This window comes from Lucilia sericata, unplaced genomic scaffold, assembly GCF_015586225.1.
Source record: "Lucilia sericata isolate MDLA Ls3-8-SP2 unplaced genomic scaffold, ASM1558622v1 Contig000645F_arrow, whole genome shotgun sequence".
Lineage (NCBI taxonomy): Eukaryota > Metazoa > Arthropoda > Insecta > Diptera > Calliphoridae > Lucilia > Lucilia sericata.
In genome coordinates, this window is record NW_023994651.1 from 5001 (window position 1) to 254019 (window position 249019).

Below are 249019 nucleotides of genomic sequence, written 5' to 3' on the forward strand. Positions count from 1 at the left end.
TACAAAGTATTAGTATTTTGACTCTTTTTCTTTCGACAGTTTGTAAAAGTTTAAACTTTTTAATAAACTTATTTAGTATGCTATAGTAATACTTTTAACTCTCACTGTATGTTTTGTATATATATTTCTAAAATTGAACTAAATACTTTGTCCTGTCCAAACAATATGTACACGTCAAAAGAAGTTATTTATACATATGTGTGATTTGTTTCACACATAACAAATAGGGTTTTAGCCATCTCGAAATCCTTTAGTTCCAGAAATTTCTAAAAAGGGGGGAAATCTGAATATACTCTACAAAAAATAATTTAAATATCTCGATCCTTTGAAACTATTTTACTAAACTCTCTTTTACTTTTTCTCGATCGGTTTATTGTTTACTTTCTAAGCGAAGACTTGCACCAATAAAATTCTTTGGCGTTGACGAAGCTTATCTCTTACCTTGGGGTGAATTGGGGAATTTAGAAACAAAATAACTGGTCATTTTCTTATGATCTATTTTTGATAAAACTTTGCAGAACTTTGAACGACTTATAGCAAAGTTTTGTAGTTTTGAATATGGTCTTTAAAGTACTACTAAGACAAGATCAGAACCACCCGAAATAGTTCAAAATTTTAAATATTCTCAATTTATCAGAGTCTACACACATTTGAGGGTAGATCTGTGTTGCCGATCTTCTCAAATATAGTTGACTTGTTGCCATAAACGAACAACTGGAGGAAAAACCTTAAATAGGGGATCGGAGGAGATGGAAAGTTAATAAACCTTTGCAGAACTAAAAACTACTTATACCAGACTTTTGTAGTTTTGAATTTAGTCTTTATTGACCTACTAAGCCAAGACCAGAATCGCCCGAATTAGATCCCAATAAATATCGAATAGTCTTCTACTGATCGATTCAGCTAGCTGTCGAGTCCTTGTCTTATTGGAATCACAATACCTACTGATCTTGATCAAAAAAATTTTTTTAACATGAACTATACCAGACGGATAAGGGGACTATGTGGCTAGTAAACCTAATGATCTAGGGGAAAGATACTTTATCGGGCACTAAGATAAAGGTTGCATTATCGAAGTTTTTTCCACGTTCTTTGATATTATTATAGTCCAGGGTAGAAAGGTTTTACGGGAAACCACACTTTTTTTGGTCGATTCTATGATCAGATATCTATCTAGTTAGAAGCTCATATAATTCGGCTCATAATGATTGAAATTCCGCTTTTTAAAGTTTATAACATTTGGAGTTAAAAATAATGCCGATTTTGAGGCTATCTAGAGTCCCAAACTGGTACTACGCGAACCATTAGCCTGCAAATATCGTTAGCTAGGACTTTATTCATAATCCCTAGTATAATTCCAATCTGAACTATCTGATTAAAAACTTTCAATTAAGAAAACGAAGGTAGACTAAATAAAGTTCCGGTTACATTGATATTTGTTCTTCATTCTCTTTCTAATTCCCAAAGTTTTTAAGTTACTTTTCCTCTTACTATCCAAACTTTCAGTGAAAACCCTTAATTTTATTAATTGCTTATTAACTATTTAAACCAACGCCGACAGTAGGGTACCTCTTTCAACGTTGCCTAGTACTTATTCTAGTTTATTTATTGTTTGCATTTAAGTGTGTGTCTAGAAAAAAGTATGAAGGGAGAAAAAGAATACTACATTTTTATATTAACAAATATTTAATGTTATTACAAAATAATGAGCGAGCATAAGGTTACAACTAAAACCATGAAAATCAAATGTGCTCAACACGCATTCATAAACAACAAAATGACTAATTGACTGACTAACGAACGAATAAAGTGACTGTAAAAGGACTCTTTTTTTGTTTGTTACAATATACAACCACGAAGACACAACAATATTTTTTATCTAATTCAGTTCAAATGAAACTTTTCAAGCGTATAGTATGGTGATTTGTTTGTTTATTATTTCTCTTAATACAAATTAAGAAAAAAAACTCCCGGTTAATTATAATAGTGATTTAATTTCGAATTATTAAAGGAAATAAAGTGCAGTGACATGTTATTTAACCGATTATAAATTTAACATAATTTAACGGTTTTTCTTATATAAATTGGAATTTGGTTTCAAAATTCTAGTGCGTTTAAATGTTTTTAAAAGATGGCTTTAATAGCTCATCGTATGATGTTACGTTCGCGTTCTCGTCCTGCTCCTTCGGCGCATCAACAATTAGTCTCTAATAAAGTTGGAGTATTACTTGTACCTTCTTTAGCGGACTATTATAATGACACAAATTTAGGTCAAACTCAAGCCTCTAAGCAGCCGGGAACTGCTGCTAATACAACACAAAATCAAATTGAATTATCTCTAAATGTAGGTATTATGTTAAACGTCAATATTTTATATAGTAATAGAAAAAACATAAAAGAAAGTCGTTTTAGCTAGTTATTACTGTAAAAATTGATTTATGTTTTGTGGTGTAAATGTATCAGCACTTCAAAGATTCTATGTTGGAAATAGTAGGCCAACTATCGAAAAACACATTAAGCACCTACTGCAAAAATCTATGTTAAGAACAATTTTGTGGCTGCAAGGAAAAAGTGGATAAGTCGTTTTTATGCTTTATTACATAATATTGCACTTTTACATTGTAGACAAAGAATTTAAACTTTAAAGATGTTATTAATAGTCATATAAATGGACTAGACTAGAGACTAGATTATAGACTAGACTATATACTAGACTATAGAATAGACTATATACTAGACTATATACTAGACTATAGAATAGACTATAGACTAAACTATAGATTAGATTATAGGCTAGACTATAGACTAGACTATAGACTAGACTATAGACTAGACTATAGACTAGACTATAGACTAGACTATAGACTAGACTATAGACTAGACTATAGACTAGACTATAGACTAGACTATAGACTAGACTATAGACTAGACTATAGACTAGACTATAGACTAGACTATAGACTAGACTATAGACTAGACTATAGACTAGACTATAGACTAGACTATAGACTAGACTATAGACTAGACTATAGACTAGACTATAGACTAGACTATAGACTAGACTATAGACTAGACTATAGACTAGACTATAGACTAGACTATAGACTAGACTATAGACTAGACTATAGACTAGACTATAGACTAGACTATAGACTAGACTATAGACTAGACTATAGACTAGACTATAGACTAGACTATAGACTAGACTATAGACTAGACTATAGACTAGACTATAGACTAGACTATAGACTAGACTATAGACTAGACTATAGACTAGACTATAGACTAGACTATAGACTAGACTATAGACTAGACTATAGACTAGACTATAGACTAGACTATAGACTAGACTATAGACTAGACTATAGACTATAGACTAGACTATAGACTAGACTATAGACTAGACTATAGACTAGACTATAGACTAGACTATAGACTAGACTATAGACTAGACTATAGACTAGACTATAGACTAGACTATAGACTAGACTATAGACTAGACTATAGACTAGACTATAGACTAGACTATAGACTAGACTATAGACTAGACTATAGACTAGACTATAGACTAGACTATAGACTAGACTATAGACTAGACTATAGACTAGACTATAGACTAGACTATAGACTAGACTATAGACTAGACTATAGACTAGACTATAGACTAGACTATAGACTAGACTATAGACTAGACTATAGACTAGACTATAGACTAGACTATAGACTAGACTATAGACTAGACTATAGACTAGACTATAGACTAGACTATAGACTAGACTATAGACTAGACTATAGACTAGACTATAGACTAGACTATAGACTAGACTATAGACTAGACTATAGACTAGACTATAGACTAGACTATAGACTAGACTATAGACTAGACTATAGACTAGACTATAGACTAGACTATAGACTAGACTATAGACTAGACTATAGACTAGACTATAGACTAGACTATAGACTAGACTATAGACTAGACTATAGACTAGACTATAGTATAGACTAGACTATAGACTAGACTATAGACTAGACTATAGACTAGACTATAGACTAGACTATAGACTAGACATTAGATTAGACTATAGACTAGACTATAGACTAGACTATAGACTAGACTATAGACTGGACTATAGACTAGACTATAGACTAAACTATATACATGATTATAGACTAGACTTTGGACTATTACTGTTACGTTTTCGCTTATTATAACAAAACGTGTCCCTTTTTCTTTTGTTTCATAAAAGGCTTTCCTTTCCGAAACATTTTTTCCTTAGTGATAAAACATGCAACAGATTTCCATCCTAATTAAAACTTTAAAAGCATTTATTTAAATTTTAAACTAACAGCTATGTATTTACATTACAAAAGAAACAGCTTTTTCAGTGCTTAATTTAGCAACTGTTTGCCATATGTAACCAATAATCAAAAACATATGTTGCTAAAAAGCTTGTTATTCAACTAACATTACAACATGTGTTAACAGAAAAAGCTTTTTTATTTTGCGAACAAGTTTAGATGTATTTAAAAGGACAAAAGCTTTTAAGGAGAGTTAAAAGAAAATATTTCGTTACTAATATTTAGCAATTATTTTTAGTCATTACAGTACACGGTAGAAAATATAGGGAAGAGTTTAAAAAAGAGAAAGAATGGTGAGAGAAAATCTTTAAGAAAACAAAATTTAGTTAGAAATTTATTCGTAATATAAAATGATTATTAAATAATAAAATATTGAACAAAAATAAAACATTTTTGAAAATTTTAAATTGAATTTTTTGTGAAAAATTAAATTTTTACTAATAAATTGGTCTTTCTGTAAGAAATTACATTTTTGGTCAAAAGTTTTTTAGTGAAAAAAAAATGTAATTTCCTGTTAAAAATTCAATTGAAACTTCGGCGAGAAAAGTAAGTTTTGTTGAAAGTGCAATTTTTAGTAAAAAAATATAAAATTTTTTGTAAAAAATTATTTAAAAGATATGTAATTTTGAATTTGCACTTTTAGTGAAAGTGCACTTTTTAGTTAAAATGTGTTTTTAGTAAAATGCAATTTTTAATAAAAAATGCACTTTTTAGTCGAAGTGTACTTTTTAGTCAAAATGCTCTAGTTAGCAATTTTTTTTTTTTTTGGTAAAAATGTAAAATTTTTACTTTGCACTTTTTAGTAAAAGTGCACTATAGAATGCAATTTTAAGGGAAAATTAAATTTTGGGTGAAAAATTTAATTTTTGGTAAACTATGAAGAAAAAATGCTTTTCCTATGAAAATGCACTTTTCGGTGAAAATTTTCATTTTTAAATGAAAATGCAATTTAGGTTAAAAAAATCGAAACTTATTTTTTTAAAAAACTCTCATTAAAATTTAAAACACTTAATCCTTTGCCAACTCTGTCTTCGATGTCACGAATTCTATATGAAATAAACCAGAATAGTTTTAGTCCTGTATTAATATAAATTTGCGTGAGAATTAGCAATCTCTGAAAAATCAAAGAGAGTCCACGTCCTGCTCATAAATTCTCACCCACACTCTAGCAAAGTGTTATTGTTTATTTTCACATTACACACGTTATTCGGTACTAAAATGTGAGAAAAACACATGAAACATGGGAAAACGAAGAAAAGAAAACATAGAGAGAAAAGTAAAATTACTAAAACAGTAGCAACAACTACAACAATAACAGCAGCTAAATGGTGCTGCTACTGCTGTTTATATGAATGTTGTAATAGGACTAAAAAGGTATAGCGTGCCATTTTTATTTTGTGCCGTTTTTACTGCAATTCTTTTTTAGTATTATTTTGCTTGCTGTTTTTTGTTGTTGTTGTTGTTGTAGGATTTTTTACACTTCGGCACACGGAAACACGACATGTCCCAGAACGTCCATGTACATTGTATACTTTAGTTGGTTGTAGGTTGTTTTTATTATTATTATTGTTGTTGTTATTGTAAGCAATATGTGCTAATATGTTTGAGTGTGTATTTTTGCTGGTTTTTCTTATTTTTGCTGAGAGAAGAAGAATTATAATGAAAAAAAAAGGTACAAGTATGTTGGCAGCAAGGTTTTTTGTTGTTGTCTTTGTTGCTGTTGTAGTTGAAATCTAAAAAGCAGGACAAAATGTTAAAATCGTTTCCACATTTGGCCAGTCAGTCGTGTTTTTGTTGTTCGTGCTTGTCGTCGTTGTGTTGTAAGCTGGAAATAAAATTTATATATTTTTTTAATTTTTTCAAAATATTTTTTTTTTTACAAATTGAAGTTTTTACTTAAAGCCTATTTAAAACAAAAGTGAAAGAAAATTACATGCATATATGTAATTAAATAATGTAAAATTGTTGTTGTATATAACAACTATTTGTGTGTGTTAGTGTAACAAAAGAAAAAAATTGTCAAGAAAAATATATAAAAAGTGCAATTTAAGGCAAATAAAATAAATATTCTTTGGCCTGTTACAATTATAGTCCCCTAGTTTGTGTTGCTGTTTCTGTTCATTTTATAAATTTTTACTGCCACTTAGACGTATGAGTGTTAAACAATGTCAGTGTTAAATAAATCACTTATACGCCGTGTGTGATATATTATTTTCAAGGAGATTTGAGAAAAGAAAATGCTTTTGCCTGTGTGTTAAATTATTAATTAAATTTCTTATTTCTATAATAATTGCTCTAAGGAAATTTATAATAATAATCATAATAAAAAAAACCTATAAAGAAAAAATAACTATAATTATACTAAAACCAGCTGCATATAATATAAATCAAAATGTAAATAAAATCACACCCTTTTAATGGTCACATCACTTTAAGAAATACAAAAAATAATAAAAAAAATGAAAAGGTGCAAATGTTTTACCACCAATCATGTTAAAAACACTACATATTTAAAATAAATTTTATTGGTTATATGTTTTCAAAATGTGTCTATAAAGTAATAAAATATTTTAGCAAAAATAAACAGTGAAATAGCAAATTAATTTTAACGTATAATAATCATGAATATTTTATATTAATAAAATAAGTATGCAAACCTTAATGTTTTCCTTTTACACATTATTTATAGTTCATTAGTTTTCTTTTGTACTTTGATTATATTCTTTACTACCTACAACGATTTATTGTTCTCTTTTTTTCTACACCTGCATATGAATTTATATATATTTTTTGCGAAAATCGTTTGGATATATTACATATTTACTAAAGGAGGGTTGTTTGAAAAGTTTAAGGCGTTAGAATTTCCAGATATTAAAGTTAAGCATGAATGAACATATGAAAATATTTAAAATGTTATTGAGTTTTTATAACAAATCTTTATTTAAATATATTTAAGCAATTTATTGACGGAAACCTGATCTTTACGGGTTGAAAATTAAGATCATATTACAAATTTCAATTAATTGTCTTAAAAGTTAAGTGAAGTTTTGAAACTTCCTTCTAATTCTACAGTTTTATGAAATCAATCTGCCTTACCACAAACTACTTTATCACAAAAAAGAACAAGAAGAGAACTAGAGAAATCTGGTACCCTTTAATCAATTTAAATGTCTGAACTAGAACTGAACTAGAACTGAGCTAGAACTGAACTAGAACTAGAACTGAACTTCTAGTTCTTCTAGAAACATAATCTTATCAGCACGTCCTCTATAATACGAACCACGTTAAACTGACCGTTTAGAAATTATATTCGAAATAAGTTTTTCGTTTACCCTCTTAATAAAATACATTACATTTCAGAATATGTATGTATGTATTTACAAAACCTACAAATGTATGAAAATTTTATTGTTAATTGTCTCCATATAGCCTTGAATGTGAGTGAACGAATGTGTGTTGTTTTTGTAGATGAATGGCAACATTCACAAGAAATCAAATAAATCAGCGTAATGTTAAAAACATGTATGTATGTAAAACAATAACAGAAACAACAACAAGATTAACTGTTCTCAAAACAATAACAATAAAAATTACATGCAATGACAACAAAAATAATATTCACATATAAAAAGAACAACAAATTGCATGAGCAAACTACTACTACTACAAGCTAATAACAATAACCATAACAATAACAATAACAACAGCAATAACAACAACACAAAAAAAACTACAATAATTGTGATTGATGAACTACTCAAACATGTAAAAACACACTTTCTCATACATACACACATGTTACATTTAATGAGAGATGTATGTATGTTGGCGAAAGAGTATAAATATAATATAAGTTTGAGTATTAGGAAAATAATGAAAAAATAACAACAATAGCAACAAAAGTTTAGTGTTTACTTTAATTCCTTGCTTTAATTTGAATTGAGAGTCATATGGTAAAAGCTACAAATAACAACAACAATGTGATTACCTTTTTATGTGCAAATATTAAAGCAAATTACAAATGCATGTTTTCTTTTAGTAGGTATTAGTGTAAATTAACATCCTTACATGTATACAAATATTTATGTACGAAGGATTTTATTGATTACTACAATAATAATGCCTACTTGTGTTGGCTTCCAGTTTCCGGCCTTTGTTAATAAAACAATTTAAAAATTCAATGCCTTTTAAAAAGCATTTTAACCCAAAAGTACTTGTAAATATTTGATCTAAACTTAAGCCTTATTATCTTGTATAATCATAATTTCTATCTTTTTTAATCTTTTTGTCTTTTTTCGTTAAAATTTTTTAATTTACAGCCTTTTTTGCTGTAATTTTAGTTTAATTTCGGCTTGCTTGTTTGTGTGTGTTTCTCTGTTCATACTTTGGTAAATACATTCCTCATCTATTTTAATCTAAAATTGTATTTAGATACGGTCAAGGCTGTTGTATAATTTTGGTTAGATTTTTGAATAACCAGATGTTGTTCATGTTTGTATTTTTTCTGTTTTTCAATTTTTTTCATCTTCTATTATTTTGCAACAATGCTAAATGCGAGTCAAGTAAATAGATTTTGAAATATATTAAAACTATAACCGCTTACAAACACTCGAGCAAACAGACGCAAACAAACACATTTAATATCTAACAAATTTAATATATATTTAGCTTTTCATAACCCTGCTTAAATGCCAGTTATTTTACACTCTAGTAACTGGAGTGTAGTATAGTATAAATGCAAATACAGTGAAGATAAAAATAAAAGCATTCTGATCTGGTTCAGTTCTAGTTCAGTTCAAGTTCAGTTCAAGTTCAGTTCAAGTTCAGTTCAAGTTCAGTTCAAGTTCAGTTCAAGTTCAGTTCAAGTTCAGTTCAAGTTCAGTTCAAGTTCAGTTCAAGTTCAGTTCAAGTTCAGTTCAAGTTCAGTTCAAGTTCAGTTCAAGTTCAGTTCAAGTTCAGTTCAAGTTCAGTTCAAGTTCAGTTCAAGTTCAGTTCAAGTTCAGTTCAAGTTCAGTTCAAGTTCAGTTCAAGTTCAGTTCAAGTTCAGTTCAAGTTCAGTTCAAGTTCAGTTCAAGTTCAGTTCAAGTTCAGTTCAAGTTCAGTTCAAGTTCAGTTCAGTTCTAGTTCAGTCTAGTTCAGTTCTAGTTCAGTTCTAGTTCAGTTCTAGTTCAGTTCTAGTTCAGTTCTAGTTCAGTTCTAGTTCAGTTCTAGTTCAGTTCTAGTTCAGTTCTAGTTCAGTTCTAGTTCAGTTCTAGTTCAGTTCTAGTTCAGTTCTAGTTCAGTTCTAGTTCAGTTCTAGTTCAGTTCTAGTTCAGTTCTAGTTCAGTTCTAGTTCAGTTCTAGTTCAGTTCTAGTTCAGTTCTAGTTCAGTTCTAGTTCAGTTCTAGTTCAGTTCTAGTTCAGTTCTAGTTCAGTTCTAGTTCAGTTCTAGTTCATTCTAGTTCAGTTCTAGTTCAGTTCTAGTTCAGTTCTAGTTCAGTTCTAGTTCAGTTCTAGTTCAGTTCTAGTTCAGTTCTAGTTCAGTTCTAGTTCAGTTCTAGTTCAGTTCTAGTTCAGTTCTAGTTCAGTTCTAGTTCAGTTCTAGTTCAGTTCTAGTTCAGTTCTAGTTCAGTTCTAGTTCAGTTCTAGTTCAGTTCTAGTTCAGTTCTAGTTCAGTTCTAGTTCAGTTCTAGTTCAGTTTCTAGTTCAGTTCTAGTTCAGTTCTAGTTCAGTTCTAGTTCAGTTCCTAGTTCAGTTCTAGTTCAGTTCTAGTTCAGTTCTAGTTCAGTTCTAGTTCAGTTCTAGTTCAGTTCTAGTTCAGTTCTAGTTCAGTTCTAGTTCAGTTCTAGTTCAGTTCTAGTTCAGTTCTAGTTCAGTTCTAGTTCAGTTCTAGTTCAGTTCTAGTTCAGTTCTAGTTCAGTTCTAGTTCAGTTCTAGTTTCAGTTCTAGTTCAGTTCTAGTCGTTCTAGGTCAGTTCTAGTTCAGTTCTAGTTCAGTTTCTAGTTCAGTTTCTAGTTCAGTTCTAGTTCAGTTCTAGTTTCAGTTCTAGTTCAGTTCTAGTTCAGTTCTAGTCAGTTCTAGTTCAGTTCTAGTTCAGTTCTAGTTCAGTTCTAGTTCAGTTCTAGTTCAGTTCTAGTTCAGTTCTAGTTCAGTTCTAGTAAGTTCTAGTTCTAGTTCAGTTCTAGTTCAGTTCAGTTCTAGTTCAGTTCTAGTTCAGTTCTAGTTCAGTTCTAGTTCAGTTCTAGTTCAGTTCTAGTTCAGTTCTAGTTCAGTTCTAGTTCAGTTTCTAGTTCAGTTCTAGTTCAGTTCTAGTTCAGTTCTAGTTCAGTTCTAGTTCAGTTCTAGTTCAGTTCTAGTTCAGTTCTAGTTCAGTTCTAGTTCAGTTCTAGTTCAGGTTCTAGTTCAGTTCTAGTTCAGTTCTAGTTCAGTTCTAGTTCAGTTCTAGTTCAGTTCTAGTTCAGTTCTAGTTCAGTTCTAGTTCAGTTCTAGTTCAGTTCTAGTTCAGTTCTAGTTCAGTTCTAGTTCAGTTCTAGTTCAGTTCTAGTTCAGTTTCTAGTTCAGTTCTAGTTCAGTTCTAGTTCAGTTCTAGTTCGTTCAGTTCAGTTCTAGTTCAGTTCTAGTTCAGTTCTAGTTCAGTTCTAGTTCAGTTCTAGTTCAGTTCTAGTTCAGTTCTAGTTCAGTTCTAGTTCAGTTCTAGTTCAGTTCTAGTTCAGTTCTAGTTCAGTTCTAGTTCAGTTCTAGTTCAGTTCTAGTTCAGTTCTAGTTCAGTTCTAGTTCAGTTCTAGTTCAGTTCTAGTTCTACTTCTAGTTCAGTTCTAGTTCAGTTCTAGTTCAGTTCTAGTTCAGTTCTAGTTCAGTTCTAGTCAGTTCTAGTTCAGTTCTAGTTCAGTTCTAGTTCAGTTCTAGTTCAGTTCTAGTTCAGTTCTAGTTCAGTTCTAGTTCAGTTCTAGTTCAGTTCTAGTTCAGTTCTAGTTCAGTTCTAGTTCAGTTCTAGTTCAGTTCTAGTTCAGTTCTAGTTCAGTTCTAGTTCAGTTCTAGTTCAGTTCTAGTTCAGTTCTAGTTCAGTTCTAGTTCAGTTCTAGTTCAGTTCTAGTTCAGTTCTAGTTCAGTTCTAGTTCAGTTCTAGTTCAGTTCTAGTTCAGTTCTAGTTCAGTTCTAGTTCAGTTCTAGTTCAGTTCTAGTTCAGTTCTAGTTCAGTCTAGTTCAGTTCTAGTTCAGTTCTAGTTCAGTTCTAGTTCAGTTCTAGTTCAGTTCTAGTTCAGTTCTAGTTCAGTTCTAGTTCAGTTCTAGTTCAGTTCTAGTTCAGTTCTAGTTCAGTTCTAGTTCAGTTCTAGTTCAGTCTAGTTCAGTTAGTTCAGTTCTAGTCAGTTCTAGTTCAGTTCTAGTTCAGTCTAGTTCAGTTCTGGTTCAGTTCTAGTTCATTTCTAGTTCAGTTTTAATTCAGTGCAATTCTAGTTCTATTTATATATCACACAATAGTATGTCCAATTTCAAAAATTTGCTATAATTCTTAACCAAACTGTATATTTGCGGCAAAAATAGAAAACAACCAGAGAAGAGTCCAAAAATAACTGTTTATATGAAAGATTGTATAAACATATTGTGTGTAAGTGTGTAGATGTACACTTCTCACTCTCTGTTGGTGTTAGGAAATTCTGGTAAAACGGTCATAAATATTTAAAAAACCCCAAAAGCAGCCAATGAAGCATGTTCTGAAACGTGCTCTGTTTGCATATAAAAGCATATAGAATAATACATGTATGAGTGTGTGTTGCCTGAACATGCAACTGCATGCTGCAGCAAGTAGGCAAGAAAAACTACATAGCACAAGATGAATTTACAAAAATATATACATACATATTTACCAACAACGATGATTATTATTTTAATACTTACATACACATACTTTTAACACTCACTCAAATATATTCGTATTTGTAATATGTGAGAAGTGAGGAGCAGAAAAAGAATATATTTTGTAGCAAATATCGTTTCGTATTAAAATAAAAAATTCAACAAGAAATATAAAATAATAATAAAAACGGAAAGAAACCCCAAGTTTAACGAGTACTTTAGATTTCAGTAAAAATGTGTTATTTTTTTATTTATAAACATTTAAGCTGGTAGTTGGTAGCACAGATCAGATCATTTAATTTAACCTACAATATAAAACCCAGGCTGTAGGATTGTAGGTTTGTATGTGGTATTTTATATATTGTACAAACAAACAAACATGTTTCAATATAATTTTAAATCTATATTCCTCTACACGTACCACATACTCACGTCTATTTCAATTGAGGACATAAAAATTTTTCTCGAATTTCTTGTTTAGATGTGCACGAAATTCCATGTACGACAAGTACAAGTCATTTTCTGTTTTATTTTTAATTTTTTTGTTTGGTTTTTTTGTATAGAATTTAAACAAGCTCAATTTAAAAATCATGGCAATTTGTGCCATGTCGAGGTAGTAAACCGTTGTTGTTGTTTGTTTGTGTTCAAATGTTTATACGCAAAATAATTAATTAAATTACCAAGTCAAAGCACCAGTATTTGGGCCAACTCAATGCACACATACAAATTTACAGATTAACATTTACACGCACTTGCAATACAAATAAACATACAAAAAACACATATTATTTAAGAGTGTCCTAACTCAAAATAGGTATTTTATTTCGTAGCCTTTACATTGTCCATTTGTCGTTGTGTCTAAGTAAACGTTGTTATTAATATTGGCAGAAGGAATTATTTTTATCTTAAGATAAAGGACATATTTTACGAATCATCTTTATTTTGAGTTAACACTTTCTTGAAGTAAATGAATATGTTTAAATTGTGTAAGTACATGTTATTGAGGGTAATGTACAAAATAAAAATTGGCTTAATGCTGCTGCTTTATTTTCTTTTCATTTTCCCATACAATGAAAAATAAAAAAAAATTAAAAAATAAATAAATAAAGAAACATTTCATTGTTTCTTTTGTTTAGAAAATCTAAAGATTTAATTCGAGGTTTAAAGTTTGTAGGTTAAAGTTTAAAATAGTTATTTAAAAAAACTGCTAAATTTTCTTTATTATTCGTAGAAATCATACAAAATTACTACATATTTAGAAACTACGGGTGGTATGAGTGATAAATTGTGAATTTTCGCACGTATACGTCCTGTAGGCTGATAGCGATACAAAGTGAAACAAAATAATTAAAAAAAATATTTCTTTAAATTTCATCTTCAACGTAAAGCTAGAAATTAACTCAAACTGAACTAGAACTGAATTAGAACTGAATTAGAACTGAATTAGAACTGAACTTGAACTGAACTAGAACTGAACTAGAAGTAGAACTGAACTAGAACTGAACAAGAACTGAACTAGAACTGAACTAGAACTGAACTAGAACTGAACTAGAAGTAGATCTGAACTAGAACTAGAACTGAACTAGAACTGAACTAGAACTGAAGTAGAACTGAACTAGAACTGAACTAGAACTGAACTAGAACTGAACTAGAACTGAACTAGAACTGAACTAGAACTGAACTAGAACTGAACTAGAACTGAACTAGAACTGAACTAGAACTGAACTAGAACTGAACTAGAACTGAACTAGAACTGAACTAGAACTGAACTAGAACTGAACTAGAACTGAACTAGAACTGAACTAGAAACTGAACTAGAACTGAACTAGAACTGAACTAGAACTGAACTAGAACTGAACTAGAACTGAACTAGAACTGAACTAGAACTGAACTAGAACTGAACTAGAACTGAACTAGAACTGAACTAGAACTGAACTAGAACTGAACTAGAACTGAACTAGAACTGAACTAGAACTGAACTAGAACTGAACTAGAACTGAACTAGAACTGAACTAGAACTGAACTAGAACTGAACTAGAACTGAACTAGAACTGAACTAGAACTGAACTAGAACTGAACTAGAACTGAAATAGAACTAGAACTGAAATAGAACTAGAACTGAACTAGAACTGAACTAGAACTGAACTAGAACTGAACTAAAACTGAACTAGAACTGAATACAACTGTATGTTTTGGTATATTATGTATAAGGAAAAATGTTTCAACTTAATTCCCATTAGTGATCTTCTTATAAAATGTTTTGAACATTAACATGTCTACAAAACATTATCCTGTAGTCAACAACTTTTTAATTAATACTTAAATCTTTTTATTTAATTTGTTTACATAACTACAACATAAACCTTTTTTTTGCAAAATTCTTAGCTCTTATAATAAATTTCAATTTTATTACTTGCAAACATAGTTTAGGTCCTTTTTCAATTACTAAGCTAGCTAAAAAGTATAAAAAAATACTTTGAAATATTATTCATATATTTTTTAATTTATTCTTGTAACAAAACTGTATACACAAGTTTACAGTTGCGTGTCACCGTTATACAAAATTAGTAAATTGTGGAGGAGGCATTGTATACATTAGTGAAAAAGGTCAAAAATATTTAAATTATAGGGATTTTGTTGCAAATAGTATGTTGTTGAAAAAATTTAACATTTTTTTCATTTTTTTCTGTAATCAAATTTAAGATTTTATTTAATTTTTTTTACATAAAACTAATTTTATTTTATAGTGTTGTGATAATTTAAATAAATTGTTTATGAATATATGATAATTCTTTTCATATTTATGAAGTAATTTCATTATAAAGATAAAATCAAGAAAAAAACTACATGTCGATTGTGAACTTTAAACAAATGTTGAAAGGAACCTTTTAGGGGCCAGACTATAGATTAGCCTCTTGACTATACTATAGCCTGTCCTATAGCCTGTCCTATAGCCTAGACTATAGACCAGATTATAGACTAGACTATAGACTAGACTATAGACTAGACTATAGACTAGACTATAGACTAGACTATAGACTAGACTATAGACTAGACTATAGACTAGACTATAGACTAGACTATAGACTAGACTATAGACTAGACTATAGACTAGACTATAGACTAGACTATAGACTAGACTATAGACTAGACTATAGACTAGACTATAGACTAGACTATAGACTAGACTATAGACTAGACTATAGACTAGACTATAGACTAGACTATAGACTAGACTATAGACTAGACTATAGACTAGACTATAGACTAGACTATAGACTAGACTATAGACTAGACTATAGACTAGACTATAACTAGACTATAGACTAGACTATAGACTAGACTATAGACTAGACTAGACTATAGACTAGACTATAGACTAGACTATAGACTAGACTACTAAGACTAGACTAATAGACTAGGACTAATAGACTAGACTATAGGACTAGACTATAGACTAGACTATAGACTAGACTATAGACTAGACTATGACTAGACTAGACTAGACTATAGACTAGGACTATAGACTAGACTATAGACTAGACTATAGACTAGGACTATAGACTAGACTATAGACTAGACTATGACTAGACTATAGACTAGACTATAGACTAGACTATAGACTAGACTATAGACTAGACTATAGACTAGACTATAGACTAGACTATAGACTAGACTATAGACTAGACTATAGACTAGACTATAGACTAGACTATAGACTAGACTATAGACTAGACTATAGACTAGACTATAGACTAGACTATAGACTAGACTATAGACTAGACTATAGACTAGACTATAGACTAGACTATTAGACTATAGACTAGACTATAGACTAGACTATAGACTAGACTATAGACTAGACTATAGACTAGACTATAGACTAGACTATAGACTACTAGACTACTACAGACTAGACTATAGACTAGACTATAGACTAGACTATAGACTAGACTATAGACTAGACTATAGACTAGACTACAGACTAGACTAAAGACTGGACTAAAGACTAGACTTTAGTCAGATAATAGACTAGGATATAGCCCAGAATACAGACGTTTTGAATTTTTTTATAAGTATTACCCCATTGTGCAAAAATTTCTATATGTATAAAAAAATACTTTGAAATATTAAAACTGTATACACAAGTTTACAGTTGCGTGTCACCGTTATACAAAATTAGTAAATTGTGGAGGAGGCATTGTATACATTAGTGAAAAAAGGTCAAAAATATTTAAATTATAGGGATTTTGTTGCAAATAGTATGTTGTTGAAAAAATTTAACATTTTTTTCATTTTTTTCTGTAATCAAATTTAAGATTTTATTTAATTTTTTTTACATAAAACTAATTTTATTTTATAGTGTTGTGATAATTTAAATAAATTGTTTATGAATATATGATAATTCTTTTCATATTTATGAAGTAATTTCATTATAAAGATAAAATCAAGAAAAAAACTACATGTCGATTGTGAACTTTAAACAAATGTTGAAAGGAACCTTTTAGGGGCCAGACTATAGATTAGCCTCTTGACTATACTATAGCCTGTCCTATAGCCTGTCCTATAGCCTAGACTATAGACCAGATTATAGACTAGACTATAGACTAGACTATAGACTAGACTATAGACTAGACTATAGACTAGACTATAGACTAGACTATAGACTAGACTATAGACTAGACTATAGACTAGACTAAGACTAGACTATAGACTAGACTATAGACTAGACTATAGACTAGACTATAGACTAGACTATAGACTAGACTATAGACTAGACTATAGACTAGACTATAGACTAGACTATAGACTAGACTATAGACTAGACTATAGACTAGACTATAGACTAGACTATAGACTAGACTATAGACTAGACTATAGACTAGACTATAGACTAGACTATAGACTAGACTATAGACTAGACTATAGACTAGACTATAGACTAGACTATAGACTAGACTATAGACTAGACTATAGACTAGACTATAGACTAGACTATAGACTAGACTATAGACTAGACTATAGACTAGACTATAGACTAGACTATAGACTAGACTATAGACTAGACTATAGACTAGACTATAGACTAGACTATAGACTAGACTATAGACTAGACTATAGACTAGACTATAGACTAGACTATAGACTAGACTATAGACTAGACTATAGACTAGACTATAGACTAGACTATAGACTAGACTATAGACTAGACTATAGACTAGACTATAGACTAGACTATAGACTAGACTATAGACTAGACTAGACTAGACTATAGACTAGACTATAGACTAGACTATAGACTAGACTATAGACTAGACTATAGACTAGACTATAGACTAGACTATAGACTAGACTATAGACTAGACTATAGACTAGACTACAGACTAGACTATAGACTAGACTATAGACTAGACTATAGACTAGACTATAGACTAGACTATAGACTAGACTACAGACTAGACTACAGACTAGACTAAAGACTGGACTAAAGACTAGACTTTAGTCAGATAATAGACTAGGATATAGCCCAGAATACAGACGTTTTGAATTTTTTATAAGTATTACCCCATTGTGCAAAAATTTCTATATGTATCTCTCTATATTTAAATACTCCATTTGTTAGATTAAAAAAATCGATAACTCTTTTTTTTTAGATAAAGTTACCAGAACATGCAATTTTATTTTTCATAGAAATCTCCGTAACAAGAGTAAATATTTATTTTAACATTTACAACCCATAATTTGCTAATTTGTTGCACGCTACTGTTTGTCACACAAACGCACTGTAATGTCTTGCTGTTGCTGGCCTAAGACTTTATACTACAGGTTTTTGGATTCATATTTTATGAGTATTTCCATCATCAGCTTAAAGCTTTATGACTTTGGCACCAAAATATTAAAAAAAAATAACACAGAAAGTGAAAATATTAAGGTCTAAAAGTGAAGTGGGTGCTTTTAGTTGTCTTAGTTGTTTTCTCCTTTCTACAGCGTTTTTGTTTGCGTAGGCTAAAATGTTTATTTACCACTCTCCACTTCTAAAGGGTCTTGTTCATTTGCATTTTTGTGGACTTTTATATTATTTACGAGCAAACATATGAGTTAATACATATGTTTGTATTATTGTATAGTATATGAATGTAAATAAGTGTGTACTTTGTACAATTATACCATATATGAGTATATTTTTATATAGAAAGTAAGCTGGAGATGACCAAACATATAAAGCCTTACATTAGCTGTTAAGTGATTTTCAGGAAGACAATGATTGAGAACATTTTAAGGTTTATTCCCCTGTATAATGTCAAATGTCATATTCTATACGAAAACCTAAAAAAGGTATTTCTACTACTATCTGTCCTCCGGTAGGTTAGTGGTTAGTGTTCTAGTCTGGTAGACCGGAGGTGCTGGGTTCGATTCCCACCTGAGGCACTGGTTAAGGAGCGCACAACAGGCCCGATAGAGGCCTAGGTGTATTTCTTCGGATTTGATGTATATACATCCTCCTTTCAAACTAACTAACTAACTAACTATCTTCAAAACAAAAACTATAGTTATATTTAGTAACACGTTTTCATGTTAAATAATTTCTGTAAACAAATTTTCATAATTTACTAATTTTTACAAAAAAAATTAGCTAATTTAGTACTTTTTACAAAAAAAAGTAGCTAATTTAGTACTTTTTTTAGAAATACTATATAAAAAATTATTTCATTAAAGTTGAAAAATTTTGAATTTCCCTGCTTTTTTGCAAAAAGTAGTATTTCTACTACTATTTTTAAATCAAAATATAAACATTATTCGCAAGTATTATTTTCATTTTTAATTAATTGAATTAAAGATTGAAATGAATTTACTACTTTTTACAAAAAAGTAGTGTAACTATCTACTACAATTTAAAAAATTTTCATTAATAGTAATACTTAAATATTGTTTAAATGATGGGAAATCATATTCTACAAGAAAAAAGTAATAAATTTCATAGTTTAGCAAAAAAGTAGTATATTTACTACTATTTTAAAAAGAAAAACTAAGGCTATATTTGGAAAAACTCTTTCATTTCAAATACATTTTATAACAAATTTTCATAATTAACTACATTTTACGAAAAAAGTAGTAGTTAATATAGTACTTTTTATAAAAATATATAAAAAATACCATTTCCTTAATGTTTGAATTACAAAAATCATAATCAATAATAAAATTTTGTATTTTTCTACTTTTTCAAAAAAGTAGTATTTCTACTACTATTTTCAAAACACACTATAAACAAGATTATCAAGTATTCTACTCATTTTAAATTAATTGTATTAAAAATTAAAAATAATTTACTACATTTTGCAAAAAAATAGTAGCTATCTACTACTTTTTTGCAAAATATGTATTAAAAAGTAACATTTAATCAATTTTTAAGTTATAGGAAAACGTATTGTACACGAAAAAGTATTAAATTCCTTAATTTAACAAAAAGTAGTATTTCTACTACTATTTTGAAAATAAAAACTCAAGTTAAATTCAGTAACACTTTTCATTTTAAGTAAATTGTATGAACAGTTTTTCATAATTTACTACTTTTTCACAAAAATGTAGTAGCTAATTTAGTACTTTTTTATAAAAATGTAGTAAAAATGCCATTTCTTTAAAGTTTGAATTAACAAAAATCATTATCAATAATAAAATTTATTATTTTTCTACTTTTTGCAAAAAAGTAGTATTTCTACTACTAATTTGAAATAGCAAAATGAACTTAATTTTGCTATAATTTTTTGATTTCAAAGAAATTTGACACAATTATTTAAAAAAATTTAATACTTTTTATCAAAATGTAGTAGATAACTTAGAACTTTTGTAAAAATGTTTAAAGAATTTTTTGGGTTACAAACCTTATCTCAAACGTCATAATACTAGCAGCCCATTATAGTTGTGTTAGTTTATATAAACGAGTATTATTATTATTATTTCTTCCACATAAGGAGAATAATTAAAAATCTGTTCATTGTTTACTCACCTACAACGGGTTTTGTGGATCCTACCCCTTTGGTGACTTTATGGGGGGTTTTTTTCTGTCATTTGAGTGTTTTCTTCTGCTCTTTATTATAATTGAGGCACAAAGAGAGTGACAGTGCATAATTTATAAAAAACAAAGTTTTAGACAGATTAAATGGAAACCAAACAATGAATGGCTGGTATATATGACAACAACTATAACTACAAACTATGATTTTATAGCATATATAAAACATACATGCATATGTACATACATATGTATGTATGTGTGTATTTACATTACATGTAACTAAAATATATGTACATGTGTTCCATTATTTTAAATATTTATTTATTTATCTTTGAACAAACATTGTGTGTGTAAGTAAATGACATTAAAATGCTTTTTTGTTGTAAAATATGTAGAACAACAACAAGCTTTTACTTTTAGCCTCAAACAATTGTATAAATTTGCAAATTGAACTTTGTTTTGTATAAATTTTACTACTAGGTTCAACCCTGGAGGATTTTTTTTTTTTTTGACAAATTAAGTGCACAAGTAGTAATATTTATTAGAAATCATAACAAATTTATTTCAAACCCAATACAAAAACAACTACAATTTTATAATCTGTAAATGGCCAAATTGTAATTTGAAAACTTGTCAGGGGCATTTTTTTTTGAGTGCTTGAATATTTTATTAATTTGTCATGTATGTACATTGGCAGTGTAATCATAAATTTTATTTTTAATTTAACAACAATTTTAGTTGAAGTGTAGTATAATCTTTGTTAGAATAGTAATAATAACAGCTTGTTTAAATTAAATGTAATATTATTATTTAATTTAACTGTAAATGTAATAAAATGTGAACATCAGTTGGAATTGTAAATTGTCAGTTTTGTTGTTGTCACATACATATTTAAATAGGTTTAAGCTTCATCAGCATTTTTATTGACAATTTATTTAAAAATTCAATTGAAAGCCTTTTAGTCAAGGATTCAATTTCTGATAAAATTCCACAATTTAGCAAAAAGTAGTTTTTCTACTACTATTTCATTTTAAAGATATATTAACAGTTCTCATACAAAAATTGTCTTAACTGGACGAATAACTACCATTTAAACGATAACTTGAGGTGATGAAATTGGGGGTTAATCATTGTTTAGATTATTAGAAACCATATTCTACACGAAAAAGTAATAAATTTCCCAATTTACTACTAATTCTACTACTATTTTAAAAATAAAATTTAATATAATATTTACTAACAATTTTTCATTTTAAATAATTATATACAAAAATACGCTTTCTTTAAAGTTTGTATTAACAAAAATCGTTATCCAAACTAAAAAGCATATAATTTCATACTTTTTTCAAAAAGTAGTATTTCTACTACTATTTTAAAAATAAAATTTAAAGTTATATTTGATAACACTTTTTAATTTTAAATAAATTGTATACGAAATTTCTCATAATTTACTACTTTTTACCAAAAAGTAGTTGATAATTTAGTACTTTTCGGTATACATACATACATATATAGAAAAAATACGATTTCTTTAAAGTCTGAATTACCAAAAATCATTATCCAAACTAAAATGTGTGTACTTTTCGATGAAAAAAGGTACTAATTTTTATAATTATATAGAAAAAATAAATTTTCTTTATGTTTTTATTACCAAAAATCATTATCCAAATTAAAATGTATGTATGGAATTACTTTTTTCAAAAAGTAGTATTTCTACTAATATTTTAAAAATAAAAACTTAAGTTACATTCAGTAACACTTTTCCATTTTAAATAATTTGTTTAAAAAATGTTCTACAATTTACTACTTTGTAGTAAAAAGTAGTAGCTAATTTACTACTATTAGGTAAATATATAGAAAAAAAATTGTATTTTGTTTTAGTTGGCCAACTAAAATGTATATAATTCGATATTTTTTTTCAAAAAGTAGTATTTCTACTACTATTTTGAAAACAAAATTTAAAGTTATATTTACTAACAACTTTTCATTTTAAATAAATTATATACAAAAATATTCATAATTTACTACTTTTTACAAAAATAGCTAATTTAGTACTTTTAGGTAAATATATGGAAAAAAATGTATTTTGTTTTAGTTGGCATTACCAATAATCATTATCCAAACTAAAATGTAGTAAAAATACTACTTTTTTCAAAAAGTAGTAAAAATTTTCATAATTTACTACTTTTTACAAAAATAGCTAATTTAGTACTTTTAGGTAAATATATGGAAAAAATGTATTTTGTTTTAGTTGGCATTACCAATAATCATTATAATAATCAAACTAAAATGTAGTAAAAATACTACTTTTTTCAAAAAGTAGTATTTTTACTACTATTTTAAAAATAAAATTTAAAGTTATATTTACTAACACTTTTTCATTTTAAATATATTCTATTAAAAATTTTTCATAATTTACTACTTTTTACTAAAAAGTAGTAGCTAATTTAGTACTTATTAGTAAATATAATGAAAAAATATCACTGATTTAAACCTTTTATTACCAAAAATCATTATCAATTGTAAAATTTATTAATTTCCTTACTTTTGTCAAAAAGTAGTATTTCTACTACTATTTTTAAATTCGACAATTAAACATGTTTTTGCAGTAGTTTATCATTTTAAATAAATTGTCTTAGAATTTAAATATACATTACAACTTTTTGGTCCATTATCGTCCTACTAGTGGTGGTTAAAGTTCAAATTTTGTCTCTGAATTATCGAAATTAATTGTCACGTATGGAGAGAATGGAGAGTTTTTTTTTTAATCTTGTCCTATTTGTGCATTTTTTATTATATTTTTAATTATTATATTAGATCTTTACAAAACTTTGCAATTTTTATTAAAAGTAATTTGCTCATATTTTGAAAATAAATCTTTTTTACAGCTTTTAACTTTTTACCTAAAAAAATAAAACCTAAAACACTTTTTTATAGCATAATTAGTTTAGTTTGTAAGATTAATTTATAAAATTTTTTTAGCAGTTTGTTAATTAAATGCTAAAATCTAACAACAACAACTATTTAGTTAAAGAAATTTAAAAAAGAGACAAATATTAAATGTAATCTTTATTTTGAGTTTATTTTTATTTTCTTGTTATATACTGGGTATAAAATTCTTTTTTTTTTATGCGAATGTTGTTGATATTTTAGAGGAATTATTATGTAACTATCGATTTATATATTTGTAACTAGAAAATAAAAAAACTAACATAGAGGGGCAAGAAAGTATATACAGTTGTGTTGTGCTGGTAGATTTTTTTCATTACATTACAATTTAGTTTAGTTTTTTTTTTTTCGTTTAAAGGCGAAAACTATAACAGTTTTAGTACAAATAGACAGAGTGCAGTTTAGTAAAGAAAAGAAAAAAAAAAAAACATGTTACTAATAGATATTTGTTTATGTTTAAGATACATGTAATAGCAACGTCATATAAAACTCATCAGCTAACAACGTAGAAATCAACCAACCATTTAATAAACATTTATCTATTACTCCCACTCCTGCTACATCTCTTCTTCACTTGTTTTCTTTTGGTTTTAGAAAAAAACAAAAAAAAAGTGAAAAAATTATAACATTTTATATGTCATAATACAACATTAACTTTAACTAAGCAGTACTTAAAATATAACTAAATTTTAAAACGAATTATAAATGTTAATTAAATAAATTAGTTTAAAATTAAACAACTCTATTAAATGTTAGTTAAGCTATTTAAATTTGTGTTTTAAATTAAACATTTATAGTTTGTTTAGCTTATGCTGTAAAATTTTAAAACAAAACCTTAGACCATGTGACCAGTCCTTTAGAGGTCTTCCATCATATGCTATTACTTTAACTCACTTTTAACTCACTCTCTAGCTAACTCTCCCTTAAACATAATATCTTAAGCAAGCTAAAGCTTAGCATCATCATCAATTTAGTATCAAAATAAATTGAACTAATTCAAAACCCAAAACGAGATTATGCGAAATATTTAATATAACTCTAAATGTTCGTTATTATTCTCTTCAAAAATTGCAAAATATAATTAATATAAACATCAAATTATATATAAAATCTAAATGTTATTTAGCATATTTGTTAATGTGAACGTGTTAAAAATTTTTAGGTAAATTATATAGTAAGAAATAAATCCATTTTTTATAATATTTTTTTAATTATTTTAAGTAGTCTTTTTTTAGTTAGTTTTTTACCAAAACTTATTTATCATAATATGTAAAATACCGAATTTAAAAAAAAAATTCCACAATCATTAAAATTCCCCCCAAAATAACATACAAACCAACTGGCTGTATTATATAAAAACTAGAGATCTTTTTAGAGCAAAAAAATTCCCTTTCAGTATGCACTTCTTAACTTTTTAGAGAGTTCTTTTTTGTAAGCAGCACTTTATACTCTTTTATTTGTGATTTATTAAACTCAAATCCAAAATATTAAAATCTGTTTAAATTAACAAAAAATTCCGTGTTTGGCATACAAAATTGTACATGTCATTTTACAACAATAATAACATTTAACTGAACTCCCTACTTTTAAAATATAAGACCAAACTTCCTATCTCTCTATAACTCTCTCTCTCTCTCTCTCACTTTTTACATCTGTCTGCTAATTTCTCTTAAAACAAAATCAAATTCAAACAAATCAAAAAATTATTATCACCCTTGTCTCTAGACCAAACCAACACTTGCTCCTAGTAACTTCCAGCTTTTAGAGAAAGTTTTAAAACTTACTCTAAGCTTTAACATATTGTAGACTTCTCTCAAAGAAACCCCTTAAAAACAACAACAAATTTTTTACATAGCTAAAGTAACTATTTTTAAAGCAAATACTATAACTACTTAGCCGGGTAACTCAAACTTAAGTTAGCTTTATATTTTACACACACACACTCTACAAATTTATAAAGAAAAAAAACAAAAAAAAAAAATAAATAAACAACAAACTCAAACACAATGTATGCGGCAGCGGGCGGTGCCTCGTTGGCCTCACGTCAGGCCCGACAACGTCAGCGCCAGCAAAAGAAAACCCAACAACTTCAAGCGAAACTACATCCACCGAAGGCAGCGGGTATTGTCCTAGCCGAACATGGCGCTTCCACGCCCACACGACATTCACGCCAATTCCACCAATTACCCAATAACTACTTACGTACACCGCAGGCTCAGGCACGCAAGCTTAGTGCCAGTTATACGGCTCAATCCAAGCTTCTACTGCCAATCGATGAGGGCGACACACAATCGGTGCTGCACATGCAAATGCATTCACATGCCCATGGCCATTATACGGGACATCCGGGTCATAGTCATCACGCCCATAGTCATGCTCATCAACAGGGCCATCAGCATATGGGCTCCTATACGCCCGATGCCCAGCATACGCATCATCATCAGCATGGACGCGTATCGCCTAGATTGGTACATCGTCATTCGGGCAGCAGTGGCACCAGCTTCCATTATACGCACTTGCCGAAATCGGCCACCGCTACGCTGCCGCTGGTTTCGCAAGTCGAGGCCACACCACCGACGTCGCCAGAGGGCGTGGCCGTCGCCGGCGACCACTTAACAGGCGACACCCCACCTACGATGACTGGACAGGAGGAGGCCAGCACAACAATGGCTTTACCTTGCCACGACTCTATTATAGTGACGCCGGCCACGCCCATGGCTTCGCCCGGTCATGTGGCCAAACCGCGCGATGAACTTTCCGATGCTGCAGCGGAAAAACAACCCCTAACCGCCGCCATTGATTCATGCGATGACGACGAACACATGCAGCCACCCACCGGTCCTCTCGAACGCAAGTGCAGTGTCTATCGCATGCGTCGTAGTGATGCTTTTGAATTGGATGCTGCCGCCGCCTCTGCAGTTAGTGGCGTTAAGCGTCAATTCAAAGAACTGCAATTCAATCAGCAACATCAACAATATGAACCCTTACTCACCGATGATCCTCATATTATCTTCCGGGGCGGTCGTAAGGTTCAATTATGCGCCTACTGCGAAGAAGGTATTTGCGTCTGTGAACATATTGAGGTAATTAAGAACAACAACAAGTTTAACTACAACCACGTTCGTCAAAAAAAAAAAAAAATAAATAAAAATTTATATGAACACAAAGCGTCGTAAGAATTTTAAACAGGCTGGCCCTTTCTCGCTCTTTATGTACTAATTACTCTCTTTATACACAATTATTCTCTCTGTGTACTTATTTGCTAATTATATGTATTAAAAATCTTTAACGCAATCCCCAACAAAAAAGAAACTAATACGTTGACACAGGAATTGAAAATTTTGTAATATAGTTAATAGATTAGTTAATGTGCTAGTCCATAGACTAGTCTGTGGAATAGTTAATAGTATAATCCATAGACTAGTCAATAGCGTAGTAAATAGACTCGGCGATATACTAGTCTATCCTAAACGCTGCATAGACTAGTCCATAGCACATAGACTAGTCCATATAATAGTCCATGGACTAGTGCATATACTAGTTCATAGGCTAGTCCAGAGACTACTCCATAGATTAGTTTATAAACTAGTCTATAGACTAGTCCCTAGACTTGTGCATATACTAGTTCCTTGACATGTCTCTAGACTAGTCCATAAACTAGTCCATAGACTAGTCCATAATCTAGTCCATAAACTAGTTCATAGACTAGTCTGTAGGCTAGTCCATAGACCAGTTCATAATTTCGTAAATAGACATGCCTATAGAGTAGTTAGTAGACTATGCAATAGACTAGTCTATAGAGTAGTCAATAGACTACTCCATAGAGCAGTCAGAAGACTAGTCCATAGACTGATCTTAGTACTAAGTATTTCAAAATTATTTCCATGCCTGTGTTGAATCGTTTCTAAAACGCTCTATTCCTTTACTAACTGTGTCTAGCTTTCTGTTTTTTTTTTTTTCTATTACTAACTAACACTAATCTTACTAACTAATCGTGCTACTTTTATTACTACTACTTACTATACGTATAACAAGAATATATTTTTAAGTTTTGGTCCTTTTCTAAGTGTGTTGTTTTCTTTTTCATTTTTATTACCTTTAATTCAATGTATGTATGTGTGTGTGTGTAGTTTTAAATGCTATTACATATAATTTTTTATGATTATGATTACTTATATACCACCGAAAAAAAAGCAATAACAAAAAAACTAACACACCTTATATTTAACATCCCACATATACAAACTATTATTTTCATTACATTACCTACACATATACACAAACATTTAAACCTTTAAATTTTTGAATACTTCATCATTTAATAACGGTTTTATAGCCATCAAAACTTCTTCGTTCCTTACTCGCATTTATTCGTTGTTACACATCTAGCTTCGTTTTCATGTGTATGTGTGTGTTTGTGTATCATTGTGTGTGTGTTGTGTTTTTATTATTATTTTCTATGTTCTATGTAATTTTCAATGTTGCATGTTTGTTGTTTCTTTTTTTTTCGTGTCATAATGTTTTCTCGCATGTTTCTCTTTATATACATATAGTTTTTTGAAGCCACCTTTTCCTTCACTAGTGTTTCCTTTCCTTTTTATATACGTTATAGTTCCTTTGTTATTTTCTTTATCTAATATAAATTTCTGTTGTTTAGTTTTTTTATTAAATGAAAGTGACTTTAAAGCGAAAAACACAGCTCATTAGTTTTAAGGTTCGTTTTGGGGCTGTAGACATTATTACCTAAATAGTGTTTTTGGGTGGTGGTCTCTTTACACAATACTCACACTTACTAACTTGCCTAACACACACACTCACACTCTATGAGCAACACATACTTATTTATTGTATTATCTTTATAAATAGTAAATACTATATTTGTTTATATTTTTTGGCGATTTTATAGACGTTTATATAGAAAGAAACCTATTTAGCAACAGTACTGTTTAAAACCTAAGCAGTTTTTCCTAACAACTTAAAACTACGACTTATAGGTTCGGGGTTTCAATCTTTATCTCATTACGTGATGAGAAACGATTTTAAACTTTTTAGGTTATTATTAGAATACTCTGTTTGGTTGTAGCTCTTCATATTTGAAAAATAAGTTGCTTAGGTTTTGTTCAATACTGTTCATTTATGTATAAGTTTGTTTCTATGTGTCTAGTTCCGTTTTGAAGTTTATACTTGTTGTCATGTTTGTAAAACGTAAAGTTTTTCTTTTTGTTTTCCAAACAGCGACGACAACTTGGTGGACACTTAAAGAAATAATTATAGGATTTATAACAAATTAAAAATTGGTCTGAAAAACTTTTAATTAAAAATTTACATTCATTCAGTTTTAGTTCAGATCTTGTTAGTTCTAGTTCAGTTCTAGTTCAGTTCTAGTTCAGTTCTAGTTCAGTTCTAGTTCAGTTCTAGTTCAGTTCTAGTTCAGTTCTAGTTCAGTTCTAGTTCAGTTCTAGTTCAGTTCTAGTTCAGTTCTAGTTCAGTTCTAGTTCAGTTCTAGTTCAGTTCTAGTTCAGTTCTAGTTCAGTTCTAGTTCAGTTCTAGTTCAGTTCTAGTTCAGTTCTAGTTCAGTTCTAGTTCAGTTCTAGTTCAGTTCTAGTTCAGTTCTAGTTCAGTTCTAGTTCAGTTCTAGTTCAGTTCTAGTTCAGTTCTAGTTCAGTTCTAGTTCAGTTCTAGTTCAGTTCTAGTTCAGTTCTAGTTCAGTTCTAGTTCAGTTCTAGTTCAGTTCTAGTTCAGTTCTAGTTCAGTTCTAGTTCAGTTCTAGTTCAGTTCTAGTTCAGTTCTAGTTCAGTTCTAGTTCAGTTCTAGTTCAGTTCTGGTTCAGTTCTAGTTCAGTTCTAGTTCAGTTCTAGTTCAGTTCTAGTTCAGTTCTAGTTCAGTTCTAGTTCAGTTCTAGTTCAGTTCTAGTTCAGTTCTAGTTCTTCTAGTTCAGTTCTAGTTCAGTTCTAGTTCAGTTCTAGTTCAGTTCTAGTTCAGTTCTAGTTCTAGTTCAGTTCTAGTTCTAGTTCAGTTCTAGTTCAGTTCTAGTTCAGTTCTAGTTCAGTTCTAGTTCAGTTCTAGTTCAGTTCTAGTTCAGTTCTAGTTCAGTTCTAGTTCAGTTCTAGTTCAGTTCTAGTTCAGTTCTAGTTCAGTTCTAGTTCAGTTCTAGTTCAGTTCTAGTTCAGTTCTAGTTCAGTTCTAGTTCAGTTCTAGTTCAGTTCTAGTTCAGTTCTAGTTCAGTTCTAGTTCAGTTCTAGTTCAGTTCTAGTTCAGTTCTAGTTCAGTTCTAGTTCAGTTCTAGTTCAGTTCTAGTTCAGTTCTAGTTCAGTTCTAGTTCAGTTCTAGTTCAGTTCTAGTTCAGTTCTAGTTCAGTTCTAGTTCAGTTCTAGTTCAGTTCTAGTTCAGTTCTAGTTCAGTTCTAGTTCAGTTCTAGTTCAGTTCTAGTTCAGTTCTAGTTCAGTTCTAGTTCTAGTTCAGTTCTAGTTCTAGTTCAGTTCTAGTTCAGTTCTAGTTCAGTTCTAGTTCTAGTTCAGTTCTAGTTCAGTTCTAGTTCAGTTCTAGTTCAGTTCTAGTTCAGTTCTAGTTCAGTTCTAGTTCAGTTCTAGTTCAGTTCTAGTTCAGTTCTAGTTCAGTTCTAGTTCAGTTCTAGTTCAGTTCTAGTTCAGTTCTAGTTCAGTTGTAGTTCACATAAATCGCTTTAGCAGTCATCTTGGTTTTAATATCAATTTCCTACAGGACGTATGATTGATATTAAGTAATGGCCTCAAATGCAAATTTAACTATAACTTTTGTTGTAATACAAGGACAAAGATTTATTAAAGAGGTTTTTAATAACAACTTAATATACTATAAATACTATAACAAAATCAAACCTTTCTCCAAAAGGAAATTTTTAAAAATTTTAAACAAAAAGGAAAAAGGTAATAATAATTCTTATAGTTGGGCTTTTATTAAAATTTGTGTAAATAAAGATTTTGAAAGTTTTATAATGAATTTCAATTTTATCCACCTTTAATTATTTCCCAAAGTGTTTTAAAACACCATTATGGAAACTAAAAACTAAACCTTAAAGGAGAAAAATCCAAAAAAAATTGGAATACTGCCTAAATGCTGCTACTTAATACCTACTATATGGATGCTATTTCAACAGCTAAACTGTTTTACTGATATCATAAAATCCTACAACATTTTGTTATGTATTCGAAAAAAAAAAAATAACTAAAAATGTTTAAAGTAAAACTACATGTATAGAGAAAAACTGCTGCAAACGAAATTTTAATCTCGAAATAAATCTCTTAATTATGACTAAAATAATCATTTAGAATACATTTTAATGTTTAAATAGCTAACGAAATGAAGAAACTAATTACAAAAGATATTAAAAATTAAAGCATTTTATTTATTTATTTATTTGTAATTTAAGGTTTGTTATAAAGTTGGCAAATGTAGTTTTAAAGAAAGGGTGTGGTTATTTTTCTTTAAATTTGTTATCAGTTTACTTTTAAGTAAAGTTCAATTTTGTTAAAAATTGTAACCCTTATTACAATAGCTTTGAGGAACTATTTCAAAAATCTTAGAAGTAGAATTACATCTAAAGTTATAGTTAAATTTCCATTTTAAGTCATTAATTAATATTAATCATACGTCCTGTAGGAAATTGATTTTCAAACCGAAATAGCTGCTAAAGTTTAAGAGAGTTATAAGCAAAACTTAGGATTGTATTAGATTAGGTCTTAGGCTTTTTAAAATGTTTAACGATTTTTGTCATTTTCACCATAGGACGCTTATTTAAGACATTTACGCGATTTATTTTTGTTAATTTTTTAGAATACATTTAAATTATATGTTTAAAGGAACTTTTTGGGGAAAAAATATACAAATTTGCTGGTCGTAGACCAAATCAGATTCTAAGATAATCCAGCCATCGCATGTTTGTCTAAGTGTTGAACAAGGGATGATTGATTCTTAACAGGATGTAGAGGGCAGATAATTTGGGAATATTTGTTGGGAATATGTTCACACAATCGGTCCACACTTGATCCTAGACTCCTTATAGGGAACTATAGAATACTTTTTATAATAAATTGTCAAGAATATATTTATTAAACTGCAACAGTTAGAGTTCTGAGAAACTATAAGATCTATAATCCCCAAATTTTGCTCTAACAATTTTGACATCCAAGTGAACATTTGGGGGAAAAATGGCCGACCGTAGCACCTCCCAAATGAATTAAATACAAAAATTCAAATATCTGGGAAACTATTAGAGCTAGAACCGTTAAATTAGACGGGCAACATTGAAATCCTTATGAAATTGTATGGGTATACATATGTAAATTACGGACTAGCTAGTGGTTCTTCCCATAAAAAGTTCATATGAAAAATTGTAAAAAGATTCCTTAATTGTATAGTTTTTAGGGTCGCGAAGCACACTGGGTATTGTTAGTTTCGTATAAAAATGATTTTTGATGGAAAGTAATGGAAGGGATTAAAGTTATTTGTTATATTCGGAATTGCAGGTTTATTAGCAGATCTGCAACCGATTTTACGGCTGCAGATTATTAGTAAATTTTTATAAAAAATCGAATTTTAAAAAATGGATTTTTAGAGAAAAATTTGATTTTGATGAAAACGATGGGTTTGCTTACAAACCGCATTTTTAGATTTCAGTGAAAAAATTAAATTTTAGTGTGAATTGCATTTAAAATTTAGTGTTTTTTTTAGTGATTTTTAGTAAAAATTCAGATCTTTAGTAAAAAAAACAGGTTAAATTAGCAAAAAATTGGATTTTTAGTAAAAATTCGAATTTTTCATAAAAATTCAGATTTTTTGAGAAAATTTTGATTTTTAGTGAAAATTTAAAATTTTAGTTAAAAAATCTTACTTTTTAGTAAAAAATAATATTTTTAGCAAAAAATCAAATTTGTTGGATTTTTAGCAAAAATTTTATTTTTAGTAAAAAATAGATTTTTTAGCGAAAAAATTTATTTTTTAAATTTTTTTTTAGTAAAAAAATTTTAATTTTTAGAAAAAAATCTAAATTTTAGTAAAAAAAAACCTAATTATTGATAAAAAAAATTCAATTTTGAGTGAAAACTCAAATTTTTAGTAAAATAATCGATTTTTGTGAAAATTCAGTAAAATCAGATTTTTATTAAAAATTTAGATTTTTTCTAATAAAAATGAAAACTTTTTGCCAAATTTTGATTGAAAACTATTTTTGATTTAAAAAAAAGGAAATCTTTATAAAAATATTCGAGGTTTTAGAGAAAAATCCTTTCCTTTAACTCGAGAATCATTCATTTAGTAAAGCGGGTGGTATAAGTAATATTTAATTCTTAATAAATAAAAAAATTACTCATACCACCCGTAGTTCATACTGCAGATACTAGAAGTATGAGTTATTTGTAATTCTCTTAACAATTGTTAAAGAATAAATAATTTTTAAAAATATTTAAAAATTATTTTGATAGTAATTTTGGAAAATTAAATTTTATAATTTTATATAATATTTAGCAATTAAACACTATAATTTTATTAAATTATTGTGGGTGTTAGAAAAGAGAGAACAATAAATTTCGTTGTGTTGCCAAAATTAGACAATAGAAAATTGTCTACTTTTTTCGGAAGGTTAACATTGGCAATTGTAATACACACAAAACAATGGAAACCATACTTTCACACAGTTTTCTTTACATTTTTATAAATATTTTTGGAAAACATTTTAGTTTGTATATTTAGCATTTATTTAATAATAAAATACTATTATATATATTGTTTGCCATTTAGTAAAAAAGTAACAAAGCAAATGTGTTTAAAACAATAACAAAAACTTCTTTTTTTTAAATAGAAAACTTGTTGCCTAAAATTAAATTTTAACAAAATGAAACCAACAATTTAAATAAATAATAAATTAAATTATTTGCCTTAAATAAACAAACTTAACAAATTTAAATGAAGATTTAATAAAAAAGAAAACAACAATGTTTATTTTGATAAACAAACAAACACTTGCATAAACATGTTTATTTTCCTATAAATAGAAGAAATAGCAAAACAGGAAAAGAAGCGGCCATTTTTTGGAAAAAAAGTATATGCTTGTGTAGGTGTTTGTTTGTAAACGAGTGAGAGAAGATTTTGTTTTTTTAAGGTTTGAGTAACCAAAAAAAAGAAACCCTACAAAAACAAAGCTAACATTTAAGAAAAAGAAGAAAAGTGAGTGTAAAACCAAGAAGCAAAGTAGATAAAAATAAATAAATGAAACTAAATTATAAAAGAAAAGTGAAAAGTAAAATGAAAATGCGATTAAATGCTAAATTAAGCTGTAAAGATGTAAAGAATTTAAAAAATTCTAACAAACAAAAGCAATTACAGGAAATTACTAAAGCATACATATCGTTAAAATGAAATAATAACAACAACAACGGCAAAAAAGCAGCAGCAATTAATAATAATGAATTTTTACATACGCCTTCACCGCCATTTTTTAAAAAATTACAAAATATAAAAGAATTATATACATAACAACAACAATATACATTTATAACAAAACATAACTACATAACTTATTTACTGTTTATATATATATAGAAAAAAAACTAAAAACTTAATCTCGTTGCAACTTTAAATTAAAAAAAAAATAATAATAACTTTATTTTAAGTTTATGAACAAAAACGTTTTAGTCTGGTCTTATTAGTTCTAAAATAAATTAGTAAATTTTTAAGAAAATCTCAAGTTTATGTATCGACGACTGTTGTGTACGTGCGCACAATTACGTTTAAACTGGTGGTTGCGTCGGCGTGGTAGACGTAGACGACGCAAGGGTCAACGTAGACAGAAACATCATCGTTGGAAAGTACAAAATTATATACAAAAAACAACATAGCAGCAAAAGCAACAACAAACGCCACAGCAAAAGTTTGTGATAATTATTAATAACAACAACGATAACTACAGATAACGACAACAACAACTAAAGTATTAACGTTAATAACTACAGAAAACAACAACAACAACTAGCAGCTTTAACAGGAAAAACCAAAGCCTGCTATTAACAACAACAACAACAGCCTTTTTTTATAGCACTTAGAGCTAAACGTTTGTTATACATACAAAAGCTAGCAAGAAAGCCCCGAGAGCAGTTATACTCTTCTCTCTTCTATATATAAATATAGATAATTGTCAGGTTTTAACTCTACATACTTACTACTTTATTATTATATTAACCTAAGACTATTTTAAAATACTCAAAGTATAAAAAATCCCCCAAAAAAAATATGAAATTTTATTATAATTTTTTTCAAATTAACAATAATTATAATAATAAAATTAAAACAAACGCCTTCAGTTTTACATAGGGCTCCTGAAGAACATAAATTCTAGTTCTTCTCTAAAACACAGTCACAGACGTCTAAGCAGCATTCAACTCTCTAAGCAAACTAAAACCAAAAACCAAAAAAAAAAGAAACAATTAAATATTAAGAAAACTCAACACTCAACTGCTCGACTGCTCGATTTAAAAGTTATTAAATTATTATAAAAAACCCCAAAAGAGCGAGTAGTTTGTTTACGTATTGGCGTTAAAATTATTAATTTAAAGAATAATAAATAAAAAATCAAAAATTCTCTTCATCAGCTTGTTATATAGTCACTGTTACAGTTCCGATTTAGTTACGCATAGAGTGATTGTAAAAAATCAGCATTAAAGATGCAGGCAGCATTGATGCTAAGATCGAAATCTCGGGTGGCGAGAAGAAGAAAGCTACGAAAATTAGGTGGAAGACTTGAGTTGCCTAGTAATGTAGCAACCAAAGAAATAGCTCCATTTCCTCGTTATCCGCCTGAGTCATGGGTAATATTATTTTTTTTATTTTTTTCGTTCGTTCGTTTTTGTTTCGTTTTGTTTTCTTTTATTATTATTATTATTATACTTTCTCTCTCTTTTTGAAAAAAAGAAAATATCAGTCTCCTAAGTAAAAAAAAAATATTAAAAAAAGAACGGCCTATAAATCTCTCTTTCAAACTTTTTACCAATTACTACTACTACTACCACACTTAAAAAAATTAAATAAAATAGTTTTATTAATTAGCTGACCCTAGTTTTAAAACCTCTCGCTCTAGCTCTAGATTTCTATCACACACTCTCTCTCTCTCGCTCTTTTTTCTATAAAAGTAAAAAGAGTCTTTTGTAAAATGTAAATTTATTTGCAGTACTCCTGTTGTAAAAATACTGTAGCTGTCCTAGACCAATTAACCGCTCTCCCGCTCTCTCTCTCTTTAATTTTGTTATTTTTTATAATTTATGCTACTTTTTAACTAATTTTTTTCTACTTAGTTTGTATTTTATACAGTCAGTTGTTCCTGTAAACTTTAGTCCAACATTTTAATAACAATAATATTGTATAAATAGTATTCCAAATAGTTTTAAAAATTCTACAAAATAGTTAAACCAACACACACCAGTTTACATTTTATAAAAATTCCAAAAAAAATGTTTTTTTTTTAGTATTTTAAAAACAACCAAAACATTTAAAGGTTATACTGCCAATGCTTAACTTTAATCTTATAACTACAACTATTACTAGATCCTATTATTTAAACCAAACCTACAAGATCATTATCTAACCACCACCAGCAATTTATACATAGCTATATGTATATAATATTTACTTAGTAAATAAACTCTTATACTAGTTCTTATATAGTACATACATATATAGTTTATATATAAAGTAGTTTTTTAACTTAAACCTTTTCCCTCTCTCGCTCTCTCTCTCTATTTCTCTCCTAATTTAACTAAAACCTTACTCTTACTATCTCTTTATTTTCTCCTTAAACCTTTTAAACCCTTTTTTTAAATGTAGATATTTGTTTCCCACACTTCTAGCTGAAAACCCTATACATCTTATCAATTTAAAAAAACCCTACAATTTGCAATAATACAGTAGATTTTCGCACCAAAAAAAAAACTTTTCACCTTAAAATTATGGTAGTATCGCTTAAACCAAAGAAAAAACTGAGTTCTACCCCCCGCTCCGTTACCATAAAACAAATTTATTTAATAGCTAAAAACAAAAAAAACCTTAGTTTTCTAACAGTAGTTATCAATTTATAGTTAAGTTCCTTTTTAAATTATAATTTATATTTTCCCTTTTTTTTTAGTTTCATTTATCACCTATAATTTTGAAATAATTTCATTAAACTCAACAAATAATTTAGTTTTTTTAGCCCACTTACACAACAAGTGAAGAATCCAAAAAAAATTAATTAAAAATCAAAAAAAAGTGTATGTATTTTTGTCACAACTTCTCTCAATCAAAAAAAAAAAAAAAAAAAAAACAACCGACGGCATACATACAACATTTATTTCGCTACAATTTTTCATACGGGTATGATGTGTTTTGTTCATCATTTGTTAACAATTTTAAACTATTTACATAATAATACACTTGTGCTTACATAATTAAGTCATATGCCCAGTCTCATACTAGGATAATTTGATCGTTAATTTAGAATAAGATCTATAAATAAACTCAACGACTATAAAAACATATTGGAAACAGTTAAATGCCTTCAGTTGTAAGTAGTTCAGTCCTAAATCAGTTCAAGTTTAGTTGTTAATCAGTTCTAGTTCCATTGTAGATAAATTGTTAATCAATTCCATTTAAGTTCTACAACAGTTCTAGATCACTTTTAGATCAGTCCTGAAGCAGTTATAATTGTGTAGTTGAGTTTAAGATCAGGTCTAGATCTCTTTTAGATCTCTCAAATCAGTAGGAAATTTGCTATAGATCAGTTGTAATTCGATTCAGTTCAGTTCTATTTCAGTTCTAGTTCAGTTCTAGTTCAGTTCTAGTTCAGTTCTAGTTCAGTTCTAGTACAGTTCTAGTACAGTTCTAGTACAGTTCTAGTTCAGTTCTAGTTCAGTTCTAGTTCAGTTCTAGTTCAGTTCTAGTTCAGTTCTAGTTCAGTTCTAGTTCAGTTCTAGTTCAGTTCTAGTTCAGTTCTAGTTCAGTTCTAGTTCAGTTCTAGTTCAGTTCTAGTTCAGTTCTAGTTCAGTTCTAGTTCAGTTTTAGTTCAGTTTTAGTTCAGTTCTAGTACAGTTCTAGTACAGTTCTAGTTCAGTTCTAGTTCAGCTCTAGTTCAGTTCTAGTTCAGTTCTAGTTTAGTTCTAGTTCAGTTCTAGTTCAGTTCTAGTTCAGTTCTAGTTCAGTTCCAGTTCAGTTCTAGTTCAGTTCAGTTCTAGTTCAGTTCTAGTTCAGTTCTAGTTCAGTTCAAGTTCAGTTCTAGTTCAGTTCTAGTTCAGTTCTAGTTCAGTTCTAGTTCAGTTCTAGTTCAGTTCTAGTTCAGTTCTAGTTCAGTTCTAGTTCAGTTCTAGTTCAGTTCTAGTTCAGTTCTAGTTCAGTTCTAGTTCAGTTCTAGTTCAGTTCTAGTTCAGTTCTAGTTCAGTTCTAGTTCAGTTCTAGTTCAGTTCTAGTTCAGTTCTAGTTCAGTTCTAGTTCAGTTCTAGTTCAGTTCTAGTTCAGTTCTAGTTCAGTTCTAGTTCAGTTCTAGTTCAGTTCTAGTTCAGTTCTAGTTCAGTTCTAGTTCAGTTCTAGTTCAGTTCTAGTTCAGTTCTAGTTCAGTTCTAGTTCAGTTCTAGTTCAGTTCTAGTTCAGTTCTAGTTCAGTTCTAGTTCAGTTCTAGTTCAGTTCTAGTTCAGTTCTAGTTCAGTTCTAGTTCAGTTCTAGTTCAGTTCAGTTCAGTTCTAGTTCAGTTCTAGTTCAGTTCTAGTTCAGTTCTAGTTCAGTTCTAGTTCAGTTCTAGTTCAGTTCTAGTTCAGTTCTAGTTCAGTTCAAGTTCAGTTCTAGTTGAGTTCTAGTTCAGTTCTAGTTCAGTTCTAGTTCAGTTCTAGTTCAGTTCTAGTTCAGTTCTAGCTCAGTTCTAGGTTAGTTCTAGTTCAGTTCTAATTCAGATCTCGTTCAGTTCTAGTTCAGTTCTAATTCAGTTTTAGTTCAGTTCTAGTTCTGTTTTAGTTCTGTTCTAGTTGTGGTTTTATTCAGCACAATAACCGTTTTAAAAAAGTCATAGGCAATGTATACTTTTACATCTGACTTTGGTAACTTAAATATAATTTAAATTTTCTAAAATTTTGTTAATAGAATTTTGAAAACAGAAATTTAGCTAATCTTTGGTAATTTTAAAATCATTTCAAATTCTTGAACATTTCTCAGCTAAATTGTTTTTTTCTTACAGATGTAAATATATAGCGATCTTAGTTATATGAGCACAAGTGTAGGTAACAATTAAACACATATATATTTTCGCTATGTATATGTAACTTATATATATAAATATAAATATTTATATAAACATATTTTTTATATGGCTTTTATGTCATTCTAAGCGTTTTTATAATAATAAATAAATTGTTGTTTTTTCTTTTATTATTTTTTTTTTTCAAAAAATAAATAATTGTGGAAATTGTTTTGCCAAACATTTCCTTAACACCATTAAAACACATCTACCACCTATACCTCCTACCCACAAAAAGAGAAACATCTAAAACACCAAACAAACACATTTACGACTTGACGAGTAGTAATACATATATAGACTAAACTAACTAATAAATAGTTCATTCATTAGTATAACTAAAATGATGACGCGCTAAACGCCCTTACTGCTACTGCATACTACTACTACTACTACCCACTTATAAGCTAATTAAATGACGGCATCAATAACAAAACACTTTGACTGCTTTCATTATTTTTATGTGGCAAATTTCGTAATTGGATTTCCTAAAAAAACTAAAATCTAACAAAAAATAAAAAAAAAAACTTAACACAAACACAAAATTATTTCTTTCCCCCTTTTTTTATTGTTAATGTGCTAATCAAACAAAAATATATATATAATTTTCACCTGCCTTCCATGTACGTTGCCAAAAAATGTATATATATATAACAACCTGTGTAAACAAACAACAACAACCTGTCAACCAAAATCATCTACCAAACCCAACAACTAAAAAAACAACGAATCAATTCACCTTTATATATACATTTATATAACTGAAACATTTTGTTGCTATTAACTAACAAATGTAAAAAAATTTGAACCAAAAAAAAAATATATAAAAAAATGCCGCTCGCTGTTAACACATTTATAAAAAAAAACTCTTATTGATCATACGCCTCCGTACTTGGTACGTTGTTGTCCAATAACTATCTTCTCTCTCTTGTATATAACAAAAATCAAAAAAAAATATATGGACAGTAAGTTCCGAGCCTAAGAATGATTATAATTTTGAACAAAATTTTTGTTTGTTTTCACCTAAATTTAACTAGAATTAAATATAATTTTTAATTTTGTTTTTTTTTTTGAAGTTTTAACGTACAGTGAAAATGCTTGTAAATACATACAATGCATACTATTTTTATTATTGATAAAATTAACTACTAAAAAACATTTTTCTTTTAGAATGATTAGTGATTTAATAATATTAATTGTTTTTTCTTTCAAATATATTTTTTTAATTTTCTTTTTAAAACTAGACACCATAGTAGAGCATTTGTTTATAAAAGTTAATTGAAATTGTGAAAAAATATTAATTTTTATAAATTTCTTTAAGTTTTTTAAGTTATTTTCAAAAAAAAAAAAAGACAAAACAAAAACGTTAATTTTCACAATCACTTCACCTTGTTTAACACAACTAAACACTTTAGTTAGTATACTCTCACCTTAACAAGTTGGCAATTTCTTCGGGTTTAAAAGAGTAACCCGCTTGTTTGTGAGAGTAATATAAGTCACAAAAACTATTTTTGTTTCAATAAATTATTATTTATTTATATTTTTATAAAAAACAACAACAAATAAAAAATAGTATGTAAATATTTAGTAAAACTAGTTTGTTTTAAATTTTAATTTTTTAGGTATGGTTTACAAGCATTTTCCTTACATTGATTCACTTCAAGTTTTTATCATTCTAACTCTCTCCTATATATATATATATATCTCGCTCTCTTTCTTTCTCACACTCAATAGTAGTATTTGTTGTTAAAATAAAACAAAAACAAAAGCTAAAATAATAAAGAGAAAACCTCCCTTTTAAAATAGGAGACTTGTATACATACACAGCATAACGGCACCAATAATGTTAATAACATTTCACTGTTAGTAGTATTAGCATAAATACATACAAATCCAAAACTTAAACGTACATTAACATAATAATTTTACGCTCATTTACCTTTACGTTAGTGTCTCTTTTTCCACCTATAACGGTTTCATTTAGTTATACTCAAATTAAACACTATGTTTACATGTGAAACATGTCACTCTCGCTCCCTCTCTCTCCTTTTCTCATTATATCCAAACCTGTTCACTCATTAATTAAACAGTTAAATGATCACATATAATTTTGCTCATTTGCTTACACGTTAATTTCTCTCAAACATTTGGTTTACATATAAAATCATGGCACTCTCTCTCTTTCACTCACACTCAATCATGTCTTTAAACGTTATATTCAGACCCATTCTTTCATTTCTTACACAGTTTTACTCATTTGCGTATACCTTAGTCTCTCTCTATCTTTCTCCAACATATACACTTTGTATACATACATATGTAAACAAGCCTTTCTCTCTCTCTTTCTTTCACAATTACTGTCACTCCCTTTTATTCCTTAAACAATTACATTCAACTCATTTTAGTTTTAAACATTTTCATAACATTTCTCTTTTACTTTCTCTAGCGCTCTTTAACATTTACTTTAACAGAATTACATTGTTTACAACATAAACGTATTTACACTTAATTTACATTTATTTACATTTACGTTTAAAAAACGTACAAAATTTTTGTTGTGTACATAATTTACATACATAATTGTAGTACATTTAGTTCAAATCAATGTTTAACAATAATTAACAACCAAAAAAAGAACCAAAATAAAAACTCAATTATTATAAAAAAACTTAAAACCAATGTTAGTATTAACCAAAACAAAAACCATATTAAAAAACAAACAAAAAACGGTATCAAGTTTTCCCAAAGATTCTGTTAAGCTTGCTTGCCTCTCATTCCCGTTTTCGATCTAGGAGCTCAACTTGATTCAATATGCGAATTAAATTCCACAAAAAGCAAAAAAAGGCCAAACCAATCCAAAAAAAACTCAACTTAAAATAATAAAACAAAAACAAATAAAATAAAAAGCTACAAAAAAACGCAAAAAAAAACTTACCACTACTTTACATAAGGTATAATGTAGTATATATGTATGTAATATGATGACCTACTTATACCCATACATATTAACATACATATATAACCTTAGACCTATGTACAGGTAATTTTATTCGTATGTACTATATTCGACCACAGCTGAATTGAAATACAATCACAAATTGTTATTATTATGATTATTACTATTATCCTTTTATATCCTTATTTACAATTATATGTAAGTAAATTTTTTGTGGAACATTCACAAGTTGAAACAAGTGGTAAAGTAAAACCGTATTAAATTATAATATATAGAAAAACAAACAAAAAAGCTATAAATAAATAACCCAACCATCTAACTGAGGAAAATAATATTACTGCTACTACTTAATAGACAACTGCTACAATTTATCTAAAAGCCAAAGAAACATCTCAATTAATTATAAAACATCTAAAAAAATATTAATAAAAAATCTACAATACACGAGAGCAGCTGACACCAGACAATCTATATAATAATTAGTTTTATTTGTTAATTTCACTCACTCTTTCTCTCTCTCTATGATCTCTCTCGCTCGCTTTTTTTCTCTATCTATCTCTCTCTGTTTAAGTATTATTCTAACATAATTATTGTTATTATTATTTTTACATATTTTTATTTAAATTTAATTCTCTTTTAAATTAACAAAAATGTAATTCTCTGGTGTGTAAGTATGTGTGAGTGTGTGTGAAGAACACCTGGAACGAAAGTGTTAGTTTAGTTATAAACCCAAAGAAAAAGAGTTAATTTGCATTTTCTTATGCCTACAAACTTGAAACACTCTTAAACTTACCCTTAACACCAGTGTTGCCAGAAGCATTACTAAAACACACACAAAAATGTGTTACCCAATTTCCGGATTTTTTCGCTTTCTAACTCTAGAGGGCTATCATCTCTGTTCCTATCAGGAACATGGGGCCGATTGCATTCCTATCCCATTTATTTGTTCCACGACATGTTGGTTTTTACTACTTCCCTTTCCAGCTATCGACGTTTCTACGGCAAACCTACGGTTTCCAGTCTATTTCCTTTCTAGTGAACCCGTATTGTGATCAAAGTTGCTGATAGTGTTTGACCAGATCATTTATCATGCCAGAAGCTTTACTAAAACACACACAAAAATGTGTTACCCAATTTCCGGATTTTTTTCGCTTTCTAACTCTAGAGGGCTATCATCTCTGTTCCTATCAGGAACATGGGGCCGATTGCATTCCTATCCCATTTATTTGTTCCACGACATGTTGGTTTTTACTACTTCCCTTTCCAGCTATCGACGTTTCTACGGCAAACCTACGGTTTCCAGTCTATTTCCTTTCTAGTGAACCCGTATTGTGATCAAAGTTGCTGATAGTGTTTGACCAGATCATTTATCATGCCAGAAGCTTTACTAAAACACACACAAAAATGTGTTACCCAATTTCCGGATTTTTTTTCGCTTTCTAACTCTAGAGGGCTATCATCTCTGTTCCTATCAGGAACATGGGGCCGATTGCTTTCCTATCTCATTTATTTGTTCCACGACATGTTGGTTTTTACTACTTCCCTTTCCAGCTATCGACGTTTCTACGGCAAACCTACGGTTTCCAGTCTATTTCCTTTCTAGTGAACCCGTATTGTGATCAAAGTTGCTGATAGTATTTGACCGGATCATTTTAAGAATTCGGCGTAAACAAAGGTAAATGAAGACTTGCATTGCTTGAGATTACATCGAGCCGAAGTCCAAGATTCACATACGTAGAAGGCAAACGATTTCACACAACTTTTGAATATGTATATCCAACTTAGTAACATTCATATGTTGCGAATACCGCACATGGCCGAGTTGCCCATATAACTTCGTGATCTCAATGATTGTTTGATAACTTTATCATATTCTCCATGTAGCCAACTCGTTTACGTACTTATTACTATTCCATAGGTGTATACATACGTCATCTTGTGGCAGCAGATGTGATAGACCGATCTTGACTTATTGCCGTACTCAACAACATTGCACTAACCAGATAGTATAATATTTCCAGCTTGCAGCCCTTTTTAGTGAAAAAGATTACGTCCAAATGCTCCAATTGTAGAGTATGTTCCATCCATTTATACAAGGTTGCAAAGGGAATTTGGAAAATTGTACGTTTTCATGAACATTACATCTTCAGAACAAAGCCAAACGTATGCAAATCCGATTTTATGCAATAGATCTTAGTTTGTTTCACACGATATGTCTACATAATTCAATTGAAATTCTACAGAGCTTCGGTATCAAATCAAATGCCATGTGGTTGTTTTTATAACAACAATTCTGTGGTAACTTCGCACGTTTCGATTTGAAGCGAAGTACATTATAGCCACCTAAGTGCTCTCCCAAATGGTTTGTCAATGCTTATTTGGGTACCTTATTTGTTCATTTCCGTGCAGAGTATCTGTAATCAGCTAACACTTTCGGTTGATCAGCTTACAACAGCAGATCTGATGATTGAGATGATTCTACACCAGGAAATGGGAAATATTTTCCTAAGAATATTATTCAGGTTGTACAGCCCGAGAGATGTACCGGATTATACGTTCCCACTATAATAGGATCTTTGTTCCGAAGCATTCCAATTACCTATTATCCAATCGATTCTCAAAAGATCTGTAAATCCGCAGGGAGTGGCTGACTTCATAGTAGATTATCCCCTCAGTACAATGCATGTTGTTGATAGTTTCGTAAGTCTAAAGTCAAGACGGCATATCATACGATTAGCGAACTTAGTGTGCAAACGGTCCACTTCTTGATTAGATTGATACCATATCTCAGAAACTAAAGATTATAGATGTTTATCTTCCATATTCCATATTTGATATTCGACCGGAACTTCTATAAAGGCGAAAGTAAGAAGAAGCCTAAGTGGATGCCGACTAATTTTGGTCCGCGACTATTGCTCCTTTTTTTGAAATCAGAAGATCTCCCATCAGACTATAAAATAATATATATTCTTGCCAAGCTCCTCTTTGTATCAGGAAAGAGTTCGAACCTTGATTAATGCGATTGAATATTGTCTTTTATATTCCTATTCAATTGTGTAAATCCTCAGCTCGCTTTCCCTTTACGATCTTGAAGATATTATCATCCGATTCTTTAGGGAATGGCTCAGTTTTCTAAACTTTCACATTAATGGAACATAAGTAATTCCCGAAGTAAAGTTCGGAAATGTCATTCTCATTCTCTTAAGAACAAGTTTCTTTAAGATTACAAAACCCGTGCGTGTATCACCAATATTAGCCTCATTTTCCGCCACTTCTGTGAGGTCATCAATGTGTCTTCTTTTACCTATACGTACTGCTCGCTTAACAATTTTTGAAAATTCTCTATATACTCTAAAAACTATTTAGTATAATCGCTTGTTACAGTTAAAAAATTCAAGACATTCAAAACCTTCCAATAAAGATAATTCTCTCTATAATTGGCAACACTGTATTAACACACATACATTCCTTACAAATCAAATATGCAAAGAATTTCTTTAAGAAAAAAAAATGCAACAAAAATTTCATTTAAATATTTATGTAAATCTGTGAGTGTGTGTATGTGGGGATGTGTGAGAGTAAGTGTAAGTGTGTAAAATAGTTTTTGTATTTTAAAATGCATTTCTTTTTTTTATATTATTACAGGTGTGTCGGTAAGTTATTGATTAGTTATTGTTAATGACAGTTCTATTTTTTTTTACATCAAACAAACAAAAAAAACAAATGTCTGGCCACAAATATATATTAAAATGTGTGTCTTAGATATACTCGCCGCAACACACACATACACAATTGCGTATGCATATGTATAAGTAAAGTCTTTAAACTTATAAGAACATACATCAATCGCAATCAACAATCACCCACCACTTAACCGGTCTGTGATTGTTTTGAAATTGATGTTTTTTTTTTTTTTTTTTTTTGAGAAATCAAGAATGGAATGTCTAATTGTATGCAAAAGGATTGTGGGTGCATTGATCTGAATAAATAACTTTTAATATCCTTGAAAATGTTTGCAATATTTTGTCTATTTGAAAGCAAAACATTCTACATAAATTAATTGAACTACTGTAACTTGTAGGATAAACGTTTAAGTGATGTCATTTCAATATCAAAAGACCAAAACTCTTAGTTAAATTCCCAGTAGTTCGGGGTATTTTAGTTAATTTTGCTTAAGTATAATGGTTAATGAATCAAATCAAAATACATTTCCATAATAGGAAATATCAAAAGATTTAACAAATCTGTGTTTTATGTGAAATCTGCTATTCAAGAACTAAATAATAGTATAGAAGATATTTCTCTTTTCAATGTTAAATATTCAACTTTTTGATACACCCAGCTTTGGAGTTTTGGTAATAAGTCACCCAAATCGTTTCCGTTTTTAGTGCAGGTTTGTCTTAAGGTTTCAATAACAAATTGATGTTTTTAACACAAGAGACAAAATTATAAAAAATTCAAAACCCAGGCAATTAACTATACTTTTCTAATGGATTGTGGATCGCTTAATCCGAATCAGACTTCAAATTTCTCCATCACAAGATACATTTGCCTAAAGTACGAAAACCACCGTTGTTACAGTGCGTAATCCTAAAAGTTTTATATAAGATATTTTCGCGATATCTTAAGCTATAATTAAAAATACATAATTATAAATTCTATTGATTGTTTATATCACACTTGATAAAGCAGTTTAGTGGATAATGCAGCGTTTAAGTAATAATGATAAACAGTAAGATGTAAACAATTATCGGCTTATTTTGAAGACATTAATTTGACGTTTAAAGTTTTGTTTCTGTTAAAATATCTGGAGACTTGAGATTGATAACCAAGTTAAAAGTTTTATCTATTAGCATCGCAATAAAGATTTATCCTCTGATGTATATTGATTCTTCTTCTAAATATCTTAACCTATAGTTTAAAGTAATAATAAATTCCATTGAATGTTTATTTTACGCACGATAAGGCAGTTTTAATGTAATGATGATAAAACGGTTAAGTTTAACAAATTATCGGCTTATTTTGAAGACATTAGTTTGATGTTTAAAGATTTCTTTCTGTTAATAATATCAGTAATCTTGAGATCTCTAACCAAGTTAGACATTTATGTTCTAATTTAGTTGATTTAATGATTAAACAAAACTATGGGTCCTTTAGATATCTAAGGGCCTTCAAAAACTCGATTTACACAAACAGTGAGAGTTAAATCCTTCAAAAGCCAAATAAATTTATGTTCTTTAACTCAGCCGTATAATATTGATCATTAAATTGAAGTTTGGATTTAAAAGATCTGATCAACATTGGGAAGGGTATTAGGAGAACTTCTACCGATCATATTGAATTGCTCGAATAAGGAAAGATAAAGCTAAACGTCTTTCTTATCATGTCTCCGGCAGTTATGTTCTAATTTAGATTATATTCTATAACATATCGAACATATGTCTTAGAGATTGATCAAAGATTTGAGTTTGACAGATATCTGGGGCCTTCGCAAAGCAGATCTAAACAGACAGTAAGATTAATAACGATCTTAAGATTATGTCCTTCAAATCAATAGCTAATTTTTGATAAACAAATTGAAGGAGTGACCAACATTGAGAACTTTTATCAATCATATTGAACTTGCTAAATCATGAACAATTTGGAACGCTATCACCAGTAGAAGACTACTTTTACTAAATCGTATACGTTTAATTTTATGTATGTGTATGTGTGTGTGAGTGTGTATAACCATAAATTGTACATTCGTGTAATAATAAATTTAGTACAATGTACATAAGTTAATATGATCGATTAAATTTTTTTATTTTAAACGATTCCAAACTAGTTTCATTAACTGTTAATTTGTTGATTACGTAGTAAAATGTAATTTAAAACTAAATTAAGAAACAAAAACATATTTGTTTTAGCCGAATACTATTTATATAAAATCATACATTTTTAAAGAAACCCCACAACAATACACTTTCCAATGGTATACAATTATAAACTTAAACTGACACACATATACAAACACATATAAAAACTTAGAGTTCTAAATATGTTTAAGTGTAAATATATGTTTGTAGATGTGTGCCAAAGCCTTTCAAAACTTAAAAATAAACATACTAATTAAACTATTTATACTATTTACATTAAATTTTATTTATAACACCTTACTTTATACTTTAAATCCTTTATTATTAATCAATTAATTAACAATTTCTTTTTTTCATTTTCTTTTAAACAATTCATTAAATCTTTTACTCTTTTAATAGTTCTTAAGCCAATAATTTTTTAGTAACATTTATAACGTTTGAAAAAATAACAAATAAATCAAATTTAAAAGCACGCCTTCTTCTTTTAATTGGAGGATCAATCAATCAAATCAAATCAATCAAAAACTATCAGTCAATCAATCAATCTCTCAGCTCTTAACAAATGATTTGCATGAATGCAACGACTTAACACATTCTAAATCAAAAAATTGTTGTTGAAGTGAGTCGTTAGGTTTCTACTTCTACTTCCCCCCAAAATAAACAAATAAAAAACAAAACATTATGGTCATCACAATCATGTTAATAGGTATAACCATCATTTTTGACAAAATCTATATTCAAACGCAACATTTTTGTTTAAACTTTTTCTGTTGTCCAGCTATGGTTGCAATTCAATATGTATGTATATATTATTATTATAAGTATTTTATAATAAATATTATTATTGTTTTCTTTTATATAAATTATATAATTGTATAAATAAAGTCTGCGTAACTATCTAAATGTAATATCTTTGTTAGTCCTTTGATTAGTGTAGTTGTGTGCTTCAAACAAATGGTATTTATATTGCAACATGACAATAGTTGTTGGCTTCAAATAAGTTTTAATAAACTTCTTTTTGACAACCATTTAAATACCTTTCTTTTGATATACATATGGTCTTTAAACCGAACTTAGTATACGATACACATACTTATATCCAAAAATCTTGGTAGAATGGGGACTAAGTTATTTGAAGCCATTATTTTTATTATTTTTCAGACATTTAAGGACCAACTTTGTACATTTCGAAAATTCTATAATATATGACTGATTAGTGATGATTTCATATGAGTAGAAGTACTTCTTCGAATAATCTATGCTTTATTAGGATCCAATATTTATAATCCGATTTCACTGAATTTCAAAATCAAAACAAACTAGATGAATCCTTTATAAAACACTTCGGTCTCTTCTATGTCTGATAGATTTATCTAACCTTAATGCAAGATCCGTATTAAAGCTAAATTATTGAAAATTAAGTTCGAACTAACAACTTTGTCATTTTGCAAGTGTTCTGCATGCTGGGTAAAATATGTACCTTAAAAAACTTACAGCTTTACATAAATATACATATATGTATGTAATATTTGTATAAACTGATCTAAATAATTAATGTTGTCAAAAATATTAATTTTAGTAAAAATGTATAAATAAGAAAATGTGGGTGGAATATAATTCAAAACGAACGTTTTATATATGGAATTAGCCTAATTGGAATATTAATAATAAATAGAAATATTGGTTTCAAACCTTTAAACACCTTCCTAATAATGTTCCAACATAAATAAATGGGAGGAGTCTTTTCTTATACAGTTGTAGATGGATTTTTTTAGTGGTGGGCTAAAAAGGGCTAAAAAAAACGCACACTTTTTTCCCAAAAACTCGGTTAGTATAGGTCGTTTCCTGGCTGCCTGCCAATGCTTAAAATTCGTTAAACTTTGACAACAGTTGTATTTTACTCTATTTAAACAAAACATTTTTCGAGGAAAAATATTGATATTTTCTTACACATTTTCAAATATATTTCAGATGTTTCCAATAAACTAAATTGAACAAATCCAAAGAGCCTAAACCTGAACTAGAACAGAAATAGAACTGAACTGAACTAGAACTGAACTAGAACTAGAACTGAACTAGAACTGAAGTAGAGCTGAACTGAACTAGAACTGAACTAGAACTGAAGTAGAGCTGAACTGAAGTAGAGCTGAACTGAACTAGAACTGAACTAGAACTGAACTAGAACTGAACTAGAACTGAACTAGAACTGAACTAGAACTGAACTAGAACTGAACTAGAACTGAACTAGAACTGAACTAGAACTGAACTAGAACTGAACTAGAACTGAACTAGAACTGAACTAGAACTGAACTAGAACTGAACTAGAACTGAACTAGAACTGAACTAGAACTGAACTAGAACTGAACTAGAACTGACTAGAACTGAACTAGAACTGAACTAGAACTGAACTAGAACTGACTAGAACTGAACTAGAACTGACTAGAACTGAACTAGAACTGAACTAGAACTGAACTAGAACTGAACTAGAACTGAACTAGACTGAACTAGAACTGAACTAGAACTGAACTAGAACTGAACTAGAACTGAACTAGAACTGAACTAGAACTGAACTAGAACTGAACTAGAACTTAACTAGAACTGACTAGAACTGAACTAGAACTGAACTAGAACTGAACTAGAACTGAACTAGAACTGAACTAGAACTGAACTAGAAACTGAACAGAACTGAACTAGAACTGAACTAGAACTGAACTAGAACTGAACTAGAACTGAACTAGAACTGAACTAGACTGACTAGAACTGAACTAGAACTGAACTAGAACTGAACTAGAACTGAACTAGAACTGAACTAGAAACTGAACTAGAACTGAACTAGAACTGAACTAGAACTGAACTAGAAAACTGAACTAGAACTGAACTAGAACTGAACTAGAACTGAACTGAACTAGAACTGAACTAGAACTGAACTAGAACTGAACTAGAACTGAACTAGAACTGAACTAGAACTGAACTAGACTGAAACTGAACTGAACTAGAACTGAACTAGAACTGAACTAGAACTGAACTAGAACGAACTAGAACTGAACTAGAACTGAACTAGAACTGAACTAGAACTGAACTAGAACTGAACTAGAACTGAACTAGAACTGAACTAGAACTGAACTAGAACTGAACTAGAACTGAACTAGAACTGAACTAGAACTGAACTAGAACTGAACTAGAACTGAACTAGAAACTGAACTAGAACTGAACTAGACTGAACTAGAACTGAACTAGAACTTGAACTAGAACTGAACTAGAATGAACTAGAATGAACTAGAACTGAACTAGAACTGAACTAGAACTGAACTAGAAACTGAACTAGAACTGAACTAGAACTGAACTAGAACTGAACTAGAACTGAACTAGAACTGAACTAGACTGAACTAGAACTGAACTAGAACTGAACTAGAACTGACACTAGAACTGAACTAGAACTGAACTAGAACTGAACTAGAACTGAACTAGAACTGAACTAGAACTGAACTAGAACTGACTAAACTGAGAACTGAACTAGAACTGAACTAGAACTAACTAGAACTGAACTAGAACTGAACTAGAACTGAACTAGAACTGAACTAGAACTGAACTAGAACTGAACTAGAACTGAACTAGAACTGAACTAGAACTGAACTAGAACTGAACTAGAACTGAACTAGAACTGAACTAGAACTGAACTAGAACTGAACTAGAACTGAACTAGAACTGAACTAGAACTGAACTAGAACTGAACTAGAACTAGAACTGAACTAGAACTGAACTAGAACTGAACTAGAACTGAACTAGAACTGAACTAGAACTGAACTAGAACTGAACTAGAACTGAACTAGAACTGAACTAGAACTGAACTAGAACTGAACTAGAACTGAACTAGAACTGAACTAGAACTGAACTAGAACTGAACTAGAACTGAACTAGAACTGAACTAGAACTGAACTAGAACTGAACTAGAACTGAACTAGAACTGAACTAGAACTGAACTAGAACTGAACTAGAACTGAACTAGAACTGAACTAGAACTGAACTAGAAATGAACTAGAACTGAACTAGAACTGAACTAGAACTGAACTAGAACTGAACTAGAACTGAACTAGAACTGAACTAGAACTGAACTAGAACTGAACTAGACTGAACTAGAACTGAACTAGAACTGAACTAGAACTGAACTAGAACTGAACTAGAACTGAACTAGAACTGAACTAGAACTGAACTAGAACTGAACTAGAACTGAACTAGAACTGAACTAGAACTGAACTAGAACTGAACTAGAACTGAACTAGAACTGAACTAGAACTGAACTAGAACTGAACTAGAACTGAACTAGAACTGAACTAGAACTGAACTAGAAATGAACTAGAAATGAACTAGAACTGAACTAGAACTGAACTAGAACTGAACTAGAACTGAACTAGAACTGAACTAGAACTGAACTAGAACTGAACTAGAACTGAACTAGAACTGAACTAGAACTGAACTAGAACTGAACTAGAACTGAACCAGAACTGAACTAAAACTGAACTAGAACTGAAACTAGAACTGAACTAAAACTGAACTAGAACGGAAATTTCTAAATGATAATTAAAAGTTTAAGAATACAAATGCCAATGTTGATAGGAGGATGTATATTATTACATCAAATCCGAAGAAATACACCTAGGCCACTAAGGGGTCTGTTGTGCGATCCTTACTAATTTTGGAATAGTTCTAGAACCAATTTAAATGAATTATATTTGAAATTTGTATTTTCAGAAAAAAGTTAGAAATCTGTAATAGATACATATGAACAGATATTTGAATCGAAAAAGTACCAGTTCCATAAATTTTTTGTAGGTGAAAAACAAACCGATTTGTATGAAGTGTTAACAGGTCTCTTTTGATTATTATTAACGAAAAATACCAGTTTTAGAGGGAAATAAGACTGACTCAAAGCCTGTTCCATTATTGATTTCTTTTTGCTTAGGAAGAGGTTCTAATTCTAACCATTTGTATTAAGTAGCTGTCCTTCATGTATGGAGTATTGGGTGTAGTTATTTAAGAAAATTTTTTGGCAGTTTAAAATTATTTAAAACTTTATGGGAAATTAATTAGTTTACTGTTTTACACTGTTAACTAATTCTGACAAAACCTTGTCGATGATTACATTTTAACACCTCGTAACTAATATTGTTGACAACAATAAGATAACGTTACCGAATAAAATTACTAAATTAAAAGTATTCATTAACATTTAATATTGTTTTAAAAATGTTCACTTTCGTGGTGTTAACCTGTAACCATATCTTGTATTTTTGACTAAAAATCTTATATCAAATGTATACATTGAAGCAGCCATAATTGACTCCAAAATTGACACAATTTTGTTTTGTCCCCTTTTTTTCAACATTTCATTATTTTATTATTGTCGTTGCATGCATAATTTAAGTAATAATGTCTTTATTATAAAGAACTCCATATTAAATACAAACTTCTATTTACATGACAAATGTGTGTTTTATTTCGTTTAAATAATAAAATGGTTGTTGCAACAAGTATTTAAATGTTTTTTATGTGTATTTATTTATATTCATAAGCATGTTTGAGATAAATATTAAACAAACTTCTTTAAATTGTTTTATACAGTCATTAGAAATACATTTCTAGGGAACACGTTTATCATGCTGTATTCATTTAAAATAAATGTTTTCTTAATTAAGATTTTCTTATTAAAGATAATTATAAAAGATATTCAGTTCGCATCTTAAATATTACAAAATTAATAAAAAAAAATATAATTTTCCATTTTAATAGCGCCTTTATATTTTCTTATTTTAATTACAAGTGTTCTAGACTTGAATTCTCAGGATTTTCAAGATCATATTGAATATGTGCATCTGCACAGTATTAAAATGAGTGTAGGATACAGTGAAACTGAAAAATGTGTTGCATAAAAATATGGAATAATTACAAAAAGTCTATAATTTTTTTTAAGGCTCTATTTCTTAAACAATCTACAAATGTTTTCTTTTTCATATTTTCAAAGACAAACATTTTGATAACTTTTGCCTGTCACTGTATTTCGTTTAATAAATCCAGTTCTTACGGCCTTATTTCAGTTGTGCAACAAAAGCTCAAAAATATAACAAATAAATATAAATCCTAAAAAGTGCATCATCATTCAGACAACGGATGTTGGTGCATGCATAGACATGTTGATGCATGGTAGGTAGTATACGTATAATCAAATTCATACAAACAAATGTAAATTTACATACATAAATAAAATAGAAATCTTGATACGAACGTCAAACAATCTTGATGTCTCATATATGAGTACATCATCGTCATCATCTGGTATGATGCAGTCTTTTGTTGCAGAGATTTGAGATTTTCCACTTTTTTGTTGTTTTTTATGTATTAGTAAATGCTCTTGTCGCTAGTACTCAAGAACTGACAATAACTTGTAGTGTTTTCTCTGTATGCAAATACTTACAATCAATATTGTTGTTTGTTGAAATCAAAACAAAGGTCAAATCTCGTCTGACTGACAGACTGACTAACTTACTATTATTTACAATCACAGAAAATCATCTAACCATGCAACTATCATTTTATGATTTATTTTGTCATTGGCGATTGTTCATTTTACAAGTACAAAGCGAAACAAAACAAATCGATACATTCTCTTTGCCTTGTATTTTTTGTTTTTTTTTTGCAATATAAAGGCCAACTATGAATTGCCTATATACTAGACTATGAACTATACTGTAGTCCAGGCTATGGACTAGACTATATCCCAGACTACGGACTAGACTATAGTCGAGAATAGATTATAGTCGAGAGACTAGACTATAGACTAGACTATAGACTAGACTATAGACTAGACTATAGACTAGACTATAGACTAGACTATAGACTAGACTATAGACTAGACTATAGACTAGACTATAGACTAGACTATAGACTAGACTATAGACTAGACTATAGACTAGACTATAGACTAGACTATAGACTAGACTATAGACTAGACTATAGACTAGACTATAGACTAGACTATAGACTAGACTATAGACTAGACTATAGACTAGACTATAGACTAGACTATAGACTAGACTATAGACTAGACTATAGACTAGACTATAGACTAGACTATAGACTAGACTATAGACTAGACTATAGACTAGACTATAGACTAGACTATAGACTAGACTATAGACTAGACTATAGACTAGACTATAGACTAGACTATAGACTAGACTATAGACTAGACTATAGACTAGACTATAGACTAGACTATAGACTAGACTATAGACTAGACTATAGACTAGACTATAGACTAGACTATAGATAGACTAGACTATAGACTAGACTATAGACTAGACTATAGACTAGACTATAGACTAGACTATAGACTAGACTACAGACTAGACTACAAATAGATTATAGACTATAGATTAGACTATATACTAAGCTATATACTAGACTATAGACTAGAATATGGACTATACATATGTAGTATTGTATACTGTAAAGAGAAAAATCGATTTTTTCAATTAGTCAATAGCCTATACTCAATATTTCTATTTATCATTAATCATACGTCTAGGTGTTACAAACACTCCATAATGCAATTTCTTTTTAATATAAATTATTCTTTTATTATTAAAAATCGAGGTTATATTTTATTCTATTAAACAAAGGATAAATATTTCTTTGATGTTCTATAAAATCGACTACTTAGTAATTTTAATTAATATCGGCCTTTAAAATAAAGACAAAAATCTCTTAAAAAATTCATGACTTTATAAAAATTTAAATCCTTTATTGTTCAATAATAATAAAAGAAAAACACTTTACAATAGACTATAATCTTAGGAATTGTGGGTTTTAAATTTTCAAAAATAAAGCAAATATTCAGCAAATCATTTACATAAAATCTTTGTAAAACGTACTATAGGTTTTTTATTATAATTTTATCTTTTTTCTCTCTTTTTTTTGTCATTTTCAAGATGGTACCTATACCAAATCATGTGTAAATACAAAAAACTACATACATGCATTTTTCTTCCAAACATTTAAACACATACTTTCATTTACATAATAATATAAAATAATGTACATAATAAATATTTAATATACATAATATTTATATAGTTATATGTATATGCTTTTGGCATGAACAGTATTTTTTTTAAGAAAGCATGATTTTATTTTATATTTTTCGGCATAATGGTGAATTGCATTTGTAACTACAAAAAAATACTTTCCAAAAAAAATAAACACTTAAAACACTTGCTTATTAAATTATAAGTGTCTATGTAAATAAATATTCATATCTTTTTATATGTATTTAAAATATATAACTATTACATAATCGTACTATACTATATATATACATATATATAATAAATATATTTAGTTTGTTTTTATTTAATTTACTTTTTTCTTGAATTTTTATTGATAAATTAAAATTATTTTATTATTTTGATCAATTATTAGCAGAGACACATACATAAGTACATGATAGACTGTGGTCTAAATTATAGTCGAGAATATAGACTATTAGTCATACTACAAACTACAGTTCATACAACAGACCACAGTCCAGACTATAAACTATAGTCCTGGCTATAAAGACTATACTCCATATTATGGACCATAGTACAGACTAAAGACTTTACCCCGGACTATATAATCAAGTCCAGCCTATGGACAAGACTATAGACCAGTCTATGGACTAGACTAGACTATAGACTAGACTATATACTGGACTATGCACTAGACTAAAGATTTGACTATAGAAACTACAATCCTGCTAGTACTACTATAGACTAGACTACATACTGGACTTTAGACAAGACTATAGAATACACTATAGTCTAAACTATAGACTAGTCTGTAGACTAGACTATAGACTAGACTATAGACTAGACTATAGACTAGTCTATAGACTAGACTATAGACTAGACTATAGACTAGACTTTAGGATAGACTATAGACTAGACTATAGGCTAGACTATAGGCTAGACTATAGACTAGACTATAGGCTAGACTATAGACTACACTACAGATTATTCTACAGACTAGCCTATACACTAAACTATATAAGACTATACACTAAACTATAAACTAGACCATTGACTAGACTATAGACTAGACTATAGACTAGATTAGACTAGACTATAGACTAGACTATAGACTAGACTATAGACTAGACTATAGACTAGACTATAGACTAGACTATAGACTAGACTATAGACTAGACTATAGACTAGACTAGACTATAGACTAGACTATAGACTAGACTATAGACTAGACTATAGACTAGACTATAGACTAGACTATAGACTAGACTATAGACTAGACTATAGACTAGACTATAGACTAGACTATAGACTAGACTATAGACTAGACTATAGACTAGACTATAGACTAGACTATAGGCTAGACTATAGACTATAGACTAGACTATAGACTAGACTATAGACTAGACTATAGACTAGACTATAGACTAGACTATAGACTAGACTATAGACTAGACTATAGACTAGACTATAGACTAGACTATAGACTAGACTATAGACTAGACTATAGACTAGACTATAGACTAGACTATAGACTAGACTATAGACTAGACTATAGACTAGACTATAGACTAGACTATAGACTAGACTATAGACTAGACTATAGACTAGACTATAGACTAGACTATAGACTAGACTATAGACTAGACTATAGACTAGACTATAGACTAGACTATAGACTAGACTATAGACTAGACTATAGACTAGACTATAGACTAGAGTATAGACTAGACTATAGACTAGAGTATAGACTAGACTTTAGACTAGACTAGACTAGACTAGACTAGACTAGACTATAGACTAGACTATAGACTAGACTATAGACTAGACTATAGACTAGACTATAGACTAGACTATAGACTAGACTATAGACTAGACTATAGACTAGACTATAGACTAGACTATAGACTAGACTAGATTATAGACTAGACTATATACTAGGCTATAGATTAGATTACAGACCAGAAAATAGACTCGAGAATGTAGACTAAAGTTGTCTACGTGCGTATGGATGTGTCTTTTAGAAATTTTTAAATTTTATGTTAAGTATGTATGTATTTACGTGTACATAGTATTTATCAATAAACTTACTATTTTTTCTTAATGTTTCTTAAATTTTTCGTTTTGTGTAATTTATTGGATGTTTTAAATACAAACAAAAACATATTTATAATAAACAAATTAAATAAAACAACAATAACAATAAGTGGGTATTTAAATAATAATAAATTTTTGTCTTTTGTCATTCGCGTGGTGTTATTAGTGTGCCCAGGGAAGAGCTGCCTGGTTGGAACGTGGACGTCGTTGCAGTGTCCAAGAAAGTCAACAACAAGCGGCAGCTTGTCACCGGCGTTGGGTAAAAAGAAATAGAGTAAGTGTTCATATGGCATAAAACTACCTATGAGAGCAAGTAATAAAAATCACTAAATATTAATGATCAAAAACAAAATCTTGCAGCTCAAGCTTTAATATACTTATGTTTAGGGATAATTTTATAATTGCTGTTGGCTTTTAAGGCTTTTAAAAAATTTGAGAAAAGAAAACAAACTCCCTTTCAAATGTTTCAGCCACTAAAGGCTTTTAATTTTAAAACTGCTTAAATAAAACTTTAAAACAAGCCCCTGAACTTAAAAAAAACAAATGTTTGATAAAATATTTAACAGATACAAGATGCCTCCTTGGGCGGTTCTTCGGATGATGAGGACTTTTTGGGAGTTCTGCGTGGTCCAAGCACTTTTGCAAATGCTTTTTTATATGTTGGTCTGGGAACAATAGCACTTGGTTTAGTTATAGCATTTGTAGGTACTGGTGAGAAAGGCTTCAAAACAGTGGAATTGCGTCTAATTGGGCCATCACTTATAGGTAACGAAACAAACAAATAAAAACACTTTAATCTATTTCTTATGCTCAAGGCAAATATTTTTAAAAAAATATTATAAATTATTGTTGTTGATTTCCTTGCGATCGTGTGAGCAGGCCTTGGATTCATATGCTGTATGTTACGAATATTATTTTGCATATGTCCCTCCCATTGTATATCAACGAAGAAGAATGCGCGTAAGAAAAATGGCAACAAGATCGATGCCGATCACACCACTTCACTACTGAGAGGAGAAAGTAAACGAGTTTCGATAGCTCGAGGTCCTGGACAACAGGTAAAATGTGGACTTCTTTTAATTTAGTTAGCTTTAATTCCATTTTGTTTCTTTTTTTTATTTTTATCTTAAAGCCAAGATATCCCATTACACACAAAAGATCGAATAGCAAAATGCTTAATGAGGGCATGGAAGCTTTGAGACAAATCGCCACCACCTCATTGTTTATGCAAAATGAACAGAAACCCATGACGAATCGCATTGTTCCCATAATCAAAGAACCGGAAAATGTTAATGGTAAATTGCAGCTATTTTTAAATATGACACAATTATTTCAAACTAATGTTAACTGATTGCTTATCAAAAGTATGACTCAAACTAGACTACGACTCGTCTAAAGATCATCTATCAGACTATAGATTTTAATATATATTACACTATATGGTTGTCTAAAAATAAGTCTAAAGATCATCTATCAGACTATAGATTTTAATATATATTACACTATATGGTTGTCTAAAAATAAGTCTATAGACTTGTCTATAAATCATTCAATAGATTAGCCTACAGATCTTTCTATATATCAGTATATAGGCTCTATAGATCATTCTATGACTCGTCCATAGACTGAACTATAGATAATTATATAAACTATAGATCAATATATAGACTCGTCTATAGATCTACATGTATTCTATAGATTCGTCTATAGATCATTCTGTAGACTTGTTTATAGATCATACTGTACATTTCTCTATAGATCAGACTATAAACTCTTTAATAGATCTACCAATTGACGCGACTAAAGATCAAACTATAGACTCGTTTATAAATCGGACTATAGACTCGGCTATAGATCAAAATATAGATTAATTCATAGATCAGATTATAGACAGATATTAACGGTCTATAGGTTAGAGTTTAAACTCGTCTACAGATTGACTCGACTATTAATAAGACTATAAACATAGCTAGACACGTTTAAAAATCAGTCTAGTAACTCTTCTATAGATCCGAGTGTAGAAAAATTTTTCGGAAATGACCAATCTTACTAATATTTCACTTAATTTTGTTGCAAATTCCACAAAGCTGATGCAAATGAAGCCACCAACGACAATAAGAAACCCTTAGAAACATTGTCCGCCATGGACATGTCCCAAGAGCAAAAAGCAAATTCAAGCCCTAAAGCAGCTATTGATAAAGAATTAACAACTACTAATACTGCCGTTTTTAAAGCACCTTTAAAAGAGACAGAGGTGGAGGAGGAAGAGGCGAAAGACTGCTCAGTAGTAGTGAGTGCGAGTAGTGGTTTCAGCAACAACAACAACAATAATAAACTATCACGTCAACGTACTGCTGTTCATCAACCAACAACAACTTCGGTACATTTGCTGGGACAACAGAATGATAGTAACCAGCGGCAGGAAATGGAAACATCATTGATGTTTATTAGAAATCCTAAAATCACCAACGAAATGCTTTCATCGCCACAACCTCCTCTGCCAACGACAACAACATCAGCAGCAACAACTACAATGGATGCAGCTATTTCGTCTTTAAATTATTCCAAAGCCGACAACAGTCTTATACCGCCTATACATGGACCCAGTAGTATGGCGAAAAGTAGTTTACTGACTGCCAGGCCTCAGACAAATGGTTTAACAGCCGCCACCAGCAGTAATACAAATACTGCTAGCACTTATGCCGCTGCACTGGCGGCTGCCATTTCTTCCCGCGGTAATACAGAACGATCAGAAGGCCTGGTACGTGGTCCTCTGGGTATGCCCATGCATGTGCTTGCTGCCTCATCCTCTACCTATGCCTTACCAGCCTCGGCACCCAGTGTTTGTCTGGTAAAAACCTCTACATCCGCACCACTTCCAGCACCCTCAACAGCTCCCTCTATACTCAGCAGCACAACAACATGCGATAGCAACACATCCCATCATCAGCAAACTATACCCGGCCAGGTGGTACAGGATGTCAACACTTTGTGTCATACACTAACAACAACTGTGCCAAATACCAAAGCAACTGGCAGTGAAAGCAATTATAGCGGCACAACTTTAAAATTCCCCGCAACAACAATGTTATCTTCCACATATTCGGGTAGTTCTTCTACACTTTCGCCGAACAGTCTTATAGGCTCCACATCATTTACCACGCCCACCACTCTACCCACTACCGGCAGTAAATACGAGCCGGAACTCTTGCTAAGTCCAGCTAAGCTTGGTCAGTGAATGAACGAACAAACGAATGCATAATTGGTTAACTATTAAACCTAAGAGTTAGAGTTATTTGCTGTAAGTATTATCAGTGTTTTAGAGAAATGCCAAAAAGACAAAAAATAAGAAAAAAATTATCCACTCTATGTGTATAGAATATTAAGGGATAAATAGCAACTGAGTTATGCTCCTCAACATATTGTATTAAACAATCATTGTTTTAATTTTCATGATTAATTTTTATGTATTTTATTTTATAGTTTAATTAAGTAGAACTAATTATTCCTATTCCCATGACATACAAATTTAAAAAAAAAGGTCTGGTCAAAAAGCAAAAACAAAAGAAAAAAGAAATGCTTTATTGGAAAAGTGGTCTTCAGAGAATTTTTGATAAAATGTTATACTAAACATAAACATGAAACTTATTATGTACTAATATTAATTTGGGTTGATAAGCAAAGTTATTAAAAAAGTTTTGGGGGTATTTAATTTATATACAAAAAGAAAAACGAAATTAAACCTTAAATTGTTGTTAATCTCGGAAAGGTGCTTTTTATATCAGAATTTAATTAGATACGAATTTAGATAGAAATATTATTTATAAGGTCATCAAACATACACAACATTTACAATTTGGCATTAACATTTAGGGCTTTAATTAAGACATTATTTTTTAGATTTTATTTAAAACCAGCAAAGTAATTAGGAAGTTTGCAATTTTCTGCATCAAAGTTTCAAGTTTTGATACTTCCACAAGATTAATCTATAATTATAAAGGGCATGTCAAGAGATGAAGTTAAGTGTGTCTGTCTTGAAGTTGAGCAGGTGCTCAGGGAAACCCTTCTACACTGAGCATTCCCGAAAAGTTCCCGCTGAATTAGAAATTTACAGCAGGATAGTAGAACACCAACAATTGACTCAGTTTCTTTCATTTGTAAGCAATATTATTCCCTGGAACATTCGAATGACCCTAGTTCGCCATATTGTCAATCAGTGTAGATATTGAGCGATCTATTTACTGAATGAAATGAGTCAGTCGCTATCGACACTGTGAAGTTCTTGTTAGGAGAGGAGTAGTCAATGTTGCCGGTTATGTAGATCGTGTTACCCAAAAGGGATGCATGACTAAACTCATTTTTCCTATGTGGTTAAGAAGTTAACTTTCTAAAATCTTTCAGTTTGTAGGCAGAATCGAGTTATTCTATCGAACAATCTTGATCAATAACATTCTTATAATCTTCCTATTAATATCATGAAATTTTCATTTGCTAAATTATAGAAATATTTTCTAATTGTAAATAATCATTTTATTTTAGTCGTAAGGCGTTAATAAAAAGTTGAACTCTTATGTTTTTTTTAATAAATCAGCATAACAAATAAAAACAATTTAAGCCAATCCATAGCAAAAAGTTTTTATTAAACAAATTTCTAACAATTCTCATAACACAAACACGAATTTACTCCAGCTGTTTATTTCAATTCATAAGCTACAACTCTGCCTTAGATTTTTCTTTAATTTAAATTATAAATAATTATTTTTCAAATTTAAATGACCAGATCTTCTCCCAATTACATTAATACAATAGAAATTAAAAAAAAAAATCAAATATAATTTAAGTACATATTTAAAATCATAAAAAAATGTAGCGAAAAAACAAACTGATATTGAAATTGCAAATATGAAAGTAAACAAATTCGTAAAAAAAGAAAATGTTAACAGAAATATATAAATGAATGAATGGTAGAAAGTACTATGTATCTATTTATCTATATTATTAAAATATATATTTATAATTATTTATATGCATAAATACAACCACAAAAGAAGGCAGTTGTTAACTGAATTAAATAAATAATAAACAAACAAAAGATAAAAAATAAATAACGAACAAAAACTGTTATGTATGTGTATAGTTTATGTAAATTTTATTATTATTATTATTATATTATTATTTTGTTATTTATGTATGTATGTCGATTATGTTAAAAAAATGAATTATAAACTGTATTGTATTATTAAATAAATAAAAATTATTAAATGGTGCATAAATTCTCGATAATGTAGATAAACTCTAGTGTTCATATAAATAGCATCCAAGTGGGTATAAAATACTGAGCCTTAATGCTTAAGATATTTAATTTTTCATTAAATCCTAATTATATGAAAACAAGTGTTTATCCTGCCTTTTTCTTTCCGCGTAAACTATACCACTTCTTGCAAAATTATTATTGAAAATAATGTATAAGAAATATAAGTATAACTAAAAAATAAAAAATAAAAAAAAATTATATAAAATAAATGATCAAAGTAATTGTTTATTTGTATAGCATTTTTCTATAGTAAAGAAAACACAAAAACAATATTATATTGTTTAAACCCTTCAAAAAAAGTAAGGCATATGAGAAAACAAGACTTTACAACAACTGTAGGTGTAGGAAATCTTGCCAAAATGAAAAACATACATAAAATATAATGAAACAATAGCAGAAAAAATTAGATATTAACTTATTAAAAAAAATATGTTTCTTTAACTAAATAGCGTATATAAAATTTTCAATATAATAAAATAGCAATTAAAGTTCTAAAGAATCTTGGGAACCTTGCTGCATAATGCGCAAATTGGGCACCTTATGGTTATCAGTAGGATTTAAAGTATCATCGAAACTGGTAAGAGCTAAACGTGTTTTAAAGGATTTAGCTGAAGATTCTACCGAACGGGAACGTGCCTGACCATTACGATTGCGCACACAGCTCAGAGGGGTACGTTTACCCTTTAACGAATCGTTTTTATCGATTTGTGAAAATTTCAATTTAGGTGTTGTGGGTATTTGATTTTCCCGATCTTCATAAATTTGTTGACGCGATAGACGTCGCTTTGGTTTACGTTGTGTGGCTTTTGGTGAACTCTTCTTGCCAGCTCTTACACGATCCAAATGTTTGTTCGTGGGCTTGTTTACCGAGTTCAAATCATTGGTATCATTGAAATCAACATTGTTGGTTTGTGATGCCAGGGACACAACACTACTATTGCCACTGGTATTTAAATTAAGCGTTAAGGTAGCCAATATATTCTCAAGCATAACATCTTCATTTGTTTCATCCACTTCATCATCATCAGTGAAAATAATTGGTGTTCTTTCTACACCAATTGAGGGAGAACGTGGATCGAATTCTTGTTGCGGAATTATAGGAGTCTGAGGACTTGTATTTGTTGGTGCTTCTAAATCTACAATTACCTTTTCTTCTGACATTTCAATATCCACATCTTCTACACATCTTTCTTCAGTTTTATCCTCAGATTGTTTGTCTATAATTGCGCATTCAGGTAAACGAGGTTCTACCATAAGATCAGCGAAAGTATCATCAAGTGTAAGGGATTTTTCTAAAGTATCTTCAAACACCAAAGGTGTACGATTAAGATTTAGGCTTGGCGATCGAGGATCATTGAGATTGTAGGTGAAGCCCTTAAAGAAACGTTTGCGCAGTATATCCAAAGCATTATCTGTATTAGGATCATGTTCTGGCATCTCCGCTGGAGCCAGTTGTAAATTAGTATCAATGCGTTTATTTTGCAGCTATTTTTTTTAATCAATAACAAATTAATATTTAGTTTTTTATTTTATTGTTTGCAAAACTTACATAGATTGGTGTACGACACTCTGCTGGAGATCTTGGATCCAAGCTATTATTTTCTCCCTCAACATTTATATTAATGATACGTGAACTGGCACCTGGTGCAACAGGTGTACTGGGTAGGTAACTGCCCTCGATTTTTGTTTGTTTCGCTCCCATTTTTAATAATCACGAAATTAAACACAAACTCTTACAAAATTCGAAAACAAAATGAAACAAAATTTCTAGCGCGTTAGCAGCAAAGCCCTGCGCCGACAAATATTAACGCCGATTTACACTAAAAATGTCGGCGGCGGCTTAAAAACAAACGTAAGTTTTTAAATTTTCAACGATTTTTTAAATACAAACGGAATCCGAGAGATCAAAAAGTGGCATTTTGGAAGCAAATATATTGTTTATAACAAAACAGAGCAGGCACAAAAGTTGTATGAGAAATTATGCAGGGATGGATAAAAAATAAGTGTCAAGATTTTCTTAAAAAAAAAATGAAATAGGTCCAGTTGGTTAATGAGAACCAGAACAACATCAATTAAAGGGATCACAAAGAGGATGAAAGTTTTAATATGAAAACATGAAACTCGCAACTCTAAAGGCAGACTATTCCTATTTAGGCGGTAATTTCTTTATGATTAAAATAATTAACAAAGTGTTATATTCGGCTATGCCGAATCTTATATACCCACCATCAAATCATATGTGGTAAAAAAGCAAATTTCAGAAGTGGTCATATACATATGTATATGGATTAGGATTCTATAAATCGACTTTCGAATAATCGAACAATCGACGTTTTGTCGAAAAAAGGCGAAAAGTCGAAGTCGACTATTTTGTTCCAAAAAGTCTATAACTCGACTATGGTCTGTGAAAAAAGTCGACTTTGTTAATAAAAGTCGAAAAGTCTGAAAGTCGATAAGTCGAAAAAAGTCGAAGAAAGTCGAAAGTCGTAAAAAGTTGAAAAGTCGGAAAAAGTCGAAAACTCGAAAATTGTAGAAACAAGTCAAAAAAGTCGAAAATCTTAAAAAAGTGGAAAAAAAGTCAAAAACTCTACAGTAGTCGGAAAAACTCGAAAAAAGTCAAAAAATAGTCGAAAGAAGTCAAAAATAGTAAAAAAATCGAAAAGTCGAAAAAAGTCGAAAAGTCGAAAAATTCGAAAAGTCGAAAAAAGCTGAAAAGTCGACTATTTATAAAATACTTATAATCGAAAAGTCTAAAAATCGACTTTTAATTAAATGAAAAAAGTCAAAAAGTCGGAAAATCGACTTTTCATAAAATGCAAAAAGTGGAGAAGTCGAAAAGTCGACTTTTAACTAAATGAAAAAAGTCGACTTTTCGTTTCAACTATAGAACCCTAATATGGATTTTGATCATTAGATTAATATTTACGTCAGCGTGATTTTCGGAATAGGGACTCTGTTGGGTATGCGACAATGTTCAAAATACAACACTATTAACATGCAACGCTGTTGTACAACGCAGATTCAAATCTAACGATTTTAAAAAGCTGCATGCAGCAACCTGTCTTACTATCTGTGTGTAGAAGTCGTAATCAACAATTTATTATAAGCTAGTTTTACTTATTGCATAAACTATTTTTACACATCTACTTATTTGTTATGCTTGCTTTGTAAATAACGGTTTCTATGTTATTGTTTACATTATTTGAAATAAAATTTGATCTAGATTGAATTTTGAAAAACGGAAAAAACCATTTCGGTAGATTTTATTGAGGATTATTTTGTATAAATTTCAACGAATTATATTAAATTCATCTATGTTAAAATGTAAAAAATATTCATAGTAGTATAGCATACAATTTTATTAATTTGTAAGTTCAATTGTTATAAAAAAATTTCTTTTTAGATTTTTGCACACACACCACAACAGATTTTTTAGCAAATAAAAAAGCAGAAAACAGTTTGGCGCGAAAAAAATTCTAGCAGAATTTCTTTTCGCAGTCGGCAGAATTGGCATCAACTGCACTTCCCATTTAAAATACACATGTTCGATGTCCTAGCCTTTAAGGTTTGCCATACCAGCAATGTGAAAAGGTGTAGCTTGGTTGACGTCTACATATGTAGATGGTTTAAAGTAAAAGCAGTGACTCGAATTCGGCGTGACTCGGAGCGATTCTATTTTATAGCGATTTTTAATGAATTTAGCGGGAAAATAAATGTCAGATTAAATTGGTACTAAGACGTCAAATAATAACTTTAAATAGAAATTTTGGGTTTTTTAATTTAAATTTACTGTTTTTAATTAAAATCTCTTTAAACTAACTTAAAAGTATTAGATAACAAGCTATAGCTTGTATATATATATATATTTGTGCATGAAATCATACACAAATTTAATTACTTTGGTTTTTTTACCACCCCTGACCTTAGAACAAAAGGTTGATTTTTTGTACAACCATGTACAACACTATTCCTAATAAAACAACTAAACAAAATAAAGATTTAAATGTTTTATTTAAAATATACAAATAAATGTTGAAATACTAATTATTGTTACAATTTATTATATTATTAAAGTGTATTCAACAAATTGTACATATTATCGATAATTTGCGATAACAAATGTTTTCTCCCACAACTCTTTTAATGCAACTCTGTTCGTTAGTGTTGTTAATTGTAAACACTTTTGACAACTAGAAAACATTAGTAACCAATACAACATTTTAAAGTTTTTATTAATCAATTTCAAAGAAAAATTCACAATCATGTTTAAAAAAATGTAATTTGTTTATTTTAAAATTGTTAAATTTATTTTAGGGTTCCTCTAAAATATATCTTATTAATAAAAAAAGAAAAAAATGTTTTTTTTTTCTACTGTATACCCATACATATTTGCCAATATTAAGTATTCAATACTTTTACAACTCTAACAAATACTTGTGAACGAGTATAGTTTGTTGTATTTTGTTGAAAGAATTTTGCGAAAATTTTAATTTTTGTAATAATAAAACGAAATTGTATAAATATGTGTCGTCTGTTGTTGTCCAATCTGAAACTAAACTTTTGCTAAACAATGTCCCTAACATTTTAAATTCAATCAAGAAAAGATTTCGCAAAAAATTGCCCATCCTTTTGTGAAAAAGCAGAAAGAAAAAAGTGCAATGAAAATTTTTCACGGTTACCAGAATACAAGAAAAAATCAAAATTTACCAAGAAAAATATAAAAGTGAAAAAATAACAAGTTGAATCATAATAAAATTTGAATATTTTTTATTAAATTATCGTTTTTATACGGATCAGAATTTTTTTGGTTGGTTTTGAATAAAATATGCAGAGATGGCGTCGTCTATGCTAACAGCAGCAGCAGCAGAGGTGTCAGGTTCAGCCTCAAAAGAGGTTGATGTGGATGAGACATTAAAATCTGCTTTACATGCTTGCGCCAATGATCCTGACTTTGCTATTATATGTGATTTTCTACAGAAGTTTTCAAACGATTTGGGTCTAGATTTGCCCAACTTTAAATTATTAATGCAATGGTTGACTAGAACAGATGAAGGTAAGTTAGTTGTATTAAATAAAGCGTGTAGCGGACACACACATACACACCGATATAAACATTTGCATACATTTGAACATATACATGTACAAATATATAAGAAAGTTGGTAAAATGATCATATATTATATCTGGTCTTATTGGGAACACTACTTAAAACTGAGCATATTTTGGATTTAATAATTTGTTAGTTGAACCTTTTGTTCAAGTTTCTGGGAGATTGTGGAATGGACTAACGGAGCTACCAATATGAATAGTTTTACTGGTTTCATTTTGTACCGACAGAGGGTTGCACCCTATCTAGAGAAAGAGATCCTAGCGAGCTAGCTATCTATCGAGGCGGCGAGCGAGCGGAGCGAGCGAGCGAGGAGCGAGCGAGCGAGCGAGAGGCGAGCGAGCGAGCGAGCGAGCGAGCGAGCGAGAGAGCGAGCGAGCGAGCGAGGAGCGAGCGAGCGAGCGAGCGAGCGAGCGAGAGCGAGCGAGCGAGCGAGCGATCGAGAGAGAGCACGAGCGAGCGAGCGAGCGAGCGAGAGAGCGAGCGAGAGCGAGAGAGCGAGCGAGCGAGCGGCGAGCGAGCGGCGAGCGAGCGAGCGAGCGAGCGAGCGAGCGAGCGAGCGAGCTAGAGCGAGCGAGCGAGCTAGCTATCTATCTATCTATCTATCTATCTATCTATCTATCTATCTATCTATCTATCTATCTATCTATCTATCTATCTATCTATCTATCTATCTATCTATCTATCTATCTATCATCTATCTATCTATCTATCTATCTATCTATCTATCTATCTATCTATCTATCTATCTATATATCTATCTATCTATCTGTCTATCTATATATATATATTACTCTATCTATCAACCTCTCAATAAATCCATAATTTTCTTTTCAATTCTAGTTTCGCCCCAACTAAGAGAAATGCAAATAAAACTTTTAAGAAAAACCCGTAAAACAGTACATGAGAAAAGTTGGGAATCTGCTCTCAGTAAGTTTTGTTTCACCTATTCAGCCCATGATGCTTGGGAAGTAGAACGTTTTGGTTACAAAAATGCCAGCGTTAAAGTTAAACTTCGTATTTTAAGGGTAAATATATTTAAATTAATTTCCAACCATAGTACACAACTAAATTAAAATTACAGGAACTGCTTGAATGTCAATTTGAGCGTAATACAAAATTTCGTGCTAAAATTTTGACACTTAGTGCTGATTCGTTAAGATCACAACCAATAGGACGTGATAGTCTTGGTCATGCCTATTGGGTGACCCAAGATAACGACTGCAACATCCGCATTTATCAAGAGCATTTGGATGAAGAAATATGGCAGGTGGTAGCTACAAATCGTGATGAATTCGTTAATTTAATAAAACGCCTAAGGGGTAGTGAAGTTGTTTTGCCAAGTGCCGATATCGGGGTAGTTGATGAGGATACATCCAGCAGTAGCAGCAGTCGTATTGACACCAAACCAGAGCAAAAACCTCCTCCACCCGAAGAAGAGGAGGATTCGCAGGAAGATGAACAAAAAGTTCCGAAACTAAGTATTAAACTTTTACATGGTAAGGGTTTGAAAGAGGATGTCGGTAAAGGGGAGGAAGAGTTAGCGGCAGAGGAAGATGCAAAGCAACAGAAAAAGTCCAACAATCCAGCGGAGGCTAATGATAGTGGCGAAGAAGAATTTGAAGAGGTCGAAGAAGAATATGAAGACGAAAGTGAAAGCGAAGGTGAGACAGAGGACGAGGAGGATGAGGATGACATTGAAGAGGATAATAAAAGCACAAAGAAAAAGGACAATGAATTAGAACAAAAGTTGGTAAAAGATCCCAAAGTAAAAGATGAAAATAAAAAAGTCAAGGTATAATTTTAGCTTTCTAATTTCTTTTTGAAATAAATTATCTTATTTCCTTTACTATTTGTATTATTATAGCCTTTATTAATATCTCAAAATAAAGTACTCAATAATGAAAGCAATACAACATCCACCATTAACACTGGTAAAAAACGAGCCTTAGACCAAGTAGACGCCAATTCTCCGCCACGAAATGAAGGGCAACAAGCCAGTGCACTAAAAAATCCAGGCCATCTTTAATGGATTCCAAGCGTTCTACAACTTTAAACAAATATGAAAATAGCGAGGAAATGGGTGAAGAAGACTATGACGAAGAAACGGACGAGGAAGATGCTGATGTTGAGGAGGAAATAGAAGAGGAAGATATTGATTCCGTAGCAGCCGAAGAAGATGAAAATGAGGAGAAACTATTTGAGGATTATGACGATGATGAGGAAGATAATGAAGTGGGTGAGGAAATAAGCGACCCTGTTGTGCGTGTGACTGGTGAGGGATCTGGTAAGGATTGCGATGTTGGTAACTATTTATATTATTTCGACTACGACCTAAATGATCATGAAGAAAATGGTTACGATCTAAGCGAAGAAATTGTTGAAGATGTGTTTTACGTTTGGGGAGAAGGTAGTGGCAAAGAGTGTTTAGTGGGAAATAAAAATAATGATGATGGGAGCCCTACAAAGACAGCCACAAAAAATGATGCAGAGTTATTAAAAACCAATATGGAAGCTAAATCCGAGACAGAATTGGAAAAATCTACCCCAGAAGAAGAAAATAAAACAACTTTCATATTAAGTCCTAAAAAAACGGTTCCTAAAGATGATGTTCCTTCTGCGGATACAACAAAATTGGCGGAAACTTTAGAGGACAAAACCCTTAAGCCTGCAGAGAGCTCAGAAGAAAAACCTAAGGAAAATGAGAATCAAGTGAAACCTACTGAAGAGAAAAGCCAAATTAATGGCGAAGACAAATCTAAAGAACCAGGTAGCAAAACCGAAGCAATAGACGAAAAACAACCAAATCCAATAGAAACTGCAAATAAATTGTCAGTGTCTAAAGATAATCAAAAACAGCCAGAGTTAAAACCTAATATAGAACCTCCCTTAAAAGATAATCAAATGTCAAGTAAAATTACAACAATTTCAAAGACAGATTCTACTAAGACAGATGCAATAAGTCAACAAGCACATGCCAGTAAAATGTCTGCCCTAGAATCTTTAAAAAAAGAACTTAGAGAATCTAAACAAAAGATATTGGAAAAGAAATCAATTGCTTCTAACGAAAGCAGTACCATTAAGCTTGCAAGTCCAGCTATTTATAACCGCAAGAGGCGTCTGACAGATCAACTACAAACAATACCTACAAAACCGCCAAATTCTGAAAGCGAAGTAGATTTAAATTCCGAAAATCCAGAAGATATGGCCAACGATCAAGAGTTAGGACTGGAAGATGATGATGTAGATGTAGGCGGCAAAAGACTGAAGATGCGTCCTAAACAAACCAATACTGAACTAAGGAAGAAAATAGAGGCTCAAAAGGTAGCGGCCAATGATGAAACAACCTCATCAAGCGGTGGCGAAGAAGAACTCAGGAGACGAAAAAAGATAATACTGTCTAAACAAACTGCTACAGCACTAAAAACTGAAGAAAAATCTGCAACTATGGAATCCATCAAAGATAATAATACAGCAAATGATAATCAAGCGCTTGCAAAAATCTGTGAAAAGTCTAGTAATTCAACTATTAACCAACAGCAAACTCCCATCAAAAAACCCACACAAATTACACCCACCAAAGTTAAACCAACTTTAGCAGAGATAATAGAGAAAAAGTTAAAAAAGACGCCAGAAAAAAATGACAATGATACAACTGCCACCACGGCAAAAACTCTATTTCCTTCTCCCAATAAAAGTCCCATTACAAAACCGCTAAAAAAGAATTTGTTAACTCAAATAAGACAAGAAGAAAGTGATGAAGATGCTGTACCCCGAAAACGTACAAATAGTCAAGATTTAAATTCACAAATTTCAAGTGATATCAAAATAATGGAGACCACAACCACTGAAGATAGCAAAGACTCAAAAGCCATTGTTGCGAAAATTGTAACTGAAAAACCAAGAACCACACCGGAACGACAACGAAAGCGTCGCAGCAGTGAAGAAACAGTACAACATGACAGTCCGGAAGAACCAGAAGCCAAAAAAGAAGTTACTACAATTGCTAAAGACAAGGAAGATTCTGTAAATCGCGATAAACCTACAGAAACTATCAAGGAAGAGGAAATCGTTTCAGATTCAAAGGATGTTGAATTTAAGAAAGAGTCTTCAACACCTGTTTCTGGCAGACGCTCTGGAAGACGAAGTGGTGCAGCTCCCATATACGTAGAGAATCTACAGACTAAACGAAATAGAGGTGCGGGAAAAAATTCAACAAAAAAGGATTTAAACGATTGTGATAAAGTTGAGGCAATTAAAGAAGAAGAACCCCCAAGCAAGGAGACTAAAATAACCAATTCAAAACAGGATGTTAAAGAGGTAAGAAATAATACAAATTGTTAAAAAATCAACTCAAGATCGGCACTATCAGTACTTCAGTCCATCTAAAATAAAAAAAAAATCATTTTTAAAATAAAATGCACAAATTTGTCTCTAATATTATTAAACTTTAACCGTATTCCAAAGTTTGTTAATTTATTTTTCTTTATTTTAGAAAAAAATTGCGGATAAAGCACCAAATGACAAAAATAAGTCATGCTCTACCGAAAATGTCAAAGAAGAGATTGAAACTAAAACTGTTCAAACCCCAACAAAATCTGAAACTGGAAAACAGAAATCAAGTCCAACAACAAAAACACCAGCCAAAGGAGTCCGCAAACAACGTGATGTCGATACTACTAACATTATCGATGTAGACAGTGAAACTCCTGTAAGGCAGTCACGACGAATAGCCCAACAAAAGATACGAGAAGAAGCAGAGCGCCGTAAACTTGAAGAAATTGCACTGAGAACTATGAAACAAGAGCTAAAAAAGAAGAAAAAAGCAGAAAAGCAAGCTGATCCCACAGTTGTGCCACCTACTGAACCATCTTCTGAGTCTGAAGATAGTGATGTGGAAACAAAGAAAAAAGTACAAAAGAAAAAATGTCCGGGAAAGAATGGCAATTGGTCGTCTGGTTCGGAGGAACAAGAAGAACCGGATGAAGAGGATGAGGAGCCACCACATTATGAAACCGATCCTGGTTCACCACTTTTTAAGTCGGATCATGAATTTTCACCCGAATCAGATATAGAAGATGAATCTCAGGTAGTGCCAATGAAAAGGGCACGTACTGTTCGCAAAGAAGACGCAGACGAAGATCCTGAAGAAGAGGAAGCCTGCCAAAAGTGCAATAAATCAGACCATCCTGAATGGATTCTACTGTGTGACAACTGTGACAAAGGCTATCATTGTTCCTGTCTATCTCCAGTTCTGTTCTACATTCCTGAGGGTGATTGGTATTGTCCTCCTTGTCAGCAAGAACAACTTATTAAAGCCTTAGAGAATCAATTGAAAGAGTTTGACGATTTGGTTGAAAATAAAAAGAAAGAAGAAGAGCAAGTTAAACGTTTAGCAGAGGAAGAAAAAGCTCGTCAAGAAAAGGAGGAGGAAAGTAAGAAATATAAAAACAAGAAAGGACGAAAAACAAATGCAAAGCGTAACAAAGGAAACTCTAGTGCTGAAGATCAATCACAGGATGAAAACGATGACGACGAAACAAGTACAAATTCCGATGACAGCTTAGATAGCGCTAAAAAGAAGAAATCTAACAAAACGAAAAATAAAAACCGCTCGAAAAACAGTGACAAACGTAATCACCGTGATCGACGACATAATGCTATTCGTAGTAGACGAAGTCGCCAGCATAAACGTGGCAGTGACTCGGACAGTGATTCCCAGAACTCCAACAAGTCCAAGAGTGAAAGTAATTCTTCTTCCTCGTCATCTACTTACTCGGAAAGTGACAATGAACCCATATACAAATTACGCAAGCGAAGACAAATAAATGTGAGTTATCGTCTCAACGAGTATGACGATCTCATCAATTCAGCGCTCAAAAAAGAAATGGATGAAGCAGCCGGTGCTGGTAATTTGGGGCGTGGAAAAGATATTTCTACAATAATTGAAGCCGATAAGGAGGAAAAGGCCCGTCAAAAAGAAATTGAAGATGGTGATGAAGAGGCAGATGTAAAACCCAAAGAGGAAGAGGGAAAAGTTAATGAAGTTGATGTCAAAGAAACAAAAGAGGAGAATTCCATAAAGACTGAACCCAAAGAAACAACTAAGGAAGAGAAAAAAGAAATTATAAATAAAGAAGATGATGATGACAGTGATGCCGAACCTATTATGCGTAAGTTTAATATCAAACCATCGCAGAAGAAAAAATCTCGTAAACTTACTACTCTGGATATAAGTTCCGAAGATGACAATGCCTCGGATGAGGATTTTAAAGGCTCCTCATTGGATGATGAAGATGAAGAGGATACCTCAATTTCAGCTTCAAACAGTGATTCCAGTCTTGAGATCTACAAACGCCATGGCAAATCGAAGAAAAAACGCCGCAAGGCAGCTCGTAGAGCTTTCCGTGAACGCCGAAAAGATAGAAGGTTTGTCGTGGATGAAAGCGATGATGAAGACGTGCAACGTCCAAAATCGAAAAAGAAACGAAAAGATGACTCGGACTATACAGAAAGCGAAGGGGATGACGATATTTCTGAACTATCGGAAAATATCGATAGCGCTGATTTGTGCGATGACACCACAACTGATGAATCCGATGGTAACTGGAGGCCCAACAAACGAAAGAAAGCTAAAAAGTCCTCCAATACATTTGCGCCAAAAATTGCCCAACCCAAGAGTACGCATGTCAAAAAACCCAAGAAAGTCGAATACTCAGATGATGATGTTAGCGAGTCGGAAGAAGATGAGGATGACGACGATGATAATGACAACATTGGATCTGGAAAGGGTATGGGTAAACAGCCACGTTCTCAGCCACTTAAAACAACTTCCAGTTCGTCAAAAACTAAGGGCAAAGGCAAAGAAAAACCACCAACAAAAACGAAGAAGAAAAAGAAGTCATCAGAAGATGATGACGTCAGCCAGTCTGATAGTGAAGACAGTACACGACGCACGAGAGGCCGTCGCTATGCTTACATTGAGGATTTCGATGATGACAGTTCGGATGGTGGCATTAAGCCCGGTGTCCAAAGGCCTGACACACCACCCGAAGAGCGAGAGAAGTTCATAAAACGCCAAGAGGAAATAAAACGTATGTTGGCTGAAAAGAATGCTGAAGGTGCAAAACTTGTAGCTACACCACGATTAACTCCCATTAAAACTGATGCCGATAAAGATAAACGTTCTCCTACAAAGACCGCAGGAGGAGATTCTCTGTCAACAGTGCCCTTGTCGGTTATACGACAAGCCAAGGTCCTTGACATCGACTACTTACAACGACGTGGAGAAAATCTAGACGATTTAACTGCAGATGTAGGTGACGTTGATGATTTTGATGATGCCGATCTTCCCGACGATTTGCCCGAAGATATGGACGAAGATGCTATTGCTCGTATGGTGGAGGAGGAAGAAGAATTTGGTGGAGCGGTTGCTAGAGATCTACCAACACCAGATGAGGTCTTAAAAACACCTACTATTGTTAAGCCCGTTAAAACTAAGGATGTAGAAAAACCACTGTTGCCAGCCACGGTGGCTTCGCCTTTTCCCACTAACAGTCCTCACCAGTCAACACCAGCAACATTAGCAACACCAACCGCCTCTGGACTTCAAGAGCCTGTGAGAAAGAGACTACCAATGCCAACAATGCATCCTCCATTACTACGTCACCAATATTTGATGCAAGAATCCATGTCAAACACTCATCACTTAATGCAACGTCACGGTGGACCACCAACTACATCTCATCTTTTACAAAATGCTCTTTCAGCTCCCTTAACTCAACCTTTGGATCGAAATTATCCTGGAACGCCCTCTCCCTCACATCATTCTCTAATTAATAGAATGATCCACAATATTCCTTTGCAACCGACAATTTCACAAGCTTTAGGAACAGCTAGACCTCCTCCTCAATCACTACCACCACAGTCATCCTCGATCCTTGCGAAATCATCCCCTCTGCTCGGTCAGCCAGCGCAGGACAAATCGACAAATCCTCAACCAGTAACTGAAAACAAACCAAGAGGACGGCGGAAAAAAATTACACCTCTAAGAGACACTCTACAGAAACAGCAAACTGCTGCGGCCGTTACAGCAGCAACTGCAACAAATGCCGCTTTGACTTCAGCAACAGCCAAGAACAGTGATACAATGGGTACTGCTGGCACTTCGCCTCTGCCTCCAAGTGTAATTAAAAGTGGTTCGCCGTCAAAGCTACCAATGCAAGCTAGTGTCATAACCAGTATGCCACCAACATCACATACAGTTACTAGCAGACCGGGGGTGAATATACCACCAATAAGTGGCGCTTATGTAAGAGCTGAGGGTAAGTATCGTAAATTTAATTCATTCCTTTATTTAAGTATTTTCACAGAATGCGCGATCTAACTCAATAAATAAGAAATGTGATAAAGAACATTGTATAGGTTCAATTATATAAAACTTGAGAGTTAAAAATTATCAAAGATGAATTGTGAAAATGGACTTATAACTCTTAAAAATTCCTTTTTCTATACATATTTCTAAAATTCATTACAATTTGACAAAAGTTACTGACTGTCATAAGTGAGATTTGAAGTTGATCCTTAGATAATGTTTATCCAATAATAAACCCTACATTTATTTTATTTGTATGAAGGTCCCAGATTTTACGATTTACCAGGCAATCGAATGCCACAAGTTGGAGTTCCACGTCATCGGGGACCTCCTCAGATGCCACCAAGCCTATTACCACCACACCCTGCCAATCGATCATCATACGGTCCACCGCCACCTCTAAAGGGTTCAAGTTCAGGACCTTCTGCTAACCCAACATCTTCATCAAACACACCAGGTTCAATAAGAAATCCTATGCATCACGTGCCACCACCATATCTGGGAATGCCACCTAATGCTCGTCATGCACCACCACCACATCTTAATATGTACAGGTAAAAGTTGTAGAGTAGAGATGTTATGTTTATAATTATTATATATGTATATTTTGAATTCCTTTTTCAGTAGGGCACCTATGTATGGCAATCCTAATTTTGGACCGCGTATGAATTTAAGGCCTCCAATGCATGCGCCCGAGTACTCGACTGGTTCGCGTAAGTTTAACAAATGCTTAATTCTATTTGAAAATTGTAATTAAATAAAAAAAAAACATTTTACAGGTGCCTACCCACCATATGGCTTCTATCCACCACCACCGCCTTTAACAACACCACCTGGACAACGTTCTGGTTCGGGCAGTGCTCCACGACCTCCCACACAAATACCTCCTATTTCAGTAGCACAAACACAACCTCCTGCTTCAGTTATAGTATCTGCTGCAACTGCTAAACCTACGAATACACCAACGGCAACACCACAGCCTACCCCTCCACCTACCCCCGAAATAACTGAACATGGCTCCAGTGGCAAGCCAGTCGCAATAGGACATGATTCACCCATCAAAACTGCTCCTCCAAAATCGTCGTCATCACCAAAACCCGTCGTAGCATCACAAACTGAAAAATCCATAATTGCAGCAGTGCCGGTGGCTGAGCCACGCAAAAAACTGACTACCCTGCAAGCCTACACCACAAGTACTGATAAGAAGTCACCAGTACAACCGACCGGTGATTCCTCCGGATCACAAAGTTCACCAGCACCCACAACAGAAGTCAACGATGATTCCTCAACTCCTGGTCCTACAGATAATGCACCAACAAGCGAACAAACATCGGTTCCCGATGGCCAAGCTAGTGAATTTAGCGGTCTAGTTAGCTATTTCAGTTCACAACATGATGATTATAACACATAACATTTATAAGAATCTTCAATTTAAAATGTTTCCTTTACTAAATCTCATGTATATACTATAAACCATTCATATATACTACATACATATGTATGTATTTATTTATATATTCATTATATACATATATTTATTTTTAATTTGATTTAACATTAATATTGTATTTTACTTTAAATAGCAAAACAAAGCTTTAGATGGTGGTACCCGACTTAGAATTAAAATCCTCTTCATGTATGTAGTTATTAGTCTCGGGAGGTACATATTTGCTAAAATCGCTAAACGCTCAAGTGATTTTGTTAGAGTGTCTATAATACGTTTTTAATATAAATTGTTTAAATTTGTAATATTAGTGAAAACAGAATGCTACTCTTGCGTGTTTCTTAATATTTAAAAAAAATCTTTATTGAAAATTAAATTATTTAATAAACATTATTAAATAGACCTTTTTCTATAATTACTGTAGCACTCAATTACAACACTTAATTTATTCCATTAACAAAAATCTTTAATTTTAGTCATACTTAAACTTTTTTATTTCAACTAACTAATAATTTTAAAATAAAATAGTTATTTTTTATTTATGTTTATATTTATTATATAGAAATCTTGTATTATGTGTTTATTACTTGTCTATATCTATCATTTCAGTTTTTTTCATACACATGTACTTCGTAAATTTACGAATAAATAATACACAACCACACACTTTTTTTGTTCTTTAGTTTGCTACATATTTTTATAAAACATTTAAAACACATGATTTGCGCAAAAACACAAAAATAAATAATTAAATATGTAACCACAATTAAAAGGGTTAAACATAAAAGAATTATTAAGACAAAAAAAAAAAAAAGATTTATGTTAAAAACTACATGCACTATATTATGTATGTATAATGTAATAATCAAATGTAACTATAATAATTATTAATTCAATAAAGAATTTAAACAAATATGTATATTTTATGCAATACATGATAACATATTGAAATCGTTTAATATACTAAACTAAGTATTACGAAAATAATTTAATAACCTCTTGATAAATCAGCGTTTCAATTATCCTATTCGTAATCTGTATCGACATGTCTATATTCTTAAGTGTTTGGATTATGGTCTAGTCTATAGTCTGAAAAATAGTCTAGTCTATATTTGGGATATAGTATAGTCTATAATCTGGACACCAGTGTAGTCCATAGTCTGTTCTACAGTCTAGTCTATAATTGCCTAGTCCGGACTATAGCATATTCTATACTGAAGATATTTCATTAAAAACTTGTTTACTTTGTTTACTAAAACCGAATTTGTTATTAAAAATATTGGAATATTTTAAAATTTATTTTTAAGAAAGAATCTCATCACCAGCTAAAACATTAATTGGCATTTTAACCAATAACAATATTATTTAGAGAATTGTTTTTGTAGTTCGTTTTATTATATTTTGTATTTGAAAAATATTCATAAATGCTATGTAAACAGCTAGCAGTAATACTTAAATATTAAATTAATACAAAAAAAAAAAATAAATTTCTTTAAAATATGGCCCATAAAAGTAAAACATAAAAAAATGGAGACATTCGATCCCACTATAGAAACAGCAGGATCGAGTCAAGAGCATGCCAAGTATCCACTAAATATTTTTGTTCACTCTCATATTTATAAAGTTGAAAATTTTAAAGCAAAAGAAAAAATAAATAAACATATTAAAAATATTAAATTGGCAATAGATATTGTTTTATACAAAAAATATGAACAAAATATTGAAAAATAGAAAAACAAATGTTATGATGTATTTTAAAACTTTGCAGCAGATAGCAGCTGCAGCTTTTCCATGATTAGTGATTCTTACTTTTTTAGAATAAATAATTTAGCAAAATACTAAACGAACGAACGACTAGCACTCTATCATTGATTGCTCTTGACTTTATCCAGCAAAATAACGACTTAATTACCGATTTGAAATGTGTTTGGCTATTTACATTTAATGTGATGGTTGTTGGGAGGATGATTTCGTATGTATAAGCAGTTGAATACTGATTGCCAGAGAGCTTCATTCCCAAACATAAAACCTGTTTACTGTTGTATGGGTCGCCGAAATAGTAAAATATGAGGCTCTGGTTTATGTATCATATAATGAATCCAGCCGCGTGACTGTTGAACACCAATTGAACGCCATTCCGCCTCAGACATGAGATGTGTTTTGGGTACCAATTTCACCAGCTCCTTAGGAAGCACCACATGTCTACAGAAATTTAAGCAGTTTTTATTAAATGAACAATTCATTAGTTAAGGAATCTAAACCTACCTGTATTCATATTTTTCATCATAGTATTTGTCGGAATAGTAAATATCTTTACTCATTTTTTTTTTTTTTTTTGTTTTTAGGATAATTCCAGAAAAATGTAAGGTTATGTTTGTACCTACAAACACAAAGGAATCCTTAGAAAAGGAATTTCAAGTTCTGTTTTATAACTTGGCGACAATACCTTTTTTACTGAATTCTTTTACTGCACAAGAACACAACTTTTATTTTTATTATTTTGTTTGAAAATTTCAATTTTGAACTAAGAATAATGGTTTTTAATTTCGTTTTTATGTTTTAAAGTAAAGGAAGATTTCAAACTTTTAGCGCTAGCAAATACTTGTATGAATTTAATTGACAGAACAAAATAAATTTTTGTCAGCGCTCAACAGCGTCAACCGCCGAAAAAAATGTTTAAATTTTCTGTTTCTTTCGAATTTTCCCAATAACTTATAAGTGTGATAGAGATAGGAGATCAACAATGAGTTTTAACAGTGCCATCATGCGGCAAAACTAATATAACAGGGTTGTATTTATTTCAATTTTTAAATGTCAAACATCTGGCTACTTAATGCTTCATGTGAAAAATAACATGCTGTGTGTGCTGCCACATGATTTACATGAAAAATCGACAAAATTTTTGAAGTAATGAGCATTTGTTATAAAATTTATTTTTTAATAAAAAACAAAACTTTTCACGACAAAAACAAACAAAAATTACACTAAAATATAGAGTTTTATTAAAAATAATGAGGTTTTTACTAACATATTTTTTTTTTTAGAAAATTTAATTTTCATTAGAATTTCAGAGAATTTGGAACGAAATGTAATTAAGTGAAATATTTTAAAAATTTAATTTAAATTTTAAAAATAACTAAATTTTTACAAATCATTTAAAGTGCCCCAAAAAATTTACAATTTTTGTCAATTTAAAAAATACAAAGGAAAAAATTAAATTCATTAAAATTACTAGTGTATACATTAACATCTTTAATAGTAAAACACATTTAATATTTTTAATTTGAAATTTTATTTTAGTTCATTATTTATTTTTACATTACATTCATACATAGATTATTAAATAAATATATTATTTTGAGGTACAATGTTATATTATTTTTTTTACTAAAACGCGAAATATTTGTTAATATTTCTATAGGATGTAGTTGCTTTGTCACTAGTTTTTTTGTTTTTGTTTTTCGTTTAGCAACTTAATTATATTTAAAATAATTAGAAATTTGCATGTTTCATACATACAATTTATTTACTATTTTAGCAAAATGTATATTGTATGTACAAATGTAGTGTTTTTTACCCCTTAATAAAAATCAATTAATATTCTCCAGCTGTCTTATACGCCGTAAACCTATGATTTTTTTCACCGTTTAAAAAAATATATATTCTATATGCAATATTCAAAATTTGTGTAGAGATTTTTTTAGGTTGTTTTTGGTTTAAGCTCAAAAATACAATAAACAAAATAAAAGCGTTAATAAGACAAAAAACACATAATTAAACGAAGAAAATACTTATTCAAAAAAGTTTATACAAACAAAATAGTCTTATGTTTTCAGACCCTTTTGATGACGTTTGACACGGGCGTAGGGACCTACGGCAGGGTCCATAATGAAGTCGTACAATACACGCACCCAGCTGGTGTGTTGAGGCATTGTGTCATAGAACTCAGGAGCTATTTTTTTAACTTCCGGCAAACGGGATCCCGGTACAGCGGGGAAATCATGATGTTCATTGTGATAGCCTACATTAAAGGTTATCCAGTTAAGGGGGCCATAATAGGAGTAGGTCTCAAATCCCTTGGCAAACATATAATGTTCCGATATGAAGTGACCAGCCACTGGATGTAATCCCATAGCCAAAATGGAACCCAATACAAGATAAGCCATTGCTTTCCAGCCGAAAAAGTAAACAACCAGCGCATTAAATGTTAATTGTATGATGGTATTAATAATTTCCAAGCGTGTTGGTGGCTTGGGATTTATAATTAGAGGACGGAATATATAGAAGAAAGGCTGCAGACATACCCAAAGGAATTTACCAAATGTGGAATCGAACAGTTTAGCCTCTAGTAATGTGGGTATATCAGTATCTATTACTTCATCGCCTTGGTATCTAAAAAATAGAGTTTTTTATACATAACAAAGTTAGAAATATGAATTCAGGCTTGGATCTATAATGTTCTGGTCTTTAAGTCTTTGGTTAGATTGTGATACTGAAACTTGTTTTGTAATAATATTACAAGGGAGTTTTATTAAAATAAAAAACTTGTTTATGTGAAACTATTTAAACAGCTTAAAAAAGTGCTAAATTTTTCACAAAATTATGGTATTAGTGTAAAGGAATGAAATGGAATTACATGAAACATAATAAAAATATATTTCAAACTTTACAAAATCCTTAACCATTGGAAAATGGTAGAATTTAAGTAAAAACTGTGAACATTTTGTTTGGATCAAAATGGAATCAAGAGAAACATGTCAAAAATTTTGCTTCAACATGAAAAATAACGTATGCAAATTATTTAAAATTTAAAAAAAAAAATCACAATTTTTTGTCAATTTGAAGAAAAATTTTACAAAGGAACAAAATGGATTTAAAAGAAGCATAGCAAAAATATGTTTTAAACTTTACAAAATTCATTGTAAATTTATTTATGTAAACATTATAAAAGCTTTGCTTGAAACGAAGTGGAATTAAGTGAAACATATTAAAAATGTGATTTGAAATATAACTAGATTTTTGGAAATCATTTAATTTTTTTAAAAAATTCAAAATAGTTTTTTAATTTGAAGATAAATTTTACAAAGGAACGAAATGGAATTATATGAAACATAACAATATACATATTTTGTAAACTTTACGAAACTAATTTATATCATTAATTCCATTAGAAAAATGGTATTAAATTATGAAATCTTTGTTTGGAACGAAGAGGAATTATGTGAAACATATTAAAAATTAAAAAAAAAAAAAATTTTGTTATACAGCGATTTCATATTCAGCGAAATTATTTCATTTGTGGACAATGTTTACATGGATATATGTACGTACATGCATGCTTTAATTTATGTAAAAACTAATTCTTAGTCGTTTGGTTTACTATAGTGTTGCAAATAATAAACAATTTGTTGTTAAACAAAAGTTCTATAAAGCCACTTGTTGTTTACTGTTAGAAATAAAAGAAAATTGAGAAAAGTGAATCACCGCCCACCACCAAAATGTGTGACGTACTATGTACAAATTTATATGTGAATTACTTATGTATACATTGTCTATAGTATGCATGTTATTTTTCTAATTTTAAAATATAATTTTAACTACCAATATTAGGAATTAAATTTTTATACTTTTTACTGATTAATTTAGTTAGTCAGACACCCAATTTACGTGCCATTTACTTTGCTCGGTAATAAACCAGATACTCAAATTGTTATTTGTTTTTGTTCTTGGCAAAAGATAAGATTACACACTAACAACGTGATACATGGAAAAAGGGGAAAATGTTTGATTGGATCGATAAAAACAAGGAACGACTGACCTATAAGAATAGATTCCAAATGGGTCACACTTAAAAAGGATACCTTATACTTATACACATTTTTACAATTTTATAAGGAGGAATTAATGGGTATGTTTGCTTACGCATTTTATTCAAAGGTTTAACAGACAACGACCTCCCAAAAGAATATCTCCCAACAAATATACATAAATATGTAAATCAAAAACAAACTTACCTATGATGTTCCAAATGATATTTTCGAAATGATATTGACATGGGCAAACCAATCGGTAAATTGCATATAAAACCTAATATACGATTGTGCATCGGTCGACTGTGTCCAAATGCCAAATTATGCGATATCTCATGAACAGCCAACATCAGCGAATGATTGAGGATGCCACCAAAACAGTATGCGGCTAATATCAGCAATGGCCAGGAGAAATCTTTAACAATAAATAAAGCCAATATTTGTGTGAGCACCATTGCCCCAGCCACCCACTTAAAATTCGGATCATAGCCGAAAAGCTTTTTGATTTGTGGATATTTTTCCAATATAATTTTGCGGCGTGAGGCATGCGGTTCCTCCGTGTATACCCATTCAAAGTCAGTTCTTGATACCTTCTGACCCATTGTTGAGATAAAAAATCTAACAAGTTAAAAAATAATGTTAACCGTGCGTGTACCACCGACTATTTTTTGGTATATTTTTTTCTATTTCTCTATTAATACTGTCGTCAAATGCGGTATGAAAAATTAATTAATATGCTGCTTCTTCTAGCATTCTTCTTCTTGATTTAATAGCTAATAAAACGAATCTGTGCGAGTTGTTGACAGTGGAAATTAATTATTTTTTATATAAGGAGTTTGACAGTTTCGGTTTTAACAGATAATTTTTTATATACAGTTTTTGACAGTATTGGCATACATTCTCAGCTACAAAAAGCCAATCAGCTGTTTAAATGTCATCTTTTATGTATTCGCTTTAATAATTTTTGTCTGCTTCTTCTTTTTTTATATGAACATTGTTGTTGTTTTGATAAAACATCATTAAAGTGCACAAAAATATGAATGTGTTATATATAAGTATTTTGTTACATTATTTTTAGCCATTTGCTATAATTTAAGCGTTTTTGTTTCTCTTATTAACTAAACAAGCGAAACAACTGGCTGCTATTCAACGTAAATTGATAACACAGCTTTAATTGCAATAAACTATACATGAACCTCAATTTACGGCCCTTGGCCAAACAACAAACTGTATATTTTATTTATTTTTTTTTTTCAAATTTAAGGAATTATTAAAATTTAATTAGTTTATGCATTAATATTAAAAAGCAAAACTACAAAAGATCGTTTTCTAATAAAAGTTAAATATTTTTAAATTTAATTCCAATACATTTTGAACAAATATTATTTGGAAAATTTTAGAAATCTCAATATATTAACAGAATTTTGAATAATTCAAGAACTTCAATTTTGAAGAAAATTTTAAATTTAAACATCCTCGAAAAAATTAACCCTTTCTGGATCAAAAAAAAAATGTATGCCAAGCTAAAAACCTGAAAATTTATATCTAGGATAATTCGAGTATCCTGAATCCAAAAAAAAAATATTTTTTTAATTTGAGTTTCCCTAAAATTCGAAAAACAGTCACCAAAAAATTACCTTCAATATTTTTTATTGATACTTTTTTGAGTATCAAATTCAAATCTAGATTCAAAATTTTTCCATCACATCAGAGTTTCCAGATATTGTGGCATTACGATTAAAAACCATTTTCGGCTATATTAGATATGATAAAATTTCTCTATTTTATCATACATGTAATACCAATATTATATGTATATTCTACTTCGAGATTATTAACCCAAACTAAGGGTAATAAAGGAGAAATGTAGAGAAAAATTCAGATTGTTTATTTATGGAAGTTACTTGTTTTAGATTTAAATATCCCTATGATTACACAGACAGATTACAGTCGACATAAACAATTGTATAAATAAAGATGTCTTCGCACTTTTATAACGGCTCAAATATAGTTTATTTTAAGGACATGATATCTCGAAAACTTGATGTTAAAGAGGAATTCAGATTCAGCGTATGAAATTCAGAAGAAATTTGCATGCATTCTAAAAAATGCTTGTTTTATTTTTTAAACATTTTCATCGATAATCTACAAATTTTAGTAATTTTTTATAAACAATACTTTAGTCAACAAAATTTCGTTCGTTTCGTTCAGTTCATTGACCCCCCTCCCCCTGTTCTGTATAAATATCTGTATCTATGTACCTACTTTGTGAAAATATGAGTAAAGGCTTGAGTCATCAGTCAGAATAAATAGAATGAATATAAACGATACGATTTGAGGTTAATGAGAAATTTACTGATTCAGGCTTAAGTCAAATAAACAAAATAAAAAAGAAAGCTAAACATGAAATGTGTACCGCCAATTAAAATAATTGTAAAATATGATTTTGGCGTTTTTCAGTTGACATTGTTGTTGACATGTTATGAAACAAACTCCACCTAGAACAATCCGAAATTGATAAACAATTTTTTGTACCCCTCAGATAATGCGAGTGAAATAGTTATCTCAACATCATCATATTAATGCCAATGTTGTTTGATTATCAAACACATGGTGCTTATAAAGATAAAAAGAACAGAATTTCGCTTAGCTCCAGAAGTTTAATTATCTTTCTGACCATTGTTGTTGGAACGACCTGTTCAGGGTTGGCAATATCCCATCATTTAAGCATAATTAGATTTATTTTAGGCAGTGTTTGTTTTTTTTTTTGTTCCATATATCGTAAATATGTATATTTCACACAGGCTATATTTATTAAAATTTTAATTATATTAGTAATTCTAATATTATTTGTTGGCTTTTATGTTTTTTGTATTTATTTTTCTTTACAATTTTATTCCAGTTTAATGATTTTAAAGACTGGTTTTACTTGTTATTTTATGTATTTTATTTTGAAATTAATTTAATAGTTGTTGTTTTGCTGTTGGTTGTTGTTGCTGTTGCTGCTGCAGTTTCTGCTGATGACGTGCGAATGGACAAACAAAGAAAAAGTAAAATAAATATGTTTAAATTAAATCAGCAATATTAGCGGGCATTTCCTCAATAGTAGTGTGATAGAATTGTTCAATATCCTTAAGGATTCTACGATCCTCTTCAGTAATAAAGTTGATAGCAACACCCTTACGACCGAAACGACCACCACGACCAATTCTAAAAGAAACGAAAGTAAATAAATATTAGATATTTGTTTGCATTTGTTCCCCGTGTGTGTGCAGACAGACATACCTATGAATGTAATTTTCTCTATTTGAAGGCAAGTCATAATTGATAACCAATGACACTTGCTGGACATCAATACCACGGGCCAGTAAATCGGTTGTAATAAGAACACGAGAAGAACCGGAACGGAATTGTTTCATGATCAATTCACGATCGCGTTGTTCCATATCACCGTGCATAGCTGAAACGGTGAAGTTGTGGTTGGTCATCTCTTCAGTCAACTGATCGACCTGTTAGGAAAGCAGAAATATAAAATTAGTAACCCTTTTTTCAAGTCAGATATATTGCTTGTTCTGATGCTTACCTTACGTCTGGTGTTGCAGAAGATTACTGACTGAGTAATGGATAATGTGTCGTACAAATCACACAAGGTACCAAGTTTCCAGTTCTCTTGTTTGACATTGATGTAGAATTGCTTAATACCTTCCAAGGTAAGTTCTTCCTTCTTAACTAAAATGCTAACGGGGTCACGCATGAAACAACGACTCACTTCCAATACATCTGGTGGCATGGTGGCCGAGAGAAGAATGACCTGCACATCGGTAGGAAGCATCTTGAAAACATCTTGGATCTGGTCCTTGAAACCACGAGACAACATTTCATCGGCTTCGTCCAAAACGAACAATTTAATGTTACTCGTGCGAAGAACCTTACGGTTGATCATATCGAACACACGACCGGGTGTGCCGACAACGACGTGACAACCAGCTTCCAAGTTGCGGGCATCCTCACGGACATTTGTTCCGCCAATGCAGGCGTGGGAATGAACTTTCATATACTCGCCAAGTGCCATGACAACACGTTGAATTTGAGTAGCCAACTCACGAGTTGGTGCCAAAATCAAGGCTTGACAGTCACGAATGGACGTATCGATTTGTTGAAGAATGGCAATCGAGAAGGTTGCAGTTTTACCAGTACCTTTAGTGACAAAACAAAATAAAAACGAAAAATGTAAACAAAAAACTATTTGTAGTTGTGGGGGAAATACTGCAACAACACTTACCGGACTGAGCTTGAGCAATGACGTCTCTGCCTCTCACACAAGGAATGATAGCGCGTTGCTGGATAGCTGAAGGTTTCTCGAAACCATAACCATAAATGCCACGCAAAAGTTCCTCGCGCAAATTCATGTCATCGAAGTTATCATAAACTTCGTGCCAGGTTGATTCAATAACACCTTCGGGTTCCATACCGGCGGGTCCTTCATGTACATCACTTCGATCATCCCTAAATAGACAGAGAAAAAAAAAAAAACAAAACAGAATTATAAAAATGATTTCTTTCAAGATTTAAAGTAGTTTTTGATGTTTTGGTGTATTTTAGCAGATTTTCTTTACATTATTTTCTAAAATGTGTATATATTTTTGTACTTTCGTTAATTCTTTTCTTTTTTGCAAATTTTTTTAAAATAATTTTCTATTTTTCACACGCGTGTGCACTTTTTAGCTTCTTTTTCGTAAATGTGAATAATTATTACTTTTTTTCTTTCTCATACGCTTTCCACCATTTTAATTTACTCATTTGAGTTTTGAGTGGCATTCAAACACACAAACAAATACAATACAGTACAACAACAACACCATCATCATCCTCATCAAATGCTAATCACAATTCCAGTCGCATTTGCCAATTCTTTCTGTTTTCTTTTCATGGCACCACCAACAACAAACATACACACACACTCAACATACATTGACTCAATCGTATGTTTTCTTTCTTCCTTTCTGTGAGTTAAAAAAAGGTGGTGTTTCATCGGCAACAAAAACAACAATGCCCGTTAAGAAAGGAGATGAAAAGAGAATGTGAAAAAATTATTCATCACTAGAAAATGTCGAAAAAAAACCACCAAAGAATTAATGAAAAATGGCCGATTCCATATTTTCCTCGTTTCTAATAAATGTTCAAGCTAATTATTTCCATTCTTAATTATTAGCAGGAATTTATAATAAATAAAAAATTTCTCTTGAATTATTTTGACTACATATTTTTCTTTTGTAGTTGTAGAGGTCGTGTTGCAATCGTTTTTTTTTGCCGATTTAATGTAGTTGCCGAAGAACCACTTATTCACGGGAAAAAATTCCAAAAAGTAATTTCTTTATATTTCTATAATTTTCACAACACTTTCATAACTTTTTATATGTGCACACGCAGAATTAAGTCTGCTATTCAAATATGTTATTTTTAATATTTTTTTCTTTTGTTTAATACTAACATTTTCTGAAAATAATTTGGCACTTTTTTTACACGTGCTGATTCTGATTTATAAAAGCAAGCGAAAGGGCTCTGTCTTCTGGCTGAATTTCTGACTTGCTGAATTTCTTCTTGCTGACACAACAACTGCAGCCAACTTTGCTGTAAATATCCGGCCAAATCATATGGCAGCACTAAAGAACATGCACTAAAAAATAATAACATCAATACATTTACAGCTGTTTGGAAAAAAAAAACAAAACAATAAACAAAAAAGAAAAATAAACAGTGAAGAAAACTTTTAGTAAATTAGCATGACACAGAGCATCCCATCACCAACCCAAGCACCAGGAACTTATATTGAAATGGAAAACTCACAAGATGAATTGCCGGTTATAGACTTCAAAGCAGATCGTTTTCCATTTTGCATTGTTTGGACTCCCATACCTATGCTGACTTGGTTCTTCCCATTCATTGGCCATATGGGTATTTGTATGTCGAATGGAGTTATACGAGATTTTGCTGGTCCCTATTTCGTTTCAGAAGATAATATGGGGTTTGGCAGGCCAACGCGTTACTTGCGCTTAAATCCCAAGTATGTAGACGGTAGTGCTCTAATGTGGGACGAAAATGTTTCCAAGGCTTCAGTGCTCTACGGTACTCGTATGCACAATCTATTCTGTGACAATTGTCACTCTCATGTGGCAACAGCGCTATGTGGTATGCGCTACAAAAATCGCACGAGCTGGAATATGATAATTTTAGCATTCTGGATGTTCGTTTGTGGACGCTACGTGGGCTTAGCAGGTTTTATTAAAACGTGGCTGCCCTTTCTGATCGTTTTAACTATATGCATTGTGTTGGGAGTATATTTTTGAGTTCCGAGTACACGATATAAATGAATTTATAGTATGTACCTATGTCGTATTTAATTAGCAGTAGTTTGATGTTATTAGCTTTACTAAAGAGTTTTAACGGTTTCCCAACCACTAACGATTACTTAATAAATAAATAGTTTTATTTAAAAAAAGAAACAAATTTATTTCATTTACAAAAACTAAAAGAAAAATTTAACAATTTAATCGCGCTCTGCCGCTCGAGTAACTTCGTCGGCCACCTCTAGCAGTTTCTTCCATTGTTGCAACGTTAATGAAATACCCTTCTTGCCCGGCATACTTTCGCCATTTTTCTCATAGAACTCGCGTATGTCAACATATTTGCGCCCTTTAAATTCATTAATGCGCACCTGGCGCTGTTTCTCTAAAACCCAATGAGTTGTATCGGCACCATCATCCTTACTACTTTTGGAATTTTTGTCCGAAGTCTCTTTAGACTTTTTGGCCGGAGAATGTCTCTGAAATGGCAGCAGTTGTTGAAATATATCTTGTATAATTTTATACGCAACTTACATCTTCTGGTCCAGAGTCACTGTCGCTCGTAGAATCATCTTTTTTAGTTTTAGGCATATTGTTTAAACACTTTTTCTTCTTTCAAGTTTTCGCAGAAAATAAATGCAAATGATGCTTAAAAATTGGCACAATGGCAGAGCCCTGCGCCGACAAATATTAACGGCGGCGGCTTAGTTTTCAACTACGTTTAGTTTTTAATTTTTCAACGATTTTAAATAAAAACGCAATCCGAGAGATCAGAAAGTAGGATTTTGGAAGCAAATATATTGTTTATAACAACAAAACAAAGCAAACTCAAAAGTTGTATGAGAAATTATGCAGGGATGAATAAAAAATTCTTAAAAATTAAAAACAAATCCTTTCTCCAAGTTTTACTAGGATCTGCCGATATTTAACCCTATCTTCCATATAAAACATCTTGCAGAAAATCAGTTTCTAAAAAATTTTGCATTAAAAAAATGATCAATAACGTAAAAACAAAGATATTTTATTTGTTTATTTACTAGCTATACCCAGTGTGCTGTGCTACCTAAAAGCAATATAAATAAGAAACCTACTTAACAATTTTGATGATTCTAACTACAATAGTTTTCCAGATATACAATTTGTTACATATGGGAGATTCCACGTTTAATTTAATCTATGAAAAATTTGAATAATCTAATAGTTTCCAGATATACAAAATTTTGTATTTAATTCATATGGAAAGTGCCAAGCCCCCAATTGAAAGTTCGCCCGTTATTCTCTAAATGTTCTTCAGTAAAATTTGAAGATTCTAGCTCTAATAGTTTCTCAGATATACGAATTTTTCTATTTAATTCATATGGGAGCTCCAAGCCCCCCAGATGAAAGTCCGCCCTTTTTTCTCCAAAATGTTCAGATGAATATTAAAGTTGTTCGTGCAAAATTTGAAGAATTTAGTTATATTAGTTTCCCAGATAAACGAATTTTTGTATTTAATTCATATGGGAGGTTCCGCTCCCCTCATTGGTAGTCCCCCAATTTATTACCCAAAATGTTTACATGGATGTTAAAGTTCTTCCAGAACAACATCATTTAAAGGGATCACAAAGAGATTGAAAAATATTCCAAAAGTTTCACTTTGAAAACATTATTAGAATGTATGAAAACTCGCAACTTTAAAGGCAGACTATTCCTATTTTAGCGGTAATTTATGATTAAAATAAGTAAGAAGTAAGAGTTATATTCGGCAAATCATATGTCGTAAAAAAACAAATTTCGGAAGTGGTCCGATCATTAGATTAATAAGAACGTCACCGTGATTTTCAGATTAGGGACTTAAATGTGGATTTGGATCAATAATATACTTATATAATTTAAAGTATTTTTTATAATTCTACTATAATTCTATCATAATGATAACTTTTGGAATGATGTATTAGCTATAAACTGATTTTCTGTAAGAGGGTTATATTGGCGGACCGATCCTCATAACTTTATTTTTCGGTTCCTAAAAATGTTTTTTTCGTCGACATCGACATTTGAAATTCATTTATGTATGTGCGTTTAAGTCATTTTCTCAAGAAGATTTCATATACATATTTGCATTACATATTTTCGTTCCAACAAAAATTGTTTTATTATGGTATTATTAAGTACGTAAAAAACGTTAAAATCAATTATTGAAGGGGGCAGGGTCAATTATGGCCTATAGAAATTTCGATTGATATCGTAAGCGAGATAAATTTTCGTCATATTTTTCATATTTTTATTTGTTCGACAAGTTATGAAGGATTCAAAAATATTTTTTGAATGTTCTCTGGTTTAAAAGATACATGGGTTGCAAAAGAAGTACCAAATTACAGTTTCTACCCGTTTATTCCCCAAAGGGGCCGAATTTGAAAAAAGTACCAGACACCTGTCCGCTTATATTTTAAATGAATGACGATAAGCTTTAAACTGTTTTTGTATCTTTTATAGTTTAGGAGATATGAGGTTACCGAATTTACCCGTTTTTACCATTTTTAACCTAATCATTCGAATTTCCTAATCATTCGAATTTCCAAAAATCCCGTCTTAGTGGATCTATTTGGTGGGAGACCAACCTCCTGTCCAAATTTAAGCTCTTTAGCTAAAATCGTTTAGGCTGTGCGATGATGAATCAGTCAGTCAGTCAGTAACGTTAGAATTTTATATATGTACGTATGTATGTACATATATAGATTTCGTGCATTGCATTATACTGTAAAAACATTCTAATGTTCGACTTGAATTCAAGTTTCGTTTTCACTGGAGAATGCTATTGAATTAAAGTGTAATGAAAGTGAATTTCAACACTTGAAATCTCACAAATATGCCAAATATAGATTTCGATAAACACTTTTGGGTATTAAACGAAAACAAAACCTGCCTTAAAAAAATTTCATCATAATTATTAACAATTTAACTAAATTCAACCCAACACTTGCTGTTTCTTTGTACAATGATCCTCGGTATAGTAGTATTATAGCATACAATCTTATTAATTTCAATTTTTAGTAAAAAATTATTTTTTTATTTAAAGAATATCATTTCTGTCATTTTAGATTTTCGCACACACACAACAACAGATTTTTTTGCCATAAAGGCAAATAAAAAATGCAGAAAACAGTTTGGCGCGAAAAATTCTAGCAGAATTTCTTTTCGCAGTCGGCAGTATTGACATCAACTGCACTTCCCATTTGAAATACACATGTTCGATACCCTAGCCCTTTACGGTATGACATACCAGCAATGTAAAAAGGTGTAGCTCCGTTGACGTCAACGAAGCTGGTTTGAAGTCAAAGCAGCGACTCGAATTAGGCGCGAAAACACGAAAATATCTGAGGCGAAGCATATACATCGAACGTTGAGCAAAGTTCTACACCGGCCAAATTTCAATGAGCGGCTTATTATTAGATAAAATAAAACTTGCTTAGATGAAAACAAATTAATTTTATATTGTAAAATTCCACAAATTTAGCGAAAGTATTCTGTAAATTGTACAAAATATGGCGAAATTTTCAAGCCGTATTAAGATGAAAAATTTTCGGCGGCGGCGGCTAGGCTTAGTCGGCTTAAGCCGAATCGGCGCGAGTCTCTGCACAATGGACACCAGAGCCCTGCGCTGACAAATATTACCGGCGGCGACGGCTGACACTAATATTGTCGGCGTCAGCTTAAAATCGACTGTTATTTTAAAATTTTCAACGATTTTAAATAATTAAAAACGGAATGAGAGAGATTAAAACGTGGCATCTTGAAAGTTAATATATAAAAAATCGGGATTATATTTGCAATACTATTTTATTTCATTTTTCGAGATTTATTTTTTATCTCACGAGAACTATTTTTATTTTAACTCTTCATTTGTATACCCTTCACCTTCGTAAGAATTCATTTAACTGCATCGAAAGCTTTAAGAAATAATTATAGGAATTAAATCAAAGGATAAGAGTCGACTTTTGTTCCAACTATAGAACTCTATAAATTATGTGTTTGGTTTTATGGAAAGGAAATGAAAATGGATATCTACCTGTGTTGCAATTTTAGCAAATTCTGTTTAGTTTGGTTTAAATTGTTTTTGTAGTACTGGAAAATAAATTACAGCTGTAGTAGTAGTCAGGTACAGTTTTCAAGCACACATACCTTTCCAAACCTTCATTTTTTAACTCAGACTTCAAATATGGAAAAACCCAGAATTTGAGTTTTTATGTAATTCACTCAGTCATTTAAATTAGTAAATTTAGAACAAAAAAGGCATTTCATAAGAAAAATTAAATATAGAAAATTTGTATTTTTAGGCATTTTAAAAGATTTTATAAATAAAATTATGAATATAATGATTCTCTACTTATTAAATTTATGAAAGTAATTTTCACCTTTTTAAACATAAACTTTTTGACTTTTATTTATAAAATATTTAATAAACTTTTTGGAAAAAATGGTCGACTTTAACTCTTATTACAATTATTTTAATTAATTTATTTATTCTTTCCCATTTTATTAAATATTTTAATTTTCGGGCAGCACAAAGTAAAACAAAGTTGTATTTTTCAAATAAATATCATCATTGTGAGTAAAACGGTTCGATAATGCAGTTATAGTCGGTAATTTGCTCAGTATTTTAAATAAAATTATTTTTATTGAAATTTATATACAAATATGTACAGGCATATCTAGATATGCAATAAGCATATTTAAATCAATTATTGATTTGTATATCAATTAAGTTCACATTTAAAAGGCCAGTAAAATTTCGAACCACTTTAAGTAAAAACGTTCCTTAATTATTCTTATTATTTGGCAATCCATAAATAAACATATGTTAGCACTGATTACAACTCTGCTATGACAACAGGGTGTTTGTTAAATATTTAATATTAAACAATAATCTATACGACAGTCTTAATTCTTTATATGACAACTCTGTAAACATACAAAAACTTGCGCCGCTATATCTTAAGAGTCAACGTCGTAAAAAAATAAAAAAAAAAATAAAATTTAAAAAATATTCAATATTTTTTATAAAAATTATTTATAGCTTTAGTTTAAGCTTAAAATTTTTTCAAATAATATTTAATGCTATGTTTATACTGAGGCGTTTTGAGCAAATATAGTGGATTTGGGCAAAACTAGTTGAAATCATGTAGATTTGCCATACATTTTTGACAAATCCAAATCTACTCAATCTACTAGATTTGATTTAAAACATGTCGAAAATGTATTTTTTCGAACAAGATTTGCTAATACAACACTGCGTTGTGTCTAGGATAAGCAAATACAACTAGAGGCTATCCATTCAAGTTGAATGTTTTCGTCGAAAAAGTGACTTTTAATTTTGAAATAGAAATAGAAAAAACTATAATTTTAAAATAAGTGGCATTTAATAATAAAATTTATATTTTTACAACTGTAATTTTATATTTTTAATGTTTAAATTTAAAGGATATTAACATTACTATCGTTGTATCAAAATAAAATTACGGGATCGGAAACGAGTAAGCTCAGCGAAAACACCTTGAAGAGGTTTAAGCAAACCTAGTAGATTTCAAGCCAGTGGAAACATAGTATAAGTTTTTGTACATATTATTGACTCCTTTAGTTTAGCCGGCTATTCAACGCCGCTGCAGAACATACAGTTAGCCGCCATTGATGTGTTATTAAGACGGCGTCAAACACTTTAGGATATTTATCTATAAATTTGACACTCACAGTCATTTGTCGACAGTCGTTTGAGTAGAAAGTGAGTTTGAAAAATTTTGTGTTTTATTTATCTGCTGAAAAGAAAAAGTATTTAACTGCGCCCGTTGGAAACAAAAAATACTTCTTGTGGCAATAGCAAAAAAATTAGTGAAGTTTAAGCAAAAGTAACCCCGTGTAGTGCCATTTTTTAACGCTAAAACAATAAGAAAAGTAAGGAAATATAAAATTTTGCCACAAAATGTAAGTGCAGTTGTTACTATTCCAGTAATTAAGGTTAGGTCTAGGATTTTTTTTGCAAACTGCGTAGGCGAAGAAGAAAATTTTTATTTTTTCTTTTTGCAAAATTTTTCTTTGTATGCGCAAAGATTTGGCAACACACACATACACAAACACACGTACCACAAACTAATATTGTATGTATACGCGCTTTGTACCCCTTGCCGATTGATTTGCAAGACATTTTTGTTTAGATATTAGGCGGCTAATTAAACAAATATGATTAATTTTGTTTAACAAAATAAATTAAGAAAAAGTTTAAGTGTAGATGTGTGTGTGCATTTGTAATACATAATTTGTCCTTTCATCCCACTGAATCATCCAATTCCATATTTTCATATACTGATTCATGGTGGAGCAGAGCAGCCACTCGTATTGTGTTGAGTCACACTTGTCTAAAATAAAGAGAAAGAGAGGGAGAGTGAAAAAAATCTGTTTTTTTTTTGTAAAGTGAGCTAGAGATAAGTGAGTGAGTGAATGAGTAGGAGAAGGAAAGTAGAGAAAATATAACAAAAATACATATAGAAGAAGAAGAAGAAGAAAGAAAGAAAAAAACAAAAAGGGAGTGTAAAAATGTAAAAATGCAAAAAAGAAAAAACTCAATGTTGAACATAACGTCGCTTATTTATCACCATTCGTTTTAGTGTGCTTGAGTGAGATTGGTGTGCGCGGCAGCAACGGCAAGAAGAAAAATAATATTTTTCGGTACTTTTTACAAATTTTTTGCATTCTTTGTTGGCTAAACTTGTTAGACCGCGGCTGCGTTGGCATTGTAAGAAAAGAAGAAAGTGTAAGGAAAATATAATTTTTGCTAGAAATTTTTAAAAAAATTATAAATAGGAAATAATTTATTAGTGAGCTGGAGTAGTATTAAATCTGTTAAAAACGAAATTTTACAAAAATAATTATAAAAGTTGTTAAACTATAAATTCTTTGAAAGCTAAATTTGTTATTTTAACTATAAGTTAATGATTTTTTGTTAAAATTTGCAATTTTAATAATATTCCTCCTTTTTTTGCAGCACTCCTTAAACGAAAAATTTGCAGACATTTTGTTGGACACCACCACATTGACAACAGGAACAAAAACTCAAAAAACGTTTTAAATTTTATTTCTGTATCTTCTCTACTCGTCGTAAGTTTTTATAACCAACAAATACAAAATGAGCTGGCAAGATTATGTTGATAACCAATTGATGGCCTCGCAATGCGTTACCAAAGCCTGTATCGCTGGTCATGATGGCAACGTTTGGGCCTCTTCCAAGGGCTTTGAGGTAAGTGTCTAAATAACTAAAATTTTAAATGTTTAAGAGTTTGTAGGAAAGGGGGTTAAAAATTATCCTTTTTAATGTATTTTTCCTTTTTGGGGCAAGTTCATGGGTGTGACCATTCAAAAAAAAAAAAAAAAAAAGAAACATTGTAGGTACTATAAGAAAATGATTCATGTTTGCTTTTTGCGGGGTAGAGCCAAAAGACATTCATTATCAAAGTTTGAAAAAAAAACGTATCTTCAATTTATATTTTTTATTAAACTAAACAACATATTAACACAATTCTTTACTTAATCCCCTAAAAAGCATTATAAATTGACTTTTGTGTACATGTATACAATCAGTATCAGTAGTAAGTAGTGTGACATGTGAAAAAAAGCCGAAAGAAAAGCAAACGCCCTTCATACTACCACCACCATCAACCACGACCATCACCACCACCAGTCACTAGTAGTTGATATCGTGCAAACTTCACACAAAACCACCACCAATAATAACCTTCTGGATGTCGTTACTTTTTTCCCATTTTTCTGGTGTGTTTTACTTTTTATTTTATATTTCATTTTCTGCTGTCCATATCCCACTTTTTATTTCTGCCTTTTTTTTTGCAAGTGGCGGCGACAAATGCTCAATATGGAGCCAATAACACATTTTATACAACGCACATAATAAGTAGCAACAACAAAAAAGACCGGTCGTCGGTCATTCTATGGTTGTGTTTCTCACCGGTTTCTTTTCTTTTGTTGTTTATCTTTTATTTCAGCATTTATGCTGTTTTTTCTTTTAGCATATAGTGAAAGATTTTGAAATCTAAATGTTAGAAATTGTCTTAGAAAATACGTTATATTGTTCTTGGAAATTTTATTACTTGATTATGCAAATTTTTGGAGAAACGAAAAAAAAAAACTGTATCAATGACCTTAACAATGCATGTGTGTGTTTCTTAAATGGAAGTTTTTTTTGCTGGGTAATCTATTAAACTTTCAGTTGACAAGTTTAAAATGTTTGATGTTGGATTTGTTATTCCAACTGGTTAGATTTGTAGGGGTTATAGTATGTCAAATATTCGTGACAAAATGCCAAATTGTCTTATAAGTTCCCAAATTTCAATTCTACTTAAAATATTTCGAAATACATAAACATTTTAAAATTATAATAACATATGGAAACTCCAAAATTTAAACATGTAAGATGTGGCCTTAAAATTAATTAAATAAAACTAAGTTTTTATAAATTCTGAAGATCGGCAGTTTTCGAACTTAAGTTCGAATTATTGAATATGTCGTTAAAAAATTATAGGTATTCTGAAACTACATTGAAAATTCCTTAAAATTTTCAAAATGCATAAAAAATAGAGAAACTAGATATTTATGATTTCTCACAATCGAGAGATTATTTTAACAGTTCGAATTTTCGAAAGTAGTGAAAAAAGCATGCATTCCGAAACCACATTTCCAAAATTTTGATGTTCGAAAGGAAAAAATTTAAGAAATTCATTTGAAATAAAACTAAAATTATATTTTTTTTTTTCGAAATTTTCGAAAATTTTGTAAATGGCTTGTACTCTGAAAGATTTCTTCTTATTATTATTAAAATTTTAAAGATCAAAATTTCAAAAAAAGTATTAAATTGGTCTGAAATAAATCTTTCCAAATTATAACTGATTCAATTTGAAGTAAATAATAAAAAATGGTTTAAATTTGTAATTCATTCTATCTGATTTGAAATGAATAGATTCCCTGCAGGAAATGAAGCGATAATTGTCTTAATGCCACTAGTACTAATACTAGAACAACAGACACTAGTACAAATTGGGTTAGAGTTTATATGGAAAAATACTAGTACTAGAAGTAGTTGAATGGCGCCACTTGTAGATTGATTTTTGTTTGACATGTGTTGGAAAAAATAATTTTTTTAAATTATTAAAATATAATTTTGAAACATTTTGCATAAAAAACGATATTTTCATACATATCCCTTCAAATGTGAGGATAAATAGTGCATGCAAATTTAGATCCGGTTGCAGGCAAATCCCTATGTAAGTACGTCTATTAAATTTAAAAACTGCAATAAGTTTAATATTTGTTTTATCGTACGGCAAATGTTTTTATAACGAAATGGAGATATATACCTGAAGGGAATTTTTGGACATAATGAAATCAATGATGGTGATACGGATAGAACCAGAATTTCTTCAAACTTTCATATTGAATTGTTAGGTAAATGTATTTACAACATTTTTTATTGTATCTTTAGAAATAAAACCTTATAAAAAACAAGTTGTGTAGTAATTTTCACTTGGAATTGTGCAGGAGGCTTTCAAAAGAGCAAAACCACCAATTATGGCGACTTTTTATGAATATTAGAACTAGTATCAAACTGGTTCTAAAGAACCCAATTGGGTCGAAGTGTACTAGTATAAGTCTAGAACTAATGGTACTAGTAATTTTTCAAACACACTCAATGTTAATTTGAGCATTATGATGGTATAGGAAAGTTTACAGTTGGGAACTAGTACTGGTGATTTTGGTACTAGTTAAATACTAGTTTGGTACTAGTTCCATTTCCTGCAGGGTTAGTACAAAGAACAAACAGAATTTCTATTTTAATAATAATTTATAATCTTTTTATTGAAAAGAAATTATTTATACGTCCTCAATATATCATCATTAATTCATATTAAATTAGTTAGAGTTTGACAAGTTAACGAAATATATTACTATTATGTATTTTTATTTCAACCGCAATAAAAAAGCCTCAAACACACAGTTGTGTTTTTGTTATAAATACATATTTGATTAATTATACTTTAATAGAACAAATAATTTAATTTTGTTTAATAAGTATGTACTTATTAATACAATTTACATTTACCATATAACAACAATTTTAAATTATAACCAATTGCATTAAACATACACATATTATTCCTTTCTTTACAAAATTAATCAATTAAGTAATAAAATAAAATCTTTCACAATTTGCCAAAAAAGAACAATAACCGCTGAATAGCAAGTAAAAATGCATAATAAAAAAAAAATATCTTATCTACTTTGCGTTCTGTTTTATTTTTGTCGTTTTCTTGAAAGTCCAGCGAACTTGCTATTCAAAACGTAATTTGATAAAAATACATTTTAAGAAAAAATAAAATATGGTGTGAAAGTGTAGATATTTTTACAGCTGGAGTATTAAATACAAACAAAATCTCTAAATTTAGTATTCCTTTGTAATAATTATTCAAAGTTACTGTTGCTGAGTGTCTCTCTAGCCCAACTTTGAGCTGCTTTATCTTTTCTACTCTGTGTGTGTGCGCCTTTTTACAATAATATTACACTTAAAAATGTCATTTTTGTAACGTTATTATCATCACTCATCCAGTAAGTGCTGGGGTCTCCCTAATCTTAATATTTTACATATAAATTTCTTTTGTTTAAAATAAACATTTTATAAATGTATGTTTAATAATCCGGGAGACCATTTTTATCACTTTCTTATGTGGCATTGTTAAGTGTGATGATAAATTTATGTTATGCGCCTTTTTTTCATAACATATTTTAAACATATGTTTCAAATCATATCGGAAATTTCTAGAAATTCTTTAGTTTTTTCATATACATTAACATTGTTTGTGTGTGTGTACTTTCCAGGGGATCGTTTGGTTTTGGTGGGTGCATAATATTAAGAAGGATTTCCTTTAATTCTGTTGCAATATGGGTTTGTCGTGGGGGTTAAACAAAGGGAAATGTTTAAATTTATTTTCTTTATTTTTGGTGGTTTGTTTTTTAAAAACCTCTATAGTGTGAAATGTTATCGCTTTGTCGCTGTGAGTCATACTATACTCTGGCTGACTGGCTGGCTGTCCCTGGTGCACATTGTTGCTGTAAAATTATATACAATTTTTGTTTTATTAAGTTTTTTTTAGTATGTATATGTTTTAGCGCAACGATTTTTCTTTTTAATTTTGTACACAATTTGGAAAATGATATGAAAAAAAACTAAAATAATAATCATCAACACATGAACACATTGATATTATTTTTAGAATAATTTGTGCAAGAAGAATTTATCACGAAAAGCTAGCAGCCAGTTGTATATTTTTTTTTTTCATCCGAAAAATTTGCAAAAAAAATACACTACTACTTGACTCATATCTTTCCTCCTCTCTTGATGGCTGCAACTCTACGTTATTCTTTTCTTTTTTTCAGTTTAATTTGGACAAAAGAAATAGCTAGATATTTTCACCTCATTTACTATGTCTAAAAGTATAACTTTTTCTTTTAACAAACAATCAGCTGACGCTGACTGACTGGCTGTCCCTGTCTACGTATGCCAAAAATTAACACGAATTTTAAATCTTCGTTATCTTTTTTATTGTATAGAAAAAAAAAAAAAACAAAAAGCCCCCTCCTCCCCACACATACTACCTATAAATAATTAATTAATTTTACCTATTGTAAGCCACTTAAGCTCTAAATTCTTTTCACTTCTTTTGTCTAAAAGTACACCAATCAAATATAAACACACATGGTAACTTTTGACCTGCGTATCTGAAAGATAAGTTTTAGGAAAAGATATTTTTGTATAATATAAAAATGCGGTAGTTTGTTAAAAGTGTTGTCAATATTGGCCAAATTCAAATAGTAAAATAAACTTTAATAAAGTTGTTTATTTTAGACTTTATTTAAGAAACTTAATTTCAAGGTTATAATTGATTGTATTTTTAGATAAGCAAATAATTCCGTGAATTACTTCAGTTAACTTTAGTTGATAGAAACTCATTAAGAAAACAATTTTTGAAATTTTGCATTAAAAACACTTGGTTTTTTAGTAAATATTTGTGAAAACTTATAGATTGTGATCAAAATTGTTAATTTCGAAATGTATGAATTAGATTTTTATAAATTCTTATAATTAAGAGAATATTTTGTCTTAAAAAGATGTGATTTTAAAACCTACATTTATTCTCAAAATTAGGAAAATTGACCTCAAATGAAACTAAAATTTTGTTTTTATGAATCCTGATGATTTAGAGATTATTTGAAAACTTTAAACAATTTTCGAATACATATAAGTTCGAATTTTCGAACATGCCATGAAAAGCTTATGTTAATTGAATTCTAAAACTACATTGTAAATATTTTAAAAATTCTCTACAAATTTTAAATTATTTTAAAATTTTGTAATTTTGAAATGAGAAATTTTTAAGTTCGAAGTAAAAATTTTAAGAAAATGGCCTCAACTGAAAGAAAAATAATGATTTTAAGAATCCTGATGATTTAGAGATCATTTAACTGCTTTAAAATAGCTTCAAATTTTCGGACATTCCATATAAAGCTTATATTCTGAAAGTACATTGAAAATAATTTAAAAATTTATGAAATTTTTAAAAAATAGCCTCAATCAAACAAAAATTTAATTTTTAAGAATCCTGATGATTTAGAGATATAAAAACCGTTTCAAAATTTTTGCGAACATATGTTCGAAAATTCAAATATAACTTTGAACCTAATATTTAATCTAAAGTTTCAGCTTATTCGATACTTTTCGATACTACGAGTTGCAGAAACAAAAATTTTGCCTGAACATATAAATAAAAGATGTTAAAAGCTCCTAAAAATAGTGCAAAAAACACCTTATATTGGCATCACTGCTGTTTAGTTTCAATAGAGAAGAAATCGTTTAGTAAGGGCGGGGTAGATATTCTACCACTTTCTGGCAAAAATAAATGTGAATCTTATAAAAATGTATTTTATAAATAAAATTTTTCACACTAATTGTGGAATAAAATAATATTTTTAATAATAATTTTGCGGTACAACAAATACATACAGAACAAAAAGTAGCAGCAGTATTATAAAGAAAAAAAGTATTTTTGCATATGTACTCAGTACTCACATGCATATCACACACACCCGGCGTTATTGTGTACTCGGTACATTTTCATTTCTTTGTATTCTTCTTTTCATTTCTATCTTGGTTATCTATCTTTAGTTTCCTTTTCTACACACTTATTTATATACCTATTATTTTTGCTTTATTATTAAGTTTCTTTTTATCCATATTTCCGCAGCACACTTTTTTTCGTTTCTCTTACTCTCTTTTTGTATACATATGCTTAAATTTTTTTGTTGCAAATCTATACGAGTTAAAATGTATGTATAAATATGGCAAAATTTGAATTGAGTTGTTTTTACACTCAATCAATCCCCCCATTGAAATTCACTTCCATTTCATTACTTTTTTTTCGTTTTGTATTCTTATTCTTATTTGCATTTGTATATGTATGTTTTTGTTTTATCTTTGCAAAAAACCGGCTGTTTATATATATCAAAATGGCTGCCATTGTGTGGTTGTAAAAAGAGATGAGAGTGAGAGACCTTAGGGATGAGAGCGAGAATATTTGCAAAGAGTGAGTGATGAGAGTTGAGTGTTTTTTCTATTGTTTTTTTTGTCCAGTATTTGTGTTTTTTTAACTGTTTTTGGTTATTTTAGCCATTCTCTGTCTCTGAGTGACATTGAAATTTATTTGATTGCTTTGTTCACCGTTCGTTGTCTGTCAGTCAGCCTTTTAAGGGCGGTAAAATTGTAGATACAATTTGTAATATGTTTTACATGGGTTGTGTGTAAATGGTGTGTTACCTAGTTTTGTTTAAGACTAATAGATAGTTAGGAAGGTGGTGTGTGGTGATGGTAGAATAAAGGTGGTTAGTTTGAGGTTGATTTTTGTTGTTGTTTTTGTTTATTAAACGTTCATTACGTTGAAAAGAGGTGGTGTAGAGAGTAGAACAGGCAAAATTGCTAGCAAAAAAAAAAAAAAGTACAAGTCAATGTACCTTTACGAAATATAATTGTTGTACAAGATCATTATTAAGACCATGACATAGAATGAATGTGTTATTCTAAATATAAAACAGATTGTTGAATGAAATCAGCTTTTGGCACAAATATGTTTGAACCAGGGTTGGTAAAACTTGCATAATTGCACTTTTTCTGGTGCAATTACGTCTTTAAAAGAGCAACAGTACACTAATGACCTATTTTGTACAATAGGTATTATCTTTATTTCCTCGTTGGTCAAAAGTGGAAGTATACATTTCTTGTTTACAATGTTAACAAAGAACTATTGACTATTCTATGGAAGAATCTATTGACTAGTACCTATATGGTCTATTAACAAGTCTATTGATTAGCTTATAATCTTTTCTATGGACTAGCCTGTTTAATAGCCTAAAGACTTATCAAATGACCAGTCTAGGGACCAAAGCCTATGGACTATTCTATAGACTATATCCTATGGACTATTCTGTGGAATAGCTTATTGACTAGCCTATGGACTAGTTTATTGGCAATATAGGGGATAGCCTGTGGACTAGGATATATTGAGCTGTCTATGGACTAGTCTATTTACTAGTCTAATCTATGGACTAGTTAATTACTAGGTGACTATTCTATGGACGAATCTATTGACTAGTACCTTATGGTCTATTGATTAGATTTTGGACTAGTCTATTGATTAGCCTATAATCTTTTCTATGGACTAGTCTGTTTAATAGCCTAAAGACTTATCAAATGACCACTCTATGGACCAAAGCCTATGGACTATTCTGTGGAATAGCTTATTGACTAGCCTATGGACTAGTTTATTGACAATCTAGGGGATAGTCTGTGGACTAGGATATATTGAGCTGTCTATGGACTAGTCTATTTTCTAGTCTAATCTATGGACTAGTTAATTTACTAGGTTAAGGTCTATTTTATTGACGAATCCATTAATTAGTTTATTGAGCAGCTTTTAAACAAGTGTATTGACTAGTCTATTAACTAGTCGTTGGACTATTGACTAGTCTATTAACTAGTCATTTGGGCTATTGACTAGTCTATTAACTAGTCAACTAATTTATGGACTTGCCTTTTGAATAGTATGTTTACTAATTAATAATCTAATGCATTGACTGGGTTTATACGGACTAACGAAGAGGGATTCAAATTGATATCAATTTGCCATACCTGGTATGAACTACATATTTATAAGAATATATCCCAGCAAATGTTGTTATATCAATTTTTATTTTGCATTGTTATTTTTTTTTTGTTTTCTTTATTTTATATTAATTTTTCTCTTTTTAAATTTTAGGTTACAAAAGAAGAATTGTCAAAATTGATCTCTGGATTTGATAATCAAGATCTTCTTACCAGCAATGGCGTTACATTGGCCGGCCAAAGATATATCTATTTGTCCGGTACAGACCGCGTTGTCCGCGCCAAATTCGGACGCAGCGGTGTACATTGCATGAAAACCACACAAGGTAAGTTTAATTGAAATTTTATTGAAAGATGGTTGTAGTATTTTACATCAGATCCGAATAAATACACTAAAGCTTTGAAAAGTGTTACATAGTTCATCAATAGCTTGGTGTAGAGTATCTGCGATACGTTAAAAGTCCTTTAAAAGTAGAACATTTACTGTAATATTGTCTAAATTTTTAATTAGTTTAAATTCCCATAAACTAGCAAATAAAAACAAAATGAAATCCCCTTCAAAAATATAAGTTTAATGCCTTGTTTATAGCCTTGTTAATAGAAATAATTTTGTTAGTTTAATAAACAGACAAGTGTCTAGTCTATTTGGAAATAAAATATTCCTTATATGGTTATGATTTTGACATTGTTAAAAGTCTACATTTAATGAAATAACTAATATATTGTTTTTCTATTTTTATTTATTTTTTTTGCAGCCGTGATTGTTTCCATTTACGAAGATCCCGTTCAGCCACAACAGGCCGCATCCGTCGTAGAGAAACTTGGAGATTATCTTATCACTTGCGGGTACTAGAAAATATAAACACACACACTATACATAATACATAAAAGTAATTATATAATAATATTAATAAACGAAAAAAAAACATAAAAAAAAAACAAAAAAAAAATATCATAAAAATAATTTTTTGCTAAACAAAAAACAAAACTTTGGAATAATTTTCATACAAAACAAATAAAAAATAAATATAAAAACAGAAATTTCAAAGATATTCTCTTAAACAAAAAATTTAATTTTACAACAACAAAATATTTGTTTTACGCTTTTTTTTTACAAAAAATACAAAAAAACTATATATTTAAAATGCATATACACAGAAAATGACCAAAACAACAAACCCAGCAATCCATCATACATTTTTTTCAACTAGCTCCTCTCATACTTACTTACTCCTCCAACAGATGTGTCGTTGTCGTATAAAAAGTATAAATATTAAAAAAAAAACAAACAAAACAAATATTTTTTTAATACTTGGATATAAAAAAAATGTGCAGTCCAAAACTAATCAATCAACATACATACATAATAATAAAAAAAAACAAAACTATTATTAAAAATGTATTCATTTTTATAAAATATTTGAATAAAAATTTACAGTATGTATAAATAATGTCATTAAAAAGCAAGAAAAATCTATTTTAAAACAAAATTTTTAATAATTGAGTGGAATGTTGCGGTTTTTAATAGTTTTCTTTGTTAATTTTTATAAATGCCGATAACACAGTTTAACAAATTTTTAACCTAGAAACCAAAATACAGTTTTGTAAAGGATTGGGCAGCGCTGGCCTCAGAATTTATCTTGAAAAAACCTTTTTTTTGATCATACTTGAAGACATAATGAGCGATTGACTCCTTTATCTATAAAATTTGTTAGGTCGTGTGAACGTCCACTCGGTCGGCTTTAAAACAAAGGTTTATCATCTGTTATATCTTCTTTATTTCTTGAGGAATTTTTAAACAATTAGAAATGTATACTTTGGTGTCTTCTGGGTCCTTTTCAAATTCTGTTGAACTGTGTAAGTTCATTGCTTAATTAAAAAGGGTTTGTTAGAGTTAAGGAGTCATTAATAAACATGTTAAAAGGTGGGGGAGGGGATTCAAAAAACTACAATAGTAGTTTTGTATTTTTTATATTTTCTGTTGTTAGCATTTTAAAGTTTTAGTTTCTTTGAAGTTGGTTTTTCTTTTAATATCCACAATGCATTTATTTATTACATAGTTTCTTTACAAGATTTTGTTGTAGTGCTTAAAAAAGAATTTATAAATGTCATTTAAATGTCACAAAAACTAAATGTCTGTGAGTGTGTGTGGAGTGATGTTGTTTTTAATACATCAACAGCTAAAATGTATATGGTTTGTATAAGTTGTGGGGGGTAAATTTTCTTTTCCAAATATTTTCTTTATATTTTGGCATAAAAATTCATTAAAAGAAAAACACAAAATTTGGCTAAAAACATAAAAACTATGTCAATTATTAATAAAATATATTAAACAAGCGTAAATAGTGAAATTTCTAAAAATAAATATCAAAACATTTGTGTATTTTTTGTCAATGAGCTAATTTGTTTAAAAAAAAAAAACAAAAAATTTTTTCGTTAATAACAAGAAAATATTTTGATATTTTAATACATTTTGTTTAAAAGATAAAATATAATACTGATTTCCGTTAAAAAAGAAAAAGAATTTATGAAAAATTAGTCATTCTTTTAAAATGCATATTGTTTACTTTTACAAAATGTAGACATAGCAACTGAAACATTTTTAATTTTCTATTAAAATGTTGATATGTTAATTTAAAATTTGAATTTGATCGAAAGAAGAATTAGTTATTATTGAAATTAAAAGAATTGGGATTTAACAGTTTGAAAAAAGTTGAGTTTAATCTCAAAATTGATACTTACATAAGATTTTTAAACTATCTTTGCTTGAGGTTGAAAGTACCCGGCTTTTCGACATATTTGAGACGTTTTAACAGCGCAAAGTTAAATTTATTGGGCCGCCTGAGAGTCCTTTCCCTTTGCTTCAAAATAAAAGTGTAACCTTTCTTATATCTTGTTTCTACCTTAAGATAACTTGATCTAAATTGTGCAGAAACTTAATCGAAATAGAATAAAGGTGATTTTAACTGATCACAGTCTTTGTCTTCAAAAAACAATTGTTATACCTATCTTGCTTCTTTTTTGAAATATCTTAACCTAAAGTTTGAAATAACTCCAAGAGCGTTTATTTTGCAGTTTCCTTACTTTTCAAAAGTTTTGTTCCTTTAAATCGGAAGACTTTGTAACCTTAGAATTCATAAGTTCTAAAGGAGTTTATTATCTAACTCGTATACGAGTAGTGAAATAAAGCTAATAAATCCATCCTCTACTTCCGTAATTTCAAGAATTTCCTATAATTTACAAAAATGCATTTCCGTACTTAAAATTCTTAATTATTTTCCTCACTTCCAACAAAATGTCACTAAAATTTGACAGCTACGGAAATGAAGCATTAAATTTAAAAGCTTAAACCCGGCTTAAACATTTGTTTTTGATTTATAACCAAAAAAAAATGTTTTGTAATTTGTTTATATTTTATTTAACATAATTATTACTATTTCTGCATACAAATTACCGTACATGTGTTGTGTTCTACACTACAACATGCTTTCATAACAGTTTTTGTTTGTTTAAATTAAAATTTATACAAAAAATGCAATTTATATTTGACAACCAACCAAAAGTGCCAACTAAAAACTTTAGCTTTTTTTTTTAGTTTGAGGTCAACGATCTTCATATTTCATTGGTATAACATTGAAAAAAATAACAGCAAGCAAAAAAAAAAAAAAAACAAAACAAAAAATTAGGTCTTTAGTAGTTCAGTTGTTACTATATCAGAGTAAGCAGTTTTGGAAGTATATTTTAAATGAATGCATGTATGTTTATCAGAGTTTAACTACGTATTTTAATGTGAAAGAAATACTTAGTTGTAAAGATTTATCCTTTATGTAATCATTATGAATCATCCCACTTCAAACGGTTTTCCTTTCTTCTCTTTATTAATATTTTTCTCATGAAAAAATTCTGCCAATAATTGTTAATATTTATTTCACGGAATCTTTGAATAAAAGTTCTAATGAGACATCAAATTTATTATAGTTTTTGTAGTATTTGTGATCAATTTGAACTAAGACCCATTTCGCACGCACCATGGTTTAATTTACCATTTCGGTTTCAATAAATTTTGTTTGCAATTGTTTTCTTTTTGCAGGATTGGGAAACGTTACAAATTTCGGCGCAATGAAGTTGTTGCCTCCACCATACAGTTGGTAAAAAGTTTGGATTAAGACTTTGGTAGTGGCACTTGTAAGTTATTCTGTATTTCCATTCCACGTTTTTTCATTATTTCTATTTGTTTTGCCGGTATTATTACCCTTGTATTTATAAATGGTTAATGAAATTATTGATGGATTATTAGAGGAATTTGGTTGGCCATTCCGTTACTATTTCGTTTAACGAGCAGTGCTGGGAACCACATAGAAAAAGTATCAAACAAAGCTCTATTAGTGATGACAATTTTCGTACATTTGTCACAAACTTATCGATAAATTTAATTTGACAGATTAGTAATTGTAAAAAAATCAAAGCCAATAAAAAAGTGGGAAAATTAAATGTGAATTTGTGCATGAAAATTTTATAAAAATTAGTTTAAAAGGAAAGTGATTGCTGTTCTCAATAGTATTTTTGTATTCAATTGAAAGGAAAATATGGGAACGTGTAAAAAGCAAAAAAGTTATAAGAAACTGTTCTGTGAGGCTTCGTGTCACCATTTGTCATGAAGCAAAAGTGTTAAGGTACAACCAGTGACATCTTTGTATGCATCATCAATTAAGCATGACAATCACTTCAATCTATGAAGATGCCGTTCCTATAAGTGACGGCTGAACCACCGGATTAACGAAATTTATACTTTAAGTTATTACAACAACAACAGGTAATTATTTATAAAGTTTATTCTTCCCTTGTGACACATCATTTCTTACAAGAACCTCTTAGTGCCACAGAGTTGAACCTAACAATTGCCATATTAGCTATCTTTCCGTACTCAGACATTGTTTCAGGTTTTAATCAGATTTAATTAGAAAAACAAGAAAACTTATTGAAGATTTAGATTTCGGGAAAGATTTCCTGTAAAATTTGATGAGTTCACTAACAGCCTTATTGCTGAAGCAGCTCACAAAGACTGTAAGGCTTTAATTGATACAAAAATAACCCATAGGCAAAACTTAAAGCTGCTAATAATTTCACTCCCCCCTGCCGTATGAATTATTTGTTGAATTATAAACTTAGTTAAGCACCTGCATCTGTACTGCAGCAACTTCCTCATACATATCTCTGTCGGCACATATTTGTCATCCGCACCAACCTACATTGCACTTCTAGGAAATAACTAACATGTTCCTCAAGGATATAGTGATTTTAAACCGACAAGTATGCATTACTATAAATATTAACAATGGGAGTTGTATTCTAATCCTGTTTGTTCTTTAATGGGAGTTTCTTTATAATAGTAATTGTAAACGAATTTCGGAAAATATTTGGCCTTGTATGTAGAATTGAAAACTTGAAACATTGTTGCATAAATCAATCCGTTTATAAATTTAGAAACGATTCCCAAAAGACTCGCATTTCAAAACAATACATAGTAAAAGGGCTTGATAAACGTTGCTGATATGATAACATTTCTAACAATAACAATTTATTCCTTTTAAAATATTTACAACTACATCATTTGCTGTTGATTTCATTTGCCGTTTCACCCAAAAAAAAAAAAAAAAAGAACAATGACCAATTTGAGATTTTTTCTTTAAATATTACTGATTACTTTTTCATTTATATTTTGTTGATTGCTTATTTTTTTCGATATACATACTAAGGAAGTGTGGTATTTTTTTTTTATTTTATTCATAATTTCCGTTTAGGTTAAATACACAAAAGAAATAAAGTTATGGCTATGGATAAATCTTCGATATGCGTCAGTCCAACAAATTCTATGTTGTTTTCTTTTTGTATTTAGTAAATAAGTACATTTGCATTAATATTTTAGCTACTCAATGGTTAATTGATAAAAGTGTCACGTATTGTTTTAAGAAAAAAACACTCTATTGTGTACAATAATGAAGTCGGTTTGTCTGTTTGTTTGACGTTCGGTCTCTACTTAATTATTATGAATGTTCTAGCCTATGTATATTTATAGAGTTATGGTTCTGTGAAGTCAACCAACTGACGCCGAGGATCATAAAAAACATAACAATAGAACAGAAAGTAAAATTAAATATAGAATAAATTGTAAAATTACGAATTGAAAATTATGTTATTAAAAATGGGCGTAAGTCAATAATAAATTATTATTCCTTTTTTTAACGGTAATTGTTATCAAAAATAATGAACATTTTTGTTCTAAAGTAAATGTTTAAAATTGCTGATACATACTTTATTATTAATATTTTTAAATTAATAGCATATCATTAGGCAGCTTAAAACATGTTTGTATAAAGAAAAATACATGTACATACTTCTAGAATACATTCTACTATAGACTAGACAATAGACTAGACTATAGACTAGACTATAGACTAGACTATAGACTAGACTATAGACTAGACTATAGACTAGACTATAGACTAGACTATAGACTATACTATAGACTAGACTATAGACTAGACTATAGACTAGACTATAGACTAGACTATAGACTAGACTATAGACTAGACTATAGACTAGACTATAGACTAGACTATAGACTAGACTATAGACTGGACTATAGACTAGACTAGACTAGACTAAACTAGACTAGACTATAGACTAGGCTATAGACTATAATATAGATTAGACTATAGACTAGACTATAGACTAGACTATAGATTAGACTATAGACTAGACTATAGACTAGACTATAGACTAGACAATAGACTAGACTATAGACTAGAAGATACACTAGGCTATAGACTAGACTATAGACTAGACTATAGACTAGACTATAGACTAGACTATAGACTTGACTATAGACTAGACTATAGACTAGACTATAGACTAGACTAGACTATAGACTAGACTAGACTATAGACTAGACTATAGACTAGACTATAGACTAGACTATAGACTAGACTATAGACTAGACTATAGACTAGACTATAGACTAGACTATAGACTAGACTATAGACTAGACTATAGACTAGACTATAGACTAGACTATAGACTAGACTATAGACTAGACGATAAACTAGGCTATAGACTAGACTATAGACTAGACTATAGACTAGACAATAGACTAGACTATAGACTAGACGATAGACTAGGCTATAGACTAGACTATAGACTAGACTATAGACTAGACTATAGACTAGACAATAGACCAGACTATAGACTAGACGATAGACTAGGCTAGACTAGATTATAGACTAGACTATAGACTAGACTATAGACTAGACTATAGACTAGACTATAGACTAGACTATAGACTAGACTATAGACTAGACTATAGACTAGACTATAGACTAGACTATAGACTAGACTATAGACTAGACTATAGACTAGACTATAGACTAGACTATAGACTAGACTATAGACTAGACTATAGACTAGACTATAGACTAGACTATAGACTAGACTATAGACTAGACTATAGACTAGACTATAGACTAGACTATAGACTAGACTATAGACTAGACTATAGACTAGACTATAGACTAGACTATAGACTAGACTATAGACTAGACTATAAGCTAACTATAGCCTAATCTTTCAATTTTGGGCAAAATAAGAATATTGCCTTCAAAGACCACTTCTTCTGTTCAGTTTATTCTGTTTGTTACATTTATTTTCTAAGTGACCCTATTAAGTGTCTCTTAGTTTTAAATTGATTTTAGCTTTCATACAAATCATATTGCACTATTAATTCTTACTACAAAGTACTTTTTTGTATTCCATGAAATTTAAAAAAAGTTATTTTTTACAATTAATGTTGACCCATTTTATGTTACGTTCTGTTGCAATCAATGTTTTTCTAGTTTAAAATAACTCAGCAGTTTTTCTTTTAATATATTAAAGACAAGTTTTTGTCAATTCTGCAAGAATTGTAAATGCAAATATACTTGCGCTTTTAAATTTAGTAAATATGCTATAAATACTAAGAATTTTGTTCGAATTGAATACAGTTGAATATTTCAAACATTCTTGTAATAACTGCCACAACACAACAAAATGAAATCATTTGTTTGCTTCATCTACATTATTGTGGCTATTTCAATGGCCACCGCTACAACAGTGGGTTCGTCTTCCTCCGGCAGCAGTTCCCTAAGCAGCAGCAGCGATACTAAACAGGATGTTGAAAGTGATTTAAAACCTCAACTCACTTCGCAGTTAAGCAACGAGTACAATCGTTTTAGAAAGTCGGCCGGTTATGGTGGTTCTGGTGGTGGTTATGGTGCAGCTAGTATACCAGCTCCTCCCTGCCCCAAGAATTACTTGTTCAGTTGTCAACCTAATCTAGCTCCAGTACCCTGTGCCGCTCCAGCTCCCGCTTATGGTTCTGCCGGTGGTTATTCAGCTCCAGTACCCACCTACATCGCTCCTCTAGGCAATAACTATGGTGTACCACAAGGTTATAATGGTTTTGTACCCCAGACATTCAATCAATTCTATCAATATTAAATTGTTTGATTTTTTTTTTGACCACATGAAAAATACAATGTACACGCGCCATAATTAATGAAATTTTGTAAGAACAATAACAAAAAGTAATAATTTAATTTTTAAAATAAATTCAATTGTTTATTGTAAAAACATATGTTTTTGTTGTTAATAATTCATAAGTAGTTTATTGAGTTTTTTTTGGAAGTTAAAAATAGTAGCTGGAAGTAGTTACCAAAAAATGAAGAAGAAAAATTTACTTTGACACAAAATAATGAGAGGTAAATTATTTATGAATAATATTTAATAGTGTGAGTGTATGTATTCATTAGGGCTGGCCAGCGAAAAGCGTAAAAAGATCCAAAAGTTCCGTTTAAATCTTTTATACAGAAATTCCAAGCAATTATTATTTTCTTTTCTTTTAGACTATAATCTAACGTATAGTCAAGACTACATACTAAACAAGACCATATTTTAGTCTATAGTTCAGATATATAGTCCAGACTGTTGACTAGACTATAGACTACGCTATAGTTCAGAATATAGACTAGACTAATCCATACTATAGAATAGACTATAGTCCAGACTATAGACTAGACTATAGTCCAGACTATAGACTAGACTATAGTCCAGACTATAGACTAGACTATATTTTCGACTATAAACAAGATCAAGGCTATAGACTAATAGACTAAGGTTCAGACTATAGACTAATTTAAAGTTCAGACTATAGGATAAACTATAGTCAATACTATAGACTAAATTATAGCTCAAACTATACTGCAGACTATAGTTCAGATTATAGACTAGACTAAAGACATAACTGCAGTTTAGACTAGATTTAACTATAGCCAAGACTGCAGACTAAACTATAGAAAAAACTGTACTCAAGACTGTTAACTTAAGTATAGTCAATACTGTAGACTAAACTATAGTCTAGAAGTCAAGATTATAGTTTAATCTATAGTCAGTAATATATACTAAACTATAATCAAGACTATAGACCAAAGTTAAGACAAACTGTTGTCTAGACAATAGACTTTCACTATAGGCAAGACTAAGACTAAACTATTGTCAAGACTATATAGTCTGGACAATTGTCAAAACCATTAACTATAGTATAAATTATAGTGAAGACTATGGACTAAACTATAGCCAAGAATATAAAATAAACTATAGTCACGACAATAGACTATAGACTGTTGAGTGGACTGCAGTCAATAACACAGACTACTTTGTGACCAAAACTATAAACTAAACTATAGCCATGTCAATTGACCTTTGCTATAGACTGGATTTTAGTCAATACTATAAACTAAACAATATTTAGTCAAGACTATAAATCGTTCTACATATTTCGAAAAGCACATATTAATATTTAATTCAATATTTTTAAGTGTTCAAAATTTATTTTAGGCCATATAAAGTAAAAAATTAAATATTTTATGCTTTTTTAATGAATGAATGAAAAAATTTGTTCAATAATAAAAAAATCTATTTGATCTAATTTTTTATTCATTATTTTCAAAAAATTTGGAAATTAATCAATTAACCAAAAATATTTATTGGCACAAAAAAAAAAAAACAAATCTATTTTGTATACAATTCACAAATTTTTTATCAAACATTTAAAAAATTTATATTTTTTGGTAATTTTTAATTGCTGACTTAATGATTTTGCCCGGTTGTATATAACGAATAGATCTAATTTTGGCTCACACAATAAATTCAATCATTAGAACGTTAAAATGTATAATAATAAATTCGTTTTACAAATAATTTGTTTTTTAATCATTTTAAAAATCACAAATTGTTCTTTAAAAATTTGTGCAAATAAACATTTATTGGAGTTACAAAATCATGGAATAGTGCAAATAGCAACGAATCCCACCATTTATTATCATCAGCCGTGTCCAAATGTTACGAGAAAAAGACGAAACCCTTACGAAACAGGTTGTCAGCGGGAATCTGCTAGACATTCAAATAATTGTTTGCTGGCTTACTGCAAAATAAGATTAGAAATAAATCCCTGTTATCAGTATCCTCAACATAGTGATCAAAATATTATACGTTAAAGTTAAATGTAATGGAAAAAAATTACTTTAAGTTTGCATTTAAAAACAATTATTAAAGATTTTTATTTAAAAAAATATTTGGAATACTCTGATTAATTAAAAAAATAAATTGTGTTAATTATACATTTTAAACATTATTAACAAATTGCATTATTATTATTCATTTAACAGCAACTAAACAGCAAAAGTTGCTTAATAGTTTCTTTATTTCAGTTGTTTTCAAACTGTTATGATTTGTTTATTGAAATATTATTTCCAATGACTCTTAAACCGCTATTAATAAACAGTGGGTTGTAGCGCAAGAAATACAGAAAAATATGGAGAATTAAATTTAAAGAAAATTAATGAACGAATCATAATAAAGACAACAGTGCAGACTAAAGACTAGACTATAGTCTAGACAATAGACTATACAACATAATTAGTCTACAGTCTTGAATATAGACTAGACTATAGACTAGACTATAGACTAGACTATAGACTAGACTATAGACTAGACTATAGACTAGACTATAGACTAGACTATAGACTAGACTATAGACTAGACTATAGACTAGACTATAGACTAGACTATAGACTAGACTATAGACTAGACTATAGACTAGACTATAGACTAGACTATAGACTAGACTATAGACTAGACTATAGACTAGACTATAGACTAGACTATAGACTAGACTATAGACTAGACTATAGACTGGACTATAGACTAGACTATAGACTAGACTATAGACTAGACTATAGACTAGACTATAGACTAGACTATAGACTAGACTATAGACTAGACTATAGACTAGACTATAGACTAGACTATAGACTAGACTATAGACTAGACTATAGACTAGACTATAGACTAGACTATAGACTAGACTATAGACTAGACTATAGACTAGACTATAGACTAGACTATAGACTAGACTATAGACTAGACTATAGACTAGACTATAGACTAGACTATAGACTAGACTATAGACTAGACTATAGACTAGACTATAGACTAGACTATAGACTAGACTATAGACTAGACTATAGACTAGACTATAGACTAGACTATAGACTAGACTATAGACTAGACTATAGACTAGACTATAGACTAGACTATAGACTAGACTATAGACTAGACTATAGACTAGACTATAGACTAGACTATAGACTAGACTATAGACTAGACTATAGACTAGACTATAGACTAGACTATAGACTAGACTATAGACTAGACTATAGACTAGACTATAGACTAGACTATAGACTAGACTATAGACTAGACTATAGACTAGACTATAGACTAGACTATAGACTAGACTATAGACTAGACTATAGACTAGACTATAGACTAGACTATAGACTAGACTATAGACTAGACTATAGACTAGACTATAGACTAGACTATACTAGACTATAGACTAGACTATAGAGACTATAGACTAGACTATAGACTAGACTATAGACTAGACTATAGACTAGACTATAGACTAGACTATAGACTAGACTATAGACTAGACTATAGACTAGACTAGACTAGACTAGACTATAGACTAGACTATAGACTAGACTATAGACTAGGCTATAGACTAGACTATAGACTAGGCTATAGACTAGACTATAGACTAGGCTATAGACTAGACTATAGACTAGACTATAGACTAGACTATAGACTAGACTATAGACTAGACTAGACTATAGACTAGACTAGACTAGACTATAGACTAGACTATAGACTAGACTATAGACTAGACTATAGACTAGACTATAGACTAGACTATAGACTAGACTATAGACTAGACTATAGACTAGACTATAGACTAGACTATAGACTAGACTAGACTATAGACTAGACTAGACTATAGACTAGACTATAGACTAGACTATAGACTAGACTAGACTATAGACTAGACTAGACTATAGACTAGACTAGACTAGACTAGACTAGACTAGACTAGACTATAGACTAGACTATAGACTAGACTAGACTAGACTATAGACTAGACTAGACTATAGACTAGACTATAGACTAGACTATAGACTAGACTATAGACTAGACTATAGACTAGACTATAGACTAGACTATAGACTAGACTATAGACTAGACTATAGACTAGACTATAGACTAGACTATAGACTAGACTATAGACTAGACTATAGACTAGACTATAGACTAGACTATAGACTAGACTATAGACTTGACTATAGACTAGACTATAGACTTGACTATAGACTAGACTATAGACTAGACCATAGACTAGACTATAGACTAGACTATAGACTAGACTCTATACTAGACTCTATACTAGACTCTATACTAGACTATAGACTAGACTCTATACTAGACTATAGACTAGACTCTATACTAGACTCTATACTAGACTCTATACTAGACTCTATACTAGACTCTATACTAGACTCTATACTAGACTATAGACTAGACTATGTACTAGACCTACTATGTGAACTATTTATCAAAAGTTTAGAAGTTAGAAGAAGTATCCAAAATGTCGAGGGGGAACCGATAACAAACCGATTTATAAAGTACTGAATTTTCCATGCCTGACAGTTACAGTTTCTTTTTGTATTACTCCGCTTAATAAACATACAAACTTTTATTTAAAGTTTTTGAAATTTTATTTATGATTTAAGGCAAATAGTTAAATTTATTGAAAAAAATATAGTTTTTTTTTTATATAAAAGAATGCTAGAATTTATTTTCACAAAAACAAACAAAAAATAAACCATTTTTTTAACAGTTTAAATACGAATTATGTAGTAAGTGTGTGTCAGTGGTATATGAGGATTGGCCTACAGCAAAGGATCCAGTTTATTTTATAAACAAAAACATAAAAACTAAAAATCTTTAAATTAATTTTTCTGCTACAGCTCTGGATCCATAAACTGGTATAGGGAGTAATTTTGTATAAACAATCTAAAGTAAAAGTGTAAAATTTATTTGTTTTTGTTTTCATTTTTTATATAATTATATTATAATTTAATTAAATTTTGATCTAATTATATATAGTTGATTGAGAGCTTTTAAAAAGTGTATAAAATTCGTTTAGTTTTTTTTTTTGTTTTCTTTATAATTGTTTAAGTATTATTATCTTTTGGTTTTTAGTTTGTCTAGTAATTTTATTTTATAATTAAAAAATATTTAGTTTTTTATATTTTTAAAGCATTTCCCAAATTGAAATGCTAAATATAAACAATATTTTATTTAATATAATAATAAACATTTACTAATAACTTAGTAAATGTTTATTTTTATAAAAAAAGAATTGTCTATGACCAAAAAATAAAAGAAAATAAAATGTTTGTGTTCTTTTTGGTTTATAGGAGTTTTTTGTTTTGAAATTAAAAATAATTAAATAAATAAAATAAAATTAAATAAAATAAATATGTAGTTATATATACAATATACATAGAGTACATATTATTATAAGTTAAATATTTGTTCTAATATATTGTAAAATTGTATTTTATTTTGCACAAAATTTTTTTATTTATTTTTTTTTTTGTTTGTTTTTTACAATTCTGCAGTAGAGTACATTTTCTTTATTTTTTGTTTTTGTATTATAATAAAATATTTTATACAATTTCACTGCAAATGCTAAAAAAGAATTAAAGTTGAATTTTTATTATAAAGATGTAAATATATTATGTAAAAAAAAACACATTTGTTTTGACTACAACAAATGGTTTCTTTTTTAAAAAAATTTAATTTTGTTTAAATTCGACACAAGTTGTTTTTGTTTTTTAAATTAATTGTTAAATGTATGTGGTAGATATACAAAATATTAAGTAATATCGACAATGGGATGTTATATGGACTCCTGTTACCGAAAAAAAAAATAAATAAAAATGTCTTCTTGTAAACACATGCACTGTATGTTACCCTCCTGTTGCAGGTGTTGCAAGTTGCCGTGCCGACGGCAAGTCCAAGTACAAATGGAGTTTAATCTATTACAAATTATTTAATAAGTATATATTACCTAAATTGAAAACAAATGTAAAATGTAATTTATAAATAGATAAAAATAAAATAAAATATTTATATGTATGTAGTATGATGTTTATAGGCTGCGTCTGTCTCATGTAGTAGTAGTTGTTGTTGCTGATTTTGTTGCAGTTGTAGTGGGTGAAAAAATTTACGCTATGTCAGCATTTTGAAAAATAATATGGCCAATATAATGTTTGCAAAAAGCACCAAGAGCACCAACTGTTGTCGTGAGAACCAATCCTAAAAGATGAGAAAAACACGAAATTAGTTTTGAAATTTATAAAAATTGTTTACTATTTCTATACAAAATCAGTTTTTGGTGAAAATTTATTTAAAGTAATTTTTAATTTTCGGTGAAATTTTGAGGTTTTTGGTGAATTTTGTGAATTCTTGGTGGAAATTATGGATTTTAGTCGAGATTTATGATTTTTGGTGAAATTTTTAATTTTCGGAGTTTTAGTGAATTTTTGATTTTTTGGTGAAATTTTGTATTATTTTGGTGAAGTGTTTGATTTTTAGTGAAAGTTCAGATATTTGGTGAGATTTTTGGGTTTTGGTGAAATTTAGAATTTTTGTGAAATTTTGGATTTTTAGTGAAATTTTGGATTTTTAGTAAAATTTCAGATTTTTGGTGAAATTTTAAAATTTTGGATTTTTGGTATAATTTTGATCTAAATGATTTTGTTAAAATTTTCGATTTTTTCGTGAAATTTAAGATTTTGAATGAAATTTTTCAATTATGGTGCTTGGTTTTCGGTGAAATTTTAGATTTTTGATGAAAATGTTCAATTTTGGTTTTAAGTGAAATTTTGAAAATTTTTGATTTTTAGTGAATTTTGGATTTTAATTAAAATTTAAGATTTTTACTGAAAATTCTAAATTTTGGTTTTAGTGAAATTTTCGAATTTTGGTGAAATTTTAAATTTTTAGTGAAATTTTGGATGTTTGGTAAAATTTATAATTTTAGTAAAATATTCGATTTTTTATAAAATAATATATTTTTTTTTGGTTAAAATCTGAATGTTTGGTGAACTTTGGTGAAATTTGAATTTTGATGAAATTTAAGGTTTGTGGTGAAAATTTTGAATTTTTATTGAAAATTAAAATTTTTGGTGAAAATGAATTTTTAGTGAAATAATTTTTTTTTTTTTGAAATTTAAGAATTTTGTTGAAATTTTAGGCTTTTTCTAAAAATTAAAATTTTTTATAAAAATTTGAATTTTTTTGGTTAAAATCTGAAATATTATGGTGAAATATTAAACTTTCAGATTTTTAGTGAAATTTTAGGTAAAATTTAAAATTTTTATTAAAATTTTCATAAATAGTTTTAGTATAAAATTTGAATTTTTATTAAAAATATTTAATTTTTTTGAAAAAATTCGAAAATTTTTGTAAAAATTAGAATTTTTTATTAACAAGGAATTTGGAGAAATTTTGTATTCTATAAACTTACTTTAACTTGTGGACTGACGAGATATAATAATGGATTCGCTTTGAGCTTTTCATTCATTTCAATTTGTCGTCGTACCGCTTCACGTCTAGCTGAGCCCAAAGCGGATACCTCCTCGCGGCTCATAGCCTCTGTGGCACGTGGCAGTTCTTGGAAATCGGGCAAAGATTTCTTACGCTGTAGCGTAACATTTATAGGAACGCTCTGTAAATAAGGGGCAAAAATAAATGATTATAATAAAATAGTATAGAAGTTATGTTATAAGTACATAATTCGAATAATTTAAAAGACTTTAGACATAACCGATTAATATTAACCTATTTCTTCATAATTCAGTTCTAGTTCAGTTCTAGTTCAGTTCCAGTTCAGTTCTAGTTCAGTTCTAGTTCAGTTCTAGTTCAGTTCTAGTTCAGTTCTAGTTCAGTTCTAGTTCAGTTCTAGTTCAGTTCTAGTTCAGTTCTAGTTCAGTTCTAGTTCAGTTCTAGTTCAGTTCTAGTTCAGTTCTAGTTCAGTTCTAGTTCAGTTCTAGTTCAGTTCTAGTTCAGTTCTAGTTCAGTTCTAGTTCAGTTCTAGTTCAGTTCTAGTTCAGTTCTAGTTCAGTTCTAGTTCAGTTCTAGTTCAGTTCTAGTTCAGTTCTAGTTCAGTTCTAGTTCAGTTCTAGTTCAGTTCTAGTTCAGTTCTAGTTCAGTTCTAGTTCAGTTCTAGTTCAGTTCTAGTTCAGTTCTAGTTCAGTTCTAGTTCAGTTCTAGTTCAGTTCTAGTTCAATTTTAGTTCAGTTCTAATTCAGTTCTAGTTCAGTTCTAGTTCAATTCTAGTTCAGTTCTAATTCAGTTCTAGTTCAGTTCTAGTTCAGTTCAACTTCAGTTCTAGTTCAGTTCTAGTTCAGTTCTAGTTCAGTTCTAGTTCAGTTCTAGTTCAGTTCTAGTTCAGTTCTAGTTCAGTTCTAGTTCAGTTCTAGTTCAGTTCTAGTTCAGTTCTAGTTCAGTTCTAGTTCAGTTCTAGTTCAGTTCTAGTTCAGTTCTAGTTCAGTTCTAGTTCAGTTCTAGTTCAGTTCTAGTTCAGTTCTAGTTCAGTTCTAGTTCAGTTCTAGTTCAGTTCTAGTTCAGTTCTAGTTCAGTTCTAGTTCAGTTCTAGTTCAATTTTAGTTCAGTTCTAGTTCAGTTCTAGTTCAGTTCTAGTTCAGTTCTAGTTCAGTTCTAGTTCAGTTCTAGTTCAGTTCTAGTTCAGTTCTAGTTCAGTTCTAGTTCAGTTCTAGTTCAGTTCTAGTTCAGTTCTAGTTCAGTTCTAGTTCAGTTCTAGTTCAGTTCTAGTTCAGTTCTAGTTCAGTTCTAGTTCAGTTCTAGTTCAGTTCTAGTTCAGTTCTAGTTCAGTTCTAGTTCAGTTCTAGTTCAGTTCTAGTTCAGTTCTAGTTCAGTTCTAGTTCAGTTCTAGTTCAGTCTAGTTCAGTTCTAGTTCAGTTCTAGTTCAGTTCTAGTTCAGTTTCTAGTTCAGTTCTAGTTCAGTTCTAGTTCAGTTCTAGTTCAGTTCTAGTTCAGTTTCTAGTTCAGTTCTAGTTCAGTTCTAGTTCAGTTCTAGTTCAGTTCTAGTTCAGTTCTAGTTCAGTTCTAGTTCAGTTCTAGTTCAGTTCTAGTTCAGTTCTAGTTCAGTTCTAGTTCAGTTCTAGTTCAGTTCTAGTTCAGTTCTAGTTCAGTTCTAGTTCAGTTCTAGTTCAGTTCTAGTTCAGTTCTAGTTCAGTTCTAGTTCAGTTCTAGTTCAGTTCTAGTTCAGTTCTAGTTCAGTTCTAGTTCAGTTCTAGTTCAGTTCTAGTTCAGTTCTAGTTCAGTTCTAGTTCAGTTCTAGTTCAGTTCTAGTTCAGTTCTAGTTCAGTTCTAGTTCAGTTCTAGTTCAGTTCTAGTTCAGTTCTAGTTCAGTTCTAGTTCAGTTCTAGTTCAGTTCTAGTTCAGTTCCAGTTCAGTTCTAACTAGTTTAGTTCTGGAACAGTTTTTGTTTCCTCGTAGTTCAGGTCTAGTTCTGTATTTGTAATAACTTTTGATTGGATTTCTTAGATATAGAAATTTTTAAGAAAATAAAAATTTTTTTAGAAAAATAAAAACAACCTCTACTGGTGGCTCCACTATCCAACTCTCTGAAGCTCGTCGTGCCAACAGAGCAGGTGAAAACATTAAATCTTCTTCATCTTCATCTGGATACCACTCCATTTTGTTATTTACTTAATTTAAAACAGCAGCCGACTTTTATAACTTTATAATTATAAGTGCTTTGTGTTGTTTTTATTGCAAAATAATTATTTTAATAATATAATTGCATAACTTTCACTCAAGGAACTTTTCTAAACAATTAAAATATTTCTGCTTTAATTTTTTTTAAATACAATCCATGGAAAACGTTTAATTTCTTTTGCTTTTATTTTAATTTTATTTTAATAATTATATTCGTTATAATTTTCTTTGTTTGAAATTTTAAAAGAGCAAACAATTATTTCCAAGTATTTATTTATATATAAATGTATAATACGCTCAAGTGTTTTGTTTTAAAAACAAATTATTTAAATTCTTTCAGTTGTCTATACGTAAATCTATGTATAAGTATTAAAAAAAGCAAATTTTTAAAAATAGGTTCCGAACAATGTTTTTTTTCGATATTTTTCTTATTGTTGTTATTTATTTGGGAAAGCGAAAAAAACACACTAAAATAAACAGTACAACTCAACACATTGCTAACGCCGATGACGATTATGACGTTGATGGGACGGACAGTCGGACGCGACGACGTGTTAAAGTTGATGATTTCAAATAGTTCTTTTCGCTTTTTTAGATCACTTAATAGTATATTTTAGCTAAACGTTTATACACTTAAAAATTTCCAAATACAAAGGAAAATGAAGATTTTTTTATTGACTGCTGCTGCGTGTGTGTGTTATGGGGAGAAGAAATTTAGAATTTAAACCGATCGTTTGGCGTTGTGCTTAAGAAAGCGCGAGTGTTTATAAACTGAAAATTTGTGGTCTTTGCGACTATGTCAGAATTCTGGGTGACAATTGCTAATGGGGCAAAATCCTTAATTTTAGAGAGTGGTCGTTGTTGTGACACTTTATTTCGAAAGAGTGTTAAAATTTCGAACTTGTAGCTAACATGCTCTTTGGTTTATTTGAGTGAACAAGAAAGAGAGAGAGAGCGTTCATGGGAGTATGTAGTTTTCGAAATTTCGAAAGCTACAAACACTTGTGAACGGGTTCATTTCTTTGGCGTAGTAGCATCATTCATTAGACAGACATTTTAGGCTATTTTTAGCCTACCTTGTTCTCGCTCTTTTCTAGCTCTCCCGTTCAAAATTTTCTTTGGCTCTTAAATATTCGATTGGCGAGCATAGAAAATGCTACATACGTAATAATGCGTTTTATATGTATTTTATGACTAAAACCCTTGACAATATCAATCCTAGAAGACTTACCTTTAATTTTTTATTGCCTCCACCACCGCCGGCAGCAGCCATTGGTGACGCTGGCTTAACAGGCATATACAGACTTTCTGTGCGTTTTGGCTGCAAGGGTGAGGGTACAATATCCTGACCCAGAGTACGCTGACGCAGGAGTATATCTTCAAAGGGTTGATTGGGTTTCGAAAACATGGCGTCTGTTGTTGTGGTGCCCGAAGGAGAATTTGTGCTTAAGCTGGGAGTAGCCGCACGCGACATACGACCCGATCCCGTAGGAACTGAACCATTGCCGGTTGTGGGCGTATTACCAGCCGATGGGGCTGGTGTCGATCCTCTAAATACTGAGCCAGCTCGAGGCCTCTGTTCGGGTAGGCCGCTATCATTGGCCTGCGCTGTGCCGGCACTGCTAGCTCCACGATCGACTGAAGTTTGACGTGAGCCGTAGCCACCACTCAGACGACTGGCTGCTCTGGTGTAGCGATCAATGGATGTATCCCTACTGGGTGGTCGTTTATAGTGATCGAAATGATCGATGGAGGATTGTTGGCCTACTTGACCCATCATGGGTGGTTTATTGGAACGATTCATCATGCTATCCATTTGTTCAGCTTGTTGCAGCAGCTGTTGTTGCTGCTGTTGGTATTGGATTTGAGAGGGTCGACGAACTTGATTACTGCCATACATGGGAGAGTCTAAATTTGATGGCTGATGTTGCTGTTGCTGCAGAAGCTGTTGCTGTTGCAGCTGTTTTTGTTGTTGCTGCTGCTGTAATTGCTGTTGTTGTCGTTGTTGCAACAATTGTTGTTGCTGTCTTTGCTGCATCAGTTGTTGCTGATATGCTTGCTGTTGTTGTTGCTGTTGCAATTGTTGCTGCTGCTGTAGTTGTTGCTGTTGCTGCAGTTGTTGCATTTGCTGTTGCTGCTGCTGTTGTTGCTGCAAGTTGATTTGCTGCTGCTGTTGTTGCGGCATATTGTTGGCCGTGTGGGCGGCTTCCGCGTTTTTAAACATGTTATTATCCTTTTGCAATTGCGAAACTTGCGGACTGCCACTAGCACTTAGATTACTGTGAGCATAGTTTGACCCTGGCGGTTGCTGTGGCTGGTACTGATATGCGGGATTCATTTGTGGATTATTTTGCTGTTGTTGTTGCTGCTGCTGTTGTTGATGGTACATCTGATTGATGGTATTTATGGCACTCATTTGTGGTTGATTAACCAGGGATGACAAATCGGTTTGTGGAGAAACTGGCAATTGTTGGGAATACATCGAACTGGGTACGGGAAACTCCGATTCCCGTTGAGGCTGAGAGCCATCACGGTTCTTTTGGAAACCCGTAGGCCTTTGGGCAACCGCTGTGCTAGCATACGATTCAGCAGCCGCATTACTGCTGCTGAATTGAGCCGCTGGTCCTTTGTGTCGTTCGCGGAACCTTAATTTTTCAAAGCGTTCTAGCACAGAAGGCTTAAAATCAGGGGCAAACTCACGGGCCATTTGCACAGCCAACTCGCAGTCGATGCGTGCCTGATCGGCAGCAATATCAGCACTTTGGGCCTTGGTATTGGCAGTCCCGGTACGCGATATGGCAATATCTGAACGTTGCATGGCCATTTTAAGAGCACGCTGAGCCGAAGTCACCGAAGCCGAGATACGTTCTCGGAACTTGCGTGAACGGGCAATAAACAAATGCTTTTTCTTTTGACTGGTAATTAAAATGTTGTTCTTATATTTGCCCTCCTCAAAGGAACCATCTTTGAAAGTGGTCACACCATAGCCGTGCTTCTTATTGTTATACCATTCGCCTTCGTATTTAAGGCCATCACTACGCTCGGCCACACCAAAGCCACAACGTTTATCTTTCTTCCATTCACCCATATAGGTTTCCACCACACTGGGATCTAATTGTTCATCTTCCATGGTAAAGCTGGCATTAGACTCTGTATGCATAGATCTAGAAAGGAATTAAATACATAGAATTTATATAGAAGTTTTTAATCAAGGGTAATAATCCCTTACTTTGCGGTTAAATTGGATAGCTCGGAACCTGTACTAAGCCAAGAGGCCGTAGACATTGTAGAACGTATACTGCCCGAGGCTAAAGTTCCTCTCTTCTCCAGATCTCCGGTGCTGCGCTGTTTTCTCATTTTTAAACCCTTTAATTTAAAAAATTTATTTATGATTTACTTGTGATGGAATTATTTAAATTTCCCCTTACCGATAAGAATCCCTTTTTCGTTTTTTCCGACAGACTGTTGCGTCTGACCGGTAACTTATCCGACCGGGCGGTCAGCACAAATCCACCTCTTACCTCTTCGGTTCGACTGGCATTTTTTGCCGCATTTGCAGCATTTTCATTGCTACGCAGTGATGATAATGAGGCGTGTACATCTTTACGTTTATGATGAGAGGCCAAGCCAAATGGCGCCGAAGTGCGTATACCATAACCATGACGTTTGCCCTCTTGCCACTGGCCCTGGTATTTACCTATGGAAGAGGATGACACATAGAATAGAGAGGTAATAAAATAAATTAACTTTAGTGCATAATTAAAACTAAAATGGAACAATTACAATAAAGATATTTTTGTTCTAATGCACCCTACATTATTTTATAACATAATTATAAGAAATTACAAACTTTCTCATGTGTGTTAATAGCACATCACAACTTCTCTTAGATCTTCTGAATGTAGCTCATTTTCATTTCGTTCTCTGTTTAACAATAGTTTATTCTATATTTGTTTTCTTCTTTCCCCAACTTCTCAACATAAATAACCGTCGTGTAAATAGAAAGTAACTGACATTCATTTTTATTAGTGTAAGTACATTTCTGCATATCCGTTTCATACAAAACGTTAAAGGAATTGCATTCTATAGTCCAAGATATCTACAAACACAACTACATTTAGTAAAATACGAGAAAAAGTACATTTAATGTGTCCTTGAACACAAAAGAGCAACATTGTGTATATTTTATTGCCATATTCACGATTGCATTGCAAAAATATTTGCATTAAATGACAATAAACGTTACTGAGTCTTGTTGTTTTTCTTCAATCCTTTTAGGAAGAACCAACCCCCTGTTTTATATAACTATAATTGAAAATAACAATTAAGCATTGCAGTCCCTTAGGAGCAGAGCTTTTAAGGGATCAAAAGCTGAAGCTATTAAAAATCTTTTGAATTTTTAATGTTTTAATTTAAAACAGATTTTGAAATTTATTCAAAAAATTCTGATTTTTTGACACAAATTTCACAGTTTGTCTTGGTTATTTATGGACCGATTTTGAAAAATGTTCTCTTTGCATAAAAAAGCTTTTTATTGGAGATTTTGAAATAGAGCAAAAAGTTGTTTTTTGGAAGAGTACAAAAGCTTCTCTGACAATAACAAGTAAAACAGCTTCTTTGAAAAAACGTTAAAAAGTTTTTCTTTTCGATAAAAGCTTTACTTTTAAATGTAAAAAACTTTTTAGGAGTTTTTTAGTAAGAAAAGCTCTTTCAAAAAATGTTTTTTAAACTTCTGGGAAAAAAATAGAAAGCTTTTTTTCGACGATAAAAGGAAGCTTTTTTGAAGAAAAAACTTTATTTTTATATGTAAAAAGCTTTTTTAGTGAACACAATTGAAAAGGATTTTTTTTTTTGTAAAAACAGCCTATTCCAAAATGTTTTTTTTTAAACTTCTGGGGAAAAAGTAGAAAGCTTTTTTCGATGATAAATGTAAGAAAGCTTTTTTGAAGAAAAGAGGAACATTAAAAAAGCTTTTTGTTGAATAAATCATTTTACTTTTCTATAAAAAAAACATTTTTTATTAAAAAGCTTTTTTGATGAACACAAATTAAAACGTTTTTTTCGTAGAAAAGGCTCTTTTAAGAAATGTTTTTAAACTGTTTTACTATATTAGTAAGCTTTTAGTAAGAAAAGCTGTTTTAAGAAATTTTTTTCAACTTTTAAGCTTTTTTGTCGAAAAAGAGATTTTCTGACGTAAAAACTTTTTTGCGAAACATTTTTTGGTGAAAAAAAGTAAGAAAGTTTTTTTGACGAGAAAAGTAAGAGAGCTTTTTTGACGAGAAAAGTGAAAAAGCTTTTTTGGCGAAAAAGGCAAGGGATCGTTTTTGACGAAAAATGCAAGACAGGTTTTTGACATAAAAAGCTTCTTTGGAAAAAATCTTTTTTTTGTGAAAATTTTAAAAAGCTGTTTCTTATAAAAACAAGCTTATTAAGAAATGTATTTTGGACTAAAAGTAAGAAAGCTATTTTAACGAAAAAATAAGAAAGCTTTTTTGACAAAATACATAAGAGAGTTCTTTTTTTGAAAAATTCAAGTGCTTTTTTGAAGTAAAAAGCTTTTAGGGAAAAAAATTATAAAAGCTTTTTTGAACAAAAAAAAAAAAAAAACGAAAAAATCGTTTTTGGTAAGGAAGGAAAAGTCATCATAAAAAGTGGGGAAAAAACCTTGGTTTTTTGTGAAAATTTTATAAAGCCTTTTATGATAAAGGTTAAAAAAACGACTGTTAAAAATGCTTTTTGTTGAACTAAAATGATATAGAGATAAAAACTTCTCTTAATGAAATTATTTAATAGACATTTTCTTTAAATCAATATAATTTTTTTTGTACAAAAGATATGTCAAATTAATGAATTTCCATATTACTTTCAGCTTTGCAGAACCCAGTAGAAAACTGAAATGGAACTGTACCCATCTGTTCTAATTAAAATGGATTAAGATTTTAAAAATAAAGGACATAAACACATTGTTCAGCAACAATAATAATTCAGGTATGTCTATTTATAAAAGTGTTATCTTGCCCTCAACTTTTAAATGATGGAATGAGTTAACAATTCTTCCCAAGAAAATTGTATATTTAAACTGCATGAGAACTAAACCCACAGTACGTATGAAAACTTCAAATAAATAATAAATATTACGTATACGCATCGAAAGTAAAATGTTTGGAGTAGATAAAAGAAATAATCAAAATCTATTGAACTTGTATTTGTATTTTCCTATTATTGTTGTTGTTGTGCAGTAAAGTAAGAACAAAAAACGTAAAGTAAACACGATATCGCAATTAAAAAATTCAACATGAATTAGTGAGTGGCAGCCAGAAAAATATGACGTCAGTTTGTACAATTCACATTTTTGGTATGTATTTTTTCAAATAAATATTTATAATATAAATAATATTCTTTATTTCTTTAAAATTTAAAAACTATAGATGAAAATGAACCAAATAACAAATAAAATATATACACACGCATACAACAGATATGACTATATATTTATAAGAAATACATACAAATTGTACATGCTCTTTTAAACCCCCACTACAAACAACAATGTCGTTTTGATGTTTTGAATGGGAGCCAAGAAAGAAAACCAACAACAACAGCAGCGAAGGAAAAAAATGATCTCATGCACACACAATAAACATAAATATTCGTACATACAGCAACAACAACAAAACAAAAAAGTATGTTTAAAATTTTACCAACATATGTATTCGTACATACAATTTCATTTCAATACAATAAATACACTCATGCACATTAGGGAGCGCTATGGAAATAGTTTGTTCTTTAATAGTTTAAACAATTTCTCGATTAGCTTTAGTTCTAGTTCAGTTCTAGTTCAGTTCTAGTTCAGTTCTAGTTCAGTTCTAGTTCAGTTCTAGTTCAGTTCTAGTTCAGTTCTAGTTCAGTTCTAGTTCAGTTCTAGTTCAGTTCAGTTCTAGTTCAGTTCTAGTTCAGTTCTAGTTCAGTTCTAGTTCTGTTCTAGTTCAGTTCTAGTTCAGTTCTAGTTCAGTTCTAGTTCAGTTCTAGTTCAGTTCTAGTTCCGTTCTAGTTCAGTTCTAGTTCAGTTCTAGTTCAGTTCTAGTTCAGTTCTAGTTCAGTTCTAGTTCAGTTCTAGTTCAGTTCTAGTTCAGTTCTAGTTCAGTTCTAGTTCAATTCTAGTTCAGTTCTAGTTCAGTTCTTTCAGTTTCTAGTTCAGTTCTAGTTCAGTTCTAGTTCAGTTCTAGTTCAGTTCTAGTTAGTTCTAGTTCGTTTAGTCAGTTCTAGTTCAGTTCTAGTTCAGTCTAGTCAGTTCTAGTTCAGTTCTAGTTCAGTTCTAGTTCAGTTCTAGTTCTGTTTCTAGTTCAGTTCTAGTTCAGTTCTAGTTCAGTTCTAGTTCAGTTCTAGTTCAGTTCTAGTTCAGTTCTAGTTCAGTTCTAGTTCAGTTCTAGTTCAGTTCTAGTTCAGTTCTAGTTCAGTTCTAGTTCAGTTCTAGTTCAAGTTCTAGTTCAGTTCTAGTTCAGTTCTAGTTCAGTTCTAGTTCAGTTCTAGTTCAGTTCTAGTTCAGTTCTAGTTCAGTTCTAGTTCAGTTCTAGTTCAGTTCTAGTTCAGTTCTAGTTCAGTTCTAGTTCAGTTCTAGTTCAGTTCTAGTTCAGTTCAAGTTCAGTTCTAGTTCAGTTCTAGTTCAGTTCTAGTTCAGTTCTAGTTCAGTTCTAGTTCAGTTCTAGTTCAGTTCTAGTTCAGTTCTAGTTCAGTTCTAGTTCAGTTCTAGTTCAGTTCTAGTTCAGTTCTAGTTCAGTTCTAGTTCAGTTCTAGTTCAGTTCTAGTTCAGTTCTAGTTCAGTTCTAGTTCAGTTCTAGTTCAGTTCTAGTTCAGTTCTAGTTCAGTTCTAGTTCAGTTCTAGTTCAGTTCTAGTTCAGTTCTAGTTCAGTTCTAGTTCAGTTCTAGTTCAGTTCTAGTTCAGTTCTAGTTCAGTTCTAGTTCAGTTCTAGTTCAGTTCTAGTTCAGTTCTAGTTCAGTTCTAGTTCAGTTCTAGTTCAGTTCTAGTTCAGTTCTAGTTCAGTTCTAGTTCAGTTCTAGTTCAGTTCTAGTTCAGTTCTAGTTCAGTTCTAGTTCAGTTCTAGTTCAGTTCTAGTTCAGTTCTAGTTCAGTTCTAGTTCAGTTCTAGTTCAGTTCTAGTTCAGTTCTAGTTCAGTTCTAGTTCAGTTCTAGTTCAGTTCTAGTTCAGTTCTAGTTCAGTTCTAGTTCAGTTCAGTTCTAGTTCAGTTCTAGTTCAGTTCTAGTTCAGTTCTAGTTCAGTTCTAGTTCAGTTCTAGTTCAGTTCTAGTTCAGTTCTAGTTCAGTTCTAGTTCAGTTCTAGTTCAGTTCTAGTTCAGTTCTAGTTCAGTTCTAGTTCTAGTTCAGTTCTAGTTCAGTTCATGTTTAGCTCTAAATCAGTTCTAACTAAGTTTTAGTTTTTTTTAGTTCAGAATTATTCAATTTAAATTATATTTGAGAATAGTTCATATTTATACAGAATTATCGACATTTGTATACGAATTATTAGCAAGTTTCTTAGTTTCTTCCAAATTGTGTCACCCTAATGACCATACATATCTGGTCTCAATATACATGTGTATGTATTTATATTGAATAATATTGTGTGTGCATTTGTTATATTAAGATTTCTTTTATGCTATTGTGTACTATATGCCACACAAAAAGGACTGCAACAAATGCACCCACCCCAAGTATGTTCTTCTTTAGCCTTTGTTATGCTTTCGTATTTGCTCTTTACATTCAAAACCACTTCTCTACAAGACCCTCATGCGTAGACACTTAGTTAAGTATTTATAGGTAAAAAGTCCACTTACCTCCATCAGCATATGTTTCACAACCGTAACCATCTTGATAACCCAAATTCCAGGTGCCTTCGTAGCGTGCCGTTGATACAGTACTCTCTCGTACACCATAACGTCCTTTGTGTCCATCTTTCGACCATTCTCCACGATACACCTGTCGGCCAATTTGCTCTATACCTAGGCCATGGCGTCGACCATTTTGCCACTGACCCTCGTAGTGGGAACCGCTGGAAATTATGATTGTATTAAATAATTAAAGTCCAAGTAGAATGAGATGAAAGAAAAAGTAAATTATTTCTAATCAATATACATTTGTTTCCATTACAAGAATTTAAAAAATTATTATGCATAACAGCTGCCCAGTCTTGGATTGTAATAAATCTTATTTGTATTTATTTCACATTGCTTTAGAAAATTTCAAACAATATTCTGGAATCTTACATGTAGTGGAATTGACTTTATGTATGTCTGTCCATAAAATATAAGGTCCTAGCTATGTTTTAGTTCTGTTCTAGTTCTAGTTCTGTTCTAGTTCTGTTCTAGTTCTGTTCTAGTTCTGTTCTAGTTCTGTTCTAGTTCTGTTCTAGTTCTGTTCTAGTTCTGTTCTAGTTCTGTTCTAGTTCTGTTCTAGTTCTGTTCTAGTTCTGTTCTGTTCTAGTTCTGTTCTAGTTCTGTTCTAGTTCTGTTCTAGTTCTGTTCTAGTTCTGTTCTAGTTCTTTCTGTTCTAGTTCTGTTCCAGTTCTGTTCTAGTTCTGTTCTACTTCTGTTCTACTTCTGTTCTAGTTCTGTTCTAGTTCTAGTTTTAGTTCTAGTTTTAGTTTTAGTTCTAGTTTTAGTTTTAGTTCTAGTTCTAGTTTTAGTTCTAGTTTTAGTTCTAGTTTTAGTTCTAGTTTTAGTTCTAGTTCTGTTCTAGTTCTGTTCTAGTTCTGTTCTAGTTCTGTTCTAGTTCTGTTCTAGTTCTGTTCTAGTTCTGTTCTAGTTCTGTTCTAGTTCCGTTCTAGTTCTGTTCTAGTTCCGTTCTAGTTCCGTTCTAGTGCATTTCTATTTCTAGTTCTGTTCTTGTTCTGTTCTAGTTCTGTTCTAGTTCTGTTCTAGTTCTGTTCTAGTGCTGTTCTAGTTCTGTTCTAGTTCTGTTCTAGTTCTGTTCAAACCAAATTTAGTTTTGTTTTTAGTTTAATTCTACTTCATTTCTACTTCTAAACTTACCTTGGCCATATATACGCTCCCGACACCTCAAAGCCATAATTCCAGGCACCAGCATAAGCTCCCTGATGTTTCGGTCCGGTACACACACCATGACCATGTGCTTTACCCTCATCCCAACCGCCACAATATGTGCCGCCATCTTCGAAATCAAATCGACCACCACTAATTTGTGTTCTTTTGCCCGAGCCCGCTCCCACTGCCTGGGAACTAGCTGGGCCACCGGCTCCGTCACTTATCATACCATTTTGTTGCTGTTCCGCCTGCTGCATGACGTTTTATCCAATTTGGATAAATTTCGGGATCTTTTTTAAAGTTTTAGTTGTATCAAAAATTCGTTATATTTTTAAGTTAATCTTTCGATTTTCTTTTAATCCTGTTAATTGTTGTTGTTGCTTGTCGTTATCGTCGCTAATCGTTCACAATTAAAGCTAACGCGTTTTATTGACTTTAGCCTTTTGTGTTTTCGACAATTTTTCATTGATTTGCACAATTGTTTGATTTGTAGTTTGTTGTGTCGACCAATACTGGTGGTATCGGGCATTTGAGAAACAATGTGGATTTGATTTCGATATTTCTTTTTGTTTATTTATCTAGCTTGTTTGTATGTACTTATGTGTGTGAAGTAGTTCTGTATGTGTTTGTGTGCGGTAGTTTTCGGCTGTTTTTTGATGGCGGTATGAGGAGGAGTGAATTTGATTTCGTCTAATATTTTTGTTCTCTTTATAATTTCTAGTCATTCGTTTTTCGTTTTCATGCATTTAGTAAGTTTTACTTAAATTTTTCTTCTTTTTATTATTATTTATTTTATTTTTTTGGTTTTAGGTTTTGGTTTTAATCACTTGTTGTTTTTTAATCTTCTTATAATTTAATTTGTTGTATTTAAATTTATTTTAATTAGATTTATTATAATTTCTTGATTGTTGCTTATTTAAGTTATTATAATATTCGTTAAAATATTTTATGCTTTGAAGGATTTTTCACTAAAACGCGAACAATTTTTTTACAAATACAAATTTGTACGGCATACTTAAAATTTTGCTTAAATATTTGTTGCTGCCATCTAAACAAAATTATCGTAGTTTTACAAATTATAAACTGCTACTAGCGGCAATCATTGTTATTTTATCATCAAAGAAAATTTTTGACTAGAATTAAAAACGGAAAAAAAGAATTTCGATTTGTTCGATTAGATAGGATTGATAAGAATTTCAGTAAAATTTTTCCATTATAAAAATATGCATGTAATTATTTTTAATAAATGGCTTAGGTGTCAGAATAGTCAAGATCAATAGGGTGTGGGAGAGATTAAAAGCCCTAATCATTGAATCATTAACTTATGTTCGAACTATTAAAGTAGATGTTTTAGTTCAGTTCTCATTCAGTTCTAGTTGAGTTCCAGTTTAGTCTAGTTCAGTTCTAGTTCAGTTCTAGTTCAGTTCTAGTTCAGTTCTAGTTCAGTTCTAGTTCAGTTCTAGTTCAGTTCTAGTTTCAGTTCTAGTTCAGTTCTAGTTCAGTTCTAGTTCAGTTCTAGTTCAGTTCTAGTTCAGTTCTAGTTCAGTTCTAGTTCAGTTCTAGTTCAGTTCTAGTTCAGTTCTAGTTCAGTTCTAGTTCAGTTCTAGTTCAGTTCTAGTTCAGTTCTAGTTCAGTTCTAGTTCAGTTCTAGTTCAGTTCTAGTTCAGTTCTAGTTCAGTTCTAGTTCAGTTCTAGTTCAGTTCTAGTTCAGTTCTAGTTCAGTTCTAGTTCAGTTCTAGTTCAGTTCTAGTTCAGTTCTAGTTCAGTTCTAGTTCAGTTCTAGTTTAGTTCTAGTTCAGTTCTAGTTCAGTTCTAGTTCAGTTCTAGTTCAGTTCTAGTTCAGTTTAGTTCAGTTCTAGTTCAGTAGTTCAGTTCTAGTTCAGTCAGTTCAGTTCTAGTTCAGTTCTAGTTCAGTTCTAGTTCAGTTCTAGTTCAGTTCTAGTTCAGTTCTAGTTCAGTTCTAGTTCAGTTCTAGTTCAGTTCTAGTTCAGTTCTAGTTCAGTTCTAGTTCAGTTCTAGTTCAGTTCTAGTTCAGTTCTAGTTCAGTTCTAGTTCAGTTCTAGTTAGTTCTAGTTCAGTTCTAGTTCAGTTCTAGTTCAGTTCTAGTTCAGTTCTAGTTCAGTTCTAGTTCAGTTTTAGTTCAGTTCTAGTTCAGTTTAGTTCAGTTTCAGTTCAGTTCTAGTCAGTTCTAGTTCAGTTCTAGTTCAGTTCTAGTTCAGTTCTAGTTCAGTCTGTTCAGTTCAGTTCTAGTTCAGTTCTAGTTCAGTTCTAGTTCAGTTCTAGTTCAGTTCTAGTTCAGTTCTTTCAGTTCTAGTTCAGTTCTAGTTCAGTTCTAGTTCAGTTCTAGTTCAGTTCTAGTTCAGTTCTAGTTCAGTTCTAGTTCAGTTCTAGTTCAGTTCTAGTTCAGTTCTAGTTCAGTTCTAGTTCAGTTCTAGTTTTTTAGTTTTTCTAGTTCAGTTCTAGTTCAGTTCTAGTTCAGTTCTAGTTCAGTTCTAGTTCAGTTTAGTTCAGTTCTAGTTCAGTTCTAGTTCAGTTCTAGTTCAGTTCTAGTTCAGTTCTAGTTCAGTTCTAGTTCAGTTCTAGTTTAGTTCTAGTTCAGTTCTAGTTCAGTTCTAGTTCAGTTCTAGTTCAGTTCTAGTTCAGTTCTAGTTCAGTTCTAGTTAGTTCTAGTTCAGTTCTAGTTCAGTTCTAGTTCAGTTCTAGTTCAGTTCTAGTTCAGTTTAGTTCAGTTCGTTCAGTTCTAGTTCAGTTCTAGTTCAGTTCGTTCAGTTCAGTTCAGTTCTAGTTCAGTTCTAGTTTAGTTCTAGTTCAGTTCTAGTTCAGTTCTAGTTCAGTTCTAGTTCAGTTCTAGTTCAGTTCTAGTCTGTTCTAGTTCAGTTCTAGTTCAGTTGTAGTTCAACTGTAGTTCATTTGTATTTGTATGAACTACAACTAGTTCAGTTCTATTTCAGTTCTAAATTGATAATAACTAACTAACCTGGATTCATTAACCTCATCCAATTAATCAAAACTTTCTTCAATAAATAATAACTATTTTGACCAAAATACACAGTAGGCAAAAAGAAGGGTCTTTGAATAATAAATTTCATGGCCAAACAATTAAGTATAATATGAGTATTATTTGATATACTATCACTAGTCGATGTTGTTTTATATAATAAGTATTTTCTATTAAGATTATTTTATTTTTTATTAAACAACTATCAAAAATATATGTGTATGTTCTAAGTCTATATAAAAAACATAATAACGAGAAAATATTGATTATAGAAAAGCACCTAGAAGCGAGACTAAATGTTAAAAAAAAAAAAAAAATGTTATAGAAAATAAAGCTAAACTAACACCTAGAGGTTTTGCTTTTGAATGCCGAACTATTTACTGCTTTATGTTTACTTTACTTCGCTAACAGTTTCGCCTCTATTTTGTACTCTAGCAATGTTTTCCTTTATTTTCATTTGGGAGGGAGGAAATAGTTTTATATCTCTTATTGTTATTTAATGTTATTGTTCTAATACGAACATATTTGAAATGAAAAGCTTTTGGTGGCATTATTATGAGTAGTGAGTGAGTGTAAGTGAATATGTGGGTGGGTGGTTGTATGTATGAATGGATGTTTGGCGGATGATGGTCGGACGTTTGGTTTGGTTGACTTTCTAGCTGGCTGTCTGACTGCTTGGTCTGCTACATTTGGCAAATAATATTATTATTGTGCTAGGGCAAACAATCTGTCTAATAAGAAGACATGACAAGAACAGACATGCAAACAAATAATAACACTACTCTAGTATTGTAAATCATCTTAAGAATAGTTTAATTATACACGCACATTTCACATACCAAAACTGGATATTTACTGCTCAATAATTATTTCTTTAATAATCCAAAATTCGAAATTAAAATTCGTGGCTATTTGAAATTGAGTCTTTTATTTTCGTTCTTTTTTCACTCGATATATTGTTGATGGTGATAATAGAAGAGGATAAAAATCAAATAGAATAACGAAAATAAACCACAGAACCAGGTTGCTAATTTTATTAAATTCATTGTTAATTTTTTTTTATTTGAATGTTTATTTTGGGTCTCTGTTGTTGAATGAAATATTTTAAAAGAAAATTTCTTTCTATTTAAAGTGCAATAAAATAATTCAATGTTTACAAGCCATAACCGATTCAACAGTTTTGTATCTAAATATAAAATGTGCTTAATCTTTAAATATTCAATTTCTACTAAACTGTTTATGAACTATTTTAAAATCTCAACATATACAAAAATAATATTACAATATAAAAAAAAAAAAAAAAAAAAAAAATATTTTTAAATGAATATTTTTTTGTAAAGACAAACCTAGCGACTTTCCATTCTAAGTTACCGATATTTTTTATCAATAACAATCAAATACAAATGTTCAGATCCATCGTCTAGTGCTAGTTCCAGTTCTAGTTCAGTTCTAGTTCAGTTCTAGTTCAGTTCTAGTTTCAGTTCTAGTTCAGTTCTAGTTCAGTAAGTGTCAGTTCTAGTTCAGTTCTAGTTCATTTCTAGTCAGTTCTAGGTCAGTTCTAGTTCAGTGTCTAGTTCAGTCTAGTTCAGTTCTAGTTCAGTTCTAGTTCAGTTCTAGTTCAGTTCAGTTCAGTTCTAGTTCAGTTCTAGTTCAGTTTCTAGTTCAGTTCTAGTATCAGTTCTAGTTCAGTTCTAGTTCATTTCTCGTTCAGTTCTAGTTCAGTTCTAGTCAGTTCTAGTTCAGTTCTAGTTCAGTTCTAGTTCCGTTCTCGTTCAGTTCTAGTTCAGTTCTAGTTCAGTTCTAGTTCGTTCTAGTTCAGTTCTAGTTCAGTTCAGTTCTAGTTCAGTCTAGTGTTAGTCAGTTCTAGTTCAGTTCTAGTTCAGTTCTAGTTCAGTTCTAGTTCAATTCTAGTTCAGTTCTAGTTCAGTTCTAGTTCAGTTCTAGTTCAGTTCTAGTCAGTTCTAGTTCAGTTCTAGTTCAGTTCTAGTTCAGTTCTAGTTCAGTTCTAGTTCAGTTCTAGTTCAGTTCTAGTTCAGTTATAGTTCAGTTCTAGTTCAGTTCTAGTTCAGTTCTGTTAGTTCTAGTTCAGTTCTAGTTCTAGTTTCAGTTCTAGTTCTAGTTCTATAAGTTCTTTTTGAGTTCAGTTCTAGTTCAGTTCTAGTTCAGTTCTAGTTCAGTTTTAGTTCAGTTCTAGTTCAGGTTCTAGTTTCAGTTCTAGTTCAATTTAGTTCAATTCTAGTTCATGTTCTAGTTTTCAGTTCTAGTCAGTTCTAGTTCAGTTCTAGTTCAGTTCTAGTTCAGTTCTAGTTCAGTTCTAGTTCAGTTCTAGTTCAGTTCTAGTTCAGTCTAGTTCAGTTCTAGTTCAGTTCTGGTTCTCAGTTCTAGTTCAGTTCTAGTTCAGTTCTAGTTCAGTTCTAGTTCAGTTCTCCTTTCAGTTCTAGTTCAGTTCTGTTCAGTTCCTGTATAGTTTTGGTTTAATTCTGAATTAGTTTTATCAGTTCTGGTTCCGTTTTCAAAGATTAACATCTTTTCTCTCCATCCTAAGCAGGGGCTTTTTGATAATTTTTTAATTTAATTACAAATTATAATAATTTTGAAATAACATTTTCTAAACTAATGAATGAATTAATGAATGTATTCTTATGCACAATGGGTATGTTTAGTATATAAAAAAATGATAAATATTTATTATTATTTTAAATGATTTGATTGTGTCGAACTAACAAGTAGCCAAGCAAATGATGAATTCATTTATATATTTTTTTTAATTTCATTTTAAGATTTTTGCAATAGTTTTTTTTTAGTTTTTCATTTTGTAAAACTAAAACATGAAATACCTCACAAGATATTGAAATAAACAGAAAATTTTGTTTTATATTTAGCAGCATAGTACTTGAAGCAAACAAACAAGCTACCAAATGCAAACAAATTTTTTTTAAGGAAAAAATACAAAAAAAAAAAACTTTGTGTAAACGACATAAAAATATTTTCAAATAATTCGTAATCGAAACGAATGAATGTACAACAGGAAAATCAAATTGAAATTAAAAAAAAAGAAAAACAAAATAAAATAGCAAAAACCACAAGAAGAAAACCTAAAGAAAGGCGAATTAGCGATAACAAACTTAGTAGTTGATGTATGTAGTAGTGGGTATAACACTGACTGAAATTTTCGAACTGTTTTTCGAAATTTTCAAATATATACTGCGGGCTAATGGCTAAAAGAGCTGAAAGAGCAAAACAGCAACAACACTACAATGACTGATGATCAGCTACAAATTCAATAATAACAGATACATACAAATACTTTCTATCGTTCGTTCGTTTGTTCATTTTTTTGGGGGTCTGTGTTAAAAAGTAAAAATTTTCTTTTGCTAATGTTCGAAAAATTTTAAAGTAAATTATGTCACAGATAAACAGGGATTTTTCAAAAGCAAATGAATATAAATATAAATGCAGATAGATATATTTTCGTAAGCAATTTTTTTTTAGTTAAATTGTTCAATTATTTCGTTTATTGTTTTATTTTTTTTAATTATTTTCTGTAAATCCCCTTGTTGAGAAATTTTTCTTGAAAATTCTTTTATTTTTTTTTCAGGGTTTAACTGTTTTAAACACTTTCAGTTTATTACTTTTTTTTATAAAATATGGTATTTTAATTTTAAATTCACTATTTTTTTTCGTTTTCTTTTAATTCTCAAGCACACGCGTTATATTTTTAGATATTTTCAACATAATATACAACAAGAATAAAAGATATAAAAAATAAAATTATTTTTAGGTTCACAGAAATCAAGTATTAACTCAAATTTGTATGCAATTTTATTTAAAAAAAAATCTCTACAAAATGTATGTCATTTTTTTTTCAATATTCACTTTTTAAAACACTTGCAGATCGTTTTTTTTTTTCTCAATTATTTGAATTTTTTGTTAAATTTGTTAAAGTTTTTCTTAAAACTTTATGTTTAAGCAGAGCTGCTGTTTATAATAGAATAATAAAAGTTGCTTGACATGCCTTTAATAGCTTTAGAATATATTTCCAAACAGTAGACTGGCACGAACACTGGCTGGGAAGAACAATGTGGGTCTAAGATTTTATGACTGATGGCCACAGAAGTAATAGGCAGCTTTCAGCAAAAAAATTAAAAAAAAAAAACTGTAACGAAGTGAATAAATTTTAAACGAAAAGTACGAACGATTAAGCGAACAAACCGTGCCACTAAATTGCGTACCGCACGCCTTACGTTTTTAAACGAAATGAGAAATGAAAAATTAATAGCAACACAAAAGAAAATAATAAATAAAATAACAACAAAAACTAAAGAAATGAACAGAATATTATTAAGAATATATGATGAACAAACTCCGAGCGACTAATAGGCAACCACCCCACCACCGATCGTGATCGGTACGAGAAAAGCCAAAACCTAGTTATTTGACGAACTAAACCGTTTTTCACTTACCCACCGAAAACAACAAATAGTGACTGCACGATACACGTTCAAATCTAAATTCGAAAAGAACACAGATTTCTTTCGAAGAGCAACAACCAACAAGCACTCAATATCTATCTAAAGTTCTATCTCTTTTGGGGCGAAACACACAGGAATAAAGTTTTTTCTTCTTCTTCAGTTTGTATACATTCGAAAATTGTGAATTTATTCGTATGCTACAAAATGAATGCCACAATATTCATTTTCCCTGCTTTAGCATATCATCAATCTCTCTTTCGTAAATGTTCAACAAACAGCTGATAGTTTTTCCTTTTGAAATTTTCGATATTTAAGTTAAGATCTCTCTCTCACGCTATCAGCTTTTAAGTTAATTTTCGAAATATGCACCTACATATTACATTAGGGTGTTCTAAATATTGCATATTTCATCTCAGTGGCAAGTGACCTCCACTTGTAAACATCAATCAATGCAGCTGGAAAACTTTGTATGTGTGTGTTTGTGCGAGAGTGCATGTGTTCTAGGAATTTGTTTCTTACAAAAAACCCATATAAAAGTAAACAATTTATTTAAGAAATAACGGAAATTGTTTGTAATAATGCATTTAAAGGTATTTGGAAAAATTCCATTATCTTGACATTAGTCACTATATAGTGATGGAATAAAATTGAGATTATCCCCTTCAAAAATGAACGAGAAATTTCGTGCTATTGGAATGTTTCTCATGCGAAATCTTTATCGATCACGAAAGTGTTATTTTTTGTTCTACCCCCCCCCCCCCCTACTATGGGGAAGAGATGAGAGCTGAAGTTTATATTCAAACTACTTCGCCTCATGGAATTTTCTTTAGAAAACACTCTGTTGCATTGGTTGTGCTCTAAAAATACTTCGCCGCATTGCATTTTTGTTATTGAAAAGACTTCGCCGCATTAAATTTTATATAAAAAATACTGAATTTCCCGCAAAAAAAAACTTCGCCGCATTGAATTTTCTTTAGAAAACACTTTGCCGCACGAATTTTCTATAAAAATAAATTTGAAAAATACTTCGCCGCATTGAAATATTCTATAGAAAATACTTCGCCGCATGGATTTTTTATGAAAAATTCTTCGCCATATAAAATTTTCTTAAACAAAATTTCGTCTTATGGAATTTTCTATAAAAAATACTTTGCAGTATTGAATTTACTACAAAAAAACTTCGCTGCATTAAATTTTCTTTAAACATTTCTTCGACGCATTGAATTCTCTTTAGAAAACACTTTGCCGCATGAATTTTCTATAAAAATTGTTCCAACGCCTTGAATTTGCTACAAAAAATACTTCGCCGCATTGAATTTTCTATAGAAAATATATTACTGCATTGCTTATTTTATAAAAATCAATTCGCCGCATATAGAAAATACTTTGTAGTATTGAATTTAATACTGAAAAACATCGCCGCATGAATTTTCTACAGAAAATTATCCACTGCCTTGAATATACTACAAAAAAATATTTCGCCGCATTGAATTTTCTACAAGAACATTTTGCCGCATAGAATTTTCTATAGAAAATAATATAAAAACACTTCGCCGGATAGTACTTTCTATGAAAAATATTTCGCATTGTATTGAATTTTTATAAAAATTATTCGCCGCATTGAAATATTCTATAGAGAATGCTTCGCCGCACTGAATTTTCTTTTTAAAATAGATCGCATTGTATTTTTATAAAAAAATTTTATAAAAAAAAATTCCACATATTGAAGAATTCATAGAAAATAAATCGTCGCCTTGAATTTTTTATTGAAAATATTTGAAATTTCTTGCATTTTTTATACAAAATAATTCTCTGCATTGAACTTTCTATAGAAAATATCACTACAGAAAATCTTTGTGTGATTGAATTTTGTATAAAAAATACTTCGCGGCATTGGATTTGTTACATAAAACACTTCGCCGTATTTAACTTCCTAGAGAAAATCTTTCATCGCCTTCAATTTGTCATATAAAATATTTAGCAAATCTTTGTCTGCCTGTACTAAATAAAATTTAAATCAATTTCTTTAATAATCCAATGGAATTCTATAATTAATTAAAAAAAAAATTAAGCTATTGTTTATTATTTTTATATTAAAAAATGTTTTCCCAAAAAAGATTGTTCTTTGATAGACTACATGTTTTTCTTTTGCAAAATACATACATATATGTGTGTGTTTGTGTGGAAAAATTATTATTGAATGGAAATAAATTGATCGAATTATGTTTATATAAATTATTGTGTGAGATGTGTTTATTTACGTATAACTTTTTAACTAATTGCAAACAATAAATGATTAATTATTTAATTTATCGTTAAGAAAAAACCACACCCTTAATGTTTTTCTTTCTGAAAATATAAAAAACTATATTGAAAACAAAACTAGACACTGGGATGGGAGGATATGGAAGATTTAAAGGGTCTGTTTTCCAATTCTATAGACTATTGGAATTTATATTACTATAGAAAATATTTCGCCGCATAGAATTTTCTTTAGAAATTACTTCGCCTCATCGTACTTTCCATATATAAAACATTTTTCCTCATTGCATTTTCTTTTCCGCATAGAAATTTCTACTGCTCCTTGAATTTACTACGAAAAATACTTCTCCCCGTTGAATTTTTTTCAGAATTCACTTCGCCACATTAAATTATGTATATGAAACACTTTTGCCGCATTGAACTATAGAATTTATTTCATTTTGTATATAAAACCTTTGCCGCATCAAATTTTCAATAGAAAGTACTTCGCCGCATTCAATTTTCTATGAAAAATACTTCGCTGCATTGGATTTCATATAGAAAATAGTTAGCCGCATTAAATTTTCTATATAAAATACTTTACCGTATTCGATTTCATACAAAAAATATTTCGCCGCATTGAATTTGGAATAAAAAATACTTCGCCGCATTCATTTTACTACATAAAATATTTCGTTGCATTGATTTTTTTGCCGCATTGAATTTTTTTATAGAAATTACTTCGCCGCATTGATTTTTTGTTGGTTTGCCGCACTGAATTTTCCATACAGAACATTTCAACGCGTAGAAATGACATTGTTTTCTATGGAAAATAGTTCGCCGCATTGAATTTTCAATGTAAAAATATTTCGCTTCATAAATGTTCTATGAAATATACTTCGCTGTATTGAATAGAAAATACTTCGCCTCATGTATCTATTGTAAATACTACGCCGCATTAAATTTTTTATAGAAATTATTTCGTCGCATTGAATTTACTGCAAAAAGCCTTCACCGCAATGAACTTTCTATAGAAATTACTTTAACGTACTTCGCCGCATTGAATTTTTTATAGAAATTACATTGCCGCACAGAATTTTCCATACAAAACATTTCGCCGCATAGAAATTACTTTGTTTTCTATATAAAATAGTTCGCCATATTGAATGAATGATATATGAAATATACTTCGTCGCATGTAATTTTGAATAGCAAATACTTCGCCGTATGAAATTTTTTATAAAAATTACTTGCCGCACTGAATTTTCTATAGTAAATACTTCGCCGCATAGAATTTTCTATAGAAATTACTATGCCGCATAGATTTTACTTTATAAAATACTTCATTGCATTAGATTTTCTTCGCCGCATATAATTTTCTAGAGAAAGTACTTCGCCGCATTGAATTTTCACTAAAAATTTCTTCGCCGCATGAAAATTTCTATGGAAAATACTTCGCCGCATTGAACATTTTATATAATTTACTTTATAACAAGGAATTTTCTTTATAAAATACTTCGCCTTATTAAATTTCCCACAGAAAAATCATTATGAAGGGCCATAGTTAGCCCCTGCCTGCTCTATAAGTACATTTTAATTCATCGTTTTAAAAAAAACGATTTTTAAATGAAATGAAAGAAAAAGTGTTTAAGCTCCTAAACTACTTGTATAAATTATTGTTGTTGGTTTCAGTTTGTGTTAAAGGAAGATGGTAGAAAGAGAATCTTGTGTGAGTCTTTTGACCTACATTTTTTGTTCTTCATATATAATTTTGGTCTTAACTTTTAAAGGATTAGCCATCCACAATATTGCATCATAGTTAAGTTAAAAAACCAAAGAAGATATTATTTTGCCCAAAAAAAAAAAAGAAACAACAATTCATTTAGGTGAAACTTTAGAAAGCATTTTAAGTTTTAATTAACTGTTAGAAGGTAATTAAGCTTAAACAGGAGGGTAATAATTGTTATTTTAAGTTACTTTTGGACATCTTGAAACACGAGTAATTATTGTTATTTCCTTAATTTTATATACTTTTAATTATAATAGCTCGAAAGATATGTATAGCCAAATATTCACATTTCGTCATAATGTCATCAAAAAACAGAAAAAAACTGAAAAAATGATTGCTCGCCATTGTACAAACATACACACATTTATACATATGTACATAAATGTATTTAAATACTTTTTGCAAGCATTTTTCGCAGGAAATTTATGATTCACTCGGCCGCGGAATAAAACAGTGACACAAGTGTTATTGTACAATTTGTTTTTGCTTTTCATTTTTATTAAAATGTTTTTGATATTTAAAATAAATAAACAATGTAAAAATACAGAAAAGTAAAATTTCCCACCATTGTGTTGCTTTAAAATAAATAATATACAAAAATATGTATGTACAAACATATGTACATATGTATATAATATATAAAATATATTTCTACAAATATCTATCAAATACCTATAAACATACATACACCTGTACTTGAACACAAACAAATTTGAGATTTACTTAAACACTGTTAAACAAACACATATAACAACAAAGAGTATGCTTTATTATCCTTTGTTATTATAACTAAGATTTCTTTTGATTTTTTTATGAATTTTTAAAAATTTAAATTAAGCCTTAACACTTGTTTACCAAAGCCTTATTTACACTTTGTCACAATTTTGTTTATTAACCTTAACAATTAAAAGCTTCTTGCACTTTTGTTTAATTTCCTTCAATATTTTCTTTTATTTTTTTATATTTCAACAATTATTTTTTTTAACAAATTCTCTTTAATAATTAATTTATTTCTTATTTTCTTTAAAACAATTGTTTAATTATAATAAATCTAATATCGCGCGAGAGTTGATTTCGTAAAAGTGGTTCGTTTTACACTGAATTGCTAGACTGACTTCCTTCCTTTTGCCTTTATGCAGGCAAAAAAGAGCGCCAGCAAAAGACATTGAAATTCAATTGAATCTCTTTTTTTCGAGAGCTTTTCACATTATTTATTATCTGTTTGTTTTACAACAAAAAAAAAAAGCTTTTATATTTGTGGTTAGTTTGTTGTTATTGTTTTCTTTACCTATTTTTTCTGTTTATTTTGCATTTTCTCAGGTATTTCGTTAATTTATAATTTTTGTTCTTCTTCATTTGATGTTTTTGTTTTAGGTTTGATTGAGTTGGGCATTTAGTTCACCTTTCAGGTGTTTGTTTTTTTCTTTTTTCACTTTGTACTACATTTGCTGAGAGTACTTTAAAGTGGGTCGTGGCGGCGGCGTTTGTTCAAATACCCTTCTTTGGCCTAAATTAAAAATTCATTATTATAGGCTAATCAGACTTTTACACTGCATTAGAGTTGTATTTTTTTTTTTTTTTGAACAAATAGCTTTTAAATATTTTTTAAATATCATTACAATGAGAGAAATATATGTATCTAGAAAATAATTCGCTGTAAATTAACTAAATTCGCCTTATTAAATTTTCTATATTCTATTGAAATTTCTACAGAAAATATTTCACCACAATGTATTTTGTCTAGAAATACATTCTGTATAGAAAATATTTCGCCGCATACAATATTCTATAAAAACAGTTCATCTCATTGAATTCTCTATAGAAAGTACTTCGCCGCATAAGATTTTCTATTAGAAATACTTTGCAGCATATGATTTTCTATAAAAATAGTTAACCGTATTGAAAAAAAGTACTTCGCCGCATAAAGTTTGCTATTAAATTACTTTGCCGCGTACAATTTTTTATAGAAATATTTCGCCGCATTAGTTTTTTCATTACAAATACTTCGCCCCATTAAATTTTCTAAAAAATATATTCCGCCGCATAAGATTTTCTATTAAAATTACTTCGCCGCATGGAATTTTCTATAAAAATTCCTTCGCCGCATACAATTTTCGATAAAAATAGTTTACTGCATTGAATTTTCTATGGAAAGTACTTCGTCGCATTGAATTTTCTACAAAAAATACTTCGCCGCATGGAAAATTCTACAAAAAAACATCGCCTCATTAAATTTTAAGTAGAAAATACTTCGCCGCATTGAATTTTTTATAGAAAACAGTACGCCTTACAAATTTTTTTAATAAAATATACTTGAATTTTCTATGGAAATTAATTCGTCTTAAAAAAATTCTGTAAAAAATACATCGGCTGATTCAATTTTATACAGAAAATATTTCACCGCATTGATTTTTTTACAGAAAATTGTTCGCTTTACTAAATTTGTTAAAGAAATTACTTCGCCGCATTGAATTTTCATAAAAACATTCTTGGCCGTTTGCATTTTCTATGGAAATTAATTCACCTTAAAAAATTTCTGCAAAAAATACATCGGCTGATTCAATTTTATACAAAAAATATTTCGCCGCAATGATTTTTTTACAGAAAATTGTTTGCTTTACCAAATTTGTTAAAGAAATTACTTCGCCGCATTGAATTTTATATAACAGTTACTTTGCTGCTTAAAATCTTTACGGCGAATTTTGAATTTTATATAGAAATTACTTCGCCGCATAAAATTTTCTATAAAAAAACTTTGTTTTTTAATTTTCTTCAAAAAATACTTTAAAGTATTACATATTGTATAGAAAATATTTCGCCTTAAAGAAAATGTTTCGCCTAACTATGTATGACCGTTTTGGATAGGTGATAGTTAAAATCATGGACTGATATGCAGTATTTTTAATAAAATTCGTCCTTGGGCCAATAACAAACAAATTATGTTGGAATCAACCAAAGTGGGCTAGTCGACTTAAAAAAAAACTAATAAAACAAAACAAACAACTAAAACATGTGTTAAGAAATAAGTCACAGGGAAAATCAGCTTTTTAACGTAAGGCCCGCTATTCATAAACAATGATTAATAGTTTGAAAAAGGACATGAGGAAAGAAAGGAAGGAAGTAAGGAAAAGGCAAGAAAGAAAAGCAACATTAACTTTCGTTGTGGCTTATTAAATATGTCTAATTTAATTGAGTTTGAAAAACGTGTCGTCCGTTCGTATTTTATTCATTTATAACAAGGACTATTTGCCTATAATTTCTTTTAACGGGGCACTTACTCAAACATACATACTCAAACATACATACATAAAACGTAAATGTTTGTATATAGTACATAAGGTTTGTATGTATTTGTTATGTAGTATGTATTAATGCTTTCGTATATCTACAGGTAGCTACATAGATTTGTTATTTTCTTGGATTTTCTTACTGTATCTACACAATGCAATCATCGATTTTTTACCAAAAAAAATTTTACAAACACTTTTTTTGTTAAAAACACTTTAATTTAATTTCTTCTATTTAACTTTTAACTTGTTTTTGGTTTAAAAAGAAATAATTTGTTAATAGAAAGCTTAAATATTTCTTTATATAAATTAAACTTTTTGCCCGTTTAAAACAATAACAACAACACTTTTACTTTAATAGAACATTTCAATGCACCACCGCCATTCTTCATCGTCCATCATCTGTCTTCATTACACTCTACACAACAACTGAACTAAATAAATAGTATTTTTCGGACTTGATATTATTACTTTTGTTGTTGTTGTTGTTGCTGTTGTGGTTTGTGTTTGTTGCTTGTCACGAGAGTCCTTTTTGTGTGTAGAAAAATATAGGACACTATATTTTTTCTTATTCTTATGTTTTGTTATTATTATATGCAGTTGTATTGAAAAGTTTAGAAATATCTATACATAAAAGAGCTTTTCATATGGTGTTAATGAGCAAGAAAGAGAGTGTGTGTAAAAGTCCATGTGTAGGAAAGCTTTCTGTTTTTTACTTAATACTCTATTAAATGTGAATGTTAATCATTCACAATAATAAAGGAAAATACACAGAGATGTTCTCTCTTGATGTCAGTCTCCCCGTAGTTTTGTAAGGAGTACGTGTATTACTTTTAATTCGTCGCCGCATTGAATTTTCAATAGAAAAACACTTCGCTGCAATTAAATTCTTAATAGAAATTCAACGCCGTGTTGAATCTCTAATATAAAACGTTTAACCGTATTAAATTCTCTTTAGAAACTCTTTTTACAATATTAAAACACTTGGCCGCAATGAATTCTTAATAGAAAGCTTTTACAATTCACAATATAAACTTTTTTCGATAGAAAACTTCTCGCCACGATTGATTTTCAATAATAAACTCTTTACAGCATTGAATTGTCAATAAAAACTATTTTCCAAACTCGCTGTAATGAATTTTCAATTGGAAATTCTTCGCCGCATTGAATTTTTACTTTGTAGCACAGAATTTTCCATAAAAAACACTTCGCCAAAATGAATTTCTTAATAGAAAATAGAATTCTCAATAGAAAACTCTTGACAGCATTGAATTCTCAAAAGATACTCTTTTCTTTAATGTAAAACTCTTTGCTGCAATAAATTTTTGGCAAAAAACTCTTCGCTCTTCAATAGAAAACTCTTCGCTGCAATTTCTATAGATAACTAGACGGCTTTTTAAGTTTTAAAAGGAAACATTGCACATCCATTTAAAACCACTTTTGTCCCACTGTTTCCTTAAAGTTTAAAACGGAAATACAGCGACATCTATACACAAAATTACGTATACTTAAAGTCATTACACAACATTTCTACGAATAAGTTTGTTTTTTTACTGAAACTTTTAAGTAAATAACAAAAGCTTTAGTTTTAACTAAAGCTTTTTAAACATAATAGATTTTATAAACAAAACAACATCTCGTGCCATGTAAAGTTCGTATTTTATTATGTATAGATAGCAAAAGTACAACTGAAACAAAATATGGAAAAAAAATGTGAAAAATAAACACAAAAAAAGCTTTTTCTTAAAAAAAAGTGTGTTGCTTCACTGATAACAAACAAACACATTGTGCCCGTTTAACAGCAGCCCATTGTGGGTCTATTGTTGTAGTTGTTGTTGTTGGTGTAGTGAGGTGGTGGGGAGGTAAAAGTTGTGTGTTGTTTGTTTTATGCGAAAGCTGTGAGTAGCGTTGTTGTTGTTTTTATATTTAACGATAAGACTAAAAATTGTTCGCTGAAAGTTGCTCGTGTCGTTTTGTGAGTGTGATAAAAAGAAATAAGAAAAACAATATACACGACGACATACAATACATACGAACGAACAAACACACGTTATTTTTAAAGAAGAAACAGTACGAACAAAAACAAAAAGTTGAGAAGAATGAGTATTGGTGAGTGTAGTTTAGTGTAGTGTGCTCGTATGTCAGTCATTTCACATGTGTGACTGTCCGTCTGTCTGTCTGTTTGTACAATTGTATGTACTATGTCGTCTGTAAAGTTGTTTTTGAAACGAGGAGAGTGTATTATTTATTATTGTTGTTGCTGTTGCTGCTGCTGTTGTTGTTACGTACAATGAGGAGGTGCTGTGCTGTGCTGCGATGTGCTGTTTGTGTTCTGTGCTTTGTATGTTTTGTTTAGTTGCTTAGGTTGCCTGATACGGAAAACATTTGTTTTGTAGCGAGAAGTATAGTTTGTAAAACTAAACAACAATTGCTAAAGCCAACAAAAAAATATATAAAAAATTTATAATTCTACAAAATACACACACACACTTACAAACGCTTTTAACAAACAACCAACAACAACTATACATTGAAATTGTGTTAAATAAACAAAGTTTTTTTTTTTTTTTGGTGTGTTAAATAAAATACATTTTTTGAAAAATAACTAAAACTATATTAAACTAAAGTGACGAAAAAACATCGAGAAAGAAACTAAAATGACAAATTGAAAAGTTAAATATGTTATGTTACAAAAAAAATTTATAAAATTTAACTAAAAAAAGTTTTAATTCTAAACTAAATTTTAAAAATAAACTCAATATTCAAATGTAACGTAGTTAATAAAAGAAAATATCTATAAAATCCAAAGAAATAAAAAAAAAGAAAAAAATCTAACCCAAAGGTAAACACACATTTTTTATGTTATAGTTTTTCTTTAAACACATGTATTTATAAAAAAAATCAACAAATTAAAGATTCAAAAATAATTTAAAATAGTTTTTGGTTAAAGAAATGGTAAAAAAGTAACGAAATATAGAAAAATTTTCTGCTGCTGACTGCTACTGATATGTATGTTTATGTATTTACAAAAGTATAGATAACTAAAATATAAAACAAACAACAAAACCAACAGCAAACAACAACAATAGCAGCAGTAACTAAAAAAAGTATATTCAGCATAAGCTCTAAAACAACAACAACAAGTACATACATACATATAACAATAGCAACTACAACAAAACAAACAGTAATAATAACAACAACAGCAATATTGGTGACTATTCTTTAAACAACAGATACAGATATTTGTACTTTGTTATTGTTCTCGTTAATGTTGTTGTTGTTATTGTTTTGGTATCGCATTTTATTATAATTGTTGTTATTGTTTTTATATTATTATTATATGTTAATAGTTCGTATAAAAACAACAAAAACAAACAAAACTAAAAAAGTATGAGGAGCATCTGAGTACAAAACAAAACCAACAAAATGAAAAAATAAATAATAAAAATAATAAAAAACAACAACGTAGAGATAAACACAACTAAAAACAGAGAAACAATTACAAAAACAACAACAATTTACACACAAACAATATACAAATACAAAAAAAAAATAAAATTCTAAAGACTCTAACAGCCAACCAACCCGCCCGCCAACCAACCGAACAACAAAACAACCATCAAAAACAGAAACAACAGCCAGCAGCAGCAGCACATAATACCACAACATTTCCCCTCACGCCACCTCCCCCAACCAAAAAGAAAAAAAATATCCCCTATAACCCCCCACCACCTTCAACTAAACTCATTCTACTTTAACGTTCGCGCCTTTATATTTCTTTCTACTAAAAACAAATATACAAAAACAAATAATAAAAAAATACAGAAAAAAGAAAAAAAATATATAAAATAAAAACAACAATACACAATACAACATTCGAATTGTTTGTCATTTGTGAGTTGATTTGAGTTGTCTGACGAGCCAAAAACTACGACGACTAACTAACACACAGTGGTGTGTTGTTTTGAGGAAGAGCTTTTTGTCAACACGTCTTCTTCTTTTTTTTCGTTTTTGTGTAAATGAGAAAAGCTCTTTTGACACACTGTGCTGTGTACACTGTTGGTATTAGAATAGTGTGAAGAGACAATCGTCATATGGACAGACAGACAATATAGAAAGAAGGTAGAAGAAATATTGTAAATTATTTTCAAAACAACAAATACTTTGAGGAAAGGGTTGCCAAAGTATTATTCGAATACAACTTTATGTTGTTTTCAAGTTAGATACTCAATTAATACACCTAGTTGCTATTGTGCGTTTCTTGTTGTTCTCGTTGATATCAAGGCCAATATGTTGTGCAACTTTAACTGAATGAATCCACTGGTTTTCAGGTCAGTGTGGTGGAATTGGCTGTGAGATCAAAAAGGTGAAGTGTATCATGAGGACCTTCACCACAGGCAGGACATATTTTTAAGATGGTGCGGTCTATAAGAGATCAATAGACATTTAGTCAATTGCTCTATTTAGATCTCAGTTCTGCCAGAACTATTTTGTTTTACAGTATGTGGTTGGAGACCTCCAAACACGATATTGATGCGATAATCTGCAACTACTGTGTTTACCGTTTCTGTATGAATATCGTCGAGTGCTGCCGTACATGCGTCATTAAGCGCTATATATAGTCGTACATTCTCCCCTCCGGGACTCAAACTTCGTTATATTGTAGATAGGGCAATCATTTGGTATCAAACAAGTGCTTATAGTACCTTGTTCCTACATCGAAATTTCTGCTAGACTGGAATGAGCGGAGGCATTAAAGAGGCTGTCAAACGTTACAGCTACAATTACGGATGGTTTAGAGTCGAAATTCTGGCGCCATTGACTTCAACGTTTAGCTCCAGCCGTACTTCATTGGTTTCGGTGGTGAAAAGAGTTCTAGAGTATTTACCCACTGTTAACTACTATAAAGAAATGAATGACATTGAGGTAGCTATTCACTAATTTGGACAAGTCATCAATGTTGTGGCCTGGCAATAATGGTGCAGTCATGGATATATCGACATATGCAAAAAATCCGATTTCAAATTCGGTCTCTTGGTTAAAATGTGTTGGGCTGTGTAATTATGTATAAAAAAATTTAGTCGAAAAAATTACTCTCTAACCCAAATAGCACATTTTTAAAAACTATTTAGTAACCCTGTCAAAGCGTTTGAGAGGAAAGCTTAAAGCTTTCGAAAGTGCTAAACAAGTGTATCTACGTACGGATGGTTGATTGGTTTTATTTACATGCATGTATCTGACAAATACGAGTTGGTTGCTTGCGGTGTTACCGTGGATACGTTTTTTGTTTTGCTGGAAAAAATGTGACACAAGATTTTTAAAATATATAGGTATTTGAAAAACTAAAGTAGATTTTCTATTAATTTTTTATTAGATTTTTAACACAAATGAAAAAGTAAAAAAGTTTATATTTTTTTGACATTATGGTAACACTGTTTTGTATTTTACTGTAAAAAATAAAATAAATAAAGAAAACAAAAAAGGGAAAAAGTAAAAAACAAAGTGTAGGAATCACAAAAAGCGCGCCCAATTTTTATAAATTAATTTGGGGATGATTTCTTGAAGGGATGAACTCTTAACATTTATAAACGTTAAATACCTATGTATTTTGAAACGGATTTCAAATTTGTATAAATAAATACTGAAAGCAAATTGAATATTTTTGGTTTACAAATTTTTAATATATTTTTAATGTTTAACCAAATTCCTTTTACAGGTTAAATTTTCACCACCGCAGCCAAATTTGTTAAGTTTTTGAACAACAATGACAACAACAACATCGGTTCCTACAGATACCAATAGTAAACAGGATCCTAAAATAAACAATAACAATAATAGCAATACTACACCAAATAATAATACTATAACCACAAACGGGACAACAACAACAACAGGTAATACAACTAACAATATGGATCCTGCAACTTTAGCCACGAACTGTGCTGCTGCTCTTGCTGTGCCGGCTGCCAGCTCCACACCAATTACCACAACAACAGTAAGCCCTTTATCTACAACCGCAACACAACGAGCTGTAACTATAACCCCCATTTTCAACTCTCTGTCCAATCTATCCAATTCACAAAATTTTTCTCGCACTATGCAGACCGATGAAGACTTCAACATACGCTTTGTGAATCTGGTGAGAAATCACAAGTGTTTGTATGACAAAAAGGTGCCGGAATATAGGAATCGTGATAATCAGGAAAAGGCCTGGTTGCAAATATCCATAGAAACAAAAGAAAGTGGTAAGTAGAGAAAAACGTGTGGTTTATGTCATTTTACTAAGGGGATTAAAATGTATTTGATTTTTAGTCATACACTGCAAGGAACGTTGGCGCAATTTGAGGGCTTGTTTGTCACGTTACATTAAACAGCAAAGTGGCTCGGATCCTCAACACAAACCCTATTACCTTACCGAGCATATGGCTTTTCTCTTACCTTTTCTTAAATCTACCCGAAATTCGTTGGATGGCAACAACAGTTTGGCTACCTTATTTCAATATTCACAGCAACAACAACTTAACCAACAAACCCATACAAATCCAGCTTCCTTGCAAGTGTTGATACAACCCAATTTCAAGCTGTCCCAGGAACACCAGCATTTGCAGGTTAAACATTCTCTCTCGGACAATGATGATGAAGAAACCATCGATGCTTTTGATCCCGCCATAACGGCCAGTTTACATGTACAGCAACAACAACAAAACCGTTCCTCGCCCGCTCTTAGCGATACGGCCAGTGCAAATACCTTGCAAAACTTTATACCCGATGTACAACTATCCGAACTACGAACATCTGATGGTGTTCAAGATATCTCCTACCAAAACGCCAGCATGCGTCGAGATTCACACGATTTTGGTCACGAACCTAAACGCATTAAAACTGAGTGCCATGCCAGCGAAGCTACCACCACCGGACAACTGCATATGTATGCCGGCGAACAAGCCGATATGGAGTTTTTCCGCAGCATATTACCAGACATTGCGGGCCTGACGCCGCAACAGAAACGTAAACTTAAAATAGGCATTTTAGAATTAATTGATGATGTGGTCGAGCGGTTTCCACTCGAAAGAAGTACAAATGCTAACGCAACTAGTCAAAACTTAAATACACCGAAAACCCGACGAACTTCCTCTAGGGATTGGCGCAAGTAAACAGAAACTCTCGTGTTTTTATTATTGTTAGTTTTTAAAACAAATATTGGGGTAAATAGAAAAAATTTATATTAGCAGAGCTGTGTTCAAAGTTTTTTTTTTTCTCTTATTATTTTTATTTTCTTTAACTACATTATTCTGTAGATAAATGTAATTCTTTCCATTTTAAATGTTACAAATTACAAAATACAAATTGTCCTATAAAATGTAATTTATATTTTATTATATCCATATCTATATTGAATCGGCTCTGCATCATCATTATCTTAAATGTTTGCTCAAAAAATAGTGTATGTAGTAGTTGTATTCAAAAATGTTGTTTTCTTTTTTTTTCTTTATTAATATATATATTTTTTAATTATTTAGTCAAAATAATGTAAATAAAAGAAATTATGTAAAATGTTTTAAAATAATTGAAAGCGATTTTTAAAAGGATGGCCGGAGCAATTCGATTTTAGCAATTCCTTGAGTAAGATATTTGAAATCAAATGTATTTTAGTTCAACTCCGGTTCTAGTATAGTTCTACATCAGTTCTAGTTGAGTTCAATTCTATATAATTTCTAGTTCAGTTCTAGTTCAATGCTAGTTCAGTTCTAGTTAAGTTATAATTCAGTTATAGTTCATTCCTAGACTAGTTATAATCCATATCTAGTTTAGTTCTAGATCAGTTTTAGTCCGTTCTAGTTCACCTCTACTTCAGTTCTAGTTGAGTTCTAGTTAAATCCTAATACAGTTCTAGTTCAGTTTGAGTCCAGTTTTACTTTAATTCTAGTTCAGTATTAGTTCATTTCTAATTCAGTTCTACATAGTTCATTAAAGTTTTAGTTTGTTGCAGTTCCAGTTCTAATTCCTTACTCTTACGTTACAAAATTTTAGATTTATAAACTCCCAATTAGACCTTTTTCTGCTAAAAAAACCAACTTTCATTTAAAATGTTTTTAAAAATAAATTTCAGATTATATTTTCATAATATGCTTAAATAAGTCTATTTGCAATAGAGTTTTAAATGACATAAGAGGACTTTGTTTTTTTAAATGCAGTTAAACTGTCGAATTTCTTTCGTTTACAAAATATATAAAATAGAAATAAAAAAAAAAAAAAAATGAATATAAATTACTTTAAGGTTCAGTTAAGTGTTAAACACTTCGGCGACTTCTAAACTTAGTAACTAAGAGTTAACATTTTACAATTTAGAACTGGCAGAGGCACCAGTATTCTTAGGATAGAATTTCTTCGAGGTATCTTTAGCCATATCGACTAAAGTTTGGGCAGGCTTGAAGGGAGCTCCATAAAGGTCAGCATACGAGTACATTTTGTCGACCAATTTAGCAGCTGTGAAGTGATCAACCCAACGGAAGGGACCACCGGAGAATGGTGGGAAACCAAGACCGAATACGGCACCAACATCACCTTCCAAGGGATTGTGTAAAATCTTCTCTTCCAAACACAAAACAGCTTCGTTGACGAAACGTGATACCATACGTAAGGTCATGTCTTCGGGTGTATTGGCACCCTTGGATACTAAGGCATACTTTTGTTTAAGAATTTCTTGTGCTTCCATATTGACAGGACGGCTGCCCTTGGTTTGGCTGTCGTACATAAAGATACCTTTGCCGGATTTGCGACCCAAGAAACCAGCCATAACCATGTCTTGCATAACGGCCAAATTGCCGCCACTGAAACGTTCACCAAAGGATTTGGACAAATCGACAGCAATGTGAGAACCTACATCAATGCCTACCTCATCGGCCAAGGTGGCGGCGCCTACTGGGAAACCGAATTTCTTGGAGAGAGCATCAAGTTCTTTGGGGTCAACTCCTTCTTGTAGTAAACTGGAAGAAAGAGTTTAATAAAATTTAAAACTTTTTATTTAAAAAAATTTAATTTTTACTAAAAATTCCACATTTTTTTGAAAAATTCGAAATTTTAAAATAAATTTGAATTTTCTTTAAAAATCGACAATTTTCCCCAAAAATTATATATTTGAAAAATTTTCGAGATTTTAACTAAAATTTCTAAATTTCATTAAAATTTTAAATTTTTCTAAAAAATTTAATTTTTCAAAAAAAAAAATCCGAAATTTTAGTAAAAATTCAAAAATTACAAAAAAATTAAAAATTTGATTTTTTCATTAAAAAAGTAATTTTTACAAAATTTGACAAAAAATTTTAAATTTTGCAATTATTCGATCTTAAATGTTCCAATTTTTTCACAAAAATCGAATTTCCAAAGAAAATTTCACTCAAAATTTGAACCAAAAATTCTTATAATTACTCACCGTATAGCTTCCGACAACATAGTGGCCAAAATACGAGTGGTATAGAAACCAGGACCATCTCCTACAGTAATAACAACCTTGCCCTGTTTCAAGCCCATGGCTACGGCAGAGGCAATGGTATCCTTAGAAGTGCCAGGATGAGTAATGATTTCTAACAATTGCATTTTATCTACAGGCGAGAAGTAGTGCATGCCAACAACATTCTCAGGACGAGAGCTACCGGCAGCAATTTTGGTAATGGGGATAGCGCTAGTATTGGTGGCAATAATACAGTGAGGAGGTACAACAGCTTCGAGTTCTTGGATGACACGGTGCTTAATCTTAATGTCTTCGAATACAGCCTCTATGACCATATCGGCAGTTTTGAATTCATTGTAATCCAAAGTGGAAACCAAATTCGAAAGGACTTGATCACGTTCCAAGCCAGAAATACGTTTACGTTTGACAGCAGTTTCAAGACCCTTTTGTACTTGTCCGATACCGCGTGCTAGACCAGCATCGGTGGCATCTTTCATGACAGTCTTGATGCCCTTATCGACAGTGACTTGAACAATACCGGCACCCATAAGACCAGCACCCAAGACACCCAAAGTTTTCACTTCACGTTGAGGTTTGCCAAAACGATTTTTCTTGCATTCAGTTTGACCACGGAACAAAGCAATCAAACCCTTGGATTCGGGAGTGGCAGACAAATAACCAAAACCTTCACTTTCGGCAGCATAACCAGCTACGGGTCCCTTATCTACACCAGTGCGTATGACATCGAGAATTTTCAAGGGGGCAGGATACAAACCATTGGTCATTTTCATTACTTGCTTGCGGGCAGTGTCGAAAATTTTGTTCTTAACAAAATCAGTGTCCATGGCCAAGGCGGTAAGTTTGTTGACTAAGCCAGATTTTTCGCGGTTGACCTAGTTTAATTTAAAAGTTTTAAAATAAGGTTTCAGGAAGACTTAAGAGTTAACAACTCACCTTTATCTTACCGCTAACAATATCGTTGGCTACTTGCACGGCCACCTTCTCCAAATACTCAATGGTCATTTGGTCGGCAGGAGCAAGACCGGGGCCCAAAGGACTTACTACTAAATCAACAATACCAGCGCGTTTAGCACGATCGGCAGGCAATTGCTTACCAGTCAATTCCATGTCGAGTGCAGTGGGTAGGCCGGTCAATTTGGGTAGACGCACGGTGCCACCACCGCCGGGCAAAAGACCCAACATTACTTCGGGTAAACCCAATTTAGTCTTTTTGTCCTTGGTGGCAACACGATAGTGGCAAGCCAAAGCCAACTCCAAACCACCACCCAAACAGACACCATTAATGGCGGCCACAATGGGTTTGCGGCTACGCTCTATGCGTTCAAACATGTATTGAGCATCTTTGGACACGCGGGTGGCATCAGCGGCTGTTTCACACTTCTCCAACATGCCAATATCAGCACCGGCTATAAAACAGCCAGGTTTGGCAGAAATCAAAACAGCGGAATTGACTTGAGCATTGGTTTCCAATTCCTTAAGGACTTGTTCGAATTCCTGGCTAACAGCCTCACCCAAAGAATTAACCTTGACACCGGGACAATCCAAAGTCACTACCAAAACACCATCTACTACTTTGGTCCGTAAATTTTTCTGGCCCGCAGTAGCGGCCGACATCAGTCTTACATTTTGGGCAATAACTAAAAAGAAAAACAATACAAATCTAATAAAAAATCTACAATTTAATAAAATGTCTAAGAGATAACTAAAAAAAATAACAACAATTATTAGAAAATAGTTATTATTATCGTCATAACAAAAATAAAAACCAACAACTTAGACACTGACAAACACTTCGTCGTATACAGTACAAAGTTCAAAGTCCGGTCCGGTCTGGTTGGTTGGGTTGTTGTATACACTAATCAAAAAACAAACAAACAACAACAAAACAGATTGCAAATCTTGAAAATTGGGACACAAATTTAACTAAATTTAATTTTAAAAGTATAAAAATATTTATATGGTCCACTTACCACGATTGCACTTATTTTGCATTAATTGTCTTCTCGACAATTGGCCCACAACACTGAAAATACGTGAAGCCGACATTGCTCACTGCTAAATTGTTTTTTTCACCTCCAAGAAAAAAAAAATTGGGAAAATTTGCAAACAGTTTATTTAATTGTAAATTTATAGAAAGTTTTAAGGTTATTAAATGCTTACTAATAAAAAATATAAAAAAGAAAACTTTTTAAACTAAAATAAAAACTTTACTGCTTTAGAAAAAATTAAATTTTAGTGGAAAATAATTTAAACTTGTTGCCTGCAACACTTTCTTCTGTTAAATAATTGCAGAGGACAGTCAATCAGAGCCCTGCGCCCTGCGCCAAATATTAACGGCGGCGGCGACTGAAACCAAATATGTCGGCGGCGGCTTAAAATCGACTGTAAGCCGGCTAAGTTTTCAACTACGTTTAGTTTTTAAATTTTCAACGATTTTAAATAAAAACGGAATCCGAGAGATCAGAAAGTGGGATTTTGGAAGCAAATATATTGTTTATAACAACAAAACAGAGCAAGCTCAAAAGTTGTGTGAGAAATTATGCAGGGATGAATAAAAAATTCTTAAAAATTAAAAACAAATCCTTTCTCCAAGTTTTACGAGGATCTGCCGATATTTAACCCTATCCTCCATATAAAACATCTTGCAGAAAATATGTTTCTAAAAAATTTTGCATTAAGAAAATTATCAATAACGTAAAAACAAAGATATTTTATTTGTTTATTTACTAGCTATACCCAGTGTGCTGTGCTACCCTTAACGATTTTGATGATTCTAACTACAATGGTTTTCCAGATATACAATTTGTTACATATGGGAGATTCCACGTAAATTATTGCAATTTCTCTAAATGTTCTTCAGTAAAATATGAATTTTTCTATTTAATTCATATGGGAGCTTAAGGGTCACAGAGATTGAAAAATATTCCAAAAGTTTCACTTTGAAAACATTATTAGAGTGTATGAAAACTCGCAACTCTAAAGGCAGACTATTCCTATTTAAGGAATCATTTCTTTATGATTAAAATAAGTAAGGAGTAAGAGTTATATTCGGCAAATCATTTGTCGTAAAAAAGCAAATTTCGGAAATGGTCATATACATATATATATATGTATGGACTTTGATCATTAGATTAATAAGAACGTCACCGTGATTTTCGGATTAGAGACTTAAATGTGAAATTGGGTCAATTATGGACAAAGTTCTCTATAATTTGAAGTATTTTTTTTTAATTCTACCATAAATCTATCATAATGATAACTTTTGGAATGATGTATTAGCTATAAACTGATTTTCTGTAAGAGAGTTATATTGGCGGACCGATCCTCAAAATTTTCGTTCCAACAAAAATTGTTTTATTATGGTATTATTAAGTACGTAGAAAACGTTAAAATCAATTATTGAAGGGGGCAGGGTCAATTATGGCCTATAGAGATTTCGATTGATATCGAGAACTTTTTGCAAAATGGACGTAAGCGAGATAAATTTTTGTTCAATTAGGATACTGCGTGTTTAATTTTATGTTTATATATTCAATATTTTAGAAAATTCAAAAAGCACCAGTTAAAGAACGAAAAATTACCAGAAATACTCCAGTTTAAATTTTCATTCACTCAAGTCCCTGATTGCTTAGTTTTATGTTTTTTGGCTCATTATAATAGCAAATTCAAATGGTACCAGTTGAAGAACGATAAAGCACCAAAAAGTCCCGTTTTATATGTTCTAACTTACTCCATGCCCTTCAGGTTTAATTTCATGTCTATAGGTTCGATATTATAGAAAATTCAAAAAATACCTTTTGAAGAACGAAAAAGTACCAAAAAATCCCCTTTCATATGTTAACACTTAATCCGGGCTGTACATTCCTAATTTCATGTTTCTAGGTTCAATATTATAAAAAATTCAAAAAGTACCAGTCGCAGAACGAAAAAGTACTAAAAAGTCCCTTTTTATAGATTATAGTTTACTCCGGGCTCTACATATTTATTTTTATGTTTCTAGGTTTATTTTATGGAAAACTCAAAAAGTACCAGTAGAAGTACGATAAAGTTCCCCTTTTATAGATTCTCATTTACTCCAGGCTCTAAGTGCTTAATTTCATGTTTCGAGGTTCAAATTTTGTAGTAAGCTCAAAACGTACCAGTCAAAGAACGAAAAAGTACCAAAAAGTGCCATTTTATAAATTCTCATTTACTCCGGGCTCTACGTGCATAATTTCATGTTTCTATGTTCAATTTAAAAGAAAACTCAAAAAGTACCTTTTGAAGAACGAAAAAGTACCAAAAAGTCCCCTTTTATAGGACCTTAATTTCACGTTTCTAGGTTCATTATTATACAAAAACTTAAAATGTACCTTTTAAAGAACCAAAAAGTCCCCTTTTACAGGTTCCCACTTAATCGGGGCTCTACATGCTTTCATGTTTCTAGGTTTAATATTATAGAAAATTCAAAAAGTTCCTTTTGAAGAACGAAAAAATACCAAAAAGTCCACTTTTATAGATTCTCAAGTGCTTAATTACATGTTTCTAAGTTCTAAGTCCAAAAAGTACCAGTAGAAGTACGATAAAGTACCAATAAGTCCCATTTTATAGCTTCTCATTTTCTCCGGACTCTACTTGCTTAATTTCATGTTTCTAGGTTAAATTTTATAGAAAACTCAAAAAGTACCTTTGTAGAACCAAAAAGTTCAGAAAAGTCCCTTAATTATAAATTTCATGTTTCGATTTCAATATCATAGAAAACTCAAAAAGTACCAGTTGGAGAATGAAAAAGTACCAAAAAATATCACTTGGTACCGGTGTTCCAAATAACACCAAATTAGCATATTTAGTGTTTCTTGAATAAAATCAAATTTCCCGTTTTTACTCCTTTTGGTACTTTTTTCCTCCCCATTAACGAAATAAAAATTCTTTTCCAAAAAGTTGCAACATCGTATTGGGAGCCCGTTATTATGTATTCATATGTATAGGTTAATAAACCAAAAACAATGTTTTATAAAAAAGTACCAAAAATAGGTACAATTTTCACCCCTTAAACGTCCGAATATCCAAAAAGTACTAAATTCATATTTTTATTTGTTCGTCAAGTTATAAAGGATTCAAAAATATTTTTTTAATGTTCTCTGGTTTAAAAGAAACATGGGGTGCAAAAGAAGTACCATATTACAGTTTTTAATCGTTTAGTAACAATATTTTGCCCAAACAACATCTACATACCTAGCCAGGTTATATCCTCTAGGTCCGTGAAGACATTCTCTACAAAGCTATAAATTTGTATAAAAGGCGGCTTAACAATTGTTTCTTGTAAATATTCGGCCACCATAGTGTTTGGAGACAACAAGAGCTTCACTGAAAGACACACCTGACAGACATCGCGCTCTATTATGGGTATGTATCCCAAGTATGTATCCCAAGGATACCCCCTGAATACGGCAATCAGCTTCCGTCCATTGCCTCTAGGTGATAATATATCATGTCACCACTAGCCGACCGACCACCACCCGCCTAGGTAACTAGGAAGGTATATAATTGCCACTCTCTTGTGGGCATTCTACCAGGAGACTTTCTTGAAAATAAAGACGTTCTTTATAGACCAATAAATAATTAATTAACACCATTACTTCCAAATACGCCAAATCTTCTAGATTTCAATAAACACTTTTGGGTATTAAACGAAAACAAACCCCGCCTGGAAAAACATTTTAATCATAGTTATTAACAATTTATCTAAATTAAACCAAACACTTGCCGTTTCTTTACACAATGACCCTCGGTATAGTAGTGTAGCAATCTTATTAATTTCAATTGTTAGTAAAAAACTATTTTTTTATTTAAAGAATATCATTTCTGTCATTTTAGATTTTTGCACACACACAACAGCAGATTTTTTTTCAAATAAAAAATGCAGAAACCAGTTTGGCGCGAAAAATTCTAGCAGAATTTCTTTTCGCAGTCGGCAGAATTGCCATCAACTGCACTTTCCTTTTAAAATACACATGTTTGATACCCTAGCCCTTAACGGTATGCCATACCAGCAATGTAAAAAGGTGTAGCTCCGTTGACGTCAACGAAGCTGGTTTGAAGTCAAAGCAGCGACTCGAATTAGGCGCGAAAACACGAAAATATCTGAGGCGAAGCATATACATCGAACGTTGAGCAAAGTTCTACACCGGCCAAATTTCAATGAGCGGCTTATTATTAGATAAAAGAAAACTTGCTTAGATGAAAACAAATTAATTTTATATTGTAAAATTCCACAAATTTAGCGAAAGTATTCTGTAAATTGTACAAAATATGGCGAAATTTTCAAGCCGTATTAAGCGGAAAAATTTTCGGCGGCGCGGCTTTGACATTTTTTTCGGCGGCTAGGCTTAGTCGGCTTAAGCCAAATCGGCGCAAGTCTCTGCAGTCAATGCTGTTAATTTAGCGTTAGTTAAGAAAAGTATAGCGTTTTTATAAACACAAAGCGGGAAAACGCTAGAAAGTACTTTAACGTTTAATAAAAGACAGTACAAAAATTAACTGAAGTAGTTTTTTAAGTTGTTTTAAAGGTTATGTTTTCCTTAGTTAAAATAATAAATTTGTTTGCTTATTGTTTTATTTATTATATTAATAACAACATTTATGTGTTTTTAAGACTTTGTTGGCAAATATTGTTTGTTTGTCATTGAACAAGAAAAATTAACATCACTGATTATTGCAATTAAATAACAGAGTACAAGGTCACACAATTGTGTTACTTTAACGGCGTTGAACTTATAAAAGCCGGTATTTTTTACAACAGAGGTCGCTAATAGTGAGAAAACAGAATTTTATTAATTAGTGATGATAAAACAGTTAGTTTTTGATATTATTCGAGTTTTTAGTGGACAATTAGTTAAAAAAACTGTTATAAATACAATAACTTTTTATAAAAAACAGTATAATCGATTTTCTTCTACACAATTTTTCTACATAAAATATTGATATGAAAATTTGTTGATAAAACAGTTTTTGAGGTTATTCGAATTTTTAGTAGACAATTAGTTTAAACAAACTGTTATAAATATAATAACTTTTCATAAAAAACAGTTAATTAATCGATTAATCGATTCTACAGAAAATATTGATATGAGAATGTGTTATAAACATATTTTTCTTTAGAGAAAACTGTTATACACATGCTGTTTATAGCAAAAGCCTTTATTTAGATTTTTTTCTATAGAGAAATAGCTATACAAAATTATTTCCATAAAAAAAGTTAAACAAACTTTTTCTGTAAAAATATGTACATACAAATTTTTATAAAAACTATTATACACTATTTCTTTATAGATAATAATACACAAATCAAAGAACTGCTATTTAAAAATATTTTTAGTAAAATACTGTTATAACCTTTATATCTATAGAAATAATGTTTTACATAATATTTTCTATAGAAAAACTGTTATACACAATATTTTCTATGGATAAATCTCTTATGCACAGTATTTTCTATGAAAAAAATCTGTTATACTCATTATTTTCTATGGAAAAATCTGTTATACACAGCATTTTCTATAGAAAAATCTGTTATACACAGCATTTTCTATAGAAAAACTGTTATACATAATATTTTCTATGGAAAAATCTGTTATGCACAGTATTTTCTGCGGAAAAAACAATTATACACACAATTTTTTTATAGAAACAACTGTTATATACACAAATTTTCAGCAAAAATAAACAGTTATACAATTTTTTCTTTTGGAAAACTCGTACACAAAATGTTTGCCACATAAAACTGTTATACAAAAATTTTTCTATGGAAAAATGTGTTATACAGTTTTTTTTTTCTAGAAATTATGTATTACTCAAAAACGAAATTTCTACAGAAAGTTTTGTGTATTAAAAATCATTCTCTCAATATTAGGGAATGGTAATTCTAAGGGTATCACAATGGGTCACAAGGCCTCCGAGTGAATTCGCTTGCTAGTAACCCACGTAACCTAACCTGATCATTAATTTAAAAAATATAGCATATTAAATAAATAACTCTACTTATTTAGAATTTAAGCCAAGGAGCTTTCGGTATTTTTTCACTTACAATTTAATAGCGGTTCATATTTTAAGGCGGTTCAACAAAAACTTTTTTCATTAAAAAAATAAATTTCTACTTATTTGGAATTTATGCCAAGGAGCTTTCGGTATTTTTTCATTTACAACATCTGGCTACATTGTTTTGGAAAAGCTTTTCTCTACTTATCCGCCAATTGATGCTGGGTACACTTGCTGCTGCTGCTGTTGGTTTTTTGTATTCAATTTCAGTCTCTGGATGGTGCTTAACGTGAAGAAAACCTTTTTTGTATAAAAAGCGGAAAAAGAAACAAAATTACTGTTATTTAAAGTAAAAGAAAAAAAGAAAAATTCTAACATACCAAAAGTTGCAAAAAAGAAAGAAAAATATATTTTAAATAAAAAAAGTTAAAAGAAATTTTAAACAAAATTAAATTAAAGAATAATCTTTGATATAAAAGAAAATGAATAATTTATAATTATAGCAAAACATAATAATTTAATTTGATGTCTAACATATTTTTAATGGTTTTAATGTTATTTTCAATTTTCACTTCATTTGTACGTTTTTTTTCATTTGATATTTGCTGCAGCAGCAGCAGTCAACATACATGAAGTTAGTTGGTATGTGTATGTATACATACTTTGAGAAAGTGAATAACGTAAAATTATATGGAAAGTGTGTGTGTGAGTGTTCACAACAATATCCGGAAAGTGAATGTGTGATTTAATAAAAAGAAAGTTGAGCAGAAAAGGAGCAGCAAACACAGCACACGCAGCATACATAAATACATACATATAACTACCACAAAACGACATAGAAAAGTGTTATTTAAGCCACATGATACTTACAACAACAACAAAAAAGAGCCCAAAAATATCTTTGATTTACTAAAGTTAAAAAGGAAAAAAATACTAATACACACATTTGTAATAAGTAAATACAACAATAAACATACAAACAAATAAAGAAGTGCTAGACGTTAGATTAAAAGGAAAATAATAATAATAAAAAAATCAGTAAACATCTGTGTACTATGTTTAAACACACTTTTTTTTGGGATTTGTTGACAGTGTCAACCTATTTGGTTAGTTATTTGCTGTATTTGTTGTAGTAGTGTTTTTGCTTTGTTTTTATTATCCAGAGATTTTATTAACATGTTGCTAACCAATTAACAGTTATCCTTTTATCATACACTAACAAAACACACATGTTCACACTCTCATAGACAGAGAGCGAGAGATAAACACTCAACCACAGACAAACTTGAATAAACAAACATGTTTACATTAAAAAAGGCAAACATCTAAACTTACATACATACAAACAGCATCCGAAACAAAAACATACACATGTTTGTTTGTTAGTTTGTTTGTATGTATGTTAGTTTGCAAGTACATATACTAATTTCCCGGAAATGAGTATAAAATCCCTGTTGTATGTTACGAATAATATATTGTTTGTTCATTTGTTTGTACAAAAACAAAAATATCTTCACTTAGGTTGGTTTTATAAGTCGCTGATAAATGAAGGTAGAATCATTTTTTTCTAAATTACATTTTTTTAACTTAATCCTGTACATGTTTAAATGTAGTAATGAAGGTTTTTAGGGATTTGTTTTTAGTTTTTTTTTATTAAATTTAAAGAGGATTTTCTAAGAGATCTCAGTTTTATATAAAACAACTCTCGTAGATTTAATAACATCAACACACAGACGCTTAGTAAGTGACATATACTAGTACATAATAGCATTTGTACAAGAACATACCCTTATAAATTGCATTCATTGGCATGCACAGTGGAATTGAATGGAAATTAAGTAAATTGTAATCACTTTGTAACTGCTGAACAACTTGTCTTAGATATATAGAGCAGAAGTTAGTAGACTTTCTGAGTGTTAACTTTGGAGTTAAATGTTTGTTTAACAGTGCGTATGTGGAATATTGTTAAGAAGAAAGTTAATATTGCACATACGTATTATAATGTATCAAATGATGCATTGTATCTACCACTAAAAGAAACTGTTATAGACAATTTTGTTTATTTATTGAACTGTTTACAAACATATCCTTATGAATAAATAGATTTTTATATAAAATATTGTTATACTCGATATTTTTATATAAAAAACTTTATAAATTAGAATTTTCTATATGAAAAACACTTATACTTACAAAAAAAATATATACTATAATTAGATTTTTTATTAAAAAAACTGTTATACAGAATTTCTTCTAATGTAAAATCTGTTATACACAGCTGTTTCTACAGCAAAGACTGTTATACACAAATTTTTACATAGAAAAAATCCCTTATACTTAAATTTGTCTACAGAAACTATAGTTATACACAAATGTTTCTTTAGAAAAAACTGTTATACTTAAATTTTCTATAGAAAAAACTGTCATACACAAAAGTTTCTATGGAAAAACTGTTAAATTCAACTAATTCTAAAGAAAAAACTGTATAACTGTACAACACTCCAATGTTTCAATAGAACAAAATGTTATACACAAATGTTTCTATAGAAAAAACTGTTATACACAAATTTTTCTACAGAAAAAACTGTTAAACACATACGTTTCTATAGAAAAAACTGTTATACACACTGTTCCTAAAGAAAAAATTGTTATCCAAATTTTTTCTAGACTATAGACTAGACTATAGACTAGACTATAGACTAGACTATAGACTAGACTATAGACTAGACTATAGACTAGACTATAGACTAGACTATAGACTAGACTATAGACTAGACTATAGACTAGACTATAGACTAGACTATAGACTAGACTATAGACTAGACTATAGACTAGACTATAGACTAGACTATAGACTAGACTATAGACTAGACTATAGACTAGACTATAGACTAGACTATAGACTAGACTATAGACTAGACTATAGACTAGACTATAGACTAGACTATAGACTAGACTAGACTATAGACTAGACTATAGACTAGACTATAGACTAGACTATAGACTAGACTATAGACTAGACTATAGACTAGACTATAGACTAGACTATAGACTAGACTATAGACTAGACTATAGACTAGACTATAGACTAGACTATAGACTAGACTATAGACTAGACTATAGACTAGACTATAGACTAGACTATAGACTAGACTATAGACTAGACTATAGACTAGACTATAGACTAGACTATAGACTAGACTATAGACTAGACTATAGACTAGACTATAGACTAGACTATAGACTAGACTATAGACTAGACTATAGACTAGACTATAGACTAGACTATAGACTAGACTATAGTAAGTAAGCATCCCCCACAAGAGGTACACTATAGAGAGGTGTAGTTTGAAGAGTGACGCCTTCGTGGTTCCTCCAGTCCTTTTAAAACCCAGAAGCGTCTGTCTCATAGTGAGCGGCTCCCTGGTCAGCGTCTGTTTCCCATGTAAGGGGCGGCTGAAATGAAAATTCCTGGCGGATAGGTCAAAAACGCTACGGGTAGGATCCCGGAAAATAAAACCAATATGGAAAAGTCGGAAAATAATAATTTACTTACGGTGCAGGAAGTAATGACTCCAGTACCGGCGGCTGAGTGTAGTGAGCAAGCAGGCTACCCGTCGTCGTCATCCAGCGTCTGCAATGTTACCCCTGTTACGAGCTTGGCAGGGACAACAGATAAAGTTACAAGCAAAAAAGAGAATACGGAGAATAGTGCTCCACAAAGAAAAACAGTGGATAAAAATGCGCCCCTAACCCAAATAGAACCGAGGAAATACATCGATGGAAGGCCCGATTCCTTCACAGAATTAGGAGATCTTATCATTGACCTGTTGGACTTTTTTAAGGACAAAAACAATATCCATCTCGCCATAAAGTGGCAAGTCAGGAAAATGCGCTCTGTGTATAATAAAGCGAAAAACGAGATGAACCGCGACACTCTCCAATCAAGCAGAGTTATTGCCGATAAACTTACTCAAACTTCCCCTCTAGTATGGCCGAAAAAGAGAGAGGAAAAGCGTAAAAAGGATAAAAACGAAACGCCGGCTAAAATGCCAAAACCGAAGAGAGCAAAGGGTAACCCAATAATACAAAGTGTAACATGCCCTGACCACGAAAGCACAGAGGAATCTTCAAAAGATAAATCTGATAGTGGAGAACAATCTACTACAACGGAAAAATGGTCGAAAGTAAAAAGTAAAAGAAATAAAAAGACGAATCGCGTTCGTAAGCCCCAACCCGATAAAATGATAATATCATCCAAAGGTGAAGCATCATACGCCGATATCCTTCGTAAAATTAGAACGGATCCCGAACTGAAGGAGCTAGGTGAAGAGGTCAGCAAGATCCGGAGAACACAAAAAGGCGACCTCCTGCTAGTATTAAAGTCAACCGGCAAGAATATGACTGAAAGATTCAATGATAAGATTATATCATCATTGGATGGAAACGTGGACGTAAAGACCCACAAAGAAGAAATTGTTATACAATGCAAAGATATGGACGATATAACTACAAAACTAGAGATATCCCAAGCCATTAGCAGAGAATTGCAAATGCCTGAGCTAGACGAAACAATTGTTAAGTCTATATGGAAGACCTACGGAGGTACACAATCTGCCAGAATAATCCTCCCAACAGAAGCTGCAAGAAGAGTCCTCGCACTCCGTAAAATCAAAATAGGGTGGTCTATCTGTCGCTTAAGGGAAATGGTAACATTGACTAAATGCTTCAGATGTCTGGAATTCGGCCACATATCGAAGTTTTGTAAAGCTGATGCCGATAGATCTCACCAATGTCTGAAATGTGGACTTGAAGGCCATATCGCTAAAGAATGTAAAGGAGAATTAAATTGTATGTTATGCAAAGCGATCGGGGGAAAGGATCTAAAACATGTGGCAGGGAGCTACAGATGCCCAGTTTTCCAGAAGGCACTAGGTAACAGAACTAAATGAACTTCATTCAGCTTAATGTAAACCACTGCGCCATAGCCCAAGATCTCCTAACACAGAGCATCCATGAGCTAAAAATAGACGTCGCAATCATTAGCGAACAATATAAGAACCTAGACAGGAATGTATGGGAACGAGACGCCACAAGTAGAGCAGCAGTTTGGGCCTGCGGAAACAGGTGCATAGAAGAAACCATGAGGCAGCCGGAGGCTGGATTCGCAAGAACTAAAATCGGCGGAATATATATATATAGTTGCTATATGTCCCCAAACATACCACACTCCGAGTTCGAGGGACTTATCGACAACCTTGTGAGAGATGCTGCTCATCATAACCCAATAGTTATCGGAGGAGACTTCAACGCGTGGGCACAAGATTGGGGGAGCCGCAATACTAATGAAAGAGGAAGAATACTCCTTGATGCCTTCTCAAGGCTAGATGTAGTTCTTGTAAACAACGGGAATACCAACACTTTTAGAAGAGCGGACACTGGTTCAATCGTGGATTTAACATTTGTGAGCACAAATCTAGCTAGAAATATAGAATGGAAAGTAAGTGAACATTATACCCATAGTGACCACCAGGCTATTTTGTTCACTATAAGAAGCAAGACGCAAATACCTCGTGGAAACACAATCATCCAGGGTTGGGCAATAAAGAAATTTGATCCAAATGCCTTTACTGAGATTTTCTGCAATCACCAAATAGATGAAAGTGATATAGAAACTATGACAGAAGAAATAGTAATAACACTTAAAAGATCATGCAATGCATCTATGCCAACCAAACGATCAAACAACAGGAGACAAGAAAACTATTGGTGGAACAGCAATATTGCTTTGCTTAGAAAAAACTGTTTGAGATCCAGAAGACTGTACCAGAGATGCAAGTCGCGGATCGAACTACCATCAAGAAGATATGCCTATCACCAAGCGCGAAAAGACCTAAAAAATGCTATAAACTCAAGCAAAGCGGAATGTTTTAAGCAACTATGTAGGGAAGCTGATGCCAATCCATGGGGAAATGCATACCGTGTAGTAATGGCCCGACTTAAGGGGAAAAAAGCACAAAATATTACATGTCCTTCCCTCATAGACAATATAGTAAAAGCCCTATTTCCTGAAGGAGAACAATATACAGATGTTCCTGCCATGACCGAACCCATCGAAGTCGAAATAACTGAAGACGAAATAAAAAATATATGCACAAAAATCGGTGACAACAAAGCTCCAGGATTGGATAGCATTCCTAACAGAGCCCTAAAACTCGCGCTATCATTAAGACCAGCAGTATTCGCCCGACTATTTAAAAAATGCCTCGAAGAAGGTAAGTTCCCTGATGAATGGAAGAAACAAAAACTCATCTTGATCCCTAAGCCGGGAAAAGTCCTTGGAGAACCACAGTCATATAGACCTATATGCCTGTTGGACACTATGGGTAAATGCCTTGAAAGGATAATATATAAAAGATTATTGGATGCCACAGAGAGTGCCCAAGGCCTATCCGCTAGACAGTATGGCTTTCGAAAGGCAAAATCGACTATCGATGCGATTAAGTTCGTTATAGATACCGCCAAGAGTGCAATTACCGGCAAAGGTAAACAAAGGAAGTACTGCGCTGTCATAACACTTGACATAAAAAATGCCTTCAATTCCGCTGGGTGGAATCATATTGTAGCGTCTTTAAGACATATTAATACCCCAGAGTATCTAATAAGAATAATCAAAGATTACTTTTCTAATAGATCTTTGTGGGTTAATACTGATGCAGGTATGAAAACGTACAATATCACATCCGGTGTCCCACAGGGGTCAGTCATAGGACCCCTGCTGTGGAATATTATGTACGACGGCATCTTTGGCTTAAAAATTCCCGAGGAAGCAACCATCGTAGGCTTCGCAGATGACATTGCAATACTTGTCCAAGCAAGATTCATTGACGAAGTCCAACTATATGCAAACGAGGCAATCAGATCGATTAAAGATTGGCTAAAATCAGTAAACCTTCATCTAGCAGAACAGAAGACTGAGCTTGTTTTAGTAAGTGGAAAAAGAAAACGGGAATCCTTATCAGTAATAGTAGGAGAGACCACAGTTGTGTCATCGGAAGCAATAAAGTACCTAGGAGTAATGATAGACGACCGTCTGAACTTTAAAAGACACATGGAGTATACATGTAAAAAGGCAGTTGGTGTAACAAACGCATTAGCCAGAATGATGCCGAACATCGGAGGACCACGACACAGTCGTAGACTTCTTATATCAAGTGTAATTAATTCAATACTCCTATATGGATCACCAATCTGGGAGAAAGAAATAAATAATTCATCAAAAAAAGGTGTGATTTCATTATTTAGAAGAAACTGCTTAAGAGTGTGTAGTGGCTTCCGGACTATATCAGGGGAAGCAGCAAATGTAATCGCAGGAATAGTACCCATAGATATAACCATGAAGGAAATGTCGAATGTATATAATACGTTACGCGAAAATCCGGAGATCCCCAAAAACCAAATTCGGAAAACTGAAAGAGAAAAAGCCATAGCAAGTTGGCAAAGAAGATGGGAAAACTCTCCTAAAGGCCGTTGGACCTTCAGACTAATACCTAATATTAATACGTGGATACATCGGCCACATGGTGAAGTGAATTACAACCTAACTCAATTCCTTACGGGACATGGCGGATACAGAAGTTACCTGCATCGCTTCGGTCACGATAGCACTCCCAGATGCCCAGAATGCGCCGAAGAGGATGAAACGGCGGAACACGTCACATTCGTATGTCCAAGATTTTTAAGTAACCGAAACACACTAGAATCTAATCTAGGTGAAAGTATAACGGTAACCAACATAACCAGCATAATGCTGAAATCCCAAGAGAAATGGGACGCAGTTAATAGGTTTATGAACGATATAAACAAAACATTACGCGAAGCGGAAATTGTCCGTAAAATGGCCCTCAGCAGTGCATCACAAAATGTGATAGAGTAAGAAACGAAGAGTTCCCTATTATGGGCAAACCCCCCCGAGAGGTAATACCAATTGGCAGTCCCGCGGGGAGTGGGGAAGTAATGGGGTGTGGTTTAGTACGTAGACGCCTAGGCGAGTCGTGCATGTTTTCCAACACGGGTTGGATACATCTTTTGAAGATTCCACACCTCCGGCGCAACAAAAAAAAAAAAAAAAAAAAAAAAAAAAAAAAAAACTATAGACTAGACTATAGACTAGACTATAGACTAGACTATAGACTAGACTATAGACTAGACTATAGACTAGACTATAGACTAGACTATAAACTAAACTATAGACTAGACTATAGACTAGACTATAGACTAGACTATAGACTAGACTATAGACTAGACTATAGACTAGACTATAGACTAGACTATAGACTAGACTATAGACTAGACTATAGGACTAGACTATAGACTAGACTATAGACTAGACTATAGACTAGACTATAGACTAGACTATAGACTAGACTATCGACTAGACTATAGACTAGACTATAGACTAGACTATAGACTAGACTATAGACTAGACTATAGACTAGACTAGACTATAGACTAGACTATAGACTAGGACTATAGACTAGACTATAGACTAGACTATAGACTAGACTATAGACTAGACTATAGACTAGACTATAGACTAGACTATAGACTAGGACTATAGACTAGACTATAGACTAGACTATAGACTAGACTATAGACTAGACTATAGACTAGACTATAGACTAGACTATAGACTAGACTATAGACTAGACTATAGACTAGACTATAGACTAGACTATAGACTAGACTATAGACTAGACTATAGACTAGACTATAGACTAGACTATAGACTAGACTATAGACTAGACTATAGACTAGACTATAGACTAGACTATAGACTAGGACTATAGACTAGACTATAGACTAGACTATAGACTAGACTATAGACTAGACTATAGACTAGACTATAGACTAGACTATAGACTAGACTATAGACTAGACTATAGACTATAGACTAGACTATAGACTAGACTATAGACTAGACTATAGACTAGACTATAGACTAGACTATAGACTAGACTATAGACTAGACTATAGACTAGACTATAGACTAGACTATAGACTAGACTATAGACTAGACTATAGACTAGACTATAGACTAGACTATAGACTATACCAGGGTTCAAAAAACTGTTATACACTGCTTTTTCTATAGAAAAAAGGGTTTACATAAAAAACTATAATATTTTTCTATAAACTGTAATAAATTTAAAATTTGGGTTATTGTTGTTTTCTTAATAAATTCGAAAATTTCTTTAAAACTACCCACTGTGCATTTACTTAGTTGTAGTTGAATAGCAAAATAACGAAATTATTTTCTTGTTGTCGTTGTTGTTACTTATATTTTGTGTGTGTGTTTTTATAATTTGTGTTGACTAAAAGCATTTTCGTCAAAAGAATGCTAATGTGTGCAAGTATAAGTGTTAGTTTGTCTGTGTGTGTGTGTTTAAGAGTAACAAATTAAAAGTTTTTCTATTATTAAAAACGTGTTTTTGTTGTTGTTGTTATTTGTTGTGTATATTATGTCTAGGAGCTTATTAAGACGAAAAAAAGTGTAGGAAAAAAATTGCTTTCATCTATTAGGTTTGTTTATAATAAATAGCAACTACTAAAAGAGAAAAGAAGAGAAAAAAAACTTGTAGTTGGTATTTCTAGTTTATTGCCTTGTTTATGTATATATCTAACTAATTAATGTCATTCATTGCGGGCAACTTAAGTGCAATTAAAAAAAAAATAATGTTGATAAAAAATTATTGAATAAATAATAAATAAGCAAGAGATAAAAGTATTAAAAGTTTTAGAGGAAAGAAAAGTAAGATTAAAAAAAACACAGGAAATATATGAATATTTTAACATGTATATTGATTTACATACATATACATATCTATTTGTATAACAGTAATAAAACCAAACCAAAAAAAATTCTTAATTTGAGTATACAAGGACACATATGTGTCCTGGCTAGCTTAACAAAACACACAAATTTATACAAATTACAAAAATATTTACATACACATACATATCTACACATGTCTGTGTATATGTAGATAACGCAAACCGTGTGTAAAACCATATCATCATTATTAGCATTGTAATTTCTACCAAACAGTTCTAGTAAAAATAATCATCAGTAAAGAAAGCTAAAAACAAAACATATTATTTATCCTGCCAAATAAACTCTTGAAGGCTTAAAGCTTTCTTGGTCTTCTATGGGAATGATATATTGTAGATTTCCGTTTAGACATCAACATCATCCACAACAACGGCAACAGCAGCAGCAGAAACAACAGCTTAAAACAACAACAGCAAATAATACAACCTATATAACAGCAGCAACAACAAGAACTAAAGCAGCAGAAAAATGGATGGCGAAAATCGTATAATACTTAATGTTGGTGGCATAAGGTGAGTAAACAAGAACAACAACCAAAAATACCCATGAATAAACTTACGCCTACTTAAGCAACATAATACAAACATACACTCGCATTGTATATATGAAAGTGTATTTGTATTTAACATGTAAATAATATGCCTGTTGAGTTTAACTTAATGTTTATCAACATCCACAAACTCTATCTCTCTCTTTTACACACACACTCTCCCTACCTCCCCCACTCTTAAGATGTTTAATTTAGTTTACATATGCCTGTATGCGTGAGTGTGTGTGCCTACATATGTTTGTGTTTTTATAAACCCAATAAATGTTTATAGTTTATAGACGGTACTTTAGTTTATGATTTATTAAATTTTGTTGAAAACATTAAATACCAGACCAGATTGTTATTGTTGGCTTCAAGCTCAAACTCAGACTCCTTGTACTTGTTTAATTTTCAATATGATGTTAAATTCATATAAAACAAAAATGTAAAAGAGAATCGGAAAAAACCATATCTACGAAATGAAATGTGTTTTATGAGTCTTTAGGGATCATCTAATAATGTATGGATGGGACTGACTGAATGAATGAATGTATGAATTTTTTTCTTGTAAATTAAGTAGGGGTTTTTGTTCAATGTTGTGTGATATAAATACAAATTAGGGATAATCAAATAATTTTATTTTTTGTTTTTGGGAGGGCATTTTTTAAATTATTAAATTGAAAATAGTAATGTGATAAGTAAATGTTTATTAAAAAACTCTTAAGTAAGTGCTAAAATCTGTTAACAATTGTTTAAAAATTTCATAAAATTGAAACAATTTACTTAACATTGATATTAATACCTTTAACATTCTCAAAATATATATCACTTTCTGATCCTTTAATATTATATAAAGTATAATGAAAACTTAATATATTCTTTTGAAATACTTTCGATTACAAAAGATAAAAGTTTGTTATAAGACTTTAGGCGTATGATGAATATTAATTAGCAGCTAGTTAATATTCCACATACGCAACATAATGTTACCAGCAAAATATTAATTTGAGAGGAAAAAGAGCACAAAATGAGAAAGAGTACATACTAACTATGAGAAACTTTAATAGAAAAACTTTAATACATAATTTTTTTCTATAGAAAAATATCAAAACTAAAATTTAGTCTATAGTTTGGACTATAGCCTAATCAAATTTTGACCATACTCATCTGTATAGCCGTGGCTATAGGCTAGCCTATAGACTGAACTTTAGTCTAGTTTATACTTTTGACTATAGTCTACTCTATAATATTGACTGTAGTCTGGACTATAGTCTAGTCTATAGTCTGGACTATAGTCTAGTCTATAGTTGGGACTATAGTCTAGTCTATAGTCTGGACTATAGTCTAGTCTATAGTCTGGACTATATTCTAGTCAATAGTCTGGACTATGGTCTAGTCTATAGTCTGGACTATAGTCTAGTCTATAGTCTGGACTATAGTCTAGTTTATAGTCTGGATTATAGTCTAGTCTATAGTCTGAACTATAGTCTAGTCAAAATTTTTGCATGGACTGTAGTCTAGTCTAACTATTCCAGTTTATATTCTGAACTATATGCTAGTTAATAGTCTGGACTATAGGCTAGTCTATAGTCTGGACTATAACTACGTCTATAGTCAAAACTATAGTCTGAACTGTAGTATGGACTATAGCCTAGTTTACAGTTTTTGCTAAAGTCTTGTCTTGCCTATGATGTCTTGTCTATAGTACGGACTATAGTCTAGTCAATAATCTAAACTGTAGTCTAGTCTATATTCTGAACTATTGTCTAGTCTGCACTAAAGTCTTGTCTATAGTCTGGACAATGATCTAGACTATTATCTAGTCTATAGTCTCGACTAAAGTTTAATCTGTAGCTTCTATTATAGTTTAGTCAATAGTCTGAACTGTAGTCTAATCTATAGTCTACTCTCACTTATTTTCAAGTATAAAGTCTAGTTCATAGTCAGGTCTAAAATCTAGTCTATAGAATGGATTAATGTCTAATTTGTAGTTTGGCTTATAGTCAGTCAATAGTATACTCTTAGTCTTACCTATAGTCTAGTCCATAGTCTTCACTATATTATAGTCTATAATCTGAACTATAATCTTCCACTAAAAATTATTTTTTTCTCTAAGCATCTAATAAATACTCATTGTTCTTCATCATCAATCTCATGTTTTTTTCCCATTCCAAATGAAATCAAGTGATGCCTTGTTTTCTATGATTGTGCTGATGCATCAATTATTCCAACTATCATCAAGTTGTCACTTGTTTTATTAGTTCTTAAATAGAAAGTTAACACAAAAACTTAATAAAAATAATAGTAAAATAAAAAACAAACACAAACAAGGTCGACAATTATTGACATTTATTTAAACCACTTTCAACGGCATTTTCCAATGTACTTTATTATTGAAATATGTCAAGTCTGTATAAACAATTTTCTATAGATGTTAAGAAGAACATATTTAAAATGATATTATATGTATGAGTGAGAGTGCTAGTATTAACATACAGTTGTGTGAATAAATTAAATTAAAAAAATTGTGATTTTCATTTACATTTTAACAATTTTAGTTTTCACTTGTTGTTGGTATTTGGTAATGTTGAGAATTTTTTATGATACTTTTGGGAATTTCTAAATTATTTTATGGGTTTTCGAGATTAAACGCAAGTTAACTAATTTGCAGAAATAATTAAAACTAAAGTTTTGGGTTTTGCAGGGCAATGACAAATTATATTAACCTTTTGTATTTGTGCGGTTAATGTTAGATTTTATGTTAATTTATTATAAACATTAAATATTTGTGCGGTTAATGTTAGATTTTATGTTAATTTATTATTAACATTAAATGATTTCCCAAGTAAATAATGCTAATGCTGTGAACTGTGAACTAGTTTTGTTTGCTTTTTACGAGATTCAATTAGTTTTCAAGGATTTTCGCTAGATTGCTTATTTAACTCATATGTTTGCATATGTGAGTATTTACCTTAAAGTCTAAATGTCATGGATAATTAGATTGTTAAATAACTATTAAAATGTTTTGAAAAAAATAAATAAATATATTTTCTATAGATTGGACTGGAGTATAGTCCATATTCAGGACTAAAGTCTACAATGTAGTCTGAACTATGGCGTATAGACTCCACTATAGTACAAACTATAGTTTGTCTTTAGTATGGACTACAGACTAATCCATAGTCTAGTCTATATTATAGTCTAGAATCTAGCCTGTAGTGTATTCGATAGTCTAGTCTACAGTCTAGTCTATAGTTAAGTCTATAGTCTAGTCTATAGTCTAGTCTATAGTCTAGTCTATAGTCTAGTCTATAGTCTAGTCTATAGTCTAGTCTATAGTCTAGTCTATAGTCTAGTCTATAGTAACTATAGTCTAGTCGATAGTCTAGTCTAGACTATAGTCTAGTCTGTAGTCTAGTCTAGTCTAGTCTATAGTCTAGTCTATAGTCTAGTCTATAGTCTAGTCTATAGTCTAGTCTATAGTCTAGTCTATAGTCTAGTCTATAGTCTAGTCTATAGTCTAGTCTAGTCTAGTCTAGTCTATAGTCTAGTCTATAGTCTAGTCTATAGTCTAGTCTATAGTCTAGTCTATAGTCTAGTCTATAGTCTAGTCTATAGTCTAGTCTATAGTCTAGTCTATAGTCTAGTCTATAGTCTAGTCTATAGTCTAGTCTATAGTCTAGTCTATTAGTCTATAGTCTAGTCTATAGTCTAGTCTATAGTCTAGTCTATAGTCTAGTCTATAGTCTAGTCTATAGTCTAGTCTATAGTCTAGTCTATAGTCTAGTCTATAGTCTAGTCTATAGTCTAGTCTATAGTCTAGTCTATAGTCTAGTCTATAGTCTAGTCTATAGTCTAGTCTATAGTCTAGTCTATAGTCTAGTCTATAGTCTAGTCTATAGTCTAGTCTATAGTCTAGTCTATAGTCTAGTCTATAGTCTAGTCTATAGTCTAGTCTATAGTCTAGTCTATAGTCTAGTCTATAGTCTAGTCTATAGTCTAGTCTATAGTCTAGTCTATAGTCTAGTCTATAGTCTAGTCTATAGTCTAGTCTATAGTCTAGTCTATAGTCTAGTCTATAGTCTAGTCTATAGTCTAGTCTATAGTCTAGTCTATAGTCTAGTCTATAGTCTAGTCTATAGTCTAGTCTATAGTCTAGTCTATAGTCTAGTCTATAGTCTAGTCTATAGTCTAGTCTATAGTCTAGTCTATAGTCTAGTCTATAGTCTAGTCTATAGTCTAGTCTATAGTCTAGTCTATAGTCTAGTCTATAGTCTAGTCTATAGTCTAGTCTATAGTCTAGTCTATAGTCTAGTCTATAGTCTAGTCTATAGTCTAGTCTATAGTCTAGTCTATAGTCTAGTCTATAGTCTAGTCTATAGTCTAGTCTATAGTCTAGTCTATAGTCTAGTCTATAGTCTAGTCTATAGTCTAGTCTATAGTCTAGTCTATAGTCTAGTCTATAGTCTAGTCTATAGTCTAGTCTATAGTCTAGTCTATAGTCTAGTCTATAGTCTAGTCTATAGTCTAGTCTATAGTCTAGTCTATAGTCAGTCTATAGTCTAGTCTATAGTCTAGTCTATAGTCTAGTCTATAGTATAGTCTATAGTCTAGTCTATAGTCTAGTCTATAGTCTAGTCTATAGTCTAGTCTATAGTCTAGTCTATAGTCTAGTCTATAGTCTAGTCTATAGTCTAGTCTATAGTCTAGTCTATAGTCTAGTCTATAGTCTAGTCTATAGTCTAGTCTATAGTCTAGTCTATAGTCTAGTCTATAGTCTAGTCTATAGTCTAGTCTATAGTCTAGTCTATAGTCTAGTCTATAGTCTAGTCTATAGTCTAGTCTATAGTCTAGTCTATAGTCTAGTCTATAGTCTAGTCTATAGTCTAGTCTATAGTCTAGTCTATAGTTCAATATGTTCCATATTTTGTATAGTCTATAGTCAAGTCTAGAGGGTTGTTCATAGTCTAGTGTATGGAATAGTCTATAGCATAATCCATAGTTTATCCTACATTCCAGTCTATAGTTTATTCTACAGACTAGTCTATAGTGTAGTTTACAGTCTAGTTTGTAGTATGGTCTACAGTCTATTCCCTAGTATAATCTATAATTTAGTCTGTATTCTAGTCTAATTAGATTGTTAAATACATATATAAACAAATTATTTAAAATTGGAAAACAGGATCAGTTATAAAAAGGACATATTCACTACGACTTCAAATTATACAAAACTAGCCCAATAAAAATCTATTAAGACTATTATATTTTATTGTATTACTTTTTATATCAACTAAATATACACAAAAATTCTTAAAGGCCCCATACATTTCTGCCTACATAGTATTATTATCTGCCACAACTAAATAAAAGAGAAAACTATGACATGAAAATAAAACTTAAATGCCCCATTTTATTTTATTTTATTTCTTTTCCCTTTTTAATAAAAAACAATCAGTTAATTTTTTTCTTCATATTTTTGTTTCATTTTTTTATTTTTTGCGGTAACTAAACCACAAAAACTGTCATCTTCACAGTTCATCTTTAGATTCTAGGCTGTTGACGATGATGATGACGATTATGTTATGAATGATGATGTTGTTCTGTTCTATTCGGTTGATGTCTAGTAAATGAAATAATATTCACACAAACCCATAAAATATTCATCAACATCATTCATAAAATAAAAATGAAAAATAAAAAAAAGAAAACCAAGAAAAGACAAGACATGACAAAAACTACGAGAAACTAGTCAAATATTGACTTTGAGTTAATAGCCTGTAGCAAACTAAGAAACCCCAACTGTGTCTGCTCCTTTTGTAGCTTTAGGACTTGTAGAAAATAAAGGTTTTAAACAAGTGTTCTTACATTTGTAGTGCCTGTAGAGAAGTATTTGTTGCTGCTACTGCTGTTTAGGCCGTTGAAAAGGGCTTATGAAAAAAACTAGTCCAAATAGTACAAATGTATAGTAATACTTGCAAATATACAATGCACACACTTGTAGTCTTGTAAATAAACCTACACTTGGAAATTATTAAAAAGTTTGCATTTCACTCACTTTAAGCTAACTTACTACACACTACACGTACCCGTGAGTGGCGTACGTATGAATATTCAAAACATAATTTTGTAGACTGCTGCATATCACGATATGTTTGTATAAATGTAAGAGGGTAAATTGGTAATTTACTAAATATTCCAGACTATTACCAAACATATACTAGACAATAGACTAGACTATAGACTAGACTATAGACTAGACTATAGACTAGACTATAGACTAGACTATAGACTAGACTATAGACTAGACTATAGACTAGACTATAGACTAGACTATAGACTAGACTATAGACTAGACTATAGACTAGACTATAGACTGGACTATAGACTACACTATAGACTAGACTATAGACTAGACTATAGACTATACTATAGACTAGACTATAGACTAGACTATAGACTAGACTATAGACTAGACTATAGACTAGACTATAGACTAGACTATAGACTAGACTATAGACTAGACTATAGACTAGACTATAGACTAGACTATAGACTAGACTATAGACTAGACTATAGACTAGACTATAGGACTATACTATAGACTAGACTATACGACTAGCTATAGACTAGACTATAGACTAGGACCTATAGACTAGACTATAGACAGACTAGACTAGAATAGACTAGACTATAGACTAGACTATAGACTAGACTATAGGACTAGACTATAGACTAGACTATAGACTATGACTCTAGACTAGACTAAGACTAGACATAGACTAGACTATAGACTAGACTATAGACTAGACTATAGACTAGAACTATAGACTAGACCTATAGGACTAGACTATAGACTAGACTATAGACTAGGATCTATAGACTAGGACTATAGACTAGACTATAGACTAGACTATAGACTAGACTATAGACTAGGACTATAAGACTAGACTATAGACTAGACTATAGACTAGACTATAGACTAGACTATAGACTAGACTATAGACTAGACGATAGACTAGACTATAGACTAGACTATAGACTAGAGCTATAGACTAGACTATAGACTAGACTATAGGACTACGATAAGACTAGACTATAGACTAGACTATAGACTAGACTATAGACTAGACTATAGACTAGACTATAGACTAGACTATAGACTAGACTATAGACTAGACTATAGACTAGACTATAGACTAGACTATAGACTAGACTATAGACTACTATAGACTAGACTATAGACTAGACTATAGACTAGACTATAGACTAGACTATAGACTAACTATAGACTAGACTATAGACAGACTATAGACTAGACTATAGACTAGACTATAGACTAGACTATAGACTAGACTATAGACTAGACTATAGACTAGACTATAGACTAGACTATAGACTAGACTATAGACTAGAACTATAGACTAGACTATAGACTAGACTATAGACTAGACTATAGACTAGACTATAGACTAGACTATAGTTAAGTTATTTTTCAATTAACCCCTTAACTGTGAAAAACAATTGTATGAATATTAACAGTATACAAATGTGCAGACATTCTTCATACATAAAGACTTTTTAAGAACAATAAAGAGAAACATAAAATGAATGACATGGAAATGAACAAAAGGCTGTGCATAAGTATGTGTTGTAGAATAGGTGCGTGTATGTGTGTATGATTATATACTTTTAAGATGAATTTAAGTATAAATGCTTTTAAACATTTTATAAACGCAGGAAACGTATAACAACTATACATAATAAATGTATTTTGTATACAGTAACGAGAAAAGTACCTCCCATAGGTTTAATTAACAGGGTGGAACCAAGATTAACTACTCCTACTACAAAAACTTGTCCCCTTACACATACTGACTGGTGTTCTAACATTACTGTGGCGATATATAACATGTTCAAAATTTTTATAACGTTTCTTTTTTATTTAAGTATTTAGAGGCATACATGCAAGGGGAGTATAAAATATACATGAAATGTTTAACTAGGGTAGACGTTAAACGTAATACCATCCCCCTTTTCCTTTGGCTTTGGCATACGTTAGTGTATAACCTTTGGATACTTGGATACTTAGGCGGGTATTCGAGTATGAATTTAACAACATGTTTATGTTTTAAGTACAATGTTCATATGTATGTTTGGATGTGTAAGTGAGGCTGTGGTGCACTAAATCCATTAATATGTATGAGTTTTTAAACAAGTGTATTTGTAAGTATGTGTGGTCTTTGGCAGCATTAGAAAACAACTCTTAACATAATCACAGTTTAACAATTTTTCAAAATTGTTTCTTTTTCCTTTTTTTCAATTTAGTTTTTTTTTTCTTAATCATCAAATTAGTAAGAGGAAAACTGAAATGTTTTCCTTCTCATGGCAACCAACTTGATTTGCATTATTTATTTATTATGAGATATGTGCTTTTCCTTAACTTTTTTTCATATGTTCATACGTGAAATATTTTTTCGTCTTATTAAGGAAGAAGGGGTAAATAGGCCAGGCATGACATTCAAATGCAACTGCAGAAATTTTTAATTATAAAATCGATTTATAGCCTTTATGACTTACATATGCTAGAACAGATTTTATTATGGGGGAAATTGGAAAATTTTTGCTCTTTACGCCAATTTTATTTTGAAATTTTTAAAAATAAACTTTTTTTCTTGAGAAATGTGTGATATGCAATCTTTGTTTCTCAATAGCTTACAAACTACTATATATGTATGTATGTATGTATGTATGTACAATGTATGAAATGAAAAAATTGTCTTTTTCTACATTACTAAATACAGGGTCAAGTGAAGTGAAAAGATACTAAAAAAACAGATATTGTTCATGTCTTGGAGGCAGAAAAAATAACTTTTTAAAAAACTTACTTATTCAGCTTGTTAGTTATCAGCAGCAATTAAAGCAGGGAAAAGTAGAAAGACAGTTTTTGATTGTTATTTTAAACTTTGAGAAACAAGAGTGTAAATAAAGTTTATTTGAGAGCAAGAAGTTTAAGACATGTTTTAAAAAGATTTGTCGTGGGTATTGAACTCGAAGTAAACAAAACTAAACTAAAACAGAACTAGAACAGACTAGAACAGAACTAGAACAGAACTAGAACAGAACCAGAACAGAACTAGAACAGAAACTAGAACAGAACTAGAACAGAACTAGAACAGAACTAGAACAGAACTAGATCAGAACTAGATCAGAACTAGAACAGAACTAGAACAGAACTAGAACAGAACTAGAACAGAACTAGAACAGAACTAGAACAGAACTAGAACAGAACTAGAACAGAACTAGAACAGAACTAGAACAGAACTAGAACAGAACTAGAACAGAACTAGAACAGAACTAGAACAGAACTAGAACAGAACTAAACAGAACTATAACATAACTAGAACAGAACTAGAACAGAACTAGAACAGAACTAGAACAGAACTATAACAGAACTAGAACAGAACTACAACAGAACTAGAACAGAACTAGAACAGAACTACAACAGAACTAGAACAGAACTAGAACAGAACTAGAACAGAACTAGAACAGAACTAGAACAGAACTAGAACAGAACTAGAACAGAACTAGAACAGAACTAGAACAGAACTAGAACAGAACTAGAACAGAACTAGAAATAACTAGAACAGAACTAGAACAGAACTAGAACAGAACTAACAACTAGAACAGAACTAACATAACTAGAACAGAACTAGAACAGAACTAGAACAGAACTAGAACAGAACTAGAACAGAACTAGAACAGAACTAGAACAAACTAGAACAGAACTAGAACAGAACTAGAACAGAACTAGAACAGAACTAGAACAGAACTAGAACAGAACTAGAACAGAACTAGAACAGAACTAGAACAGAACTAGAACAGAACTAGAACAGAACTAGAACAGAACTAGAACAGAACTAGAACAGAACTAGAACAGAACTAGAACAGAACTAAACAGAACTAGAACAGAACTAGAACAGAACTAGAACAGAACTAGAACAGAACTAGACAGAACTAGAACAAACTAGAACAGAACTAGAACAGAACTAGAACAGAACTAGAACAGAACTAGAACAGAACTAGAACAGAACTAGAACAGAACTAGAACAGAACTAGAACAGAACTAGAACAGAACTAGAACAGAACTAGAACAGAACTAGAACAGAACTAGAACAGAACTAGAACAGAACTAGAACAGAACTAGAACAGAACTAGAACAGAACTAGAACAGAACTAGACAACAAAAAAAGAACAGAACTAGAAAGAAACAAAACAGAACTAGAACAGAACTAGAACAGAACTAGAACAGAACTAGAAGAGAACTAGAACAGAACTAGAACAGAACTAGAACAGAATAGAACAGAACTAGAACAGAACTAGATCAGAACTAGACAGAACTAGAACAGAACTAGAACGGAACGAACAGAACTAGAACAGAACTAGAACAGAACTAGAACAGAACTAGAACAGAACTAGAACAGAACTAGAACAGAACTAGAACAGAACTAGAACAGAACTAGAACAGAACTAGAACAGAACTAGAACAGAACTAGAACAGAACTAGAACAGAACTAGAACAGAACTAGAAGAGAAGTAGAACAGAACTAGAACAGAACTAGAACAGAACTAGACAGAACTAGAACAGAACTAGAACAACTAGAACAGAACTAGAACAGAACTAGAACAGAACTAGAACAGAACTAGAACAGAACTAGAACAGAACTAGAACAGAACTAGAACAGAACTAGAACAGAACTAGAACAGAACTAGAACAGAACTAGAACAGAACTAGAACAGAACTAGAACAGAACTAGAACAGAACTAGAACAGAACTAGAACAGAACTAGAACAGAACTAGAACAGAACTAGAACAGAACTAGAACAGAACTAGAACAGAACTAGAACAGAACTAGAACAGAACTAGAACAGAACTAGAACAGAACTAGAACAGAACTAGAACAGAACTAGAACAGAACTAGAACAGAACTAGAACAGAACTAGAACAGAACTAGAACAGAACTAGAACAGAACTAGAACGAACTAGAACAGAACTAGAACAGAACTAGAACAGAACTAGAACAGAACTAGAACAGAACTAGAACAGAACTAGAACAGAACTAGAACAAACTAGAACAGAACTAGAACAGAACTAGAACAGAACAGAACTAGAACAGAACTAGAACAGAACTAGAACAGAACTAGAACAGAACTAGAACAGAACAGAGAACAGAACTAGAACAGAACTAGAACAGAACTAGAACAGAACTAGAACAGAACTAGAACAGAACTAGAACAGAACAGAACTAGAACAGAACTAGAACAGAACTAGAACAGAACTAGAACAGAACTAGAACAGAACTAGAACAGAACTAGAACAGAACTAAACAGAACTAGAACAGAACTAGAACAGAACTAGAACAGAACTAGAACAGAACTAGAACAGAACTAGAACAGAACTAGAACAGAACTAGAACAGAACTAGAACAGAACTAGAACAGAACTAGAACAGAACTAGAACAGAACTAGAACAGAACTAGAACAGAACTAGAACAGAACTAGAACAGAACTAGAACAGAACTAGAACAGAACTAGAACAGAACTAGAACAGAACTAGAACAGAACTAGAACAGAACTAGAACAGAACTAGAACAGAACTAGAACAGAACTAGAACAGAACTAGAACAGAACTAGAACAGAACTAGAACAGAACTAGAACAGAACTAGAACAGAACTAGAACAGAACTAGAACAGAACTAGAACAGAACTAGAACAGAACTAGAACAGAACTAGAACAGAACTAGAACAGAACTATAAGAGAACTAGAACAGAACTAGAACAGAACTAGAACAGAAGTAGAACAGAACTAGAACAGAACTAGAACAGAACTAGATCAGAACTAGATCAGAACTAGAACAGAACTAGAACGGAACTAGAACAGAACTAGAACAGAACTAGAAGAGAACTAGAACAGAACTAGAACAGAACTAGAACAGAACTAGAACAGAACTAGAACAGAACTAGAACAGAACTAGAACAGAACTAGAACAGAACTAGAACAGAACTAGAACAGAACTAGAACAGAACAGAACTAGAACAGAACTAGAACAGAACTAGAACAGAAGTAGAACAGAACTAGAACAGAACTAGAACAGAACTAGACAGAACTAGAACAGAACTAGAACGGAACTAGAACAGAACTAGAACAGAACTAGAACAGAACTAGAACAGAACTAGAACAGAACTAGAACAGAACTAGAACAGAACTAGAACAGAACTAGAACAGAACTAGAACAGAACTAGAACAGAACTAGAACAGAACTAGAACAGAACTAGAACAGAACTAGAACAGAACTAGAACAAACTAGAACAGAACTAGAACAGAACTAGAACAGAACTAGAACAGAACTAGAACAGAACTAGAACAGAACTAGAACAGAACTAGAACAGAACTAGAACAGAACTAGAACAGAACTAGAACAGAACTAGAACAGAACTAGAACAGAACTAGAACAGAACTAGAACAGAACAGAACTAGAACAGAACAGAACAGAACAGAACAGAACAGAACTAGAACAGAACTAGAACAGAACTAGAACAGAACAAGAACAGAACTAGAACAGAACTAGAACAGAACTAGAACAGAACTAGAACAGAACTAGAACAGAACTAGAACAGAACTAGAACAGAACTAGAACTGATATACGAGCAAAACATCCGTAAGCTAATTTCACGTTAGTCCATTTTGACTGTAAGCTCTTAATTAAAACGCATGTATGTGTGTATGTATTTGAGAAATATTTAAGATTGTATGTATACAATACATACATATTTGCTTTTAAATCTCTATTCTTAATTAAGAAGTGTACGATTTTTTTTAGCAAATCCAAGACATGGGAATGTACAGTTTGGAAAGTACTTACATTAAACACATTATGAATCTATGTTTTAAAGGAAAAAGTATACTTTTTCCTTGATTTAATTTTATTTAAAAACTTGTATAATTTCTTTCAAAGTAAGTGCTAAAGAGAAATAATAATAATATAATTTTTGCATTCGTTATATATATTAGCATGCAAAACATTATAAACAAACTGATACAGTGGGGAACAAAACCATTCATTGGTTGTACATATTGATTGTTAACTGGACTGCTAACACAAACTGTTGACTGAATAAAAAGACTGAATGTTGGACTGCTTACTAGACTGCTGACATAACTTTTAAATATTTGACTGGACTATAGAGAATAATTGTTATTATTTTATCCTTTACTGTACAACTAATAGTGTGTGTGACCATATTATATGTGTTTCATTATATCTACATCTTTGTGTACATCTGGCTGTAGTTTTATGCCCTCACACTAAACATTTGCAAGATGATGATGATGATGGCAAACTAAAATTTCCGCTTTTTTTTATGGAAAAATATTTATTATAATCAAACAAAAATTTATAAAATAAACAACTTTTATAAACAAGAAATAAATGCAGAAACATGAGAAAACAAACATAATAACATGTTCTATATACATATTGTCTCAATTTTATGACTTTTTTAAAGTAAACTTTTGGTCAACAATTCCAATAGAAAGAAATGGGGACTTGACTTGCTGTAGATTGATTTGTTAATATTTTGACGTTAATGCTAATGGTTGTGGTATTTAGACATTAAATTTAAATTAGAAGAAAATATTTATATAAAGTATTTTTTAAAATAATTTTTGTTGTATTTCATTACAGATACGAAACATATAAAGCAACACTTAAGAAAATACCCGCCACAAGATTGTCACGTTTAACCGAGGCCTTAGCCAATTACGATCCAGTGCTCAATGAATATTTCTTTGATCGGCATCCTGGAGTTTTTACACAAATTCTAAACTATTATAGGTATGACAAAAGTTCATTAATCGATGTATCAATTAATATCGAAAAATATCAATTTAAAAATTAACATTTCAGAACTGGTAAACTTCACTATCCTACGATGTTTGTGGTCCGCTATTCGAAGAAGAATTAGAATTTTGGGGTTTAGATTCGAATCAAGTGGAGCCATGTGTTGGTCCACCTATAGTATACACAGAGATACTCAGGTTTGTTGTTTCTATTTTATACATTATTTTTAGCTGATTTTTTAAATAAAATTTCAGAATACCTTAGCAATTTTGGATAAATTAGATATTGATAATGAAAAACCTTCCGAAGAACAAGTGGCGAGATTATTTGGTTTTGAAGATTCCATAAATAAGGGACAATTAAATTGCTGGCAACGTTTAAAACCAAAATATGGGCTTTGTTTGATGAGCCCTCTAGTTCAACGGGAGCTAAGGTAGGTTGGAGTTCGCATATACTTCTTTAGATTTATCATTTCTTATTCTTACATCCCTTAGATCGTTGCCAGCATGTCCGTATTTTTCATATTCGTTTCTGTGATATCTTTCTGCCTAAAAACCCATCCGGGTTTTCGAGTAGACTTTACGCCCACCAATAGTCAGCCATCATTAACAAATTTACCGATCATACCTCAACAACAGCAACAGCCGCCCACACTAAATGCGTCCTCGAGTCGTGAGTTTAATGGCAGCAGTATACCGCTGCTACAGCCTCTATTCAAAGTCATTAATTACACTAGTCCCTTGGGTGGGAATTATAGCTCGGCCTTGGCCACGCCCATAGCCACCTTTAGTTTGGAGAAATCACGTAGGAATGAACGCACTCGACGCCAGTCGGATGATGCTCGTCATGCCCATGGTTGGCATCAGTCATTTGGCCAGCCGCATGAGGCCTTTTTCTATGTGGAACTGGTGTGTAATGTGTGGTTTTTCTTTGAGGTTATCATACGTTTTATAGTAAGTTTTCTTGTATCTAATCAATCTGTTGTCTAATCAAATTTTTCTTCAGGTATCTCCCAATTTATGGCAGTTTGTCAAGTCACCGGTCAATATATTGATTTTGTGGCCACTTTAAGTTTTTATACAGACGTTATGCAAAGGATGGGTGAATATACGGGACTATGGGAGGCATTTTCCATTGTACGGATAATGCGTTTATTTAAATTGACACGTCATTCGCCTGGTCTGCGCATATTGATCCATACCTTTAAGGCTTCTGCAAAAGAACTTACATTGCTGGTGTTTTTCCTCGTCCTGGGTATTGTTTTCTTTGCCAGTTTGGCTTACTATGCTGAAAAGTTGCAGGTATTTGAAATTTCCACAAACATATAACATTTTATTTATTCACATTTATTTACATTGTTTAGGATAACCCGGAAAATCAATTCAAAAGCATACCCTGGGTCTTTGGTGGGCCATTGTAACAATGACCACTGTAGGTTATGGCGATGTGGCACCTAAAACATATCCTGGCATGTTTGTGGGAGCCTTATGTGCGTTGGCTGGTGTCTTAACAATAGCACTTCCGGTTCCTGTAATTGTTAGCAACTTTTCCATGTTCTACTCACACACACAGGTAAGTGTAAGAAACAATAAATGACTGAAGTACAGAAGGGTAGAGGAAAAGAGAAAACGTAATCGATTTATCTTTTGTGAAATGTTGCAATTATTCTTCTGAACAGTAGACATGTTTATTAAATTACTGGCGCCATTTGCAACATGTACATATTTTATTTAAGATGTTTATTTAAATGCAATATTAAATTATAGTTGTGATATAATGACATTTTTAAAGGAAAACTTGACTGGAATATTTAATTTTTCATACAAATCTAAAATTAAATTTTTTATTAAAAATTTCTTCTAGTTCAGTTCTAGACTAGTTATAGCTAAGCTCTAGTTTAGTTCTAGTTCAGTTCTAGTTCAGTTCTAGTTCAGTTCTAGTTCAGTTCTAGTTCAGTTCTAGTTCAGTTCTAGTTCAGTTCTAGTTCTGTTCTAGTTCTGTTCTAGTTCTGTTCTAGTTCTGTTCTAGTTCTGTTCTAGTTCTGTTCTAGTTCTGTTCTAGTTCTGTTCTAGTTCAGTTCTAGTTCAGTTCTAGTTCAGTTCTAGTTCAGTTCTAGTTCAGTTCTAGTTCAGTTCTAGTTAAGTTCTAGTTAAGTTCTAGTTCAGTTCTAGTTCAGTTCTAGTTCAGTTCTAGTTCAGTTCTAGTTCGTCAGTTCTAGTTCTCTAGTTCTAGTTGTTCTAGTTCTGTTCTAGTTCTGTTCTAGTTTGTTCTAGTTCTGTTTAGTTCTGTTCTAGTTCTGTTCTAGTTCTGTTCTAGTTCTGTTCTAGTTCTGTTCTAGTTTTCTAGTTCTGTTCTAGTTCTGTTCTAGTTCGTTCTAGTTCGTTCTAGTTCTGTTCTAGTTCTGTTCTAGTTCTGTTCTAGTTCTGTTCTAGTTCTGTTCTAGTTCTGTTCTAGTTCTGTTCTAGTTCTGTTCTAGTTCTGTCTAGTTCTGTTCTAGTTCTGTTCTAGTTCTGTTCTAGTTCTGTTCTAGTTCTGTTCTAGTTCTGTTCTAGTTCTGTTCTAGTTCTGTTCTAGTTCTGTTCTAGTTCTGTTCTAGTTCTGTTCTAGTTCTGTTCTAGTTCTGTTCTAGTTCTGTTCTAGTTCTGTTCTAGTTCTGTTCTAGTTCTGTTCTAGTTCTGTTCTAGTTCTGTTCTAGTTCTGTTCTAGTTCTGTTCTAGTCTGTTCTAGTTCTGTTCTAGTTCTGTTCTAGTTCTGTTCTAGTTCTGTTCTAGTTCTGTTCTAGTTCTGTTCTAGTTCTGTTCTAGTTCTGTTCTAGTTCTGTTCTAGTTCTGTTCTAGTTCTGTTCTAGTTCTGTTCTAGTTCTGTTCTAGTTCTGTTCTAGTTCTGTTCTAGTTCTGTTCTAGTTCTGTTTAGTTCTGTTCTAGTTCTGTTCTAGTTCTGTTCTAGTTCTGTTCTAGTTCTGTTCTAGTTCTGTTCTAGTTCTGTTCTAGTTCTGTTCTAGTTCTGTTCTAGTTCTGTTCTAGTTCTGTTCTAGTTCTGTTCTAGTTCTGTTCTAGTTCTGTTCTAGTTCTGTTCTAGTTCTGTTCTAGTTCTGTTCTAGTTCTTTTCTAGTTCTGTTCTAGTTCTGTTCTAGTCCTGTTCTAATTGTGTTCTAGTCCTGTTCTAGTTCTGTTCTAGTTGTTTTCTAATTCTGTTTCACTGCAATTCTAGATCCTTTTAAGATTAGTTCTCTTTCCAATACAACATATTATTTATCTTACAGGCTCGTTCAAAACTGCCAAAACAACGACGACGAGTTTTACCCGTAGAACAGCCACGGCGCAAACGTGAACCTGGTCCTGCGCCTCGTGGTCGAACGCATGCATTCAAACATGCCTCTCTTACACAGGGTTCGGTCACCGGTGGCAGCATACCACATCATACACATCATGCACCACTATTTAAGGAGCCATTTGCCACAGCAAAAAATTGGTAAATTTTAAACAATAACTGAGAAAAAAACAATTTGCTTTTTTTTTGCAATTAATCGTTAATAATACATATGTATTGTGTATGTATGTAAAAGCTGCAAATATGTATGTATGTAAATGTTAACAAATCAAATACTACAACATAATTTGTATAATTAAATATCATGCATTTAACATAAATATAAATATTTTAGTAGTTGCAGGCTGTAAAGCTTTTTTAAGACTATTATTTGATTTTTTTTTTTAATTTTTGGATTTTTCATTTTGTTGAAAAAAGAAATGTTTAATTTGGTTTTGGCCCAAAATTTGTTTTTGTTCATTTAAAATGTGTTTTCTGTTCTTGATTTTCGATGGTTAGAAACACAAACAGACAGCATGAATGGTGTAAATGTTAATGGTGTTAGTATTATAGAACGACCACAAGTACCCCTAACTGGCATAGGTTGGAATATTACTAGATCATCGGAAACTTCTATACAAACATCACCTTTAAATATTAGATCGGCGGGTCCAGCGGTCATCAGTTGTAAGTAGATATGACTTGGATAAAATGAAACTGAAATCTGTGTACTTTTTTCACTACAAAACTTATTGGATGTTATTCTTACTTTTATGCATAGCCCTGTTTTCCTTGTTTTCTTTTGAATCCAAATGTAGTTCTTAGCTAACAACTCACCCATTAATCCCACTAGTTTAAAACTTTGTTTTAAAATAAGTAGTTTTTAATGTAAATTGAAACTAAATTTCTTTAGAAATAATATTTTTTATGAAATTTAGAGAATTAATTATTATCTTTTTATATATCTTCCCTAAAGCTGACTATTTAAGCGTACCACCGGTACAAAGCTTACAGCCTAGGGCTGCCACCACCGGTAATGATTATCTAATGCCCTTGCAGCCCAAACTTTTGGCTAATTTAGGTATGAGTTTTAAACAAATAAATAAAAGTAAACTTAAAATTAAGAAAAACTTTCTTCCAGAACAAAAAGATTCGGTAAATACTATGGATCATGTGAAATTTGATCATCAACAAGAGCATCATGACAAAGAGAATTACGAGCAGCAGCAACATCATTTGCATCAATTACATCATGGCCTGCGTCATCGTTCTAATATTAGATCCATGCTCAACGTGCCACCAACACTAAGTGTTATAAATACCCAAATGCCTCCGAGTGGCCAGAATTTGGAGAATACCTTGATAACAGAGGCAGAAATCAAGGCCAAATATTATAATAATCTTAATGCTGAAAATTTGACTGATGAAACTAAAAGTTCTACCAAAGAGCATTCTTATTCAACAGCACCAGCACAAACACTGCCTACTCATCACCCGCCCCCTTCAAACACGGACCAACGCCAACAGCAACATCATCATCATTTGCAGAGCCTGCAGCCGAAAGTCACTCTGCTCGATGATGGCAGCGATCAGTGTGATGAGTGTGATGCATATCAAGAGAGCAGTCGTCAGGACAGTGATAGTGAAAATAATTTAGCATTTATTACTAATGCCTCTACACCAGCACTCCATGAAGATCAACTGAACGATAACCAGGGCAATGAGGAAAGTTTATTTTCATTTTCAATGAACTTAATGGGTGAAGATTGAATTAATTAAATTTATGGTTAAAAACTAAAACAAAAACAAAAAAGAAGTTAGAAAATTTTTAAAATTAGTACAATTTTAAGTAAAAACTAAAAACACGAAACTAAAAGAGGAAAATGTTAAAATATTTACAAAACGTAAAATGAAAACAACTACAAAATCGTTCGCACACATCAAACATTTACATACAAAGTTTTATAAATTTGTGAGATGAGATGCAAGTTACTTAACCAAACTCTGTAGCCCAGCAAACTTTTACTACCGCGGAAGTCACTTCATTTCTAGTTCACTTCAATCCTAGTTCAGTTCTAGTTCAATTCTAGTTCAATTCTAGTTCAGTTCCAGTTCAGTTCTAGTTCAGTTCTAGTCAGTTCTAGTTCAGTTCTAGTTCAGTTCTAGTTCAGTTCTAGTTCAGTTCTAGTTCAGTTCTAGTTCAGTTCTAGTTCAGTTCTAGTTCAGTTCTAGTTCAGTTCTAGTTCAGTTCTAGTTCAGTTCTAGTTCAGTTCTAGTTCAGTTCTAGTTCAGTTCTAGTTCAGTTCTAGTTCAGTCTAGTTCAGTTCTAGTTCAGTTCTAGTTCAGTTCTAGTTCAGTTCTAGTTCAGTTCTAGTTCAGTCTAGTTCAGTTCTAGTTCAGTTCTAGTTCAGTTCTAGTTCAGTTCTAGTTCAGTTTCTAGTTCAGTTCTAGTTCAGTTCTAGTTCAGTTCTAGTTCAGTTCTAGTTCAGTCTAGTTCAGTTCTAGTTCAGTTCAGTTCTAGTTCAGTTCTAGTTCAGTTCTAGTTCAGTTCTAGTTCAGTTCTAGTTCAGTTCTAGTTCAGTTCTAGTTCAGTTCTAGTTCAGTTCTAGTTCAGTTTCTAGTTCAGTTCTAGTTCAGTTCTAGTTCAGTTCGTTCTAGTTCATTCGTTCAGTTCTAGTTCAGTTCTAGTTTAGTTCTAGTTCAGTTCTAGTTCAGTTCTAGATCAGTTCTAGTTCAGTTCTAGTTCTAGTTCTAGTTCAGTTCTAGTTCTAGTTCAGTTCTAGTTCAATTCTAGTTCAGTTCTAGTTCAGTTCTAGTTCAGTTCTAGTTCAGTTCTAGTTCAGTTCTAGTTCAGTTCTAGTTCAGTTCTAGTTCAGTTCTAGTTCAGTTCTAGTTCAGTTCTAGTTCAGTTCTAGTTCAGTTCTAGTTCAGTTCTAGTTCAGTTCTAGTTCAGTTCTAGTTCAGTTCTAGTTCAGTTCTAGTTCTAGTTCTAGTTAAGTTCTAGTTCAGTTCTAGTTCAGTTCTAGTTCAGTTCAGTTCTAGTTCAGTTCTAGTTCAGTTCTAGTTCAGTTCTAGTTCAGTTCTAGTTCAGTTCTAGTTCAGTTCTAGTTCAGTTCTAGTTCAGTTCTAGTTCAGTTCTAGTTCAGTTCTAGTTCAGTTCTAGTTCAGTTCTAGTTCAGTTCTAGTTCAATTCTAGTTCTGTTCTGATTGAGTTCTAGTTCAGTTTTAGTTCTATTTTGTTCTAATTCATTTCTAGATCAGTTCGGTTCCAGGCCCAAAAAAGTGTCCGTTTTCCTATTTCACGAATATATTTTTTATAGAAAATTATTTTTATAAATTTGCATTTCAATTACAAAATAAACAAAAAGCTGACGAAATGAAAAGGATCAGGTCATTATAATATTTTAGATATTTTAGATGCTAAAATTAACAAATTATTCATGGTTTCAGTTAAAACATAATAAAAACATACATAAGTACAGACATATGTTAAGTTTCTTAAAAAAATCCATAATATTAAAATGAAATAAATTTAAGTAATTAAATTTTCTTTACTTTTTTTTAACAAGAAATTACTTATAAAATAGTATTTGCTAAATTTTTGCATAAATATAATTCAAAATACCGAAGGGGTTTGAAAGTGATTAGCCAACATGTGTTAATCATATTGTTGTTTAAAGCAAGTGGGTTTTATTTGAATATTTTTTATTAAATTTATTTATATTACAGAACATGTTGTGTGAATAGTATGAGAAAAAAAAAGCTTTTTAAAATGTTAAGAGAAACAAATTTTTGATGTAAAGTTTTTAATTATTTTATTAAAATGGAAGAAAAGTAAGTATGGAAAATTTTGTATAAAACGATCGATTACTATGGTTAAAGATGGATACAGAATGCTCTCTCTCTCTCTGAGTCGCTCTAGAATAAACTTTATTTCAGAATACGATAACTACTATCGGCTTGATTTAATCGCTTTTAAGTTATTAACCCAATAAATTGAAAACAATTAAAATTTTTATTTAATTTTTTTTTTTTTTATTTATTTTAAAAAATAAATTTTTTATTATTTAGTTTTGTATTGCATTCTTCTTATAAATACAATTAAGTAGAGAGTAGTCAGATTTAAAAATAATTGAAAATTATGAGTTATCATCGCATTAATTTATGTAAATAATATAATATATTTATATTAAAAGATAAAAAAAAAAACAATTTCTATATAACTAGTCTTTTGAGTTATGGTACAAAAACATATATTCTAACAATATTTAATTAAATTTATTTTTTTTCTTGTGTAATTATATAAAGACTAAAATGTGTTCGTAAAGAATAAATTTGCAAATTTTTTATTGTTTTAACATCGTTGTTGTTGTTATGTTTTTATAATTAAATTACAAAAAATTAAAAAAAAAATAAAATACCTATAAATTAAACAATACGAACTAGAAGCACATGCACTCTTATATATAAAAAAAAAACTTTAAATATTTAGATTTCTATATATGTACGAGTATAAAGAACATATTTTTTATGCAGTTTTTTTCTAAATAATTAATTATAAAATATAAAATTTGTTTATTAAAACGTATTGCATTTTTTCTGGTAGTTTTTGTTAAGTTTTGTATTGTATTGGTTTTGATTTCGAAATGTTTTGTGTTTAACAGCTTTTTAAAAGCTTTACATTAAGCTGAGTAATTTTTTTCTTACTTAATTTTACTTAAATTATAAAATTAAAAAAAAATAAAATAATAATAAAAAATAAAAATTAAAAAAAAATATTTAAAGAAGAAAAACTAAAAAGTCGTTAGTTAAAAAAGTAGAGACAATTTTACATTTTCCAATGAATTTCATTTTATACACAAAATTACAGCAAATCAATATAAAGCTTTTAACAAAATTTCTTGTTGTTTTTGTTTGTTATTTTGTATGTACATGCCGAAAAAAGCTTTAAAAAAGCTAACGGCATTAAGGGCCTTAAGTAATGAATAAAAACTTAATTAAATTAGCTTCTTTTTTTAAAAAAATACTCCAAAAATATAACTAGAATCTAGAAATCCTTCTTCTTCTTCTGCTTCATTCATTACTAAAGCCGTTAAAATAATTAAACTTGTTTACTGTACTTCACTATCACTATCACTCTTTTCTGTTAATTAAAAAAAAAGAAAAAGAAAATTATTGAAAATTATAAAATTTTAAATAATTCTTACACACCTTTTTTGCCTGTATAGGCATGTCGTTTTAGTCGATCATATAAATCATCCTTGGTGCCATAAAGAGAAGCATTCGATCTAGCCAAGGTACTCATTTTACCGCCTCCATGTAGTCCTTAACAAGAGAAAACAATATAAATTAATAAATCCCTTTTATTAAGTACTTTCTAAACTTTAAACTTACCATCCTTCATATAGGTTTCATTATAGAAATTGGGCATTTCCCAACCATCTTCCTCATCATCATAATAATGAGCATAAGTGCTGTGATGAGAAGGAGCTATAGATTCCGCATAAGGTGTATGAGCTCCATAATAAAAGTTCACTTGTGAACCGGTCTGATCAATGGCAGGTGAAAGCATTTTCTTGGGATCACGTCTCTTAGTCGAACGTACACAAATCATCCATATAAGAAGCACTATAACTATGATAAAGATCACAGCTCCAGCAATACCACCAGCTATATAGGCAAATTCAGAACGTTCAGCACAATGGGGACCAGTGAAAGAACCCACACAGCGACATGAGGGAGTACCCTTCAAATCCTTAACACAATTGCCTTGGTTTTCACAGAAACCATCACAAACATCGGTACACTCCATGCCAGTGCCATTGAAACCGGGTTTACATTCACATTTAAAGTCATTGGTTTCGCGCACCAAGATGCAATAGGCATTGGGATCGCAATGGGGTCTACCTTCGGCAATTTGTTCGCAGGGATTGGTACATTCTGAGGCTGAGGTGGCACCGGTAATCTTGGTGCTATGATTGGGTGGACAGTGGATGCAAGTAGTTTGTTGTGAGTCAGGTTGATAGAAGCCCTTGGGACATTCTTCACACATATTAAGGGTACCATTGAGATAGGTACCAGGTGAACAGACAGGTAAGGTACATTCTTCAACTGATTTCGAGCCCACCTTGGGGGTAGTGCGTCCCAAAGGACAGGCAGCACAGGAAGGCTGAACACCTTGCAAACGATAAGTACCACGAGGACAAGGTTCACAACGACCATCCACGCCCAACTGCATACCAGAAGAACATTCATCACGACATTCCTTGCGTGAAGTAGCCTCAGCAGAGCGAGTAGTTTGTCCCAAACCACACAGTTCACAGCTAAACGAACCTTCATTGGGTTGATAGAAACCATGACCACAAGGTCTGCACAAGCCAGTTTCCGAATCAAAGTATTTGCCAGCAGGACAACGTTCTTTACAATTAGCAGCCGAACGAGCTCCAGGACCAGCAGTAACGCCAGGGCGACCAGCAATAACAGGACATTTGCTGCATTGCAATTGGCCAGCTTCAGACTGATATGTGCCGCGTTCACAAGCAATACAAGTTTTGTTGGTGGTATCATAGTAAGTGCCAATAGCACAAGGAACACAATCGGGTATCATGACTACTTGACCCACCGGGCAAGCATATTCAGAGCCCAGCTCCAAAGAACCTGGATCAGGTACAGTATTGGGTAATATATCTTGAACAGCAAATTGATCATCTTCCAAAATAAGTTTCTCCAACAAAGACTTAACGGTAGAACGTTCGCCTGAGGAGGTGTGTATGACAGGATCACTAAATTCAAAATAGGTTTAAAAGATTAATAAATTTGTTTTTATAAATCTGAATTTATAAAGGCATTTTGTTAGGCACTGTAATGAATATGATTTGATTTTAGTGAGACAGTTTTTCTTTTCCCCAAACCACCACCAGATTATGTTTAAATTTGAAATGTTTTTATGAAATGCTTAAGGTTAAGTTTTTGGTTTTATAAAAGCTTTAAAGGAGGTGTACTAAGCAGCAGCATTAAGTTTAAAGCGTTTAATATTTTAAACATACTTCACTGCCGGGAAAGAAATTTCCAGCGTGTATGTATCGCCGCCAGTTTGTTGGCGTCCTTGACGACCACGTGTATCAGGTTCTTCGGCTTCGCTATAAGTTTTGGATAATTAACATACAATTTTAAAACACTGAACATGCTTTTTTTTACAAAAACAACAAGGGTAAACAATTGGTAAGTCCCAATTCCACATACTCTTCTTTGTAACTTGGAGACCTACCAATTGGAACCCTCATAATACATAAACTAAACAAATAGTAACCGAATCACTATTTTCCCACAAAATCATTATAAATGTAAACATTTAAAACACACAGAGAGTAAATTTTGAAGATCACTTCTATAAAAAATTTGCAATTTAACTTACTTCAATACAGGAATTTCAGCTTCTAAAACATAAACTCCACCATCCTTGACTTGACGTTTAGCGCGATTGCTTTGACCGCCGCGATAATGATCACACTTGACATCGATTTGAATATCCTTACATTCGCGGGTACCTTCGACAGAGTAAGAACAGAAGTTCCAATCTCTATTAAGAGAATTAACAGAGTTGGTAACCTTTTGTCTAAGTACTCCTTGACCAGCCTTATTACAGAGAACATCCGAGGGGAACAACATTTTAATGCGGAATACACGTTGGGCAGGTTTAGAGGCTGCAGAAGAATAATATAAATTTATAAAATATCATTCCTGAGGAATCTGCAAAAAAACTTACGAGAACAAGAGGGATAAACCAAAGGCATGGAAGGATCTCGAGTAGGACGCCAGAAACCTTCAGCTCCGCAAGTATAGAACTCAGGAACTTCTTCGGAGAATCTCAAACCAGGATTGCAAGCAATTTCGCAAACCTTGAATTGGCCGCCTGCACCCCAATCTTTGCAAACTTGTACACCACCCACAGGATCGGCCAAGGGAGGACAGAATTCAGCTAAATTACAAAAACAAAGACAATTAATATTAGAATCCTGAAAACCATATGCAAAGAAAAGCTAAAACTTACTCAATAAAGAAACCTTGAAACTGCAGGAAGCTGTATTACCAGCGGCATCAGAGGCGATATAAGTTATATCGTAAGAGCCCCACAAGAGCGTAGTACCAGGACGATGACCATTACGTTCTACAATCTTCGTAACACCAATATTATCGCTAAAGTGAGGTTCATCCCAAGTAACAACGGCCGAACCGTTCTTGGCAATAACCCACAAATCTCCAGGGCAATGTTCGACCACTGGTGGTTCCTTATCAACCTGTAATTGTTGGCAATTGGGACCAGTATAACCATTGGGACATCTACGTTGGCCACACATTGAAGGTACGGTACGTTCTACACCACCCGAAGTTAGCTCATAACCAGACCAATTCAAAATAAGACCATTGTACAACACCGGTTCGGAACGGCAATCACGCACTTGTTTTTGAATTTCTGAAGTAATATCCAAAGCGCGGGCCCATACTTGAGCTTTAGTAATGGTGCCTTGGAAGCCAGTTTCCGAGTATGATACTGCATATTTAGAATCATCAGGTTGTGGACGACCAAGAACAGACCACAAGAATTGAGGCAATACTTGACCTTGAGCATATTCTACCTTGCTGGCAATAAGACCTTCGGTTATCAATTGCAATTGACCGGTAACACCATCCCAAACAATAGCTACATGATGCCATTGACCATCATTGACTGAAGTGTATTCACCAAAGGAAAGGAATACATCTTGGTAGTCGGCAAACAAAGAAACTTGTACACCACTGGAATGAGCTTGTAACATAAGACGGCGATTGCTGGCCATATTGGGAGATTCCACACCATACAAAGTGAAGAATATACCAGTATCATCCTTTTGAGCGAATTGCACCCACATGGCAATAGTTAAGCTTGAAGATTCACCCGTAAAGAATGGTACAACTTGAGCAGCAGTGGAACGGGAAGCATCACTGAAGTAAAGATCATAATCAACTTGTATGGTCTTACGGCAGTCATCACCAGTCATATTGAAAGGACATTGACAGTAAAAACCATTGGTTAAATCGACACAGGTGGCGCCAGGAGGACAAGAGTTATCCTTACAGTCAACAATATCTTCTTCGCAGTTCTTGCCTGTAAAACCTTTAGGACAAGCACAGGTATAACCTTCGCCAAAATCAATGCAAGTGGCTCCATTTTGACAAACATTAGCATCACAAGCATCGAATTCATATTGACAACCAATACCCGAGTAATCCATGGGACAGGTGCAGTTCAAGCCAGAGCCGAAATCTTGACATTTGCCACCATGCATACATGGATTGCCAATACAACGTTCTGGAGCAGTTTCACAGTTTTTGCCATCGGTGCCGCTAGGACATACACAGAAATAGTCCTGGAACAAATCGATACAGTTTGCATTGTTTTGGCAAGGGAGCACGGTATTACAAGTGGTGATTTGTGTTTCACAGTGCAAACCACTCCAGCCTTCTTGACATACACAATCGAATCCACCAACGCGATCACGGCATTGAGCATTGTTCAAGCAAGGGTTGCTAGCGCAGTCATCGATGTCAGTTTCGCACAATTCACCAGTGAAACCATCTCTGCATACACATTCGAATTTATTGTCCAAATCCAAGCAACGTTCAGTACCCACTGGGTTGCAAGGATCGCTTAAGCATTCATCAATTTCAGCCTCACAACTTAAGCCCACAAAACCAGGGCGGCACTTGCAAGTAAAACCATCTAATTGATCGACACAAGTAGCTCCATTTTGACAGGGGTTCGACTCACAATCATCAATTGTATGCTGGCAGTTCTTGCCAGTATAACCAGGTTCACAAGTACAACTATAGCCATTCACCAAATCCACACAAGTACCTTCATTAGCGCAAGGACGATCAGCACAGTCATCGATATTAATATCACATGAGGGACCAGTCCATCCGGGATGACAGACGCATTCATGATCGAAAAGGCGATCCACACAAGTACCATGTTTGCAAGGTTCCGACAGACACAAATCAATCTTTTCTTCACAACGTTTGCCAGTAAAACCAGGAGGACAAGCACATTGGAAGTCATTTACCAAATCAGTACAGTTGGCTCCCAAAAGACAAGGATTTTCAGCGCAATCATCTATATTTGTTTCACAATTGAAACCTTCCCAGCCGGGTAAACATTCACATTTGTAACGACCTTGTTGCAAAGCCTTACAACTGGCTCCATTGGAACAGGGGTTTCCATTAGCAGTACAGGGATCAATAGTGACATCACAGTCTTCACCAGTATAGCCACTGCGGCACAAACAAGTAAAGTTTTTGTATCCGGGTTCATTCTTGCACATAGCACGAGCTGGACAGGTATTTTCCGAACAATCGCTTACTTCTTCTTGACAATTAATGCCAGAGTAGCCAGGTGGACATTCACAGCGGTAACCTTGAGGTAAATCAGTACAGGAGCCACCATTATAACAAGGTTGTGAAGCGCATTCATCGATATCGATTTCACAACGTTTGCCAGAGAAGCCGGCAGGACAGAAACATTGAACTCCATGACCCATGGGAACACAGAGACCACCATGTTGACAGGCTCCCTCACCGCAAATAACAGGCTTACATTCTTCACGACCCTTAGTACCAGGACCATCAGTACGCATGTTCGAGGGACATTCATTACAGGTTTGTGAACCAACATTGCTTTGATAGAAATTAACTGGACAAGGTGAGCAGGGAGCTAAGCCAGTTGATGAGTAAGTACCAGGAGCACACTTTTGTCTACACAAGTCCTTGGTAGAAGCGGCTGGTTGGAAGGTGAAGGTATTTTGAGGACAGGCTTGACAATCCTTGAAGCCTCCAGTTGGAGGATCGGTGGTAAACGAGTTGCGTGGACATTCCAAACAGGGCACTAAACCAGTGGGAGAGTAAGTACCATAACCGCAAACTGGAACACAATCGTTCAAAGATTTGGATCCCTCTTCTTTGGTGTAAGTTCCAGCTGGACAACGTAGGCAGGTTCCTTGGCGGTCACGATTTTGATAGTAACCACGTGGGCAGTATGTGCAGATATTTTGACCAACAGCAACATAAGTACCAGCAGGACAATGCAAACATCTAGGAACATCACTGGTATCCATATTCAAAACTTCACCAACACTGCAAGTAAAGCCGCGCGAGATATTACTCTTCAAAGCACGGAGTGGTGGACATTGATTGCCAATATGTGAGATATTCAAAAGGGAATCAATGACAGCACTGGCATATGGGACACTCAAGTCGAAAATCAAATTCAATGTTGAACCGCAAAGGGCATACAATTGTGGTTGTCTGATGGCGGGTAAGATGGACAATATAAAGTCCATGTTAACAACATTTTCTTCCAACAAACTGGGCACTGACTTAAGGAAAGTAACATTCATGTTAACATTAACAGCTGAGCAACGTTGTGAGAGTAGTTGATTTAAGCCGGCATAATGTTGAGATAAGGCATCTTGGTATTTGCTAAGACAAGATTGAGCAACAGCACCATTGGCACGATATGTCACGGAAGCGGTAACTTGGTAATCAGCTTGTTCGGTATTTTCGGATACACAATCAGGTACCACAGAAGTAGGTTTCCACAAACGAGATGTTTCGCAGGAGAAAGTCTTAATAGGTTCTCCATCTGTAAAACGGAAACCAGACTTACAGGTTGCTATACACTCGATACCATTATCGCCAGGTAAACAGTTAATGGCTCCATTCGCCGGAGGTTGAAGTTCCCAGTCAACACAAGGAGAAGCCTGCACGGATACTTGGAAGTTACAGAAGGCCTTGTTGTTAAACTTATCAGTAGCGGTAACGGTGACATTTTCAAAAGCTCCAATAGGAATTCTAGCGCGTTCAGGAGTGAAAGTTAAGCGAACTTCACCGGATTCATCAGAGGTCTTAATACGTTTACGGGTATCATTGAAGTTGACATCATAGCTTTCTTGGCGATCCACCAGTTCGATAACATAACTTTGAGGACATTGCAATAGTGGTGGGGTGACATCAGGAATTGTAATATTGATTTCGCAAATAGCGACATTGCCATCATAATCAAAAGCCACATATTTCACTACAGTATCCTTGAAGATATACGAAGGTGTCTTAAAGTTTTGAGGCTTAACTTCCAAACGAGCAATAGATCCAGAGTTATCAACAGCAGTAGGTTCTGTGAAATTAACGGGCAGAATAGCGCCATTATCATCACGTCTAACGATGATAGGTTGTTGAGGACAATTTTGGAAAATTGGTGGCTCATTGTCTACACAAGGTGAATAACCATAATCATAACCTAGCAAAGGTTCCTTCTTGGGTTCTTCGCAGCCCATCAGTTCGAATTTCAAACAAGCATTGTCCATGTAACTGACAATACCCAAGATAACGAAACGAGCTTGTACATATTTTGGCAGAGTTATCATGGCAAGTTCACCATAATTACCAGGATCACGCATAGTCAAGTTGAAGTTGGGGAAATAGACCACATAGTTTTCATTTTCGGCTTGTTTATAGAAGAAACGAATCTCGGTAGGGCGACCAACAATATCATTGGTGACAACACCCTTAACAAGAATGGCTTTGACACGATAGATTTGACCCAAATCTACACTGACATAAGTGAAAGCTTCTTGCTTGCCACACCAACCAGTTGCAGAGTTGAGGCGAATATTTTTGGCTTCATAGTTAGGACGTTCCGAGGTGGCATTAATGGCGGAGTCGGGTATTTTGCCTGAAGTCAAACCCAAAGGTTTGATGACCTTGCATTCGGGTTCTCGCATACAAGTAATGGGTCTGGGGTTAATGAGGATATAACCAGGACGATTGCAACCAAAGAATACTTCAGATCCCTGTTCATAGCTCTTGGCAATTTGACGACCATCACTAGGACGTCCAGGATCTTCACAAACGGGACCCTCACAACGCAAATCTCCAAAGTCCCAAATACCATCAGCTTGACAACGTACCACATTGTCGTGATGAGAAGTTTGACCGGCTAGTTTGAAGGTATTTTGACAGCCAAAGAAGAAGTTGCTCTGGAAGCGGGTATCAACATATTGACCATATTCAGCACCAGGTGTAGGCATGGGTTCATAACAATCTACGCGAGGACAGGAAGGTTGAGAACCAGATAGCCAGTAATCGGGTAGACCAGGTTTGGGATCATAAACACATTGACGGAAACCAGACGAAGCGGTAGATCTCAACTGACGACCAGGAGAGTTGCAGTTAATGGTAACATTATCGCGGAAAGGCACCAAAACAGATTCAGGATCTGGGCGTACCACAGATAAACCTTCCAATTTGTCATCGGGCAAGGAAACACATTTAGCATCTGGAAAATAACAAAAATATTTTAGGGTTTTTTTGAGAATAGCGTTAGAAGATTTAATACTCACAATTACACTCAGGAACTGTGCCATTCCATTGTCCACTAGACAAGCAAAGCAATGAAGAACTGCCAGACATGATGTAACCAAAGTTACACTGGAATTTGACAATATCGCCAAAGTGATGATCATTTTTATCGGTCAACAATTTACCATTTTCAGGTTCTAATAGAGAAGGACACATGACAGGAACACAAGTCTTATTACGTTGATAGATATCACCATCACGTTCACCAGTTTCTGATCTTTCAATGGGGAAGCCAGCAGTACCATTAGCGGTATATAATTGATAGCCAGTGTTACAGGCACAGGCAAAGCTACCAGGAGAATTGACACACTTTTGATCACAACCTCCATTATTCTTGGAACATTCATTAATATCCACACAATCAAGACGAGTGCAACCCATAGCTTCCATACGTATACAGGGAGCACCAACATAATCTTGAATGCGGAAACGTACATAACGGGCCTCAATAGGCATAGGCAGGTTAAGAATGGAGAGAGTAGGTTCGAGTATTCTGAATTCTACAGCGGTGCCATCAGGATTGGTGTAATCTTTGAAGACATCAGTCAAATCATCACTATATTGTAGTCGGACAGCCGAGGTAAAGGCAATATTGCCATCAATACGTTGAACGGAAGTAGTGCGGAAACCACGCAAAATAGTGGGTGCTTTAAGATCAATCAAAATCCAATTGGCTCCAGGCTCAGCAGAAGCACCACACCAACCACTTGAGGTCAAACGTACCATACCCTTAGTAAAACCTTCTTCACTGGGCGAAGTCATAATGCTTTCATCGGGAACACCACCATTGCTAAGACCCAAATCTCCAACAGGACGGCATTCAGTGGTAGGAGCAAAACCAGAGCGACACTTGCAGTGGAATGAGCCAGCTGTGTTGGCACACTCGGTAGTGGCCAAATCACATTGAGTCGAAGTACATTCATTGATGTCCTCACAAGTGGGAGGATTTTCGAAAACTTGTTCTGTATTGCAATCGAATAATATTGCTGCCAATTAGTTTATAACCCTTGAAGCACTGAACTCTAGCATCATCGGAGTAGTAGTAAGGACGATCAGAATCCACCACAAAACCATTTTCAATCTTGGGGAACTCAAAGCAGCGTTTGCGTGAACAACGTGGTACTTCACCCGACCAGGTGCCATTAGACATACAGATTAAGACGGGATGACCATTACGTTCATAACCAGGTTCACATTCATATTGCACAATGGTGCCATAGCTACGACCACCTCCATTTAGCAGAGTAACATTGGCATGAGGTACTTCAGGCAAAGGAGGACATTGAGAAGCCATACAAGTGGGTTTACGTTCCCAACGGCCATCAGGTAAACAGGAAATCTTCTCAATGGGAGCACCAGTGCTGAAAGTAAAACCAGCATAACACTGATACATGGCCACGCCGCGATAGGTAACGTTGGAGGAACCAATAGAGAAACCATTATCGATTTGTGGTACAGGACCACAGTATACCTCTGTAAAGGGAAACAAATTAGATATTTGGTTATAATTAGGTTGTTTTAATTATATTTACCTTGACATTTGGGTATATAGGATACACTCCAGTTACCACCCTTCATACATTCCGTAACAATTTTACTTTTACCGGTGGCAAATTCCTGGCCAATGGGACAAGTGAAGGTAACCACAGTGCCAAAAGCAGTATCACGACTAGAGGCCAAAGCACCAATACCAGGTTTCAATTCTGGACAATCAGCCGAGAAGGTAGCAGACCAACTAGAAATTTTAAAGAAGAATTATAACTATATAGGTGGATATGTTTTCATTATAGAGACCACTTACCCAGCAGCATTGTGCAAAGCATCTGAGGTAAACTTGATCAACATTTCTCCAGAAGAAGCTGTTAGTGTCAGCTTTGGAGCTGTGGTGCCAGTAAAACCATTACCCGAATGCAGGCGCAAACCAGAGGTAGAAGAGCCATCGAATACTTGAACATTATCGCTTTTGTGCACCATAAATTTGTCAAACTTCAAAGACAAAGGCGAGCCCATGCTGTTGCGTATGGTGAAGAAACATTCCTGGTTTTTGGGATAATCAGCTAAACCAAAAGCGGGTGAGGTAACTGTACCATTGCGTGCCGAAATAGTGGCTTTACAGCCCTGGATATATCTCAAACTAAAGCCCTTGCCCGAGTCACCCAAACTGGACTTGAAGTATAGATATAGAGCATTGCCAGTAGGAAATAATTACTTTATCATTGTTGTGCGTCTTGCCGGTTAGCTTAGCAATGGGACGACTCATGGGTGATTCACCATCACGTATCAGCATGTAAGTCACGTCCCTCGTTAATATCCTAAATCATCTACCTCAATGGAAATAATGCGTCCTGGTTGAGCTTTGATAATATACAGACATTCCAAACCACCGGGGTATTGTTTAGGATAATTGGGACTGGTGAGAGTTTGTCTCTGTAGAGTGGCCTTCAAAGTGCCACCACAGCTTTTAGCTTCTGTCTTCCAGGTGGCACGGAAACCTTTACGTTCCACACTGCCATCAGTGGTGAATTTAACAATCATGAAATTCGAGGCCGAGACTAGAGGTTGAGTAGTTAAGTCCTGCTTACCACTCAAAGTGGCCAATGAGACAGATTTATCTTCCGTGCGTCCTCCCACCAAAATTTGTACAGTATCAAAAGTTTTTTCCGTTTCGAAATCTTGGAATTGCAAAATAATATTGCTGCCCAGGGGACCTTCCAAAGTCCATTTACACTTGGAGAGAGCACCGTACTTATGAGGATAATTAGGACTCTCTATAACATCACCACCCGATTGCATGTGATAGTGACATTGGGCGGGACAATCCAATTCATCAGAACCATCACCACAATCATCAGAGCCATCACACTTAAAACTTTGATTAATGCACTTGCCATTGGCACAGTGTATGGAGTTTTGGGGACAGGCCGAGGAACGGCACATGAAAGGCAATAAACTTTCGCAAGTGCCCAAATCCCAAGATTGGAATGTGGAGGCAAATGTGGCTGCTACACACTCACCCGACATAGGATCGGGTTGATGCAAAGACCAGAAACCCGAGTATTGAGAAATTAAAGCGCCCGAGGCTGATTCCAAGGTATTGGTTCTCAATTCATCTAAAGAAGCCAAACCCAACCAATATTTGTCAGAGGCTCTATGATTGGGATCATTGGAGCGTGCTATCGTTAAAGTATCATTATTTTCGGCAAATGTGTCAATGGCCACCAACTCAGCGCCATACCTTAATTGGACAAAAAAGAGAAAGAAAAAAGGGAAATTATTATAAATTAAAGTTCTAACACATATTAACACTCTCTACAATTGTTTTAATTACTAAGTATTTCCAAAAATGTGTATTGTTTTTTGTTGCTTCTTGTTTAAACTTTAAAGAAATTGAACTAATAACACAAATACAATTTTAACTACTTTCTATTTCTGTTTAAGTGATTTGTTATGTGTAAGACAGACAAACAAACAGCCACACATGCTCAAAATAATAATAATAATTGTTGGCCCAAATATAGAAACAAACAGTGGTTTTAACAGCCAAAATAAAAAAGTATAAAAATTTTTTGTTTTTCTTTATTTTTATGTGATTTTTTGTATTTTATAGTAAAAAAAAGTAGTAAAACAACAACAATAGCAAATAAACTTTCATTTCCAATGATGATGAACAGAAAAGTTAAAAAAAAAACAACAATAACAACAACTATAAGAACAGCATTACTAGTTGAAAACGTGATTTTTTCTTTAATTTTCTAGCGCTCTTTTTAATCATACTTTACACCTGGTTTTGTATTTAAACAAAAAATCTGGTACTAAAAAACATTGGTACTTTTTTTTACCAAATTATTTATGAGAAAATCGTGCTGTTATTTGGTTTTTAAATAGAAATAGAATAAAGTTTAGTTAAAAGTCAATACAAAATTTATTTATGATCTAAATTTTAAGCTTAAAGTGGTTTGTTTGGTACTTTATGTTTTTTAAAAATTGTAATAGAAAAGTACCAAAGTACTTTTTTTAGTTTTTAAAGGATAATGAAGCATAATTTAGTGGTTTGTTGTTTAAAAACTTTTTAAAAGTTATGAAATGTTTTAAAAAGTTTATAAATTTAGAAAATATAGTTTGAAGACTTTTGGTACTTTTTGGAAAAAAGGGGAATTTTGAAAATAACCATCATTTCTATAGGAGATGGAATCAAATTTATAGATTTTCCCTAGTAAAACTATTGCAAATTGCCATATCGAAGTGTTTGGATGGAAATTCAAATCTTGTTTTTAAAATTCTAGAGAAAAAGTACCAAAAAGTACTTTTGAATTGAACAATATTGAATTTTATGCTTTTTAATTATATTTCTTAAATAAAAACTCTTTAAAAAGTTACAAATTTAAAAAAAAATCAATATTTAGAAAGTTAAGTTTTAAGAGCATTTTGGTACTTTTTGGGTAAAAGGGGATTTTATAAAATTAAAATGTAAAAACAGAAAAATCCAGTAAATTGTTTGTATAATCATATAAAAAAGATTGTTTTGGAAAAAATAGTAACTTGTGCTACAAAATGCCTTATTGAAAATAGTACTTTTGTGGTATTTGAAAAAAAGTACCAAAGTACTTTTTGAAAATTTCAAAAAATTCTATTAAAGTATTTGAAAAGCCTTTTAATGCTTAAAAATATATTAAAAAGGTACGGTAGTATAATAACAGTTCAGTTGGTTTTGGTACTTTTTTTTAATTTTAAAAAATACTCAATTGGAATCATACCTTTGAAACAGAATTATAGCAAAATGTAGGAAAACAAATTGACCAAATGATTGAGCAGCTACTCTGCAATATAAAACTAAGAAATTATAGTACTAAATAAGTACTTTATCAAAAATAGTATGTACAAATGTACAATTTTAAGGTTGTTGTTCTAAAGCGTTTAGTTTAGTTTTGGAAATTAAAAACAAGTACTAAATTAAAAATAGTACTTTTATACGGAAAACGGTTTAAACTACAGTAAAAACATTTAAATGTACAAAAATTGCAAAGGAAAAATCTAAATAAAAACCTTATGGTACTAAATAACATTTTAAAAATTATAATTTGGTGTTTATGACCAAAAAGTACCAAAGTACTTTTTGGAAATTTAGAGATTAATCCGGATATAAGGAGAAATATTTAACAGCATTAAAGTAGTTCAATAGAGTACAATTTTAAAAACCCAATTCCGGTAATTTTGGTACTTTTTTTTCGAAAAAAGTATTTAAAAGTACTTAATTAAAAATAGTACCTTGACACCAAAAAGTGCGAAAATAATGTAATGTACATGATTAGGTAAGTAGATTGGCAATAAAAACAAACCAAAAACTATTTGGTACTTTTTCAACAATTTGGTACTTTTTGAAAAATAGTACTTTAACACTAAAATATATTAAAATTTACACAAAAACAATGAAATCGAGTGATTTTATCAATAAAGTGAACAAACGTTTACAAAAAACAGTTTGGTACTTTTTCAACAATTTGGTACTTTTCGAGATATGATAATTATTCAATTACTAAAAGGGATTTTTTGAACAATATGAATGTATTTATTTACATTAGTGTTGAGTATACATATGTATGTATAAGTTTTGTATAAGAAAAAAATCTCTAAAATATGCAATGAATTTTTCCCTATAAAACCTTTAATGAATAAAAAACCATGTATAAAAGCAATAAAAACAACAAAAAGCTGGGTAATCAAATATTTCTGTATTGCGTACTTGTTCACTAGAGAAATATCTTTAATGATTTATGAATGAAAGCCACTTGTTTTTAATTTTTTTGTCTTCTTTTTAAACCATCTTCTTATAAAGAAAATATGATCTCCTCTATTGTATTACCATTCGTAAGACAGATTTTTTTAAACATTATCTCTTATTTATAAAGCTCTCGCAACCCTTTTTCAATCAAAACACACACACTTACACTCACTCATTCTTTTGTTGTCATTTTTTTATATTAGTCATTCATTAACATTTAGAATTCTTTGGATTTGGGTTAACAACAGGTTAAACATAATAATATATGTATATGTATTTTTTTAATATTTTCAACTGAATGACCAAAAAAATAAGCATAAACTTTTATACGCTTTCTTTCGAAGCTTGTTAATATTGAAAAAAAAGTTGGAAAAAAAACTTGTCTGAAAGTTTTCGATAAACAAAAATATTTAAACACACAAATACAGAAACACTGACAGTTAAACACATGTATAAATTACATACAAACAACTAGGTATGGAATTTATTTGTTTTTATACAAGTGTTTACCTAAATATAGTGGGTAATGTAGGTTTAAAAGCAAGGAAAGTTCAAGAATTCAAATATATAAACCAAATCATCAGACTCAAACTCAAATCTTTAATATTTTTTATTATACATACAATGTCCTGCATTCGAATTTAAAATATTTTCTCCGCCACCCTTAAACTTCTAACCCGCACTTTAAATTTTTCTCATACAGGTTTTCTCTGTGAAACCATAATGTGGTTAATATATGAAAAAAAAAAAACAAATAAACAAATATATAAATTACACAAAATAATTGTATTTAGCTGTACATCAAAATACTTTCAGACATTTTTAAACTTAAATATTTTAAATCAATATTCAAATATTGGTAAAAAAAACATAAATTATTTGCATACCAAATAAATTAGAAATGTAAAGAGAAAAAAAGTTCAATAAACTTTTAGTAAAACGTAAATTAAACAAAAATTTTATTAAAAAAAATTACATAAAAATGTGATATCTTAAAAAGGGTCCTAAAATTTAATTAAAAGTAAAAAATAAATGTCTGAAACTGATTCCCTTTTTTAAAGGAAATAATTAAGTAAATGTAATTATGAAAAATTTTCTAAAAAGTACTTTTAAAAAGTTCCAAAAAGTACCAAGCAGTAACTTTTTTATAAAACATTTTAAGTTCCCCAGAAGAGGAGAAAGCATCAAAAGTAAATATGTACGAAGAGATTCCATTTAGTATAGCGACCCTTTTTTGGATCATTTCATAAAAAGTACCTTCTAATACCCCCTATTAGAAAGAATATATGAATAACAATGATCTGTATTGGCCTTCTAGCAACACCTTAGACTACTAAAGGGACATGTTTTGAAAATCGTAATTGCGACTATAGTCTAGTCTATAGTCTATAGTCTAGTCTATAGTCTAGTCTATAGTCTAGTCTATAGTCTAGTCTATAGTCTAGTCTATAGTCTAGTCCATAGTCTAGTCTATAGTCTAGTCTATAGTCTAGTCTATAGTCTAGTCTATAGTCTACTCTATAGTCTAGTCTATAGTCTAGTCTATAGTCTAGTCTATAGTCTAGTCTATAGTCTAGTCTATAGTCTAGTCTGTAGTCTAGTCTAGTCTATAGTCTAGTCTATAGTCTAGTCTATCTAGTCGTCTATAGTCTAGTCTATAGTCTAGTCTATAGTCTAGTCTATAGTCTAGTCTATAGTCTAGTCTATAGTCTAGTCTATAGTCTAGTCTATAGTCTAGTCTATAGTCTAGTCTATAGTCTAGTCTATAGTCTAGTCTATAGTCTAGTCTATAGTCTAGTCTATAGTCTAGTCTATAGTCTAGTCTATAGTCTAGTCTATAGTCTAGTCTATAGTTTAGTCTATAGTTAGTCTATAGTTAGTCTATAGTCTAGTCTATAGTCTAGTCTATAGTCTAGTCTATAGTCTAGTCTATAGTCTAGTCTATAGTCTAGTCTATAGTCTATAGTCTAGTCTATAGTCTAGTCTATAGACTAGTCTATAGTCTAGTCTATAGTCTAGTCTATAGTCTAGTCTATAGTCTAGTCTATAGTCTAGTCTATAGTCTAGTCTATAGTCTAGTCTATAGTCTAGTCTATAGTCTAGTCTATAGTCTAGTCTATAGTCTAGTCTATAGTCTAGTCTATAGTCTAGTCTATAGTCTAGTCTATAGTCTAGTCTATAGTCTAGTCTATAGTCTAGTCTATAGTCTAGTCTATAGTCTAGTCTATAGTCTAGTCTATAGTCTAGTCTATAGTCTAGTCTAGTCTAGTCTATAGTCTAGTCTATAGTCTAGTCTATAGTCTAGTCTATAGTCTAGTCTATAGTCTAGTCTATAGTCTAGTCTATAGTCTAGTCTATAGTCTAGTCTATAGTCTAGTCTATAGTCTAGTCTATAGTCTAGTCTATAGTCTAGTCTATAGTCTAGTCTATAGTCTAGTCTATAGTCTAGTCTATAGTCTAGTCTATAGTCTAGTCTATAGTCTAGTCTATAGTCTAGTCTATAGTCTAGTCTATAGTCTAGTCTATAGTCTAGTCTATAGTCTAGTCTATAGTCTAGTCTATAGTCTAGTCTATAGTCTAGTCTATAGTCTAGTCTATAGTCTAGTCTATAGTCTAGTCTATAGTCTAGTCTATAGTCTAGTCTATAGTCTAGTCTATAGTCTAGTCTATCTAGTCTATAGTCTAGTCTATAGTCTAGTCTATAGTCTAGTCTATAGTCTAGTCTTTAGTCTATAGTTTTACTCTATCGTCTAGTTAGACGTATTTAAACTGTATATTAGAAGTACTTAAAAAAATACCACAAAAGTACCACAAAAAGTACTAAAATTTGCAAATCACTAATGACACCATTTTTATAGTATTTTCTAAAGTAAACTAAAATTGTAAATAAAATATTCTTAAATGTCATTAAAACCGATAGCGTTAACTTCAAACAGTGATTAGAAACTGGTTTTCAAATTATTTATTGTAATTTGCATAAATTATTGATAATTATTAAAAAACACTCACCTTCTACATAATTCAGCACTTTTCTCCCAAGAATGTTTGATATTAAAATATTTATAACAATGAAGACCACGTAGTTCCCAACCTAAAATAAAAAAAGAAGAAAAATTAATAATTTATTTTAAAGACCATGTAACACCAATACAACAACATAATAAACAAAGTATAATATTGCATTGAAAACTAAAACTAATGAATTGATTGTTTATGGTTAAAGGGGCTTTCTTTTGACCAGTTTTAAACTAAAGGAAAACGAAAATGAAAATACAACTATAACAACAACCATATAGACAAATTAATGTTACAAAAAAAAGAAAATATTTATTTGTATTTTGTAGGTATAATAAATACGTTAACATATTATTATAAAATAAAAAATAAAGACGCGTTTAATAACAGAATTTCACCTTAAACACTTTCTCAAAAAAAAGGCCTAAACTCTTACACACATACAAATTATTTATTATAAACGCATAATTGACTTAAAAATCGTTAAATACAATAACAAATTAACTGCAGTTAACAATGCAGTGAGTGAGTGTATGCATGACTCAAAGGGAGGCGACATAACTTTCTTTTTAGACCAACGAAAATGAAATTGAAACTTTTATTCAAATTAAAAATTTTTATTTTCTAAGAAATTCTTTCTAAATTATTGTTGAAATGAGTCATTTTAAGCTTCGGGAACAAATTTTCTAAAACCATTGAAATTTTATTTTAAAAATAAATAATTATTTATTTGTTTACAAATTTGTTATTACTTTCATTATTATCTGCGGTAATAATGTTTTGCAATGAAAGCTGTCAATCAAGGCTTCAAATATGACAATTCATTGGAATCTTGCCTTTAAAATATTGAAGAAAAAAAACTTTCCTTGGCTTAAAGCTAAAAACTTGTCTTGTTAAAAAACTCAGCAAACAATCGCAAAATACGAAAATGAAAATGAAACTGAACCAAACTCATGGCAAAAAAAAAAAAAAAACAACTGAAATTAAAAGTCAAGTTTATTTTGTTGTTTTAAGCCAAATCGATTTTTTTTTGTACATTACATTGTTGAAACTTGAATTATTACCAAATTGAGTTTAAACATTTTAAACAGAAGTCCAATTTTATTTTTGTTTCTTTGCAACTAGTGAAACAAACCAATTCCAATTTAGTTTTAAAATACAAAATAAACAAATCACAGTTTTGGAATTTTCCTCCAACATAAACTTGAAAATTTTAAAACAACTTGCCTTTTGTGATGAAAATTATCTTTAAGGTGGTTGGTGTAAGTAGTAAGTAGTCCCATACGTTTATGAAATGGAAATGAGGTAAGGAAGTAAGAAAGCAATTTCCCCTTAAGAAAATTAAATTTAAAACAAATCGAAAAAACAAGGCTAAGTTCAAAATGTTGGAACTAGTTAGTTACTAAAAAGTAACTAGTAAATAATCTAGTATGTAGTCTACAATCTAGTTAGTCTGGTCTGAAGTCTGATCTATGGTCTATTCTACAGTCTAGTCTATAGTCTAGTCTACAGTCTAGTCTACAGTCTAGTCTGTAGTCTAGTCTATAGTCTAGTCTATAGTCTAGTCTATAGTCTAGTCTATAGTCTAGTCTATAGTCTAGTCTATAGTCTAGTCTATAGTCTAGTCTAGTCTATAGTCTAGTCTATAGTCTAGTCTATAGTCTAGTCTACAGTCTAGTCTATAGTCTAGTCTATAGTCTAGTCTATAGTCTAGTCTATAGTCTAGTCTATAGTCTATAGTCTAGTCTATAGTCTAGTCTATAGTCTAGTATATAGTCTAGTCTATAGACTAGTCTATAGTCTAGTCTATAGTCTAGTCTATAGTCTAGTCTATAGTCTAGTCTATAGTCTAGTCTATAGTCTAGTCTATAGTCTAGTCTATAGTCTAGTCTATAGTCTAGTCTATAGTCTAGTCTATAGTCTAGTCTATAGTCTAGTCTAGTCTATAGTCTAGTCTATAGTCTAGTCTATAGTCTAGTCTATAGTCTAGTCTATAGTCTAGTCTATAGTCTAGTCTATAGTCTAGTCTATAGTCTAGTCTATAGTCTAGTCTATAGTCTAGTCTATAGTCTAGTCTATAGTCTAGTCTATAGTCTAGTCTATAGTCTAGTCTATAGTCTAGTCTATAGTCTAGTCTATAGTCTAGTCTATAGTCTAGTCTATAGTCTAGTCTATAGTCTAGTCTATAGTCTAGTCTATAGTCTAGTCTATAGTCTAGTCTATAGTCTAGTCTATAGTCTAGTCTATAGTCTAGTCTATAGTCTAGTCTATAGTCTAGTCTATAGTCTAGTCTATAGTCTAGTCTATAGTCTAGTCTATAGTCTAGTCTATAGTCTAGTCTATAGTCTAGTCTATAGTCTAGTCTATAGTCTAGTCTATAGTCTAGTCTATAGTCTAGTCTATAGTCTAGTCTATAGTCTAGTCTATAGTCTAGTCTACAGTCTGTGATCTAATTTATTGTCATTACTTTCATTACATTCTTTCCAATTTAAACAAAGCCGGCGTTTTGTCAACATTTCATTTCAGTTTCTATTATATTTTAATAAAACTTTATACAATGAGTTTCGTTGTTTCATTCAAACCGGAAGTTAAAATTTTAATTTAAACTCGTTTGAAACTGACCGCTACACAAATGCAAAGAAGCCAGAGAAGTAGTGTAGTGTTAATGTGGTTTAACTTGTCAACGAAGGTTGTGTGGGAAGGTTTTAGTGTATTCGAAAAATTTTCTTTTATATATGTATGTACATAACTTTTGCTAAAATTTCTTAGCAAATGTACTAAACAACCCTAAATTGTAACAAACAATCCTTTTAAGTAAGGATCTATCGAATACAAAGTTCTGTTTAGTAAAACCTTTCAAAACCGACTCATCAAACATGTGTTTTAATTTCAGCCAAATAAGTCTTAATGTTTAGTAATAAAAATTACAAACTATAATTTAATATAAGGCATTTTCAGTTAAGTTTTTAAATTAATGTGGGATTTTTGATGTTGGCGTTAACATTTATTTTAAATCTTACTATTTCCGTTAATTTTAGAAATATTTTTAAATTTACACAAAAACTTTAAACATAATTATGTTTTTTTTTTCTTCATTAAATGCACTTTAAACATTTTTAAAAACTCCATAAATGTCTTGTTTTTATATAAAACTAATTAATTATGTTAAAAGGCCCCTTGGGAAAAACTACGAAATTTGGACTTTATTAGTAAATAAAGCTTAACATAAAGATAAAAATCTTCTTAACCTTGATAGTCAATTATTTAAATGTACGTTGCTAGCATTTTGCTAAGGTAAAGAGAGAAGAATTCTTGACGAAAATTTACAAACCAATAATTAGAACGGTTGTGTTAAATTTAAAAATAAATTAATCATTCCTAACCACAAAAAAACTACAACACAGTTTACAGTATGTTCAAATGAATGTATTGAATATGAACAGTTATTTAGGTAAATCAAATGGAAAAAACAGCAGTGGTCAGCTTAAAGAGTACATGGAGAAAATATTGTTTAAATCATATAGACATCATAATGACAGAAAGCTTAAAAGCTAAGAATTGTAAGTTTATGTTGTTAAATATTTTATTGGTATTTTCTATATGTAAATAGTTGTTTGTTTTGGCTCCTGTTGACTGTGAGTAACCACCACTGTTGTGGATAAAAATAACAAGTGCCAAATAGATTATGAGTTGTTGAATTAGTTGTCTGTTTGGTCAACTATAAGAATATGAATGACTTAAAGTTATGTTGTTACATTTCTGAATAAAGACTGGTTGTTCTAGTAAGAATTGAAAATTTATACAAAAACACTTGTTAATAGAACAAAATTAACATGTTGAGGAAAAAATTTTGGTTTTCTTTCACATTTTTGTGGGTTATAACACCATTTCCAATGGCATTTCAAAAGAATTTATAATATATTTTAAATCAATAGTCCAGTTTATAGTGTAGTCTATAGTCTAGTTTTTAGTCTAGTCTAGACTATAGTTTAGTCTATAGTCTAGTCTATGGTCTAGCCTATAGTCTAGTCTGTGGTCTAGTCTATAGTCTAGTCTATGGTCTACTCTATAGTCTAGTTTATAGTCTAGTCTATAGTCTAGTCTATAGTCTAGTCTATAGTCTAGTCTATAGTCTAGTCTATAGTCTAGTCTATAGTCTAGTCTATAGTCTAGTCTATAGTCTAGTCTATAGTCTAGTCTATAGTCTAGTCTATAGTCTAGTCTATAGTCTAGTCTATAGTCTAGTCTATAGTCTAGTCTATAGTCTAGTCTATAGTCTAGTCTATAGTCTAGTCTATAGTCTAGTCTATAGTCTAGTCTATAGTCTAGTCTATAGTCTAGTCTATAGTCTAGTCTATAGTCTAGTCTATAGTCTAGTCTATAGTCTAGTCTATAGTCTAGTCTATAGTCTAGTCTATAGTCTAGTCTATAGTCTAGTCTATAGTCTCTATAGTTAGTCTATAGTCTAGTCTATAGTCTAGTCTATAGTCTAGTCTATAGTCTATGTCTATAGTCTAGTCTATAGTCTAGTCTATAGTCTAGTCTATAGTCTAGTCTATAGTCTAGTCTATAGTCTAGTCTATAGTCTAGTCTATAGTCTAGTCTATAGTCTAGTCTATAGTCTAGTCTATAGTCTAGTCTATAGTCTAGTCTATAGTCTAGTCTATAGTCTAGTCTATAGTCTAGTCTATAGTCTAGTCTATATTAGTCTATAGTCTATCTATAGTCTAGTCTATAGTCTAGTCTATAGTCTAGTCTATAGTCTAGTCTATAGTCTAGTCTATAGTCTAGTCTATAGTCTAGTCTATAGTCTAGTCTATAGTCTAGTCTATAGTCTAGTCTATAGTCTAGTCTATAGTCTAGTCTATAGTCTAGTCTATAGTCTAGTCTATAGTCTAGTCTATAGTCTAGTCTATAGTCTAGTCTATAGTCTAGTCTATAGTCTAGTCTATAGTCTAGTCTATAGTCTAGTCTATAGTCTAGTCTAGTCTAGTCTATAGTCTAGTCTATAGTCTAGTCTATAGTCTAGTCTATAGTCTAGTCTATAGTCTAGTCTATAGTCTAGTCTATAGTCTAGTCTATAGTCTCGTGCTACTAGTCTAGTCTATAGTCTAGTCTATAGTCTAGTCTATAGTCTAGTCTTAGTTAGTCTATAGTCTAGTCTATAGTCTAGTCTATAGTCTAGTCTATAGTCTAGTCATAGTCTAGTCTATAGTCTAGTCTATAGTCTAGTCTATAGTCTAGTCTATAGTCTAGTCTATAGTCTAGTCTATAGTCTAGTCTATAGTCTAGTCTATAGTCTAGTCTATAGTCTAGTCTATGTCTAGCTATAGTCTCGTCTATAGTCTAGTCTATAGTCTAGTCTATAGTCTAGTCTATAGTCTAGTCTATAGTCTAGTCTATTAGTCTCGTCTATAGTCTAGTCTATAGTCTAGTCTATAGTCTAGTCTATAGTCTAGTCTAATAGTCTAGTCTTTAGTCTATAGTCTAGTCTATAGTCTAGTCTATAGTCTAGTCTATGTCTAGTCTATAGTCTAGTCTATAGTCTAGTCTATAGTCTAGTCTATAGTCTAGTCTATAGTCTAGTCTATAGTCTAGTCTATAGTCTAGTCTATAGTCTAGTCTATAGTCTAGTCTATAGTCTAGTCTATAGTCTAGTCTATAGTCTAGTCTATAGTCTAGTCTATAGTCTAGTCTATAGTCTAGTCTATAGTCTAGTCTATAGTCTAGTCTATAGTCTAGTCTATAGTCTAGTCTATAGTCTAGTCTATAGTCTAGTCTATAGTCTAGTCTATAGTCTATAGTCTAGTCTAGTCTAGTCTATGTATATAGTCTAGTCTATAGTCTAGTCTATAGTCTAGTCTATAGTCTAGTCTATAGTCTAGTCTATAGTCTAGTCTATAGTCTAGTCTATAGTCTAGTCTATAGTCTAGTCTATAGTCTAGTCTATAGTCTAGTCTATAGTCTAGTCTATAGTCTAGTCTATAGTCTAGTCTAGTCTAGTCTTTAGTCTAGTCTATAGTCTAGTCTATAGTCTAGTCTAGTCTGTAGTCTAGTCTTTGGGAGTATAGTCTAGTTTATAGTATAATTTATACTTTATTGTCTTGTTTAATGGGAAATGGTGTTATATAACATTTCAAACCCGTATTGTGTGTACTATTTCCATTACAAACAATTGCTAATGGGTTAAATGAGGGTGGGGTGTTTGTTTCTTTCATTATTATTTAAATTTAAAAATTGACAAATTGAGGCTTTTACTGTACGTTTTGTAACTTAGTTTAGTTTTATTTAATGATTTGTACTCGTATATGATGATGGTGATGGTGCTGGCGGTTGGCTTTAACACAAACCTTTGCAGAATATTAATTTTGCTTTGATTTTAAAACTCTAGAAACCAATATTGTTGCTTTTGTTATTTACTGGGTTTTCTTAAGTGGATTTTTATTTATTTAGTTTAAAACATTAAGTATGCCATAAGACACCTATTTCTTTTGCCATAATTTGTTTTTGTAGGTAAAATGTTTAAATTGTTCAGGTGTCGTTGTTTTGTATTTAAAAAGAAATTTCCAAGTCACCCGTTTTCTTCGTTTCGTTATTATTTTTTTTGGTTAACGGTTGAATAAGTTGCGTGTGAAATTTAAAATTTTTATATTTGGACGCAAAGAAGTTCACTGAACTAATAGGGATTTTTGGTAAATATTTTATATAATAAAAATTTTATGTTAAAAAATTTTTGATTTCTAATTATTTTTAATAACTTGGCTGAACAATTTGTTCATAAAATATTGCTGTAATTGGGGTAGTGGTTTTCAACCAAGTATTTCTTATCTAAGCCCCACTCTAATAGTTTAAAACAGTTAATTTCCTCCTCTACTTATGAAAAAAAAAAAAAAAATTGCATGGCTGACTAAACAAACAAGAATGTTGTTGTGTCTGTCTACTAACATGATTACTTTTTTTACATTTTCATTTTTTTATAACAATTTATTTGCTATTTAACCTACAATAAAAAAAAGTATTATTGATACAAACATAGAAATACATACACCAATACAACAAACCGCTTAATATAACAGTTATTTGTACGATTTTAGTTTTATTTGTAAATGTGTGTTATAGATATGTTTAAAATAAAGAATAGGAAGAATATACGATTTCATAAAAAAACCAGTTGATCCTGCAAATGAATTCTTTTTTCATAAATAATTTATTTCTTTTTAATTTCTATTTACTTGGCAAATATAAAAATAAATAAATATATATAAAAGAACCTAGTTATTTTATTGAACTAACCTATTTTTAAGACCTCTTTTAATAAAGAAATCAGCACTCACACATACACTCATAAAAATTTACTCAAGAGAAGAAGAAAAAATATCTTAAAGAACGGAATTTAATGCAATAAAACAGCAAATACAACAAAAACAACAACCTCTACACCAACAACAATAATAATAATAATGAAAATCAACCAAAAAACAACAGCAACAACAAGATGTAGGCAAGACAAATCAAAAGACTTAAGCAACCAACCTGTTTACTACACTCACGTAATTCAGCTGCTTTACACTCGGTAAGTCAGTGTGTATGTGTGTATAGAATTCTTTCGCTTTAAGAAATATTTTAGGGTTTCTCTCTTTTATTTTAAGCTTTCATTCAAATTTCATTTCATATTTACTTAAACTATTTATTTGTTTTTTAAAAGAATTTTTCAAAATTGTGTAATTATTTATTAGCATTTGAAATTTATTAATATTTTAACTGTTAACAGCCCCTCCTATTTTTTGTTTATATTTAAAAAAGAATTTTGGGGAAAGTTTTTCTAGAATAATAATTTCTAATTGCAAATAAATATTACTTTTGGCATTTTTATGTCAAATTCTTTAAAGGTTCTTTAAAAGTTCTGTTTTTTATGGGTATTACCAAACGGTAAGTATTATTAACATTATTAATAGCAAAACGGTAAATTTTGTTTACTTATTATATTAAGTACTTGCTGTCAATGAAAAGAGCTAAGCTTGACTTAATAATTTAAAAATATTTTTAAAAATTTTTCTGTAAAGAAAACATTTTAAAATTATATTGGAACAGATTCCAAATCGAAAAGTTTTGGTTAAAAGTTTAGCCTTAACTTTAATCCATAGTTAGGTCTATATTCTAGTCTAAAGTGTAGTCTACAGTCTAGTCTATCTTCAAGGCTACAGTCTAATCAATAGTTTAGTTTAAAGTACAAACTATGGTCAAGTCAATAATCTAGTCTATAGTGTAGTCTATAGTGTAGTTTATAGTATAGTCTAGTCTATCGTCTAGTCTATCGTCTAGTCTATAGTCTAGTCTATAGTCTAGTCTATAGTCTAGTCTATAGTCTAGTCTATAGTCTAGTCTATAGTCTAGTCTATAGTCTAGTCTATAGTCTAGTCTATAGTCTAGTCTATAGTCTAGTCTATAGTCTAGTCTAGTCTCTAGTCTATCATAGTATGTCTATAGTCTAGCTATAGTCTAGTCTATAGGTCTAGTCTATAGTCTAGTCTATAGTCTAGTCTATAGTCTAGTCTATAGTCTAGCTATAGTCTAGTCATAGTCTAGTCTATAGTCTAGTCTATAGTCTAGTCTATAGTCTAGTCTATAGTCTAGTCTATCTAGTCTAGTCTATAGTCTAGTCTATAGTCTAGTCTATAGTCTAGTCTATAGTCTAGTCTATAGTCTAGTCTATAGTCTAGTCTATAGTCTAGTCTATAGTCTAGTCTATAGCCTAGTCTATAGTCTAGTCTATAGTCTAGTCTATAGTCTAGTCTATAGTCTAGTCTATAGTCTAGTCTATAGTCTAGTCTATAGTCTAGTATAGTCTAGTCTATAGTCTAGTCTATAGTCTAGTCTATAGTCTAGTCTAGTCTATAGTCTAGTCTATAGTCTAGTCTATAGTCTAGTCTATAGTCTAGTCTATAGTCTAGTCTATAGTCTAGTCTATAGTCTAGTCTATAGTCTAGTCTATAGTCTAGTCTATAGTCTAGTCTATAGTCTAGTCTATAGTCTAGTCTATAGTCTAGTCTATAGTCTAGTCTATAGTCTAGTCTATAGTCTAGTCTATAGTCTAGTCTATAGTCTAGTCTATAGTCTAGTCTATAGTCTAGTCTATAGTCTAGTCTATAGTCTAGTCTATAGTCTAGTCTATGTCTAGTCTATAGTCTAGTCTATAGTCTAGTCTATAGTCTAGTCTATAGTCTAGTCTATAGTCTAGTCTATAGTCTAGTCTATAGTCTAGTCTATAGTCTAGTCTATAGTCTAGTCTATAGTCTAGTCTATAGTCTAGTCTATAGTCTTGTCTATAGTCTAGTCTATAGTCTAGTCTATAGTCTAGTCTTAGTCTATGTCCTAGTCTATAGTCTAGTCTATAGTCCAGTCCATAGTCTATAGTCTAGCCTATAAGCTAGTCTATAGTCAATTCTATAGTCTAGTCTATAGTCTAGTCTATAGTCTAGTCTATAGTCTAGTCTATAGTCTAGTCTATAGTCTAGTCTATAGTCTAGTCTATAGTCTAGTCTATAGTCTAGTCTATAGTCTAGTCTATAGTCTAGTCTATAGTCTAGTCTATAGTCTAGTCTATAGTCTAATCTATAGTCTAGTCTATAGTCTAGTCTATAGTCTAGTCTATAGTCCAGTCCATAGTCTATAGTCTAGCCTATAAGCTAGTCTGTAGTCTAGTCTAGTCTATAGTCTAGTCTATATTCTAGTCTATAGTCTAGTCTCTAGTCTAATCTATAGTTTAGTCTATATTCTAGTCTATAGTCTAGTTTATAGTATAGTCTATAGTCTAGTCTATATTATAATCTAATCTACAGTCTAGTCTATATTATAATCTAATCTACAGTTTAGTCTATAGTTTATTCTGGAGTCTAGTCTATAGTATAATCTACAGTCTAGTCTATAGTCTAGTTTATACTCTAGTCTACACTTTTGTTCATAGTCTAGTCTCTACCTAGAACTTTATATAAATGATCTGGGATTTTCTTACAAGTAAATCGAGAAACTCTTTTGTAGAAAAAATCATTAAAAACTACTCCACCATACTGCGTTATAAATTCATACAATATTAAAGAGAAAAATTATAAAAGAATAAAAAAATAAAAAAATGTTTTAATCAACTGGTTTAAACCATTAAAAACAAGACAACTACAACAACAAAAACAATATAAAACTAATAATAATAATATTAATATATAAAGAGTGTAGATTGTATGTTTTGTGAGTTCCATTGCATGTTTTATTTAAACAACTTCTACAAATCAACAAACAATCAAACAAACTTGTATATTTATTCACTTATTTAGTTACTTACATACATGAATTTACTTACATACATATTTACACATGTAAGTAGAAAAATATACATTGGATACGCCAACAACAAAATATAAATGAATTACCAGCAACAACAACAACAAGTGTTGCAAGTGGTTAGCATTAAAAAAATAAACATCAGCAGCAACAGAAAAATAAAAAACCGTTAAAAAAATCTAGTTGGTTTAGTTTAAGAAAAAACTTAACTCGCGTAGAATTTTAAAAAAATTTATAAACTTTTATACATACACATGTATCTATAGCAAATAAATGAAATGAAAGAAAAAACATTAAAAAAATATACAACTCTATATAGATACAAAAATAAAATTTATTTTATTTTAACTGCTAAAAGGAGAAAAAAGTTGATCAGACTTGTTTCCCTTGGGGAAGTAGTAAGCATGTAGTAAATATTTTATATATTTTTATGGCTATAAGCAGAAATCATGGCAAATGTATTAAATTTAAATATAATTATTTTTTAAAATATAATTTTTTTTTTATTTAAAATGTAAAAACTCAATGGAGGGTGTAAGAAATGTGAAAAGTAAACACCTGTATTACGGTATTTTTTTCAATTTTCTTTTATTTACATGCTTATATGTAAATACATAATTATGCATATATCGGTATCTTTATACAAATTTATATAATCATAAGTAAGAGTTAAATATGTTTGATTGATTGATTTGTAATCTAATATATTGTGTACGTCTGTGTACTACATACAGGTACAACTTAACAGTCTCATTATAATTAAATGAATTTTCTTTTTTGTTTTGTTCATTAAAAATGTATTAATAATTTATAAAGACTGAGTTTGAGGCAACTGGAGAATGGTTAATAAATTTCCTGTACCATTATCACAGAAACAAATTGGCTGAAGTAGTTTTAGTTAATAACAGGTTATATGAGGGAGTTCCCGATATTCACTCTGACACAGTAATATAGTCTTTAATATTGCCTATTATATAGTATAAAGTCTAGTCTATAGTTAACTCTAAAGTCTGGCTTGAAATTAAGTTTAAAGTCTAGTTAAAGTTTGAGGCAACTGGAGAATGGTTAATAAATTTCCTGTACCATTATCACAGAAACAAATTGGCTGAAGTAGTTTTAGTTAATAACAGGTTATATGAGGGAGTTCCCGATATTCACTCTGACACAGTAATATAGTCTTTAATATTGCCTATTATATAGTATAAAGTCTAGTCTATAGTTAACTCTAAAGTCTGGCTTGAAATTAAGTTTAAAGTCTAGTATAAAAACTAACCGAAAGTACAGTATAAAGGCTTGTCTAATGATTAGTCGAAAGTTTAGGCCGTGTATAAAACCTAGTCTACAACTGGTACAAGGTCTACTTTTAAGTCTAGACCAAAGTCTAGTCTAAAGTATAGTCGAAAGTCATGCCTAAAGTCTAGTCTAAACTCTAGTTTAAAGTCTAGTCTAAAATTTTGTCTAAAGTCTAATTTAAATCCAGTGTAAATCCTATTCAATAACTAGTCTAAATTCTAGTCTATAGTGTAGTCCAGAGTCCAAAATCTATTATAAAGTCCGGTAGAAAGTCTAGTTGAAAGTCTAATCTAATTTAAAGGGTAATCTAAAGTCTCTAGTCTATAGTTTAGTCTATAGTCCAGTCCATAGTCTAGTATATAGTCTAGTATATAGTTTAGTCTATAGTATAGTCTATAGTATAGTCTATAGTATAGTCTATAGTATAGTATATAGTATAGTCTATAGTCTAGTCTATAGTCTAGTCTATAGTCTAGTCTATAGTCTCGTCTATAGTCTAGTCTATAGTCTAGTCTATAGTCTAGTCTATAGTCTAGTCTATAGTCTAGTCTAGTCTATAGTATATAGTCTAGTCTATAGTCTAGTCTATAGTATATAGTCTAGTCTATAGTCTAGTCTATAGTCTAGTCTATAGTCTAGTCTATAGTCTAGTCTATAGTCTAGTCTATAGTCTAGTCTATAGTCTAGTCTATAGTCTAGTCTATAGTATATAGTCTAGTCTATAGTCCAGTCTATAGTCTAGTCTATAGTCTAGTCTATAGTCCTAGTCTATAGTCTAGTCTATAGTCTAGTCTATAGTCTAGTCTATAGTCTAGTCTATAGTCTAGTCTATAGTCTAGTCTATAGTCTAGTCTATAGTCTAGTCTATAGTCTAGTCTAGTCTAGTCTATAGTCTAGTCTATAGTCTAGTCTATAGTCTAGTCTATAGTCTAGTCTATAGTCTAGTCTATAGTCTAGTCTATAGTCTAGTCTATAGTCTAGTCTATAGTCTAGTCTATAGTCTAGTCTATAGTCTAGTCTAGTCTAGTCTATAGTCTAGTCTATAGTCTAGTCTATAGTCTAGTCTATAGTCTAGTCTATAGTCTAGTCTATCGTCTAGTCTATAGTCTAGTCTATAGTCTAGTCTATAGTCTAGTCTATCGTCTAGTCTATAGTCTAGTCTATAGTCTAGTCTATAGTCTAGTCTATAGTCTAGTCTATAGTCTAGTCTATAGTCTAGTCTATAGTCTAGTCTATAGTCTAGTCTATAGTCTAGTCTATAGTCTAGTCTATAGTCTAGTCTATAGTCTAGTCTATAGTCTAGTCTGTAGTCTAGTCTATAGTCTAGTCTATAGTCTAGTCTATAGTCTAGTCTATAGTCTAGTCTATAGTCTAGTCTATAGTCTAGTCTATAGTCTAGTCTATAGTCTAGTCTATAGTCTAGTCTATAGTCTAGTCTATAGTCTAGTCTATAGTCTAGTCTATAGTCTAGTCTATAGTCTAGTCTATAGTTTAGTCTATAGTCTAGTCTATAGTCTAGTCTATAGTCTAGTATATAGTCTAGTCTATAGTCTAGTCTATAGTCTAGTATATAGTCTAGTCTATAGTCTAGTCTATAGTCTAGTCTATAGTCTAGTCTATAGTCTAGTCTATAGTCTAGTCTATAGTCTAGTCTATAGTCTAGTCTATAGTCTAGTCTATAGTCTAATCTTGCCTTAAGCTTAGTCCACTGTCTACTATATATTCCAGTTGTTATTCTTTTGTCTGGCTTATGATCTAGTTTGTAGTCTTTGCTTATTTTTATCTATATCAACTTTGGAAACTGCAGTTTGCTTCATCTTCCTCCTTACTCTCTAAAATAATGTGTGCTACTATATTTTTATGTATATGGGTGCATTTATGAAAGTACCGAATGTTTTTTTTTTTTTTGTACATATTGCACACTTTTGAGACTGTATGTATGTATTTTCAAATATTTATTATGATTTGTTGTTGTTGTTATGTTATTTTTGCCATATTTTATGTGCAAGTATTATTAGTTTGTAGTTAATTTAATGATTTTTTTTTCGTTTATGAGTATTGAATAAAAAGCAAACAGCACTTACCATTTGGACATGAAAAAACATCATCAGCAGCTTTTACTTTACAGACGAATATTAAAACTATACATATGAAAGCGGACAGCCATTTTAAACTGGCCGCCGTCAAGCCTCCCATGATCACAGTTTCTTAAAAAAACACAATTTGAAACCTTTACTTTATTTTGTTGTTGTTGTATATAAATGTTTTCTATTTGCAATTGAACAATTGTAATATAACTGGAAAGAGATAACAAAAAAAATTAAATTGAATAAAAGAAAATAAACATTTCAAAAACTAGACTTAACAAGTTTGGTTATAATTATTAAAAATAAATTTTGGATTTGTAATTTAATATTTATGTATATTTATTATTTTGCTGTTTATAGTTATTCACTGTGTGCTCAACAGTTTTTGTTTTGTTTTATTTTAATTGTTTAAGGAACTTAAATTTCTCATCTAAATCTAAGTCAAACGCGAAGGCTAAACAACTGTTAAACAATAGAATTTACATTTTGTAATACATTTTTTATTTACACACATTTATAGTTTTACAATACATACGTGTTAATAAATACATGTGTATAATTTTTTTTGTTAGAATTTTTGTTTTTATATCATGTTTCCAAAACAATAGCGAAATTGAAATGTTTTTAAATAAAATTCTGCCTAATTTGGTTAAATGATATTAAGTTTGCAGTTAAAAAGAGTGTTAGGGTAATGCAGTTTATTTTTCAACATTTAATAAGAACTTATAACAAACAATAATAACATTTTCTTAATGTCAAAAAGTAATTAAGAAAACCAACAAATTAACATTTTTTTCTACAAAAACAAATGATGAGGGTTTTGTTAAAACTCAGCCAATGTTGCCATACACTTAATTGTTGAGTCTTCCATAAACGTGGGAATTAAATGTCACACCTTTAGATTAGACTCCTATACACCATATAAAAACAAACATACACACAGACATACAGATACTTGCACATACTTGAAACCACTTGTAAACAAATGTACTCATATTACCATTATAAAAACACCAACCAACAGTCTATCTAACAATTTGTCTATTGGTCTTTCTAACATTAGTGAAACAGAAAAAACAAATCAACAAACAAAACTATTTTGATGAGTTTGATTATCATCATCACCATCGCAATGATGATGATGTTATTGTGACTGCCTTCAAAGTAAATTTTTAGAAGCAAGCAAACATTTCTACATACAATAGTGTGTGTATGTAGTATGAGTATCTGTGTAATATTTGTATTTTCTCTGTCAATAAATGTTGTGTGTGTTTTTTTTTTGTATCTGCTGTTCATACACTTTCATATGAACTTTCACTTTAACATTAACCAAGTACCTGTATTTAAACATGTGTTTGTATACCAAGTTTTTTTTTGTAGTTTTTGGTATGAATTTTTTTTTTAATTTTTTTTTGTCTTAATTTAAAGTTGGGTTTTGTGTGAACATGTTCAGCTTGGCTTTTGGACAATCATTTTATTATAAGCAGAAAAAAAGCTGCGTTCACATTATTGAAATATTTGACAAATCAAAGATTTTCAATTTAGTAATCATCATAGCTTCACTTCAATTTCATTTTAAAAAATGTTTCTTCTAATCGATTTGTTTTTAAACAAACTTTTGCTTGCCAAAAACTTTTGGGCTTTTACTTTTTTCCTTTAAATATTTGTTAAGTGTGAATGCAGTTGAAGTTTCCCTGCTTTTGCCTGCTTATACATATTTTGCCTTTTCTTTATTACAACCAAGAAAAAATCTTTTTTTTTTCAAAAATGCCAAACATTTTGCTGTTTCTCGTTTTATTGTTGTTTGTTTTGTATCCGAAATACTAGTGATTTTTTGTTTGTTGAAAATTAAACTGGTTTCTGGTTGATTGTAGTTTCAATTGAAATTCGGCTTTTTCATATTTTTAGGAATTTTCGTTAACCACCACCACAATGACAAAAGCTGGTATGTTAGTTTATTATATGATTTGCACTAAGAAGAGAGTTGAAGGCAATTCACTATAGACTAGACTATAGACTAGACTATAGACTAGACTATAGACTAGACTATAGACTAGACTATAGACTAGACTATAGACTAGACTATAGACTAGACTATAGACTAGACTATAGACTAGACTATAGACTAGACTATAGACTAGACTATAGACTAGACTATAGACTAGACTATAGACTAGACTATAGACTAGACTATAGACTAGACTATAGACTAGACTATAGACTAGACTATAGACTAGACTATAGACTAGACTATAGATTAGACTATAGACTAGACTATAGACTAGACTATAGACTAGACTATAGACTAGACTATAGACTAGACTATAGACTAGACTATAGACTAGACTATAGACTAGACTATAGACTAGACTATAGACTAGACTATAGACTAGACTATAGACTAGACTATAGACTAGACTATAGACTAGACTATAGACTAGACTAGAGACTAGACTATAGACTAGACTATAGATTCGACTATAGACTAGACTATAGACTAGACAATAGACTAGACTATAGACTAGACTATAGACTAGACTATAGACTAGACTATAGACTAGACTATAGACTAGATAGAGAGTAGACTATAGATTCGACTATAGACTAGACTATAGACTAGACAATAGACTAGACTATAGACTAGACTAGATAGAGACTAGATTATAGACTAGACTATAGATTCGACTATAGACTAGACTATAGACTAGACTATAGACTAGACTATAGACTAGACAATAGACTAGACTATAGACTAGAATATAGACTAGACTATAGACTAGACTATAGACTAGACTATAGACTAGACTATAGACTAGACTATAGACTAGACTATAGACTAGACTATAGACTAGACTACAGACTAGACTATAGACTAGACTATAGACTAGACTATAGACTAGACTATAGACTAGACTATAGACTAGACTATAGACTAGACTATAGACTAGACTATAGACTAGACTATAGACTAGACTATAGACTAGACTATGGACTAGACTATAGACTAGACTATAGACTAGACTATAGACTAGACTATAGACTAGACTATAGACTAGAATATAGACTAGACTATAGACTAGACTATAGACTAGACTATAGACTAGACTATAGACTAGACTATAGACTAGACTATAGACTAGACTATAGACTAGACTATAGACTAGACTATAGACCAGACTATAGACCAGACTATAGACTAGACTATAGACTAGACTATAGACTAGACTATAGGCTAGACTATAGACTAGACTAAAGACTAGACTATAGACTAGACTATAGACTAGACTATAGACTAGACTATAGACTAGACTATAGACTAGACTATAGACTAGACTATAGACTAGACTATAGACTAGACTATAGACTAGACTATAGACTAGACTATAGACTAGACTATAGACTAGACTATTAACTAGTCCGTAATACAGATAAGGCTGTTTCCTGTACAATAAACAATTCTGTGGTCTCGATTATAGATTAAATTCTCTATGTTTTTTTCTTCATTGGGTGTGAAAATGTTGTTTTTTTGTCTAAGTAATTAAAAGGAAATTATAAGTTTATATCATAATTTATACACCTCTAGCTTAAATTAAACTGTATATTTTTTTTTGAAACTGAAACTGAAATTGATGTTGAATCATCTATGAAGGCCACACGAGATCATCATCAGCAACAACTTTATTTTAAAAAAAAAGGTAATAATAAGTGGCCATATAAAAAAAAAACAACAAAAAAATTAAATTGGGTTAATAATATTTTTCACATTATGAACTTTTTACACCTTTTTTTTCTTGACACAAACCAAATTAAATTAAAACACGAAATATAAATTACCAACACATTACCAAAGGTGTAATGAAATATTAGGAAAAAAGTTTTAAAAAAAGCAGGAGGCTGTAATAATTATAATGAAATCTTTAAATTATACAGTTTTTTTGTTGTTTAGATTAGCAACATTAATATTGACACACTGTTGATACTTTAGGAAAAAAAAACAACATAGCAAAACAAAAGACTTAAGACACAAACTGCTATGTATGCCTGCAGTTTTTTTAAACATTTGCTTGATTTTTAATTTAATATTTATAATATTAAAATCTAAAATTTTTATTTAAAAAATGACTAAGAGTCTGCTAGTTTTTTAAATTAAAGTTGTTTAACTGGTTTTGTTTCAATTCGTCAAAAATACCACTTTTTTTGCCAGCTACAAGCGTAAGTGCCTTTTTTTTTAACTCGCTGTTGAAATGTTTTAAAGATCTTGCTTACTTAGCAAGATCAATAAGAAAATAAGTTTCAAACCAAACTCAGCTTTTAACCACAGCTGCCTTTAATAAATACAAACACTTGTGCTGACATTTTGCTGAAATCATTGTTGAATTATTTCGATTATTAACTATTAATGTTGGTTTTGTTGTTGTTTTTGTCTTGGTTTTCTTTGTTAAAGCTAAACTAAAAACTGAAAGCATAAACTGGAATGTTTTGTTGTTTCAATTCTGTATTTTATTTATTGTATGAAGTATTTGGAAGGGTGTTAAAAACTAGTTTTTTTTATATTTTAATAAATTATATTTTTTTGTATAAATTGTATTGGTTTTTATTAAATAAATCGATCAAAAATTCAGTTAAAATTATGAAAAGTGAACAAATTATAACAATCTTTAAACGGATATATGACCTAGACTGTTTTTTCTAAGAGTTTAAAGTTAAAAAATTTGTTGAGAAAAATATATAAAATTACTTCTAGATGAAATCATTCATTTGGTATTTTTATGCAATTTTTTTTCTTAAATTGACATTGACACACTAAGGCGCATTTTGTGTGAAATTTTTTAAAAAAATATTGCAAATTAGAACTTTGACTAAAAGTTGTTGGAAATGTATTTATCTAAAGTCAAATTTCTATTCCAGTTTTATACTGAATGAAGGAATCACTTAGATGTTAAGAATAAATGTCAAGTTTGGCGTTGTTTGAATGAAATCATAATTGTTTTGAAATCTTTGATATTGATTTTTTATAATTTGCTATATATTTTTTAAAATTTTTATCTTTTTCAAAAACGAAAAATTTTAGTTAAATATAGAAAGTAGTTTTAGTAATATAGTTACAAAAACCCAAAATTCTTATTTTTTTCTCATGGGAATTTTTCTTTCTTTACCTCTTCTTCTAATAATATTTGGTGATGAAAGTTAAATTTATTTTAACTGACAAAAAAAAAAAAAAAAAAAACATTTCTAACACAATCAAACAAACAACTAAAATATATTTAAACATTTCCAAACGATTAGATACATGAGAATTAAAACAGTGGGTGGTAAAAGTGAAACCTATACAGAAGAAAAATTCTTAAAAAAAGAAAATAAATAAGAAAATACCTTAAATCAGGCATGAAAAATTTAAAACTTTAGTACTTTTTAATAAAAAGTACTTTTTATTAAATGTCGCGACATATATATGAAGTATATTGGGATTAGTCCAAAGGCTAGTCAAAAGAATAGTTCATAGACATAATAATCAATAGACTATTCCGTAGACTAGCCATAGATCAGTTAATAGACTACTCCAGAGACTAGGCAATAGACTAATACATAGACTTCATAATAGACTGCATTATAGACTAGTTCGTGGACTAGTTAATATACTACTTAATTTGTTAGTCAATAGACTATAGACTAGTCAACATACTGATCTATAGACTTGTCCAAAGACTAGTCAGTAGACTTGTCCCAAGATTAGTTTATACACTAGTCAATAGAGTAGTCTATGGACTAGTTAACAGACAAATCCATAGAATAATAAATAGACTAAATATTAGGCTATTCCAGAGACTAGTCCACAGATTTGTACATATACATGTCCGTGGACAACATAATAGACTAGTCCGTAGAGTACCCAATAGACTAGACATAGACTATACAATAGACTATACAATAGGCTAGTCAATAGATGATTACAAAGACTATTATATATACTAGTCGATAGGTTATAGACTAGTCCAATGGAATAATAATTAGACCAGTTAATAGACTAATCAATAGGCTAGTGAACGGACTTGTCCCTAAACTAGTCACTACACTAGTCCTGTCTTAAGAGTAGTCTATAGACTAGTCAGTAGACTTGTCCCAAGATTAGTCAAATGTGTAGTCAATGGACTAGTCAATAGAGAAGTATATGGACTAGTCAATTGAGGAGTCTATGAGCTAGTCAATAGACTAGTCAATAGACTAAACCATAGACTGTTCCTAGACTTGCCATAGACGAGCTAATATACTAATCTAGAGACTAGTCCATAGACTAGACAATAGAGTAGTCTATAGACTAGGCAATAGAGTAATCCATAGACATTTCCCTGGACGAAATAGTAGACTAGTCAATAGACTACTCAATAGGCTAGTCTAGAGACTAGCCCATAGACTATTCCATAAACTAGTCGATAGATTAGTCCATAGACCCCATAATCTGGTCAATAGCTTATAGACTAGTCAATAAAAAAGTCCGTGTACTATATATAATAGACTAGTCCGTATACCTGTTAATAGACTATTCCAGAGACTTGACAATAGAATAGACTAGATAATATACTGCTCAATAGGCTAGTCCATAGACTAGTCAATAGAGTAGTCTATGGAACAGTCATTAGACAAATCCAAAGAATAGTCCATAGACTAACCATAAACTAGTTAATTGTTTAGACTAGTCCATTGACTTGTACATTGACTGGACAATAGACTAGTCTATAAACTAGAAAATAGGCTTATCCGTAGACATGTCCGTAATAGACTAGTCCAATCCATAGTCTGATCAATAAACTAGTCCCATTGTATGGTCAATAGACTAGTGCATAGACTAGTCTATTGATTAGTCAATAGACCAGATCATAGACTAATCAATAGACCAGATCATAGACTAATCAATAGTCCCTAAACCAGTTCATAAATTAGACTACCCACTGTCTATTCAATAGACTAGTGCTTAGACTATCCAATAGATTAGTCCACAGACTAGTAAATAGGCCGGTTTACGGGCTTGCTTGTAACCTAGCCAATAGAAAAAAAGCTGAAAAGTACCGCTAAAAAAGTACTTATTTTGACAAAAGTTAGTACCATTTCGAAGTATGAATATTCCAATTTAAAATAAATAAAACTATAAAAAGAGAAACTAAATTAACAGAGAGTATTAAAAAAATGTCTTTAAACTTTTAACACACACTGTACCACCATAAAGGTACTATAAACCTTTTGTTTAACTGCTGCTCGTTTATTAACTTAAACATCTAGTAAAAGTAGTTATTAAAAATGGGAATATTTGTTGGTCTTGAGACTAATTTAACTTAAAGTGAAATCATGCTTCAATCAATTTTTCAATCAGTTTTTATTTTTCACTTTCTGAACAATTGTATTTTATTAAAGCAATTATATCGCAGTTAAAGGCAGCTTTTTGTTTATTGTTAAATATTAAGCAGACATTAATAAAAAAAATAAATAAATATTTTATAAATGACAAGTAAAAGTGTTACACGCCCGCCCGCTATTGTTCTTTAAGAAAAGAAAAAAACGAAATTTTTATTGATAAAAGAAATCTGAAGTAAAACTAATTTTGAAAATTTTAACAAATTTTAACATTATTTATGGAAAGCACAAAAAAAAGAGGACAAATTGGTTAAGTCCATTTAGAATTTTTAAGCTATTTGTGCTAAAAAGACATTTTTTGTTAATTCATTAAATATTTTTGTGATAATAACTGAATTTGAATTTTTGAATTTGTTAAATGAAGCTTTATTATTAATTTTATACCCATGACTCACTATTTAAATTAGAGGTTTTTAGCAAGAATTTTAAATGAAATTTGTTTATATTAAAATAGAGAGAAATTTATATTTATGCATAATATTAAATAAATATTTTGTTTGCACAAAATATTCATTTGATTACTAAAGTTTAACTTAAGTAGTTGAGGTCATAATTGAAATTCTTAATATTATAAATTGTTAAAGTTATTTTTAAGTTAGAACTTTGAAATTAATAATGCAGGTTTTTTTATAAACAAAAAAAATATAGACATATTAATATGTAGTTGTTTTTTTTTTAATATGTTTATTTTCCAACAATAATTTATGTTTATTATGAGAATATTTTGTGTTTGTCATGCAAATAATGACAGTTTGAAATGTCAATGGAGTATGCAATAGTCATGCTAAAATTTCCTCATTTTAAATATTAAACATTGAGCAATAAAAGTTTAGACAAGTTTTTAGCTTTTAAAATAAAATATCTTTTAGATTAAACATTACAAATCAGCTTCTAAGAAGTCAATTTTCCTTTAAAGGTTTCTAAAGTTTAAATTAAAGAAGTTTAATTAATTAAAAACAAAAATTTTATGAACTACTTACTAAACTACATCCAAGAAGTGAAATTTTCATTAAATAAAGAGTTTTGCTTTCGACTTTAAAATATTTAATACAAAAAGAGTAAAACGTTTTAAAAAGATGAGAAATTTATAAGTTGAATTGAATTACTTTTAAAACATGAGGAATAAATCCTCTTTTACATGATTTTCAAACAAATAATTGATGCAATTAAACACTTTATTGAAAAAGTTAACATTTTCAATGAAAAGTTTTATTGACAAGCAATTCTATTTTAATAAAGTCAGCGAAAAGAAGAATTCAATTTGTATACAATCCTTATGATCTTCATACTGAAAGTAATTGTTTCAATTACAAAAGTAATTATACATACGTTTACAAGTTTGATGTAACTTTTTTATAAACAATTGTCAATTGTAGTAAAAACAACATTGCTACAATTAAAAACTACATTGATTCAATTAAGTAATTTACAAATACATGAATGAAGTAAACACAACATTGATACAATTAAATACAACATTGATACAATTAACAATCGTACGAATGCAGTAATTGATTTAATATAGAGAGTATTTGAAGTGAATCTTCATGTTTTAGTTAAAGTTTGAGAATCAATTTGTTTTTTGAGGAAATTTTAATAATTAAATGAGGTGTATACAACTAAGCCCGTAGAGATCCTAGAAATTTACTTCTATTTTAATAAAGGATGACTTTGATTCTTAAATTTTACTTTCAGCGAATAATTATTATCAAGATTTCTTTAATTATTTGATAATTTTGACAACAGTGTTTTAGAAATAATCTTAAAAATTGTTCTATAAAGTTTTTATAGTTCTTGTTTGCCTAAAAAGAAGTAAAAATAGTTTTACCAGATAACTTAATTTAACAAAAATTCCAGAAATTTTTTTCTTTATGAAAAGAAATCTTTAATATTCAAGCTTTAGCTTTAAGCCACTCCCTTTAGAAGAAAAAAAAACCCGAACACATATAAAGAATGATGTCAAACTAAATTTGAGCATTTCGGAGACCAAAATCTAACAAAAAAAAAAACTAATATAGAAAAAATAAACCAAATTATGCTAATTAAATAAATAAATTTTTCAAAAAAAAAAAAAAATCATTAAAAACTCATATTTAAAAGTTTAAAGCTGCTGCTTTCTTTAAACGTGTGAGTAGAGTTCTATGAAAACATAGCAAACGAAAGACTTAAGCAACAAACTTGTTCTTAAAACACTTGGATTTGGAAATTTTTGTTACGAATTATGTTTTTTTCTCTTCTTTTTTTTCTAAACTAATGGTTTAGTAGTATTTGAAATTTATTTAGAAACTTTTTGTTGTTAACTTAGTATGTTGTTGTTGTTGTAATTTTTTACATTTGTATGCAGTTTTTTCTTCATGTTGTTGTTTTTGTTTCATTTTCTGTGTTAAATATATTGCCGTTTTATTTTACCAGTTTCTTTACTATTCCTCTTACTGTATATTATCTCTTAGTATTTTAGTTTTTGTGGCAACGTGTGTATTGTTTTCTTTTTTTTTTTGTGTGTTTCTTCTGACAATTGTTCTCTATACCTGACTGCAACTGCAGCATTAACAGGCAAAAGTAAGAAGCAGTAGAAGTAAAAAAACATAAATTCCAAGCAACACTTGTTGAATTTACATTACAATTGTTGTTGTTTTAGTAGTTGTTGTTATCTGTTGTGGCTTTTAGTTAAACATTTTTTTCCTTTTGCAAAATGGAGTTGCATTTTGTTGCATATATAATTTCTTTTCTAGCTTAAGCCATCAATTGCATTAATATCCAGAAACTAAACTTATAACTTTAAGGAAAATGTATATAAAAAACAAACAATTTCTTTGAAAACGTCCCACAGTTAATAACTATAACAGCAGTTTATAATTTTTAAAAATTTCTTTAATATTTTTTTAATTAATTACTCCAACTTTGTTTATTTTAATATTCTTTTTGTTTTATTAACAAATGGTTTTTAATCCTTTTTTTAATTCTTTAATTTTCACTCACAATTTTTTTCTTTTTTTTACACTTTAAACTCTCTATATTACACTCTCTTCGTTTTATTTTATCAATTCTTTAATTAAATTAAAAAAGTATATTTTTTTAAATTAAAACAAAAACTATAAAAAAAGTTTTTGTTTTCTTTTTTTAAACCGTTTACTGTACCGTACCACACGAAGGCCAAACACTCACTAAAACTTGCTTCAATAAAAATCTTTGAAGCTACACTTCACACAAGACCCGTGTATGTTATCGTGTTGCCAAAGTGGTATGGACAAGTTAACAGATATAGAAAAGAAAAAAAAACAAAATGCCAAAAACACCAACAAACAACAAAACCAACAAACAGCAACTTTAAGTACCAGTAGATCCACGAAAGAAGAAAAAAATTAAGCACAAACACTTATACCAATATAGCCAGAAAACACACATAGTTAAATACACACACACACACTCTTAAACACCATTACTCTCTTATGTTATTTATGCATTATTTACATACTTGTACACAGTTAAAGTTTTTTAAAGCTGGTTAATGGAATGTCTTTTTTTCTTTCTTAACGTTTTTTTGTTGCTTTTACCAACCCGGCCTGTTATACAAATCGTATGTATTAAGTACCTTCTATATGTGTTTTTGTCTTTACTACTAATTCAATACACGCTCCTCTCTACGAATAAACGTACGTGCATCTGAGGCAACAGGTAATCAACGACTAAAGCTGTGTTTGCTTCTTGTGTTTTAACGGCGATCATCAAATATCTTGAGATTGTCTTACCAGGCATGGTATATCTTCAAAAGGTACTATACACAAAAAGTACCATTTTTATAACGTAATTGGGTTCTAGTTCAGTTCTAGTTTAGTTCTAGTTCAGCTCTAGTTCAGTTCTAGTTCAGTTCTAGTCAGTTCTAGTTCAGTTCTAGTTCAGTTCTAGTTCAGTTCTAGTTCAGTTCTAGTTCAGTTCTAGTTCAGTCTAGTTCAGTTCTAGTTCAGTTCTAGTTCAGTTCTAGTTCAGTTCTAGTTCAGTTCTAGTTCAGTTCTAGTTCAGTTCTAGTTCAGTTCTAGTTCAGTTCTAGTTCAGTTCTAGTTCAGTTCTAGATCAGTTCTAGTTCAGTTCTAGTTCAGTTCTAGTTCAGTTCTAGTTCAGTTCTAGTTCAGTTCTAGTTCAGTTCTAGTTCAGTTCTAGTTCAGTTCTAGTTCAGTTCTAGTTCAGTTCTAGTTCAGTTCTAGTTCAGTTCTAGTTCAGTTCTAGTTCAGTTCTAGTTCAGTTCTAGTTCAGTTCTAGTTCAGTTCTAGTTCAGTTCTAGTTCAGTTCTAGTTCAGTTCTAGTTCAGTTCTAGTTCAGTTCTAGTTCAGTTCTAGTTCAGTTCTAGTTCAGTTCTAGTTCAGTTCTAGTTCAGTTCTAGTTCAGTTCTAGTTCAGTTCTAGTTCAGTTCTAGTTCAGTTCTAGTTCAGTTCTAGTTCAGTTCTAGTTCAGTTCTAGTTCAGTTCTAGTTCAGTTCTAGTTCAGTTCTAGTTCAGTTCTAGTTCAGTTCTAGTTCAGTTCTAGTTCAGTTCAGTTAGTTCATTCTAGTTCTAGTTCAGTTCTAGTTCAGTTCTAGTTCAGTTCTAGTTCAGTTCTAGTTCAGTTCTAGTTCAGTTCTAGTTCAGTTCTAGTTCAGTTCTAGTTCAGTTCTAGTTCAGTTCTAGTTCAGTTCTAGTTCAGTTCTAGTTCTGTTCTAGTTCTGTTCTAGTTCTGTTCTAGTTTTTTCTAGTTCTGTTCTAGTTCTGTTCTAGTTCTGTTCTAGTTTGTCTAGTTCTGTCTAGTTCTGTTCTAGTTCTGTTCTAGTTCTGTTCTAGTTCTGTTCTAGTTTGTTCTAGTTCTGTTCTAGTTCTGTTCTAGTTCTGTTCTAGTTCTGTTCTAGTTCTGTTCTAGTTCTGTTCTAGTTCTGTTCTAGTTCTGTTCTAGTTCTGTTCTAGTTCTGTTCTAGTTCTGTTCTAGTTCTGTTCTAATTCATTTCTAGTTCTGTTCAGTCTCTCCTTTATATCAATTAGTACTTTCTATTCTTTCAATAGTATTAAAATTTCAGTACTTTCAACTCCAAAATAGTACCTTTGTAAAAACAGTACTCCTCTCTAAAATCTTACTTTTTGTCAACCGTATACTCTTTTTTCCACAACAAAAGCGAATTGCTCACCGGTTTTAAATACGGCGAATTTCTCGCTCGCTGAAAACAGGTAAATAAAAGAAACTGACAAGAAAACAACAAAAACAAAAAAGATCAAACGTTAGAATACCAATAGTTTTTAGCAACAACAACAAGAGCAACATTAATATTATGATAACTACAAACACTGATTCTATTAGTGTTATTGTTATTTTTTTTCTTCCATTATGGTTGTTGTTATTGTTCGTCTCATTTCAAAAGGGACGTGTGAATTCATATTCATTTTTCCCATTTTTCATTTACAAAAACTCAGCAATAGAAAAACGATCTTTTCATTAGTTTTATTCATACAATTTTAGTGCATGTGGAATCCCAACTCTCGGTTGCGTCCAACTGATTTGATTAAAATTGTGTGTGCAGTGGGATTAACCAGCTTAAGCATGTACTAGTACTATGTACGGTATTGTATGTGTACGCATTAACGAAGGTGCCTTTTAGGAGATTTTATTTAGATTACTAGGAAATTCGTTTGATTTTTTTGGGTAAATTCCCAAACAGTTGTAAATGGTCGTTTTTGTTTTTATTATTTTTTTGGTGTTGTATGCATTTTACGTTTTCCTAATTGTATAATAAAACTTGTATAGAAAGTATTGAAAGACAAATAAACAAAAATGACGAATTTTATAGTTAGGATGTTAGATATTAAAGGAAGGATTGTTAAGTTGAAGTTGTGATTTTTAAAATGAGACTATAAATCATAATAAAATCATAATATTTCGATAAAATCCGAGTTCCTTAGAAAATATTATTTACTTGGTAAATTTTAAAAAATTCATACATTTTAAATGAAAGTATTTGTTGTTACTGAAGAACAGAAATAGAACAGGATTAGAACAGAATTAGAACAGAAATAGAACAGAACTAGAATAGAACTAGAATAGAACTAGAATAGAACTAGAACAGAAGTAGAACAAAACTAAAACAGAACTAGAACAGAACTAGAACAGAACTAGAACAGAAGTAGAACAGAACTAGAACAGAACTAGAACAGAACTAGAATAGAACTAGAACAGAACTAGAACAGAACTAGAACAGAACTAGAACAGAACTAGAACAGAACTAGAACAGAACTAGAACAGAACTAGAACAGAACTAGAACAGAACTAGAACAGAACTAGAACAGAACTAGAACAGAACTAGAACAGAACTAGAACAGAACTAGAACAGAACTAGAACAGAACTAACAGAACTAGAACAGAACTAGAACAGAACTAGAACAGAACTAGAACAGAACTAGAACAGAACTAGAACAGAACTAGAACAGAACTAGAACAGAAACTAGAACAGAACTAGAACAGAACTAGAACAGAACTAGAACAGAACTAGAACAGAACTAGAACAGAACTAGAACAGAACTAGAACAGAACTAGAACAGAACTAGAACAGAACTAGAACAGAACTAGAACAGAACTAGAACAGAACTAGAACAGAACTAGAACAGAACTAGAACAGAACTAGAACAGAACTAGAACAGAACTAGAACAGAACTAGAACAGAACTAGAACAGAACTAGAACAGAACTAGAACAGAACTAGAACAGAACTAGAACAGAACTAGAGCAGAACTAGAACAGAACTAGAACTAGAACAGAACTAGACAGAACTAGAGCAGAACTAGAGAACTAGAACAGAACTAGAACAGAACTAGAACAGAACTAGAACAGAACTAGAACAGAACTAGAACAGAACTAGAAACTAGACAGAACTAGAACAGAACTAGAACAGAACTAGAACAGAACTAGAACAGAACTAGAACAGAACTAGAACAGAACTAGAACAGAACTAGAACAGAACTAGAACAGAACTAGAACAGAACTAGAACAGAACTAGAACAGAACTAGAACAGAACTAGAACAGAACTAGAACAGAACTAGAACAGAACTAGAACAGAACTAGAACAGAACTAGAACAGAACTAGAACAGAACTAGAACAGAACTAGAACAGAACTAGAACAGAACTAGAACAGAACTAGAACAGAACTAGAACAGAACTAGAACAGAACTAGAACAGAACTAGAACAGAACTAGAACAGAACTAGAACAGAACTAGAACAGAACTAGAACAGAACTAGAACAGAACTAGAACAGAACTAGAACAGAACTAGAACAGAACTAGAACAGAACTAGAACAGAACTAGAACAGAACTAGAACAGAACTAGAACAGAACTAGAACAGAACTAGAACAGAACTAGAACAGAACTAGACGAACTAGAACAGAACTAGAACAGAACTAGAACAGAACTAGAACAGAACTAGAACAGAACTAGAATAGAACTAGAACTGAACAAGAATAAAACTAGAACTGATCCTGAACGGAATTAAGACATATAAATTGACATTAAGGAAAGCTAGATAGGGTCATGGTCGTGTGAAGCAACTGCACGGAGATTGTAACATTGCAGCCGACATAGAGGAAAAAGCTCTGTAAAGGCGTGTATGGGTCCTTCGTAAATCACACTTGGAGTTAAAACCGGTCCTGGTTGTCCTTAACTTGACAAGGTTATTGCAATGGTGTTTTACTAGCAGTAAAGTTCTTTGTTTAAACATTTTATAAAAGCTTTGTATATAATCTGTGATAAAGTTTAACAGCTGTTTGGGTCGTTAGGTTTATGTTCTAGGAAATACTTTAATAATTAAAAAAATTCTTTGTAAATATTCCGCAAAAACCCAAAAAGTACATTAAGTATAAAAGAACTAATGTCACCTGCATTATGATCCTACTCACCACACACGATACTTTACTTGTCCACACTAGTGTTTGAGACACAAGCTGGCAATTAAAGTCTGCAAAAATATAAAGTCTTTCACAAAAAGAAAAATACAATAGTCTAAGAAACAATAAGTTCTTAACGGAAGTGTCCTCTTTATATAGAAATTGGAAAAAGTGACACATCCGTTGTTTACTTCTTTTAATTTAATTTTATATAAAAAAAGAAAACAGTTGAAATGACTCGATGAGGTACTTATGAGTTATTGACCAGTGTGAGTTATCAAACTGATGACTGACCCATTTGGCCTTAAATAAACAACCAAATATGCAAAATAAACCGTTTAAATAATAAGTTGTTTGTTATTCTTTTTAAAAGAAAACTAATTGAAAATTCTAAACACACAAAAGACAGAAATTTCAACAAATAACTATAATTTCATTACTTTTTTTTATATAATTTGTTTTGGAATCGGGTTTGCTGAGGTGTTGAGGAGGTATTTAAAATTTATTTATAGTTTGCATGTGGAAAGAAAGAAAAAAAGTAGAATTCTTAATACTTTGTAGAGGTATGTAGGTTAAAATAGTAGAATGCAAGAATGGAGAATGTATTAATAATTACAACAAAAACTGTGGCAAAATAGTGCAACAAGTTTTTTTTTGTGAGTTTTACTTGCCACAAATGCAAACTAGTAGTAGACGTAGTAATTGTGTTTTTTCTCTCAGCGATCCTTTTAATTTGAATACCACAAACTGGAATATCCAGTCTGTCATTTTTATTTTATCATCAATTTTTTGTTGTTTTTTATATAAACTTGCCTCAAACCGCTAATAAATAGAGCTAAGCGCGGCACTTGTTCAAGACGTGGGCATTTACAGGCAACATACTCACACACTTGCCACTTGTACGTACGCTATACACACTCTCGTCCAAATTCTACAAATATGAACCGATTGTTTATTGAGGTCAGTAGGTAAAACGTAAGACTAAAACAACAGCAACAATAATAACAATTAATAAAAATGTATAAAAATTACAATAACAAAAAAAAAACCTTATAGAAAATAGTTAAAGAAAAGAAAATAACTGAAATTCATTCTACAAAAACAAAAGCAGAAATTGGGCGTTAACACTTCAAGACTAAACAAAAACAAAAAATCGGAGGGCAATTGTTAAAAAAAAACTGAACAACAATAAACATAAAGACCAGTAAAAGTTAAACAATTAATTGGAAAAACATTACAAAAAAAAAAGAAATAAAAGCAACAAGTGCATAAAAACTGTCTGTCTCTGAGCCAAACCACTTACTGTTATATTTATAGAAAAACTGTCTGTAAGCTGGGTTGCATTTGATTAATCACAGACCCTATATATGATTAAGGAATGATTCATTTCATTCATGCATACAATCATTCACTCACTCACTCATCTATTTATGTACTATGTAGCTGTTTAGCCCGCCAGTTTAACAATTATATGTTTGATACTTCCCTTAAGTACCTGTTTAAAAGTCTACTTGTCTTCTTATTATGATTTGTTAGTGTTTAAAGAGTCATATAACGTTTCATATAATTAATGGACTTGTACTTGAAAAATTCAAAAACTCAACATGCTTTTGTGTCTTTCTTTAAGCTGCATTGGGCGTTTAGAATTGGTTTTGCTAAAAAAATTTAAAACAAATTTCATGTTTAACGGTTGACATGGCTAAATGGGTAAATTGGCCAATGGTTAATTGGGTTTTTAACCATATAATTTGTTATTATTGTTTTTCGATAATGTTTAGTTATACATACATATATTGAAGTTCAGGGAGAAATTTTAACTTATTGTTAAATTTTCCTTAACAACCAAGAGTAAGTGATAATTAATTTTTTTTTTTTGAAAAAATTTAAAAAAACTTTAAATTGCAACATTCCGAACTTATTTTGATCTATAGCTCTTTATTTTCTTCCTTGTCACTCAAAAACTTGTTTTATGTTATCTTAAGTTGCTAGATCTCTATTTGTCTTTCCTCCCGTTAAAGGGCCACAGGGCAAATCAAATTGCCTGCTATAATTAGTCTTCAAAAATTCAGGGTCTAAATTAAGAAACTTCTTTCTATCGGTTTCTTATAAATGTGTAAAAGAGTGATTGTCAATGTAATGGGAATTAAGATTTAATGGACTACCGATTCTGTCAGTCCGAGAGGTAACATTCTGTCGAAGATAAATCAACAATCTTGTAAAAAAACTAGCCGATTAACCGGTTTTGTATATAAAGGATAGACTAGTATATACTCCGGACTACAGTCAAATCTTAAGTCTGGACTATAGATTCCATAGTTTAGGTTCTAGTAAGGTTATAGTTTAGTCTTTAGTTAGTAATATAGTTTAATCTATAGTCAGGACTATAGTCTAGTCTTTAGTCTGGACCATAGCCTAGAATATAGTCTATAGTCTAGTCTATAGTCTATAGTCTAGTCTATAGTCTAGTCTATAGTCTAGTCTATAGTCTAGTCTATAGTCTAGTCTATAGTCTAGTCTATAGTCTAGTCTATAGTCTATTCTATAGTCTATTCTATAGTCTATTCTATAGTCTATTCTATAGTCTAGTCTATAGTCTATTCTATAGTCTATTCTATAGTCTATTCTATAGTCTATTCTATAGTCTAGTCTATAGTCTAGTCTATAGTCTAGTCTATAGTCTAGTCTATAGTCTAGTCTATAGTCTAGTCTATAGTCTAGTCTATAGTCTAGTCTATAGTCTAGTCTATAGTCTAGTCTATAGTCTAGTCTATAGTCTAGTCTATAGTCTAGTCTATAGTCTAGTCTATAGTCTAGTCTATAGTCTAGTCTATAGTCTAGTCTATAGTCTAGTCTATAGTCTAGTCTATAGTCTAGTCTATAGTCTAGTCTATAGTCTAGTCTATAGTCTAGTCTATAGTCTAGTCTATAGTCTAGTCTATAGTCTAGTCTATAGTCTAGTCTATAGTCTAGTCTATAGTCTAGTTTATTAAGTCAGGGGTAAATATTAAATATAAATAAATATTTAAAAATATTTTGTTTTCTTTGTTTCTAAAATTCAGTTTAATTATTTGATAAGATTTGTTTGCCTTTAACATTTTAAATTTAACGTATGCAAAGAAAAAATAGTTGACTATTTCCTAGGCAAATAGTGTTTCAAGTATGTGGCAACTTTGCCGCCAAAAATTATTCAAGACACAAACCATTTAAGTAAAAACAACATGAATTGAAATAGGGTGACCAAATGATTTCACTAGTGATCAAAATAAAAACATTATAATAACTATATGAAATCAAACCAATATTTTTTAATACATTTTATATATTATTTATTATAATTGTTAATGTAACAATTTAGTAGAATATTTCGTTTCGGAAAAAAAGTTTTGAATATTAAAAAATATGTTTACACATTGAACGAAAATCACGTTGTGAAGTAATTAGTAAAGTGATAATGAGTCATTTCTAAGTATATGTTACAAAGGGTCATTCTAAAAGTATGTATGTGATGTTTAAAAATTACTTTTAATTTTTTGCTTATTTAAAATAAATTGTTTAAGTTAGTCATGTAATTTCAAACAGAAACTATTTATAAAGTTTGAAATTTATTTAGGTTAGTTAAAACAATTCCTCTTTTTAGCATAGTTTTTGCAAAATTTTTTTATTTTCAAATCAATACATTTTATCTATATAAAGCATCTCAAGATGTTTTCATTTTTTTAATTCAAAGAAAATAAAAATTTCGAAATTAAACATTCATCCACCCATCCATACATCCACCAATCCATCACATCAGTGCGTTTGTGGCATGACTGCTGCATCCATATGTTAAAGAAAAAACTTCAATCAGCTTGCACAACTATTTTATGCCCATTTGACAAATCCACCACATGCTGTGATTTTAAGCCAAAATAAGCTAAATTTATATTTGAGTTTAAATAAAATAAGAAAAAAATTTAAAGAAATAAAACGCTTACGCATCCCATGCAGATTTAGAGGAACAACAATATTTTAAATTATGAATTCTTTATAATAAATACCAATAAAAACTGACATTTAAAGAAAATATATTGAAAAATTTTATTAGATATTTAAAAACCGAATTATTATGGAGATAATAAAATCTATTTATTAGTTAGTTAGTTTGTTAGTTAGTTAGTAGTTACGTTTAGTTAGTTAGTTGTTTCGTTCGTTGTTAGTTAGTTAGTTAGTTAGTTAGTTAGTTAGTTAGTTAGTTAGTTAGTTAGTTAGTTAGTTAGTTAGTTAGTTAGTTAGTTAGTTAGTTAGTTAGTTAGTTAGTTAGTTAGTTAGTTAGTTAGTTAGTTAGTTAGTTAGTTAGTTAGTTAGTAGTTAGTTAGTAGTTAGTTAGTTAGTTAGTAGTTAGTTAGTTAGTTAGTTAGTTAGTTAGTAGTTAGTTAGTTAGTTAGTAGTAATTAGTTAGTTTTTTAGTTAGGTTTTTAGTTTTAGTTTTTAGTTAGTAGTTAGTTAGTAGGTTAGTTAGTTAGTAGTTAGTTAGTTAGTTAGTTA

General features: G+C 31.1%; 14 protein-coding genes and 1 pseudogene across 36 annotated transcripts; 7 read left to right on the forward strand and 8 right to left on the reverse strand.

Annotated features, from left to right (window-relative positions):
- The first annotated feature begins 23309 nt into the window (after nt 1–23309).
- Nucleotides 23310–62823, forward strand: LOC119607026. The gene is made up of 6 exons (XM_037960743.1): nt 23310–26241; nt 57576–57683; nt 57976–58174; nt 58289–58467; nt 58542–58704; nt 59497–62823. The coding sequence occupies exons 1-6, from the start codon at nt 25165–25167 to the stop codon at nt 60645–60647; spliced, it is 2877 nt and encodes a 958-aa protein (XP_037816671.1). The 5' UTR covers nt 23310–25164; the 3' UTR covers nt 60648–62823.
- Nucleotides 62823–64520, reverse strand: LOC119607027. Its single transcript, XM_037960744.1, has 2 exons — nt 64273–64520; nt 62823–64208 (listed from the first exon to the last, which is right to left on the reverse strand). The coding sequence occupies exons 1-2, from the start codon at nt 64423–64425 to the stop codon at nt 63207–63209; spliced, it is 1155 nt and encodes a 384-aa protein (XP_037816672.1). The 5' UTR covers nt 64426–64520; the 3' UTR covers nt 62823–63206.
- A 2625-nt stretch (nt 64521–67145) lies between these two features.
- On the forward strand, nt 67146–78314 carry LOC119607016 (microtubule-associated protein futsch). The gene is given in 9 exon segments (XM_037960717.1): nt 67146–67776; nt 68674–68858; nt 68915–69625; nt 69698–69845; nt 69848–72150; nt 72326–76154; nt 76467–76758; nt 76829–76917; nt 76984–78314. Coding segments are annotated over 9 exon segments (8409 nt in total). The 5' UTR covers nt 67146–67556; the 3' UTR covers nt 77616–78314.
- Nucleotides 78315–79012: 698 nt separating this feature from the next.
- LOC119607017 (cyclin-dependent kinases regulatory subunit) lies at nt 79013–80329 on the reverse strand. Of its 2 annotated transcripts, XM_037960721.1 has the most exons (3): nt 80095–80329; nt 79914–80028; nt 79013–79850 (listed from the first exon to the last, which is right to left on the reverse strand). In XM_037960721.1, exons 2-3 carry the CDS (start codon nt 79967–79969, stop codon nt 79682–79684), a joined length of 225 nt encoding a protein of 74 aa, XP_037816649.1. In that variant the 5' UTR covers nt 79970–80028; nt 80095–80329; the 3' UTR covers nt 79013–79681. The 2 variants fall into 2 exon arrangements, with proteins under 2 accessions (XP_037816649.1, XP_037816648.1); XM_037960720.1 differs by having other exon boundaries at nt 79914–80325.
- Nucleotides 80330–81022: 693 nt separating this feature from the next.
- On the reverse strand, nt 81023–84234 carry LOC119607018 (sphingolipid delta(4)-desaturase DES1). Its single transcript, XM_037960722.1, has 2 exons — nt 83663–84234; nt 81023–82040 (listed from the first exon to the last, which is right to left on the reverse strand). The coding sequence occupies exons 1-2, from the start codon at nt 84058–84060 to the stop codon at nt 81473–81475; spliced, it is 966 nt and encodes a 321-aa protein (XP_037816650.1). The 5' UTR covers nt 84061–84234; the 3' UTR covers nt 81023–81472.
- A 2147-nt stretch (nt 84235–86381) lies between these two features.
- LOC119607011 (eukaryotic initiation factor 4A) lies at nt 86382–89103 on the reverse strand. Of its 2 annotated transcripts, none has more exons than XM_037960706.1 (5): nt 88950–89103; nt 87741–87964; nt 87042–87655; nt 86744–86967; nt 86382–86668 (listed from the first exon to the last, which is right to left on the reverse strand). In XM_037960706.1, coding segments are annotated over exons 1-5 (1209 nt in total). In that variant the 5' UTR covers nt 88952–89103; the 3' UTR covers nt 86382–86523. The 2 variants fall into 2 exon arrangements, with proteins under 2 accessions (XP_037816634.1, XP_037816635.1); XM_037960707.1 differs by lacking the exon at nt 88950–89103 and adding an exon at nt 88075–88093.
- A 1-nt stretch (nt 89104) lies between these two features.
- LOC119607012 (transmembrane protein 222) lies at nt 89105–89952 on the forward strand. The gene has a single exon (XM_037960708.1). It carries the CDS (start codon nt 89242–89244, stop codon nt 89803–89805), a length of 564 nt encoding a protein of 187 aa, XP_037816636.1. The 5' UTR covers nt 89105–89241; the 3' UTR covers nt 89806–89952.
- On the reverse strand, nt 89928–90513 carry LOC119607013 (RNA polymerase II transcriptional coactivator). The gene is made up of 2 exons (XM_037960709.1): nt 90337–90513; nt 89928–90281 (listed from the first exon to the last, which is right to left on the reverse strand). The coding sequence occupies exons 1-2, from the start codon at nt 90391–90393 to the stop codon at nt 90006–90008; spliced, it is 333 nt and encodes a 110-aa protein (XP_037816637.1). The 5' UTR covers nt 90394–90513; the 3' UTR covers nt 89928–90005.
- Nucleotides 90514–95418: 4905 nt separating this feature from the next.
- On the forward strand, nt 95419–105996 carry LOC119607015 (profilin). 6 transcript variants are annotated; one of them, XM_037960716.1, is made up of 4 exons: nt 95419–95560; nt 96818–97069; nt 105201–105372; nt 105802–105996. In XM_037960716.1, the coding sequence occupies exons 2-4, from the start codon at nt 96959–96961 to the stop codon at nt 105897–105899; spliced, it is 381 nt and encodes a 126-aa protein (XP_037816644.1). In that variant the 5' UTR covers nt 95419–95560; nt 96818–96958; the 3' UTR covers nt 105900–105996. The 6 variants fall into 6 exon arrangements, with proteins under 6 accessions (XP_037816644.1, XP_037816640.1, XP_037816641.1 ...); XM_037960712.1 differs by having other exon boundaries at nt 95506–95760; nt 105802–105993; XM_037960713.1 differs by having other exon boundaries at nt 95506–95730; nt 105802–105993.
- Nucleotides 105997–113128: 7132 nt separating this feature from the next.
- Nucleotides 113129–113578, forward strand: LOC119607019 (vitelline membrane protein Vm26Aa). The gene has a single exon (XM_037960723.1). It carries the CDS (start codon nt 113129–113131, stop codon nt 113576–113578), a length of 450 nt encoding a protein of 149 aa, XP_037816651.1.
- Nucleotides 113579–118260: 4682 nt separating this feature from the next.
- LOC119607022 (junctophilin-1) lies at nt 118261–145942 on the reverse strand. 10 transcript variants are annotated; one of them, XM_037960729.1, is made up of 8 exons: nt 145726–145942; nt 133318–134462; nt 132124–132338; nt 126718–126986; nt 126519–126655; nt 124521–126453; nt 121074–121274; nt 119702–119860 (listed from the first exon to the last, which is right to left on the reverse strand). In XM_037960729.1, exons 2-8 carry the CDS (start codon nt 133584–133586, stop codon nt 119774–119776), a joined length of 3111 nt encoding a protein of 1036 aa, XP_037816657.1. In that variant the 5' UTR covers nt 133587–134462; nt 145726–145942; the 3' UTR covers nt 119702–119773. The 10 variants fall into 10 exon arrangements, with proteins under 10 accessions (XP_037816663.1, XP_037816657.1, XP_037816653.1 ...); XM_037960725.1 differs by having other exon boundaries at nt 145685–145930; XM_037960728.1 differs by having other exon boundaries at nt 145518–145930.
- Nucleotides 145943–150701: 4759 nt separating this feature from the next.
- Nucleotides 150702–155680, forward strand: LOC119607024 (probable basic-leucine zipper transcription factor S). Of its 7 annotated transcripts, none has more exons than XM_037960742.1 (4): nt 150702–150958; nt 153836–154114; nt 154223–154364; nt 154432–155680. In XM_037960742.1, exons 2-4 carry the CDS (start codon nt 153884–153886, stop codon nt 155271–155273), a joined length of 1215 nt encoding a protein of 404 aa, XP_037816670.1. In that variant the 5' UTR covers nt 150702–150958; nt 153836–153883; the 3' UTR covers nt 155274–155680. The 7 variants fall into 7 exon arrangements, with proteins under 7 accessions (XP_037816670.1, XP_037816667.1, XP_037816666.1 ...); XM_037960740.1 differs by lacking the exon at nt 150702–150958 and adding an exon at nt 153595–153747 and having other exon boundaries at nt 153836–154150; XM_037960741.1 differs by lacking the exon at nt 150702–150958 and adding an exon at nt 153595–153747.
- A 525-nt stretch (nt 155681–156205) lies between these two features.
- LOC119607014 (trifunctional enzyme subunit alpha, mitochondrial) lies at nt 156206–159890 on the reverse strand. The gene is made up of 5 exons (XM_037960710.1): nt 159752–159890; nt 159562–159664; nt 158525–159228; nt 157553–158463; nt 156206–157106 (listed from the first exon to the last, which is right to left on the reverse strand). The coding sequence occupies exons 2-5, from the start codon at nt 159635–159637 to the stop codon at nt 156458–156460; spliced, it is 2340 nt and encodes a 779-aa protein (XP_037816638.1). The 5' UTR covers nt 159638–159664; nt 159752–159890; the 3' UTR covers nt 156206–156457.
- Nucleotides 159891–166129: 6239 nt separating this feature from the next.
- Nucleotides 166130–194499, forward strand: LOC119607020 (annotated as a pseudogene).
- A 2760-nt stretch (nt 194500–197259) lies between these two features.
- Nucleotides 197260–239778, reverse strand: LOC119607021 (sushi, von Willebrand factor type A, EGF and pentraxin domain-containing protein 1). The gene is given in 17 exon segments (XM_037960724.1): nt 197260–198378; nt 198447–198560; nt 198630–200017; nt 200282–200374; nt 200650–200938; nt 201001–201213; nt 201286–206604; nt 206669–207659; nt 207661–208160; nt 208220–208422; nt 208489–208883; nt 208885–208977; nt 208979–208999; nt 209001–209922; nt 215476–215557; nt 229194–229406; nt 239583–239778. Coding segments are annotated over 16 exon segments (10767 nt in total). The 5' UTR covers nt 229306–229406; nt 239583–239778; the 3' UTR covers nt 197260–198346.
- Nucleotides 239779–249019: the final 9241 nt, after the last annotated feature.

What these genes read in the sequence shown, in the direction of transcription:
- LOC119607026 (XM_037960743.1), top strand. Translation starts at nt 25,165, where the DNA reads ATGTATGCGGCAGCGGGCGGTGCCTCGTTGGCCTCACGTCAGGCCCGA. An exon ending in GCGTCTGTGAACATATTGAG is followed by an intron (nt 26,242 to 57,575) that starts GTAATTAAGAAC and finishes TGGTGTTATTAG; the next exon opens with TGTGCCCAGGGAAGAGCTGC. An exon ending in GTTGGGTAAAAAGAAATAGA is followed by an intron (nt 57,684 to 57,975) that starts GTAAGTGTTCAT and finishes AATATTTAACAG; the next exon opens with ATACAAGATGCCTCCTTGGG.
- LOC119607027 (XM_037960744.1), bottom strand. Translation starts at nt 64,425, where the DNA reads ATGGGAGCGAAACAAACAAAAATCGAGGGCAGTTACCTACCCAGTACA. An exon ending in AGTGTCGTACACCAATCTAT is followed by an intron (nt 64,209 to 64,272) that starts GTAAGTTTTGCA and finishes TAAAAAAAATAG; the next exon opens with CTGCAAAATAAACGCATTGA.
- LOC119607017 (XM_037960721.1), bottom strand. Translation starts at nt 79,969, where the DNA reads ATGAGTAAAGATATTTACTATTCCGACAAATACTATGATGAAAAATAT. An exon ending in GATGAAAAATATGAATACAG is followed by an intron (nt 79,851 to 79,913) that starts GTAGGTTTAGAT and finishes AAATTTCTGTAG; the next exon opens with ACATGTGGTGCTTCCTAAGG.
- LOC119607018 (XM_037960722.1), bottom strand. Translation starts at nt 84,060, where the DNA reads ATGGGTCAGAAGGTATCAAGAACTGACTTTGAATGGGTATACACGGAG. An exon ending in TATCATTTGGAACATCATAG is followed by an intron (nt 82,041 to 83,662) that starts GTAAGTTTGTTT and finishes TCTATTTTTTAG; the next exon opens with ATACCAAGGCGATGAAGTAA.
- LOC119607011 (XM_037960706.1), bottom strand. An exon ending in CATTGCTCAAGCTCAGTCCG is followed by an intron (nt 87,656 to 87,740) that starts GTAAGTGTTGTT and finishes TTGTCACTAAAG; the next exon opens with GTACTGGTAAAACTGCAACC. An exon ending in AGAGAAAATTACATTCATAG is followed by an intron (nt 86,669 to 86,743) that starts GTATGTCTGTCT and finishes CGTTTCTTTTAG; the next exon opens with AATTGGTCGTGGTGGTCGTT.
- LOC119607012 (XM_037960708.1), top strand. Translation starts at nt 89,242, where the DNA reads ATGACACAGAGCATCCCATCACCAACCCAAGCACCAGGAACTTATATT.
- LOC119607013 (XM_037960709.1), bottom strand. Translation starts at nt 90,393, where the DNA reads ATGCCTAAAACTAAAAAAGATGATTCTACGAGCGACAGTGACTCTGGA. An exon ending in GTGACTCTGGACCAGAAGAT is followed by an intron (nt 90,282 to 90,336) that starts GTAAGTTGCGTA and finishes CTGCCATTTCAG; the next exon opens with AGACATTCTCCGGCCAAAAA.
- LOC119607015 (XM_037960716.1), top strand. Translation starts at nt 96,959, where the DNA reads ATGAGCTGGCAAGATTATGTTGATAACCAATTGATGGCCTCGCAATGC. An exon ending in CCTCTTCCAAGGGCTTTGAG is followed by an intron (nt 97,070 to 105,200) that starts GTAAGTGTCTAA and finishes TTTAAATTTTAG; the next exon opens with GTTACAAAAGAAGAATTGTC. An exon ending in TTGCATGAAAACCACACAAG is followed by an intron (nt 105,373 to 105,801) that starts GTAAGTTTAATT and finishes TTTTTTTTGCAG; the next exon opens with CCGTGATTGTTTCCATTTAC.
- LOC119607019 (XM_037960723.1), top strand. Translation starts at nt 113,129, where the DNA reads ATGAAATCATTTGTTTGCTTCATCTACATTATTGTGGCTATTTCAATG.
- LOC119607022 (XM_037960729.1), bottom strand. Translation starts at nt 133,586, where the DNA reads ATGCAGCAGGCGGAACAGCAACAAAATGGTATGATAAGTGACGGAGCC. An exon ending in CGAAAAAGGGATTCTTATCG is followed by an intron (nt 126,656 to 126,717) that starts GTAAGGGGAAAT and finishes TTTAAATTAAAG; the next exon opens with GGTTTAAAAATGAGAAAACA. An exon ending in TCGTCAGTCCACAAGTTAAA is followed by an intron (nt 119,861 to 121,073) that starts GTAAGTTTATAG and finishes CTCATCTTTTAG; the next exon opens with GATTGGTTCTCACGACAACA.
- LOC119607024 (XM_037960739.1), top strand. Translation starts at nt 153,884, where the DNA reads ATGACAACAACAACATCGGTTCCTACAGATACCAATAGTAAACAGGAT. An exon ending in CATAGAAACAAAAGAAAGTG is followed by an intron (nt 154,365 to 154,431) that starts GTAAGTAGAGAA and finishes TTTGATTTTTAG; the next exon opens with TCATACACTGCAAGGAACGT.
- LOC119607014 (XM_037960710.1), bottom strand. Translation starts at nt 159,637, where the DNA reads ATGTCGGCTTCACGTATTTTCAGTGTTGTGGGCCAATTGTCGAGAAGA. An exon ending in GCAAAATAAGTGCAATCGTG is followed by an intron (nt 159,229 to 159,561) that starts GTAAGTGGACCA and finishes TTTTCTTTTTAG; the next exon opens with TTATTGCCCAAAATGTAAGA. An exon ending in ATGTTGTCGGAAGCTATACG is followed by an intron (nt 157,107 to 157,552) that starts GTGAGTAATTAT and finishes TCTTTCTTCCAG; the next exon opens with TTTACTACAAGAAGGAGTTG.